At 40.9% G+C, this 233,279-nt stretch overlaps 4 protein-coding genes, 2 long non-coding RNA genes and 1 other non-coding gene across 10 annotated transcripts in view; 1 reads left to right on the top strand and 6 right to left on the bottom strand.

Moving 5' to 3' along the window:
- Window positions 1-5,062: 5,062 nt before the first annotated feature.
- APH1B (aph-1 homolog B, gamma-secretase subunit) lies at window positions 5,063-59,061 on the bottom strand. 3 transcript variants are annotated; one of them, XM_061157319.1, is made up of 9 exons: window positions 55,051-59,061; window positions 49,154-50,819; window positions 48,726-48,879; window positions 46,092-46,262; window positions 39,519-39,589; window positions 38,555-38,677; window positions 22,662-22,789; window positions 14,490-14,684; window positions 5,063-10,602 (listed from the first exon to the last, which is right to left on the bottom strand). In XM_061157319.1, exons 3-8 carry the CDS (start codon window positions 48,836-48,838, stop codon window positions 14,517-14,519), a joined length of 774 nt encoding a protein of 257 aa, XP_061013302.1. In that variant the 5' UTR covers window positions 48,839-48,879; window positions 49,154-50,819; window positions 55,051-59,061; the 3' UTR covers window positions 5,063-10,602; window positions 14,490-14,516. The 3 variants fall into 3 exon arrangements, with proteins under 3 accessions (XP_061013302.1, XP_061013304.1, XP_061013303.1); XM_061157321.1 differs by lacking the exons at window positions 5,063-10,602; window positions 46,092-46,262 and having other exon boundaries at window positions 11,176-14,684; XM_061157320.1 differs by lacking the exons at window positions 5,063-10,602; window positions 48,726-48,879; window positions 49,154-50,819; window positions 55,051-59,061 and adding an exon at window positions 47,975-48,139 and having other exon boundaries at window positions 11,176-14,684.
- On the bottom strand, window positions 20,754-20,826 carry TRNAG-CCC (transfer RNA glycine (anticodon CCC)). The gene has a single exon. It is a non-coding gene; the product is annotated as a tRNA-Gly (tRNA).
- A 141-nt stretch (window positions 59,062-59,202) lies between the features above and the next one.
- RAB8B (RAB8B, member RAS oncogene family) lies at window positions 59,203-126,934 on the bottom strand. Its single transcript, XM_061157322.1, has 8 exons — window positions 126,743-126,934; window positions 80,672-80,732; window positions 77,074-77,134; window positions 67,748-67,825; window positions 66,672-66,761; window positions 65,325-65,390; window positions 62,524-62,574; window positions 59,203-61,725 (listed from the first exon to the last, which is right to left on the bottom strand). Exons 1-8 carry the CDS (start codon window positions 126,864-126,866, stop codon window positions 61,633-61,635), a joined length of 624 nt encoding a protein of 207 aa, XP_061013305.1. The 5' UTR covers window positions 126,867-126,934; the 3' UTR covers window positions 59,203-61,632.
- Window positions 126,935-162,044: 35,110 nt separating this feature from the next.
- RPS27L (ribosomal protein S27 like) lies at window positions 162,045-165,559 on the top strand. Its single transcript, XM_061157323.1, has 4 exons — window positions 162,045-162,196; window positions 163,077-163,185; window positions 164,150-164,260; window positions 165,362-165,559. The coding sequence occupies exons 1-4, from the start codon at window positions 162,191-162,193 to the stop codon at window positions 165,388-165,390; spliced, it is 255 nt and encodes an 84-aa protein (XP_061013306.1). The 5' UTR covers window positions 162,045-162,190; the 3' UTR covers window positions 165,391-165,559.
- A 13,162-nt stretch (window positions 165,560-178,721) lies between these two features.
- Window positions 178,722-193,392, bottom strand: LACTB (lactamase beta). 2 transcript variants are annotated; one of them, XM_061157316.1, is made up of 6 exons: window positions 192,991-193,381; window positions 192,513-192,579; window positions 190,801-190,991; window positions 190,171-190,522; window positions 189,129-189,294; window positions 178,722-179,533 (listed from the first exon to the last, which is right to left on the bottom strand). In XM_061157316.1, exons 1-6 carry the CDS (start codon window positions 193,351-193,353, stop codon window positions 179,002-179,004), a joined length of 1,671 nt encoding a protein of 556 aa, XP_061013299.1. In that variant the 5' UTR covers window positions 193,354-193,381; the 3' UTR covers window positions 178,722-179,001. The 2 variants fall into 2 exon arrangements, 1 of the variants encoding a protein (XP_061013299.1); XR_009695122.1 differs by having other exon boundaries at window positions 179,396-179,533; window positions 189,129-189,290; window positions 192,991-193,392.
- A 5,572-nt stretch (window positions 193,393-198,964) lies between these two features.
- On the bottom strand, window positions 198,965-225,682 carry LOC133067235 (uncharacterized). Its single transcript, XR_009695227.1, has 3 exons — window positions 225,532-225,682; window positions 218,279-218,411; window positions 198,965-199,266 (listed from the first exon to the last, which is right to left on the bottom strand). It is a non-coding gene; the product is annotated as an uncharacterized LOC133067235 (long non-coding RNA).
- A 3,537-nt stretch (window positions 225,683-229,219) lies between these two features.
- LOC133067236 (uncharacterized) overlaps window positions 229,220-233,279 on the bottom strand; it is a 6,811-nt gene continuing 2,751 nt past the window's right edge. Inside the window, exons 2-3 of the long non-coding RNA XR_009695228.1 lie at window positions 232,113-232,276; window positions 229,220-229,547 (exon numbers count right to left, since the gene is read on the bottom strand). This is a non-coding gene — a long non-coding RNA (uncharacterized LOC133067236). The remainder of the gene's footprint in view (window positions 229,548-232,112; window positions 232,277-233,279) is intronic.

Below are 233,279 nucleotides of genomic sequence, written 5' to 3'. Positions count from 1 at the left end.
CACCCCACCCGTGCCCTTTCACTACAGAATGACTGGACAGAAACAAGGGTCAGCGTGCTTTGTGGTACAGAATTATTCACCATAAAAAAATTATTGCAGGTCAGCATAGCATCGAGACTGCAGTCAACCAGGGACTCAGTAATGCCTCCTGCCGGTACACTCCTGTCTGTGTCAGTGCATCTTCACGCCCTTACCCAACAACCCAGGGAAAGAGAAAGCCCTTATAAGTGGAAAACAAAACAAGGGCTGGTGCTCCAGGCTGAGTCATGGCCACAAAATTCCCTAAGTGTAGGATCTTCAATGACAGGGCAAGGTCCACCCTCCACAGCTCCAGCGACACAGAACCACCTTCATGTAACAGAATTTACCATGCTTATCACAATCACACCACAACCTCATAAAACCCCACACGATAAAGACACTAAAGGCCTTTGTGAGAACAATTTCTGTTCTCACAGTCAACCACAACCCCCTGCCTCCAATCTGCTTTGTAACGTTAAACTCCAGCATCTGCTCAGAAAAAGTATGACCAAGTTTGATCACTACTGCTAGCAGACAACGGAGTCAGCTTAACTCTGGGGATGTTCCCCTCACCTCTAATTCAGCAAACCAAATTTCCCAAGGCCCATTCACTGAACTTTTTCCTTTCCTAAATCTGAACTGGAGATAAGGAATAAATACACACACACATATAAACACATAAACACACACATATATAAATTCCATTTGTATAAAATTCTAAAAAATGCAAACTATAGTGACAGAAACCCCAGATCAGCGGTTGATTGGGGATGAGGTGGGAGATGAAGGGATTACAAAGGATATGAAAAATTGTTGAGATGATGGAAATGTATGCTATCTTGATGGTGGTAATGGTTTCTCTACGTATATCAAGACTGCTCAAATTTTATACTTTGACTAGGTGCAATTTATCTTACATAGATTATACCTCCATAAAGCCATAAAACAGAAAGAGAAGAAAAACCCCATAGAGCTAAATAACATCCTGCCCCAACCTGGCACTTCCACTCACAGCTTATCCCCCTGGTGCATCAAGAAGGAGATGCCTGGCCAGGCCTGGAGCACATCTCTGGGACTCGTCCTGTTGGCGGGAGCCCAGGAGAGAGCGTGATCTCTACTCACATGGCCACTGTGACCTCTCCACACTGTAAGTCAAAGTCATTCTTTCTGCCTGAGTTCACTCATTTCAAACATTAACTTATAATTACCTGCAATGAAGACAACAGATACAGGGCCTACGAGTTCAAGGGCACCCTGAGACCTCTATAGCAACTCTGTGCCAATGGTGACAGTCGACCAGCTTCTCTGAAACAAGCAAAGACTCTTCTGGTGAGGCAGGTAACATAACCAGTTAGTTCATCTGTTGAAACTAGTGTCCCAAGCTACCTAGACATCCAACAACAGGTCTCATGCATCTTGATTTCACTGCTTCTCAACCATTCAACACATACCCATTTGAAAAGTTTTCCTGGATATGGTACATCCTTTTCATGTAGAACAAACATGGTCAGGAGCTCATCACTCCCTCTGAGCCACTGGGTAAAATCTGGATTAATCTTATGTAATACAATAAGAAATAGGTACGTGGGTTTTGTCTTCAGTTCATGGCACAGAGATCCTAAATGTTATTTCTAAGAAGCCCCTTTAAGCCATACCTCAGCTGATGCTAAAGAGGTGATGAAGGACTTGCCTTGTGGTCCAGTGGTTAAAAATCGGCCTGTTAAGGCAGGGGACGTGGGTCCGATCCCTGATCTGGAAACAGTCCACATGCTGTGGGGCAACTAAACCCATGTGCTGCAACTACTGAGTCTGAGTCTGTGCACCATGAACACTGAAGTCCATGGACCTAAAGACTGTGCTTGCAACAAAAGAAGCCACCTCAATGAGAAGCCTGCGCCCCACAATTAGAAAGTAGCCTCTGCTTGCTGCAACTAGAGAAAGCCCAAGTACAGCAATGCAGACCCAGTGCAGTCAAAATTAAATAAATGATAATTAAAAAAAAAAAATGAGGTGATGAAGTTTGGAGGATGGGGGCTGGTTGCCAGAGGAAATAAATAACCACATGACTACAGGCCTGGAACTTTCAGCCCCAACGCTAACCCCTAGGAAGGGGAGAGTGGCTGGGAATTGAGCTCAATCACCAATGGGGATGATTCAATCAATCTTATCTGCATAGTGGGACCGCCACAAAAACTCTAAACAACGAAGTTCAGAGTGCTTCCCTGGCTGTGCTAGGACAGGGGTGCACCCACAGAGGACATGGAGGCTCTGCGTCCTTTCTCCATACCTTGACCTACGGACCTCTTTATCTGGCTATTCATCTGTATCCCTTGTAATATTCTTTATGACAAACTGGCAAATGTAAGTAAATGTTTACCTGAGTTTTGTGAGCTGTTCAAGCAAAATATCAGACCTGAGGAGTCATGGGAACTTGAAACTGATGTCTAAACTGGGGGCAGGCTTGTGGGATTGAGCCCTCAGCCTTTGGCATCTGCAGTATCTTCAGACTGTTAATGTCAGAACTGAGTTGTTAATAAATTGTAGAACATTTAGTTGGTGTCCACCAAGAACTAGAGAATTGCTTGGTGTGGAGAAACCTACAGGTTTGTCAAAAGTGTTAGAAGTAAAGGAAACAGTATTTTCCTTTATCTCTATTCTATCATTCAAAGTAACTTCCAGCTGACTTTCTTTCTCATACTTCCTTATTCAATAGCAAAGATTTAATGAGGAACCCCTGTCTGCTTTAACACAGATTAAGTGATGGTGATTCAACCATGGCTTAGATACAGTACCTGTATTCAATGATAATTAACATCACAATCTTATTTGAGGAGACAGACAGAAACCATTAACTATATTATATAAAAGAGTTGTGTGAAAAGATGCTACATGTCTTATCAACAAAAGACTAAACAAACTGTATATCCCTAAGATGGAATACCATTCAGCAAAAAGTTACAATTTACTGATAAACCCCAAAACATGAATCTCAGAAAATTACCTTGAGGAAAGAAGTCATATACAAAAGAGTATCCTTTGTGTTATTCCATTTATATGAAGTTCAAAAGTAAAACTAATGTACGGTGACAGAAGCTGGAAACAGTCATTGCTTCTGTGGAAGCCACTGCCTCTAGGAAGGAAGGGAGGGAACCACCTGAGGAACAGTAAACATTACGCAGTTTCACTGGGGTGGTGGTTAGACAGGCGGACACATTTTCAAGACTCATCCAATTGTACACTTCTAAGATCTGTGCATTTTTCTGTATGTACATTATTCCTGGATTTAAAAAATATATATATATATATATTTACATGAATGTTAAGAAATCACAGTGGAAAAAGTCACTTGTTTTTCTGAGTCTAATCAGGAAACACCATGTTTTCTGGTTGGAGCTAAAAACAAGAAAAAAGATGTGGAGGTTTGAGAGTCCCTGGTGCATAGTAAGCATAGGTTTCAGGGACGTGTTTGAGAATGCCTGGGAAGAGAGGAGAGGGAATGGTGGGAGGCAGGACAGTAACTGGGATCAGAGTGTGAAAGGCCTTGTATCATATATTTTATGATACATAAAATATCATATACTTTCTTTTTTTTGATAATACCTTCTTTTTTTTCAATTTTATTTATTTGATTAAAAAAATTTTTTTTGGCCATGCCATAAGGCATGGGGATCTTAATTCCCTGACTAGCGATCAAACCCACGTCCCTGCATTGGAAGCGTGGAGTCTTAACATACTAGACTGACAGGAAAGTCCCCATATATACTTTCTAATAAGGACAACAAAAAAATCACAGAAGTGCTTAGATTATGTTTTGGCTGATTCTGTAAATAATATCTACTCATTCTTTAAACATACAAGTATTTAATTATGTAGAAAAAAAAAATTGGCTGCACATCAAGACACGTGGGATTTTAGTTCCCTGATCAGGGATCAAACTTGTGCCCCCTGCATTGGAAGGCAAAGTCTTAACCACTGAACCTCCAGGGAAATCCCCTAATTATGTATAAAGCCAAAAAGTCCCCCATAATCTTAACTCTCAAAATAGTCATAGCTAACAATTTTTTTTTTTTTTTTGCCATTCCATGTGGTTTGTGGGATCTTAGTTCCCCAGCCAGTGATGGAACTCACATCCTTGGAAGCAAGCATGCAGAGCTCTAAGCACTGGACCACCAGGAAATTTCCACTAAAAATTTAATCTTTCCACAATTAATATACGTTTGTGTGTGAAACATTCATCTTCAAATATTTAATAAATAGATCTCACCTGCTTTAATTATTGTATGCTTGGTATCTAGGACAATGTCTGGCATATTAAAATACTGAATGGAAAAATGGTTTATACCTTGCTTTTGTTTTCTAGCATATTCCAAATATCCTCATTCTTTTTAAATGGTTGAAAAGTGTTCTGCAATTGGAGGCAAAGCTCTATTGACAGACATTACAAATTCTTTACAGTTACAAGACTATTATAGATGCTTATGTACCTGGATCTATTTCTGGAGGACAAATTCCTAGAAAAGGAATTGCTGGCTCAAAAACTGCACATCTCATGGACTCTAGAAAGATGGTTCTGATACACCTATTTGCAGGGCAGCAGTGGAGATGCAGACATAGGGAACAGATCTGCGGACATGGTGGGGGAAGGAGAGGGGAGGACGAACGGAGAGAGAGGACGAATGAGGAGAGTGGCATGGAGACACACACACACCATATGGAAAATAGACAGCCAGTGGGGACTTGCTGTGACGCAGGGAACTCAGCCCGGTGCTCTGGGACAACCTACAGGGGTGGGATGGGGATGGGAGAGAGGTGCAAGAAGGAGGGGACCTATGTACACCTGTGGCTAATGCTTGTTGATGTATGGCAGAAACCAGCACAGTATTGTAAAGCAATTATTTTCCAATACAGTTTTTTTAAAGACAATAAACTAACAATTTAAAAACACACATCTCAAAATCTTATCAATATTTTATAAATTTTGCTGTATTACCACCCAAAAGGATTGTACTGGTTTGTTCGCTGACAACAAGCTGTTCCAACCTTATCCTCAACAATTCTTTATTTTATTGAGATTGACATACAGCATTCTATAAACATAAGGTATGGGTATAATGACATGACTTACATACATCATGAAAATGATTATCACAATATGTTTAATGAACATCTATTATCTCATACAGATACAGATACTGAAAAAAATTTGTGTGTGATGAGAACTCATAGGATTTGCTCTCTTAACCTTCACATATAACATACAGGAATGTTAATTATTGGAGAAGGAAACGGCAACCCACTCCAGAACTCTTGCCTGGAAAACTCCATAGACAGAGGAACCTGGAGGGCTACAGTCCATGACATCACAAGAGTCACACATGACTTAGTAACTAAACGACCACCATCACCAGTGTTAATTTATCATGTTGTACATCATATCCCTAGTACTTATTTAACTTATAACTGAAAAGTCATAGTAGTTATGACTGCTTTATTCAATTTCCCCTCCCCCTACTCCCCACCTCTGATAACCATATATCTGATCTTTTTCCATTTGTTTGTATGTTTGTTTGTTTATTTCTCAAGTATAACTGACCTATAACACTATGCCAGTTCTTGTTACATAATGTAGTGATTTGGTATTTCTATATAATTCAAAATTATCACCACAATAAATCTAGTTACAAAGTGTCACCATCCAAAGATACTACAGTTATTGACTATATTCCTCACACTGTATGTCTCATACCCATGACTCATTTATTTTGCAACTGGAAGTTTGTACCTCTTAAATCTCCCTCACCTATTTCTTTCCTCTCCCCACCCCTTCCTCTAGTAACCACCTGTTTTGTTCTCTGTATCTATAACTCTGTTTCTGTTATGTTTGTTTTTAAAATTTCACATATAAGTGAAATCATACAGTATTTGTCTTTCCTTGCTGACATTTCACAAAGTTTAATACCCTCATGTTGTTGAAAATGGCAAAATTTCATTCTTTTTATGGCTGAGTAATATTCCATGGTATTTTATACACACACACACACACACACACACATATAAATATATTGAGTTTCCCTTGTGGCTCAGCTCGTAAAGAATCCACCTGCAATGCTGGAGACCTGGGTTCGATTCCCATTTGGGAGGGTCCCCTGGAGAAGGGAAAGGTTACCCACTCCAGTGTTCTGGCCTGGAGAATTCCATGGACTGTATAGTCCATGGGGTGCAAAGAGTCGGACATGACTGAACGACTTTCACTTCATATAAATATATATAGCACATCTTCTTTACCCATTTACCTATCGATAGGCACACTTGGATTGCTCTCATATCTTGGCTATTGTAAATGCTGCAATGAACACAGGGTGCATGTATTTTTTTTAATTAATGTTTTTGTATTCTTTGGATAAATACCAATGGGTAGAACTGCTGGATCATACAGCAGTTCTATTCTTAATTTTATGAGGAACCTCCATAGTGTTTTCCATAGTGACTGAATCAATTTACATTCTCATCAACAGTCCAGAAGGGTTGGCTTTTCACTACATCCTTGCCATTACTTGTTATTTGCAGCCTTTCTGATGATACCATCTGACAGCGGTGAGGTGATATCTCAGTGTAGTTTTGATTTGCATTTCCTTGATGATTAGTGATGTGGAAAACCTTTTCATGTGCCTGTTGGCCAATTAAGTGTCTTCTTTGGAAAAATGTCTTTTCAGATCCTCTGGTTATTTTTTAATTGGATTGTTTGTGGGTTTTCTTTTTTTTTTAATGTTGAGTTTTATGAGTTCCTTATATATTTTGTATTATTAACCCTTTATCAGATATATTATTTGCAAATATCTTCTCACATTTAGTAAGTGGCCTTTTCATTTTGATGACAGTTTCTTCTGCTGTGCAAAAAGCTTTTCACTTTGATGTGGTCCCATTTATTTTTGCTTGTTTTCCTTGAGACATATTCAAAAAAATATTACTAAAACTAATACCAGAGTACTGCCTATGCTTTCTTCTAGAAGTTCTATGGTTTTATGTGTCTGTTTTTTATGCCAATACTATAATGTTTTGATAACTACAGCTTTATAACATATCTTTTTTGGTAGAATTCTTCAGTGAAGCCCTCTAGGAATTTCTTTACGTAAACTACAAATTCAGAGTCCTTAATACACATAGGGAATTTCTGGTTAGCTCCAATATATAAAAAGCTTGAAAGCTGTCACTCCCACACTTAGGGTAATAAAATTCTAAAAGTGAAAATCAGTATTTTTCTCACTCTCATTAGAAAAATTAAGGTCTAAGGACAAGTTATCATCCTGAAATCTGGCGAGACGAGTGAATCCAGAGAGTCACAGCTGAGATTTGCTTACATAGAGCAAAAGCTGGTGGAACCATAAACTGGTAGGGACACTTAGATGCTAATTTTGACAAACTGCTTGAGTCTGAGTATGGAACAGCATAAAAGTAAGAAATTCCTAAGACTAGGAATTGTGGTATTGGCATAAAAAACAGTCTTAACAGCCCCACACTTTTGAGGGCTTTACCTCCAGGAACTCCACCAAATTCTCAGTGAAGAGCCCTCTATGGCTTTGGCAGGGAAAGAGTAAGGATAATCATACTACAATATGCCCAGAGTGTTCTCCATAACAAAGGCCCACTCTCCAGGGGAAAAACCAACCAAACAAACAAAATAGTACAAGAGCTTTATCCCACCTGGAAGAAGGGCATTTCTCCCACTCCAGCCCCACCTAGCCTTCCTACCTCACCTAAGGGGAGGAAAAGAGCTAAGAGACATTAAGGGATGTAGGCTCACCAAAAAACAGATTTAGTCTTAAGATTATAGGACATCTTCTCTTCCACACCAACCTTACTGTCAACCAACAGGGCTCCAGTACAAAAACAGTCGATTACAGTTCAAAGAGCTGCAAGATATGGACTCTCTTTGAGAAGGAGCACATGGGAAAGTCCAAAGTCAAGAGGGGAGACAAAAGCAAGGGCACTAGAAGGATCTGAAGCCTCTGGTGCTTAGAACTGCAGCAAACTTTAAACATAGTCCAACTCTTGCTCAGACTGACACAAAACTTATATTAAAGGCCTATTTACTTCAGTTACTATTACCCAATACATATGTCCAGCTTTCAATCAATAATTACAAGGCACATTAAGCGGCAAGAAAAAACACAGTCTATAGAGATATAGGGATATTCAGATTTTCTAGTCCTTCTTGAGTAAGTTTTTATTTAATTAAAATTTTTTTTTTCTTTAAATTTTGTCTGTACAAGCTCTTCCTTGAGGCATGAGGACTTTCTCTAGTTGCAGAGCATGGCCTCAAGAGTATGCAGACTCAGTAGTTGTGGAAGGCAGGCTTAGATGCCCATGGAATCTTAGAGGCACATGGGATCTTAGTTCCCCAACCAGGGATCAAACCCAAGCTCCCTGTATTGGAAGGTGGATTGCCAACCACTGGACCACCAGGCAAGTCCCTTGAGTGAGCTTTATTAAAATGGAATTTGTCTACTTCATTTAAAATTTTAATTTATTGCCTTTAAGTTCTTCATAATATTCCCTTTTTATTTAATAATGTAGACGCTGTGGCGACATCTTCACTTATTACTGATATTCATATTTTGTACCCTCTCTTTTCTCCTTATCAATCTGGACACAGTTTTACCAACCATATTGATTTTCTCAAAGAACCAGATTTTCATTTTATTGATTTCTCCACTGTTTTTCTGCTTTCTATCTGACTTCCTTTCTTCTGCTTATTTTAGCTTTAGTTTGCTCCCCTGCCTCTAAAAACTTTTTTTCCAGCCACACCTCTTGGCATGTGGGATCTTAGTTCCCTGACCAATGATCAAACCCACGCTCCCTACATTGGAAGTGCAGAGACTTAACCACTGGACTGCCAGGGAAGTCCCTCCTCTCTTTCTAAAGTAAAAGTTTAAGTTCTTGTTTTTAAACATTTTAACTGATCTAATATAACATTTAATGCTGAAAATGTCCCACTGCATTCTCTCCTCAGGGACTCTACTTTGGCAATTATCCCCTCCACTACATCAATTTTTCCCTTTCCACTGAATCATCCCCATCTTCTTACAAACATGCTATTACGGTACAATATTATAGGGAAAAAAAAAAAAAAAAAAAACAGAAGAATGCGCTCTCCTACTCCCACATCCTTCTCGGGCTATCATCCAATTCCCCTATTATAATTATATGGTTATCTGTATTCTACATGCTGTGGCTACTTCGTTATCTCCTAATCTCTATAATCCACTCCGTTTAGGTATTCACCCCTACACTGAAATTACTTTTATCAAAGTCACCAGAAAATTTCATCTCTCCATATGCAAAGATCAATTCTTATTGTTAGTTAGAATTCTCATGTTAGTCATTGCTCAGCAGCATTTGACATACATCCCCCTAGCTCCCAGGCCACCATGCCCTCCTGGTTTTTCTTCTTCCTCAGTGATCACCCCACCTCTACCTGTCAATTGGAGAGCACCCAGAGTTCAGCCCACAGTCCCACCTTTTCCTCTGATATACATCCATGACCCAGGTACCCTTCTTCATGTCTAAAGCTTTATCTTATATATTCAAGCTATTCTATGTCATTTCCTAATCTGTAGTGCATTTTGCAGCTGCCTTATATATTCTCTAAAAACAGTGATCCTCATCATCTTGTTCTTTTCTACCCTTTTAAAGTCTCTCTCTCTCTTACACACACCCACACAATAAAGTATCTGATACAATTTTCTGTGCATGGTGAGCCATGATTAAACACTGTAGATTCCATCTCTAATTTTGCTCAAGCACAGAAAATATGTATAGATTTACTATTAGGTAGAAGCAGGATTTACAGTGACCCACACTTAAGCAACAAGTCAGTCAGTCAGTTCAGTCACTCACAACGAGTACCACCTACTAATTATTGAATGTTAAAGCCAGGGCTCATAATCTATTGTCATCCCCTTAGAATGCGTCAAATCCCCAATTCTTCTACTGAGGCTGAGACCATAAGCCTGGAGCGGTTCCTTCACTCAGCATTTTCAATGAGGCAAAGGTAAAACACGTAGTTCTTTCCATTGGACGTTTCTTATGTGTTGAGGCTGGTCACAGGGAAATCCCTGTTCCAACTAAATATCAAACAAATAATAATTAAACTAGAGCCACAGTTTCAGTGCAGAAGGAACAGAGAAATTGCACATGAATCTGGGCTATTATCTGAGGAAAGCCTACCTTTTCTCTTACAAGTTATGTTTTTGTTACTTTTTAAAAAATTATTTATGTATTTATTTAGCTGCGTCGGGTGTTAGTTACGGCACCTGAGATCTTCGCTGCAGCATGTGGGAGCCTTCCTTACAGGGCACAGGATCTTTGGTTGCGAGGCATAGGCACTTCCAGGCAGCACGTGGTCTTCTCTAGTTGCAGTGCTCAGGCTCAGTAGTTGCAGCAGGCAGATTTAGTTGCTCCATGGCATGTGGGATCTTAGTTCCCTGACCAGGTATCAATGCATCTCTCGCATTGGAAGGCAGACTCTTAACCACTGGACCACCAGGGAAGTTAGACCAGAATCCACGGTTCCTGAGGATACTTCACAGAATAACACAGTTAATACAAATGTGGAGCAGCCTCATTTTAAACCAGTATCAGGACACATCACATGGTATGGAGTTTCAGGCGCTAACCACTCTCTCTGTAACCTGTCTGATGGTGGAGGCCAAGCTCAGCCCTTTAGCCACACTGACTCCACACCAAGGGAAGGAAAAACAAAAATGACTCTATAGGCTGCTCAGGGTCACTGGTAGAAACTAAATTATACTATTCTGGTCAACCAACTGCCATCTTTAGCCAGGATTCCATGATGGTTTATAAATGTACTATTTCACAATTTCTTAGGAGACTTTTTCAAGGGCATTCAAGGACCTTCGAAAATTCTCCTCCACTAGGTTTATGACATCTCAAGGAATTTGCCTGCACCAAGCTGCTTCTGAACAAACAGAAATGAAATCAGCCTTTTGAATTTTAAATCAGAAAACAAAGATTTCTCTTTGAAAAGAATTTCAGAGTTGACCAGTTACAAACAACATACAGTCAAATTTTATAAGAGGGAAAAATTATAGTAACAGATATTGAAGGATACACTACTCCAAAGAAGAGGAAACATGAGAAACAAATCATGACAATCTTTTTATTGTTTACTGAAAAATACAGGTCTGGAAAGAGTCTATTGCAATGTGTACTGAACGTAAGGTCTGATACTGCAAGTATCCATGACATGACAGTATAACTTATATAAAATGATACGTATTGTACACAGAGACAGTGCCCAGCCCTCTAAACACTAAAATTTAATGGGATGAAGCAAAGTCTTTTATTAAATGAGAAATGTAAACACTGCAATCATATACAAAGTGCTCTAAGAGAAGAACTCTGAAACTGTTTTGTTGTGACGTCTGTCTACCTGGAGTTAGGAATGGTTGGGCCTTAGGAAAACTAAGTCAACAAAAAGCTGACACTCTCAAGGAGGTCTTCCCAGGGAGCCAGCTGCTGACACCTGAGACAGGCTGCCATTCTGGCTTCTCTGGAGCCCTCAGGCCCACTCTGACCATTAATCCATGTCTTAGGGCTAGTGTGAGGCCAGTGGGAAGAGGATCAGGTAAGAAGACAGTTCTGTCATGACTGCTTGTCCTGCACCAACTCTATGCAATAAGAACACCTAGCATTTTTGACCCGTAACTGCCACTCCCAGCAAAAAATGAAATGTGCTTGAGAAGAAAAACATTAACGCTGGGAACAAAAGCCATTTTCTATACAATCTGCAGATACCATTCATTCCTTTCAGCCTTGTTTTCACTAAGCTCTCAAAGAGGCTGCTACTACCCTCTTGCCAGTCACACTGGCCACGATCAAGGGTAACAAAATGTCTCCAGCTACAACCACTAACTCAAATGAGTTAAAAAAAAATTCATCAGAGAACCATAATCGATCTCAATGATTCACACGGCAACAGAATCGAGCGCTGCAACAACATTCACATTCCATGGTCAACTTTAACTACAGCCTCACTTCCCTCCAAACTGAGAAAGCCCCGTGTGGAGGAGAACATACAAGATTTCCACCATCACCTCCTCCCCAAACACTATTAGGGCTCAGAAAGTTCCTTAGAGGTAACAAATGCAAAAAAAGAGAAAGGATAAAAAGAAAGCACACCTCAATATAGACACACAACAGAAGACTACTCTCCCTCTGGGCTTCCTTGGCCTCAGGCAAAGCAAGGCTATTTGCAATAACAGTGCCTAAGCTGACTATGGCAACACTCACAAGAGAAATAAGGAGTTACAAAGTTCCTTTATTCATAGGTAATCACGGATTACTAAATAATTCCTAAATAATTTCCTGAATTAAAACAACAGTCTTACCATCAAAGAATATTTTCTTCCTGCCTGAGATGCTTTTACAAATGAGATTTCACAATATCCCAGAGTCTTAATATTGAACTATTAATGCACAGAAGACATCCTCAGAGCTCAAGTATGAGTAATATCAATATTCTCAGAGATTTCTACACTTTAAAGATCAGCAAATATTTTACCAGATTATCCATTCAAGAGATTTGTAAGTCAACTGTTATAACCAAGTGTATATTTTTCTTATCCTGTTCATCAAAGAACACCATGCTCCAACAGGAATGAAGCCCAGCTCAATGGGTATATAATTCCCTTCAACTCTGCACAGCACATTTCACTATTCAGTCTCCATGTCCTTGACTCTTCTATAACTCACCGAGTCTAAAGAATGTATAAAGGTGGAAAATTGCAAACCCCAGCAAAAACATTGGTGTCAGTGCTGAAACAATAACTATAATTGCTTATGGAACTGTTTATAGTCTTGCCAGAAACCCTACTGCTCCTGAATCCCCAGATTGAAAAATTCAAATAATTTAAACATGAGAGGGGATTTCACTGATAAAGGTCTAGTTCACGTGTAAGGTTCTGGTTCTTAGAATGACGTGTGACTAACCCAAAATACTGGCTCCATTTCCATTTTAAACATATCTGTTAAATTTTTGTCAAATTCTCCCATCTGTCACCTCACTGGTGAACCCTCTCATTTGCTGCTTCTATTTCTTTTGGCTGTTCTACTGCACATATGGGATTCACTGAAGTTCTCACTTTAATGTATACGGAATTTCCATTTCATACCAACAGCTCCCTAAAAGTCATCAACAGGGAACAATTTCTAGCTTAGTAAAGGCACAATTCCTCTTTACAGAGGAAACCAAAAAAGAGTCGTTTGGAAGTCATTTTAACTCAAATGAGTTAAAAAAAAATTCATGAACAAACATCTTAGATACTCCTATAAAGGGAATGTTCTATCTGCCAACAAAACCCAGAGACATTTACAAGATCTAAAGATTACATGGACTATGTTAAAAGCATGAATTTGGCAAATTTAAGACATATTCCTAATGTTCCACTACACTACTTGGGGGGAATGTGCTAGTTAGTATCACAGGAGCAAATGGCAAGTGTCAACACCGCTCTATCGGCTTGTTCTCCTCCTGCTTTTAGTAAACTTCTGCCAGCTCCACTGAAGCCTGTCCCAGGGTACATCACTCAGCAACCTGCAGAGCTGCTCAGAGATAGAACAACTGGCTTCAGGTCAACTAGTCCAGCAGTGAGCACTCAGCTGGTAAACACTGCCCCGGGGCAGAGCCCACGAAGAGCCTTAAGCCCAGGACTTACAGAAGTTGCACAAAAATTCTTAGTTTTATATCATCGTCCCAGCAAGTTGGAAAACAATTGGGTTTTAGTTAAAGAAGTGGAACCTATGCTCAAAAACAATGTAATGCTTCAAAAAAGCAAAAATGAGATTGGAACGAGTAGAGAAAAATACAGTCTATTCGTCAATAGCTTACTTTGGCTAAATGATCATAGTGTCAGTGCAATGTATTATTATAGTTTGAAGCACGGCCTCCCATGTTCTCATAAAATAGGGTACCAGTGAAGTCCATGAAAACAGTTCACAGAGATGATAGCCCTTTAGCCTTCTGTGACTTCAGAACTTGAAAGACACAGGCTAACCAGGATTTATATTCAGATACTCGCTCAGTGCAGGCTAAGTTAAGAGACAGCAAAACATCTGATTTTTATTCACCTACAGTGTGCTCAGAAGTTCCTATTTGGGCAGCAATGGTTCTCAACCTGGCTGCACATCGGTGTCATCTAGGAAGCTTTAAAGAATTACCAAGTGTCCAGACCAATTAAGTCTGGAGATGGAGCCCAGAGATGAGTATTCTTTGTTTCCCCAGGAAGTTCTAACATGCACAGGCTGCACACAGCAGATGTATCCCTTTCAGAAGGCTGGTGCATGAAAGCCAAATCGTGTCTAGATAGTTTGGTTTCTTCTAAATTTCACCAGGAAAAGGGATGTTTAGAAAAAGGCACAGTTGTGCTTCCTCTAATGAGGCAGCTTACTGTTTGAGAAGTGCTGGTTCTTGGAGGTTATCTGGCATGCTGGTTGAAGAGGAGGAAGTCCTTGTCTTGGCAGAGCAGGCAGAGTTTCAGGCTTCGGCAGCTACCTCCAGAAACAAAGAAGGCCCAGACGCCTGTGAGCACCATGATGATATATGCCAACACCAGATTTAATCCATAATGAGGACTGATGAAGGTCTGCAGAGGGAAAACAAAAGGAACCTTATTAAGTATGTGGAATAACCTAAGGCAATGGAAAATATGAAATACTTTCAATAGTGGAAGTGTGTTTCACCAAACATCTGATGTATGTCATGGGCCCACAGACACACAGGAATTAACCTGGTCAACAGACATTAGCCCATAAACCTGTGCTTTGCTGTATTCAAAGGGCAACCCTAGAAGGTAATCAGAAGCCAGACCTAATGAAATACCCAATAGAAGATAGATGTTATATAACCAGGGTCCAGTTTATAATCATTTTTGTGTTAACTGGCTCTGAGAATTAAGAAAGTGAGACAAGTCTATGTTGAAAGTGAAAGTGTTAGTTGCTCAGTTGTGTCCGACTCTTTCTGACCCCATGGACCCATGGACTGCAGCCTGCCAGGCTCCTCTGTCCATGGAATTTTCCAGACAAGAACACTGGAGTGGGCTGTCATCCCTTCTCCAGGGATCTTCCCGACCCAGGGATTGAACCTGGGTCTCCTGCACTACAGGTGGATTCTTTACCATCTGAGCCACCCTCAGTAATCAAGGGAACAAGAGCGAACAGCATCTCTTTTTCAGCTGCACAACTGCTGAGGGTTCCAAAAGTTCATTTAAAAACCACTGATGAGGTACCATGAGGTACTAGTGATGACCACAGTGCCTATCCTAATGGAGCTTATAGCAGTCAGGGAGACAGGCAATGAATGACGAAACAAATAACTAATCACAGGGACATCCTTGGTGGTCCAGTGGTTAAAAATCTGCCTTCTAATGCAGAGGACATGGGTTCGATCACTGATCAAGGAACTAAGATCTCACATGCGAGGGGACAACTAAGCCCACTCACCACAACTAGAGAGCCTGCACACTGCAATGAAGACCCAGTGCAGCCAAAGTAATAAATAATACAAAAATAAATAATGACACATTGTGATAAATGCTAGGACAGAATAACTACAACTGAGATGGTGCTAGTAAAGGTTAAGAACAAAGTGATCTACTGAGGGTGGACAAAGAAGGCATTGAGAAAACGGCATTTAATCTGAGACTTACAAGAGGAGGTATGAGCCAGACTGGTTTAGACTGAGGGGGGGAACCCAAGAAGGGCAAAGAGTTTGGTGCAGCTGAGGATCTGAGAATTGCTATAAATGATGTGTAAGGATGGAGGGCAAGCACTGAGATAGGAGAGGAAGGCAGGGGCCAGGTAGGCATGTTGGTGCTAAGTGTGGGTTTTATCCTCAGAACAATGAAGGGGTGCAGAAGGGTTATAGGTCAGGGAGCTGAACGATTTTAGATTTTTAAACTGCAGAGAAGGGATTCAAGGAGGCTATGGTGAAAGCAGGGAGAATAGTTAAGACGACTCCTCACTGAATGAGTAGAGTACAGGATGGTGGCTTAGTCCAGGGTGGTGGTGGTAGAGATGGAGAGAGTGGATGATAGGAAGTGACAGGACTTGACTTGCTGGTGGATGGAATGTGAGAAACAGAGAGCCCAGGAGTGACTTCCATGGTTATGGCTTTGAGGAAATGGTGATGCTATTTAATGAGCTAGGCAAGACTTGAGGAAGACTGAGCTTAAAAACATGGGGAAAGACTAAGCTAGGAGAGATAGGTGGGAACCCAGTCCAAAGAGGACATGCTAAGAGTGGGATGGCTCTGAGATTTCAAAAAGCAGGTGTCAGGGGACTTCCCTGGTGGTCCAGTGGTTAAGAGTCCATGCTTCCAATGCAAAGGCACAGGTTCAATCCCTGGTTGGGGAACTAAAATCCCAAATGCTGTGATGCATGGTCAAAAAAAAAAACAAAACAAATAGGTGTCAGGTAAGACGTTAGGTTTATGAGTATGAGGCTCTGAGGAGAGGCCTGGGCTAGAAAGAGAAATATAGCACAGTCCATAAATGGTCTTAAAGCCACGACTATGAATATGATTACCCACAGAGCTACTGTAGAGTGAAGGGAAAAGCGAAGTCAAGCTCCAGTCCTGAGAACAGTTATAAAGTATTTGTGCTGTTCAGTATTGTAGGAGCAAATTAAAAGCACCAACACCACCCTACTGGTTTGACTCATAGTGAAAAAGAGTTAGCAAAGGCATCTGAGAAGAGCAAGCAGTGAGGTGAGAGGGAAGCAGGACAGCGTGATGCAGAAGTCAAAAGAGGAAATGTTTCAAAGAGGGGGCAGTCAACTCTTCCTAAAGGTTGCTGAGATGAAAAAAAAAAGAAAAAAAAACAAAACCAGCATCCTTTAGATATAGAGTGGTGGAGGGCCTTTTTGATCTTGAAACATGCAGTCTTAGGAGAGTGGTTGGACAGAAGGGAGAATGCACTAGAACCATGACAGAAATTTCGCTGTGATGCAGACTAGGAAAAAAAAGTCACAGCTAGAGAGAACCGGCAATAATGCAGAGTCTTATTTACAATATGTCTAGGGACTTTACTGGTGGTTCCCAGTGGCTAAGACTCTGCACTCCCAAAGCAGGGGCCCTGGCTTCGATCCCTAGTCAGGGACCTAGATTCCACATGCTACAACCAAGATCTGGCAGCCAAATAAAACAAAAGCATGCCCAAAACCCAGATATGTCTATGTGCCAGTGAAGAGAGGGTGAGGCTGGTGATGTAGGACAGGAGGAGTAAGGTAGCAAAGAATTAGGTTTGGAGCCCCAACGGAGGGAGACTGGCCTTTGATAGGAGAAGGAATACTGTCTCTGCTCGACCAGGATAAGGTGGAGAAATGGGTTCTTTTTAAGAAAGAAGAGGCTCTGATTGGGTCAATTTGTCACCAGACACCTCTGCCGGCAAGGTTTCAGGGGGAGTGCTCCCCAGGCACCTGAGTCCTCACTCTCACCCTGCCCGCACAGTCCCCTGGGCTAAAGCAGGGGCCGCTTCCTACCAGCTCTGGCCAGGGTAACAGGCTGATTCTGCAGACAGCACCTTATGCAGAAAGAGCGCTTTTCTCAAGAAGCATCTGTGGGCATGGCAGGCACCCAGCATTTTCTCTTCAGGTTCTCCTTCGGATTCTTCTCAAAAATAATTCTATCCCTCAAATCTGCTGAGTTTTAACATACTTCGTAGGGTGCTAAGCTACTTTCCATCTCTTTTTTAGTTTGTTTCTTTAATAACATTATCTCTTTTAAACAATTATAGAAACAATATGTGACTATTGTAGAAAATTAAAATGTACAAATGAATAAAATAAATCTTAAAACTTGAAATTCAGATAGGCTAATTTTTATACAACATTCAACATTAAGAGAATGTAAAGACAAGCCACACTGTAGGAGAAGTTGTTTATAATACACATATCTAATAATGGAGAAGGAAATGGCAACCCACTCCACTATTCTTGCCTGGAGAGTCCCATGGACAGAGGAGCCTGGCAGGCTACAGTCCATGGGGTCACGAAGAGCTGGACACAACTGAAGTGACTAGGCAGGCATGTCTAATAAAAGCCTCTTTTAGAGAATACCAAAAAAGAACCTAAAAAAAAAAAAAAAAAGACAGATGACCCAGTAGAATGATGGATAAAAGATGTGAACAGGCACATCACAAGAGAATTATCCAAATGGCTGATAAACATAGGAAGACACACTCAACTTCATTCACCATCAGGAAAATGAAAATGAAAACCAAAATGTGATACCACTACACAACCAGTGCTAGATAAGGGTGTAACAATAAAGAGAATGCAATACTAAGTGTTGGTGAAGAGGTGGAGAAAATACAACTCATAAATTAATGGTGGGAGTATAAGTTGATACAACCTCTCTGAAAAAGTGAGTGTTAGGAACAATTGACATATGTATACCCCATGACAAGGAATTCTACCCCAGGTATATATCCAAAAGAAATGTGCAAACATTTTTACCAAGAGACATACGCTAGAATGTTCAAAGCAGTACTGTTTACAATGGTTAAAACCTGGAGATAGCATAAATGCCTCTCTGTTGTGGAATGGATAAATTATGGTAGAGTTATACCATAGAACACTATTCTGCAAAGAAAAAGCAGTCAATAGCCATAAACAAATAAATTTCCCAAACAAAGATTGAGTGAAAGTAGTCAGACACAAGAGCAAACACTGTACTGTTCTGTTTAAATAAATACCACAAGGCAGGGCAAGCTATCGAGTCAGAAGTCAGGACCGTGGTTATCCCTGGAGGGGTCAGGGGGGAGGCAGTGAAGTAGCACCAGGAAGCTCATGGGAGCAGATGTTTTAGCTTTCATTTGGGTTCAAGTGACATTGGTGTGTTCACACTGGGAAAATTCATCAAGATGTACACACTGGACCTTGGCGGTCTAGTGGTTAAGACTGTGCTTCCAATGCAGGGGGTGTGGGTTTGATTCGTGGTTGGGGAAATAAGATCCCACATGCTGCTCAGTGAAGCCAAAAGATTAGGGAAAAAAAAGATGTACGCTTCTGATTTATATACTTTACTGTACATGTGCTATATTCATAAAACTTAAAACATTATCTGAAATCTGTCATTCAGAGACAACTATTGTTAACATTTTGGTATGTAATCTTTCAAATTTCCTGGGTTCTTTTCAATCATTAAAGAGAATAATATAAACTCTTCAGTATTCAACAATAGTTACTGGCCATCTCCTATGTGCCAGGGTTTCAGGATACAAAGATTGACAAGATAAGATCCCATCCTTGATGATCAAACCCTAATTGGAGAAGTACAGGTAAAGCTGTATCAAATAAAATAATGCTGGCCAGGGGGAAGGGTTATAACACAGCTATAAAAAAAGGGCTAGGATAGTGCTTTCAGAAATGTGCACCTTTTCCAGGAAGGCCTCACACGAAATGAACAGTTTTCCAAACTGACCTAGGTTAGGGGCAAGACCCATCACTGCAGATATACCAGCATGAACAACCTGAGAGCCACACTGAGTCAATTTAGATAGAGGGCATGATATGAACCATGGAGAGCAGCAAGAGGTAAGTTTAGCACCAGTAAGATTCAGTAAGAGGCTTATGTCAAACAAAGAAGTCTGGGTTTTATCCTACTGGCCTCTGCTACAACTCATCACTCTCCCGTCCTTAATCCACTTAGCTGTAGGACACCTGACTCCTGGCTCTCTTCCTACGTCACCAAGTTGCTCCTTCCCAGTCTCCATGGCTTGCTTCTGCTCTTGCCCCAACCTCAAGGTTGGAATGCCCCAGGGCTGAGTCCTCTGGCCTCTTCTCTTGTCTGCTTAGATTCACTCCCTGTAGTGACCTTTTTAAGCTTGGCTGTCTCTCCCAAACTCCACACTTTTTCATCCAAATACCCAACTGACCTCTCCACTTGGATATCCAACAGGCATCTCCACGGTACCAGGCCCAAAGAGGACTCCTGCTCTCCCTCACAAGCTTCTCCATCCCAGCTGATGGCAACTCCATCCTTTGAGTTGCCCAGGCTCAAAATTTTGAAGATGTCCTTGGCTCCTCTTTCTCTCCCTTGCCTTATCCAGTCTGTCAGGAAACAGCTGTTAGCTCTACTACCAGAAACATGTCCTGAATCTGAACATTTCTCACCGTCTCCACTGCTGTCTCACCCAAGTTGTCCCCATCCTTCTCTTAATTTCTTCCCCTGTTATAGTCTACTGTGAAAACAGCAGTCAAAGTGAGCCTTTTAAAATGTGATTCAAATCAAGTCTCTGTATTCAACACCCTACAATGAATCCATTTCACTAAGGGTAAAAGCCCAAGCCTTGCATTATCTAGATATGGTTCCCATTTCCAACCTATACTTCCATTCCCAATTTCAAATCTGTGACAGTATCTCCTACTAACTTCCCCCGGCTCATGGTTCTGGCCACTCTTGCTTCCACAAACATGCCAAGCATGTTCTTTAGTCTTAGGACTTTGCCACTAGCTGTTCAGTCTGTCGTGTTCCTTCTCCAGACAGCCACATCACCAACTTCACTTCTTTGCTTAAATGTACCTTCAAAATGAAGCCTACTTTTAACTACCTAGTTCGAAAATTCAACATCCCCAGCCCCTACAATCTAGAATCTTTTTTTTTAAATTATTTATTTTGGCTGTACTGGGTCTTAGTTGTATAATGTGAGATCTAGTTCCCTGACCAGGAATCGAACCCAGGTCCCCTACATTGGGAGCATAGAGTCTTCCCCACTGGACCACCAGGGAAGTCCCTTGAACCCTTTGAACCCACTCTACTTTCCCTTTTTTCCCAAAGCACCAACCAATCTCTAACATATTTCATTTTATTATGTCTATTGCTTATTGTCCCTCTCTCTCCACTAGATGGTAAAGGCAGAGTCTTGGTTTTTTTTCTGTAAATCGTTTTGCTCACCTAGAACAGTGCCTGGAACACAGAAGGCACTCACTATTTGTCAAATGAATGAATGGTGGACTGGATCCGTAAGAAGGACATTGGCTTTTTCTTGCAATTTCCTTTCTTAAAGTATACACACAGTAGAAACTTTGGAACGTGCTGAAAACCATAAAGAATAAAAGAACCCCCCAAGAGAAAAAAAAAAAGAATAAAAGAACCCATCCAGAGATGAAAACTGTTAATACTTTAATGTATTCTCTCTTCAATTATTTTTCCATGAAGATTTGACTTTACATAGCTGCCATCATCGGAGAAGGAAATGGCAACCCACTCCAGTATTCTTGCCTGGAGAATCCCAGGGATGGAGGGGCCTGGTGGGCTGCCGTCCGTGGTGTCGCACAGAGTCGGACATGACTGAAGTGACTATTAAGGGTAACTTTAGTATCATATTAAGGGTAACTTTAGTATCATATTAAGGGTAACTTTAGCATGACGGAAACGTTTTAGGTAGGGAAGGCAAGAAGATTGTTCTTTAGATGGGTGAGAGAGCAGAGTCCAGTATAAGAAAACTTGATATGAACTCTAAACGGATGGAGAGGAGAGAAACATGAAGCAGGACACCATCAGAAGGAACTTTTCAATACTTTAGGTGAGAAATGATGAAGGTCTAGATGAGGCAATGGCTGGGATCATTCTGATATAAGTATATGACAAGTTATGATTAAAGTCAGGCCAAAGCATTAAATAGTGCTTTAAAAATACACCTATCCTTCTCAACTTTCTTTGGAAAACTGGCATTTTATTTTATTTTTTTTTTTAAATTTTTTTATTAGTTGGAGGCTAATTACTTCACAACATTTCAGTGGGTTTTGTCATACATTGATATGATGAAAACTGGCATTTTAATACCAGTGAGAAGGGAGTAAGATGGGTACTCTTTGGGAGGGGGTTTCACATTTTTTTTTGGCCATGTGGCATGTGGGTAAGATCTTAGTTCCCTAACCAGGGATCAAACCTGAGCCCCCTGCATTGGAAACTTGGAGTCTTAACCACTGGACAGCCAGGGAAGTCCCAGGCACTCTTTATATTAATCAGAATGAGTAACAATAGTACAGCCCTTTTGGAGAGAATTTTAGCAATTTGCATCAAGGGTTTTAATATCTTAAAATATTTAAAAATATTCCACTTGACTTCATAGCTCCATTCCTTAGAATCTGAACAATGTATTGAAAAAGTTTCATATACAATGATGTTCAAAACAGCTTTCTAATAACCAAAAGTAGAAAAACAAATGATCAATTAGTTAAGCAAACTATAATTTTATGTAAAGATATAAAAAGCTATTAAAATGTAAATATTAAAAGGATCCATAATAATGTAGAAATTGCTTAAAATGTGTTCCATAACATAAGCATAATGCAAGACTATTTCAGGTTTGACCAACTTAATTAAAAGAAAGACACCTGACAAAAAGAAATAGTTTATGAGATCAACCAACAAATTAATAGTTATCTTTCTATAGTAAGACTTGGATGATTTATCTATCATTCATTCATTCTTTGAAATGACTTTTTCTGAATTTCCTCATTATCCCAAGAGAGTGTATTTCACTTAGAGTAGAATCTATCACTTCAGATGTGTGGACTTAAGCTCCAAAACCCAGTTTGAGCAGGGTAGCAATACTCACCAGGGCTGACACCAGCAGATGGGAGAGAACAACTACAAGAAGGGTGTACCACTTCTTCTTCGCACAGCCATCAAAAAACACGATGCCCCAGAACACGTGCAGCAGTGTGATCACCAGCGTCATGAAAGCTGGAAGACAGCCAACCATTAGTGCCCAGTCGCGAGTCAGCAGACCCCAAAGTCCACTGAACACGTCCTTGGAGGCAGGCTCTTGGGGTGCACTGCACCACTGTGAGGGTTCACCCACAACTGACAGAGGACCCTGACACAACATTTGCTTGAACAGCAATTCTGAAAGCAACATTTCTGAACTAGGGGCCAGCTCTGCAGCAGCTTCTCACCTAGACTGTGAACCAGTGAAACAAAAAGTCAACCTGGATCTGGCTTTCAAGGAGTTTCTCTCAGGAACAAAATAAAATTACTCTGACATATAATCAGTTTGTCCAAGCTGGCCTTCTGCACTAATCAAGAAACTTTTTTTTTGGCCACACAGCAAGGTATGTAGGATCTTAGTTCCCTGACCAGGGATTGAATCCACGCCCCTGCACTGGAAGCTCAGAGGGAGTCTTTACAATGGACAGCCAGTGAGGTCCCCAAGAAGCTTCTCTAAACTAAAACGAGTGTCTTTGATTTAAACAAGTCCTCTCATTAAAGTGGAATTTCTCCTTGGATCTTTTTTTAAGGCCAGTGGGAGAATAAAAATATTAGAAATTGCAATAATTATCTAAGATTCTTCTTAAGCAATGGAAACTGAATCCAATCAGTACACACAGGTTTTTCTACGGAACACCGTGTGTGCATGCATGCATGTGTGTGTCCTGCATCCTGGACATTTTTTACTTAAAATGAGCAAGTTTCAGAGCTCCTTGGCCATCTAGTGGTTAGGACTCTGTGCTCTCACTGCCAAGGAATGGGGTTCGATCCCTGGTTGGAGAACTAAACTTCCACAAGCCACAAGGCATGGCCAAAAAAAAAAAAGAGAGAGAGAAAGCAAGTTCCACATATGCTAAAAGCTTCAACATGGGGAGGGGGAAGGCACACAGATTTCTCATTTCCACCATTAACACCCATTATTCTGGCAAAAAGTCAAGTCTGACCATTCTCCTTCACACTGCTGGTAATTCTCCCTTGGCATCCATGGAGGATAGGGTCCAGGAACCCCTACAGATACCAAGCTCTGCAGATGCTCAAGTCCCTTATATAAAATGGCATAATAACTGCATATAACCTATGCACCAGCTTCCCTGGTGGCACAGATGGTAAAAAATCAGCCTGTAATGCAAGAGACCCAGGCTCAATCTGTGGGTCAAGAAGATCCCCTGGAGAAGGACATGGCAACCCACTCCAGTATTCTTGCCTGGAGAATCCCATGGACAGAGGAGCCTGGTGGAACACAACCATAATGTCACAATGAATTGGACGCGACTCAGTGACTAACGCACACGGCACACCCTCCACCTCCACTGTTTACCTTAAATTATCTCTAGATTACCTACAATACCTAATATAATGCAAATGCTGTGAAAACAGTCGTAAACATAGTGTAAATTCTATGTAAATAGTTACCAAGTCAGGCAAATACAAGCTTTGCTTTGGGGAATTTTATGGAATTTCCCTTTCCTGAACATTTTTGATCTGTTTTTGGTTAAATCTGAATGCAAAACCCAAAGATATGGAGGGCTGACTCTGAAGCAATATTCTGAAACAATTAGTCAGGTGTTTTTCTTTTTTTAATTTAATTTAACTTACTTATTTGGCTGCAATGAGTCTTAGTGTGGCATGCAGGATCTAGTTCCCTGACCAGGAATAGAACCAGGGCCCCCTGCATTGGGAGCGGTGATTCTTAGCCACTGGACCACCAGGGAAGTCCCAGCAGTTAGTATTTGAATCAACAGACCACTAGCCTTTGAGCATTTGTAATAACAAAATATGTCCATCATTACCAGAATGAATAAACTGTGGTGTATTTACACAATGGAATATTTACATGTTCTATAATATAAATGGTCTCTAGAAAATAATGTTGAGTGGGGGAAAAGCATATTGTGAGAAAATGCCCATATTTCAGTTATACAAAGGCAAAAAGCAAATTATTACAGAGACATAACTGTTGAGGTTGGAGGAAAGCAATTTGTTACATCTAGTGACAGTGTTTCAGCAAATAATGATAAATACTTTATAGGAGAAGGGGGATTAAAAAAAAAAAAACTTTGGAACAATAGCAGACTAAACGAAAATGATTTATTTTAATCCCACTGATGATCCTTGAAAGGGCAGTTTCCCTGAAGATAGATGCCTAGTTGTGTGACAGTGTATAGAGTTCAGACAACTGAAAACACCCAGTAGTCCATGTTATGTCAGAAAAGACCAGAGTAGAAACTGTGATTCACAGACACAGATGTTCACACTCTAAGGCTTTTCTAAAGCCTACATGTCAATCAAGTGTCAAGAGAAAGCAATTACACCACTAATGTGTCATCTGTTCATCAGCTATGTGAAAGAAAGATCAAAATGGAGTCAGTATTGTTAATAGAACTCTCTAAATAGAGCCGGGAGGCCATTAAGGAAGTGTGACCTAGGAATAGCTTAGCTGAGATGGAATCTGATATTTTTACCTGATGAAGTCATAAACCTGCCAGAAACTCAAGACACTTCTTAAACCCTTACCCTAAAATAACTCATGAGAGTCTACCCACTTAATGGACCATTACCCTAAAACAACATGTGATTCCTTAAGGACAAATATTTTCTGACTTATGTCGATCACAATTCTTACCAGGCAACTTTTAACAACCTCATAGCCTTTTGTCTTTATAAGGCCCTGACTCTATCTCTTCCGTGGAACTTTCTTTCAAGACTACCCATTCTTGTAAGACTACAAATCTGGGTCTTCCAACTTGCAGTTCTTAAGACTCCAAAACATTCTTCTTATTTGCAGCCTCCTGCATTACCTTTTGTTCGACAGCTCTATTTGCCCTTTCCTCTATGCATTACCATGAATATTGAAACCAGCCAATCATCCTCCTACGGTCAAGTCTTAGAGTTCAGATACTTGGAAAATGCTCTTACTTACGGACTTTTTAGTTCATTCTCATCTAAAAGAGCATTACTCTGTTTCAGACAATCATTCTCAGGGGAAATCACTAGCCTTGAACTTTCTTCTAAATTCTAGGTGGGTATTTCTGTATGCAAGGCTCTTTCCTGATAAAAATTCTCTCTGATGGACTGACTCTGTCTCTAAAGTAAAGTCCAAGCATCTTAGGTTAGCATCCAAGGCCCTCTGCAACCTAGACCCAAACTACTATCCTCTACTCATTGTTAAAGACATCCTACTTGGTAGGAAACCAGAACTCCTACTTATACTCTGTCTATGCGTCTCTGTTTTCATTTTTTTAATTGACTGTCCCTTTTGCCTGAATCCTCTACTCCTTACCACCACCCCGCCCTTTTCACCCCATCCAAATCTTACTTTTATTTAACACCTAGCTCAATGCCATCCCCTTAATGAATTCATCCTGATATCTACTCGTTTTTTTTACACTCCACACACATTTACTGAGCACCTAAAGAGTCTGACATGAGATGATGCCTATGGGCTCTAGAGTCACACAGTCCTCAGCTGGAATCCTGGTTCCACAGTGTGCCTTCAGGCATGCTATCTAACTCCTCTGAGCTTGTTTCCTTTATTTCTAAATTGCAAATAACGCCCTTGGTTGTCGTGTAGAGAAGATCAGTACTTTGCAAACTGCAGTTTTTCAATAAATGACAACTACTATGTGCTATGGTGTCTAGATTCAAAGATGAATTTAAGCCAGGACCTTCAATTTAGTGAGTTGCACTAACAGGTTGGAAAGTGAAGCAAAGCAACAAGCAATTATCACACGTATCCAAGCTTCCTGGGTACCTGACTATGTTTTAAAATGTATTCTCAGACTGTCTCGGTGGTCCAGTGGTAAAGAACCTGCCTGCCAATGCAGGGGACATGTGTTTGATCCCTGGTCCAGGAAGATTCCACATGCCGTGGAGCAACTAAGTTGATGCGTGGCAGCTACTGAAGTCTGTGCACTCTAAAGCCCGCACTCTGAAACAAGAGTGGCCACCACGAGAAGCCTGAGCGCCCAGGAAGAGCAGCGCCCAGTCACCCCCGTTCGCTGCAACTAGAGAAAGCCCAAACACAGCAACAGACCCAGCACAGCCAAAAATAAATAAATAAAACATTTCAAATATTCACTCGTTCACTCCTGTAGATTTCTTCTTCATCTGACACTAGATTATTACTCTTACATTTACTTTCTTTCCTCCTCTTTTATTAATCCATACAAAGACTTATTATCACCCACTATGGGCCAGGCTTCCCTGGTGACTCAAATGGTAAAGAATCTGCTTGCAATGCAGGAGACCTAGGTTCGATCCCTGGGCTGGGAAGACCCCCCTGGAGGAAGGAATGGCAACCACTCCAGTATTCTTGCCTGGAGAATCCCATGGACAGAGGAGCCTGGAGGGCTACAGTCCACAGGGTCACAGAGCCAGACATGACTGAGCGACTAAGCATATGGCCAGGCAATAGGGCTATCCCAGAGAACAAAACACAGTCCCAAGGAACCTCCTTTTCAGAAAAGAAGCCCACCTTTTCAGTTTACTATGTTTTAACACAATACCTAAACAGGATCTCTCAGACATTTAGTAAAACACTGTGTATTCCTATTTGACTGCTTATTTATTTAGCTAGCACTAGTTTCAAATCGGGAAAGGAGTACATCAAGGCTGTATACTGTCATCCTGCTTATTTAACTTATATGCAGGATACCTCATTAGAAATGCTGGACTGGATGAAGCGCAAGCTGGAATCAAGATTGCCAGGAGAAATATCAGTAACCTCAGATACGCAGATGACATCACCCTTAGGGCAGAAAACGAAGAAGAACTAAAGAGCCTCTTGATCAAAGTGAAAGAGGAGAGTGAAAAAGTTGGCTTAAAGCTCAACATTCAGAAAACTAAGATTCAGAAAACCAAGAGTCCCTTGGACTGCAAGGAGATCCAACCAGTCCATCCCAAAAGAGATCAGTCCTGGGTGTTCATTGGAAGGACTGATGTTGAAGCTGAAACTCTAATACTTTGCCCACCTGATGTGAAGAGCTGACTCATTTGAAAAGACCCTGATGCTGGGGAAGATTGAGGGGAAGATAAGGGGATGACAGAGGATGAGATGGTTGGATGGCATCATCAACTTGATGGACATGAGTTTGGATGGATTCTGGGAGTTGGTGATGGACAGGGAGGCCTGGCGTGCTGTGGTTCATGGGGTCGCAAAGAGTCGGACACGACTAAGCGACTGAACTGAACTGAAATGAATGGACTTCTTCTTCTAGTAATCTTTTACACATTCTCTTGGTAGAGAATGATTCAATCCAACCTATTTCTAAAGAAAAGGTTTCAGTGTTATCTCTAAGAGGCTACATTTACTGTTTGGTTCATCAATCCTTGCTGAGCACATCCCAAGCGTTTCAGCACACAAACTCATAACTATCTTCATTTTCACGCTTGTCCCTCCCTCCCTCATTCCCAGTATCTACTTTTCTGTCCTTACAGACAATGGCCTAATATAGCTACTGATTCTGAGTCCAGCCAGCATGGAAACCGCTGCCCGGCTTCCCCTGCCAACTTCAGAGAATGTCTATAACCAGGCTAGAGAGTGCCACGGGCTGCTGCTGCTGGGTGGTGGCAACAACAGGCAGAGGAGGGCTTCCCAAAGCCAAGGCTCAAACTCAGCTGCCCAGAGCCAGGATGCGATTACCAAACGGCTCCTGATTTTGCTTTCCCAGGAAGAGAAGGGTCTGGGGCATCAAGGTCCTGCAAAGTGACAGCCTCTCCTCTTTCCCTCCTGGTTGCAGAAACTTGCAAGATCCTAGAGAGTTATCCAGTGACCTAGCCCAAGTCAGGCCCCAGAATGCAACTAGTGCTTTTGAAAATGCTTTTCCTGTAATAAGGATTTAACTTTACATTTTTGCTTTAAAAACTGTAACAGAATTCTGTCATCTAGTTTATTGTAATATAGACATACATTTATTACTAACCAGGTAACATTCTCCCAGATTAAAATAAGACATTTTGAACGCCATCTCATATAGCCATAAGAAAGACATAGCACTAACCCTTAATACCAACCAGATCAAAAAGAAACTGTCCTGAAAGCAATCTGAATATAAACAAATATAACACTAAGAAATATCATTTCAGATTTATGAAAATGCTCCTGAAGGACATTCATGAGCTGAACAGACTGCCAAGGAAACGATGTTATGCTGACGAGCCCCAGAGCAGATGGTGACAAAAGATGAAATTCTCTTCTCCAATCAGTGTGGAGAGTCAGTGCTGGGAAGCCCCTTAGATGCTGCCTGATTCAGTCCCCTGTGCAATGAAAAAGCAGATCCCACACAGGGTCCACTTCCAATTACTCCCAGTTTAGGAGCTTATTTCATCACAGCAGTCACTGTGGGAAAGTCCCTTCTCAAACCGAACCCAAATCTGGCCTTTTAATTTGGTGAGGCTCAAGTGGGGTGATCTTGCTCCCAGAGGTCACCTGTCCATGTCTGTAGACATTTTTGGTTACCACACTGCGGGTGGGGTACTTCTGGCTTCTAGTAAATAGAAGCCAGGGATGCTGTTGAACATCCTACAATACACAAGACAGCCCCCCCGCCCCTCCCCCCAACAAGGAACTCCAAAGGCCAAGAGTAACAAGGTTGAGAAACCTTTTACCAGCTCTTGCTTATTAAGACTAGGAAGGCTCTTTGAAGAACCAAAAGTCAACTCTTTTTTTTCCATATGTGGCACATTAAAAATACTTGAAATTCCCTGTTATAGCTCAACTATTGTCACAAAAATGCTGCATAAGAAACTACGCCAAACTCACTGGCCAGAGCTGCCACTGGGCACGCAGGGTGTATGGTAGTGCTCACAGGAACCTTGGGTAAAGTTCCTAATTCAGTGTGTGTGGGCTCTCAGGGTTCTCTTATTAATACTTTACATGTTGTAAACCAATTATCCTTCGATTAAAAATAAATTTAAAAAATGCTTTGTATGACTGCTTCACTGACTTTATGAAATTAACCAGGACCTTCCCACGTCTGATACTGTCCTGGAATGGTTGCAGGTTTACCTTACCCATCAGGTTTATCTTTTCTTAAAATGTTTGCTCCAAACCAGCTCTCAAACTTCCACTTCTAAAGCCATATCTAAAGCAAAACCACGCCCATAAGAACCTGGATGGAGATTTAAATGGCAGCTAGAGGTAACACTTGCAGTTGGGATTAGATGTGACTTAACGAAAAAAACAGGAGAATCAGGATTACTCCAAGCTCTTGGGCCTGAGCAACAGGAAGGATAGAAGTGCTTCAGCTGAGATGAGGGAAACCATAGAGGTACCCCACCCTAAAGATGCTGTCCCTCTGTCTTCTGCGCTCCAGAAATGCTGGTAGGTCCGGGGTATTGTAAATCATCGTTTCAGTGAATGTAAGGAGAAAGTCCCCTGAGAAATGGAAAAACAGCCTACCATTTGAAACAAGGCACTTCAATCTCAAGATAGAAACCTTCAAGAAGATCTTTGTAAATGAAAATATTCAAGTAAATGTTTGGCCAAGAACTTGAGAATGAAAAAGATGGTAAAATCTGATAGCTCCATCCCTTAAAATAAACCTCAAGCTTGATTAATCCCTTAAAAGAACCATGAAGATTTCCAAACATCTATGCATGTAAGAAAAGTGGTTTGGGCAAACTGTTCCAGGAATAGTATTGGAAAACCTCAGATAACACCAATGAGATGTGCTGCAATGTGAATGATACCCTCAGAAACTGAGCCATGCACCAACCCTGAGGGGAACACGGTGATTCTCTCTAGCAGGGCAGAGGGGAGGGAGAAGAGTGAACTGGTAACAAGCAGTTTCACTGGTGATGAGCATCCTTGGTGAGATGTGAGCACAGAGCAGGTCAGTAAATGCCAGGGGCCCAGCCATGGAGCTGCAGAGGATCAGTTGAGGTTGCTGAGGAAAGCCAGGCTCATCAATAAAGCTGAAGACAGGATTTTTGTTTTCTCCTCGCAAATTATTAATATGGGATGTCACGGGTAAATTAATATTCCTATAGGACTAAATGAAGGAAGATACTATGCTGAATGATATTAAAAAATACTAATTTTTCCCAATGTATATCATCTTTATAGGGTAGCATCCTGCTCATCATGGCTATGAAAAACAACTCTGTAAGATTCACTAAAGAAAAAGACAGTAAACACACACACACAAAAAAAAACCCACCACCAAATGTTAAAGGCAGTACTAGATAAAAAAAATAAGGACCAAGGATGACACAGGCCTCAGACTTCTCTGGTGGCCCAGTGGCTAAGATTCCCAATGCGATGGGCCAAGGTTCGATCCCTGGTCAGGGAACTAGATCCCACATGCTGCCCACTATAAAGATCCTGGCATGCTGCAATGAAGACTGAAGATCCCACCTGCCACAACTCAGACCAGACACAGCCAAATAAATAAATAAAAGATGACAGGAGGCCTGGAGAGAGAGAAGCACAAGGCCTCAGGCTGCCTGAGCTGCAAAGGGGTCAGCAGGGGCTCTTCACCCAGCCACGGGAGTAAGGAAACGTTAGTGTCTCAGAAGGCCACCTGGAACACACGTGTGAGAGCCCCAGCCTGTAGCATTCTTTCAGCCACTCTCTGACACAATTCACTGAACTGCCTGTCTGCGCTCTGCCTAAAGATGGCCACCTGGGCTCCGCATACTTGATAATGTATCACAGGCTACTAGAGCCTATAACAGGCCAAGGTTCGGGGAGAGGAAATTTACAAAGTATAACCTTAACATTTTCAGTTATTTGAGCAACTTGAAGGAAAGACTATTACACTACTGATGTAAAGAAAGCATAGAATGAAAATACATCTTTGGTGACAAAGCCAATGACAGTATATGAAGTATCCTTGCGTCACAAGCAGAGATGGTTGGGATCATTTATTATAAGAAATTAAGACTAACAAATTCAGAAAAGAAAAAGAATTGCAGACTAAGCTTTATAGTCGCTTATTTTCTCTGTATTGTTAATAATGTAATAGTTCCTCTACCACTTTGGAATTGGTAGTTATTAGAGAGAGTTTTGCACACAAAGTGCTTTCACTTAAAAGTCTAAACATTTAACAAACTGCCACGTTATAGAGATTATACTTAAAATACTGTGGGGGAAAAAAGTGAAATGAATAAAAAAAAACTCACTGGGTTTTAACAACAAAGATTTATTCTCATGCTCACTGGTCTAGAGGATGACTGCTTTGGCTGATCAAGTGAGCCTGGACTCAGCTGGACAGCTCTGCTGCTGGTACAGCTGGGTTTGGCTTGTCACTGCAGGCTGGGCCCAGGTCTGCTCAAACATGCTCATTCTGTGGTCCAGGCTAAGGGGGCATTAACTACGGGGCATGTTCTCTGGTCCATGATCAGATCCGAAGAGGGCAGAACCAACCACGCAAATGCTTTTTAAGTCACTGACTTATATCCAGTTAGTGACTCACATTCACCATTTGGCCAATTCGTGTCACAGGACTGAGGTCAAAGTCAGGGGCAGGCAAGTATATTCCAGTCATCATAAGGCAGTGGAAGGCTGTGGATGTATAATTCTACTACAACAGAATGACAAATTTGGACAAAAATGGAATCTCCCACATTCCCCTTACTTTCATTTTTCTTTAAGCTCAATATTCCTCTGCCCTTCAATCGTATAGCTTCTAGATTTTTCACCATACGAATGATGTTCTTCTATACCAACTTTAGTGTTTAAGGATTCCTGTTAAATCACAATGCTCAGAACTGAACACAAGGACTTCCCTGGTGGTCCAGTGGTTGAGCATCTGCCGCCAATGTAGGACACACAGGTTCAATCCCTGGTCCGGAAATATGACACACGCTGAGTGGGGCAACTAAGCCCATGTGCCACAACTACTGAGCCCTAACCACTGAAGCTGGTGCTCTGCAACCAGAGAAGTCACTGCATGAGAAGCTCACACACCACAATTAGAGTAGCCTCCACTCGCCACTACTAGAGAAAGCCCATGTTCAGGAACGATGACCCAGCACAACCAAAAATAAGCAAATATAATTACTCTAAAGAAATTAAAAAGAACTGAACGTGATACTTCACATGCGATCTGACCCGTATTGACTTCTCCAAATAAAAGGTTTAGTGGCTAAAAAGTTGAAAACATTACCTAGACAAAAGCACTGCCAAGAAAATATAACGTAAATGAAATGGCTTAGGGAAGTTTTAAAAATAAAACATCAGATATTCTTACTGAGTAATAAATAGATTTTTCTTCTAAATCATAAGGGAGGCGATTCAGAGTGATGAACCCAGATACCACAAAAATCAGAGAAATTATCCTTTATCTAAATGCTATGCTTCATTTCAAGAACCAAATTCTCTACCCTTAGGCCATTTTACAGTTTATAAAGCACTTAAATATATACTCTCTAATTTCATTTAATTCTTTACAACCCAGAGCTAGGTATTATTTTTGCCCCTGATGAAAGATGAGGAAATTGAGGGTTGGACAGAAGTCTAGTACTTCTGTCCCCGTGAACAATGTCTTTCTTACCTCCAGGACTACTAGGAAGCCTGCTTCCCTCTACCTGGAACGTTCTTTCCTGACAACCACCTTGCTCTTCCAGCCTACCTACTATTCATCTTTTAACTTTCTACTCGGATAGCACTTCCTCCATAAGCAATGCCTACCTTTCCTTTTTTTTTAAAAAAAATATTTATGAGTTCATCTAGAAACAAAGAACTCCACAAAATGCTGGGGATACTGCAGGAAACAAGACAGAAAGTCTTTGCCCTTTTATGGCTGAGCATCCAGTTGCGGAGAAAGAAACAACTACCCAGTTGACCAGCTAATTACAAATATGCTAAGTATTACAAAGGAGAAGTAGTGATACAATGAGTGGGTGAGAGCTTTTCTATGCATTCATGACTCTTCCTCATCACAGTATTTATCATACTTTGTTATAACCAGTTGTTCCCCACTCATGTGGGAAAATATATATTTCATGAATGGAAAGTATAGACACTGACTGGGCTGTTGAATAAAAATACTTAATTATTTATGGAATGAGAGATTAAATGATCAAATGAACTTGCCTAAAATACTAAACAAATGAGCCAGGATATGACTTGAACTTAAGACTCAATTCCCATACCTTGCCTCTATACAGAATTTCAAAGAAATGGTAATGATTCTAATAAAAGTTAATGTTAGCCTGCTACACAACTACAAACAAAAAGAATTAATGTATAATACATTTAATTTATAAACTATGCTTACTTGCTACATGAAAACCTATGTACATACAGATATCATATAGTGTATAACTTGTGCTAACAGATATACTAATTAGATCTCATATTCCTTTTTATTCTGGTTATTAATTAGCCATTTGTAATGGAGTATGATAAAGAGCCTCTTGATGAAAGTGAAAGAGGAGAGTGAAAAGTTGGCCTAAAGCTCAACATTCAGAAAACTAAGATCATGGCATCTGGTCCCATCACTTCATGGCAAATAGATGGGGAAACAGTGGAAACAGTGACAGACTTTATTTTTGGGGGCTCCAAAATCACTGCAGATGGTGACTGCAGCCATGAAATTAAAAGATGCTTACTCCTTGGAAGAAAAGTTATGACCAACCTAGACAGCATATTAAAAAGCAGAAACATTACTTTGCCAATGAAGGTATGTCTAGACAAGGCTATGGTTTTTCCAGTAGTCATGTATGAATGTGAGAGTTGGACCACAAAGAAAGTTGAGCTCCGAAGAATTGATGCTTTTGAACTGTGGTGTTGTAGAAGACTCTTGAGAGTCCCGTGGACTGCAAGGAGATCCAACCAATCCATCCTAAAGGAAATCGGTCCTGAATAATCATTGGAAGGACTGATGCTGAAGCTGAAACTCCAATATTTTGGCCACCTGATGCAAAGAACTGACTCAGTGGAGAAGACCCTGATGCTGGGAAAGACTGAAGGCAAGAGGAGAAGGGGACAACAGAGGATGAAATGGTTAGAAGGCATCACCGACTCAATGGATATGAGTTTGAGTAAACTCCGGGAGTTGGTGATGGACTGGGAGGCCTGGTGTGCTGCAGTCTATGGGGTTGCAAAGAGTTGGACATGACTGAGCAACTGAACTGAAACTACATGAAAGATTTTAAATGATCTCATGCTTAAATACATGGTAACAGCAGTAAATAATATACACAATAAATACAAATAAATGCAAATTTGAGATTATATTTTTAAAAATGCATGAGTATATATGCACTTAAACATATAAGTAATTTCTTAAATGCATAATTCAAAGTTTATGCTCCAAAGAATGATGTTATAACAAATAAACTCTAGCACATGATAAAGTAACAGGTATTCCTGACTCTATAGGTACACATCCATAGCATGGTCAGCCTGCCATCCTTAGCTAAAGATATTAGAACACTTTTTTCCTTGAATTTACAGAAGTCACAAATACTATCACCAAATTGCTAGCACATTTTTTACTTTCTTTTAAAACAATCATTTTAAGTCAATCTTAATGAAAATAGCCTAGCTCTCTAAAGGGAATTAGCGCCATCTAGTGACAGAAGCTGGTAGAAAAATAAATTTCATTAGGACACTGCTACTCGAGAAGCAAAAAAGAAAACTGCTTATGTAGCAGTAAAATACACTGATTTAGGAAAATACAGAAAACTGTAGCACCCCCTCTTGGCTATGTTTTATTAATTTATATTGGATGCTAACAGATTTTAGCTGTCTATATTATAGTTGTTCTAAAAAAATACTAAGACTGCTTATTATGATCATTTTTTAAAATTGTCAGAAATATTCTAGTTATGGGATGTTTAAAAGGAAGATAATTTGCTCTGCTGGAGGCACGACTATATCAGTATGACCCAATCCGCTAACATCCTTTCCCTTCCTCTAACTCGCAGCCAGATGTGAAGGGCCTTGACTTTATCCTGTAGGCCTTGAAAAGCCCTTACCTAGTTTTACACAGGGAGTATTTCTTTGGGGACAGTATGAAGGATGGATACCCATAGAAAGTGTATTGAGGAAAGACTAACCAGCTGGGGGTTAATGGTAGTAATCTAGACAGGAGATAACAAGGGCTGAACCAAAATGATAAACAAGAGTCCACTGGGTTAGAGGATCACTATTACATGCAGGATATCTCTCACATTTATATTGCAGAAATTTTTTTAAATTCAGTTATACCTCATCTTATCCTGGAGAAGGAAATGGCAACCCACTCCAGTATTCTTGCCTGGGAGATTCTGTGGACAAAGGAGCCTGCCGGGCTACAGTCCATGCGGTTGCAAAGAGTCCAGCGCCACTGAGCAACTAAGACTTTCATCTTATATCTTTACTGTTATTACTTCAAACTGCCTTGACAAGATTATTCACTTTGCTGGGGGGGGGGGGGGGGGGAGGGTCTTATTTCCCCTACAAAATGATAAGCTCCTTGAAGACAAATTACTTTTGTAAAGATGTTAAATTAAAGATGATTTAATTAAAAGAATCTGTGCATGGGGTCCCTTATTTCAATGGTATAGCTTTATGAAGACAAAAAAAATACAGTGGCATTTTAGAAAACTATTTTTTGAAAGATTCTTGTGTAATTCAGGAGAGACACTATACTAATGATGTATGCTACCAACTATCAAACATGTGATCATTGTATCACAGGGACAATATTCATCTGGTGGATGAAAAAGCAGTTCGAAATACGTTGGCTTTTTTACAGGCATTTTGGATAAAGGTGAACTCATCTTTTTTTTTTTTTTTAATACACTACAGTTTATTTTTAAATGTTCAAAAGCAAGAAAACTAAATATATTTTTTCAGATACACACAAGAAGGTAAAACTTCCAGGTTTTAGCCTCAAAGTAAAACATCTACACATGTTAAAAACCTAACTTTCAGACCTGGCTAACCCAGGGACTGAACACCACAAAATCAGGACAATGGTTTCCTGTGGGGGGGGAGTGGGGAGGAGCAAGGGACTCTAAGTTCCTGCTGATGTCCCCGTTCTTAAGGAACAAGGAAGATGGGTTGTTATAGTTACAATTTTAAATATGTTACACACATTTTTTAGATGTGACATTACCTCATATTAAATAAGAACTGTTTTCCTTCCTCTCAATTTCAAGATTAAATTATACTCTCCATCCCCAAAAGCGGCCAAGATGACAGACTAAAGATTAGTCCTTACACTGACAATAAATAAAAACTAATAATAACAAAAAACATAGGCAGAACACTTTGACCTAAATCACAGCAAGATCCTCTATGACTGATCTCCTAAAGTAATGGAAATAAAAGCAAAAATAAACAAATGGGACCTAATTAAGTTTTTGAACAATGAAGGAAACAAGCAAGGTGAAAAGAAAACTCTCAGAATAGGAGCAAATAATAGCAAATGAAACAACTGACAAAAGATTAATCTTCCAAATATACAAGCAGCTCGTGCAACTCATACCCAAATGAGTTCCCAAATGAGAAGAACAACCCAATCAAAAAGTTGGGCAGAGACCTAAACAAACATTTCTCCAAAGAAGACAAAGAGATGGCTAATAAACACGTGAAAAGATGCTCAACATCACTCGTTATTAGAGAAATGCAAATCAAAACTACAATAAGGTATCATCTCACACCGGTCAGAACAGTCATCATCAAAATGTCTACAAACAATTAATGCTGGAGAGGGTGCGGAGAAAAGGGAAGCTTCTTGCACTGTTGGTGGGAATGCAAATTGATAGGGCCACTATGGAGAACAATATGGAGATTCCTTAGAAAACTAGGAATAAAACTACCATACCGACCCAGAAATCCCACTACTGGGAAATCATAATTAAAAAAGACACATGTACCCCAATGTTCACTGCAGCACTACTTACAATAGCTAGAACATGGACGCAATCTAGATGTCCATCAACAGGTGAAAGGATAAAGAGGTTGTGGTACATATACACAATGGAATATTACTCAGCTATAAAAAGGAACACATTTGAGTCAGTTCTAATAAGGTTGACGAACCTAGAGCCTCTTAAATAGAGTGAAGTAAGTCAGAAAGATAAATAAATAATAAATAATAATAATAAATGTTGTATATTAACACATATATGTGGAATCTAGAAAGATGGTACTGATGATTCTATTTGCAGGACAGCAAAAGAGGTGCAGACATAAAGGGGAGACTTTGGGTCACAGTCAGGGAGGGAGCGGGTGGGAGGACCTGAGACAGTAGCACTGAAACATACATACTATCATATGTAAAACAGATAGCCAGTGGGGACATGCTATATGATGCAGGGGACCCACTCTGGAACAACACAGCAGGGTGGGATGGGGAGGGAGGTGGGAGAGAGGTTTAAGAAGGAGGGGACACATGTATGCCTGTGGCAGTTTCATGTTGAAGTATGGCAGAAACCATCACAATATTGTAAAGTAAGTATCCTCCAATTAAAAATAAAATTTAAAAAATAATAAAAATAATGCTGTTAGAAAAAAAAACAAAAAAGCATGTAGCCTATAAAAATTCACTTACAATATATCAACCATACAGCAAAATTGTCTGTATAGTAACAGAAAAATGAATTTCATACAAGCTAAATCCACTCTAAAATTCGATAATAGCCTAACTGTAATTCTTACTTTCCTAGGTCTCTTTCATCACAGTGTCTAACAGTACCTTGCCTTTAGAAGGTACAACATAAATTTCCATTCACTGGAATTCCTAAGCCAGGGAATTCCATTAATGATGATCATAGACCTGAACATTCAAACCAGACACATACCTGAATTTAGGAAAAACTGGGGAGGGTCTCCATGAATGCCCACGGTGCCTGGTCCCAAGGAGTCAGACAGGGTATTTACAAAGGAAAATATGCCACTCATGATTCCAAAGCCCAGGCCAGAAACTAAAGAGGAAAAAAAACACTGTTAAACCTTATTCACACTACGATTTCTCTTCAAATCAAATCCCCAAGGACTAGGGAACACTATTTTGCTGAAGGAAAAAGGGTGCACAGGCTGTTGGAGAAGCAGTGGAAAGTTGGCTCAAAAAAGGCAAGTGCTTGGCAGAATGATAAACCGGGGTCGGGGTGGGGTAGGAGGGGGAATGGACAGTGAAATGTAGTAGAGAAATGAAAAAGGATAGAAAGAGATCCAGGAAGGCTCTGAAGTGATAGGTGAGACAGAAGGATATGATATTAAAGCTCTGACTTTAATTCATGATAACAGAGTCTACAGAATTAATTTTGATGGAACTGAGCTTGAGGGGTGATTGCATTGTAAAGATGGATCCCGCGGTCAAGCTGGGTGACTCAATTTAGGAACCTAGATCCAACCTTTAAACCATAATTCTGAAAGAAAAATATGAAAAGGTATTAACTCTATTAATATGAAGAGTCTTCCCAGTACAAATTCATGGAATCAACCCAGAGAGGGTAACAGTAACATCACTTGGAAATTGTTAACTGGAGAGTGTACATGTTAAAAAAACCTAACTGTCAAATATGGTTAATATTTAATGGACACACAGTTAAGGGTCATCTGCAATCACTTTCCTTTATAAAAGGGCTCTAGAAAGCTATAAAAATTTAAAAATATACACCAATAGGCCAATGCAGTAGTAAAATACTACTAGAAACCCAAAAAGCTATAAAAGATAAAAATGGAAAAAAAAAAAAAAGATAAAAATGGCTTTTAGGTCAAGTTTGATTTTTTTTATCTTCACAACACTAGGCAGCTCTAACTTACCATAAGCCAACAATCTCATAGAGGGTGCTTCCTCATATGGGTTTATAGTCTTCAAACCCTCACTGGCTTTCCTAAAATAAACACACATATATAATTTTTTCAAAGTAGTATATCAGAAAAACACATAAGGTATCTTAAAATTTAGATACTTAACGAGGTTTTCGATCAGATTATACTCTAAATCTAAAATCCATTTAAATGAACACAACAAAGCTTCAATTAACTAAAATCAACCAAAATTTCCAACCAACTTTTGCCTTTCATCTGACATCCACAAAGAATAGGAAAAATAATATAAGTAAACAAGCCATTAGGATTAGGTTTAATAAGGGGGGAAAAAGCAATATTTATGACTAATCTTATGTGTTAAGTGACTTCAGTCATATCTGACTCTGTGCGACCCTATGTACTGTAGCCTGCCAGGCTCCTCTGTCCAGGATTCTCCAGGCAAGAATACTGGAGTGGGTTGCCCTACTCAAAGACTGAACTCTCATCTCTTCTTCTCCTGTACTGGCAGGTGATTCTTTACCACTAGCACCACCATGACTAAGCTTCAGTATCAGTTCAGTCATGTCCGACTCTTTATAACCCCATGGACTGAAGCACACCAGGCCTTCCTGAACATCACCAACTCAAGGAGTTTACTCAAACTCATGTCCATTGAGTCGGTGATGCCATCCAACCATCTCATCCTCTGTCGTCCCCTTCTCTTCCTGCCTTCAATCTTTCCCAGCAGCAGGCTCTTTTCAAATGAGTCAGTTCTTTGCATCAGCTGGCCAAAATATTGGAGTTTCAGCTTCAACATCAATTCTTCCTAAGAACATCAGGACTGATTTCCTTTCGGATGGACTGGTTGGATCTCCTTGCAGTCCAAGGGACTCTCAAGAGTCTTCTCCAACACCACAGTTCAAAAGCATCAATTCTTCAGCACTCAGCTTTCTTTACAGTCCAACTCTCACAGCCCTACATGACTACTGGAAAAACCACAGCTTTGACTAGATGGAGCTTTGTGGACAAAGTAACGTCTCTGCTTTTTAATATGCTGTCTAGGTTGGTCATAACTTCTCTTCCAAGGAACAAGCGTCTTTTAATTTCATGGCGGCAATCACCATCTGCAGTGATTTTGGAGCCCAGAAAAACAAAGTCAGCCACTGTTTCCCCATCTATTTGCCATGAAGTGATGGGACCGGATGCCATGATCTTAGTTTTCTGAATGTTGAGCTTTAAGCCAACTTTTTCACTCTCTTCTTTCTCTTTCATCAAGAGGCTCTTTAGTTCTTCTTCACTTTCTGCCATAAGGGTGGTGTTATCTGCATATCTGAGGTTATTGATATTTCTCCCGGCAATCTTGATTCCAGCTTGTGCTTCATCCAGCCCAGTGTTTCTCATGATGTATTCTGCATATAAAGTTAAATAAGCAGGGTAGACAGTACACTGCCTTGACGTACTCCTTTTCCTATTTGAAATCAGTCTGTCTTAGGAAGTATTTAATTCAATATGCTATGGCATCTACCACTCTGAATTGTTCCTCTTCCCAAAGTATTGTATCTTTAATTCTACCTTCTTAGTACTTTGCTGTATTTCTGCCTGGGTTAGACTTATTGTGCCACCCTCCCTTCTACCTTTCACTCTGTAGAACCTAAATGGTATTCACTCCTCAAAGTCTAGTTAGGCAACAATTGCTCAAAAACACCATCTTTACCAATGACTGATAGTCATTCATCCCACCTCTTTCTACTTTTAGGTTTGCTTGTTGTTGTTGTTATGAGGCTCTTTCATGTGGGATCTTAAATCCCTGCCCAGGGATCGAACCTGCACACCCACACTAGAAGCCAGGTCTTTTTTTTTTTTTTTCAATTATTTTTATTAGTTGGAGGCTAATTACTTCTAGAAGCCAGGTCTTAACCACTAGACCACCAGGGAAGTCCTTCTCCTTACTTCTAAGCCCTATTCACACTGATGGTCTGAACTCTCACACGGATACCTAATCACATGGTCTTCTGATTCTAAAAGATTTCTTTCATATCCCCAATCAGGCTTCAGGGGAGAATAAAATGCTACCTTCAGAAAAGAAGATAAATGAATACCTGAAAGAACCACTGCTCAGTAAGAAATTATCTTCAGAGTGATGGTATCCGGGCTTCTGTTGTGGGCAACCTGCAAACTTACCATGAGCCCTGCCCACCCCCCCCCCCCCCCCAAAATGTGTCAGGACTGTGGCCAGGTCAGTTCCACTCTCGTCACTATTACTATCCCTTGTTGGTTAGAAAGTCTGCAACAATGTTCCTGACTCAAAGGATATTTAAATTATATTTACCATAAAATATATTTTTTAAAGCAACTAAGGAACCAAACATTTTAGAATGATTTTTCAACAAGTGCCGAAACAAAAATGAGTGAAGTTAACTTTAAGAGTAGAAAATTAGCCAAAACACAGAACTTATATTCTGGGTTATTGTGTTAATTAAATTTCAAGGTATGCATATTCACTGCAGTAAGCCTATCTCATCACATACATATAAATATATATTTATATATATTTGCCTTATACATATATTATTTAGTGTATTAAATAAGGCAACACAGAATTCAATCAAAATAGTAATAAGCATAAAGAAAAAGATCTTTGGAATTTCCCTGGTGATCCAGTGGTTAAGTAAGACCCCACACTTCTATTACAGGGGGCACGGGTTTGATCTCTGGTCAGGGAACCAAGATCCCACATGCCATACAACAAGACCAAAAAAAAAAAACAAGGAAAAGAAACAATTTGCCATTTCAGTGCTCTCCATTTGGAAGCATCATTTGGTAGCAGGGATATGAGCCAGAATTTATGTGACTGTGATCTTCTTTCTCTGGAACAGTAACCACCTGAAATGCCCAAGTAGCCAACATAAACTCACCTATCACAGGGGTGTTTTGAAAGGCTAACGAATGCTTACAGACCTACATAAGAGCAATAATCTCCATCAACAAACAGATATAACGGTATAATAGAATCAGTAAATTTTGGAGGATTTCTGTTTTATATAAATTGCTCAGTAATGAATAAAAGATTTTTGATATTTAGTATAACAAAGTGCTGCTATCACAAATATATTAAAGCTATAAAGTTAAAAGTTTTGTAAACGTCCTCCTTCTATGCGGAAGGAAAGGTCTAAGGCACCAACAGTTCTCAGAGCCAATATCAGGAAGTGAAAAAGTAAAAGGCACCATCATCAGCTTCCGAGTTCCTAATGGACACAGCACACAACTGATGACATGAGGGACGGTGATTTTAATTTGACCATTTTACTGAAATGGAAAATTCTTTGTTTGCATTTATTATTGTTTCTAAGAACAAAAAAGAAAAAGCTCAATTTTTTTAAATATAAACTTTGAAAAATATATGATAAATCATACCAGCTTTCTTATTTGCTCTGATTCACCCTACATGTGTGTGTTAAGAGAGGGAAAGTACCACAGAATATGCATGTAAATACACTATTTTAGAAATTTTTAAAAACAGACTTAGGCCATTTAAAAAGTTGTAGCAATGATTATCTTACTACTTCTTCTATAAATGATTTTTTAAATTACCAAATCTTTATGGTATCAGCATTATCAGACAACTTAACTACAAAAGCTTCACTCCAAGCCAAAAAAATTCTAGTGTATATTTTAGGCAATATGTAGGACCATAACTTGGATTTTTTTTTTCTTCTAATTAAAGTAGAAAAAACTATCATTTGTGGCCACATGTCAATTTCTCACAGTGCAATGCTCTGCTAGGCTGCAAGTTACAATTCATTCATTCAAAGTGAAGTACTGTTCCTAAGGCCTGAGTCATGAAATAAATTCATATTAAACTACAATAAGTCGGCTTCCCTGGTGGCTCTCGGTGGTGAAGAGTCTGCCTGTCAATGCAGGAGACGCAAGTTTGATTCCTGGGTTGGGAAGATACCCTGGAGAACGAAATGGCAACACACTCCAGTATTCTTGCCTTGAGAATTCCATGGAGAGAGAAGCCTTGAAGGCTACAGTCCATGGGGCTACAAAAGAGCTGGACACTACTGAAGTGACTAAACAACAACAAACAATAATAAATACTTTGATTCAATTCCAAATTAACTGGTGCAAGCTCTCCACATTTTAATCTTGGCACCAAATTCAGTTAGCAAAAATTTTATTGAGGCAGTACTTTAAACTTAAAAGTTCAAAATCTACCTTGGCAGTGGAGATAGTTAAAATATTGATTAAACTGAAGTTCCTATATTTAATTTAGTGAAGCCTATATATACTTAAATGTATCTATATAAATGTTAGTCATGAGTAAAGTACATAATTCTCAAACTTGTTTTAACATGTAACTATATAACATCCAACATTTTTAAAATGTGCTAGGAAAATATTTTATCATATTCCAAAGGTTTGTTGCAGATGCATTTTGTAAAGGCAAACAAAGGCACCCGTTAATACATATTTGTCCTATTAATTATCTGCAAATCTCCAAAGGTCCTTTTGGAGGACCAAATACGGTTTCCCCAGAAGGCCAAGGAGGCTTCTCTGAATTTCCTGGCCTGAGAGCCTGCAGACTGGCAGCAATACTTCCTTCCACATGTGGTCCTATGTCCTCACTGCCCTCATTAAAAAGGGCAACCTGGGGGGAATTCCCTGGCAGTCCAGTGGTTAGGACGCCGCACTTTCATTGCCAGGGTGCAGGTTCAATCCTTGGTCAGGGAACTAAGATCCCACAAGCAGCACAGCAATAGCTGCCCCCCTTCCCCCTCCCCCCGCCCCCGCCCCCAGAAAAAGGCAACTCATGTTGGGCTTGTCTTTTGGAACCTTGGGTTAGAGCCAATAAACTTTGCTTTCCAGGTGGAAATCGTGAAGAAACACAACAGTAAAGAAGAGCAGATACTCAGTTAGCCAATTCAGGTAACTGAGGTTGTAGAATCTCAGGTCCTAAAGGGTTATTACCAAAGCCAGGACCTGATCTGTGAAAATCCACTGAAATTAGAAAACGCAAAAACAACGTGAGCCAAGGATGGTGACGTTGGAGTAAGAAAGTCCAGTGCAATCGGAAGCTGAGTTAAGAGAGCAGCGCCCTGTCAACGGTGGGAAGGACCCTGCTTTCTGAACCACTCTGACCACAGCGGAGCACTGTGCTGGGTCCTGGGCACAGGTAAACCCCAGGCACTGCCAGAAAGGGGTGTGTCCACTGACATAAAAGAACAGTGACAGGAAAAGATTTGGAAGCCACATCCGTGTCTTCTGAGGGCCAGGTGAGAAAATGAGGAACGCACAGTCTTGAAAGAGATAAGATGACAACCATGGGACAGAGACTGCTTTTGCCTGAGCATGGCAGAGGTGAGAAAGAGGGCCAATCTTTATTACCTTAATATATTCTACAGGAAAAGTTAAATTTTGGAATGGCAGTTAACTGCTGCATGCCAGAAACATTCAACCATAGCTGAATGTCCATCTCGTAAGGATACTGTAATTCCCATGGAACCTGAAATGTTATCTTTGATTTTTATTTGTTGCTCTTTAATATTTCCAGGAACTAATGGAACTTTCATTTTTAAACCTTTTCTAAGATACTCCTTTTGCTTCTAAGCAATGGCTTCCTGGTTTTCTACTAGTGGTTTAAATTGCTTCATTATTAAATTTCAGTATCTGTTATTAAAAGCATCAAGTAAAAAATACAGAAGCCTTGGCATTTTGGCAGGAACAAAGGATCAGAGGCCTATTACAAGAGATGCTCCTGAGGTCCTTTCTATCTTGGTTGCACCCTTGAAATTCATAAAGTGCTTTAATTAACTCATTTGCAGAAATGAAAAAACAGCACATTTATCCATCTACTAACTAAGCATTACTATATAATCAAAGCCAAACTCATGACTGCCTGACGGAAAATACTGTTCCAAGTTCAAGCTGTGCTTTCAAACAGTGGTTTCACGTGAGCTCCTCATGGATCCTACAGATGACCTACTTCCTGGCCTAGAAAGGGAACTCATGCCCACTTTTTTTTTTTAATGTATTTTTCTATTACAGACATGAAATCTAATCACAAAATGAACACTTGTTTCCCCCAATACAGTCAAAATTACAGCAAGCATAACTGCCATAAGAATTATCTATTTTAGGTGATGTTAAAGAGAAGCACATATAAATTCTGATTTGGAACAGTTTTTGTACTTATTGTTTCAATGACTTTCTCTACCTTATTTTTCTCTATGGCACTTATCTTATAACATACAATGTATTTTCTTGTTTATTCATCTGTTGTCTCTTTCCACTATAAGGTACCACCATGAGACTGTCTTTTAATCATGATGTATCCCCAGTACCCAGAGTAGTGCATGGCATTAAGTAAATTCTCAAGACATATTTTTTGAATGAGTGAAGGAAGGAACAAGGGCCCACAACTTAAAATACTCAATATTTTCAGGCTGAAAATGTACGATCCCCTGGCTTGGAACTATGTAGGAAGACATGGACCTTCAAATACAACATATTAATGTTTCAAACTACTAAATAATAATTCAAAAAACACTGGGGGGAAAAGAGTAAATCAAACATTTAACTTACTTTAAAAGTTTATAATATGCAAACCGGAACATTTCTTGGATAAGGACTGAGATTAACACTCCAAAAATCAGCAGGTATTTCTCTCTTGGTTCATCTTTGTTATCAATAAGGGTTGTGGTCATGAACCAAATGAGGGAAGAAAACAGCAGAGACACCAACCAGAAGAAAGCTCTGAAAATTGGAGGGAAAATAGTTATAAGTGAACAGGATCAAAAACGATTTAAAAGCAGGAAAGAAAAAGGGACTTCCTTGGTCATCCAGTGGTCAGGACTCTGAGCTTCCAATGCAGGGAGAGCAGGTTCAATTCTTGGTTGGGGAATAAGATCCCACATATTACATGGCCAAAATAATAATAATAATAATAAAATGTACAGGTTGCCATATAACACTGAGCAGGATTCCATGTGCTATACACAGGTTCTGGTTATTTATTTTAAATATAGCAGTGTGGTTTGGGGGAGAATGGATACGTCCATATGGCTGAGTCCTTTGTTCTTAATCTATCACAACATTAATTGGCTACAGCCCAAAACAAAGCAAAAAGTTAAAAATAAATAAAATGTACAGAGCCAAGAGATACTGCTTACAGCTGAAAGAATTACATATAAAATAAATAAATAAAAATAAAAAACAAAACAAAACCCCGCTTGAGAAGAAAGAGATTTCCTGACAGAAAACGTCCAACTGTTCTTAATCAAGGTGCAGTTTCCCTGGTGAAACAAACATGCAGTCCAAGAGGAATTTGAAATTTTTCGTAAAAAATAACTTTTTTCAGTGATCCTTCTTTTTGTAAGTACATCTGAAGACTATTTGCCAAGGACTGTCTGGCTGGAAATTTCGTTATTTGCTAATTAAGCTTCCTAATTAAAGCTTTGTCCCTCCTCCCTATAAAAAGCCTTCCCTCCAGAGAGAACCTGACAAATGCCTGGAAGCCAAAGGGTAAATGACTGCAAAGTCTCCTCCTAGCTATACCCTTAGCTCCCCTCTCCCCCAGCAATACTGGGAAGGGATTACTGGAGAGGGAAAGTGAAAGTGAAGTCCCTCAGTCGTGTCCGACTCTTTGGGATCCCATGGACTGTAGCCTACCAGGCTCCTACCTCCATGGGATTCTCCAGGCAAGAACACTGGAGTGGGTTGCCATTTCCTTCTCCAGGGGATCTTCCTGACTCAGGGATCGAACCTGGGTCTCCCGCATTGCAGGCAGACGCTTTAACCTCTGAGCCACCAGGGAAGCCCCCAAAGTTTTGTCCACTGATGTATAAATACTTTTTTCCAGGAAAATGTCTATGTCTCTATTAACAGAACAATTGTTTAAAATCCAGATGTTGAAAGCCTGTGCTCTGATCTAAATCAGTTTCCCAGGTCTGGTTTTTACAACATTCCTGTGGACTTTAATGATTATAACAAGCTTTACAGACCTTCTGCCCAAATCTCCATTGTATTTTGTTTTGTTTCACTTGGCCGCACAGGGTCTTAGTTGTGGCCACCAGGCGTGTGGGATCTTAGTTCCCCACCCAGGATGGAACCAGAGTCCCCTGAGCTCTTAACCACCGGACCACCAGTGAAGTCCCTCTATGTGAAAGTGAAAGTGAAGTTGCTCAGTCGTGTCCAACTCTTTGCGACCCCATGAACTGTAGCTCACCAGACTCCTCAGTCCATGGAATTTTCCAGGCAGGAGTACTGGAGTGGGTTGCCATTTCCTTCTCCAGGGGATCTTCCCAACCCAGGGACTGAACCTGGGTCTCCCGCACTGCAGGCGGACGCTTTACCGTCTAAGTCACCGGGGAAGAAGTCCCTCTATATTGGTTTTTAAATGACACTTGTGAAGCAGTACTTTCAATACAGTGTGAGAGGTGAAGAAATTCAGAAAAGGTGGGACTCACTGGCCTGGCCTGGCGGTTTCTCCTGATGCCAAGTGAGACTCAACAGCACAGAGGGTCATGGGGAAGCTCCAGTAAGAGCTGCCAGACAGGTGAAAACTGGCATTATGATCACATTCGCCACCGGAGTTCGGTATTGACCAAGCTCCTGCAAAGAGATGTACTACAGGTGCTGCGGAGTTTTCACAGGCTTCTACCCTTTGGCCGCATACCTGGAAAACCTGGGTCTCTTAAAATAAACTGCGTAGTCCGAATCCCACCCCCTAGATATTCCTATTCAGTTGATCACGGGTAGGGGTTGGGCAGGAGTGTGTTTTAAAGCACCTGATCCCCAGGTGCTTAAGGGCTCTTAACTAGTTTGGGATTAGAGATGCCAGTTTCAATCTGAGGCGCCCTCTCTCCAAAATAAATCAAAGATGTATATTTGAAGTTATCCACAATTGTTTATACAGTTTTAATGTATGACGAACGCCCACCCACGGACCCTAGGCAAAGACTACCGAGCCAAGCGTCAGGGTTTTCTGAGACCCACGGTGTGAGCTCCTTCACGATGTGAGCTTGCTTTCTGAGGTCGCCGACCCTCAGAGGAGGGCAAGAAGTCCCAGGGAAAGGGGTCTCAGTTCTCCCACTTCCAACCATTCTCCGCTCTAAAGCCCAACGTGATCGAGCTGTTTGGTGGGGCGCCAAGGATAGCGGGTACCCCGGGCGGAGGAGGGGAGCCCCGGGTCCGGGTTTCCCGGCGCAACCGCCTTACCCAACGATGAGAAAGATGATGCGTAACGGCTCGGTGGAGATGGTGAAGATATAGAGGGCGAGCGCAGGCCCGAAGGCAATGAAGGCGCAGCCGAAGAACACGGCCGCCGTCATGGCGACCGCAGAAGCCGGCCGGGGGGGGCCTGGCCTGGACACTGGGGGGCAGAGCGCCGAACCAGCTGAGCACCAGGACGAGGGCGGGGCAGGACCAGAGACTGGAGGCGGGGCGAGAGCGGGGCGCGGCGGCGGGCGAGGGCGTGGTGGGGCTGGCCGCGGCGGGGGCGGAGCGCGGCGCGCCGCAGCGGAGGGCGAGGGCCTGGTGGGGGCGGGGCGCGGCGGAGGGCGGGGCGGGGCGCGGCGGAGGGCGGGGCGGGGCGCGGCGGAGGGCGGGGCGCGGCGGAGGGCGGGGCGGGGCGGGGCGCGGCTCACCGGGCTTCCGCTCTGGAGTCGTTGTTGTTGTTGTTGTTGTTTGCTTGCTCAGTCCTGGTCGACTCTGAGAGCCCGTAGACTGCACCACCAGGCTTCCCTGTCCTTCACCATCTCCTGGAGTTTGCTCAAATTCTTGTCCATTGAGTCGATCATGCCATCCAACTATCTCATCCTCTGTGGCCCCTTCTCCTCTTGCCTTCAATCTTTCCCAGCATCAGGGTCTTTTCCAGGGAGCTGGCTCTTCGCATCAGGTGGCCAAAGTATTGGAGCTTCAGCATCAGTCCTTCCTGAATATTCAGGATTGATTTCCTTTAGAGTTGACTGGTTTGATCTCCTTACAGTCCAAGGGACTCTCGAGAGTCTTCTCCAATAACACAGTTTGAAAACATCAGTTCTTTGGTGCTCAGCCTTCTTTATGGTCCAGCTCTCAGATCCATACATGACTACTGGAAAAACCATAGGTTTGACTATGTGGGCCTTTGTCAGCAAAGCAATGTCTCTGCTTTTTAATGTGCTGTCTAGGTTCTTCACAGCTTTTCTTCTAAGGAGCAAGCATCTTTTCATTTCATGGTTGCAGTCACTTGCAGTGATTTTGGAGCCCAAGGAAACAGTCTGTTACTGTTTCTATTGTTTCCCCATCTATTTGCCATGAAGTGATGGTACCGGATGCCATGATCTTAGTTTTCTGAATGTTGAGTTTTAAGCCAGCTTTTTCACTCTCCTCTTTCACCTCCATCAAGAGGCTCTTTAGTTCCTGTTTGCTTTCTGCCATAAGGATGGTGTCATCTGCATATCTGAAGTTATTGATATTTCTCCCAGCAATTTTGATTCCAGCTTATGCTTCATCCAGCCCGGCATTTTGCATGCTATACACTGCATATAAGTTAAATAAGCAGGGTGACAACATACAGCCTTGACATACTCCTCTCCCAATTTGGAACCTCTCCGTTGTTCCATGTCCAGTTCTAACATGTCTCAAGGTGTAGTAGCTTCTGATCCAGAGGCAGAGATCGCTGGAGATTTTAGAGTTGGAGCCAAAGCACTCAGTCCCCTGCTGCCACCAATCGTATACATTAGGCTGGCCAAGGACGCCAGCCATGAGATGCCTAAGAGGAGTGGAGGTCCCCATCCCCCTTTGGATCCAGGACAGGGGAAGATTCCAGATCAACTGAAGAAGAACACACAGGACATAGGCAGGATTCCATTTCTAAACAAAGGAGTCTTTTTTTTAAAGGACATTATGCCATTTGTTGACTGTACAAAACTATAGCTGGGGTGGCTGTGATGACCCAGGTGATAACTCTTAGGCTGTAACAGCCCCATCTCGGGGTTGTTTTGGTGAGCTAGTTTTATTTGTACCCCACTCCTGCCAAGTCTTAAAAAAATTGTTTTGAAGGCATTCTTTGATCACCCCATAGTAACAGGAACATCTCCCTACTCAGTTTTTACTTGTCTCTCCCATTAACACATAAAATTTTGGAGGGCAGGGTTTTTGTTTTGTTCTTTCTTGGTTGCACAACAGCAGTGGCTCAGATGGTAAAGAATTTGCCTGCAATTCAGGAGACCTGCGTTGTATCCCAGGGTTTGGAAGATCCCCTGGAGAAGCGAATGGCTACCCACTCCAGTATTCTTGCCTTCAGACCAGAAGAGGGTGCTCACTAAATACCTGTTCAATGGATGAAATAATTTTAAAAGTGGAATTCACAAACATTTGCTATTTTATATAAATCAAACAGTTTCTGAGAGTTTTACAAATTAAAACCAGAAGGTTAATTTCACTGATCATTCACATCTAATAAGATTTATCTCCATGTCTAACAGTCTGGTCTTAAGTCGCTCAATCTTGTCTGACTCTTTGTGACTCCATAGACTGGATAGAGCCCGCCAGACTCTTTTGTCCCTGGAATTCTTCAGGCAAGAATATTGGAGTGGGGTTACCATACCCTTCTCCAGGGGATCTTCCCAATCCCATGATTGAACCCGGGCCTCCTGCATGGCAGGCAGATTCTTTACTGTCTGAGCCACATTTAATGGGGATAATAATATTTAACATATTATGGGTTTTTGCCTGCTTGGTAAGTGCTATATAAGTGTTAGCCATTTCTACTTATTCTTTATCATGAATAAAGCTCTTGTGAATCAACACTGAAAAGACAAAAACTGGGACGTGACTGAAGATGTTTTGTGGCTCATTTCTTTATGGTAAAATGTCATCTTTGTCCATTTAAAATAGACATATATATTTTCCTTTTACTCCACAGAATTTTTCTTCATTTTGAAATGTCTTTTCCAGTATCTATTAAAACTCAGGTTGAGACAATAGTTGAAATTGATAAAGTGATTCACCATTAGATAGATTCCTTTGGTTCTATCCTGAATCAGATTTGTCAAATGTAATTACATTACTTCAGCTTCATGCAGAAATGCCTTCATAGAAGCATATCATACTCATGTCCTTGGTGTGAAATTAAGCTTTTTTTAATACAAGAAACTGTAAGCAGATACAGTAGAGGATCCCCTGAGAAAGAGAAACAGGCATGGCTTTATTGACATAAGAAAAGCCGTTTTTTGCCTAAGCTATTTTGTCATCTAAGCCTGGACACAATGCTTGTCCTTGAACTGGTCTTAGTAATTGATAATTAAAAATTAGTAATTAATAATAAAAAATAAAAAATATTTATTTTTATTTATTTGGCTGTGTTGGGTCTTAGTTGCGGCATGTGGACTCTAGTTCCCTTGCCAGCGACTGAACCTGGGCCCCTGGATTGGGAGCACACTCTTAGCCACTGGACCACCAGGGATGTCCCAGTAATTAATAATCTTAAGGGAACAAAAGAATGCAGGACTGTTATCAGGCAAGACAAGCAACAATAGAAAAGATAATACGTCAGCAATAAAGACTCCCAGTTCTGTTTCAATGGTAAAGATTAGCCTGAAACCTCAACCACCAGATCAACTGGAACCTGAGGGATGATGCATTTGACCTTTCCCGACCTTCATGACTTCAATCAACTAAAGCTTGGACTATTGTCAAACTCTGTCTCAATTCTATGCTTAATTCCCCTCTGCTCAAGTCCCTTCATGAATATGCATGTACAGTTACCTTGAAATTTCCCCAGTTTTGCTGTCTGTACACTGCTTTGAGAAAGATCCCCAGTGTTCTCCATACTTGCTGCGAGTAATAAATCCTTCCTTCTCCTGGTCTTTGGCTTCCTTGTGTTTTTTTGCATTGACATCCACCAAGAGGTGAACCCAGTTTTTCATGTAGCAAAATGGCTATCTACATTTTTCCTTGCAAATTTCACAAAACTATTTCATTATCATTATTCGGTATCTCTAATTTACTTTTTAAGTTCAGGGCTAGGAAAAAAGTTTTGTTTTGCCTGACAAACGCATATGCTAAGCCTGAGAGCTAACTTATCATATTCAGGCTTTATCTTAATTTCCAGGAAGCTTGGAGCTAAATCTAATAGTCGATTATAGCAACTATTCTTTTTTGTTTTAATTATAATTACTGCCATGACTTCAGAATATGCTTATTCTTTTATCCCTATTTTGATTTGATTACCTCGATTTTAACCAAGATCTGTGTCTCCATTGAAGCTGCCTCAAATACTTTGGAAGTAGGCAACTCAACATAGAGAGCTATAAGTTGGGGGAATTTGTACTTATGATATCTTGACTATATCTCAGTTCAATTTTAGTCTTCAAGTCTAGTTTAAAAATGGGGAGGCAATGTAAAACCTATAATTAAGATTAGGTTTTCATCATTGGGGAAATGATGTTTTAACAATCACTTATCCACTCTCCAAAAAAACATACCTAGACCTTACAAAGAAACATGAGACAATTGTATTTAGCAGCTCTAATTATGAAATAAATGGCAACCCACTCCAGTATTCTTGCCTGGAGAATCCCATGGACAGAGGAGCCTGGCTGGCTACAGTCCATGGGGTCACAAGATTCGGACACGACTTAGCAACTAAACAACTACCACCAGTGTAAAATGTAATGAATCTGCCCCCCTATCTATGAAGACATCTTTTTATTTTTAATTGATGGATAATTGTTTCACAATGTTGTATTGGCTTCTGCCATATAACATGAATTAGCCATATGTGTGTGTGTATATATATATGTGTGTGTGTGTGTGTGTATCTTCTTCCTCTTAAACCTCCCTCCTTTCCCCACCCCCAACATTAAGACATCCTTAACTGATATGTCTGTTGGAATAGAAATTAACTAGAACAAACCATCAAAATCACCAATAAGATAATCTTCAGCATTCATGGTTATTTACTAAAAACACTTATTTCAAGCTTTCTCTGAATTACATTTATATAATGCATTGCTATTTAGAAAGCACTTTACACTGATTTTAGTAATTCTGTTTAAAGTGAGGGCTGAGAAGCTAAGTAGCAGTGCTATTGACTTCTCAAGTTTTTATGAACTTACTATGAGCTTTCTCCAGAGACTCGAAAACATACTAAGTGATGTTGGGAGTTAAGTCTCTAAAAGATACCTGGGGGAAGGAGGCTGACACATGCTATGGATAAGAATACAAACTGCTGGGTGTGCACCTGGAGGAGTGGGAGTGTAAAAAAGTAATATCACATGTTAGCAATTTATCTAGTAATGCTTGGACATACCTACTAGTAATTCATAATATACTAATGAATTCACTTGAGCTTTATTTTCTGACAGTGCTGATAGATTATACTCAACCATTTACTTATTCGTTCAAAATGCATGTTGCATGACTATGACGTATCAGGCACAACGCTAGGCTCTGGGAGTTACACCAGTGAAACAGCTGTGCATCCTGTCTTCACCGAGCTTACGGTCTAGTGAAGACACCAGACAGGCAAGTGAAAGTCGCTCAGCTGTGTCCAACTCTTTGTGACCCCAGGGACTATACAGTCCGTGGAATTCTCCAGGCCAGAATACTGGAATGGGCAGCCTTTCCCTTCTCCAGGGGATCTTCCCGACCCAGGAATCAAACCAGGGTCTTTTGCATTGCAGGTGGATTCTTTACCAAGACAGGCAAGGAGAAGGATTATGAGGATATAAGAAAGGGGGAAGTGAATCCATGTAACTCAGATTGGACTCAAACCCAGTCAAAACCCATGGTCTTTTAACTGAGATCACACACTTGTTTTCAGGACTTAATGAAACTCAGGTTTTGGATGTTCCATTGCAGAAAGAATTCAGTGAAAGACAAAGTGATAAGTAAAAAGTGGATTTATTTAGAGAGAAACATACTCCACAGTGTGTTGGCCATCTCAGAAGGTGAAAGTGGCCTTGAAATATGGCATGGTTATTTCTTATGGGCTGGGTGATTTCATAGGCTGAGTGGGAGGAGTATCCCAACTATTTTGGGGGAAGGGGTGGGGATTTCCAGGAACTGGGCTGCAGCCCACCTCTTGGCCTTTGATGGTTGGTCTCAGAACTATCCTGGTGCTGCTGGAGGTGTCATTTAGCTTGCTGAATGATGAGCATATAATGAGGCTCAAGGTCTAGTGGAAGTCAACTCATCTGCCATCTTGGACCTATTTGTTTCTTCATCCACCATCTTGGACCTATTTAGTTCTAATCAGTTGATGTCATGTCCTCAGGCTATGACATTCTTTCAAAGGTTGTACCCTGCCCTCTTCTCTCCTGTTTCAGAAGGAGAGCCAATCCACATTTGTGAGGTGTTGCTAAAGAAGATGACACCCACTCATTCAGGACTCAGCTTTGGAGTTAGTAAAGCTAGAAGTAGGAGAGACATAGAAAGACAAGAGAAAAGGCTCCAAAGTGAAAGAAAGCAGGGCATTTCTGAGGACAGAAAGTAGGTCAGGATGTCCTCAGAGTGTGAGGAGAGAAGAGACAAAAAAGGACAGCAGGTTAGAGTTCACCTGAAGTTCCAGGCTTATCCAAGGGAGTGGCAGGCTCTGATATCCTTTGCAGATAATGGGAAATGGGATTCCAGATAAGAAGTTCTTGGCATCTGCAGGTATGAATCAGGGAAACAGCAGGAGTCTAGAGAAAAGCAGACAAATTCAAAAGAGATTTAGGAATTGTGCAAAACAAAAGTTAGTTACTGGTGAGCTCCATGGAGTGAGGGAGAGGGAAAAATCAAGGATGATGGTTTCTGCAAAGACACACACACACACACACACACACACACACACATATATATATATACATACATATATATACAAATTAATTAATTTTACTTGTGTTGACTGAAAAAAAAAAGGCACAACCTAAAAGTTGAGAATTTTTTATTCAGCCGACTGGCTGAGGACTTAAGCCCATAAGACAGCCTCTCAGACATTTCTGAGTTACTGATCCAAAGAGGCAAGGAAGGAGCCAGATATATAGGAACTTTTGAAAAAGCAAAAACCTGGTAGTCAGAACATCAAAAAGATTACTGTTCATGTTAATGAATTTAGTACTTTTCTACAGGTGGGAAGATGTAATAGTCTGGGCTCACTGAAATAATTTCTTAGGTATGCACCTTACCTATCTAGATCTGGGGTCAACGTCCTGCTTTTCTTCATCTTGAATCCTCTCTAGGTGCTGTTTTGCAGGGGGTGTGTGTGGTGGGGGTGGGGTGGATGCAGTGGCTCATGACTTGATGGCCACAATATCCTGTTTGCTGACATGGCCATTGATGTGTTTCATATATACTTGCTGTGGGAGTATACTCATGTATCCCTGTAACTAATATTAGAAAACTTAAATTTTGTGAATAGGAAACATTGAAGAGAGGGAAAGAGAGGATTTACTCAATTTACTGATATACAAACAGCATTCTGGGTGATGGGTGATTTCTCTTATTAAAAGAAGATCCTTCTGTAAAGGTTAAAATAGTGTGAGATATTTAACAAAGACTAAAATAAAGATGAGGGCCAGATAATGAAGCTTCTCTTTTTATTGCTAAACTTACGGAGGCTCTGATGAATTTACTTCCAACTTTCTAAAAAAATATTTATTATTTACTTTTCATTTCTGTTGTGGCGCCTGGGCTCCAGAGCATGTGGGCCACCAACAGGACATGTGCGGGCTTAGTAGTTGAGGCCCTTGTGGGAGCATGTGGGATCTTAGTTTCCTGACCAGGCAATGAACCCGAGTCCCCTGCATTGGAAGGAAGATTCTTAACCACTGGACCATCAGGGAAGTCCCACTTTACTTTTAATCTTTCTTCAAATTAAAAAGTAAATGGAAAAAAAAAAGTAAATGGAGAACCAAACAACTCCTAATTTATACTTAACTTTATTCAGTGACGGTTGATTTTGATGACTGCTGAAATTCACTCATTTTTTCCCAACATTTCTTAAACACCAACTATATGCCAGGTCCTTTGTCTGATACTGTGAATACAAAAGCCAAACACTTAGTCCCCAGCCTACAAGAGCTGAGTCTAGTGGAGAAGGAAAGTAAACAGATGATTCCAATCCAGTGCCGTGAGCGACACTTTGGGCAGGCATAGGAGAGGGTTCCTAACCAAGGATGGGGTTATTGCTGAAGTCTTCCCACCAAACCCTAACTGAACATTGAAAGATAAGAAGTCAGTCAGGCAAGGGGTGGGGAGTCAGCAGAAGGAGCAGCCTAAGGAAAGAAATGACAAAGCATGTTGTTTGGAGATGCAAGTACTGATGAGGTTCAAAAGATATGTGTGAGTTCAAGTGTGACAAAATCAAAGGCTGGAGAGAAAGAGGTGGAGGTAGCAAAGGACTTTGCCAGGCTAAAGGGTTTAAATGTGGCAGTGATAGATTTAAAAACCATTCAGCACTGTGAAAACTGGAGAGGAGGAAAATAAAATTAGAGACTAGAAGACTGGTTAGGAGAGGTTACAGAAATCTAGGCAAAAGATAAGGAGGTCTGAACAAAGAGAAATTAACATGACATTGTAAACCAACTATAAATCATCAAAACTGCTGTAAAATATAAAGAAAATTTCCCTCTCCCAAAAAACAAACAAAGAAGAACTCTAAGTCAGATGTGAAAGCGAAAGTGAAGTCGCTCAGTCATGTCCGACTCTTTGGGATCCCATGGACTGCAGCCTCCCAGGTTCCTCTGTCCATGGGATTTTCCAGGCAAGAGTACCGGAGTGGGTTGCTATTTCCTTCTCCAGGGGAATCTTCCCGACTCAGGGATTGAACCCGGGTCTCCTGCATTGCAGGAGATGTAAAGTTTGATGTAAAGTCAGATGTAAAGTTTGCTAAAATATCTCAGGTCTACCATGGTTTATGACACATACCTAGCAAATTAGAAAAGACATTTTTTAAACGTGCATTTCAGAGAAACATGAGTATTTTCATTATGTAGTTTTTATTTTAGACGAACATTGTAAAAAAAAGTTCATCTGGAATAAAATCCATTTTTTTCCCTTAAAAAAAAAAAAAACAAAAACCCAAAACACAGTATCATTATCAGTACACAGTTAATGAGTTGGCTTAAACAAGATTAACAACATGACAGGTTCACTTTATCTGCTGGTTTTTCACATTAAGCTGTTGGAGCAAAGGTAAAGTATGCTGAAACATAGACAGGAGAACAATTCTATGGAAAAAACAGGTATTTCCCACTGGCGACATGATTTTAGTCAAAAATTTTAAGGTATTTTGCTAAAGGAACAGTGTCAGCTGCAAATAAACAAAATAAGACCCATCTGTAAGGCCGTAGGAATGAATTATAATTAAATTCACATTTTAAAAAAAGGTAAGAAATGAAACAAGTTCTATTAGGTCTTGGCAATAAGAAATGCAACTGCGTATGGCACAAGCATTTTAAAAAATGAAGTAAAATTTGAAAATATACCTATAACAATTGCTTGCTAATTTCTATTTCTGCAAATTTCACTTACATTTTTTTCATAGTGATCATAACATTAATTTTATTAGTCTGAAAAAAGACCATTTCTACTGTAAAATTGTGCTAGTACTTGAAATTTTATTAGCATATCCTGTCCATCTACATCTCTACAGGACAAGGAATTTTTTAGACATTCCCCCACCCCCTTCTTTGGATGTAACAAGATGGAAAAAGGAATGTCCTTTCTGTTAAAAGAAAAAATCTAAAACATCTGACATGAGAAACGAGTGCTTAAAATCTGAGATAAGTAAACCAACATAACAAAATGCTGTTTTAAAATTTTAAGCTTAGAAACTCGTCTTTTGAGATTAATAACTAAATTTATAAAGAAATCAAAGTTATGAACAAGCAAAGAAAGTCTGCTTACATGTATCACTTACTGCTCACAAGAAAAACTCAGTAAGCCTTAATACAGATTCTCAGCATTCAGAACCTGTAAAATGGAGTTATAATCTCTTATTTAGAAATTTCTGCAAACATTTATCTATATTGCACAGCTAAATTTATTAATGGAGACAGGAAGATAATACTTTTTTTTCTGCGCTATTGGATAAGACATGTGTGTTCTATCCTAAACTACCTCCTACCTTTTCCAATGATGCTTTAGTTCAAAACAAAACATAGAGTCTAAATTGTGCTGGATACTTAAAAGACTGGCTCACTGTTTTTCTACTAGGTATTAGAATACTAGTTAGCTAAATGAGGTATAATTAAAAAATAGTCCTTCAAAGTAAAGAGTATAGTCTTCTGAAAATCTGTAACAAAGACTGCACAAAATGTTCATGTGAAGAGTAAGAAAGCCTGCAGCACCCCTAACTGATGCACAGGTGGATTATTTTCCCATCATCTGTCTGAAGAAAAATGTAGCTAAAATAAGTTCCCAGTGAAACATTTTACAATTAACTGACCTACATGCTACTTTGTTACAGCACATTTGCATTGTCTGATAACCCTCAGACTCTTATTTGAAAAGATTGAGCCCAATCATTGTCAAAAATCAGCACACTGATAATAAAATGCAGCCACTGAACCACTAACACTGCTGCAAAAAATCTTCATGTATCCTGACCCATAAGACCACAAAAACGCTCACACAAAACTAGATTTCTTCAGTTTCAGCAGGGAAAAGACAATTATCTGTCACTAAATTCATCTACAAATAGAAAAAATAATGCACTATATGTACATTGTTAAGCAAAGTGGAATATTTATTGGGGCAGTGTTACCATGCAGAAAGTGAATTTCCTATGGTCTTAGCTCAAATTATATACAATTTAGCAAAGCTAAATGTAAGAAAATAGCAAGGATAATTTATTTTTATATAACAGAGTATATACCCCCAGTTTGCTGCTACTTCAAAGAACACTTTTGGACTCATCTAACTTTTATAGGCTCTTTCAAAGGGAAGTTCATGGAGACTAGTTATTAACCCATATGCGACACAGAAGAGAAAAGGAAAAAACAAAACAAACAAAAGCAAAGCATTCTGTTAAAAATAAAAAAAGGTTAACCACAGAATATGTCAGTTTTGGTTTGCAGACAACCCCTGAGATATAAACCAAAGTGTTAAGACACCAAAGAGTCCGAGGTAAATTACTAAGAGGGTTACATTCATAGGTGGTGTCATAGCACTTGCCTTTTAGAAATTACCTTGTTACCATCCAGAAAGCTTAACTGCTGGGATCTTTTCCTGAAAATTAATGAATACAAGATGTTTCTAAGAAATTTTTTTCTTCATTTCAGAAATATATTAATATCTAATTTTAAGATGGTAGACTTACAGTCCACTTGTGATCAAGGAACTACTGATTTTACTGGTACACCAATAGGTGCTTTTAAGCCTATAAGTTAAGTACAAAAAAAAAAGTCAAGGAGACTAAAATTTGTGGATATTAAGTTTAGAGAACCCATCAAAACTAGCTCTGGTATATATTTCCTGCCACTAAATTGTGCCTAACTTTTCAAACAAGTAGTGAAGACCGTTTGGTCCAAGTATTCCAGTGATACATCTTAATTTGAAGCAGAATTCTCTGCAGTAACAAGCAATCCATTTCCACTTTCATCTTCCAGCCTTAACCATCAAGCATGATGGGAACCTTTGTGAAACAAAACTGGCTTAACAGGAAGTATAATTATTAATCCCTAATCACCTCTTTATTATTCCCTCTGTGTTATGACACTGAAGGCTGGAATAATATAATGAATTTGGCACGTAAGTTAATACTAAATACTTTCTTTTTTTCCTTATGTGACAGTTTCATCTACAAAAGGCATTACCAGTACCAGTGTATGATGAGAAAGGCAGCTAAGCTTTTGGTTGGCTTTCATCCAAATGGCTGGACCAAGTTCTATAACAGTGAACCTGAATAGATGGATCTGGGTTCTACACATTTAATAATAGCTGTTGTAAAACTGAAACCATGCTCTTATTTTCTCTAACGAAAAGGTGAGACTTTTCCTAGAGGATGCACTAGGACTAATTACTCTTAATAATAATAATAAAAGTCCAATTAAAAAAAATCATTTTCACCATTACCAACAATTATCTCTGTGAAATTACATCCACAAGTTAACCTCTCTCCCTATGGGTAAGCTTTCTGTGAACTGAGTCCGAATCTAACTCTTCAGACAGGGATTATGGTAAGAACTGGGCATTACTACTAAACCAGTAAGCTAAGAGTGAATCTGGGAAAAGATATATGACATATGCTGATGTGACAAAACATCAATTAGATGCTGAAATAAAACCCTAAACTAACTCTCTGCCTACGTAAAATTCCAGCTCAAGAAGTTTACATGTAGAAACAGACAGCAGTGTTCAAATATGTTTTAGGTGAGTGATTACAATAGGTCAAACGTAGGAAAGAAGAGGGAACACAAATCTCAAGAAAAGTGACATTAAGATGATTTCCAAATGCAGCTTCAATAGAGTAGGCAGAAGTAATCAATTTAAAAAAATGATTTATTCAGCTACTCAGACTCTCCGGCAAAAAGGTCAGGAATGAAGAAAACTCTAAACAATTTGAAGAAATAAACTGTGGCCTTTGATGGGAATTTTTAGGAATTTCTAAAATTAACTTTTATCAAAATTTAATGACTCTTTTATTTAAGAAAACCAGAGCCCTTAAATAAATGCTATCAATGCAATAACATTTGGCCATATGAACCAGACCAAATGTCCTAAAATTTTAGTATATTAACCTCTGCTTTAAATGTTCTACTCTTTTTTTAAAAACATTCCCAAAAGCAAATCTGTCAGAAGTGTGCAGATATGAATCTCAGATTGTGCTGTAACAATGAAAGGCTAACACTGATGTGCAAAGTGAAAAAGAAAAAGATAGCAGCTTCTGCAACACGCAATAAAACAGAGGAAAAACAAGTTAAGTCCGGCACATGTCTCCACTTCATGGCTTCCACGTTTGAAGAGTGAAGCCTGTTATCCTGATGGGCCATAAGGCTGGAATCCACTGCACACTCAGTGTGCAGAATCTAGGTATAGGTTCAGCGGTGCTCTCAGTAGCAGCCAGGCGGGGTGGTTCTGAGGCTGGGTGACCTGTGCTTTCAGAGAAGCAGGAGAGGGTCCTCAAGATGTGCTGCAGTCTCTCAGAAAAAGTTCATCAAAGTAGCGAACAACGGAAGAAACTGGTCTTCTTTGATCGGTTTTCTGTTATTTTCACTGGTCCACCTGCCCCTGATGAATTGCTGTCGTTCTGAAAAACAGAAGATGAAGTTACCAAGGAGATAAAAGTTTCATGGTTTGAGCCCAATTATCCAAAAAAATAAAAATATCTAACCATGCCCATAAATTTGTACTCAGTAGTCTAATTAGAAAGGGATCTAGTTAAGCTCTTACGCTTTCTATTTCTTTGGAAACAGTGGGTTAAAAAGGGAAAAGTATTTTAAGGCAAGCACCTAATATATTAACAACATTTTAGTTAGAAAGTTCCTATTTCCAGTCCAAAGAAATTATAACCACAAGCGTGTAAAGTATTAAGGGTAATGATGGAAACAATGTTAAGATATTGGTACCAGCAATCCTGTTAGAGTCAAGAAGAGCTGGTAACATAAGGTATACAATTACATGCAAGATTCAGGGTAAACCAAACTTTTCAGGTTGTCCTAATGAGTCAATCACTGAGATTGTTTCAAATTGAAGCAACTTCAAAATCACTTCAGCAAAAGCAACTTCAGCAAGTTCAAAATCACAGTTATATACAGAAACAGAGTATTTAACTTGTGCCATTATTACTTTAATTATTCTGAACAGAATTCAATCAAAGACCACTTATGGAGCCAGAGGAAAGAACTAAAACAGCTGCAGTTCAGAAATAAAAAAAATCGGAGGAAATAGAAATAAGAATCAAAGTTTAACTGGGTTGAAAAGGTAAGACAGGGAAAAAAATGACTTAATGTGAACATATGCCTTCTCTTTAATTAAATAAACTACATAAATAAGAAAACAAATTTAAACACGGCATAAGGAAAATAAAATTATATATTATACAAACCATTTTTCTGTTGAGTTTTGTCATTATATCTCGTGCAAGTGTAAAAAATGCCTAAAAGGTAAACCAAAAGATTTCATTATTATGTTTATCTTTTAAAATAGAAATGTAGATTTCTTTATTTCATTATAAAACAAAAATATATTACTTTAATGTTTTTAATTAAGAAAAAGAACATAATTGCAATCAGTAGAAACATGACTACTGTAACTTATTTTTCAATTTTATCATAAAGGTTTTCCAAAATAATCAAACTGTCATTCATCAAATATTTTCTGCACATAACATCTGGCACTGGGACTCCCCTGGTGGTCCAGTGGTTAAGATACGCCCTGCAATGCAGGGGACACAGGTTCGTTCCCTGGATGGGGAACCAAGATCCCACATGCCACGGAGCAACTAAGCCTGAGCGCTGCAACTGCTGCAGCCTGCATGCTTTAGAGCTCATGCGCCACAACTAGGGAGGCCGTGCACTGCAACAAAAGACCTGCATGATACAATGAAGATCCCACATGATGCAGCTAAGACTCAATGCAGCCAAATAAGTAAAATATTAAAAAAAAAAAAAAACCCACAAACATCTGGCACAAGTTCCTAATATGACACTTGTTGAGTTACGCAAACACCAAGATCACTTGCAAGGCAGACGCTCTACAGAACTTGTGTGTCCCCAAAGTGGGGGCACAGTTCCTGGTATAGGAGATGATGAATATCTGCTTAATAACTGAAGGAATAATTCTCCCTGGTGGCTCAGACAGTAAAGAATCTGCCTGCAATGCAGGAGACTCAGGTTTGATCCCTGGGTCAGAAAAATCCCCTGGAGAAGGAAATGGCAACCCACTCAAGTATTCTTGCCTGAAGAATTCCATGGACAGGGGAGCCTAGCAGGCTACAGTGTATGGAGTCACAGAGTCAGACAGAAATGACTAACACTTTCATTTCACTTTCACAGCTCTGAAATCTATTTTCATAAAAATTTCTACCCTTTATTCCCAACTTCCTCTCTTTCAAATTACTTTCACTCTTATGCCTGAAAACATAGAACCTCTCATGTCTCAACCTCCCCAAATCCCAACAGTTTCTACGCTCAACTAAATTCCGCACTATGGAAATAAGTTCAAATGGTAGCAGGACAAAATCTCAGTGGCATTTTATGCCCAGTGTGTCTTGACCCAACTTTAAGCCAAATGTTTTTAAGATTTATCATCCTGACTTTGTTTCTACAGAGCCAGGATTCTTAGGGCTTCTTCAGTTGTCTCCATGCTAAACCCACTGGTATGTCAGTCTGCTCCCAACAATTCCTCACGCCCCCAAACATGTCCAGCAGGATTATTATTCCCAAACCAGTCAAAAGAAGCAATATGATAACTACTATTATCACCCTGTCAGTGTCTCACCGTCACACTGGTCACCTGTGAGCCACAGTTTCTAAGTAATCCCATCCCAGTTTCTGAGGTTAAGTTAAAGCTCTGGGAAAAGTGCTAATCTCCGCAGAATGCCTGACTAGAATAAGCAGCTTGAGCAATCCCCAGGTCAGTATTTCCACAGACAGAGCGCAGTGTGCTCTCTCTCTTTTCTTTGGCCATGCCATGTGGCTTGTGGGATATCTCAGTTCCCTGAGCAGGGATTGAACTTGGGCCCTCAGCAGTAAACGTGCAAAGTCCTAACAATTGGACTGCCAGGGAACCCACAATTCAATAGTCTCTTTAAGTCACAGGTGAGATGAGGGCACAGGACTAGTGGAGACTGAAGTCTAGGTACAGAAAACGTTCTGTGGCACAGTCCTACCACATCTCAGAGCAAGTTTCTCTCCTGTTTCCACAATTAAAGCTGACTGAAGAGGCTCCTCTCTTTTGCATGAAAGGAAATCCTTTTGTTGCAAGCAAAAGGAAGCATTTTTCTGCTTTTCTATTCTCCAGTAAATAAATCAGAAGAGTTTTCCTTTTTCCTAACACCCACTAGCCAACCGGAAAAAATGACCATTAGTTATTTAAAAGAAGAAAAAGTTCTGATAAGTGACCATGAGTCAAGTCATTAAAGTCTTAATTTGCAGTCATGATGTCACCGTGAACAGTGACTTAGCTTGAGAAAGTAAATGTTTAGGAAACCCTCAGTATGACTGTTAAGTAAATGACATGTATTAACACATAATACATGTACTATTTTTATGATCAATTTAAAAAAATGTTTTTAAAAAAGAAAATATTATCAAAATTCTGCCCTTCTAAAGAAAATCTATTTCTTAGAAGATTTTTAGATAATTTGGTTTTAACAGTTAACTCACTGAAAACTTATTAAAACTACTCTCTGATAAACACAGTTTCTTATATCTACTTAATGCCATTGTATCAAAAGGTATCATGCTTAATTGACTTCAAGCATGTATTCTAGGGGAATGTGTTCAGTAAGCTAACAGTTGAATTGTCTCTTGAGAGTGCAAACATGAAAGGAACTAAGACTCTGTGCTACAAGTGAGTGTAGGATGACAAGAACAATGATGAGTAAGCAGAGACCACAGCAGCAGGATTTCCACCTTTCCAAACAAAGGGCAAAACTGAACTTAACCTGAACTCCCATCTTCTGTCCAGTGACTCTTAATGAAGTGATCTAATATATATCATGTGAAAGACAGGTGCTAGAAATCTAGCAACCAAGGTCCTCATAACAGTCAGAAGCACAAAAGTTTATGAAATGGAAGTGGAAGCATTCACTAAGTCAGGAAATACCAAGGCTCGGAGAGTTGAACACAGGCACCAAGACACGAACGCTACTACATAACAAGTCACCAAACATTTTCTTCTCACCTCTTCTACATTCATACTGGATTTTGCACTTGTCTCCAAGAATTTAATCCCATAGTCAATTGCTAACTGAAAGACAAAAGAGGAACACTGAAATTCAGGGCAAGCTTCTTGAACACGTAGAGCATTTCTATTTTTTTAGGTTTTCCAAAGTCCCAAAGAGAGAGTACTTAGTTCAGAACTCCTGTGGTCCTCAAATTTCTCTGCTTTCTTCTATCGTGTTTGAAATTTAGAGATCCAATTCCATCACCCTAAGTAACTAAAATGGTACCACTTCCACTCAAAACATAACTTGAGTACTTTTCTTTTTTTCTATTATATCTTTAGTTCTCTAATATAATCACTAGAAAACATATTAGACACTTACTGCTATCATAAATTTGAGATACATTTGACTTCAAATTACAAATCTCCAACAATTACTATTATATAAGTTTTCATTATTTTCTTAAAAATTGGGTATTTAAGATAATAAATATTATCTTAATAAGTAAAATAAATAAATTTTCTTAAACTGCATAAAAGAACTAAAGCTTAAAATATTAAAACTTAAAATCTCATTGCTTGGGTTTCTATTGATTGTGGCAAATTGTGAATTCTTCTACATCCGCATCTATTTCCAAAGAATTCCCAGTTCATTTGCAACACCAAGACTAAGTGAATGTTTTCAAGGGAAAAAAGTGTACAGTCAGATTAAAAAACAAAATGCATTTTGCCTATACTCAAATAAAAAAAAAAAGAAGCTAAAGCAAAATTCCAAGACTTAAAAAATTGAAACATATAAGTCAGTTTGAAAAATGTCATAGAAGTGAATATATATGTATAACAGACTCTTGTTTTGCAGGATACAAAAGAGGGAAAAGGTTATAAATATAAATATCTACAGCTCGATGAGTTTACAAAGAGTTTACTCATAATGACCTAAATCTAATGTGTAGTAAAATATTCTTGGGAAAAAAAAAAAAGGAATTGAAAAATGATTACTGTTGAAACTTTACCTATCCTCTGACTTTTTTTCAAAGAGAAGGAATTGGTTTAACTTCAGAACTGGGAATTTGCACACAGATATGGAAGAAACAGCCTGAACTCTCAGCTGCGCAAATCTGAAAAAGGACCAAATTGTATCTCCCAGAAAAGAGCAAATTCTTGAGGAATGAGTCATGACTACACAGTGTATGGAGTTGGAGCTTGAATACTAATTCATACCATTCAAGTACGGATTACAACTGTCTGCTGGCTTTTTAGTGGATTAAAATATAGATATTTTAAAAAACTTCAATAAATAATAGTATGAAAATGAATGCTTAACATGAGTAGACTCCAATCTTCATTTATTCAGTTCAAATTTACCTTCTCTCCTCTTTCTTTTGATACTTGTCTTTTGTCATTCATATCACATTTGTTACCCAGGATCATTCTTTCAACATCTGAAGAGGCATGCTGCAGGGATAAAACAGTATATTAGGAAACAACATGAGAAAAACACAGTTATCCAAAAGGCAAATCTTAACCTGTCAGAAGGAGATCCATAAATTTAATTGTAAAACAAATAATCTCTTACTCAATACAAAACCAGATTCAGAGAAAAATTTTTTAAATGAGAGGAGGGGAAAGTTACAGCATTAACTTTCCCCCCATAACTTGCAGTCATTCTTAGGTCTTCTTTGGTACATGAACAAACAAAAATAAAACCTATAGTTATCTAACAATAAAACTCCCAAATGTTAGTCTGGGTCAAAGAAAGGAGAGAATCTCAGTACCGAGAGAGCCAATGCAGAAGGTATTCTGGATTTTGAACTACTTAAACAATAAATTCACACGGTTTAATATAAATGTGTATGAAATTATTTCAGAGTCTGAAATGTCAGAGACATTAAAAAAAGGTCTTAATACCAATCAAACCGGAATTAAATCAAATTTTAAATATCTAAGATGAACAAAATGTTAAAAGAGCAAAATGAGTTACCAGAATAAAGATGTATTTCTGCCAGTCAAAGAGTGTGAGGGAACAGACAGAACCTGAGACCCAGACAATCCATGGGGTCGCAAAGAGTCAGACACGACAGAGACTGAACGACAACGCCTTTCTAAAGGCTCTGAGAGCACATGCGAGTTACCTCTTTCTGACCTGAGTCTTCTCCTGTGTAAAACACGGGCTTTTTAGATTAAAGTATTTTTCAGATTGGGGACAAGTTTAAAATTCTGTGAAACTGCCCGTCTGCCTGCACTCTCTAGGCCAATGGAGTAGTCAGACTGGCACTACCAGAGATGTTACCCTCCCTGGCACTCCTCAGAGCAGAGGGCCTGACCTGCCCGCACCCTACTTCCAGCTGCTCAGCTCCTTGACTGGGAGACAGAAGGAGCAAGCCCTTTATAAGCACCCAGCAGGATGCTTCTCCAGTATCCACTGTCTTTCCCATACCTACCTCTTCAATGTTTCTTATCCAATTTTTAATATTGTCAAAGGACTTTTCATTTGTGATGTCATAGACCAGCATAATTCCCTATAAGAGGAAAAAAAAAAGATCTTTATTTAGTGCTTCATACATTTTAAAGCAAAGACTATCATGTCAGTGTACTCTTCTCTTCCAGGAACTCTGTTAGTCCTTTTTCTGTCTTTATAAAAGGAATTTATAATAAAAGTTTAAAATACAGAGAAACAAAATGAATAAAATCTTCCATTGTCTCACCATGTAAATAAATACTGTTAACATTTTTTTCATTGTTAACTTTTAATGAATTAGTGATTATGGTAAAGGTGATACACCCTTTCTACCTGACCTCATATGATGAGAACTGGTACCAATTAAAGCTAGCAGGATATTTACGTTAAAATAGAGATAACACTGAAGGTAAAAGGTGATCACTTCTGTTGTGCACTTATTTATTCTAAGCAGAAATTATCTTGCTTCTTACTCTTTAAAAAAATTTTTTTTAATTTTTTTGGCCACATCACATGGTATGTGGGATCCTAGTTTCTCAAACAGGGATTAAACCTGAGTCCCCTGCATTGGAAGCATGGAGTCTTAATCACTGGACCACCAGGGAAGTCCTTTTGCTTCTTACACTTATTCTAAGATTATAACCACACAACTTTAGATTTATTTCTTTTTATATGAACTGATCAAACATTACTAATCTAAAAAAACTAAATCACAGACACTCAAAATATAATGCATTTGTTACACAGTTTAATGAAGGCACGATCATCATATTTTGGAAGACCCCATGTCTGGTATTTGTAAACAGTTAATCTTCTAAATGTTTCAGCTGACACTTGTATGCTACCCATTTCAAAATCTGTATCACAAGATTGCACTTGTGTATTAAGTGCTAGATCCACCTCTATCTATCCATTTCAACAAATATTTATTGAGTACCTACTATGTGCCTGATAGTGTAACAAATGCTAACAGTAGTAAATAAGACAGACAAAGCCCCTTCTTCTTATGGACAGTTGGCAAAGAAAACAATGAACCATTAGTTATATAATTAATTATAATTTAGACAACTGTTATGAAGAAGGCTGAGGAGTTCTGAGGGAAAATGCTAATCTGGCTGAGGGGCTATGGTGGTTCACGGAGGGTTTCCCTGAGAAAATGACATTAGAGCCAAGGCCTGAGGACTGAGAAGACTTGAACTGGGCACAGGGTAGAGGCTGGGGTGAAGAGGGGAAGCCCTCAGTGTCCGGAATACCACAGGAACGGGGTAAACTATCTTGCTCTCCAGAAAGGCCCAGAACCTATTACAATGAGTAAAGACGGTAAGACTGGCAAGAGTGCCCAGGTTTGAGGGACGTTACTGGTGGTCCAATGGCTAAGACGATGAGTTCCCAATGCAAGGGGCTGGGGTTCGATCCCTGGCCAGGGAACCAGATCCCACATGTACCAACTGAAGATCCCAGAGACTGCCAGGAAGATTGACGATCCCGTGTGCTGCAACTAAGACCCAGCACACTCAAATAAATGAATAAACATGATAAAACAAAACAAAACAAAAAAGAATGCCTGGATCCAGTGGGAGAAGGGCACAAGATAAAGCTGAAGACAAAGACAGGGGCCAGGGTGCCCTGGGGAACACTGATTGGACATCAGCTCCTAGACGGCCCATTTTGTCACCGAAAACTCAAGCGAAACAGATCGTTGTCTTTGTCCCCTCCAAACCTTCTCTTTCTCCCTCTACTCTCATTGTGAAGAAGTGCAGTGCAACCCCGCAGGGCTTCCCTTGTGGCTCAGCTGGTAAAGAATCCATCTGCAATGCGGGAGATCTGAATTCGATCCCTGGATTGAGATATCCCCTGGAGAAGGGAAAGGCTACCCACTCCAGTATTCTGGTCTGGAGAACACCATGAACTGTATAGTCCTGCTGCTGCTAAGTCATTTCAGTCGTCTCCGACTCTGTCCGACCCCACAGACAGCAGCCCACCAGGCTCCCCCGGATTCTCCAGGCAAGAATACTGGAGTGGGCTGCCATTTCCTTCACCAATGCACGAAAGTGAAAAGTGAAAGTGAAGTCGCTCAGTCGTGTCCAACTCTTAGCGACCCCATGGACTGCAGCCTACCAGGCTCCTCCGTCCATGGGATTTTCCAGGTAAGAGTACTGGAGTGGGGTGCCATTGCCTTCTCCAACTGTATAGTCCATGGGGTTGCAAAGAGTCGGACATGACTGAGCAACTTTTACTCACTCACTCAACCCTGCCAGCCTGCACACGCAGACCCCTGGGAGTTATTTCCTCTACCACCAGTCAGTCACTAAGTCCTATGGACTCAACAATCTCAATATTTCCACAATCCGATACCCCACATGCATGGCCTTATTCACATTTTTATCAATTAGCCTTTACCTGGGTGACTTAGGTCTCCCTGCTTTCATTCTTAACCTCCTCTAATCCACTCTCCATAAAGGCACCAGAGTTATCACCTCATTGCTTAAAATCCTTCAGCATCTCTCCATTGTACTCATAATTATATTACAATTCTTTAAATAGTAGGCAAAATCTTTCAGGGTCTGGTTTCCAACTTTATAAATAAAAATTAAATATAAATGTAAATAAACATAACTCATATATAACACACATGTACCTGTAGATGAAAGAATTCAGGAAACAGCAAAATGTTAACAGAAGTTATGTTTCACATGGGGTTTTAAGATGATTTCTTGGGATTTTGGAAGCTTTTGAATTCAGCAGTGGCCACAAGACTGGAAAATATCAGTTTTCATTCCAATCCCAAAGAAGGGCAGTGCCAAAGAATGTTCAAACGACCACACAATTGCGCTCATTTCACATGCTAGTAAGATTATGCTCAAAATCTTTCAAGCTAGGCTTTAGAAGTGCATGAACCAAGAACTTTCAGATGCACAAGCTGGGTTTAGAAAAGGTAGATGAACCAGAGATCAAATTGCCAACATTCGTTGGATCATAGAGAAACCAAGGGAATTCCAGAAAAACATCTACTTCTTTTTCACTGACTATGCTAAAGCCTTTGACTCTGTTGATCACAAAGAACCATAAAAAATTCTTAAAGAGATGGGAGACCACCTTACCTGTCTCCTGAGAAATCTGTAAGTGGGTCAAGAAGCAACAGTTATTAGCATACATGGAACAACATACTGGTTCAAAATGGGAAAGGAGTAAAACAAGGCTGTATATTGTCACCCTGTTTATTTAACTTATATGCAGAGTGCAGGATGTGAAATGCCGGGCTGGATGAATCACAAGATGGAATCAAGAAAAGGATCAACAACTTCAAATACACAGATGATACCACTCTAGTGTCAGAAAGTGAAGAGGAACTAAAGAGCCTCTTGATGAGGATGAAACAGGAAAGTAAAAGAGCTGGCTTAAAACTCAACATTCAAAAAACTAACACCATGGCATCTGGTCCCATCAATTCATGGCAAATAGAAGGGAAAAAAGCATAAGCAATGACAGATGTTATTTTCCTGGGCTCCAAAATCACTGTGGACAATGACTGCAGCCATGAAATGAAGGCACACTTGCTCCTTGGAAGGAATGCTATGACAAACCTAGACAGCGTATTAAAAAGCAGAAACATCACTTTGCCAACAAACTTCTGTATAGTCAAAGCTGTGACTTTTCTAGTAGACATGTATGGATGTGAGAGATGGACCATAAAGAAAGCCGAGAGCCGAAGAATTGATGCTTTCAAACTGTGGTGCTGGAGAAGACTCTTCCGAGTCCCTTGGACTGCAAGGAGATCAAATTAGTCAATCCTAAAGGAAATCAATGTTGGAAGGACTGATGCTAAAGCTGAAGCTCCAATACGTTGGCCACCTGATGCTAAAAGACGATTCAGTGGAAAAGACTCTGATGCTGGGAAAGACTGAGGCAAACAGAGAAGACAGAGGCAGAGGATGAGATGTCCAACTCAATGGACATGAATTAGAGCAAACTCCAGGAGATACTAGGGATTCCCTGGTGGCTCAGATGGTAAAGTGTCTGCCCGAAATGCAGGAGACCTGGGTTTGATCCCTGGGTTGGGAAGATCCCCTGGAGAAGGAAATGGTAACCCACTACAGTACTCCTGCCTAGAAAATTCCATGGATGGAGGAGCCTGGTGGGCTACAGTCCATGGGGTCACCAAGAGTCGGACACGACTTCACTTTGACTTTCCAGGAGATTCTGAAAGACAGAGCAGCCTGGCGTGCTGGAGTCCAGGCACAGTGGGACATGACTTAGTGACTGAACAACAAAATTACATGTAAGCTTTTCACAAGTAGAAAAATAAATATTCTTTAAATTTAAATGGCAAACAACATTCTTCTTTACCTTCCTCCTCCTAGCCACAAAAGGAAATGTTTAACTTTGACTACACTGTAAAGATTTTACAATAAGCAAATTTAATCAAAAAAATCAAAGTGGAGAACTATACACTTAAATGCTAAATTTTATCTTACATATATTTTACAACAATTTTTAAAAGCCTCAAAAAAATGCAACCTGAATAATTCCTGATTCAAACAGCTTAGCTGACTACAATATTAAAATTAACCAAAATATTTCCAGAGCTCTACTACCTCTTGGGCTACGTAGACAAACTGGATCTTCACTGCTGTCTGTCTGTCAAGTAGTACTTGGAGTAGTTAGCACAGGAAGTGAACACAGTGTAGTGGTTAAGGGCACAGATTCTGGAGTCAGAGACGCTCAGCCTGGGCTTCACCACATGCTACATGGGAGATGCTGGAGAGATTACTTTGTTGCTCTCAGTCTGCATTTACTCATTTGGGAAGTAAGGACAGAATATTTTCCACACTGCCCTTTTTAAAAAAAAAAAAAATTCATTTATTTACTTTAAAAATATGTATTATTTATTTTTATTTATTTGGCTGCACCAGGTCTTAACTGTGGCACACAGGACCTTTCATCGTGACATGTACACTTCTCCAGTTGTGGCATCTGGGCTCTGGAGCATACACACAGGCACAATAATTACCGCACGTAGGTTCAGTTGTTCTGCAGTATGTGGGATCTTAGTTCCCCAACCAGGGATTGAACCCACATTCCTTGCAATGCAAGGCAGATTCTTAACAACTGGACCACCAGGAAGTCCCCCAGATTGGATTTTTGAGGATCAACTGACATATTATTGTAAAGTACTTTACATAGAACCTGGAAGTTCATGGTTCACGTACTGCTGAGGCCTGGCTTGGAGAATTTTGAGCACTACTTTGCTATCACGTGAGATGAATATAATTGTGTGGTAGTTTGAACATTCTTTTGCATTGCCTTTCTTTGGGATTGGAATGAAAACTGACGTTCTCCAGTCCTGTGGCCACTGCTGAGTTTTCCAAATTTGCTGCCATATTGAGTGCAGCACTTTAACAGCATCTTTTAGGATTTGAAATAGCTCAAATGGAATTCTGTCACTTATACTAGCTTTGCTCGTAGTGATGCTTCCTAAGGCCCACTTGACTTCGCATTCCAGGATGTCTGGCTCTAGGTGAGTGATCACACCACCATGGTTATCTGGGTCATGAAGATCTTTTTTGTTTAGTTTTTCTGTGCATATTTGCCATCTCTTCTTAATATCTTCTGCTTCTGTTAGGTCCATACCATTTCTATCCTTTATTGAGTCCATCTTTGCATGAAATGTTCCCTTGGTATTTCTAACTTTCTAGAAGAGATCTCTGGTCTGTCTCATTCTATTGTTCACCTCTACTTTTCTGCACTGATCACTGCGGAAGGCTTTCTTACCTCTTCTTGCTATTCTTTGGAACTCTGCATTCAAATGGTATATCCTTCCTTTTTTCCTTTCCTTTTAGCTTCTCTTCTTCTCTAAGCTATTTGTAAGGCCTCCTCAGACAACCATGTTGCCTTTTTGCATTTCTTTTTCTTGGAGATGGTCTTGATCACTGCCTCCTGTACAATATCACAAACCTCTGTCCATAGTTCTTCAGGCACTCTGTCTATCAGATCTAATCCCTTGAATCTATTTGTCACTTCCACTGTATAATCATAAGGGATTTGAACATCCATGAACTTCTAGATGGTCCAGCTGGATTTAGAAAAGGCAGAGGAATTCAGAGATCAAATTGCCACCATCCCCTGCATAGAAAAAGCAAGGAAGCTCCAGAGAAACATCTACTTCTGCTCTAGACTACGCCAAAGCCTCTGACCGTGTCAGTCACAACAAACTGGGGAAAATTCTGAAAGAGATGGGGATACCAGACCACCTGACCTGCCTCCTGAGAAATCTGTATGCAGGTCAAGAAGCAACAGTTAGAACTGGACATGAAATAACAGACAAGTTGGCTTAAAGCTCAAAATTCAGAAAACTAAGACCATGCCATCTGGTCCCATCACTTCATGGCAAATAGATGGGGAAACAGTGGCTGACTTTATTTTGGGGGGCTCCAAAATCACTGCAGGTGGTGACTGCAGCCATGAAATTAAAAGATGCTTACTCCTTGGAAGGAAAGCTATGACCAACCTAGACAGCATATTAAGAAGCAGAGACATTATTTTGCCAACAAAGGTCCGTCTGGTCAAAGCCATTTTCCAGTAGTCATGTATGGATGTGAGAGTTGGACTATAAAGAAAGCTGAGCACCAAAGAACTGATGCTTCTGAATTGTGGTGTTGGAGAAGACTCTTGAGAGTCCCTTGGATGGCAAGGAGATCCAAGCAATCCATCCTAAAGGAAATCAGTCCTGAATATTCATTGGAAGGACCAATGCTAAAGCTGAAACTCCAATACTTTGGCCACCTGATGCAAAGAACTGACTCACTGGAGAAGACCCTGATGCTGGGAAAGGTTGAAGGTGGGAGGAGAAGGGGACGACAGAGGATGAGACAGTTGAATGGCATCACTGACTCGATGGACATCAGTTTGAGTAAGCTCCAGGAGCTGGTGATGGACAGGGAAGTCTGGTGTGCTGCAGTCCGTGGGGTCTCGAAGAGTCAGACACGACTGAGCAACTGAACTGAACTGAACTAACTTACCTAGAACCTAGGACACAGCTTGGACTCAATGACTGGCAACTATTACTAATTTATATCTGGTTTCAGTAGCAAAAACCCTTTAACTACTTCCTATGTTTTTAGGCTAACTGATACTATGAATCAGTTGGAAATACAAATTCAGGTACACCAGTTAAAAATTTTATATATTTAGTATACAGACCTTTAACAAAAACAGCCTCTTTAGAGTTCATAAGACAGTACTGAGAAATGTTGATAACGCAGTGATATGGTCCCTCTTCTCCTCAGAGCCTGACTGTCCATCAGGGTTACTGCTATGCCTACACATGTTGCTGAATAGTATGAAACAGGCCAAAGGGCTCTGTCATGGTGGCAGACTGTAGTGTGCTTGCCACTATGCTGTGCGCCTGAGCCAACCCAACTAAACCTGCCAGAATCACCACTTGTGGAAATGAGAACATGATGACCCCACATCCCACTGAAATGGATGACATGGAGGACCCAAGACTCAAGTAGAGCAGGGTTTCCTGAGGATGTGTCTAAGATTGTTTCTGGGTCTGAAATTTTTCACTGATTCACTCCTTCAGCAAGTATTTATTGAACATCTATTATGTGTAAGGCCCTGGCATCATAGCAAAGTAAAAGAGACAAAAAATCCCTACCATCAAAATGGAAAGGATGATATATTTTAGAATAGCCATGATATCTAATTACTTGAAATAGTGTGAAAATGGCTAGGCAATAGATAAATGAAAAAGACAGACCATCTTCAAATCTCCAAGAACATATTTCAATGATCTCTTGCATTGTACAATAAGCTAGAGCTGCACATCCAAGGCAAACATTTGCTCCACACTCTAAGTGTTCTCGCCCACTGTCTAGTGAAAACGAGCTTGTAAGTGGTATCGATACGTTATTCCCCCAAAATAAAAAATTGTGTTTAAAAGATGCCTCTAATCAAAATTACCAATGAACTATTCTAAATCATCCCTGTTAAGATGTTTTTATTTACCCTTAAAAAATCCTTTCTGGGGGAAAATAAATAACAAACAAACTTCTTCACACAAGGTAAGTTCCTTCCCTCGGATTTTAATCTAAGCAAAATAGAGAGTAGTTGACAACCACCCTTCTTAAAATAATGACTTTTAAAACCTTAAAGTATTATAGGGTGGAGAACATATATATATGTAATGCTTAGTTGTATATAGTTCCAAGGTAGGACAGCTTTAAAAAGGAGTTCCCAAAAGGAATCCCCAACTTCTGCGGGGATGTTACTGGCACTCAAATAATGGAGGGTGAGTGGCAGTGAAGGAGGCGGGGAGAGCAGCATATCAACAGAGGGATCTGTGGGTTCAGATCACAACTGCCTGCAGCAAAGCGACAGCCATCACCCCGACAGCTCCACCACCTCCACACCACTCTCAGCACCAACAGTCTTTTACACAACAAGCTAGGTGTGATGGCAGCTGGCACCCCAGAGTCTACCAGGCTGGTCTACCTGATCTCGACTGTGCAGTCTTCTCTCTGAGCATAAGGGATTTCATCATAATTTAAAGCTCTAGGTTATACGTGACTTAGGCCTAAAAGCCAGAGATAAAGCCCTGCTCTGGGTCTGACGTTCTAGGCTTGGCTCAGTAGAGCTCAGCTTCTACACTGCCTTATTCACCATTGTACTCGCAGCACCACACAGCATCCACCATGAGCCAACAATAGAATGGGTTGTGTAGATGAAGCATCTTAGGATGGAAAACAGCCAAGTGACGAAGTTATGATAACAAGGGTAAGGCAAGTATGTAGCAAGGAAGTACTTGGTAGTCAAAGATTCACCAGATGCTAAGCCTCAGATAGTCACAGATCTTTTGGCTACTTCCCGGCCAGCTGGCAGAAGACTGGTAGAGGAGACTCCAGAAAGATGAGCCAATAAGAGTGGATGCTGTAGATCTGGTGAAAGATAAAGCATGGTGGTGGCAGGGTTGAATGGGGGAGAAGGTGCAAGAAATGAATACTTGGTCATGGAGCTTGTGGTTTGTTAAGACTTGGCAAAGGCATTAATAAAAGGACAAAGCACAAAAATATATGATCACTCAGAATGTGTGCAGTTCTAACCCATCTCCAAATACGTGAGTAATATTATGAAGACCAATGGTTGAGGACACAGCTACTAAATGCAGTATAAAAAAACCCTTTAAATGCCTTGTTTTCACATCAGAAAATCTATTTTCTCCAATGTACTAGACTCCAGCTTGAATCCTACAAAGTTGACAAATGAATATGCATGTTTTACTTCCACGAAACCCTAAAACACACTCACCATGGCTCCTCTATAGTAGGCTGTCGTGATGGTTCGAAATCTTTCCTGACCCGCTGTGTCCCTAAGATTTGAAACAAAGGAAAGAGTGGTTATAAAAATCATCAACAATATCGCTGACGAGAGACTCTGAGCTGCAAGAAGTTGTAATTGTGGTCTGCTCACAAATGCAGTGGTTTCAGGGAGAAAGGGGACAAGACACAAAGGGAGCCTGTTGTGTGTCTGTGAGCTGGAGGCGGCTGTGGCCACGGGAGCCTGTCAAGAACTCACAATGACTTGGGTGAAAAACTTGGACTCTGATGACAAAAGCAGCGACAAGAAAATGCACAGCCCTGCTAGGAACCGGCACACTGTGTTCGTCAACCAGAAGAGGAAGAGAATAGAGAATAGTTGTAAATTCCTGGACTCCGAGAGGCAGTTCAACTCCTTTCTATAAATGCCTAATCATTAGGGCATTTTGCTCTTTTGACTGAAAGTCTGATTTCTATACAAAGCAAGCAGTCAGACTGGACTTACTACTGTGCAAATTCTGCTCAGTAGAGCACACTAAAATGGATCTCCTCAAGAACTTTTTCAGCTCTAGAGCCTGTGATTAAATGAGACCCTGGAGTTCAACATGCAACTGTTGACCAAGACTTCAAGATATGAACAACACCTCCAAGTTATATACTTGCATTTATTCTTACTTTTTTGGCTAGTGACATACCATTAAAATACATTCTGAAAAATGTTGACATTTCAAATTACATTTACCAAAGCAATTCTTATAAAGGAAGTCAAATTTCCTTGGTATCTGGGAAAAATCAATATTCCTGAATTTTCCACTTCCTGCCAGAACTAATTTCACTCCCTGTGTTACTAAGACAAAACTAAATTGTTTAATTTGATTGCTTCTAAAAAGGAGGCATTTGTGGAAATATACTAAAACTTTAATAAAATGTGCATACCAAATTTAAGTGAGATGAAGGCCCAAAGACAATATGGTAATTTAAAATGTTAATAAATACCTTACCATTTATGTGTACTTTACAAAATACTTTCAGATGGTATGCAAATGATGCCCACCACAGCCCAATGTGGTAGTTTTACCATCATCCATGTTCTCCAGAAGAGAAGACAGGCTCAGGTGGGCTGTGGTCCCAGCTCTGCCACTAAACAGCTCATGTGAGTGCTGAGCCGCTTCAGTCGTGTCCAGCACTTTGCAACCCCATGGACTGTAGCCTGCCAGGCTCCTCTGTCCATGGGATTCTCCAGGCAAGAATACTGGAGTGGACTGCCATGCCCTCCTCCAGGGGATCTTCCCAACTCAGGGATCAAACCTGTGTCTCTTAGGTCTCCTGCACTGGCAGGCGGGTTCTTTACCACTAGCACCACCTGGGAAGCCCAAACAGCTCATACCCTTGAGTGAGAGACAAGTATCCAAGGCCTTGGCTGTTTAGTGCAGGGCTGGGTCTCACACCACTATTATCTTATCCTGCCATCTCTCATTGATCAGGATTAGATAACACAGGCAGTTATTTGGTACCCAGCAAACAAATGGGGAAAACAGAAGCCAAGCACCTTTGAGCAGACTAAATATATTTTGATTCTAATATGTTACTTGATTTAGAACCAGCTTTGCAGTGAGGATGGAGAAGAAACCCTACCATCCTGAAGGCAGGTCATGAAGACTGAATGTAGACTACTTTGCTGCCAAGAGTGCTGATAAATAGTGCCATGGAGCTCTAATCAGCTGATCACCCATAGGCTCCTAGAATGTTCCTTAATGTTCTGATCAAGACTATACAGCAGTGGTTCCCAGCCTTTTTGGCACCAGGGACCAGTTTCCTGGAAGACAATTTTTTCCATGGACTGGTGCAGGGGGAATAGTTTCACGATGACTCAAGCACACTGCATTTCTTGTGCACTTTATTTCTATTATTATTGCATTGTGATACATAACAAAATAATTAGACGACTCACCATAATGTGGAATCAGACCATCAGGCATTAGATTCTCATTAGGAGTGCCACAACCTAGATCCTTGTATGTACAGTTCACAAGGTTTGCACCTCACCTAAGTTTGCAGTCCTATGAGAATCTAATGCTACTGCTCTGACAGAAATGCAGAGCTCAGGCAGTAATGTGAGTGATGGGGAGTAGCTGTGAATACAGACGAAGCTTCCCTCTCCTGCCTGACCTTTGCCACCTGCTGTGTAGCCTGGTTCCTAACTAGGCATGGTAGTGGTCCCTGGCCTAGGGGTTGGGGAACCCTGCTGTACTACACAGCGTCAGACATTCTCTTTGCTTTTCCCTTTTTTAAAATAATTTTTTTAACCTTTAAAATATTCGACTTATTAAATAGCAACAGATGAAAAGAGCAGCATGTGGTAACCTTCAAAATGTTTTCTAATGAAATATACTGGGAACCTCTATACGGGCTTAATACATGAAGCTGACGCAAAGTTCTGGGACACTGGGGTAGTTGTCCCAGTTCTATCACTAACCCAGACACATGCCCTCAGATGGACTTAACCACTCTACATCCCAGTTTCCTGTAAAAGAAAAGTGGTGGATTTCAATATAATGTTCTAGTTTTATCCTGGTTCTGAAATTCAAAGAAGAAAAACAGTCCAAGGAAAAAGCTGACATATATGTATTACTTTACTATTTTGACCTGCTTCCTTCTGAAGTCTATGATGTTCTAAATGTCTAAGCTTTGTTTCCTGCTGTCATCGTCACACATTAGGACAGCAAACATCATCAAAACCTTTCCTTAAGGCTGCAAACCTATGTGGCTCCATGGAAGGCCTCATACTGAAAGAACTTAGATCAGCTTATAGGAGGTTCAAAAAAAAAAAATCTAAGAGGTGAGTTCAAGCCAGAAATATTCAACCAGGCAATCTGGAGGAACCATATTTATTCTTTGTAGTTTGACAGATTCTTCAGGAATTAAACCAGTTGGAGTTGGCTGATCATAAGGAGACCTTTGCCTTGCACATTACATGAGAGATGAGAGGCCTGCCTTTTTCCTCCCTTATTCTCCAGTGCAGGGTTCCCCATTTTAAACTGAAGCAGAAGAAATAGGCAAATAAATGAGGAAATACCAGAGCCAGAAGGGAACTCAGATGTCATCAGTCCGACCAATCAATTTACAAATGAGGACAAGAAGGCCCTGAGAAGAGAAGTGAAGAGCTCCAAGTTCTTAGCATATAGGCTGACTCCAGACTGGCACTTTGTTTGGGATTCGTACCACTTGACTCCTTTGCCTTATCTGATTTCACAGCTACAACAACTACAGTGAAAAAGTACTGACATATTTTAGAATTTAGTTTCCTCCCCTCTAAAATTAGCATTTTGGAAGAATGAGTTCTCAGATCTCTCCTGGCAGTGAGCATTAGTGATACCATCCTCACTATCCCACTCGTGGTAGAGACATCTTTGAATACTTACCCATGTCCCCTTGGTTCTGATAAAGAAAAGATGTTTTAGCTACCCAAGGATACCTCTAATTTACCACAATTCACCTTCTCATTCCTAAAGTAGAATGAGTTATGTAGAATGACTAAAGTAGAAATGCTGTTTGCATATATATATATATATATTTTTTTTTTTACTTACCATATCTGAAGCTTAATTTTCTTTCCATCTAGTTCTATCGTTCTGATTTTAAAATCAATGCCTGCCAGAAAAAGAAAGAAAGACATGCTCAATGTCTTCAAATATAATTCAAGTCTTATTGGGAAAAGGACAAAGATTTCTATTGAAGAAAAGCTCTCCAACGCACTGGAAAATGTGAACACAGAGAGGGTGTGAACGGTATGTGTCCCCTGAATACAGGCTAAAGAAAGGAATGCTAATTACTCTGCAAAGAATTCCCACACATGTTAAATGCAAAGTATTATATGCCTCGTTATTTTGACACAAATGGATCACATCCCTCAAAGTTATGTAATTTAGATAGATTGAGACCATGCCATATTTTCTACTTCCTGAAATGCAGATAAACAAAGCTTCCTACCCACCCCTCATGCCCCTGCCGCTGCTGCTGCTGTGGCTAAGTCGATTCAGTCGTGTCCGCCTCTGTGCAACCCCATAGATGGCAGCCCACTAGGCTTCTCTGTCCCTGGGATTCTCCAGGCAAGAATACTGGAGTGGGTTGCCATTTCCTTCACCAATGCATGAAAGTGAAAAGTGAAAGTGAAGTCGCTCAGTCGTGCCTGACTCTTAGCAACCCCATGGACTACAGCCCACCAGGCTCCTCCGTCCATGGGATTTTCCAGACAAGAGTACTAAGTGGGGTGCCACTGCCTTCTCTGCCTCATGCCCCATCCTTCCCCAAAGAAGGCCATGAGACTTCTTTCCATTTTCTTCCACCTCCTTCCATTTATTTCTTTAGAATCTGCAACTGGCTAAGGAAGAAAGAACAAAACAAAAACCATCTATTTGAAGGCAGAAATTAGAAAGTCTGTAGATTTATTCTATGCAGTTAGCAAGTATTTTATATACACATTAATAAATGTAAATAGCTAAAAGGGCTTTTAGACCTGGCTGCACTTTAGAATTACCTGAAGAACTTAATAAAAATAATGGCTAGACCTGCTCTTTTCCCCAAATTTTGAGATTCTGACTTAGCTGTTCAAGGGTGGGATCTGCACACTAGTAATTTTATTTTTTAACTGAAGGATAATTGCTTTATAGAATTTTGTAGTTTTCTGTCACACATCAACAAGAATCAGCCACAGGCACACCATGTTTATTTTTTTTTTAATATTTATTTATTTCGGCTGTGCTGGATCTTAGTTGAGGTATGCAACGTGGGATCTAGCTCCCTGACCAGGAATTGAACCTGGACCCCCTGCATTGGGAGAGCAGTCTTATCCACTGGACCACTAGGGAAGTCCCCATACTGGTAATTTTAAATGTTCCCCAGGTGATTCTAACCTGGAAGCCAAGGTTATTAAGGTATCAACAGGCCTGACAGGTAGCATTGTGACAGTCATTTGCCATTCCAACATTCAAACATTCAACTCTTTCCTCACCTATTTATCCCCCCCACTTAAAGATAAAGTTGCTCAGTTGTGTCCGACTCTTTGTGACCCCATGGACTATACAGTGGGGTATACCAGAATACCAGAGTGGGTAGCCTTTCCCTTCTCCAGGGGATCTTCCCAACCCACAGATCAAACCCAGGTCTCCCACATTGCAGGTGGATTCTTTACCAGCTGAGCTACAAGGGAAGCCCAAGAATACTGGAGTGGGTAGCCTATCCCTCCTCCCCTCTCCAGCAGATCTTCCTGACCCAGGGGTTGAACTGGGGTCTCCTGCATTGCAGGCAGATTCTTTACCAATTGAACTATCAGGGAAGCCCTATCCCTCCCCCCTCCCCCCACCCCACTACAGTAGCTCAAAATCTACTCAGCAATTTCAAATACAAAGAACCACAAAGTCCCTGACAAATATCAGCATCCTCTATGATTTATTGAGAACAGGCTGCTGCTCTTTCTGAAGGGACCAGTGAGTGAACACAGCTCAGTTGCAATTTACTAAATCCTCATCATCTGGCCACTCAGCTTTTGTTTCAGACATTTCTACTCCTTCACATTCTCTATGCTGTGCTGTGCTCAGGTGCTCAGTCCCGTCTGACTCTGCGACCCCGTGGACTGCAGCCTGCCAGGCTCCTCTGTCCATGGGTATTTTCCAGGCAAGAATACTGGAGTGGGTTGCCATGTCTTCCTCCAGGGGATCTTCCCAACCCAGGGATCGAACCCAGGTCTCCCACATTGCAGGTGGATTCTTTACCTACTGAGCCACCAGGGAAGCCCATGAGTACCGGAGTGGGTAGCCTATCCCTTCTCCAGGGATCTTCCCAACCCAGGAATCGAACCGGGGTCTCCTGCATTGCAGGCGGATTCTTTCCCAGGTGAGCTACCAGGGAAGCCTTGACATTCTCTATAGAACCCCTTAAAGTGGTTTCCAAGACATTTCAAGAAAACATGTCAACTATGCATTCTCTAAAAGCAGGGGTCACCAACCTCCAGGCCACAGACCAGTACCTCCTGTCAGATCAGCGGCAGCATTAGATTAGAAATAAAGTGCACAATAAATGTAAATGCACGTGAATCATCCAGAAACTACCTCCCCCACCCCTGGTCTGTGGAAAAATTCTCCCACAAAATTGGTCCCTGATACCAAAAAGGTTGGGGACTGCTGCTCTAAAGTGACCTAAACATCAAATGCAGCTATTTAGAGGTAGAAAAAATCTTCAAGTGCTACATTACTACATTATTTCTGCATATTAGCGCTGAGAACACCCAAAAAGGCTGCTTGTCAGCTCTACTTCACATAAGGCAAAGGCATAAACCAAATGGATTTGCCCATTCTTCTCTATGTGGCAGCTTTCCCCCAGGGAACCTTTCTAGGTATGCTTGTGAATCTTGAAATAGGCGGCAATCACACCCAAGCTAATCTAACAGCTTCTCATTCTGTCCCCTCACTAATAACCATGTAATATTAACAAGTACACTCTCATACCCAACATCCCCAGGTTATCTGACCCACATTCCTTCCTCTAAGTTACCTCGGTACTGCAGGGTCTGCAGTTGCTGAAGCCAAACTGAGCAATACAGCACATTCTTGTTAGCATCACACAGAATTCACTGTGATTGTCACTCATTTAAGACTTAACAGACGCTGATTTTTGTGATTTATCTTTTTATATCACTCCAAATCCAGTGTAACAAAGACCCTCTAGGGATTCTCTCTAGCCTTTATCTCTTTTTGGTCTTCGCATCAAGAACAATGCCCAACACCTGGTAGGCAATCAATAAATTTTTCTTGATACTAACATTTTTAAAAAATTCATAATTTTTCAAATTTATAGAAATAAAAAATAGAATGGTGGTTATAAAAGGTTGAAGGGAGCAGGGGGGAAAGGAGAGTTGTTTCTGGGGCATCAAGTTTCAGATGTGCAAGATGAAAAAGATCTGTTTCACAACAATGTGAATAGACAATACTGCTGAACTGCTCACTGAAAAAAAGGGTTAAGATGGTTAACTACATTTTACGTGTTGTTGTTTTTTTTTAATCACAGTAAAAAAAAAGAAGAAAAATTCATGACTTTCAAAATACCTACCGTAACTCCGGAAAACAACTTACTTAACTGGAAGACTAAAGCCATCCAACATTCCATCCTAAATAGTTTGTTCACATTTTAAATAAAAGATGATGTCTATCAAAATGCCTGCCAAGTGAATACTTTTCTTTATTCTATTTTATTAAGATGTAACTCCTTTTCTTTCAAGGCTGTTGTTACCTGTAGTTGGAAGTGACCCATGTCACTTTTCTACCTTCATTTAACAAAACCATTCTGAGGCTTCCTTAAGTCTCAGTTACTCTCCATTCATGTGAAACACTGAGGAAGCTTTCTACTGACCCAGCATTTTGTTCCCTTATTTGTTCGAAGGATTACCTTTCTGTTATTTGAGGAGGTTCTACTATTGTCTGTGATACTTAACCAACTGCTCACTCTTCAGAAGTTTTCATGTTTTATAAGAGCTGTAAACTGGTATTTAGCTTTGGCTGACGCTGCTGTCAGGAGCCAGCTGACAGACAAACACTGTAGTGTAGCGGTCCCCAATCTTCTTGGCACCAGGGATCAGTTTCATGGAAGACAACTTTCCCACAGAATGGGGGTAGGGGGGTGGGGGTTGGTTTCGAGATGATTCAAGTGCATTACATTTATCGTGCCCGTTATTCCTCAGATCATCAGGCATTACATCTTGGAGGTTGGAGACCTCTGCTTCAGAGCACAATCAAATTAGCACAACTTGAACTTCATAGAAATGGGAAATACCAAAGTACTGGCCCTGGAAGTCAAAAGACCTAGATTGCAGGTTGGGTTCTGTCATCCACAACTTTTAGGAGGTTGCTTACCTGCTCTGAACCTCCAGGTTCCCATCCATAAAAATGGCTGAGAGGATCTCATTAGAGAAACTAGATAATGTGTTTTATTATGCTGTAGGAACTCTGAAATTTCACACAGATGTAAGATGTTCCACACTCAGATGCTATTATCTGGCAGCTCTTGTCACCTCCTTCATGGATTACGGTAATAGCTTCCCAGGGCACCACGCCAACATCTCTCCCTGGTCTAATTCCCTTGCATGCTACTGTGAGAGGAGCTTTCAACAAGTCCTGTGGAAATGTCACCTGCCTGTTCAAGAAGCCATGGATCCACCCTCCTCGGCCTGGCAATCCCGCCTTTCCCACCGGAAGCACCAGCCTCCCAATACCGCCTCGCTCACAGCCTCTCTCCAACTTCAACCTCTGCTTCTCTCACGGGGCCCCGGACTCCTCCCCTCAGCACGTGCACGGCCACCGCACTTGGCAGCCTTCTCTGAAGATGCCACTCCACCCTGTGGCCCTGGCCCTCCTTCCCTCCTCCGGTCTCTGCTCAGCCCGTGTCCATCCCTACCTCCAGGCCTGGCCTTTACACAGCAGCTCAGGACTTGTTACTGGGTTTAATAAACTACTCTGAATTGTTGTCACATCAAGTAAGGGCTCCACCGTCTCTTTGCCAACTAGAATGCACACAGAAACATGTAGACCATAGATACTAAATGAAAAGTTAAACACCTCTACATAATTAGGTAGGGCTTCCCAGGGGGCATTAGTGGTAAAGAATCTGCCTGTCAACGCAGGAGACATTAAGAGACATAGGTTCGATCGCTGGGTCAGGAAGATCCCCTGGAGGAGTGCATGGAAACCCACTCCGGTATTCCTGCCTGGAGAATCCCATGGACAGAGGAGCCTGGTGGGCTACAGTTCACGGGGTCACAAAGAGTTTGACATGACTGAAGCAACGCAGCGCGCACACACACACACACATAATTAAGTAAAGGTTCTAAGTGTGGACAGAGCTAAGAAAACCTCAGAAGTTCAAAGTTTTGTTAGCATACTCTAGTGACAATAATAAGGATGCTGAGAAATTATGACACTAAGAAAATGAAGACCTCTACATTACCATTAGCTTTGCCAGTATCAGTAGCATATATAGTGTATTAACAGTCGCTTTAAAGGAAAGACAACTTCCTGAGGCTACTCCAGGATTAAAAGAATAGCCAGTCATAAGAATAATAATTATATCAATGAGAATGCTTTTTGTTGCAAATAACAGAGTCAAACTAGCTTCAGGTAATTTGTTGACTCATATGACAAGCCCAGTGGTGAGTGGGGGTTCAGAGATGGCTCAGTCCAGTAGTTCCAGTTCATTTCTCTGCACCTCCTCTGGCTCTGTCCTCTTGGGAGAATCAATTTCATCCTTTGACCGACAGCAGTTCCTGACTACAACAGCAAAACTGAAAAGAAAAGAGATGATCTTCCTGTGCCTCTCTCTTAAAAGTGAGAAATGTTTCCCCACAGTCTCCAGCGACCTTTCTTTCATGGCTCATTTCTGGATTTATAACCATGGGCATGGCCTGTTCTAGGGGCCTGAGCTTCAAGGCTAAGCTCCTGAACTAATCACTGCCATGGGCAGTTACCAAGATTGGATTAATCTAAACCCAGCCCTAAATTTAGATGAATCCAGGCCCATCCCTGGAGCTGGGTCACTGCCCCTGATCTCCAGGGCTGCTAAAAATAGGAGAAGGGAAAGCTGTTGAATCAGTCATAATATCTGTTTGAATAATGCAAGTTTATTAATAAAATTTTATATTCATAGCTACATGAAACAGATAAATCCTAACAACTATCACCACTACCCTGGTGTGAATGCTATTAAATTTCATGATAACTACAGTACTCCTCTGAAGATAATTTCTCCTACTGTTCAGCCACGAACAAGAAAGAAAACATGAAGGAAAATAAGGACAACGAGCAGCCCAAGAAGCTGCCACAACCTCTCTGGGCTAAACCATGATCTTCACTGCTAGGAAAGTCCCCAAGTCCACCGCTCCAAAGACCTGGCTTGTGCTCTGGCCCCAGAGAAGTAGAGACTGCAGAGGAGGAGGTGGTCATTACTGCCAGCAACAAGAACCAAAACTCATCTTGGCAGTAAGAGAGCAACTTTTTTTTTTCCTTTTAAAAGAACTACACAATCTCAAAAACCATGGCTTCTGGAGAGGTTACATTTAGGGTCAAAAAGCCCTCTGTATTTCAATAGCCTTTTAGAAAGCATCATTTTTTGGCAGCATATAATAAATCATGTTCAAAATGACAATCCTGAGTCATCCCACCTCATGAGCAATCCATGAGCCACCAGCCTGCACGCAACCTACCCAGCCGGCGGCACAGCCAACATCAATGCTCAAGAGAAGGCTCCATCCTTGCCTGAACATGCCCTGACATTAATTTTTTGATGACTTTAAAGAAGTGCCAGTTTTCTCATTAATATTCATCTAGTCACTAAAGTGGGAAATCTAAATTGTAAGACACACTGTAAGAAAACATTAGAAGGGACTCAAAACCATTTTTGCTTCTGAATTTAAATACATGCATACACACTCACACTAATAGGTTTTCATTTCTTCTGAACTGATTCTCATGACAAACAGTTGCTCATATGATGCAACACAAGCAGGCCTGGAGGGAAGAAGGAAAGGAATCACAGAATTCTAAGCCTGGGAAGTAGCTTGTGGTCGTTTTAGTCCAGTCCTCCCTCTGTGCCGAGGAAACCTGCAGCCCAGGAGATGCAGCAACTTACCTAGGTTCACAAGAGCCAATTCAGAACGGGGTTAAAATCAAATTCTGACATTTAAAGATCAGGACTTAAACAAATAAATAAAGATCAGGACTTTTAAGAAGATGTGTACAAGAATTCCATGTCTCCCTGAAGAGGCCTCCTCTCTAAGGGTCATAGCAAAGTACTAGCAATCATGGAAATGCCCTGGTATACAAGGCCAAGAACACCCTGGAACACAAGGAAATACTAGGGACCAGTAAACAAGAGCCACATGAGTGAAGCTCAAAACAAAGTCAAGTGAACAGAGCAACTGCAAACACACACATACAATCCAACCACTTCTGTAAAATTTCAGTAATATCCAAAACAACAGAAGGTATCATTTATATCAATATATCTATCCATGTGTAATTAAAGTATTTTAAAAATGCACAAGAATGATTATCAACAGAATCCGGATAGCTGTTATCTCTGGAGAGAAGCAGAAGACTAGGGAGGGGTTCCTGGGGACTTCAATTCTACTTCAATTCAAAACTTCTAAAAGTGAGTGGTGGTACATGGATGGGGAACTGTTTTATATTAGGTATACTTTTGTATGCCTAAAATTATTCATATTTTTTATTAAGTAATGATTAGTTACTGGGGTAATGACATAGGGAGGCATATGTTCATTCATGGAAGGAGAAAAATCAAACCAAATTTTAGAGATGAAAGGCACCTGAGAAGATTTAATCCAGGGAAAAGCTGGCACCACCCCTTCCCCAACATGTTCGATACAAAGAGGGACTTGGTGCTCAGTTCAACGGACTAAGCCTTTCAATTCAGTCGCTCAGTCGTGTCCGACTCTTTGCGACCCCATGGGCTGCAGCACACCAGGCTTCCCTGTCCATCACCAACTCCCAGAGCTTGCACAAACTCGTGTCCCTCAAGTTGGCGATGCCATCCAACCATCTCATCCTGTGTTGTCCCCTTCTCCTCCTGCCTTCAATCTTTCCCAGCATCTGGGTCTTTTCTAAGGAGTCAGTTCTTTGCATCAGGTGACTAAGCCCTTGGTGACCAGTTACAGAGTGACAGCAAGACCGGATCAAGTTCAGAAAGTGAGGGGGGAGGGACTTCCCTAGTGTTCCCTGGTTAAGAATCCACCTTCCAATGCAGGTGACCCAGGTTCAATTCCTGGTCAGGGAACTAAGACACCACAAGCCTGGGAGCGACTAAGCCCCAAGACACAACTCGAGAAGTCCTCGCAGTGCAACGAAGAGCCCATGTGCCGCAACAAAGACCCAGTGCATCCAAAAAATAAAGTGTGCTGCCCACTCAGACTTCAAATAGGGGATTTCAAGGACATTTCCTTCCCTGCCTGGAGGAAAAGGAGCTTCCATTTGGGCCAAAGACAAGGGTGGAATACACAAGTGGTCACTGTTGGGAGTGGCACTGTGGGAGAGGAACAAAGGAGATCTGATTTTCCATGTCTAAAGGGACAGGGAAGAGGCTTCGGCTGGGAGAGGGGAAGTGACTGGGGGGTCTGCCCTGCACCTCTAAGGAGAATGTGGAGCATACCTAAGATGTTTTCATTGTTCAGGGTGACCCACAGCGGGCAAAAGCTGGCAGAAGCTACAGTGAGGCTTTACTTAGGGATATGGACCAAGTACTTGCCTAAGGCACTGCTTATCAAGCAGACAGTTCTCAGAAAACAGTGGTGGGCTTGGAGGCAGCTGAGGGAGGGTGTGACCAGCAAAAGAAAAGTGATGGAAGCTCTGAACTTGGCTTAAATCCACAGTTAACGTCCTCAGAGGGAAAAGGAGCTTGGAATGAGCAGTCTTGGGCCTCCTTTCATTCTGCAAGTTAGATACGATTTAACGTGGAGAGAAGACAGATTGACAAAATTCTCTTACACTGAAGTCAAATTAGTCAGCCAACAGATATAATAACGTTACCTTCTCTGTTTCAAGAGAACAGGGCAGTTGCCTGGGTTTGCGAATGGGTGAAAGGATACCCTGGCTGGAGTGTGGGGAACAGTACAAAGGATTTTTCCTGGCCTTCAGAACTAACTCTCTGGGCCCAGGGCCCTGTCGTGATCTTCGGCCTACGCTGTGACTGGATGCATTTTTGCCCTGTGGTTTTCTGGAGTTTACAGCACACACAGCTCTTCTATCTCAGGTCACTTAGGCAAGTGTGCTGCCTGGCCGAGAAAAATCAGGAGTTGAGAAGAAGTAGGGACCTTCCTTCAACTGAGGTTTTAGATATGTGGTTCCCACTGATGTTCTTCTAAAAGTCCAATTTGGCTGAAATCAAGAGAGCCACGAAAAAACAAACAAACAGATTTCTGTGATATTTAGCCTTTCAGTCAATGATAGCAATGCAAGCTTTCAAAGCTGGGTTTAGCCCAGGACTGTGCACACTGAGGGAAAGACACATGGGTCATCTATCCCCTTTGACCCACTTTAAGAAGCAGAAGTTTAACACTGCACTTTATAATTAAAGAGAAAAAATGTACTTTGTTTCAAAAGTATATTTGGGAACAACAAACATCTGTAATTCCAGGCAATCTGAATATGAGTGATGTGGTTTGTCTATTTACATTTCAGAGAGATATTCCAGAAACAGAAAAAAAAAGTTTCTCAAATATTGAAATTCACTTTAAATTAAAGAAATGTTACATTTACTTCCTCACTCAAGAGCTTTATTATTAATGATAAAGATACAGCGTAGATGGATCCTGCCAGTTTTGAAACCTTGACAACCATATTTTGCTTGTGCTTTTTCTGTGGAGAATAATAAACATAGAGAATAATAAAATGGAGAATAATTAAATTTTAGAGCAGCTAATTTCAGGATAATTAGCTAAATTAGAAAAACAGATTAATGAAATAGGAAAAAAATATGAGTCATAGATTGAAGCTTTAAAATATTTTTTTTTCCAAAATAAAGGAAGGACTTAGAAAAAAAATGTGTAAAGGCAGAAATAAAGTTAAGACTGTTACTTAGATTGAAAGAGAGGAGTTCAAGGTATTATTCTTTTTAAGAAGCACATTCTATAAGTTCATAAAAGCCATATTTCTACCAAGTGCCAACTTTGCTGCATATATTTAGAACTATTTTTTGTCTTATTCATTTGTATTCAACTTTACTATCTGTTTTCTTATTTGAAAATTAGAAAATCTAAAGTTCAAGAGGGAAAACACATTAACAGTAAATTTAGAAGGCATTGTGACAACAGTTTGAAATGATCACTGGCAGCAAAAGATGTAAGTTTTGTTAAGTCCAACACTGGAAAAGGGAGATTTTTTTTTTTTTTTTAAGGTGGCCTAACAAGAGGTCTGTGAATATAATTTGCCCTTAGAAGAAAGAACACCTGATATACTAAAAAAGAAAGCAGACTAGATGTTTTCAGATTTCTTTGGTTCTTCTACTTGGTGAATAGGAAGTGGTAAATGAAACCCCATTTATGGTGTAAATCAACACTGACACTTATCACCATTTCCTGCTGAAAAGACTGCACATCTTTACACTGTTTTGGAATTTCCTACTTGTTACTGAATTAAATCCAATTCTTGGCATTCTTCATAAGACAGCTGAACCCATAAAATCTAATCACACCAACAAAAGATGACAAATTCATAAACTAATTCCAGCTATTAGGAAGAATTTACTTATTTTTCTTCAAGCTATAAATATATGCATGCCAGATACAAAAACAGAACATTTAAGAATAATTTTAAGGAATCTCTGTATTTGAGAATCTCAAAGGGCTTTATAGATTAAAATATGAAGATACAATTAACCTTTAAAATATCTTTGGGCAATGAAAAGTCAAAATAATAAATCACCACAATACCAAATGATTACTACTAAAATATAACTGAATTACTGATTAAAGTTTTTTTAACGCTAGAACAGTCAAAACGTCAAGAAAGAAACACAACTGGCAAACAAGATGTAATAACACAGCTAAAACAACTCAGATAAAGTAGGCAGAAACACCTAGGAAGGACTGAGAATTCTAAAATGATTAAGGAGCCAGCGGTGATCATCCAGCATTCAACTCACCATTTGAGAATGGCCAAAGAATGCACAAGTCTCTTTTGCAAATTGTGCACTTTCAAAAGGAAATGTGTTTTGAGTGTTACTCAATCTGGAAATAGCAATGTGCTTGCAGTTGTCAAAATGTGGATTTTAAAGGCTTTCAATGAACAGATGTTTTCTCTTCAATAAAATCTCTTTTCATAAAAAACCCATGAACCAGAATTCCTTGTAGTTATAAAAGTTTAGAATGCCTCTAAGAGTTCTTTTTTCCCATTATTAATTAATGATCACCCCCAAAACCAAACCAAACTGCTCCCCAATGAAACCAGTTGCATCTCCTCTACTCTATCCACTGTTTCTGATGGTGTATCTCTCTATAACAGGCATCCACTAGAGTCCCAACCCGGGAATTTCTTTGTACTTTGACAACTCAGGGTCAGGTCTGTTTCATTTAAGGGTGAAGGGAATACTGTGGTTATTCAAAAGATGAAGATAAAAAAGCAAATCTCAGATTCTACATATTATTGCTATGGGAAAACCATACTGCCAAATCACTGGAATTACCACTGGAAAAAATTACAACTACATTCCAATGATGTTGCACCAAAAATGTAGCAAAACTGATCCTTTAAATTTTTCCAAGTCTTGACATGTATCACATTTTCCATTCATCCGGAGGTAAATGAAAGCTATAAAGAAAAAAAAAAAACAACTAAGTAACAACATTGGTGTAACTAACTAAAAACAAAATGTATATTTTCCTTTTGAGAATGAGTTCTTAAAAGAGGAAAACCAAAAAAAAAAAAAAAGATTGTTATCAATGTAATATACTAGTCAGCAACTAGGGCTGGAATAAACTTTTAGCTACAATCTTTTTTTTTTTTTACTGCACTGGGTTTTGTTGCTGCCTGGGCTTTTCTCTAGTTGGAGCAAGCAGGGGCTACTTCTCATTGCCGCTTGCGGGTTTCTCATTAGAGAGGCTTCTCTTATTGTGGAGCACAGGCTCTAAGGCCCTGGGCCCACGGGCTCCAGTAGTTGCAGCACATAGGCTCAATAGTTGTGGTTTGTGGGCTCCAGAGTGAAGGCTCAGTAGTTGTGGCACATGGGTTTAGTTATTCTGTGGCACGTGGAATCATCCCAGACCAGGAATTGAACCTGTGTCCCCTGGATTGGCAGGAGGATTCTTAGCCACTGCGCTACTAGGGAAGTCCAGCTACAATTTGATTATTGAGTATTTTCCAGGAAAATTTCCAAATCTTTAAAGATTTCAGCTTATATTGGTACAAAATGTAAAAATGTCTTCATCCAGTTAACACAAATCAGCTTTTCATGGGGAGCAGATAAGGGTCTATACCAAATAACCAGAGGCTGAAGACAAGAATCATCTAAAGTCTTACACTGTCTCCTGCATTATCCACCTCACCCCTCCCATCCTCTTTTCCCACTGACTTTTCTCTAAATAAAAGGAAAGTGATCAGAGATTACAAAATAAACAAATATAGCTGCAAACTCACACTGCTCTGAATCTAGTTAGCAAAAACGCCTTTTCTTAATCAAACCCAACATCGATGCCACAAAAGAAGAGTAAAATAAAGCAGCACTAACAGCTCTCTGCAGTCAGGGTGGCAGATGGATAATTATAATAAGCTATTGCTAATGAGTAGGGTTAAAAAACAGATGGGGTATATGCAAGCAAAAGGATGAGACAAAAATCCACAAAAATGGCACAAACAGAATATAGTTCTAATAAAAAACAAAAAAACTTTTTCAGATGATTATATCGGTCTGATTTGTAAACATACTTCCCTATGATACAAAAGTTCAAAGTTGACAACACCCTATAACTTTCATGTATATAGTAAACACATCCACCAGCCTATTATGCATATCTTATGTATATATATAGCCAGCCACCTCTAAATACTTGAGACATTTCTGTAACTTTATAAGGTGATAAAGGATTATGCCGCCTACTACTTCCTCGGTTTGACTTTTAAAACAGAAAACAATGTTACAACTGGTTGGTAAATCCAAGATCTTCTCTAACTTATGGATGTGGTCTGGACCAATGATACAGCTCCTCATATTTTCTTTTCTCCCCTGTCCCCTGGCTAATTGCCACTTGAAACTTCAAATACACAAAGAATGAGTAATAACTAGATTTAAAGCACAAAATGAGTGGGTTACCAAAATATGCTATAGTGAATTCACATTCAATCATTCTTTCTACTTCCAAAGCCCTGTGTATTGGAGGGGTGCAGTGGGGAGGAGACCTACACCATACTGACAAGAGATCATTTTTAAAAAGCCATCCTAGAGGCTTCCCTGATGGTCTGGTGGCTAAGACTCCATGATCTCAATGGACAGGGGCCAGGTTAGATCCCTGGTGGGGTAACTAGATCCCACATGCTGCAACTAGAGATCCCATGTGCCACAACTAAGATCCAGTGCAGTCAAACAAACAAATATATATATATATTTAAAGTCATCCTATACTTTAATGGTTGGGAGATTCATCCCAACCACATAAATCCCAGCGCCACATAAAATAGTTTTCCAAAACTGATCAAAAAACCTATTTAAAAACTGATCAAAAAACCTATTTAACAGACAGATCTTTTCAGGTTTATCTGTATTTTAAAAGAAACCCACTTTCTTTGCCTTAAAGTCTGACTACCCACTGGTGAAATTTTAGGCCGTGTGTGCAGAAAGTATGTAAGGTGGATTGGGAGTAAATTCCAAGCTTTCTGGGAATCAGTGCTTTTATAAAACCAACTTCAAAGTGAAAAACCCCATTCAAAGTCCCCTACCCCCATGTCCAATAACTAAGGCCTCGGGCATTAGAGCAAGAAACTACCTAGATGGTTTCCTCCAACTGGTCCTCCATCTCGGACAGGAGAATTATTTACCTGAAATTTCTTTTTACCCATTTTGTTCAAAATAGACAGCTCTTTCCAAATCCTAGAGAAGTATGTTAAGGATCACAGAACGTCTGTTAATACCTGTCCTTCTCAGGCAAAGTTACAAATATGTTCTTTAAACAAATTATAATCAGGCAATTGGGCTTCCCAGGTGACTCAGTGGTAAAAGAATTCGCTTACCAATGCAGGAGACAGAGGCGATGTGGGTTCGATCCCTGGGTTGGGAAGATCCCCTGGAGAAGGAAATGGCAACCCACTCCAGTACTCTTGCCTGGACAATTCTATGGACAGAGGACCCTGGCGGTCTAAAGTCCACAGGGTCACAAAGAGTCTGACATAACTGAGCACACAATCAGGCAGGTGCCCCAGCCAACAGGTATATAAAATGCAAACAACTCATTTGGAAGTCTCCTTGAGTCCTGGAGCAGAACATTATTTCCCACAGAACACCAGGAGTGAGTGACCAAGAGTTACATTCTCTCTTAGGCAGCTACAGACAGACACACACACTTCCTTGAAAAGGGCATCCGCTGGCTGCCCCCAGCCCTGCCTCCCCACCAACAGCTCCTCCCCTGTTTCCAATGCTAGAGAAGCCACTGAAAGCTTTGCTTCTTTCTCACCATGAAAGAGTATTTTCAGCCTATTAAAAGCAATCCTTGATCATTATCAAGAATACACAGAAACTTGGAAAGTATTTATGTTCTAATTTGATAAAAGTAACAAAATATAAAAGGCATTATGTCTGTAAATACATAGAAAATATATGTACATATGGGAAGCAACATGTAAAACAGTAAAGCAGTTACGTTAGGGTAAGAACATTACTGTGAGGTGATTTTCAAATTTACGAACTTAAAATGTTCACATACTCCTGCATTTCTTTGCATTAAGCAATTTTGAAGAAAATGTTACAAATGCTAGAGATGAAAGAGTAGTCACTAAAACTAAACTTCAAATTCTGGATTAAAGAAGTTTGGGGGGGAGGGAGGACTTCCCGGGTGGTCCAGTGGCTAAGACCCTGAGCTCCCAATGCAGGGGGCCTGGGTTCAATCTCTGGTCAGGGAAATAGAACCCACATGCCACTACTGAGGAGCCTGCATGCTTCAATCAAGACCCAGTGCAGCCAAATAACAAATTTTTTTTTTTTTTTAAAGAAGCTTTGGGGGACTGCTCCTACAAAATCTTACCCTTGAATATAACACTGTTTCTATGCGGGGTGGAGGGAGGGGGGTGGAGTTTACACTCCAAAGGGGCACCAAATAACCAATTTCATACACTCCTGAAAAGAATCTTGAACTGAAGACTGCAACCGTTATCTACAAAACAGCCTAGACAAATGTGTCCCTTTTCTAATTCCTCAGTTTCAGTTTATTTGCTGTCACCTGCAAGAAAATGTGTGGGAAGACAAAAAAAGGGATAAAGAAATATGAACTTGCTTTCACATGATGTGTCCTGGGGGCACTGGCAGAACACACCCAGGAGGAAAGGCATTTTTCCATGCTATCCCTGTCCTTAATTAACAAGATAATTCTGAGTTTGCCATACTATAATTTATTAATCTTATTCAATTAATCTAATCAGCTGTAAAACAGAAGAGGGCAACAGTGCAAGCTTTAATAAAGGGAGCTTGCTGAACTTGAAAAGTTGCTTAGCCGAAGCTCACGATATCCCCACACACCACAAAGGGCACTTGTGGCCCTGGAGAATAATTTGCTTTGTGTATTTTTAACTCATCTTTCTACTTAAGGTTCCCTATTACAATGTGGTTTAGAAAAAAACAAACAGCAGGTATATACAGATTATTTTAAAAGTAAACTCAGGGGTACAGAGAATAGATAATTTCAGGGTTTTGGGTGTGGAGGGGTGGATCTAGCCCAAGTGTTGCCACATATAAACAGCTGAGAAAAAACTACACGAAACAAACCTGATCATCAAGTTGAAAATTTGACCTCTGCAATTGAAAAGGTGGTATTTTAAAATGTTAAAACTCATCTACCCAGTTTCTGACTGATCCAAAAAGTACACCGGCAACACCCTAACTGTAACCCTCAGTTACTAAAGTGAAAAACAAAAGCAGAACTCTCCAAGCATGTGATCACTTTATAGACACACTGTCATTTCAGTGATGTTCTCAGGCAAGCCCGGAGCAGGATTTCCACATCTGGTGGTCACAATGTCAGTGCACCCGGTTTGGACAGCGCAGACATTAGGGCAGGAAATGCATACGACAATGATGCAAAGAAGTTAAGAAATGTGATACACAATGACTGTGTATTTTTAACCCCAAATGGTCTATCAGCAGAGCAAGGAGGGTGAAGAAAAACATCAGTGGCCATTCTGGGAACAGAAGAGATCACACCCATTGGACTGGTGTTCTTCGAATGAAATTCTGAAAGTGACAGAAAAAAGTTGTGCACTCAGAAAAATGGATACTGAATCGACTTCAGACAAGCCTCTGCAGGCCTCAGTGTTGCAGGCCATGTTTGAAAATGATGATATACTGAGTGCAGAGAAGTGGCAGGCATGGCCCTCTTTTTGATTTTGCAACTGGTTCCTCAGCCTGTCTGTGAGTATCATCCACGGCTCAAATTATAAAACAGAAAACTGATTGAGACAGCTTCATTTTATCTACATAAAAGACACTGCTATAAGAGTCCTCAACCACATACGACAGATACAAGGAAGCTGAGCTTAGTCAGATGTAAGTCACATTAATGAAAATCAAGTTGACTAACGAAAAGACAAATTTCAGTATTCATCTGATATGAAGTCCTGAGCCTGACAAGATGCTATGTGCTAAGGAATACAAAGCTGAAAAGTCATGGGTCTCAGGGAGCTCACAGGCCAATAGGCCCCAAAATCTCATAATGTGAAAATCCCATATCATACTTACATCTTTTGTTAAAGATAATACTCTAAGGTTTGTTCTTCAGAAGCATGAACTAACAGCAGATGATGAACCAACAGAAAACATGATTTCCTAAGATATGAAACTGCCTGCTTTAATTCTATCTTTTCCACAAGCAAGTGTATAATTATCTTCCCAAAGGCTCAGAGAAAACAAGTGGCATTTGTCTATCACAAATGGCAAAAATGGTAATAGCAAATTTTCACTGTTGTTTAGAAACCAATTTGGCTTAGGATTTAAAACAGTCTTTAAAAAAAAAAGGACTCATTCTACCCTCCCAGCATTCCAATATATAAGCGATAGTCTTGGTCAAGTGTGATATTTTCTCTGAACTCTAAAAGCTGTGATGACCAGCTAAAAATCAAAATGAGCAAACATCACATTTATAAAGAATGGTAATATTAAAAACAATTTTTGCTAGAAACTAACACAAACATTGTAAATCAGTTATACTCCAATTAAAAAATTAATTTAAAATAAAAAAATTCAAATAAAAACTATCAGTTTTAAGTTATATGAGCAAAGACTAAAAGGCTCAGATACCCTCTGGAGCTCATCTGTAGAATCTTGAGCCCCTTACTCAACTCTTTTGTCTGCTACTGATAAAATGATATTAAGGAGCTACCATTTACTGTGTACCTACTATGTTCCAGGTATAACCACAAGAAATAGCCATTATTATCCCCCATTTCACTATCAGACAACCTGAGGCTCAAAGGAGTAACCTGTCCAAGATGAAAGGCTAGGAAGAGCAAAGCAGGGATGTTTGTTTATCTGTGCCTGCCTAGCTCCCTTCACTTGGCTATCCACTAAGAATTCTGGGACTCAGGTAGCACCAACAGGGGAATCACCTTTCAGAGTTTGCCTTGAAGGTATCAATTCAGATTACAAAGGATCTAGGAAGAACCAGTTTCTGAAAGAGCACTGAAAGTTGAACCTAGCTCTAGGTCATCTCTAGATCACAAAAGGAGAATGGGTCCACTCTGGGTGGACCTGAATCTAGGTGTTAGTTCTGTGACCCCTCTCAGTATGTTTGGTATAGCCATTCCATAAAGAATTCTTATTCTACAGAGTCCAAAAGTCTGTTCTGTACATCTGTGTCTCTTTTTCTGTTTTTCATATAGGGTTATCGTTACCATCTTTCTACATTCCATATATATGTGTTAGTTTACTGTATTGGTCTTTATCTTTCTGGCTTACTTCACTCTGTATAATGGGCTCCAAGTTTCATGAAACAGATCTGATCATCTTGGAATCTTTCAAACTGGAAAAGACTCCATCACATTAAGTCTGTTTTGAATCAAAGCAAACCTCTCCCCTTAGGCAAGGCCCAAAATAAGGGGTGTTCAAGGAGAAGGGGCAAGGGGCAACTTTTGCTCTTATGATGGAAATCCATCTTGTGCAAGACAGGAATTGTGATAACTCATGCTGCCCCAGGGAACATGCTTTTGGTTCCAAAGGAAAGCTAGGGAGAACCAAAAAATCTAGGATACCTAGGGTATCATCAGTGGTCAAATGTACTTCCTGGCCATTGAGAGAATACTCTTTAAATGCACATAAAGTTCTTCCAACATGAGATGAGTGCTTTATACAACTTTATAATTGTAGGTGCATCTTCCAATTCTGAGTTTATAATGAGAAAGAAACTATGTTGGAAATAACTACAAATGATCACAAAAAATTAAAATATGACCAGCTGATAGACTGTTCTGGGACTTCAGTTAGGTTCCAAACCTAGTGTTCTTTTCACATTACATTGTTTTAGTAGGAGATATTTTGTGGGATAATAAAATGGGTTGATATCTAGTTCTGTGGCTACACTACAGAAAAAAACAACAACATAAAGACAAAAGAAATACTCCTTTTTTGAAACAATGTATCAGTTAGGGTCTAATCAGGAAAGAGAAACCACTTCAAGTATCTACACAGGAGGAATTTAATACAGGGAATTGGTTATACAAGCCATGAAAAGGCTGAGCACCAAAGAGGGGATGCCCTGGGCTTCCCTGGTGGCTCAGATGGTAAAGAATCCACCTGCAATGCGGAGACCTGGACTCGACCCCTGGGTTGGGAAGATTCCCTGGAGGAGGGCATGGCAACCCACGCCAGTATTCTTGCCTGGAGAATCCCCATAGACAGAGGACCCTGGCGGCCTCAGTCCATGGGGTTGCAAAGAATCGGACATGACTAAGCAACTAAGTACAGCAAAGAGGGGATGGTAAAAGTAAACCTTTCTGCTGCAACAGCAGAGAACCATTACCACTCCCAAGCCAGAGAGACAAAAGGAGACAGTTATTGGAGCTGAAGGCCTAGACCTGATAAAAGGGTGGAACCACTGTGCCCCTGTCCAGTGGGAGCGGGAGCCCCAGAGAAACAGTCTGCGGAAGAAGCCACCTGGGGCCAAAAGGGAGGACAAATACCTTGTTTCTCCCCTTCTCTTCTTCTCCAATCTCCCTCCAATGTCTCTAATGGTTGAACTCAGTCTAAAGCCAGCTGACCCAGGAGCCTGGGCAGGAAAAGAGTCGGAAGAAATGGATTTGACAGAAAACTGACCAAGGATATTATCAACTTTTAGCTGCAAGAATTAAATGTGTGTTACTGTTGTAAACCACTAAGATTTGGGGGCTGTGTATCAGCAAAAGCTGACTGGTACCTCCATAAACAACATCAAGTAGGTAAATAAATAAGCAGACAGAAAAGTCAGATAAATGGAGACTCAAACGTGAAATAATGTGAATAATTATTTTCAACAGCTGCTTTAAAGTAAACATCTCCACCATTAATGTGGGAGCCTGGGGCAGAGCGCAAGTCCCTGGACAGATTCCCCAACCACACCCTGGCCCTGAAGAAGAAGCACATTCAGGAAGTCCAGCTGGAGATGTATATACCTGGCTATTACTATCTTGCAGGAATCTCTCAATAACGTACACATCTCAGTACATACCTTGCTATTACAGTCTTGCAGCATCACAATCAACTGGGCAGTTTGGGAAAGGAAGACCTGGTGAACTTAAGAGTGAAATATGCTAGCAAGTCAGGAGCCAAGCTTCCAAAAGGAAGTCTGTCACTGAGTCAGCGATGCTGCCAAGCTCTAAGCCAGAGCAGTACCAATATAGCTCAAGGGTAGCCACTGACACGGTGACTCCAAGGTTTTTGCTTATACCACTTCCACCATGGTACCAGCCTCCAGCATGGTACTCACTGGACATTCTGGTTAGTTATTTATAATCCCTTCACCCAGAGTAGATGGTAAGCACCTCAGGGTGCCTTTTTAGCTCCTGAGTCTCTACAATTACCCACCTTAAAATACATGGCCTCACCCAATATATCTAACCCTACTTTTCACAGCGCCTCAGTACATACCCTCAGAAATGCTTCCCTCATGTTGCCTTCTGATATTCCCTGTCTTTCCAGGATTCCCCTGCCATCTGGAACATTCTCCATCCTTCCCCTTGGAATCCTGACAGTGACTTAAGTAGCCCAGTAACTCCACTTCCTCTATCCTCCAGATATCTGGGTCAACTCTGCTCACTCTCGACCCTAAATTTCTATACCAAATTTAGAATACCATTAGTGGTGGCATTTAATTATTCTTGTTGCTTCATATGGTAAGTTTTACCTTCCCGATTAGATTTAGGCAGAGCATCTGGCACAGTATGCAGCTGATTAACTAGGTGCTCAATACATGTTCAAAGGGATGAAGGGAAGTGAAGCTTCATCTTTTACAAGCTACTTTCTTTGTAACCTTCCCTCCTGTTTGCCAAGAACATCATAGGCACTCAATAAATACATATTGACTCTGATTAATCACTTCTACTTCTGAAAACAATCAGGTTGACCTATTTCCAAAGTGATCCTACTGGAATGCATCTTAATGCCTAACAAATTAAGCTATATATTTGGATAACTTTAGGGAGGGAAGAAAGGAAGGAAGGAAGGGAGGAAGGGAGGGAGGGAGGGAGGAAGGAAGAAGGGGAAAAAAGAGAGGGAGGGAGGGAAGGCACACAAACACTAAATTATTGAGAAAAGAACAAATCAAAAACACAGTACTCAGCACACATAAAACAGAGATGTCTTTTCTTTTTAGAATGAAGAAAAGACAGTAACACAGCCTCTTCTAGAGAAACAGAATTGAATTAAAAGTTCTGTTACCTTTAATTTAAGGTTCCTTTAGTTTAAGGTTCCTTTAATTTAAGGTTAATTTAATTTAACCTGATAGGCTTAGGAATCTAGATGATTTTTAAAAACATACATGAAATGAGATAAAAATTCTGTAGGTATATTAGGAGAACCAATATAACACCCGGGTTGGGAGGAGGAGTGGAAACTGAATATTTCATATAGGGAAGTTTCACTTCCTTCAGAAGCCATAATTTTCTTAAAACTTTGGCAACAACCACAAAACCATATGTTGTAGACATCTCTGCCATGTGGAACCTTTTGCCATTGCTCCAACAACTAGAATGGTTGTTTTTCCCTAAGTGGACTTAGAGAGAGAGAAAGCAGAAAAACAAAAAAAGGAGACAGACAATAGGTTTATTACCCAAACTAGGTTTATTATCTTACAGAAACACATTAAGTCAAACTAGCAGTGGAAGCCTTCCATCAACAAAAGCCTGAGAGTTAAAAAGTCTAGTTTTCTTTCAAACACACAAAAATAATTTATTCAATTAAATACAGTCTTCATGTTGCTGCTGTTGTTGTTGAGTGGCTCAGTCATGTCCAGCTCTTTGCGACCCCATCAATGGAGGCACACCAGGCTTCCCTGTACTTCACTATCTTCTGAGTTTGCTCAAACTCATGTCCATTGAGTTGATGATGCCATCCTCTGTTGCCCCCTTCTCCTCTTGCCCTCAATCCTTCCTAGGATCAGGGTCTTTTCCAATGAGTGGGCTCTTCGCATCAGGCGGCCAAAGGATTAGAGCTTCAGCATCAGTCCTTCCAATGAATCACGGTTGATTTCCTTTAGGATTGACTGGTTTGACCTCCTTGCTGTCCAAGAGACTCTCAAGGGTCTTCTCCAACACTACAATTTGAAAGCGTCAATTCTTATGCGCTGAGCCTTTTTTACGGTCCAGCTCTCACATCCATACAGGACTACTGGAAAAACCATAGCTTTGATTATATGGACCTTTGTTGGCAAAGTGATGTCTCTGTGTTTTAATATGCTAAGTTTGTCATAGCTTTTCTTCCAAGGAACAAGCATCTTTTAATTTCATGGGTTCAGTCATCATTGTCCACAGTTATTTTGGAGCCCAAGAAAATAAAATCTGCCACCATTTCTACTTTTTCTCCATCTATTTGCCATGGAGTGATGGGACCGGATGCCATAATCTTAGCTATACATATATATATTCTTTTCCATTATGGTTTGTCATATGTTATTGAATATACTTTGCTGTGCTATACAGTTGGAACTTGTCATTTACCCATCCTATATATAATAGTTTGCCTCTGCTAATCCCAAACTCCCATTCCTTTCCTCCCCTACCCCGCACCACAATCCTGTTCTCTATTATCTGTGAGTCTGTTTTGTTTAGTAGGTATGTTGATTTGCATCATATTTTAGATTCTACATAGGTAAACACTGGGGTTGCAGGCATCCTTTTGAACTATGTTTTTCTCTGGACCTATGCCCAGGAGTGGGACTGCTGGATCATACGGTAGCTTTACTTTTAGTTTTTTAAGGAACCTCCAGACTATCCTCCATAGTGGCTTCACCAATTTCATTCCCACCAACAATGTAGGAGGGTTTCCTTTTCTCCACATCCTCTCCAGCACTTGTTTGTTTGTAGACTTTTAATGATGGGCATTCTGACTGGTGTGAGGTAATAGCTCATTACAGTTTTGATTTGCATTTCTCTAATAATAAGAGCTGTTGAACATCTATCTTTTCATGTGTCTAATGGCCACCTGTATATCTTCTCTGGAGGAATGTCTATTTAGGTCTTCTACCCATTTTTCTATTGGGTGGTTTTGTTTTGTTTTGTTGTTGTTGAGTTGTATGAGCTGTTTGCATATTTTACAAACAATATAATTTCTTTTCTATTCTTACGTTCTGGTCTAGTCTCTTCACCTTTGTCCAAAGAAAAAAACAAAGGGAGATTGGCCTGGACACACTAAACTGACTCCATGACCCAATAATGGGCTGCAATCCACAATGAAAAACATTGGCTTAAAGAACATTCTGGAAGTCAACCAAAGGTCACATGCTATTTCTTTCTTTTCTAAAATTCCTTTGCTGATAAGGAAAAGCCACTCCAGCTTCACTTCTTAACAAGAGAGAGAGAAAGGGAAAAAATGACAACTTCAGGGCCCAGCATACAGTAAGCACTAAAATATTTGTTAAATTTAAGAAGTCATTAAAAAGTCTACATGTATGTTTTTTGTGTTTTGGGTAAAGTTAACAGAGAGGAGTAGGGTGAAGAAGACTTAAAGAAGACAAAGGAGAATTCCAATGCCAGAAATGCTGCCTGGGTAACGTGCCCAATTTTTTGAGCAAGACAAGCCAGAGTTCCTGCTTCCTCACTACCTGAGATGCCTTGATTCACTGGCCCAAGGCCAAGAAGCAAAAGAGAAGAAGTCCCTTTAAAAAAGGGTACAAGAATTCAACAGGGTTCGATAATTTACCTTATTACAAATTAATAAAATGGAACTATATTTTTTAAAGGAGAAAATAATTGCCTGCAAAATCAAGGATTTAAACTTCACTTTAAATCAGTCCAGAATGGCTACAGTACAAATTGTACCAGAGAATAAAATGTAGCCAAACAAAATGAGCATCAGATTAGGTCGCCCTGTATAATGGAGTCATTATTAAGTAATATCCCTCAAGATAACTCTCCTGAGACTCCTCCCCCTTCAACATATAATGATGCTGACAGTTATAGTGGGATAGGCTATCATTAATAAAAACAGCTCACATTTCTCAAGAGCCCACTTAGCGCCAGGCTCTGTGCTAGGAACTTAATACGCCTTACCACTAGTCTCAACATGAGCCTTCATGAGGGCTACTGTCCCTGTTTACACAAGAGGAAACCTAGGTCCAGATGGAGAGGACAGAGGTCAAAATCAGAGTAGAGGAGGGATGAGCCTGAGAGAGGAAGGACCCTGGGACTCAATTATGCAGACATTAGTCTTCAACTTCCAAACTCCCTGGGCCCCTGTTGGTGGTCTGGGACCACTATGGCATTTGGTCCCAAACAGGGACAGTAAGTATGTGGCCCATGTGGAATGGGGAAGCAACTCAGAATCCTACAGAGACTGCAGACACCTGATTCTACGCTGATGAGGCAGAAGGTATGAGGACATGGGCGCTCTAGAGACCCTCCTTCAATTGTAAAGACTTTAGTAAACAAGAAAAAGAAATACTATATATGTATCTCATAGAGAATGTGTTTTTCTTTAGAAAAAAGTATGCAGTGTTTAAGTTAGGAGGGGGGGAAAAAAATGGAAACGTGAACTCTCAAAAGCAGAAACTGGAATCTTGATGGTTACATAAGAAAAGAGAAATGAACTGCTGCTGAAATTGGAGGCAGGAGATCCCCGCCCTGGTCACGTCCATTGTCAAATGCACAAGCTTTGGAACGTGTTAGAAACCGAGCACACCCATTTCCAAGGAATTCAACACCATCACAGAATTTTTTTTCCAAACTACATTAAACAGACCCTTTACCTCCCACACTGTTAAGGCTTTGAAAGGAATAGCCAATTTGAATTTTTAAGCACTGAAAATGTCTACATTATTCAAAACTGATGGGCAGAATGAAGCTACGTTTGTTTTGTTCCTGAGAGCAGATATGAGAGGGATAGACGGAAAATGCAGAATGTTATTTGGAAGACAATTTACTCATTTTAAGTTTCAATACTCATAAACAAATGCGGTTGGAAAGAGAACTCATGTTAAGAATTCCCCTTAATCAGAGGAAGAGTGTTTGGTTTCCTCATTTTTTTTTTAACGTCCTTATAATAACTTAAGCTTTTGTCATCATTTTAAAAATGAAAGCTGCTTTATCTGTGGCCATAATGCACAGCCTAATGAATTTAAAAGAGGAACACATTAGTTTTAAGCATAAGTACAAGTGGCTAAATGAACAAGAAATTCTTCAGGCAGTACACTGGCTTTTCTGGGCATGTGGCACTATGTGGTGGACAAAGATTTACCATGTACCGATCCATTGATTGAAGTCATATTATGATTGCTCCCCTAACTTGACCTCTGTCTCCCTTCCCATACCCCACCTCCATACATATCCACCTCCATACATATCCACCCCACCTCCATACATATCCATATTGGGGTAGTGAAATAGTGCCTCGTAGACATTTATCCTTCAAATTTTATTGGAAGAAAGATGTTAGAAAGCAATTATCTAGTATAACTCAGGTACAATTTCAGGTACGAGAGAAACGAAAATTAATTTAATCTGTGTTGAGGTTGGAATTATCCCTAGTTTTGAAGAGAGATTAGTCAGAACCTAGAGTTTCCTTCTGTTTCCAAAGGGAAGGGAGGAAGGGAAGAAGGAAGGGAGGGAGGGAAGGAGGGAAGGGGGAAGACTTTGACACTAAAACATGTTTTATGTTTCTGCCAAAGTCTTATAAAAACCTAACATGAACCTCACAGTTAACTACTGACAGTGGCATGTGCTTTTAATTATATTCTGAAAATAGGCAAGCAAGCAAGGCAAAATTTTATCACAGTTCTCATTTACATTTATCATTTGCTCACTACGGGAATAGATAATCACATACAGACATCTGTGGATGATTATACATGAAGATAGGCCTTTCAGGATTAAGTGTGAGAGTTTCAGTGTGTTTCTCTCTATTCATACACCAGTTGTGAGGCAATTCACTAGAGCTGTCTCAGTGGATAGGGCAACACACGGGGAAGTCCAGAGACCCTTACCCCGCCATGTATAGAAATTCTATAGTCATTTCCCTGATCCACACCCTACCTCCTTCCCACAGTAAAGTTCAGAGGTGACTTTCCTTTCCCCTAGCTGTTTATAAGAATCACTGGGTCCTTTTCAACACTTTCCTTCATAAGGGGTTCTCTATTTTTTGCTCGAGTCAAAGGTGATGCCAGATTATCACTACAGTATCTTGGCTCTTCTGATCCCCAATCAGAATTTCCCCTCCCCTGGTTGAAAGTGACATTTTCTAGCACAAAAAAATTTCCAAGCAAAATGAAGTTATGAGTAGAATGAGTCACAGCTGAACATGAACTGAAACAGCAAACGTGCTGGTGAAATCCCTCCCTTAAAAGCTATCTGTAAAAATGATAAACACGGTAGCCAATGCAACAACCAGGGTATCAAGTTCATGTCGCTGTCTGTTTTTTGCTGGGAACTAGCTCAGCGTGCTCTGCTTGCCCTGCACCAAGGATATGCCAACTCAGAAGGCAGGACCACAATGCACCATCCAAGGAAGACAGGACTCCATGCGACGTGGAACAATCAATTAGGGGTGTTTCATTTTCAGATCTGATATATAAGAGATGCTATCTCAGTCACTATGTGGCAAGACTAAGGAAAATGTGGGTGCCTGGCAAAAAAATCCAGCAAAGCTATATGTGGATTTAACCGGAAGTTAATTTTGAACTCTGCCATACTCACTTTTACTTTTAACAAGGTATATTTATTTAAAGGAAGTATTTGCTAAATACAGTATCAAGATCCCTTATATAAAGAAAATGTCAAACTAAGAATCTCTCCAAAACCTTACACATTCTTTCCTGTCAAATGGCCCTCATCATTAAAGTATGACAGGGTTAAATAAGCCTGTCCCTGAGAGACACAGGGAGTGAATGCAACCTGGAGCAGAACAGTTATAACAGACAATAATCTCCCAAACTCCCAGCACGTAAAGCGGCAAGAATCCACTCAACTTGGCTGTAGTTTTAGGAACATCTGTGAAGCATTTCCCCCTAATCCCAGTGATTCCTCTACTTGTGATCTACCAACAATATTCTATCATTTGTTCCCCTGTCAGAAAAGTTAGGCCAGAAAAGCCAAAAGAGATTTTAATGTAAAACACTTAAGCCAATGAGGGTGGAGCTGATCATTCACTTTTATCCTGGCCTTTGTGGATAAGACACACATCTCAAGTAAGGTACAGAACCCTCCCCAAACTCTATTTCTGCTTTGATCTTGTGATGTTGCAAGAACTCCAAAGTGTCACTCTGCAGTGGTTATCTTTCAGCAAAAAAGAAAAAGTTCCTTGGGACGAGTTAAGTCCCAGCTCTTCAAAGCTAATCAGAACCACATCACGCACCACTGTTTAGAACACTGCTTATGACATTAAGCTTTCCTTCTCTTCAAGAGACAATTCAATTTCTTGTCTTCTATTTACCCGCCAGTCACTCATAACACAAAAGTAGCCTCCAGTTTAGAAAAAGAAGGCCAAGAACTACCCACAGCTGTAGGCACCACCGCTGCCATCACTATTCACTGCCCTCGCCATCTCTTTTTCAGTAGAAAAGACAAGACAGAAGAGGCAGTGGCTTCCTCTTCCTTCTCCTTTCAGGGTCTTCCATGTTAGAAACCCACCATTGTCCCCAAGGCCAAATTGATGTCAGTGCTTCCGTGGAAAAAGTTGAAAAACTGCTCCATCACAAGAGGTCAAGAACCCCCAGGTGAGGGACTTTCTTGGTGGTCCAGTGATTAAGACATTGAGCTTCCACTGCAGAGGGCATGCGTTCAATCCTTGGTCAGGGTGGTCAGGGAACTAACAGACCAGATGCCACGTGTCATGACCAGAAAAGAGGGCGGGAGGGGCGGCGGGGAGGGGGAAGGAACTTTGCACAGATGGTTGCCTCAGGCATGTATACTAGGAGGCCCAGTTGTGAAACTACCTGTCTTATCTCCCAGCCAGGCTTGCTTTCCCACAATCCACATTCAGTAACAGAAGATCTGGTGGGACAGGGCAGGCACAGGCAAAGTGGGAAGAAAAACCGAGTTCATTAAAAAAAAAAAATTTTTTTTTTGTTGTTTAAGGAAGAATAAAAGTGACATGCCTGTATCTAGTTCAAAGATAGCTTTTTCATAGATATAGAGAAAGCGTCCTTATCCAGATCAGGCCAATGTTCACAGGGTGCCGACAGCTCTAGGGAAAGCCAGAGAGAAAGAGAGTGCAGTCTTATCACCTGCGGGAAAGAAGACTTTTCAGGGCCTCTTCTTGTCAAAATGAAATAAAAATCAGTGTTCCAAGAAGTTCCACAGAAAAAGGCCAAATGAAACGTTTAATTTCTTGACCACCTCAACCACAGCGGACCTTACCCACCCATCCCCATCCCCCGCCCGGAGCTATCTGGGGTTGCAGTCTAAGATTGTTTTATCTTTAAAAGATAAACAGATCATCATTCCTAACATATTTTAGTAAGCGACTGTAATTCTAATTTCAGAACTGTCAGAAGAAAAATTCTAAACTAGTGCCTTTAGAGGTCCCCTACCTCCTAAGATGGAGAAGGAAATGGCAACCCACTCCAGTACTCTTGCCTGGAAAATTCCATGGACAGAGGAGCCTTGTAGCTACAGTCAATGGAGTCGCAAAGAGGCGGACATGACTGAGCAACTTCACTTCACTACCTCCAAAGATGAGCTTTACTTAATCATTTCATCAGTATCACCCTGGTCTTTCAGCTCAACTTTTCCAAGCATCAAATATGTGCCGAATAGAATGTCTGGCAAATGCAAAGAACACAAAGATAAAACAAGCTTCTGCCTCAAAGAAAGCTTTCGTGAGGGTGGGGAGTTGGGAAAATAGAGAAGGAAGCCGGCTCTACTTTGAACACAGGGAGAACATGGGAAATGCCATGCAGAAGTCCAAAGTACTACAGGGAATAAAGTACCACTGAGGAAAGAGAAAGCATCTTCCAATGCGGAAAGATGGCTCTGACAACAGAATGAAAGTAACATTTGAGGGGAATCAAGAAGGAAAGAGTCTGATGTCAACAGGCAGAATGAGGGGTGTTCATGGAACCATCTGTTCTGATAGAACAGTCATTCTGAGACTCTTGAATTTTGTGAATTAGTAAAATCTCCGGCAGCGGGGAGCAGGGGGTTGCAGGGGCAGGAGGGGACACAGGGAGAAAGGATGAAAGAGTAGTGGTGGTAAGAATGAAAGAAGTTTAAAAGACGGAATATACTAAGCTAGGAATTCTGTATTCCATAAAATTTGCTTGGGCAGAACACTGGCTAGAAAGGTTTTTCTGCCCCCTGGAGAAACAAAATAGCCAGAATTCGACTGACTGTATTTCTTTATTTAATTTTTCAAAGGATAATGAGATAAATAATGACTATCTATTAGTACCATCATTTTATAAGTAAAGGAGCATTTTCATTCCAAAACTGCAGGAACCACTTCATCTCAGAAACGTAAAAATGCCATTCCTTCTCATGAAAGTAAAGTGCTAGATGCTCAGTCATGTTCAACTTGGCGATCCCATGGACTATAGCCCACCAGGCTCCTCCATCCATGGGATTCTCCAGGCAAGAATACTGGATTGGGTAGCCATTCTTTTCTCCAGGGGAATCTTCTCAACCCAGGGACTGAACCCAGGTCTCCCACACTGCAGGCAGTTTCTTCACTGTCTGAGCCACCAGGGAAGCCCTCTCATGGAAGGGTAGCTGGTAACCTCACTGCTCAGGTGGAAATTCAGTCACTGCCCACTGTTTAATAGGAGTCCGTGGGTTAAGAATCTAGGACTCCAAAAAGGAGATGAAGGAAATGAAGATGAAGCCACAATGCAAGGGTTTGGAATGGCAGACTGAGGAAGATATATTCAATTAGACAAAGTGAAAGATAAGACTTTCCAGGGGAGGAATAAGGGATTAACATGATGTATAATCAGAGCTGTGTTCCACAGTTCACTGTTCAAAGTGCATGAGATGGAACGGAGCGGGTGGATGGGGCTGGGCCCAACTGAAGTGCTCAGGCCACCCAGGAGGAGAATGCAAAGTTCAGGTGAGAGGCACTGTGGGCCTAAAGCAGGGTACTGGAAGAATGGAAAGGATTTAGCAACAAATTATACGAGGAAAAGAACAAAGAGATTTCCAGATTTTTGAACCTAGGTAAATGAAAAAAAATATGAAAGTGGTGTTAACAGATAAATGAAAATTCACGAAGGGTACTAGCTAAGAAGAGGAAATTAATTCATGTTGTGGTGAAGGGCAGGAGTTTGGGAAAGAAGTTTGGGAAAGGCTGGGGACACAAGACAGGACACTGGAGAGTCAGACGTGGAAGGTTTGGGGGCAAGCTTACCTGCTTCATCACTTGTGGATGTCTGAGCCCTCGCTATATGCCAGGCACTGTACTAGGTGCCAGAGATACACTGAAGACCAGCAGACCTGGGACCTGCACTCACAGAATCACACAGGTGGGTGATTACTAACTGCATTAGAACGTCTAGTTTCCGAAAAAGGGAAAAAAAAAAACAAAAAAAAAAAAAACCCAGAACAGATACTTGGAAAATGACTTCAATTAAAAGGCAAAATGAGACTACCCATGGAACCAGAAGGCAGTTAGAACAGTAGGAAACGAACTGGAGCAGACAATTCCTGGAAGTCGGTGCAGGAAGAGTTTCAAGAAGCAAGTAATAAGCAGTGCCAAGGGCTGTTAAGAGGCCAAGGGGGACGAGGATTGGGCAAAGGCCACTGACCTGTTCAGTGAGAACAGGACCCCCTGAGTGCAGTGTTGAAGCAGGTGGGGCAGGATTTCCAAGGGTTAATGAGTGAGGAGATGGTAGGAAAGCGCAAGTGACAAGACTTCTCTTTCAAGAAGTTAAACAACAAGAAAGGTGACGTGAGGAAGTGAATTTAAGGGATGTCTTTATCAAAATGGTGATTTCAACAGGATTAATGGCAGAACAGAAAGGGCCAGCAGAGCCAGAGAAAGAGGAGAGAGAAGACATGAGAGGAAGATGACTGCCGGAGCCCGGCCCAGGAGAGTGGAAAGGTATTCCACCAAAGACACCAACCAGGACTTCCCTGGTGGTTAAGGGTTAAGACTGCGTTTCCGGTGCACAGGGCGCCAGTTCAGTCACTGGCTGGGGAACTAAGATCCTGCATGCTGTGCAGTGCGGCCAAAAGAAAGAAAAGAAAAGAAAGAGTGTCAACCAACAGGTCAACACCAGCTCCTTGGAGAGAAGGGAAAAGGAAACAAGGGAAGATGAAACGATCTGGAAATTCAGATGGCAAGAAAGGATGTTGGCAAAGGTCTTGTTAGCCATGGGTCTTTGCTGGAAAAATATGGGGAAAGAGGAGACATTTGCTGCGATCTGAGTGAGACACAAACAGCTGGAGAGTGCTACTGACCACCAACTGTACATTCAGGCTACAAACATTTAAGCAGGGCCCTCCACGCACCAGAAACTGTGAATTTACAAGTGGGCATAAGTGAAGTCAGCAGGCATTTATTACTACAAGCAAATACTCTAGGCAAAAGAGAAACAGATTGATTTTATCACTCTCATATCTAGAAAAAGATCATAAGCAATTAACAGGTGATAATTACATATCCTTTGAAGATTATGTATGTGCTAATGGATGAGATTTCACTATTACAGGAGCCCCAAATCCATTCCTCAGAAGGAAATAGATGGTGTTAGTCCATTTATCCCACAGACACCGCATGCCTGAACATCAGACAAATGAGTTCTGAAGAGGTAAGTCATGGTTCCTGTCTTCCAGAAGGTCACCATCACGTGGGATGTCCTGAAAGCTTCTGCATGCTCACAATTTTGGCACGTCTGAGTGCTCAGAACATTAGCTGAGCCAACCCTCACAATTTTTATGCTTCATTAGGAGGTAAGACTGGCTAACTGAACATTTTTAACACGAAACTTTTCTGGGCACAACATGACTTTAGGGAATGGACTGGACCAGAAAGCGACAGAGCATGGCTGTTCAGCGCCATTAAACCCCAAGATGGAACTCAACCTTAGAACTACTGCAGCTTTAAAAATTACAAATTATGTGTATCATTTCCCTGCACATGGCCCTGCATATGTACTTTCAACTACAATATCAGAAAAAATGCTCTCCTTACCTCAGCCCTTGAGGCTCTTTGTGATCTGGTCTCTGTCACCTCCTGTACCATCCTTGAATATGTGTGCAAGTGTGTATATATACACACACACATATATAAATGCTTAAAAATACTTTTAAACTAGAGAAGAGCATCTTACCTCACCTTCTTGGCCTAAGTAAGCACTGTACAAAGCCAAACCCAATTTTGGCTTTATTCCTACCATGTACAAGTAATCATTTAGTATGTGGTAGGAAACGGGTTAAAAGGGAGGAAGATCACGCTTTATGCTCATCCTGACACATTTAGTTCCCTAATCCTCTTGCAGAGATAGTTTAATGATTAAAAAGAAACTAATAGCATGTATTGATACTGTGAAAATATCATTAATGACTTTTGATTATTAGGTAAAGAAAAGCCTATTAACTAACTTTCAGGTTGGGTAATTTACTCCATTAAAATCAGCTATGGTGTTTCAAGATTTAATGTATTGTTCAAATTCATGTATGCAAACAAACTCATTAAAATTCAGGACCTCACTTAGAAACTCACTGCATTTAAAATTCAGGGCCCTAACAGAGGACACTGAGCTCAAATATTAAAATTGAAACATTTGTCCTTCCTAGACAGGGCATTCAACATTGATTTTATTTATATTTTCACCAGAAGGAAGAATTCAATATGCCTGAGAGTTTGCAGCAGCTAGAAGGCTCTGAAGAATTCGCACCTTATATCATCACATTAACATCCTGCACCCAAGGCCAAGGGCTGTCTTGGACACCTCCTTATGCCAGGTGAGACATAAGGACCTTCACTTTGGGAATGAGTTTAAAGAAACGGTTCCCATTTGAGCTTAGTTAAACGCATACAGTCCTAAACTTTAAAGCACATCCCATTAAGTAACCAATATGTTTCCACTCATATTTTTTATGTAACGTATTCTTATAGGTGCTTCTTAAGTTACCTGGGAAAAACCAAACTCTCACCATTTACTGAGCCTGGCTGCATGTGTAGTCCTGTGTTAAATGCTTCCCTCCAGTACACTTCATTAAACCATCCCACGATAGTTCTCTGCAGAAGAGGAGACAGGGACCAAGGAGGTTTAAAGGATGTGATGACGTCACCCAGCTGGTAAGGAGCAGCCCCACCATGCGTCTTGCACCACATCAACTCCTTGTGTGTGTTACTTGCTCAGTCGTGTCCAACTCCTGCAACCCCACAGACTGTAGCCCACCAGGCTCCTCTGTCCATGGGGATTCTCCAGGCAAGAATATTGGAGTGGGTTGCCATTTCCTTCTCCAGGAGATCTTCCCAACCCAGGAATCGAACCTGGGTCTCCCGCACTGCAGGCAGATTCTTTACTATCTGAGCCACCAGGCGTAGCTAATCTTTTTCTCTTTCAATATTTCTGAGTCATTGATGGGGCAGAAACGCTTAGGGCTTAAAACCACAGACTCTGGAGCCAAATGGCCAGGATTCAAATCCAAGTTCGTTCTACCACTTATGAGTTCTGTGACCCTGAGATGTTCTTCAACATTTGCGCCTCAATTATCTCATTTGGAAAAATGGAAATAATAACAATGTACCTGAGAGGCTGTTATGAAAATTAAATGGATCAACCCATGAAAAATGTTAATTCATGTAAAATGCCTAAAACTGTACCTGATATAAACACTCAGTAAATATTAGCTTTTTTTTTTTTTTTTAATATTAGCTCTTATTAATTAAAAGCAAGTGTTGTAACACTGAAACCCCCATGGATCACCAAGGTTCTCAAAGCTGTGTGGACCTACCTTCAATGAACTCACATTGAGTTCACCCACACAGTCACACACACATGCCTTTCTGTGACTCCCATGTGCCAAAGGTAGTATGCACACAACAATGCATTTCGTTCTCGAAATAAAACATAACAAAATTCTTGCAGTATTCTTCCTTTATCAATAAGGAAAATGGTTAAATAATTCACTCAAAGCTCTCAACAGGAATTAGCAGAATCAGGATTTGAATTTGAGTCTCTGTCTCAAAAGTCCAAGTTCTTTTTTACCTATTCAGTTTTTACATCTGTTTTTACCATTTTGTGAGTAAAAGTGGTGAGTGAGTCCACTGTCACCACTTAGGATCAGAGTTTTGGAAGGGACTATAGAGTGAATCTAGAACAACATTCCCTGTTTGCTTATGGAGAAAAAAGGAAGCCTGGGAGGCTGGCTGCTGACTTGCCCTACGTCACATAAAGAATGCCACTGCCACAGTGCCATGTTGCCATTTTTTCCTCTCAGATGCTGGTGGCCCACCTCTAGGAGGCCCCCAGCCCTGCTCTAAAGCAAGAATGCAAATGCTAAGTTTGGATCCAGGGGCTCCCTCCCCAGTGAGGCAAGTTCAGCATTTTAGCAAACGGGACTTTGTAATAACTAGCTTCATTGCTTGTACCTTTCCACTTTCTGGCTCAACAACAGTGTTCTAGAGATCCAGGGTCAGGAAACAAATCAGGTGTTAGACTGGTCTACAATGTCACCGTGAATCTGAGGAAAACTGCCAAACACAGCTTTACAAACAAAATCCAGAGCAGAGCCAATTTCACTCTGGAAAAAAAGGAAAGGAGAGGCTAACGTAAAGTTTAAATTTAATGTGTCAAAGGAAGGAAGCTCACAATTAAAGCAGCAGTTCCTAGCACTCTAAGTCTAGCTGAGACCAACAACATGCGTACAAGTATAACAAACCATTGGCCCCATGTGGAGAAGCAATGCTGAGATTTCCGATATAATTAGCTTCCTTTCCACAAAAGACTTGGATTCATAGTTAAACTCTGTCTCCTCCTGCCCCGGTTCTGCTGTGTATTTGATTGCTTCCTATGGGACTGGGTTGGGAAGCCAGGAGACAATCCGAAACCAGAGTCCGCTGACCTTCCACGGCCAGCAAGCAACACGCTGCGTGTTTGCATTAGCTGTTACTGGGCCTTATCCAGGGAAAGGCTGATTTCATCCCTCTACTCAACACACTTCTCAAGGGTTTGCTGGTCAGTTTACACAGTTCTTTTTTTTTTTTAGTAGAAATTCAAGAACATTTATTATACATATCACAATGGAATATTACTCAGTTATAAAAAGGAATGCATTTGAGTCAGTTCTGAGTCTAGGTTCATTCATCTTAGAGCCTATTATACAGAGTGAAGTGTGTCAGAAAGAGAGAGACAAATACTGTATATTAACACATATGTATGGAATATAGAAAGATGGTACTGACGATCTTACATGCAGTGCAGCAAAGGTGACATAGATGTAAAGAACAGACTTTTGGACTCAGTGGGAAAAGGAGAGAATGTGATGATTTGAGAAAATAACATTAAAACATGTATGCTGCTACTACTGCTGCTAAGTCGCTTCAGTCGTGTCTGACTCTGTGCAACCCCATAGACGGCAGCCCACCAGGCTCCTCTGTCCCTGGGATTCTCCAGGCAAGAATACTGGAGTGGGTTGCCATTTCCTTCTCCAAGTTTACACAGTTCTTACAGACCACTGGAAGTGACCGCTACTATGGGCCAAGTGCCAGAGCACTGAGTCCCATGGAAAATTTCAGGACCCATTTTGAGAGGAGCAGGTTGTTGTGGACAGATTGTGGTTCAGAACTGAGTTCAAGGCTCAAGTCTTGGCTCCTCTACCTACTTAGCTGATGGATCAAGAGTCTATCACTCTCTCAGAACCGTACCTTCCTCGTCTAGAACATGAAGACAATCTCTGTCCATAGACATGATTACTGAGGAGTTTAAACAGGGATGTTAGTGGAAGTGCTCTATAAATGGTAAAGTGCCAAAGAAGGGAAGGGGCAACCAAGGATGTCTACTGATCTCCTCACTGGTCTCCCTGTAGAAAATCTCCAATGACTCCCATTGCTCTCAGGATAAAGTCCAGACTCCTGAACAGGTTCAAAGTCCCTTCACAACCTGCCCTCTGATTACCCTTCAAGTTGACCCCATGCCACATGCCCATCTATTGAGGAAGAGCTCCTTCAGGGGTTGTCTCCCTGACATCTGCAGGTGAGAGCCCCTTCTCCTGACACTCCAAATTCGACCCAACTAAGGCCTCCTGAGGTTCTGATCTTAACCTCCACATCATTCTCTCCTAGACGCCCTCCCCTCTCTCTCCTCGACTCTGTCCTGACATCCCACATTAACCCCTCTGAAGCCCTTTTCATCACTGTGTTCAAATTGCCTGGACACTTGCTATTCTTTCTCTTCTCAATATTTTGTGGACTGAAAAATGCTGCTTACTGAACAAATAAAATTATTGAAAATGACTCGGTATCTGATATTAGTAGCCTACTAATAAATCATTACAGTTCCCAACCCCAGCTTCTCCTTTTTACAGATAAAAACAAAGGCAAAAAAACAAAAAACAAACCCACTAGTGTCTACCTGCAAAAAGAAAGAAAGTGAAGTCGCTCAGTCGGGTCCGACTCTTTTCGACTCCATGGACTGTAGCCCACCAGGCTCCTCCATCCATGGAATTTTCTAGGCAAGAATAATGGAGTGGGTTGCCATTTCCTTCTCCAGGGGATCTTCCTGACCCAACTTCCCCACAATCATTAACTAAGGAAAAGTCCTTTTTTCTTTATAGACACTACTTAATTTCATAGACTCACAGAACGCTGCAGCCAGAGAGATTCTCAAGACCCCTGAAGCCTGGACTTTCCTTTCACAATGAGAAAATAGACCTGGGCTAATCTCCTTAGGAAGGACCTGTACCACCACTGACTGGAAACATGCACCATCGTTTTTCAGAGCACTGTATATGTAGTAAACCATATTAATGAGATCCCAACATAAAATAAAATATAATGATGTTTATCCAAATTGAAGGCTGAAGGGCTAAGACAGAGACACACCTCTGACTTTATATATATATATATTTTATACATACATATTTTATATATTATATATATATTTTTATATATGTTTTATATATATATGTTTTTACATTTCATTGTTATGGAATTTGTGGATGTAAAAGAAATTATTTCACTTGTTTCAGTACTTTTTCATGCTTCTATAAGACTGGAAGTTTTCAAAACAATAGTAAGTAGACAAAGGAAATGCACTTACTAAAATGATTCTGCTTGTGGACAAAGTCCTAATCTGTTCATTATGGGTTATGACTGAGACAAGCACCCAGTTCCCTGACCAGGGATCGAACCCTGGCTCCCTGTACTGGGAGAGCAGTGTCTTAGCCACTGGACCACCAGGGAAGTCCCCCAGAAATGAACTCTTACAATTCAACTTTTAAGTACAACACACTATATTTCGTGTATGTTAGAAACTGTCCTTCTACTTTATACATCAGGAAAGTATCTACAAATTATTAAAATAACTACTGCCAGGTTCTCCCCCCAAATATACAAAATTACAAAGTCAAGTGGGGAAATCATGATTTTTTTATTATTTAGTTTTAAACACTATAAGAAAGCAATGCAGTCAAAAGTTACCGTATTTTAGGCAGAAATTTCTCACTTCTCACCCAATAATTTACTCCAATTTACAAAAGCAAAAGAGGCTGAACAAGTAGCCAAAGTGATATAGGAGGAGGGTAGAACGCTGTTTTCATCTTTCTCTCCCCTATTCAGACCCCTCTCCCCAAATCCTGATAGGGTTGACGTGTTAATGGAGAGTGAAATGAGAAAGTGGTCTGAATCATTTCAAAAATGGAATAGTTAACTTTCAATAAAGAATTGTTTTCCATGCCATCTCAAGATTTTATTCAGAGACCTTGAGATAAAAAAATTCCTTGTTGAAAACCATAAACAGCTATCCCATTCAAATTCATAAATAACAAACAAATTACAGTAGGGTCAGTCACTGACATCTCACAATGTACACACTTTTTTTTCTTAGTGGATTTTTTGGATGAGATTAGAATATTTTGCAATACCTATTCCAGCTAAGAAAATATTGCATAGGGTCATAAGAAATGAACTTTTCGGGGGGACCATGCTGGGATCTTATTAATAGTTCCCCAATCAGGGGTCAAATCTGTGGAGTCCTAACCACTGGACAATGAGGGAATTTCCAGAAATGAACGTTTTTTTTAAAAACATTTATTTATTTATTTGTTTCGTTGCACCGGGTGTTTTGTTAGTTGCAACATGCAGGATCTTTAGTTGGGGGATGTGAACCCTTAGTTGCAGCATGTGAGACCTAGTTCCCTGACCAGGGATTCAACTCTGGCCCCCTGCACTGGAAGAGCAGAGTCATGGCCACTGGACCACCATGGAAGTCCCCCAGAAAGGAACTCTTATAATTAAACTTTTAAGTAGCTCACTCTATATTTCATGTCAAAACTTGATCATGTATGTTAGAGACTGGCCTTCTATTTTATACATCAGGAAAGTATCTATTAATTATTAAAATAACTAGCCAAGTCCTCCCGCCAAATATGCAAAACTGCAATGTGAAGTGGGGAAATCACGCCAGTCCTGACTTTGCCAGCAGAAAACTGTGAAACACTACATATTGCGTAAGACTTTGTGGTTGGTTTCTATCGTGATGAGGTAGAATTCCATACCCTACTGGGCTTCCGCAAAGTGCTCTCAAGTCCCGCAATGCCGTCAAGAGACTGCGAGCAGTACTGTCACCCAGCCTGTCATGGTGACAGTAAGCCTAATCTGACGAACATGGGGACCTGCAGAGCTTTCACACTTCCTCCCGGGAGCCAAGAATTAAAATTCTGGGCCCAGGAAGATGAGAGCTCTGTGGAAAATGTCCAAATGTTCAGCAACAGGTAAACACCAGAGTGCGTAATTAAACTGATGCTGAATGCTACAGATTAAGCCAGCAAGAAAATATTTTGTCACAGTCAAGGAACAGGGCGGCTGTAAGAACTGTTTCTGAGTTGTCTCCATCACTTTATGTGCTTTGCTAAGGAAGTCCTGAGTAACTAAGTAACTTAAAAAAAAAATAGCGCAGACATTTCTTCCTCTGAAGACAATCAGGCACCTATTTCCTTTAAGGTACTTTATAATTCAATGCAAAATAAGAAGAATCCAAAATTTAAAAGTGAACAAAGGAGAAGGACACATCTCCAGACACAATATATCCAGCCATCACTGATGGATACTATTTTAATACTGAAATTTAGCCCCAACACATTGGAAAGCAAATACTACCTATTCACTTCAGAAAAAACAAAACAAAACCAAAAACACTCATCAGTTCCAAGGATACAGTCTGACAGACTGGGCCCAGTGACATCCTCTATCAATATACATGGCAGAGCAAAACTATCAACGAAATGCTTCTTTTATAACATGGTGGGGGGCGGGGGGGAGGAAACAGCAAATGTGTAGGATGTTGCCACCCACTCTCTCCATCCCCTGCCCACGACTCACGTCAGGAATTTGTCACAGTCCTCGGTCTTGCTGAGCTCAGACAGGACCTGAGAACTCTATACAACACAGCATGCCAGGAGGCAGCTACCAACTCAGCACTGGCATTCAGGCTGAAGCCCATTTCACCCCAGCTCTGTACAGTCTTCAACCTACTATAACCGAAATACTGAAACCAATCTTCAGAGAAAGCCACTTGGTGACAGTTTCAAGACTCCCCCAAACCCTTCATTTAAGCCAAAAAAGGGGTATTTTTCCATTTTATGTAATTACTAAAGGATAGTAAGAGCAGAAAACATAACTGCAAACATTAGTTTTCCTCTAGACATGAAGCTGTTCCACTGAGATACGCAAGCAGTTCTATGTAATAAATGTTTATATTCATCTTTTTCAAAATAGCGTTTGTCTTTATTCAGCCCAGAGGCCCAGCCCAGTTCCAATCCACTCACTATGCTGTCAGGCAAACCAGTGCTGGGCAGAACACAAACACAAACACAGCTCCATCTGCTAATTAAAACTGGGCATGAAGCTGTTAACAGGCATCTGTTGCATTGTTTGCAGCTAATGGGCAAAGACAAAGCTGAAATGGCTCTTCTAAAGCAAACCCAGTGATTTCACTCATTTTCTATTTGGTATTTATGTTAGTGGGGGGTTGGAAGCACGGTGTTAAACAGCTTATTATGGAGACTGGAAGACAAGTGATATATCTTTCGGAGTCTAAAATATCCCTTTAAAACTGATTATAGAAAGACAGCATTTGACAGAGGGAGAAATAGTGTTAGGAATTCAAATTAAGCACTTTTAATCTCATCTCTGACATCAGCTAATTATCTAGAATACTATGAAAGATAATGACTAAAATTCAAGCAACGCTGTATGGCTCATATAGTGCTTTATAATTCATCCATCCAGCCATTCACTCATCCAGTTGATCAGTCATTTAATAGAGGCCTTGGAGACTTAAAAAGTGAGTAAGATTTGATTCTTGCCCTAGGGAACACAGAGCATCCCTGAGAAGTTGGCATAGTATTAATATACTCTAGTATAGATAAAGGAACTAAGGCCCAAGAAGGACAACCAAGTCATTAAAGACAAGAGAAGTAGGAATAGCAGATGTCATGACATGAACCCCGATTTGACTCCAGACCTATTGCTCTTAATTCACTGTGCAATCTTCCTAACACCAAACACCGACCAAGCCACTTCACTGGCTACTTACATCTCAGGAGCTCCATATCATGCTATGTTCCACGATATTACTCACCATCTAACATCGAGTTCCCCATTCCCCACTCCCACCCTCTTCTCATCCCACTGTGAAAACTCTTTCCTGCACATCTTTCCCACGTGGCAATTCTAACACACACAAGAGCTCATCTCCAGAACGGTCCTGTGTCCAGGCAGGCAGACCTGACCTAGAGCCAGTCAGCCTCAGGCCATGTCGGCAGCTCCCAGGTCTCCCAATTCTGGTTCCATGTTTCTTCTCAGATTCAGTTATGAGCTTCCATTAAAATATCAACTGCTAAATTTTTCCCTGTCTTCAAAGACCAGACATTTTCCACTTAGGCAATATCCAAACCTATTTCCCTCCAGCATTTCTCAAGAGGATCCAAACAGTTTCAGTGCTGTTGCCAAGAGAACCTCCTCCCTGGTTTGCTGCCATGCAGAACAGCTGGCGAAGCTCTTTGTTAAAGTACACATATTCTTAAGACATGTCCAAGTCTGTCTCCAAGACTCAGTTTCCTATGTTAATTTGTTGAATGGCTTTTTGCATTCAGTAGAATACTAACTGAGGAGACGAGTTTAACCCTTCATGATCAGGTATTACACTCTTGAAACAGTGTCATTTTCAAAGCTATCACTTAGGTGGGAAGTCTACTGACACTCTGAAAGAACACAATGACACTAAACTAAGGTTTTACAGACAAAATGTTCAACTTGAAATTGCCTGAAAGTGTTCCTTGCTCAGTTGTGTCTGACTCTTTACGACCCCATGGACTACAAGCCTGCCAGGCTCCTTCCTCTGTCTATGGAATTCTCCAAGCAAGAATACTGGACTGAGGCCATTCCCTCCTCCAGGGGATCTTCCCGGCCCAGGGATTGAACCCACATCTCCTGCACTGCAGGCAGATTCTTCACTGTCTGAGCCACCAGGGAAGCCCTGAAGTTGCCTGGCCCTTGAATATTTTTGTTTGAGAGGTTGAAATCAAGCAAAACAATGATGAAAATCAAAATCAACTTGTACTACATATTTGGATTATGCTCAGCCAAATGCTGATATCATCTTGGATAAAAATGTAAATATGACAGTTTGTTTTTCGGTCAATAAGTCTTGATAAAAGTTTTGAATTGCTACCAACCAAAAACAGTATTTAATTGCAAGCTGGGGTCGGCAAACTCTTTCTGTGAAAGAACAGTTAGTAAATATTTTTAAGCTTTGTGGGACACATATGGTGTCTCCTTCATATTTCGTGTTTTGTGTTCATTTTTAATAACCCTTTAAAAATGTGAAACCATTCTTTGCTTGTGGACCGCACAAAAACAGGCAGGAGGCTACATTTGGCCTGTGGGCCATAGTCTATCAACCCCTAAACAGAGAAAGTGTATCCAAGAAAAAAATGCCAGGGAATAAATTGTCTAAAAGCACTCTGATGGGACTAGACTGCAATTACCAGTACACTATTAATACAATGTCATTAGTTACTTTGCACATGGAAGGAATTTTAATGGCAGGATGCACTTTGATTCCCTAACCTGAAACAACAGACATAGAAAGAAAGGGCAAAGGACAGTTAAAACATGCTGAGTTAGCCCACATAGACTTCTACAGGACTCTGAGTTGTTGTATTAGCACTTACTGTTTCCCTGAAGAGATACAACTGATCCAAACGGGAACACTTTAACTTTCCTCACATATAAGCAAATGTGCAAAACTGAATTCCTCCCTGGAAAAGATGGTAATTTGAATTTACAGCGGTGATCACGCTGATCAGAAACAGCAGCAGCTCAACTATGAGAAGCAATCCAGACTTGGGTTTGAGGTTTCACTAGAGATGCTTCTACAAGCATCTGATCAGCTGCATGATCTTGACAGCATCAACCTAAGCTTGGTTTTCTTATTTATAAAACTGGGGCACGGATATCATGTAGATAATTTCTAAGGCTCTTTATGCTGTTCAACTATGACTATACTAAATAATAAAACCACTCAGGAAATACCCTAACAGGAAGAGGGGGCTGGGCAGGGGAGAGACGGTAAAGGGAAGAAGCTGAGACTGTCCTGTTAGAAGACAGGGCTGTGTTTTCTCTGTTTTCCCAGCATCAGGTTCCGCACAGGCCATTCCAAGATGTCCCTCTGCCTTCGTATCAATATTAAAATGTACCCACATCCCATAGGCAATATAATTCAGAGAGACTGCATTACTGGTTCTTAGTTGTCTTCATGGCACATTTTACATACATTTAATTAACCGTTGATAATGATTATGCAATCCATGGGGTCACAAAGAGTCCAACATGACTTAGAGACTGAACAACAACAAAATGATTATGTAAGGGGCTTGAGGAGCCAATCAAAATTTCTTTTTCAGTTCTTAAACATCTGAATTGAATGCAGGTTGGTTGTTGGTTCTAGGCACTGAACCTACAACTTCAAATGGATAAAACATCTCTACTCTATAGTTAAATATTATCTGACTGATACGTGAAGATTCCCAGCAAGTCAGTTGAAAGAAGCATACCCTCCACCACCCCCAAGAGCAGAAAGGAAATGAGGGGAGCCAGGATATCAGAGAAGATACTAGAACCTTAGATACATGAAAGAAGAAAGTATCTGTGAGACAACTGTATCTATAATCAAAATGACTGTCTCCTTCCTTTCATGAAGGCAGAATCCCTATCAAAATAGGGTTGAGAGGTGGCAGATGTCCTTTTCTAAAACTACCTAAATTTTAATAAAGCAAATTAAGACAGTAAATGTAACTCCATGGGAAGAAACAGCTATTTATACATATCTCCCGAAACACACAACACACACACACACAAACCCCAGGTATTAAGAAACAGGTCGTTCCTGTGACGTAGACCTTATCAAGTTTTGTCAGCAATCATGTGGCAAATCTTTTCCAAACCCAGTCAGAGAAGCCCTGGAAACTTCCATGCTGAGGTGCCTCAAGAAATAATTGTGACTGGGAGGAGGTGGACCACTAACGCTCCCTTCAGCAACTTCAGACCACCTGGAAACCGGGGTGAAGACTGGGGGCATGGATACTTCTGCTAGAGATGCAGACCCTTTCAAGCCTATGTTTGTGGTCAATGTGTGTGGAACATTTCACTAGAATGATGTTAACATTCACCTTATTTTCCTAACTTAACTTCAACTCCAAAGCATTAGGTTGCAGGTAACGTATTTTTTGTGCTGTTTGAAGGCACTGGGCTACCACTTCCTGTCAGAGCTCTTGGGGCTAAAAAAGAGGCATGGGATTTCCCCTCCTCCAAGTCAACTGAAGACACAGCTCAGAGCCTCTTTTTACCACATCTACTCCATAGAAAATGCAAAGGCCAACATCATACATAAGATTCACCCCTTTAACGCCTCCCTCCAGGTCTAAACTTTTTCAGGATGCTCACTTTCCTGCAACCCTCCACAAAACCAAATTTCAATCATTAAAAAAAAAAAAAATTCACGCAAGAAAGATTGTACTCCTTCAGAATAAAAAGTAATTTTTCAAAGCCACTATTGTAAAAGGAAGCAGACACCCTCACAGAAAAAGTGGGACAAAAATTAAGACCAAAAAAAGAGGAAACTAATAAAACTGTTACAAACAAGCAAAAGTCATTTAAGGAGCTTAACAGAAACAGCCTCAATGAGATGTAGTCACTTTCCATGCAGGAGGATGCTTCGGAGAGGTTCACTCACAGAATGGATCAAAGGCGACCTGCTTGACTCGTTAGAGACTGTCCTTTACCTTCCGGGCTTCAGTGTGCACTCAACAATGAAAAAACGGTGATTTGGGGTTTTGACATGAGAACCAGCATCAAAAATTAACACCTTTTGGTGGCTACAACAGCTCCCACCAAATCTCTTAAGAATACACTTGAGACATGACATTTAAAATCTGCTTCCTCAGAAAAGAAAAAGTCCCACTCACGAATGACTGCCAAGAACTTGCAACTCAAACTTCCCTAAGTCCAGACATCATAACACCCAGGAGGTTTCAGGCCACTCAATCCATAAGATGCCAGAACAAACAAACCATAGCTTTTCCCAGTGCTTATACCCCAATACTCTTCTTTTATAAGTGATAAATTATCCTTAAAACATAACTCATTACCATAGCACTAGCCCCCCTAATAATCCCAGCAATTCATGATGAAATATGCTGTTAGAACCATTTGAAAGATGCTTAAGTGAGCTGCTATGAGAAGCCATAACATCACCCAGACAACCAAGAGCTAAGATTCTTAAGGTGCTTAATTAACTGCAGCTATGATGTTAAGGTCACTTGTACAGGCAGCTTAAAACTAGCTCTGATTTGCTCTTCTTCAGTTTAGATTAAGTCTGAGATCTTGTTACCTGAACACAGTCTTCCAAAAGTAGGAAGGACAGCTCCCAGCCAAGAGCAGAAAAATCAGAATCAACTGAAAGTAATTGGGGGGTACATTGCATGTTCTGATTCGTTTAGCAAGTAATAATTAAAACGAAAAGGAAAATACATAGAAAGCAGGCAGAATGTAAGATCAATTTCCCAGCTGAGAATTACTAAACCTTCAAGGCTAAGAATTTTAAAAATTGAGACGTGCTGCTTTGCAGGAGAGAGTAAACCATATTTTCCTGATCATACCATTCCAAAAGTCACCAACCCTCCCAACGGCCATTAACACTCCCAGAACAATTTAATGCTCCATAGACAGTATCTCATTATTAGTCACTTTTTGCTCTTTCTCCTGCACTTGATCCACAGGGAGTAAAGAAAGACAAATGGTAACCAGTACTCCCAGTAACTGGAGAAAGTTCTACTTTCCATTTCCTCTCCCTTTCCCATCTTCTCTCTTCTCTGCCCCACCTCTTTACCGTATATTTTGCTTTTCCTTTCCATTTCACACCCAGCTCTCCTTTACTTTTTCCAAGTATCCTCATTTCGTTCTTGGGTCCCCTTAACTCATCTACCTTTTCCTACAATTTCCTCATGGCATCTCTGACCAGACTTCTTGCAGCCAGGGTCCCTCTCATCCCTCAGCTCTCACTCACTCTTTCCTCCGAATTCCTTTCGGATTCTTGGGCTCTCCTCTACCTTGTCCCTTGCGTCCTCTGTCAACTGAGGACCTCCACGGACCTCCCATTCCCACTCCCCCAACCCTTCGTTTCCCCCTTCCATTTCCTTCCTCTTTGAATCCATTTCACACCCACTATCCCCTTCTCTTTCTCTGTGAGCGTTCCTGTGTGCCCCGACTCCGTCCCTCTAAGCCCCCTCCCTGTCACACCCCCAGCCCTCCCATTTCCCCCAATACCCCTAGTCCTTGTTCTTCTGGTTCCTCCTCCCCCTCTGCCCCCAAGTTCCTCCTTTCAACCCTCTCAGCCCCACGTCCTCCCCGCCTCTCTCTCTCACGCCTTCACCCTTCCCCACTGTCCTCGCCGCCCAGCTGTCCCCGGGGTCCCCTCCCTGGGGCTCCCACGTCCTCCCACCGCTCTCTCCCGGCCCCCTCGCACCCGCCCCCCATTTCTCACTCCCAGTCCCCGGCCGCAGTCCCTCCCTCACCGATGGTGGAGATGAAGGTGGTGTTGAAGGCGTCTTCGGAAAAGCGGAATAGCAGGCAGGTCTTGCCCACCCCAGAGTCGCCGATCAGCAGCAGCTTGAACAGATAATCATACGTCTTCGCCATCTTCTCGCTCCGGCCCTCTGACCGGGGAGCCAGAAGAGCGGCGGAGAGAGGCGGGGAGGGGGCCGCGGGCGAGGGGGCGTGCCCGCCCAGCCGCTGCTCGCCCCGCCCCTTACCCCGCCCCCTTCACCGGAGAAGGCCTGCGCGCCCCGCCCCACGTGGCCAATCCACGGGGGTTTCGTAATCACCGCCGGCGCCCCAGTGTTTTATGGGACTCGTAGTTCTTGTGAGGCGCTTCGGGCGTGCCTTGGGCGGCTGTCCCCGCGGCCCCAGAGGATAAAAGAGGATCCTCTCTAAGCTGGCTGACCCGGCATTAGGCGTTTCCTCTGCAGCTAGGCAGGGAGGCCGGGCTTCCAACTCTGCGTGTTGCGCCACCGGAACTTAACTTCGTCGTTTCTTTGTGTGCGGGCGCTTTCAAATGCAGGACCTTGAAGGCTGAGTCCGCGGTTCCCGCATCTCTTCCACCGCGCCCCGGAGCTGAGATGCTTTCTTTCCTTCATGCTGCTGTGGCGCTGCCTGTGGATTATCTGCAGAGTGCCTTATCTGGCTTCTCCAGTTCCTGTCCAGCACTACGTCTAAGCCCCCTCCCCTCCCTCAACCCCTCAGTTACCAAGCTTAAAAAGAATGATTGCCTTTCTCACTTGAATCCACTCCTATTCTCTTCTCCAAATCTCCAGAGCAGAGCTAAATATAGTGGGTATTTTAAAGGATCTACTGTGGAGACCGCTCCCCTCTTCCTGCAGGAGGATGGACAAAAAGAATCTGGGAATTGAAATCTGTGAGGCTTGTGCTTCAGGCCTGTGCCTGATAAAACTGCAAGCATTCATTCGAGGCAGGAACTGACGGTGGGAATCTGGAGGCTAAGATTTGGATTTTGTCTTGGCTCAGCTGCTTAACAGCCCATAGGCTTTCTGCACCTCAGTTTTCTCATCTGTAAAATGGGTATAAAAAAGTGTTTCATACGATTGTAGGAAAATTAAGTGAGATACTGAATGTGAACCTACTTTGAAATCCTTAAGGCAATGTAGCAATGTTAGTGTTGATGGTTACCTTCTTCAGCCCTCTGTAGGCTGTCATTTTAATGGATAACAAATAGGGGAGAAGGAACATTCTGTTATACCCAATCTGTCATTTATTGTCTTGGACTATTATTTAACTGTTTTAAGGCCTCTTTCAGAAGCTAGGGGCAGAGACTCAGCCAGTGAAGGGGATTTAATGACTCAGGTAAATCACAAGGGCAAGTGAATAGCTAAGGAGGTCTGGGACCAAAAGCTTTATCCACTAGGTGTGTCTCTGTCTCTCATCTCTTCTATCTTCTAATTTCTAATATGTCAAATATGAACAAAAGCTCTTTAGAGGCCTCAGTAATTTTTAAGAGGATAAAAGGATCCTGAGGCCAAAATATTTGAGAACCACTGTCTATGGTTCTTTACTCTAAAGAAACACCTTTCTGGGAGGTTAAAGGTTATTAAGGGAACCAGTGAACTCAGCCATTAGTAGGCTAAGGAGAAAACTTGGACAGTTGGTTGAAGAAGACAGCAGGTTTTTCTAAAACACATCTTGAGTTGTGACTTCATATTCAATGCCAATGATATCACATTCTTAATCTTGTGAATTAAGAAAGAGGAGCAAATTCAACTGGCCCTAGTAACTACTTTCACCTTCTATGTGGAAAAAACAAAAACAATGAAATGTGTCATTGACACACTTATTGATCATACAATAGCCAGAGGGTTGTTGCTAATCTAATGTTTAATTTCTAGAGTCCACTTGATGGGAACAGATCTAAGAAGGTCAAAGTCACAGTTTATATCCCCTAATGAGGACAGATTCTGCCCTCAGGCACAGGCTGAGCCTCCTTGCCCCAGTCAGAGCACTTGGGCAAGTCCTGTGAACTGGGCCTCAGCCAGGGCTGAACAGGACTTCCCAGGTGGCGCTAGTGGTAAAGAACCCACCGGCTAATGCAGGATACATAAGAGACACAGGTTTGACCGATGGGTTGGGAAGATGCCCTGGGGGAGGCCATGGCAACCCACTCCAGTCTCCTTGCCTGGAGAATCCCATGGACAGAGGAGCCTGGCGGGCTACAGTCCATGGGGTCACAAAGAGTCGGACACGACTAAGCACAGCACAGCATAGCACAGCACAGCGCTGAGCAAATGTGGACAGTTTAGTTCTATACCTTCTTCATTCTGGAAAAGAAGGGGAAAATCTTTAAGACCACTGGAATCCTCTTTCTTTCACAAAATGTGAACAGATTAAAATAACTTTTAGTTCCACTAACTGCACGCAACTGTTGGCATTCTCTCTGTGTATGAATAAGAACACACTGATCTGGCAAAGAACTTAAATTCATAAGAGAGGCTAGGGTTAGGAATTTTAAAGTCCCTAAGTTTCCTTAGGGGAATTTTGTTAATTTTTTTGTCTTGTTTTCACTTCCTCGGTTTTTCTCTATTAGCAAGTGTGTATAACGTTGGGACTTTCTAGCTGGTAAGTCTATGCACCACTGTTGAACCATGCAAGCATTTTGATATATGACACTACTTCAAGAAGTATCCTTTTCCTTTTGTGAATTATGAATTTTCATATTTTGTATAATAACATGTTACTTAGAGATCAGATTTGGATGGTAGCAACTACTATTGAATCAAGGCACTTTGCTCAAAAGACTGGACAAGAAGTGTATTTGTAGAGCTGAAGGTTCCACAGGTAACAGGTTGCTGGCTGCCACTTTCTTTTCTTTCTCCAAGTGGCACGTTGCTATGATCTAAGAAAACCACATCAATACATTTTTTTTGCCAGTTGCCCAGTAATGTAAAATGCCATGTCACTGCAGAACACTAGGCAGACCAGCACTTTCAAATTGATGCTGTAAATGTTTCTTGAAGCTTTTGATAAGGTTGATATGTACATGGCAGCTTGACTTACAGTAATCTAGCTGTCCAAGGAGTTTACCCTCTGTGGTTTTGGTCAGGCCAGCACTCTTTTTCTTCTTCCTTTTGGCAAGCTGCTCCTCCCCCACTGGTGGCTGTGAATCATGGTACTTTACTCCTTCAGCCACAGAGACGGGCATATGGCCAGGCTGGGTCAAACTGAGTTCTTCCTCGTGAATTTTCTAACGAGGTGGGGTGATGCTGCTGAAAGGAGGTCTCTCTGATGGGAGGCCTGTGTGAGCTTCAGGCTAGTTGATCAGAGCTAAGTCCATCTTCCCCTGTTCTCTTGGTGCTGCGCTCCTCTGTTTACTTTGTCCTCGGTCTGGCTTTCCTTACAGGAGCAAGCGGGACTGCCATGTTGCACAATTCCAAGAGCCATTATTCACTTCTTACACTAGTTTATTCATCTGGGAGGTCTTTAACCCTCAAGAATCCACGAACAGGGGCTTCCCTGATGTCCAGTGGTTAGGAATATGCCTGCCAATGCAGGGGACACGGGTTCAGTCCCTGGTCGGGAACATTCCACATGCCACAGGGCAGCTAAGCCCGGTGCCACAAGTGTGGAGCCCAAGTGTAGCAACTACTGAAGCCCGCACTCCACAAGAGAAGCCACTGCCGTCAGAAGCCCCCGCACGGCAACTAGAGAGTAGCCCCTGCTCTCCGCAACTAGAGAAAGCCCACGCAGCAACGAAGACCCAGCTAGTCAATAATAACTAATAAATATGTTTTAAAAGAATCTACAAACACATTCTTGAGGATCTGTGTGTACTCTAGGCAAATTTTCAAATTAATTCAAGCATTCTTTAACTAGTTTAAAATTGTTCCATGACACCTAAATGCAAGAAATGTCACCTTTCTTAACTGCTTAAGTGAAATTAAAGTTGGCTGTGATCCCTACTTCTCAAGGACTGGCAAAACTGCTACCAAATATTACTGGGACTCTTCCTCCTCTTAATTGTATCCTACAAGAATCCAAGTGCTTATATGGTCCTGAAATATTCGGGACAAAGAAACCTCTGGTCCTCTGCTGCACTCAGGCTGCTGATGCTTCTGTCCAGCCCCCCATGGATTCTGGTCCTCTGCCAGCTGAGCACAGCTGTCCCGGTGGGCTACAAAGATGTCCTTCATGGTGATTATTTTCACTGACTGATGACTCAGCCATCGAATAAGTTCTCTCTCTGTTATCTAACAGTTTGTGAACTTCTTTGTCTTCTCCCTTGAAAGTTGAGCCTTTTGAGGAAAGGGACATTGCTTATTTTTCACTGTGTCCCCAGCATGCCTAGAATGATGCCTTACACATAGTAGGTACTCAGTTAAGTTGTTGAATGAATGAATGAACATCTGACTATCATGCCAGCTGTCTAGGGTTTTTTAGGCGGGGGCCATGCCATGTGGCATATGGGATCTTAGTTCCCTGACCAGAGATAGAAACTGTACCCCCTGAAGCGGAAGTGTGGAGTCTTAATTACTGGACCACCGGGGAAGTAAGTCCCCAGTCTAGGTACTTTTTAAAAACATTTGGGACACCTTCACTTATACTAAGACCTAGGTATTTTTAGCTTCACCAATACCTTTCTGGTTGTCCTCTACCTTGTATTTGTATGTTATTCACTGTGTAAGAGTAATATTTATTGTTGTATTTAAAAATAGGTGTGATTATATATTATTTCTCTAGGTTGTCAAGATCATATTGAATGATAACTCCTCAAAAATATCAATTTCTCTTATCTACTGTGTGTCATCTCAAAACATTCTGTTTGTTTAGTGATAATCCAGTGAGATAATTCTATAATTATCTTCATCAGAGAGGGACACACTGTACTCTTTCCACCCACTGATGTTTCCTGAGCAATCACTGGTTGAAAAATGTCCACTTAAAGAAATAGTCATTAAGCTCACACTATGAAACCAGCTCAGCAAGGCCTACCTGGAGGATTCAAAGGTATCTATCATGTGGTCCCTGCCCTTAGTTTGCTTCCCACGTAATTGAAGGGAGCTCCCACAAGTGAAAAGTTCAGTGATGAATGGGAGGCAGATATCTGGTTGACACACACTTCATTTATTCTGATGGATCATGTGTCCATTCTAATTGGTTGGCTTTAATTCTGATTGTTTACACATTCAATCTGATTGGTCAAGTGTTCATGCCAAACATTGTTAAATATTTTACATATCACCACTGAATGTAAAAGTTAAATAAAAATGACACGATAATGCTGAAAAATGACTACATGAAATTTACTCCACTATAAGGTGGATTGGAAGAAATCTATTATAGTACAGCTTATATTATTTCTTTTCTAATAGTAAAGTTTTCATTAGCCTAGGCATTGCTATATAGTATTTTGTGTCAAGTAAGGTACATATACAGTAAGTACTCTGTGTTTGGGGTCGAGTTTCTTGTTCAAATGAGTGATTCAATAATGCTTTTTGGAACCAACTCTAAAATGGACTTTGATCTAATGGTGAAGTCAAGATGTGCTGAAACTCAGAATCAGCATCATAACAGATACTGAGATACATATGACAGTAAATAATAGAATACTGAATGACTTAAATAATAAAATATTTACTTGGACTTCCCCAGCAGTCCAGTGGTTAAGACTCCACACTTCCACTGCTGGGGGCGCAGGTTTAATCCCTGGTAGGGGAAATTTGGTGTGCTGTGTGGTGCAGCCAAAAACAATCCCTAAAAATCAAAACAAAACCAAAAAATTTACTTAATCACATTCTAAAATAATCAGATCTAGAACAAGTGACAGGTGAGTAATCCAATAGATCAGATGACATGCCTGGAAGGTGGTTTCTCTCTCTTGGTTTCTTAGCAATGCTTCCTCAAAGTAACACTTATTTCAACAGACCAACCCCATGTTGTTGCAGAATGTTTTCCTGAAACTCCTGGGATTCCTTGATTCAAAGAGAGCAGAAGGTAAAGAATTGTCTTTCTTAGGAGTTCAAATACCCTGGAATTCAGTTCCATGGGCCCTGACTACTCTTTTGTGAACTGATCCTAGGGTCCAAGACAATGGCGTATACCAGCTGGCTTAAGTAATTCATGCTGAGTATTGGGTCAAACTTACCCTAGATCACAAGGTTCTGTTAGAAATAGGGAAGACAGGAGGCAACAAGGCTATAGAAGCAACCAATGAAAACTAATACTTGTTTCAGTGTCCAATGCATATAGGTATTTATATCATGTTTGGTTATATTGGAGTTTCTGGAGAGGTCAGGGGGCTGAATCCAGGAAAATTCTGACTTGTCATTCTCTTAAACAGATGGATTGATGTTGAACTGGGAAAAAGAGGCAAGAAAGAAACAGTGTTTCTGTGAGGAAGGGATGGGTGCCTAAAGTCAGAATTAACATAGGCATTTAGACGCCTGCTACCTTTTCTATCCCACTTCAGCAACCAGCTAAGGCTATGCACTTTGGGAGCCTTGAACTTTCTAAATTCTCTGTCAGACCCTGACAAGCCTGTCCTGAGAGTTTGTAATGGAGGGAGAACTGGACAAAGCATCAGGTGACCTAGTTTTGCCACTAACGAGTTCTATGACCTTAAACAAGGACAACGACCCTTCTGTGCCTCAAGTTACTCTTTGTAAAATGAAAAAGTCTGGACTAGAGAATCCCTCTCTGTCTATAAAATCCTTTGACTCATGAACCCAAGCTCCTAACAGATGTCCTAAGATCTGCCCTAGGGGTTCTGGTTTACAGACTTTAGTCTCCAAGGCCAACCAAACACCATAGTGAATTTGAGATTTATCGACAGGCCTCGCAGGTCCCTTGGAGGCCAGGCAGAGTGTGGTGGGAAAGGAGCCCAAGATACCTAGCTCCTTATTCTAAAGAGCACTTAGTCCACCCCGTGACTCAGTTATCAGTACTTCTCTCTCTTCAAGGAGTGCAGAGTCTCAGTCCTTTCTGCGATGGCAACAAGTTACTGGGTTGCCAACAATTTATTGGGTTGTCAACCTGCAGGATGAAGAGAATGAAATTCTGTTTTGTATTTTGAGCCATATTCAATAAGATGCCTGCCTAAAATTCCTACTTAATATTGATAATCATTTCCTGAATAACCTTACACAGACTTCTCCCTGCCACCCTAATTTAACAGCAGCAAGGGCTTATAAATGGAATTAGTTAGGGAGCTATGAATACTCCCAAACCTATGATAAAACACCCTGTCTCTCTTGAAATTCATTGCTCTTGCTGTTCAAGAAGAATTAATATGGAATCAAGCAGATCTCTTTGATGGCTCAGTTTTAAGATTTACAATTATAAATTATGGTGACAATCTAATAGAATGCTGAGAAAGAAGGCTAGGTAGGTGATTGTTTCGGGCCAGGATGAATATTCAGATTAAGAAGAACTGCTAATGAAATCCCAATCACATAGTAATTTCCCCCCTATTACTTTCTGGAACTCAAGTAGCTATATGGCCTAATTAGGCCTGTTTGGGGGATTATCACAACATTTTATTTCTGCAATGAATGGCATCGTTTAATATTCATTGAGGGTTTTACAGAACAGAGAGGTTTCCATATGTCTCTAGAGCAAAACATTTGTGTTTGCCATCTGCTACTCAAGAGTAGTTCTGTAGAAAAAAGAATGCAAATCACTTGGTTCTTTAATTACTTTGGGGTTAGGCTATACTATAACTGGGATTGTGGGACAGCCAAGTCATTGCTTCAAGAATACTGTTGTTTACTCAGCCACCAACTCAAAGGACTCTTTTCAAGCAAATGGCATGAAAAGAAATTGAAGCCTAAAATTATCTTTGTCCTTTTAAGTAGTCAAAGACCATTGTGAAATGACGTGTGAGGCTTTTTTAAGTTGGCATTAAGGAGACACTATCCAGAGCACTGGACGCTGAGGTCAGTATAGCAAACATCAGTTCTCTTTTCTTATTCCTGACACCAAAGGAATATATGACTCAATACTTAAAAAAAAAATTCAAGGATCTTGAACTCAATATCAAAAAAAGGTAATTTACTCTTGGTCACCCAGGAGCTAATTATCTTGACGTTGGACTCAGTGCCACTTGCTTCTCCCTCTCCCGTTCTCATTAGCTTCTTGAATTGTGATAATTGTCTGCTCAGTAGTATCTCCACTGGCCTATGGATGCACACTGTTAGTTTTGCTTAATCAAGAGTAACTTCAAAGAACAGAGTTTAACCAAACTGGAAACCCTGGAGCTTCCAGGTTACTTGTAGATTTCAATGACTGATCCTTTTTCTAATGCTTCTCACAGTAAAGTTTCATTCACTGCGGTTTTTAGCATATAGAATGTGAAAAACTGGCAAATGAAAGGGACCTCATTTGGCCACTGACTTGCTATGAGATCCTAAACTCATAGGACCTCTGATTTCTAAGGCTACTTTCTGCTTTAAATTGCTATAAAATCAGTGAGTTTAAGAGATCATTTATTCTAATGTTTCCAAAGTTTGTACCTCAGAATACTGAGTGAATCAGCAGATGTTAGTAGGTGAAACTAGAAGAGAGAGTTTCAGGGTCAAACTCGTTTGAGAAATGCTGTCAAGTGTTTGGAAGGTACAGCTTGTCAGAACCCTTCCTTGGCTGACGCGCCCTGTGACTCTGCACCACTGGGTGTGGTGGGCAGCTTGCCCCGTTGTACTGCTCCAAGCCACTTTTTGAAGAAGTGTCTTATGGAACCCATGGGCTTCCCTGGTGGCTCAGCAGGAAAGAATCTTCCTGCAATGCAGCAGATGTGGGTTTGATTCCTGGGTCAGAAAGATCCCCTGGAAAAGGAAATGGCTACCCATGCCAGTATTCTTGCCTGGGAAATCCCACGGACAGAGGAGCCTGGCGGGCTACAGTCCATAGGGTTGCAAAGAGTTGGACACGACTGAGCAACTAAAGAACAACTTATGAGACCTGTATGTTTTGCAGAATATAATTTGGGAAACTCTGATGTAATCAAAACCCTTAGTCTTAGTGATGAAAATCAGCATGTTTACAGGAAGCTGTCAAGAAAGGAGGCGGCATCCATTACCAGAGTGCCTGACACATTGGAGTGAGAACACTGCCCTGCCTCCTGGGTTTCTCCTGACTCCAGGGCAGGGCTCTCTCATGCCTCCTCTGTCACCATCACACCCACAGAAAGGTCAGCCAAGGGTGGGGGCACTGCAATGGCTGTTCCCTCCCTGCCTTCGGCTGCTGCTCTACCCTCAAGTCATGGGGGGCCTGGCAGATACTGTAGTAACTGAAATAAAAATCATCTTAGGTGCAGGAGCAAATTCACCCAGGATTCTGAAAGTGCAAAAAACTACATCCTTAAAGGAACACTCCGGATGCCGTTTTGCAAGGGGGGAAAAAAAGGCAAATATCAAGTAATTAAGCTAACATTCTCACATTCTTTCTTTTCTGTTATTCTATATTTTGAGTGAGTTATAGGATGTGTTAGACTGTCAGATCACTCCCAGGCTAATTTATTACAGTGATATCTAAAATTCTGTAAAATGATCTGCACAATAAAATGGTTTTAAAGATGAATTATTTACATTTCTCTAGGGCATGAATTATATTCACATTGTATCCCTAATGACTAACACAGGGCTTGGCATATACTAGGCTCATAGTGATAAATATGTCTGTGTTAATTAGTAAATTATAATCTGATGATTAGGCTTTAATAAATAATGGTAATAACATATTAATGGTACTAATGATGTCCTACTTTTCAAACATTTCCTTGTCCTGGTTAAGGTTGATGAACAGAAGCTAGCTAACACTCCTTATTTGTAACCTAATATTTTCATAAACAGTTGCACTGTGATGTGATGCTTCTTTTAGGCAGTAATAAATGTGATCTCTTCTGTATTTGACTTAGAGACACATGCACACAGACTTAGAGCTGGAATGAGTCAGTAGACATCAACTTCTGTCTTCTAGTCATTACTGAATTCTGCTTTCGGTTACTTGGCCCATATTAAACATCTCCAGAGAAAATACACATAATAACAAGCCTGAAGAAATGTGTGATCCCAAAGGGTCTTCTGAGTCATCAAGGGATAAAGTCATGTTGGTAAATTATAGTCTGTGTTCTATACAGTTGACCCTTGAACAACATGGGCTTGAACTGCATGGGTCCACTTACATGTGGATTTTTTTCAATAAATATCCAAAAATATATATGTAGAACATCCTGTGCAAGACTTGAAGAGAACAGCCTATCCTTACATAAGCATGAGGTGAATGATATTTAATAACGTTAGTTTTTTGTTTTATTTAATTTTAATTTTTTACTTTTTAGTTGCAGCATGCAAACTCTTAGTTGAGGTGTGCGGGATCTTTAGTAGCGGCAGGTGGGATCTAGTTCCCTGACCAGGGGTCAAACCCAGGTTCCCTGCATTGGTAGCGTGGAGTCCTAGCCACTGGACCACCAGGAAGTCCCTTCTTACTATTTTATAATTTTGCTTTCAAAGAATCACAGGACTGTATAGTATGCCTCTCTTTCCGTCTCTCTTCGTGTTACTGGAGAAATTGCACATCAGCCTATCACCACAGGTGAGTGTTTTTTGTTTTGTTTGTTTTGTTTTAATATTGGGACTTTCCTGGTAGATAGGTGGCTAAGACTACACATTCCCAATGCGTGGGGCCTGGGTTTGATCCCAGGTCACAAAATTAGATCCTACATGCTGTAGTTAAGAGTCTGCATGCTGCAACTGAAAAAGATCCCACATGCAAAGGGGAAGAACATCAGAAGAAGGAGTGCCCCATCTCAGGAGAAGGAAGGCCCAAGCTTAACCCTCTTCATTTCAGCTCCTGGTAACCAAAAAAGAAAGTGATGGAGCCTGAGGCTCCTCACCTGTTTCCACAAAACAACATCCTGATCTCCCCTGAGAAGTCCAGGGTTACTTTAGAAGTAGCAGGAGAGCAAACTGAACTTTTGTTAGATATTGGAGCCAGATTCTCAAAGTTGACAACCTCAATAGAGAATGCAACATCAAAGAGGAAAAGATACCAGGAAATACTGTCCTAAAAACGGCCAACCTAGGGCTCTTCTGACATCCTAAAACTGGGCTATACATATGCAGTTAGTAAAAAAACCAACTTTCTATAAGGAACTTGTTTCTTTGAGATGTAAATGTCCTACCCAGGCTCTCAGGAACTTTTATCTGGACCATTTTTAATTCCTGGGACTGGAAGAGAGAAAAGAACTTTTCAAACTTAAGAAGAAAACTACAACATCTTTGTGTCTATATGAATGTATATATATGTTCATTATAGATATGATATGTCTACCTCCAGACAGTATTATCAAAAGTAATTTGTGGATGAGCTCTATGTGATTGGCTGAAAGGAAATTAAGCACTTAGAAAAACTCTCACAGATGTTAAGGAAACTGGCCAGAATGAATTTCAGGTTCACATGATCTAGGAAATAGTTTCTATAATATCAATATCTGGTATTAAAGCCAATTTAAGTTTGGCTTAATTTAAAAACTAAATTAAGTTAAATGAACCTTAGTTTCATTTGAAACGAAAATAAGTTAAATGAGAATTCATTGACTACCTAGGTCATTTCAAATAGGATAAATACTGGAACAGTAATTGCTGGCAGGTCTAAGTTTACCTACTTCTGCCTTCTCATCAGAGAGAAACTGAAGATGCTTGGGTTTATTAAACACATATTCTGTACCAAGAAAATGTGTTTCTAGAGATTATGGATTGGTCAGAAGTTTTCCAAGTGGGAAATACTTGCTTCTTGGTTCTCACTGGAGATTAAGGTTTCTAAGGGTTAATATTATATGTAATTAAGGATTTCCCTGGTGACTCAGATGGTAAAGCATCTGCCTACAATGCGGGAGACCCGGGTTTGATCCCTGGGTCGGGAAGATCCTCTGGAGAAGGAAATGGCAACCCACTCCAGTACTCATGCCTGGAAAATCCCATGGATGGAGGAGCCTGGTAGGCTAGAGATCATGGGGTCACGAAGAGTCGGACATGACTGAGCAACTTCACTTCACTTCATATGTAATTAAAGCTACTAAGATAATAAAGAGAACAGTTCAGTATGCCAGGATAGCAGGATGTGTGTTTTCAGTAAAAAAAGTGTGAGGAATGGAAATGCATTTTGTTAAAAGAAAAAAAAGGGGGGGAGGGGATTTCCCTGGCGGTCCAGTGGCTAAGATTCTGTGGTCCCAATACAGATTTCTCAAGAGGCAGGTCAGATGGTCTGGTATTCCCATCTCTTTCAGAATTTTCCACAGTTTATTGTGATCCACATAGTCAAAGGCTTTGGCGTAGTCAATAAAGCAGAAATAGAGGTTTTTCTGGAACTCTCTTGCTTTCTTGATGATCCAGCGGATGTTGGCAATTTGATCTCTGGTTCCTCTGCCTTTTCTAAAACCAGCTTGAACATCTGGAAGTTCACATATTGCTGAAGCCTGGCTTGGAGAATTTTGAGCATTACTTTACTAGCATGTGAGATGAGTGCAATTGTGCGGTAGTTTGAGCATTCTTTGGCATTGCCTTTCTTTGGGATTGGAATGAAAACTGACCTTTCCCAGTCCCATGGCCACTGCTGAGTTTTCCAAATTTGCTGACATATTGAGTGCAGCACTTTCACAGCATCATCTATTAGGATTTGAAATAGCTCAACTGGAATTCCATCACCTCCACTAGCTTTGTTTGTAGTGATGCTTCCTATGGCCTTTAAGTGGTCTGTATTTGCTTTTGAAGTCTTTTGCCATTTTAGTTAAGTGAATAAGTACTGCTTCACAGTGACCTGTGGTCCTATTTGACCAAGTGTCTTGAAACCTTTTTGATATTTTTATAAAATCACCAAATATCAAATTCTTTTTGTCCATGCTACAGGGCTTTCAGGATCTTAGTTCCCCAACCAGGGATCAAACCTGTGTCCCCTGAGGTGGAAATGCAGAGCCTTAGCTACTGGACTTCCAGGGAAAGTCCCCCAAATATTAAATTCTAACTGAAGTTCTTTTGACCTCCGGCTAACTGTGATGTTTCAGAGGACTCCTGAAGGATCTTAGAGAGAGATATTAAATTAAATATGATAATCTGATATGTCAAATTACATGGGAAGCACTGTCAAATAAGTGATAAACCATCTGAGGTTATATTATAGGAATGTGTTCAGTTGCTCAGTCATTTCTGACTCTTTGTGATCCTATGGACTGTAGCCCACTAGGCTTCTCTGTCCATGGGATTCTCCAGGGAAGGATACTGGAGAGGATTGCCATTTCCTCCTCAGGGGATCTTCTCAACCCAGGGATTGAGCTTGAGTCTCCTGTGTCTCCTGCATTGGCAGGTGGATTCTTTACCATATCATAGGAATAAATATTATGAATATATGATTAACATAGACATTCTAGAAATTATACATTTCTGAACTTTGGCTATGTTCTGGTATAATCATGCTATAATTTTAGTTGCTATCTTAAAATGTTGTATGTGAAAACAGTAACAAAGTTTCTTTGTCAATTACATTGTAATCAGGTGTGAATCATGTCTTTTTAAGTCCTTTGCCATTTATAGACAGTTACTGTTATACTTTGATATTTTGCAAAAATGCTTCACCTTCAAGAAGATTCTTAGGAAGAAATTTTTGAAAAGTATAGGTCTCTGATAAATTTCAGATCATACCATTGAACTAGGTAAGAAAGAATCCTAATGAAAACCTATCTAGGTTTAGGTTGATAGGTTTTCATTAGGATTATTGAATTTCTTACCTAGTTCTAGATAACATATTAAAAAGCAGAGACATTACTTTGCCAACAAAGGTCCATCTAGTCAAGGCTATAGTTTTTCCAGTAGTCATGTATGGATGTGAGAGTTGGACTATAAAGAAAGCTGAGCGCCGAAGAATTGATGCTTTTGAACTGTGCTGTTGGAGAAGACTCTTAAGAGTCCCTTGGACTGCAAGGTGATCCAACCAGTCCATCCTAAAGGAGATCAGTCCTGGGTGTTCATTGGAAGGACTGATGTTGAAGCTGAAACTCTAATACTTTGGCCACCTGATGCGAAGAACTGACTCATTTGAAAAGACCCTGATACTAGGAAAGACTGAAGGCGGGAGGAGAAGGGGACAATAGAGGATGAGATGGTTGGATGGCATCACCGACTCAATGGTCACGAGTTTGGGTTAACGACAGGAGTTGGTGGTGGACAGTGAGGCCTGGCATTCTGCAGTTCATGGGATCGCGGAGTTGGACACGACTGAGCGACTGAACTGAACTAAACTGAATGAAAACCTGATGGCTTCTTAAACATAAACCCATTGTTAACAAAATGGGTCAGTTACTGAGTGAACTGAAGAATATGGTTATAATTTTTAGGGTTTTTGTCTAAAATGTTACTGGCTTTAATCTGTGTTTTCCAGACATAATGATATGCTCCCTCTCAAGCTAATTATGACTAACAGCAATTTGGTAAATTACACCTTTGGAAGTAAAACGGAAACGTTTATCTTTTCTCTCTACTTGATTCCTCCAAAAATTAGAAATCCTCAGGTTTCCAGCAGCTTTATCAGGTAAACAAGGAAGGCCACCTCCTAATGGATGCAGGAAACTCAAGGTATTTTGGAGACCTTGAAAATGGTGGAATTCACTCAAATCTGTAGATGTTGCAGGTGAAATCTGTGACAGGCCCACAGAATGGCTTTTCTGGCTTTGAGAAATCTTTCAACATTTCAATCTGAGATCCCTTATGAAAAGCTCCAACCCAACCAACTTAAAAGAGGCTAAGTGATCAATCAATCAGACTTATTCTGTAAAACAAATTGGTCTTAATTTGGCTACATTTGGTAAAAGTGAGGTTAACTTTAGAGAAAAAAAATTATGTTTCAGTGGATATTAAAATCTAATTTTGTTCATTGAAGTCTGTATTTACTGTCTGAGACTCAACTTCCAGATAGCTACTTATTGTTAAGTTACATAATTATAAAATTTAAATTAATTGTTAAAGGGACACTCTTAAGTTCGTTTCTGAAGCTTAGCACGACAATCTATTTTTAGGTGAAGATTCAATACCCTATGTTAAGGCCCTATCAAAATCGACAGTTATTGTGTTAGCCATACATTTGCCCTGATGTTCAGGAGGAAAAGAAAGTTATCTAGTGAGGTTGTCACAGTGTATAACTACTCATAACATATATCTCTACTTGCTTTAAAAGCACATATACAATGTTTGTGTTATAATTTGATATAATTGATAAATGTGTAACCTACAAAATGTTTCCCCACTAACATACCTCTGAGCCTCTTCACAGATACCTGATAAATTCTCCCCCAGTGTGGATACCTAGCCAAATATTTCTATGTTAACAAAAAGGAGGCCTAGCACCAAGGGACATGATGGACACAGGACAGGCTGCAACCACCCTGGCATCAAGGGACAAATATTTTTGTGCATTGAAAGACTTGTGATCAAGAGGGGAAATGACAAAAATGTTCTCACTGAGGTATGGGGTAAGTCATGCTGGCTTATACATGGTTTAACTTAAACTTTACTGACCAGAGCGGCCTGTTTTCTGGCCTGCAGAACATGCATTGTACACCTGCTTTGGCCATTAGGGAGAGGTATGCTTTTAGAAAATCAAACATTAAAGAAAGCTCCCTGGTAGTCCAGTGTTTAGGACTTGGCACTTTCAACTTTCACTGCACTGGGTCTGGGGTTCAACCTCTGGTCAGGGAACTAAGATCTCACAAAATGCATAGCATGGCCGAAAGAAAGAAAGAGAGAAAGAAAGAAAGATATCAACCATAGAGGACATAATCACTCTCACAGAGGCTTTAGCAAAATTTACCCAGCAAGCCTTCACAACAGTAATCAGGCAGTCAGTCTAATGAATTCAGAAGTTTCTATGATGAAAAAATGGCCCTTGATATTTTAAAAGCCTCTCAAGGAGGAACTTATGCTATAATATATAGCAAACGCTATTTTTAATTCCTGATGAATTTTCTAATGTGACTCACCTATGATCCACATGAAAAAATCAAACCTCCTCTCTGAAGGTTCCCTTCCCAGTTTAGTGAAAATATCAGAAAAATGGTTTGGTTTAGGGGGCTCTTGGCTCAAGTCTCTGCTAATGATGTTGCTATGTTGCTGTTAATTGTCTCTCCCACTGCGTGTCTTCTACACTTGCTAGAATAATGCTACTGAAGCAAGGTTCAGACACTACTTTGGTGGACCCCAAAACTGACCTAGCTCTAGCAACAAAAGAATTCCACTCCTCTAACTCAGGAAACTGAAACATCCATTCTCAGCAGGAAGCTATTACGGAAGTCTTACCTTCAGTCCCATACCTCTCAAGACTGAAGACTGAAATTTCTTAAAGGGGGATTTTGTAAGCAGATTGGGTAGAAGGTCCCCAGAGGAAAAAAAAACTAGGCATGATTTTCTTGACAAAGAGAAGCTGCTTTTGGCCTAAGTCATTTTGTAATCTAAGCCTGGCCACAGTGCTTGTCCTTGGACAGATCTCAGTAATTAATAATCTTAAGGGAACAAAAGAATGCAGGAACAAATGACTGTCATCAGGCAAGAGAAGTAACAATAGCAAAGATAAAAAATCAGCTGTAAAGTCTCCCAGTCGTATTTCAATGGTAAAGAAGAGCCTGAAGCACTTAAATTTACCAGATCAACCTGAATCTAAGGAACAATGATGTTGACCTTTTCTGACCCATGTGACTTCAATCAACTAAAGTTTGGACTCTGTTGACACCTGCCTCAATTCTGCACTGAATTCTTCTCTGCTCAAGCTCCTACATAAACATGCATGTACCTTTAGCTTAAAACACCTCTAGTTTTGCTGTTTGGGGAGACACTTCTTTGGGAAATATCTCCAGCATTGTCCTTACTTGCTGCAAGTAATAAATATTTCCTCTTCCTTATCTTTGGCTTGGTTGTGTCTTTTGGCTCAACACCCACCAAGAGGTAAACCAAGTTTTTGGGTAAAAGTATAACATCTACAGTGTTTCATATCATGTAAGATAACATGGATGCAGGCACTGATACAAGATTCATCTTGTAAACAAATAACTTAAACAGTATCAATAAGTACAGTATAGTATTGTAAATGTTTTTTCTTCCTTATGATTTTCCTAATAAAATTTTCTGTAGCTTATTTCATTATAAGAATATACTATATACACTACATATAACATACTAAATTTATGTTAATGGACTGTTATGTCATCGGTAAGGCTTCCATTCAATAGCAGGCTATTAGCAGTTTTGAGAAATGAAAAGTTATATGCAGATTTTTGACTGTGTTGGGGTAGGCACCCTTTCCCCACATTGTTCAAGGATCAACTATATTTTCATTCATTTCATAAAAACTTTTTTTAGCAGCTACAACATATAAAGCAATTCTCTAAGTACAATAAGGGGAATAAAGATGAAACCGATACAAATCATCCTTTAAGAACTCAATGGCCTTGCAGGAGAGGTGGAGCACACACATAAATAATTACAATGCCAGGTAAAATTATGATCTGCCAGGAATGTGCTGCTGTGTTATTTATAGTTCTTTCCAAATTAGTTTATTTTTCTTTCAAAACTGGTAGTCTATAGTTAAGCAGATTGCAGTTTATTAGAACTACCTGTTCCCTAACTATTCTGGATAAATGAAAAGTTACATTCCTCGTATCAGTGACAACAGATATTATCAGCAGTTATCAACATCATCTGAGAGTCATGCTTGTCATTCTATGACAGAACTGTAGCATTCCAGCAAAGTCTTATTGACAGCACCAAGTCACTCTCTTTGGACCTATAATTCACCTGAACTGGAAGGGCAAGGAGGATGAATCAGATAACATGGGAATTTAAACTAAGGTGGGGAGGCAGAGGGCATGTTTTCAGGAAGTAGGACAGTTGTGTGGGTGGCAACACAAAAGTAGATGGGTCATGTTATCAAGTGACAACCAGAAATGGGGTCAGTATAGGCACACAGACTCTCCCTGGCTCTGCAGAAAGAGTCTGTATGAAGAGATAGAGGATCTTTGGCGGAGAAGTCTATGGGGGCAGGAAGAGAACCCATCTGTCCATATTGCAGATGTGACCACTATCTGATGGTGTGAATTGACTGTTTTATTCTGATTTGGACTGTATTTTTTTCTCCATTTTAAAAGTAAATAATAATAATGAATTAATTTATATAAACACTATCTAAAAGTCATTAAGGAAATACATCCTTCATATATTAGGAACAAAACTTTAGGAGAAGGTTGGACTAAAGCTTTTGAATCAAGACTTGAATTCAGGGACTTCCCTGGTGGTCTAGTGGCTAACACTCCATGCTCCCAATTTAGGGAGCCTGGGTTTGATCTCTGGTCAGGGAACCAGATTCCACATGCCACAACTAAGAGGTCAAACGTCAGATTAAAGATCCCACATGCTGCAACTAAGACCCAATGCAACCAAATAAATATATATTTTTATATATTATATATTATATTTTTATGATATATATGATATTTATATATTATATATAATAATATATTATATATTTATAATCTTATATATATATAACTCTCATTCTTTAAAAAACAAAAGAATCCAGAATTCAATGCTGTTGGCACTGACATAGACAGCAGCCACAAATTAGCATCAAAATATATATATCTTATACATTTCCTTATTCATATCTTTTGCCTTAAGAATTTTTTTATGATTTTATTTAATCATTTGTTTTTGGCTGACTGGGTCTTTACTGCTTTGCACAGGCTTTCTCTAGTTGCCGCGAGCAGGGGCTCTTCACTGTGTTGCTGCAGAGTGCTTCTCAGTGCCGTGGCTTCTCTTGTAGAGCATGGGTTCTAGGCACATGAGCTTCAGTAGCTGCAGCACACAGGCTCAGCAGTTGCAGCCAGCAGGCCCGAGAGCGCACAGGCTTCAGTGGTTGCAGCATGTGAGGTCAGTAGTTGCGGCTCACAGGCTCAGTACTGTGGTGCACGGGCTTAGTTGTGGAATCTTCCTGGACCAGGGATCAAACCTGTGTCCCCTGCACTGGCAAGTGGATTCTTACCCACTGTGCCACCAGGGCAGTCCTGCCTTCAGAATTTGGTGATAAAAATACTTTTTATATGTGGATATAGTTCCCTTAAAATTAAATGTTGTAAATCAATTAATTGAAACAAAATAGAGATATGAGTTAATAAGAAAGCTTGTGATGTAAACTTCTTTACATCTCAAGCCCCAGGACTGGGATTATGACTCTGATTCTATGGAAAATGATGTGGACAGAGGGATCTGTTTTGTCCCCAGGGTCCTAGCAACCTTGACTGACCTAAGGACCCCTCCACAAAGAGCATGGCAGCACATTTCCAGGGGACCAGGGAGTCATGCTTCTCTTTTTCTTCCTAGTTCGTCCATTTAGGGGTGGCATTAGCAGGGGTACCCTGCTTAGTGTCACCACCTAAAGTTCTGACATCTGCTTATTTTTATGGGAGATCAACCTCTCTAGTAAAATATTTAATTACTGAGCTGATTCATTTGGTTTCTGGCCCTTATACCTACTGAAGACCATGCCTATTGCCCAGAGTAAGTTATTTGTGGAAGGCGGCAGACGTAACATTTGAAACAGCTCATGCCTCTGGGTCTTATAGCTGAAATGAAATTATTTATGGCAACCAGATTTGTATAGACTCCAATATTAACTCACACTTCTGAATGACTTATTCTTTGGCCAGATATCATTTGCTCTTAGGTCTTGGCAAGAGGCCCCTCCCTGGGCCCACTCTTTAGAGAGACCCCTTCTTGTTTCCCTTCTGGTTACTCCTCTTCACTAGGCAAGGAATCCACAGGCCAAGTGATTTATTCACTCAGAGCCCTGCCCTGCTTTTAGACCCAGAATTCCCTACCCAAGTCTCTGCTTCTTCAACTGGTATGAAACTCTTTTCCTGATCTATCCTTGCAAGGGTAGATTGTGCCATTGATTGTGGTACCACAGGCCCAAGGTGGTGGTCATGAGGGGGTGGTGATGTGGCAGGAACTTGCACGGATGTGGGGTGGGATCATCACTGAATGTATATGAGGCCTTTTCTAATATGGGGCAGGCCTGTGGGTGGGGAAGGACATCACGTCAGAACTGCTCTCCTGGAACCAGACCATTCTGATGTGGAGCTCTGACAAGTTCTGCATCAGTCAAATTAATATTACAGGTCATTATAAAGACAAGTCTGTCAAGATAGGGAAAGTTAACCGGCCTATCAAGGCTAACTAGCTTGTTAGCTTCAGCTACAATTTTTATATGGACATATGGTATGTGGGGAGAATGCAATGGCACCCCACTCCAGTACTCTTGCTTGGAAAATTCCATGAATGGAGGAGCCTGGTGGGCTACAGTCCATGGGGTCGCTAAGAGTCGGACATGACTGAGAGACTTCACTTTCACTTCTCATTTTCATGCACTGGAGAACGAAATGGCAACCCACTTCAGTGTTCTTGCCTGGAGAATCCCAGGGACGGGGGAGCCTGGTGGGCTGACGTCTATGGGGTCACACAGAGTCGGACACGACTGAAGCGACTTAGCAGCAGCAGCAGCATGGTATGTGGGCCTCCAGTTTTCCTCTTCCCCACATCCCACCAATATGAGACTAGGCCCGCTCTTGGAATAGGTTCGCTTCTGAGTTCATTTGAAATTTTAATGTAAAGAATCTGGTACGAGAGGGGTGAAGAGTGGGTAGCGAGCAGGCTGCTTTCCACCAGGTCAAATGTCAAAGGCAGCATTGCTACAACTGCCCACATGTCCTGGCCTCCTCTCTGGCCTGATGGGAGAAACTTTATGTGCACATGTGTTTAACATCCACTGAGAGCCAGAAAAATAAGAGTTGGCTGTTTTCAAATAATTCAAGCCACACACCGTGCTCCGATCATAACAGCTGTCATTCTGCTGCCAAGCAGCTCTTGCCAGCTGATATCCTTAAGGTGCTTGGAGTTAAGAACTGGGCACTTTGAAGGACTCTTCCAGGCCAAAAAAAAAAAAAAGAATGAACTCGAAAGGGAACTGGGGCAGGGTTCCTTGGCTGAGCACCACTTCACCTCAGCAAATCCCTAAGCCTTACTATCTGTTTTGTCAGCTGTAAAATGAGCAGACGACTTCAGACCTGGCTCAGAGGGCAATGAGTGGTAGGTTTAATTAATGGTGATTGTGATGGCCTTTGTCATGTAAAGTTGTATACAAATGAAAAGGAGCATTAGAGCTATTTTATCCAGAGTCTGGAGTTCATTCCACTTTCTACTGACACAGGTAAGCCTCTAAGTCCTGTTCACAGACCACTGCCGACTTCAGGGGTGAAGAAAAACACAGCGGGGCTCACCTTACCTGAACAAAAAGCGGGTTTGGTCTGGGAAGTGGAGCGCAGAGCAAGCGATCAGTGCTCGGTTCAGATTTCTGATGGCAGGCAGCACCAAGATCCGCTGGGTCCAGCTGGCTGCAGATGGTGGATTGGTTTCTGCAATCAAAGGACAAAGAACAGGTGTATTCATTTATTTCTGGGGCTGTTTTGGAAACATCTTGAGACTGAAAGTTTTGTGTTGAGGGGAGAGCTTTTTTTTTTTTTGCACTTCTCCCTGTTGTCCCAGGTTTGCTGGCTGACAGCTCATGGTAGAGGTGCTTTCTTTAGGGACAGTGTTTGTTTACTGAGAACAGGCAACAAGGATCAAACCTAAGATCCATTCCTTCTTTTAGTCTTATATCTTATTACAAAGGGTCACAGCTCACGGTTCACTTAAAGACACAGGTACATGATTAACCAGAAGTCATAGTGGTCCTGCTGAGAACCACACCTGAGAATAGTTGATTACTTTGGCTAACAAGGGATTTCTGTCAATCACATGATTCAGCTAACAACATTCATACGCAGCAAATCGTAACTTTTATATACTTAGTAGACATGATTGTTCCGTCCCTTCATCTCCTGGAGCTAAGATGTTACTGGCATGGCACCTCATATTCAGTGTTCTCTTATAACTATTTGTATATCCTCCTGCTCAATATTAGATGACCTTGAGCTCCTTGAAAACCCCAAGAGGGTCTTAAACATTTTTTCATTCCCCTTGACATAAGTGCCTTTCTTCAGTTCGGTTCAGTTGCTCAGTCGTGTCTGACTCTTTGCAACCCCATGGACTGCAGCACGCCAGGCCTCCCTGTCCACCACCAACTCCAGGAGTTTACTCAAACTCATGTCCATTGAGTCGGTGATGCCATCCAACCATCTCATCCTGTCATCCCCTTCTCCTCCCGCCTTCAATCTTTTCCAGTATTAGGGTCTTTTCCAATAAGTCAGTTCTTTGCATCAGGTGGCCAAAGTATTGGAGTTTCAGCTTCAATATCAGTCCTTCCAATGAACATCCAGGACTGATCTCCTTTAGGATGGACTAGTTGGATCTCCTTGCAGTCCAAGGGACTCTCAAGAGTCTTCTCCAACACCACAGTTCAAAAGCATCAATTCCTCTGCGCTCAGCATTCTTTATAGTCCAACTCTCACATCCATACATGACTACTGAAAAAAACCATAGCTTTGACTAGATAGACCTTTGTTGGCAAAGTAATGTCTCTGCTTTTTAATATGCTGTCTAGGTTGGTCATAGCTTTCCTTCCAAGGAGTAAGCGTCTTTTAATTTCATGGCTGCAGTCACCATCTGCAGTGATCTTTGAGCCAAGAAAAATAAACTCAGCCACTGTGTCCACTGTTTCCCCATCTATTTGCCATGAAGTGATGGGACTGGATGCCATGATCTTAGTTTTCTGAATGTTGAGTTTTAAACCGACTTTTTCACTCTCCTCTTTCACTTTCAAGAGGCTCTTTTGTTCTTCTTCGCTTTCTGCCATAGGGGTGGTGTTATCTGCATACCTGAGGTTATTGATATTTCTCCCAGCAATCTTGGTTCCAGCTTGTGCTTCATCCAACCCAGCATTTCTCATGATGTACTCTGATCAAACGCAAAAGAAACAAACTTGCTTAGATGCATTGAAAATGAAAACTTCTCATGAGATAAAAAAATGATAGGAATTCCTTCTGTCCATTAGGGAACTTCATTTTCAATAAAAAATATTTCTTGCTGGAAGATCTAAACATTTTATATTGGTTAAGTTCTTCAGCTTCAGCCAGACTTGGGCTTCTATCTTGGTTCTGCAAGTTATCATTTGTGGGAACTTGACTAGCATGGTGCCTGAAGTTTCTTCATCTGTAAAATGTGGAAAATAATACTATCCATCTCATAAAGATGTTATAAACATTAAATGAGATAATCTATGTAAAATGCTTAGCACAGTGCCCGGCACAAAATTAGTGCTCAGATAATACCATCATCATCATCATCATTGGAGATGGTAAGGAAGGAGTCTTGGTTGCTTTCTGAGCCTAAAAGTACAGCCTTCGGGGACCTCGCTAGATGTTCAATGGCTAAGACTCCATGCTCCCAAGACTCCATGCTCAATTCCTGGCTGGGAAACTATATCCCACATGCCACAACTAAGAGCTGGCATGCCTCAACAAAAGATACTAAAGATTCTGTGTGCAAAAGATACTAAAGATCCTCCCTATGCAGCCAAATAAAGTTTCTTTTAAAGACTTCAGATTTAATAACCTGCTCCATAGTTCCCTTAATGCTACTTTATTAATCTGAGGCACAAATTCATTTATGTTAGAACCTCCAGGTTTTCTGCTTCTAGTCTCTGATTTCAGGTTTTATTCTTTGGATACCTAGAGAAGTATAAATATGATACTTTTCATTCAGATATAATATGAGGGCTGTTTTAAAAGGCACTTTGCAAATGAATTGCTTGTACAGATACCTAAGTAATTCTGTTGCCTGTAAAAAATATACTGTTAGGCAATGTAGATCCCTGTAAAACAGGCTCAGTTCCACTGTACTTGGTAGGTCTTTAGTTTAAATTGGTTTTGCCCCTTAATGTATAGTTCCTAGATTATTCTATATGAAAAGTAATGTTTTACTTGCAAACCTTCATCATCAGTGTGGTGAAGTTTGTGATGAAGGTCTTTTCAGTTAACAAACCATGTTTAGGTATTGTTCAGCCTTTCAGGGAGAAGGCAGAGTTACAGCGAGGCAGCTGGAACAGGGTGGAGGGGGTGTTAGAGCCACTGGCTGTCTTAATGACCGTTTGGAGGGAGTAGGCACCTTAGGGGGTATTCGTTCAGTCTGGGTCTCCTGTTTTAAGAGCTTCTGTGCCATCTGCTCCCTCAGGGGTGGGCCCCAAAAGTCACTACCACCCCAAGGGCCCACAGCTGATTGGAGGAGACACTCCCGACCCAAACTGAGACAGCCAGATTCTCTCTGCAGGACATCTGGAATGGCAGACATGGGCCTTCTGGTCAGTCACTATTGGCCCCAGATCCAGGACAGCATGCAATTAGGGGCTGGCATGGTCATTTTCACTATGTGCTCTGGGAGGCAGGAAAAACTGGAATGTAGAGAAAGACAACTGAAACAGTGTCAGGGAGAAAAAAGTAGAGATGAGAAACCAGGTTGCCCCTTGAAGAAAAGGGGAAGGGGTGAGAGAATAGCTGTGTACATTCCCAGGGGCCTCTCAGGCCTTTGTTCTGACCCCCATGAGGCCCAGCTGCCCTTCCGGCCCTGGGCCATGTCCAGCCCACTCTCCATTTTAGCTCAGGCAAGCTTGAGCTGTATCTGTTACGTGAAACCCAAGGAGCCTTGGCTAAGCAAGTGGGCTGGCATAGAAAGAGAGGCCAAGCCAGGCATTCTGGTTGCACAGGCAGGGTCCACACGGGGATGCCCCTGTGGGGGTGGGGTGGTCCCATCACACTGGTCTGCCAAAATCAGACATGCATACAAGTGATTTTTGTTGATGATAAAACTGAATAGAACAGATTCATAGTTATTCCAAAACAATGTTCTCTCTTAGTCACTTCCTGAAATGCTTTCTTGTGTAGTAGGAAGCAGCTGGCATCGTCGATGGCACACCCAGAATTGTGTCTAACCCTGAATATTTTTAAAGGGGCACATGTACCTACAGCTGTCATTGGTCATGCGTGTTGCAGGAGACAAAGCAAGGCACAGCTGGACAGGCCCTGGTCTCTTCTAAGGAGCTGTAAGTCCCATCGCTGGGCCACTGGACACGCATCCGTAGCTTTGGCCCTTCCCCAGATTCAGGGTCAAATCCTGTCTCTAGCTGAAGGCCTTAAGCAGCCCTGTTTTGGTAGTTCAGGATATAATTAGGATATCCTGTAATTTGTCCTGATCAGGTGCCCTGGTTCTGGCCTCTCGACTTTTGCCTTCAACCTGGTATTGAGTCCTTGTTCTAATTCCCTGTTGTAGAGTCTGAGTCCTTGACTCCCCAGGTTTTAACTCCTCTTCCATAACCTGACCAGGACCCTGGCCTTTTCAAAATCAGGACTCTTAACTTGTTTACGTCTATTTTCTCCAGGTATCACACCTGAAATGCAAACCAAGCTGGGAACTCACTAAACTGCCCCTTGTCCTGTCTGACTGACACTGCCAGTCTGGGGCACTCACACTGTTCTTCCCTCATGCCACCATCTACTTTCACCACTGCCAATGATCACATTTGTTCCCTGTATAGTACACCTACATTTTGCTACCTTCTGGATCTTTCTAATTTCAATTGATTCTAGTTGAATCTCTCTCAATTATTATGTCACCTGTTACTACTCTCAGGAACCATGTGGTCCTGCAGGACTGCCTGCCTGGCAGACTCCTCCACTGACTTCAGCTGGGCGCCAGTCACAGAGCCTCACAGATGGCAGGGGACAGGGAGATGGTGTGGTATGGTGCAAAGACCACAACATGAGCTTGGGCATCCTGGGCAGACCTGAGTTTATATCCTAGCTCCTCCACTTCCTCCAGGTCCTTAATGCCTGTAGGACTCAAAGGTGTTGAAAGAATTATATGAGGTAATATATCTGTTAAAATTTAGTAGTTATTTAATAAAATACCAAATTTTTCATTTTTTGGATGCACAGCATGGCATGTGGGATCTTAGTTCCCCAAGCAGGGATTGAACATGTGTCCCCTGTGGTGGAAGCATGGAGTTTTAACTACTGTACCACCAGGGAAGTCCCCATCAAATTCAGTATTTAATAAAACACATGTCTTTCTATCTCGAACTTGTATTTCTAACAGGTTTATTGAGATAAAATCTACGAATCATTCAACCTACTGATTTAAAGGGTACAATTCAATGGTTTTTAGTATATTCACTGAGCTTATATTTCTTAAAATGGAATTATAGCATAAAGGTTATGAGGATTAATAATAGCTAAAAAGGCTTAGACTTTAATCAGCTATGATTTTTTGTAAATCAAGAGAGTAATGCCATTGTGTTGCCAAAACATCTTACGTGACATTGGGCTCTGCTGATACACATGTCTATTCTTCCTCCCACTTCTCATTCCGACTCTGTTTTTTAATTAGAGGAAAGTGAAAAGGAAACTGGCCATGTTGGAAACAGCTACAGAAATTAGCAAACATAGCAAATCATCTTCCCCTACTCCTGCAGCTCATCAACCAGTGCCCACTGCTTTAGCATCCACCCTACCCAATGATGACAGAAATGCCGCTGCTGCTGCTAAGTCGCTTCAGTTGTGTCCAACTCTGTGCGACCCCATAGACGGCAGCCCACCAGGCTCCCCTGTCCCTGTGATTCTCCAGGCAAGAACACTGGAGTGGGTTGCCATTTCCTTCTCCAATGCATGAAAGTGAAAAGTGAAAGTGAAGTTGCTCAGTGGTGTCTGACTCTTAGTGACCCCATGAACTGCAGCCCACCAGGCTCCTCCGTCCATGGAATCTTCCAGGCAAGAGTACTGGAGTCGGGTGCCATTGCCTTCTCTGATGACAGAGCTGGCACTGTCAAAAACGACAATAGACCTTCTACTAGATTTCTTGACCATGTGTCTCTATAAGAAATATATTTACAGATAATGGTATTTAACTTCCATATAAGGGCAATCTGGAATTTAAGTGATTTATTTTTATTTATTTTATTTTTATTTATAATTAGTTTCAGATGAGTAGAATATTTAGGGGGAAATATCTGGGGAAGACTGGGCTCATTCTTAACTGCCTTCTAGGCCACATCTCTTTTTCTTTAAGGAAAACCCAGTCACCACGGTCTGTATATTTGAACAGTCTATTCTGCACAGCTTCTTATAGAGTGACCTTGTAACAGACTAGGAAGACATGTGCAAGGTGAAGGCCCCCTGGAAGTGGGACGATAAAGCACTCTGTTGCCAGTGCTTGTCCTGCACAAGTGCTCCTTGTGCCCCCTATTGGATTTTGAAAGAACAATCTCTCAGCCTCAATTCAAAGGTGAGATTCCAGCAAGTATTTTCTGCAGGTGGAACACATTCGTAATCTCCTTTAAAGCAGAACTACTGTAAAAATTTGCCCTGCACCATCAGTCGAAGATTCCCATAGTCAACTGACTTATTTTTTGGGGGCCATGCCATAAGGGTTGTGGGATCTCAGCTCCCTGACCAGGGATCAAACCCGTTCCCCTTCAGTGGAAGCAAAGGCTTAACCACTAGACTACCAGGGAAGTCCTCCAACTGATTTCTTTACATCAACAAGCTCTAGGAATTACAGCTGGCATTTATTGAGCATGTGTAGTATACTCTGCACTTTATAAGCATTGTCTCATTTTATCTTCAATTAACCTTATCTAATAGGTATCAATATTTTCATTTTACAGATGGGGAAACAACTTTAAGTGTTTAAGCGGCTATTAGAGCTAAAAAGTTTCTGTGCTCCTAGGAAACAGGGTTTACATTGCCTACTGCTTTGTATGTAGCAGACATTCCATAAATAGTTCAATCAGTTTTTTAATGTGAATAAATAGAGCACCATTCTTCCTAATGCTTTGAGTCCTTTGACGTATTAGAATTTTAAGCAGCTTTTATCTAATGGAAAATCAGAATGATTTCATTTTGCTTCTACACACATTCCAGGGGCAGATCTCACTCTAATATCTCATTAACCCTACAATGACACAATTATTTTCCCAATTTTAGAAACAAGTTAATGAAGGCTTAGCTGGAATTCATATTTGATGTTTTTATCACACCAAGTCAAGGCAGAGGAAAGACCAAAGGCATGCGTTAAGAAGAACCTAGTTCTGGGATTTCCCTGGTGGTCCAGTGGCTAGGACTCTGAGCTCCTAATGCAGGGGGCATGGGTTCAATCCCTGGTCAGGGAACTAGATCCCACATGCAGCAACTAAGAGTTCATATACTGCAACTAAAGATTCCACATGTTGCAACTAAGGCCAGGCGCAGCCAAATAAATAAAATACTTTTTCCAAAAAGAAGAATCATCTAGTTCCTACTGCATAGCCACAGGGAGCTATATTTAATATTCTGTGATAAACCATAATAGAAAAAATATAAAAAATAATGGACATATATGTATAATTGAATCACTATGCCATACAGTAAAAATTAACAACATAAATCAAGTGTACTTCAATAAAATAAACTTTTTTTAAAAATGAGCTTGACCCTAAAAGAAATTTAAAAAAAAGAAGAACCTAGTAAAGTTATGGCTGGAAAAAAGGGCTCAAGATAAACTAGGAGGGAAACTGTCCTCAAAGAGCGACCACAGGTCAGTTCTGTTGAGTATGTCACTCAATGGACAGAGTTCTGTGCTTACTAAGCACTATATTAGGCGTGGGGGAGATGACACCAAATACTCATTTTGAGAAAGGCGAAAGAAAGCGAAGTTGCTCAGTCGTGTCTGACTCTTTGCAACCCCATGGACTGTAGCCTACCAGGCTCCTCTGTCCATGGAATTTTCCAGGCAAGAGTACTGGAGTGGGTTGCCATTTCCTTATCCAGAGGATCTTCCCGACCCAGGGATTGAACCCAGGTCTTCCACATTGCAGGCAGATGCTTTACCATCTGAGCCACCAGGGAAGTCCCTGATTTTGATAAACCTATGAGCTTTTAGGGAAGAGAAGACAAAGACACATAGACATAAGGAAAATGAATTCACAGCATGAGAGTGTAAAAAGAAAAAGCACGCAGGATAGCGGTGGTTATTGAGAAATGGCTAATGTAGGCAATAAGTTCAGAAGAGGAAGTGATTATATTTGTATAAATTTATGCTGACCTCAGTACCTTCACAAAACCTCTTTACTACGAGTTGTAGGAAGACAATGAAATATGAGAGAGCACCTGGTTTCCAACGAGCTCCCTTTCTTCCCTGAGAAGACCAGAGACCTGATCATCAAGACCCATAAGACAGTGCTGAGACAACTCCCCTTGCTGCTGAGCCTGGGTATTATGAATTATTAGCTAATGATGTTTCTTTCTCTGTATTTTTCCCTCTTTCTACCTTTAAGCAAGAGTAGCCTGGAGTCCTTTTTGGGCTTTGCTTTTGACATTTTGAAGCCCTTCAGAGAACTTAAAGCAGTGGTTCTCAACCCTGGCTCCTCTTGGAATCACCTGGGGAATTTTTAAGACTGCCACCTGGGTCCCACACCCAATACTCTAATTGAATTGACCTAAGATGCTTCTTTGGTGATTCTAATGTGCAATCAAGTTTGAGTATTTAAAGGGTTCCTAGACATGAAAAGAGAAAGTGAGACTTGCTAGAATGAACAAAAGTATCTTGGAAAAACAGAGGAAGTGGGGAGCTTCCCTGTTCCAATCTAAAGAAATAAGCTTGATTTACTATCCTGGAGTAGTAGGAATCTGGCTTCCCCACAGCCCCACAGGGAAGGTAGAAAGACTCCCCTCACCTTGGGATACACACACAAATCACCAGAGGATCTTGTTAAAAGGTAGATTCAGACTCAGTAGATCTGAATGGGACCTGAGAGTCTGCATTTCCAAAAAGTTCCTAGGTGACCCCAGTGCTGCGGGCCCCCAAAGTGGCAGAGATCTGCATGGCCACGACTCTAGGCCATCTCCCTTAAGATTCCCACGTGCATCTCAAACATGGAATAGGAGGAGTCACAATCTGTCAGACCTGAAGGGTTCCACAGACAGGGACAGTGGACAGCTGTGCAGTGACCTGTTTAGACTTATGACTGAGAAGCAGATGGTCCCCATCTGCAAAGCTTTCTACACTAAAAGGGGATCATATCCCTGCAGGGGATCCTGGCAGATCACAGATGACTCACTCAAATGGGGTCTAGAAATCAGAGGGCAAGAGAAGTCAGCTGATACAGCCCAAAGTCAGCCTCCTGGGCACAGAGCAGGGTGAGGGGTGGAGAGCAGACCCAGAGGGGTAACATACAGATAACAACATAGCTGTATGTTACAGATAACCTGGCATAATCCCCAAGAATGAGGTGAAATGTTCTGCCAGGCCAGCTATCTTGGTCTGTTTCACTGCTATAACAAAATACTGGGACTTCCCTAGTGGTCCAGTGGTTAAGACTCCATGCTTCCACTGCAGGGGGGCACAGGTTTGATTCCTAGTCAGGAAACTAAGAGCCTACATGCCATAGGGTGCCAAAGAAAGAAAGAAAGAAAAGAATGAGGTGAAAAGTTCTGCTAGGCCAGCTATCTCTGTTTGGGCTGCTGTAACAAAATATTAATACTCTGGATTGGCTAGCTTAAACACATTTATTTCTTATAGTTCTGGAGGCTGGAAAATCCAAGACCAAGGCATCAACAGATTTGGTGTCTAGTGAGAGCCTGCTTCTCAGTTTACACATGGCATTCTTCTCACCGTGTCCTTGCATGGTAGAAGTGGTGAGGGAGCTGTCTGGGGTGTCTTTTTTAGTGGTACTAATTCTGAAATGGACCAGGGCCCTAGGGGCCTTCCTGGAACAGACCTCTCCCCCCATGTCCTCAGCCTGCCTGCCTCTTGTTTGTAGAAAAGCTGTAGTCTCCAGGCCTCCCCTGAGTCACAAAAGCCTGGCTCAAGAATTAATATTGAAAGGATGTGAATATGTAGTGACACAAAAAGCAGTTGAGCCAGGAGAACTGCTAAGAATTTAAATAGTAAATCAGCCATACAGCAGTCACAGAATTTTTAGTCCCTCCGTGAAGTACCTGGTAACAGTGTCTGATGCGCGTTTCCTGCATTGTTTTACAGATACTAAAACCCCCCACAAAATGGAAGAAGTTAACTACCCGATGACCATGAAGACTTAGCCCCCAGAGCCTGAGGACTGATAACGTTGACCTCTGTTGACACCACCCGGTTACCTCACCAGCAACTGTAATCCTTTGATTCACATACCCTGTCACTCCCCACCCTCACTTTTAAAAGCACTTCCCTGAAACCCACTGGGGAGTTTAGGTCTTTTGAGCAGGAGCCACCTGTTCTCCTTGCTAGGCTGCGCAGTAAACCTTTCTCTGTTCCCAACTCCAGCGTTTCAGTTTGTTTGGCCTCACTGTGTTGGGCGCACGATCTTAGGTTTGACAATTCCAACAGGAGGGCTCCATCCTAATGACTTAATCACTTCCCAAAGGCCCCACCCTCCAATACCATCACATTAGGGATTAGGATTCAACATAGGAATTTTATGGGGACATAAACACGATGGCTCCGATGGTAAAGAATCTGCCTGCAATGCAGGAGAGCCAAGTTTGATCCCTGGGTTGAGAAGATCCCCTGGAGAGGGAAATGGCACCCTACCTCAGTATTCTTGCCTGGAGAATTCCATGGACAGAGGAACCTGGCAGGCTATTTATTGTCCCTGGGGTAGCAGAGTCAGACACGACTGAGCAACTAACACTCACTTTCACACTATAGTACTAGCCCCATGGGGGTGCCACCTCAATCAGAAATTAAGTTGGTATGAAAAACAAAGAAAATGATGTCAGAGTTTGCATCTGAGATTCTTACCTCTTAGAGCCGGGAACTTACTGGAAGTGTCAAACATCCGCATGAGTGGCAGATGGACTGCAACCCCAACAGTAGAGCTTTGGGGACAGTGTTTATGTCCCTGTTGGAGAACTGATGTGCAGAAAAGAGGTGGGTTTCAGAAGTCGCCGCTGCTTTCAAGAATGTGTTGAGAATGAGCCACACGTGCTTTGCAACCTGGCCACGGGTGGACAAAAGAAGGAAGAGAAAAGTAATGCTGTATTGGTTAAAGTTTGATGACAATATGGATTTCCCTAGCTTCTCAGAAAAATACTTAGAGAGGCAGTGGGAACAAAAGTTAACATTAGGGCCCCACCTCACACCCTGAATTTCTTAAAGCTGAGACTAAACTAAACCTCTTACCGTTTTTCTGGGAAAAGAAGAGTATAAGCCTGAGGAACTCCAGCCCAGGTGAAAGTGGGGAACCAATCTGTTTAGAACCAATTTTGGCCGGCTTGAAATTAGGCATCAGTGGGTTCTGATTTGGTTTAAGGTGAACACCTGTGGGTTCTCCCAGCCTTTGAAGTTTGGAAAGGAGGAAGGGACTGGAAATGGCCTCGCATTTCTAAGGTGAAGGGGGCTGGATGCTGAATGGAGGGTTCAGCAGCACCTTCTCAGACCTGGCTAGAGAGAACAGCTGGAAAATTCTCAGGCAGCATACAGAATTTCAGCTGGCACTTCAGAGTCCTTTGGGAAGCCAGGCAAGAGTTCCTTGTGCAGGATCCCTGAGTAGGCTGCCAAGGCCAAGGGACTCTGCACCCTTGCAACTGCCTACATGTCTCTATCTGTCATCAGTGCAAGGGCCTGGGGACATGTTAGGAGAAACTGAGCTTTGGACAAGCAGGCAGAGTCATACATAGAGTCCAGATCTTCTTGACCTTGAGTTTTATTTCTCACACTGTTACAGTGTCTCAAAAGTGAAAGGGTTTTGACACTGTACTGGGCATTGGTTAAGAAGCTGAAGCAATAACTAGGCCTGCTCGTTAGACATTGTTCTGAGACCCACTACACACCAAGTGCCAAAAGAAATTCCAGGTTAGGGAGTTCCCTGGTGGTCTAGTGGTTAGGATTCCAGGCTTTCACTGCTGTGCTCCATGTTCAATTCCTGACCAGGGGTTAACTGCGATTCTGCAAGCTGTGTGATGCAGCCACACACACCCCCCTACCCCCGCAAATTCCCAGGTTGATTAAAAACTTATAGATAAATACTACAATGAAAGAATTAAAACAAAACTTAGGCAAATATTTAGCTGATTCTAAGGAAGGCCTAGGGGAGGGTCCTTTTCCTTGTTTTTCCGAACTCCTAGAGGTACCCACAATCCTCCACTCGCCACCCCCTTACTCCATCTTCAAAGCCAACAACATGGCATCTCTCAGACTCTTCTTTCATCACATCTCTCTCTGTCTTTCTCTTCCATGTTTAAGGGCCCTTGTTATGACACAGGGTCTACCCAGATAATCCAGGATAATTTTCCTAGCTTAAAGCCAGATAATTATCAAACTTAATTCCACCTGCCATATAAGCACAGGTGCTGGGGATTAAAAAGTCTTTGGGGCCATGATTCTGCATACACAATTGTTTTATTCCATACACGAATCTGTCTGAAACTATTTAACATTAATATTTTAAACAGTTTAAATGTAATATTTAAATTAATATTTTAAATTTAATATTAATAGATATTTTTAAATTAATTAATAAAATTAATATTTTAAATAGTTAAGCATTTAAAAACCAGCCTGAATGTCCTTCATGGCAAATAGATGGGGAAACAGTGGACACAGTGGCTGACTTTATTTTTCTGGGCTCCAAAATCACTGTAGATGGTGACTGCAGCCATGAAATTAAAAGATGCTTGCTCCTTGGAAGGAAAGTTATGACTAACTTAGACAGCATATTAAAAAGCAGAGACATCACTTTGTCAACAAAGGTCCATCTAGTCAAGGCTATAGTTTTTCCAGTGGTCATGTATGGATGTGAGAGTTGGACTATAAAGAAAGCTGAGCGCAGAAGAATTGATGCTTTTGAACTGTGGTGTTGGAGAAGACTCTTGAGAGTCCCTTGGACTGCAAGGAGATCCAACCAGTCCATCCTAACGGAGATCAGTCCTGGGTGTTCATTGGAAGGACTGATGTTGAAGCTGAAACTCCAGTACTTTGGCCACCTCATGCAAAGAGCTGACTCATTTGAAAAGACCCTGATGCTGGGAAAGATTGAGGGCAGGAGGAGAAGGGGACAACAGAGGATGAGATGGTTGGATGGCATCACTGACTCAATGGACATAGGCTTGAGTGGACTCCGGGAGTTGGTGACGGACAGGGAGACCTGGCATGCTGCGACTCATGGGGTGGCAGAGTCAGACACGACTGAGCAATTGAATTGAATTGAATGTCTACCTTAGCGTATGGATGACATAGGATATATATTCACAGGATGAATGCTATGTGCCCACTTAAAGTCATAATGTAGAAGAATATATAGTAACATGGAGTGATATTCACTGTACAGTAAGTTGTGTGTATGGGGATCCCTCTATAAAAGAATATGCACAAGATGATACCAATTACGTAAAACCAAATCCCAAAACAAACCTATATGCAAGTGAAAAAAAAAAAAGAGAGGATATAGGTCAAAATATTAACAATATTTACCTCTGGATGGTGATTTTAAATTTCTTTTGCTTTTCTCCATTTTCCAAAATACACACTATACATGCATCATGTTTTTGAAGAGAAATAAAAGCTGATCGAGAACATCTACCTAGGACAATTTTCTGATCAAGTATTGTTTAGCTTTTGACAACACTCTCTCAATCTACAGGATGGTGCTCTTCATCAAAAATATTTCAAGTCTGGCCATCGGTAACACTCGCTGTTTTTTTCAAGTCCCAGCTGTCCACTCTGGAAAGTGTGACCCACGGAGGATAGGAAGGAGCCACACAATGAACTAAGCAGCAAATAGTTGCTTCTTAAAAACTTTTTCAAGACCAAGCAAACTGCAAAGCACAGCCACACCCCGCAAAGAAGAACCAGTAATTTGGAGCCGGATGCACAAATAAACGAGCCTCTCTCATAATCTCGCTGGCACGTGTTAATGGTTTTAATTAATAATACTTAATACATAAAACAACAGAACATAGGCAACGCCCGTGTGCCTGCCCGCTGAGTGGGGGAGAGCGGAGAGTGTCTTGACCGCGGGACCGCTGACAGGACCCCGCGTGCCCACCCTGATCCGCTCCCGAAGCCCGAGGCGGCTTCCCAGCCTACAGTGAGCCGCCTGAGCTAGACCGTAAGCACCACTGGGCCCAGAGCAGAGACCTGAGGCCGGCGGCCCTAGCCCTGGAGCGCGTTAGAATCCTGGGCTTTGCGGTGTCGAATGGGCGCGCGCCTCAGCACCTCCCCTCTCCCCGCACTCGCGGATCCCGGCCGGAGCCCGCCCCTACCACCGAGAGGTGCGCCTAGAGTGGACGAGCCCGCCGCTTCGCTCCTCCCAGCCTCCTCTATCCCGGAAGTTGACGCCGCGCGCTTCGTCGCGTGCTGCTCGCTGGGGGTGTCGCCTTAGAGAGCTGCACGGGCTGGGCTTGCGAAAGGATCAACATGCCTGTGAGTTGTTTACTTTCGGGCTTCGCGTTTGTGTCGGCCTTCTCTGTCCCCCGAGGACAGACTAGATCCATGGCTCCGCTGGGCCCCGGGGCTCCCTGCCGAACGCCGCTCGGCGCCTCGGATGGCACGGCTCTTTCGCGCGTGGCGGACTTGTTGGGACTTGCCCGGGCGGCGCGGCGAGCCGGGCCCTGCCAGGGCGTGGAACTGGAAGCCCGGCGCCGCCCTGGGCTGCAGCCTGGAGTTGCTGGTTGGCAGGGGACTGCTCCCTGGGTACCTTACTCAGCCCTCCTGGGTTTTGGTGGGCACCCGCGAGGCTATGATCGTTTACGTCTTCTTGCTTTCTTTTTGTGGCTCTTGCCCTCCTCTGCCTCCTCTCGGAAGCGGTTTTCTGCTTGTTTCCTTTTTAAAAACTGTCTTCGCAGTTGCCATACAAATTAACTCTAACAGGGACAGTCAAGCGTCAGCCACTTAAGAGTTCTTGTCAGATCAGATGTTGAACCCAGGGGGCAGAAATCACCTCGCTGTTGACATTCTCCGGGTCTGCCTCAGCAATTTCTTCTCTCAGCGGGTCCACCAGGGTCAGAATCATTAGCACCACAGTTTTATTTTCTCTGGCGACTGTTATTAGTTACAAAGAACGGCGTTAACCGTACCATCTGTTTCCGGATCGTTGTAAAGCCCCTTTAACTGGGACTTGGAGAACGCAAGCATTATAAAAACTGTTGATTAAAGTTAACAGGCATAAAAAAAAAACAAAAAACTAAAGTGTTGTCTGAGTATGACTGTTATTCCTATTTTTGCATGTATATTTTACATATGGTTAAATCTGCCAGAGTTGTGGTGTCATTCTAGTACTCACTGTGCTTTTTTTTTTATTCAGTTAGCTAGAGATTTACTGCATCCTTCCTTGGAAGAGGAAAAGAAAAAACATAAAAAGAAACGGCTGGTTCAAAGTCCAAATTCTTACTTCATGGATGTAAAATGTCCAGGTGAAATTTCACACTTTAATTCCTTTCCTAAGGAAAATTTCTCTAAAGGACTACTTACAGAATTTCTGTAAGGACTGCTCATAGTCTGTTGTGTACATTTAGATATTAGGACCCTCTGTTGGAGTAGAAGTGGGATTACAGAATTGGAATGTCATAGGGTTATTTTCATAATAAACCACTTCAGAAACATATGGGTAGGGGGTTGTGAAGATGGGATTTTCACAAGGAACATGGCATTGAACTTATTAAGTCTTTAAGCTGCTCAGATGGTAAGTTTTCTTTTTCATTGTTTACAATTAAGTATATTCATTCTTCATTGTAAAGCTGTGGGATCCAGTATGGTGGCCATTAGCCATATGTAGCTAGTGAGCACTTGACATGTGGCTAGTCAGAATGGAAAAATTCTTTTTCATTCTTTTTTTTCTTGAGGTATAACTGACATAAAACATTATAGTTTCAAGTGTATGATGTCATGATTCCATATTTGTATATACTGGGAAATGATCACAATATGTCTAAATTAATACCTATCACTATACATAGTTACAGTTTTTTTACTTGTGATAAGAACTTTTCAGATATACTCTCTTAGTAACTTTCAAATATTCAGTATGGTATTATTAACTGTAGCCACTAGGCTGTATCTTTTTTCTTTTTTCATGCTGTATCTTTAAAGTGTGCAATACACACCAGAGTTTGAAGATATAGTATAGAAAAAGAAAAAAGGCTTTGTTTACACATTGCAATGATAATATTTTGGAAATACAGACTTCCATAGATCATATTACTAATTTCATCTTAAAAAAAAACACTTGTTTTTAATGTGGCTACTAGAAAAGTTTGTTACGGATGTGGTTTGCACAGCACTGAAGTTCCTAATCTTTTACAAGGTCTCTACTAGAAATACATTGAACAGGTGCTGTATTTTCTTCTGCTTTTCACTTCTAACACTGCCCTGTTTTAGGTTGCTACAAGATCACCACGGTTTTCAGCCACGCTCAGACAGTAGTGCTTTGTGTAGGCTGTTCAACAGTGCTGTGCCAGCCAACAGGAGGAAAGGCCAGACTCACAGAAGGTAAATCATTTGGCATTTTCTAACCCAGTGATGAGATTTTATGATTTTAGAGTCTTTTTACAAAAATCAGTTTAAAAGAAATGATAGATTCATAATTACCAAAATAATTTTTATCTTTCATTGTGTACTCTTTTTAGTAAAGAGTGCCCTTTTAAATTAGATAAGTTTGTACTCTTGACTTTGCAAAGAATTCCATAATCTGTTATTTGTCTCAGTTTAGAACATCTAATTTTGTTGTATTATATTTAGTCAATTTGCTTAACTTGGAATATTAGACATAAATCAGAATGGAGTAAAAGAATAAATACATGTAAATATTTTGTTTCCTATGTATTTGGTACATATGATTTAGATAGTTTTTATCATTGCTAGCTAAGCAACAGATAACTATAGTTAATGTTAGAGGTTTGATTTCTGTGAGCAACTCATGATTAAGATAGTCTTATTTTTAATTCTTTCACTTTTGTGCAGTGAGAAGAAATAATACATATGTATATAATTTTCCATAGTAGTACTTAGGGATTTACAATTCAATAATGATATTTAAAATTGGCTTGTGATATTTTTGGTAACACGGTAAATTCCATGTTATTCTCACTGGAAGAGTTACAAGTAAATTGGCAACAAATCCAAGATCTAGTTAGTATGACCTGGTGAGCTCTAACTTTGAAGTCAGCACTTCAAAGTTAAGTGCAGTACTCCGCTTAAACACGTACTTGCAAGATTGCCAAAACCTGCGTATCACGCAATGATCTTAGAATTTGTGCCCACATGCTGACAGATGGTTAAAAGGGTACATATATATGTATCAGAGTTTTCCTAAAAGATCTGAGATGAACTCTAATGAAAGTTATTTTATGGAGAAAAGAATTCAGAATAGTTCTTAAAAATTAAGTTTGTATTGTCTGACAGCTTGCATTAAAGTTTTAACTCATGGTCTTAAATGAATTTCATCATAACATTTGAGAGGACTTAATGAGTATTTAATCTAAAATTTCTTAAAAGCTAAGTTTTTACGTAAAAAGTACTTTTTATCCTTAAAACTCTATACCAGAGATAGAACAGACTTGTGTTTAATATGCTCTTGTGATTCTTTCACAGGCTGTTCATTTAGAAGGAAGCAACACTAATGATCCACACAACTTCTTGAATTTGTGTTCTATCGCAGAAAGCCTTATCAGTTCAGTAATTCCAGTTAATCTACCAAGATAATGTAATTACTTTTAATTTTGTAAGGTATACAGCAGCACTCTCCTATTTTGGTGTCAGTTTTTCAATAAAGTTTTGATTATGGGCAAATTGCTTCTTTGTTTTTTTTAAAGTATGTGTGAATATGCTATACATTTATATATACTGTGTACGTGAGTTTGGTTTAAATATTTTTAAAAGCATATTCTGATTAGTTTGTGTCTCACTTCAGGAACAGAAACTCAAAGTTTATTTTATGTCATTTTTCAAATTACTCTGAAGGGGTTGTGCTGTGCTGTGCTTAGTCGCTCAGTCTTGTCCGACTCTTTTTGACCCCATGGACTGTAGCCCACCAGGCTCCTCTGTCCATGGCGATTCTCCAGGCAAGAATACTAGAGTGGTTTGCCATGCCCTCCTCCAGGAGATTTTCCCAACCCAGGGATGAAACCCAGGTCTCAGGCGTTGCAGGCAGATTCTTTACCATCTGAGCCACCAGGGAAGCTTACAAATGCAAAGTTCATTATTTATTAATTCTAAATGTAGTTTGGTTTTGTAACTATGGAAACATGTATAGAAGTACATATTTAATGCAGTAACAATCACAGTGTAATGCCTTGGATTTATGTGCCCATAACATACTGCATAATTTAGTACAGTAACTGTACCTGGCATCTGAGTTATACTTAATAGTATAGCTCTTCAGGGGTAGAAAATTTGAGAGGAGGAATCAAGAGTATTGTGATTTTTCCAGGATGTCCTGGCAGGGGGCAGTAGATAGTACTGCATTCTCTGGTCCAGACAGGTTAGCACTGGTGACTGCAAAATATGTTAAGTGGCTCTGGAGTCTCATTGTCATCCTTATGGTTTATAAAGTGACCCTTGGGACTTAGGAAGTAGAGAACATCTCTCCCTTTCTAGCCCTTATATGACTGCCCGTTAGACTGGGAAGATAACTGCTTCTGTTTTACCTGTTATCTTTTTTTTTTTCCCATTTATTTTTATTAGTTGGAGGCTAATTACTTTACAGTATTGTAGTGGTTTTTGCCATACATTGACATGAATCAGCCATGGATTTACATGTGTTCCCCATCCTGATCCCCCCTCCCGCCTCCCTCTCCATCCCATCCCTCTGGATCTTCCCAGTGCACCAGCTCTGAGCACTTGTCTCATGCATCCAGCCTGGGCTGGTGATCTGTTTCACCCTTGTTACCTGTTATCTTTAAGCCAGGCACTTAAGACAGGCATTTTCTACCAAGAGGTGTTCCTATATATACACCCCTAATCCAAGAGACTGATCCTTAACCATACTCATTGGTATATCAGAGGAATGTTGCATGAGAACTGAAGAACTGTGGAAAGTTTGGGGTGTATTGTATGAGAAGCAGATAACTCAGGGCTTCCCAAACTTTCTTGGTATATAGCCTCTAGTTTCAGTAAATTTTTTCATGGAGTACCCTGGCCAAAAGAAATAGCTAATGGTTAAATTTATTAAGTAGTTAAATTATAGAAACTTTAGTACTAAAGTAAAAAAACTACATGTAAATTAGAACCAAAGTGATACTTTTTGTTTCGTTCTTAAGTGACCTGTTAATGGAATGAGTGTGCCTTCTGGGTAATGAATATTTTTCAAAATTTGGATCACATTGGACACTGCCATCTTCATTTTTTCCACATTGATTTTTGCGTAGTATTAGATTTTTATCACAGCAATGAACCAAAAGCCAGCTTCACAAAGATGTATCACCAAAGGAAATGTGGTGCTATCTAAATGTGACATAATTACCTGGAACTGGAAGTTTGTATGGTCTCCAAAAGATGTCAGGTGTCAACGTTTGCTCCAAGGCACCTCAGCTTGCACAGTTTAGGAACTTTGGCAAAACCTGTGATAAACAGGGAGCAAATTCTTACAAATTTTCTTGGAAACAGTATCAAAAGAAAGTATGGTACTTTAAAGAACCTATCTAAGAGTTAATTTAGAGAGATATTTGGCACTGGGAACTGAATGGTATATTAAGTTTTATTTCATTATTAAACAGTATTACTTGATTTGAAAAATGCTCAGAAGAGAACATTCAGACTTTTCCAAACTTAAAGGTTTCCCACATACATTATTATTTACTGAGTGTTTTTCTTTAATATTATCATTTATATTGTCCTCATTTTATTTTGGCCTTTCCACAGGGCATGTGGAACCTTAGTTTCCCTGACCAGGGATGGAATGCCATGCCACCTGCAATGGAAGTGCAGAGTCTTAACCACTGTCTTCATTTTTTAATGTAAGGAAAGGTTAACCTATCTATTCCATAAATTAGAAAAAATTACATAAAAATAACTAAAAATTAAATTCTTGGCTTCTGATCTGATCAGATAACAAATGGTTTCTTATCTGGTTGCCTCTGTGAGTCATCTGATAAAGTTCAATTTTTGTTTTGTTTCAGATATAATATTCAGTGGTTTTTTATTATATTCACAACATTGTTCAACCACTGCCAATATCTAATAATTCCAGGCAGTTTTCATGATGAGAAAAAGAAATTCCATACTCACTAGCATTCACTCCCCATTGCTTCCTCCTCCCAGATCCTGGCAACCACTAATATATTTTCTATCTCCTTGGATTTGCCTGTCTGGACATTTTATATAAATGGAATTATACAATACATGGCCTATTGTGTCTGGCTTTCACTAACATAAATATATATCATAGCCATTCATGCATGTATCATCAGTATTTCATTCCCTTTTTGACTGAATAATATTATGTTGTAAGAATATACATTTTGTTTACCCATTAATCAGTCAGTGGACATTTATGTTTTTTTACTTTTTAGGTACTATGAATAATGCTGCTGTGAATTTATGTGTACAAGTTTTTGTGTAGACGTATTTTAAATTCTCTCAGATATATATACATAGAATTGCTAGATCAGATGGTAATTGTTTAGCTTTTTGAGGAATTGCCTGTTTTCCAAAGTGCCTGCACCATTTTATTCCTACTAGCAACAAAGCACAAAGGTTCCAATTTCTCTACATCCTTGTCTGTTTTTGTTTGTTTTTTAATTATAGCCATCTCAGTGTTTGTGAAGAGTTACCTCATTAGGGTTTTAATGTGCACTTCCTTGATGACTAATGATGTTGACTATATTTAAATGTCCTTATTGGCTATTTGTATATCTTCTTTGGAGAAATGTCTATTCAGATCCTTTGTCCATTGTTAACTGTGTTGCCTTTTTATTTTTGAGTTGTAAGCTCTCTTACATATTTTAGATACAAATCCCTTATATATATGGTTTGCAAATATTTTCTCCCATTCTGTAGCTTGTCTCTTCATTTTTTGTCCTTAGAAACACAAACATTTTTAATTTATATGAAGTCTAGTTTATCTAATCTTTTTTGTTTGTTTCTTGTGCTTTTGGTGCCGTATCTAAGAAATTATTTCCTATTCCTAGGTCACAGAGATTCGTGCCTGTTTTCTTCTAAGAGATTTATAGTCTTCATTCTTACATTTAGGTTTGATCTGCTTTGAATAAATTCTGCATATGGGAAAGGGAAGCAGGGATCCAACTTCATTCTCTAATTCTTTTTAATGGCTGCACAACAGTCCATGGTGTGGAAGTACCATAATTTATTCAGTATTATCCTATTGGCGGGCAATTTGTTTCTAGTTTTTTCCCACTATAATCAATGCCATAAATATATTTAAGTATTCCTTAATAATAGCGCTTTTATTTCTGTGGCTTAGATTTACAGGAGTAAGACTGCTGGTTAGAAAGATAAGTATATTTTTAATCAAGTGATGCCAGACTGCTTTCTATCAGCAATATATGAGAGTATTTTCCCCCTTCCCCATCTTCCATAAATAAATGGAACCCTCTTTTTTTTTTTTTTTTGCCACTTTGGTGATTGTAGGGTTATTTATCAGTTACTTTAATTTGTGGGCTTCCTTGGTAGCTCAGATGGTAGAGAATATGCTTGCAATGCAGGAGACCTGGATTCAATCCCTGGGTTGAGAAGATTCCCTGGAGAAGGGAATGGCAACCCACTCCAGTATTCTTGCTTGGAGAATTTCATGGACAAAGGAGCCTGGAAGGCTGTAGTCCATGGGTTGCAAAAAGTCAGACACAACTGAGCGACCAGCACACTCTAATTTGTATATCTAGATTACTGATGAGTTTAGAAGTGGAAAGAAGCTATAATAAGCTACTGTCTTCCTAGGATTCATTCTCATTTTTTTTTTCAACAACAATAACAAATTCTTCAGATTAGAATTTTGGTTAAAAATAGTAGGAATATAGTTTCCTACTGATGCTCTAACAAACTACAACAAACTATGTGGCTTAAAAACAAAAACAACACAAACATAAATTTATTATCCTACAATTTTGGAGATCAGAAGTCCAAAATGGATCTCTTGAACTTAAGATCAAGGTGTATGTTTCTTCTGGAGGCACTGAAGGGAGAATCTGTTTCCTGGTCTTTTCTAGTTTCTAGAGGCTACCTGTATTTCTTGGTTACTGGCCCCAGATTATTCCATCCTTTACTTGTATCATCACATCTGACTCTAACCTCCCACCTTCTTATAAAGACCTTTGTGATTACACTGCATTTACCTGGATAATCCAGGTTAATCTACCTATTTCAGGATCCTTGATTTAATTACATCTGCAAAATTCTTTTGCTATGTAAGGTAACATTCACATATTCTGGAGATAAGGATGTGGACATTTTAGGGGGCCATTATTCTACCTCTCATAGAATACAAAGTTGAAAAATTCTATCCAGATTTGAAAATTGAGATTCTGTCTATAGTAATAATAATAACAGCTCCCTGCAAAAAAATAAACTCCAGGACCAGATGGCTTCACTGGGGAATTCTACCAAACATAAAAAGAACTTAAACCAATCCTTCTCAACCTCTTCAAAAGGATTTAGGAGGAGGGACATCCCTAAAATCATTCTGTGAAGTCACTACCATGCTGATACCAAAATCAGAACAGAGACCATACCAAAAAAGATCATAGGTCAATATCATTGATTAATATAGATGCAAAAATTCTCAACAAAATATTAGTAAGTCGAATCCAACAACACACATACCATGATCAAGTTGGATTCATCCTAGGGTCACAAGGATGGTTCAACATACACAACCAATGTGATAAACCACATCAACAAAAGAAAAGACAAAAACTACATCATCTCAATAGATGCATAAAAAACATCTGATAAGATTCAAAATCCACTTATGATTAAAAACTCTTACTAAAGTAGGTATAGAGGGAACATATCTCAATAAAAGCTATTTATGATGAACCCACAGCCAACATAATACTCAATGGTGAAATGCTGAAAGTTCTCCCACTAAAGTCTGGAATAAGATAAGGATGCCCACTCTTACAACTTCTATTCAACATAATATTGCACGTCCCAGCCATAGCAATCAGACAAAAAAAACAAAAGTATCAAGTTGGAAGAGATAAAATTATCTTTATATGCAGATGACATAATACTATATACAGAAAACCCTAAAGACCCCACACAAAAACTATTAGAACTGATAAATGAGGCCATCAAGGTATACCAAGATACAAGATTAATATACAGAAGTCTATTGCATTTCTTTACATGAACAGTGAAATATTAGGGAAAGTTTAAAAAAATCACTTTTAAAAATGTCGGAATAATTGTGACCAAGGAGGTGAAAGACTTATATGCTGAGAACTATATAACAAATTGATAAAACTGAAAATGATTCAAAGAAATAGAAAACCTATGCTTTTGAATTGGAAGAACTAATATTGTTAAAATGGCTATACTACACAAAGCAATCTACAGATTTAATGCAATCCCTATAAAATTACTGATGACATTTTCCACAGAACTAGAAATAATCTTAAAATTTATATGGAACCATTAAAGACAGAGAATTGCCAAGGCAATCCCTGAAGGAAAAGAACAAAGCTGAAGGTATACTATGCCCACCCTTTAGACAGTACTACAAAACTACAATAATCAAAGCAGCATGGTATTGGGACAAAAACAGACACATGGATCAATGGAACATAATAGGACATTCAGAAATGAACCCACACCAAGTCCATCTAGTCAAGGCTATGGTTTTTCCAGTGGTCATGTATGGATGTGAAAGTTGGACTGTGAAGAAAGCTAAGCACCGAAAAATTGATGCTTTTGAATTGTGGTGTTGGAGAAGACTCTTGAGAGTCCCTTGGACTGCAAGGAGATCCAACCAGTCCATCCTAAAGGAGATCAGTCCTGGGTGTTCATTGGAAGGACTGATGCTGAAGCTGAAACTCCAGTACTTTGGCCACCTGATGCGAAGAGCTGACTCATTGGAAAAGTCCCTGATGCTGGGAGGGGTTGGGGGCAGGAGGAGAAGGGGACAACAGAGGATGAGATGGCTGGATGGCATCACCAACTCGATGGACATGAGTTTGAGTAAGCTCCGGGAGTTGGTGATAGACAGGGAGGCCTGGCGTGCTGCGATTCATGGGATCGCAAAGAGTCGGACATGACTGAGTGACTGAACTGAACTGAACTGAATGGCCAATTAACCTTTGACAAAAGAGGCAAAAATATATAATGGAGAAACCACAGTCTCTTCAGCAAGTGGTGTTGTGAAAGCTGGACAACTGCATGTAAATCAATGAAGCTGGAACACACAAAAATAAACTCAAAACTGCTTAAAGACTAGGAATTCCCTGGTGGCCCAGTGGTTAAGACTCTCTTTAGAGTCTCTCTTGATAAGAGAACAACATAGGAAAAATTCTCAATTTGAATTTTTCTTGGGAAGCAGGTTAGTTTTGATTATTCTATAGGAGCATAATATTGGAGCTGCCACTGCCATCTGCACCAGAGCTCAGGAGACACCAGTTTCAGCCCTGCTCACTGTTTTGTGGTTGTATTTTTAAGTCCATGAGTATCTTTTTCATTTTCTCATTTCACATTTTATATATAATGCTATGTATATGAGAGGTGGTGTTTAAAAGCATGACTCTACTGTGCCATTTTTGTCTTTAATTTGCATGAGAATAACAGAAGTTGTGTATATTCTTTATTTGCAACCAGATTTACTATTTCAAATCCCAATATATATTTATTTTTATTCAATTTATGTGAGTTTTTTTTTTTTTACTAAATATTTCATCTATAACGTTGCATGGTACCGAATGTCCTTTTATTAGGTCTGTAAATTTTTAGAGTTTTTTTTTTTTTAAGCAGGAAGACAAGATAATTTTAGAACAGCCTTTTGAGTCAGATAAGCCTGGATTTGATATGAGTTCTAATGGTTAATGGCTATGTGACTTTGGGCAAAATAACTAAAATAATTTCCACTTAATGGGGTTGTTTTGAAGATAAAATGAGTTAACATATATAAAGTTCTTAGCACAATGCCTGACACATAGTGAACGCTCTGTTAATAGTATTCTTTTAAATAAAAAAGGATCCTGTCTATTCAAAATCAAGAACTTTCAAGTTCTATTTTTTCTTTCAAATTATTTACCCACCTCATTACCACACTTGAGCATAGTTGCATTAACTAGTGCTGCAAAGCAAGCCACCCCAAAATTTAGTGGCTTAAAATAATGATGACATTCTTTTTCATGATTCTGTGGGTTGATCTTACCTGGGCTTATCATGTGGCTGCCTTCATCTAGAGGCTCAACTGGACTGGAAGGTCCAAGATGACTTCAGTCACATGTCTGGTGCTGGCTGTCAGCTGAGGTATGTAATAAGCTAGTCTGGTTTTCTTACCTAGCAGTCTTGGAGGCAGAGTTCTCAGAGGGTGAAGATGGAAGTTTGAAGACCTCTTGAAGCCTAAGCTCTGGAACTTAGCCAACATCATTTCCACAACATTCCATAGGTCAAAGCAAGTCACAAGGCCAGCCCAGGTTCAAGGGAGTGGAGAAACAGACACCATCTTTGGCTGAGGAGAGAGGCAAAATCACATTGCAAAGCAGCATGCAAAATGGAATGGGAGGAATTTGTGGCCATTAAAAGTTTTACTACATTTTGGGAGAACTCCAATACTTATTGAGGCTATTCATTCTCCAACCCCATGAACATGTCCGCAATCAATTTTTAAAAGAAATGCTTTATTCATTTCCCCTATTCTGGATGGGCACAAACATCGGTAGGAAATTTACATTAGAGGAAATCCAGGTGGCCAATGAATGCATGAAAATAGTTTAACTTCACTAACAATAGATAAATCCAAGTAAAAATAATCAGATATCATTTCCTATCCATTGCTCAGTCAAAAATTAAAAGTCAGTGTTGGCATACAAACAACAGAATTAGGATTAGCTACATAAAATTGTCTATATTCAAGCATCTTTTGATCTGGAAAAATAACAATTTCATATGGTTCAACTCAAAGAAAAGGATGTTCCTTACAGCTCTGTATATAATAGAAAAAAAAATTAGTTAAAAAATAGAGAGTGTAATGTGATTATGTTGTTGTTGTTGTTACTTAGTCACTAAGTTGTGTCCAACTCTACAACCCTAATGGATTGTAGCCCACCAGGCTCCTCTGTCCATGGGATTTCCCAGGCAAGAATACTAGAGTGGGCTGCCATTTCCTTCTCGAAGGGATCTTCCTGAACCATGGATTAAACCTGTGTCTCTTACATCTCCTGCATTGGCAGGCAGATTCTTTACTGCTGAGCCACCAGGGAAGCCCATGTAATGTGATATAGTCATACAATATAGCAGTGAAAATAAACTGGATTTATATTTATCAAGTTGAGCAGATCACAAAAAACAATGCTAAATTTAAAAAGGGAATGTAGAAAATGTTTTATTTACATTTATACAAATAGCACCATAGTATGCATAATATACACATAGAATATATGTATATACTTGGCTGTGAAAGTATTAAACAAGGGAGTGGATGAATATACACCAACTCCTGACAGCAGGTCCCTGCAGGGCAAAAGTAGTGGGGCTTTGGGTGATGGTTCTAGGGGTCTTCAGTTTTATCTATTAAGTTTTACTCGTTATTTTTAAATGAAGAAAATTTGACTAAATGTTAGCATTTTTAACTCTGGGTATTGGGATTACATGGGTATTTGCAATGTGAAACTTTCATGCTTTCTAGTATTTTTTTTCCCTACACAAATAAAAGATCAGGGGAACTCCCTGGTGGTCCCGTGGTTAGGACTCTGTGCTCTCACTGCCAAGGGCCCAGGTTCAACCCCTGGTTTGGGGTACTGAGATCCAAAAGCCTCATGGCACAGCCAAGGCAAAACAAAATATCAAGTAGCTATTCCAGTATCTCCTAAGAATAGAACTCAGACTATTTAAACCTGAATTAATAGCAAATAACAATATAATTCTTTATGCCTATAGTTGTGAAAATGTAGCTGTAAAATCCGAAAGGTTATAAGTAGAGGTTATTATCCTATAAAAGCAACTTCTCTCTTAATAAAATGCAATAATAAACTCTAACCCATCTAAATTAAGATTTACAGTTTTTCTATAAAAACTACAAAGACATATTTCCAGAACCTCAACTTTCAAATCTGGAGCAGAATTTTGAAATATTTTATTCTACCACAGGAAGGTAAAGCAAATCATTTGTAGCCAATAACCACCCTTGACAAGTTGTAAATTGCAGAAAACAAAAACAAAAATGCAAGCAACTTGTGTCAAATTCTCCTGAGTTCTTTTCCCTAAAGATCAGTCACACTGCAATTACCACTTTGGGAGATGAGGAAATTTATCAAAGCACTTCTAACATTTCTATCTAGCATTTATCAAAGCATTAAGTAAGAAAATAAGTTATTATGGTAAATAGGAATTCTTAATGTGGAGTCAGTGAACCCCTGACATTTGTACATTGGTTCACTTTGAGAAAGTTCCCAGCTCTTTCTCATAGCTTCAACAAGAATCCTAAAAAGTGAAAAACTAGTCTAAGGCAAGTGCCCTGTTCATAGTACACATTAATCAACTTCACAGATCTCTTCACACTTTGTGGCTGTACCCCCTCAGACAGTTCAATCACATGGCACTTCTCTCCAACATTCAGACAATGCGCTTTCCTCCTCTCCCAGTGTAAATGTCACCTCCTTGGCAGGTCCAAGCATTTCGCTCTATGGTCTGTGTTAAGGTTCAAAGCTCACATTGGTATCACATGATCAAACTGAAAACATGATTATTAAAGAAAAAACTTGTTTTTGTCTGTAGTGCGCAGCATATGTGATCTTAGTTCCCAGAAAAGGGATTGAAACCACACCCCCTGCACTGAAAAGTGGGTTCTTAACTACTGGACCACCAAGGAAGTCCAAAAACATGGTATTTTTATCAGAAATATTTTTTTAACTTGCTGTTAGTTTGATTTCCCTTTTGTCACAATAATTAATGTTTAAAATTTAAAGAATAACATTAAAGGAAGGCATTTTCTATTTATCAAAGAATTATGGGCTGAAAAATTTGACAAATATGAATAGAAGACCTAGAAGTCAGAAGCCAGAAAGAAATAAGGAGATGAAATGGATCTGTTGTAGGGAGTTGCTGTCTGTATTTTGACCTCTCAGAAATACCCATCTACTTACCTCTATGGATCAAAGCAGAGTGAAGAAACAGGCTGAGACCTCAGAACTATAGAACAGGCCTCTTTTTATTTGGGAATAAAAAAACTTCCACTGCTTTTTGAATTTCCCCAAATTCAGTGTAGTCTCCAATACTGATCATCTATGACTGTTACAACAAGGTTTCCCAGTATGTCAACACTATAATAAGCCATCCACGGAGCCAGTTTCCCAAGATGGCTTCCAATGAGCCTTACTTTCTGCTATTTATTCAGCCTTTGTGTAGCTCTTTCACACTGAATCAGGGTTGGTCTGTGTGCTCAGGAGAAATTGGCATAGGTAGTACTGTTACTGTATGGCCTTCAAGGCTGGATTATAAAAGACACTGTGGCTTTTGCCTTCTCTCTTTAATCACTCAATCTGAGGGAAGCCATAGGACAGTCAAGCAGACCTATGGAGAAGTCCATGTAGTGAGACGCTGAGACCCCCCTCCCAAAAGCCAGCAAGTGACAGAAGCTTCTTGCCGATAGCCACATGGCTGAACTATCTTGGAATTAGATCCTCTAGCCTTACTCTAGCCTTCAGGTGACTGAAAGTCCTGCTGACATCTTGTCTGCAGCCACAGGAGAGACCCTGAGCTAGAACTGCTCAGCTAAAATGCTCCCAAACTTATAAAACAGAGAATTTTTGAGATACAGTAGTTACGCAGCAATAGATAATTAATGCACATTACAGTTAAAGAAGCCAGACACAGAAAGCCACATATTATAATTCCACTTTTACAAAATACCCATAATGGGCAAATCCAAAGAGACAGAGACTAGATCGGTGGTTGTCAGGGCCTGGGAGTAGAGAGGAATGCACAGCAAATGTTAATGGGTTTAAGATTCCTTTTTTGGGTGAAGATATTCTGGAATTGAATGGGCACACAATCTTGCGAATATACTAAAGCCACTAAATTGAACACTTGAAAGGTTGACTTTTAAAGTATATGAATTGTGAATTATATCTGAAATACTTATTTTTTACATTGTAGATTTTGATACCTGGGAGGAGAGTGCAGCTATAACAAAAGCCCAAAATGGGGGAGTAAATTTAGAACAGTGAATAGAAGTTGGAAGGATTTTGAAAAGATTGTCAGTGAATGCCTGAGGAGCCTTGAAGAAACTGTTTAGAAGTATGATGGCCTTTGAGGAGGCTGCAGGTATGGACTTAAAGGAGAGTAAGAAAATGTTACTGGAAATTGGAAGAAAGAAGATTACTGCTGTGAAGTGGCAGGAAGTTTAGCAACACTATTGCCTGCAAGACCACAGAAAGTAGAAAATGTGCCTGATGAACTAGGTAATCAAGCTGAGATTTTCAGACCCAGTATTGACTCTTGGCTTCTTCTTGTTGCTTATACTACAAAGCGAGAGAGAGACAAGCTAAAGGAAGGGCTACTAAACAACAAAAAAAATGCATCAATAACTGATGGTTTAGAAATTTCCCAGACTCTCCAAGTGACAAAAGATGCTAAAATTAAAAAATGGCTTCAAGGCAAAGATAAAATTAGGACACTTCCAGAAAACAAAACAAAAAAACAGTCTAAAGATGAAATTGAGGGTATGATATATAAGATCTTTTGACTGTGGAAAGAAGCAAGATGGTGTCTTGAGAGCTATTTTAACAATAGGTCTTAATAGAAGTTTAACAGTGTTTTCTCCAATTGTCTTAGCAGAATCACAAGTTAGAGAGGGGTTTAGTTCAAAGAGATTTGGGGGCACAGCTTCTGTTTATTAGCATGAACCCCAGTGAGATTTTTAAGGGACTCACAGAGTTTTAAAAATTACATTAGCAGGAAAACTGTTATATTAGACTGAAAGGAGAATATAAAAGAGGCCTTTAGACCCTCAAACTTGTACAAGCAGGAAAGCAGGTTGTAGGACTTCCCTGGTGGTCCAGTCGTTAAGAATCTCTGCTTCCTCTGCTGGGGGCATGGGTTGGATCCCTGGTTAGGAGCTAAGATTCCACCTGTGACTTGGTGTGGCCAAAAATGAAAGCAGGCTGAGAAAGCCACTCGGATGCAAACACATGTTGCCTTTCATGAAAAGAATGATTCAGAGGGCAGAGCCAAGAGTTTAGAGAACACAGCAAAGAGCCAAGAACTATTCTTAGGCCTTGAGCACTAATCAAGCAGCTGCCAACCTGTGTCTGGCTGGGGAGCAAGTAACATCTTTAGTTCACAAATCTTAAAATCTGTGAGTGAATGAGCATTTGGGAAACATTTCCTCTGGGACCAGAAAAGCCTTTAGATGACTACAACATATTGTCTGCACCCTCATTAGAGACTCTGGTGCCAGATCCATCCAGTCAAGCTACTGCTGAATTCCTAAGCTTCAGAAACCATGGGATAATAAATGTGTGTTCTTTTAAGCTGCAATAGAGAACTAATATACCATTTCTCACAATCTTGTTTCTGCTGTCTTTTTTTTTCTTTTTAAAACATATTTATTTATTTGGTTGGTTGTGGCAGGTCTTGGTTGTGGCATGCAAGATCTTCACTTGCAGCATGTAGGATCTATTTCCCTGACCAGGGATTGAACCTGGATCTCCCCTGCATTGGGTGCACGGAATCTTAGCCACTGGACTACAAGGGAAGGACCATCTGCTGTCATATTAAAAGAACAATATTTTGAGTCTGCTGTTGAATGAGATTTCCTCTATATTACACATTCAGAAAGTACATTTTTATCAGAATATTTTATTTCAAGAGTTAACACTTTTTTCAAAAAGTAAAAATATAGTTACTTCCCTGAGTATAAAGAACTCATCCTCCAATAAAAGACAATTACAAAAGTAGGCAATTAGAGGTACATAATTCTCTGCATTCAGTTATACTCTATTACAAATTTATTCTTTAAAATTGTGTGTATCTGGGGACTTCAATGTTTCAAAACAAAACAAAACAAAAAACCAACAAACAAAAACAAAACCGTAACAGCTTGTTTTGCACCTGTGATGTTAAGGTACGTCTGATCTGTCTTTATCAAATTCCAGAGCAATCTTTAAAGCAGTGTTGTTGAGGCCAACAGACTGCATGTTACATATGATAGAAACAACTATTCCTCTTGGGGGGACCTTGTTATTTAGAGCGTCTGCATCCAGTTCTTCAGGAAGGACCAGCAGGACACTACTTGCACCCACTGCGCCCCCGGTGTGGGAGGCGTAGTGCCGCTGCTTCCTGCAAGAGCCATATGTCTGCTTCTTTTCCACCACGCCCCACGCCATCGCGTATTTACCCTCTTTATCCCAAGACATCTCTGTATTAGGGACTGGCGTCCAAATCATAAGCATTGTTTCTGGTTTAAGATATCCGGGTAAAAGATTTTCATTTGAGTTCTTAAACAGCCCGACTTGGTAACCATACAGCATCGCATTCCCAAATTTCAGAAGGTCACCCACTGTAGACAGAAATCCACCACCAGCCCATTTATAGGAGTTATCCACGTAAGGTGTGTTGACAAGGCGTTTCTTTTTATTGTAAACATAAAATCTAAAATGAAATAAGAATAGTCATTAAAAATGTGATAGTCTAGTATTGACTTCATACATGAAGATGAATAGAAAAATGTATACATGAGACAGATTGTATTTCATTGTAGTGAATGTATTTTCTCAGAAAGTAACCACTAGTTTTCAGTATGATTCAAATAAAATGAAACACAAGTTACTGAGTATAGAAAGCCGATTGTTTTTTCTATTGGCAAGGCTTGCCCATGCTGAGTATATGAAACTTCCAATACTGTTAAAAGATGTACTGATTAGTACACGTGATATATATTTGCCCTGTGTATATGCAGAAACACCTAATGTTCGGTAGATATTTTTAGTTTCTGGGCTCAGGGAACCATGTGCTACACATAAATTTTATAACTAAAAACATACTATTGGGATGTTCAGGAATAAGGTTAGTATTTATAAGAAGACTACATCTCCTGGTTAAAAATAACATAGAAATACTATGTATAATGATGGGATATGGTACTTTCTTGGTGTAGTTGAAGCAGTAGGAGTTAGCAAATCTCAGCCTGAATCCCAACCCTCACCCTTAATAGTTATGTTTATTTGATTAATAAACACATATAAACTTCTTACTATGTTCCAGGTATTGTTCTAAGAAATATAGACATATGAACTAATTTATTCCTGTAACAATGTTAGGAGATAGGTACTATTACAATTCCTAAGGCACAGAGAAATACATAACTTGTCCAAAGCCACACAGTTTATAAGTGGCAGAATTGGATTAAAATCTAGGCAATCTGTTGCCTCTCTGTTTCCATCCTAACTTCTAAAATGGGGACAAAAACATCTACTTTGCAGAGTTAGAAAATAAATATATAAAGCACTCTGCATATTTCTGCTGCTGCTGCCAAGTCGCTTCAGTCGTGTCCGACTCTGTGCGACCCCACAGACGGCAGCCACCAGGCTCCCCTGTCCCTGGGATTCTCCAGGCAAGAACACTGGAGTGGGTTGCCATTTCCTTCTCCATGCATATTTCTAATAGGTACTTAATAAACGTTTACTCACTTAAGTATTCAACGGTTATTGATGGAACACGTACTATGTGCCAGGCACTGTTTGGATGCTAGGATAAGGTGTAAAACAAAAGAGACTAACCTCATGAGGTTTCCATTCTAATATGAGGAGACTGTACCATAAACATTAGGTACATAAAATGAAATCACAAAATAAATAAAGGACACAACTCTTGAGGTTAGGGTTAGGCCTTTCAAGATTCATAATAAAATGGTACTCTTGGGTTTTCAGTTTGCTGAGAGTCTCACCTGTAATGACTCTCATCTTCATCCATCCTTGGCTATTCATAAGCACAGTTAGACTTGAATCTCACCATCACTTTCAACTGTTTTATCACTAGGGTCTCAAACTCAGAAATTTCTTCCTATGACTGACTTCCAACCCTTCCAGCTCTCCAAATGAACCTGCTCTCTGCCCTCAATGGCACCTTCATCCATGCCCACTGTCTTCTCAATTTTCCCAGGTCTTTTAGTTTCTAGTGGTTTCCTCTGATTTTCTCTTCTAGGCTGAACTATATCATCAGTCATTTCAACTATTTCGGTTGTGGTCTTTAGTGAGGCCACATCTTGTGGTTTCTCACTGTTCTGATCTTACACTATACCAATCCATCAATCCTGAATAAACCTAGGTACCCCGGATCTACCAAGAAAGGTTGCAGGAATTCATACAACAAAGCTGACTGCTATAAATTCATGCTCGTGCTAAGGGTCTTTGCTGTTGCTCTCAAATCCTTTTGTTCTTTTCCTGGGTACTCCCTGGTATTGTTGTTGTTGTTGTAGTCGCTAAGTTGTGTCCAACTGTTTGCAACCCCATGGGAGATAGCCTACCAGGCTCCTCTGTCCATGAAATTTCCCAGGCAAGAATATTGGGGTGGGTTGCCATTTCCTTCTCCAGGGGATCTTCCCAACCCAGGGATCGAACCGTGTCTCCTGCATTGCAGGCAGATTCTTTACCGCTAAGCCAGCAGGGAAGCCCCACTCCCTGGTGCACTCTTCATAGTTGGGACCCCCAATCCCACCCTCAGTCCCCTATCCTACTTCAGGCTTAGTCAGCAGATAACTATATTCCTTGTTTTACTGAGAAGATTGAGACCATCCAAAGTGAGCTAGAAACTCCCATCTTCATCTTAAAATGCATTTACATCATGATGCAATCTATAAAAAAAACATTTCCTATTGTTTTCAAGAGTAATTCTACTACCTGCATCTTTGACCACCTCCTATCACCTTTACAACCTTGTTTCACCAGTTATACTTCCTAGATTGTAGTATCTCCTTGCAGTTTGCTTTCCAGGCAGAAGCCACAGATTGTGCCTCCTCTTCCCAGCCATTAAAAAACCCTCCAATGGTTATGAATGTAATGAGAATAAAACCCAAATTTCTCACAACAGTCTATGACATAGTCAATGACCTTCAGTAGAGGCAGGACTAGCTCCCCAAGGGAAATTGTGAGAGGCATGTTTTTCAGCTGTCACAATTATTGGATGGCTATTACTGAGACTTACAGGGTAGGGGCCTAAGGGTCCTAAATGCCCTGTGGTGTATGGGAAAGTCCCATACCATGGTGCATTCTCCTGTATCTATATCCTGTGAGATCAACCATCCTACCAGATGTTCATGTAAGCAAAATAAAATCTGTTTATAACCAGTTGAGCCTAGAACCTCCTCCATTTTATATGTAAATACAAACTACTTTTGGCACATTTTTACTCTAAGATGAATTCTTGAGTGCAGCCTTTGTGAAAATTGAAGACCACACTGTATTTTGCTCAAAACTTTAGCCAGAGTTAGCTACTAAGGACATGAGTTGAAGCACCAAATGCAATAAACCTGTACTGGTCTGCATTTACTTGTCACATTTAAAATAATTTTACATATTAAGTTGCAGTTGACTTTGTTACGTCTTTGCATGTTGTGGTAAGTAAACATTATCATATTGATACATCTATTATACACCATATTCATCTGTTATATAATATTTTTATTTCTTTTTTTACATTTTAGTTAGAGTATTGAATATAGGTTATATGATTTCCTATTTTCATTTCAGATAATAAGGGAAGTGTTAAAACATGTTGTTAAAGTAACAGGCAGTGGGTCTAAAGGCACTGATACTCACTGTCCAATATAATTTAGCCCTTGCTTACCTCTCTGACCTCATCACTTATAACATCTTGTCTTCCTTCATAGCTTTCCTTATTATTCATGTTTCAATTCAACTGACATGGCCTAAAACCAATATATTTTAAATAGACCTCCCCTTAACAGCCTCTTCCTGTATATCCCAGTGCTCTGTACTATTTTCTTCATATCAATATAGGAGATTCTTAGTTTACATTTCCATAGAATGTAAGTTTCACAAGGGCAGGAATCTTATCTACCTGGTTCATTGATATTTCCCCCATCTAGAACAGTACTAGACATCCACTGAGTACTGTGAAATATGTTGAACACGTGAAAGCATCATTTGTTGGCCAAGTATTTAGTGGAGACTCCTTGCAAGGCATTGGAGAGAAAAGAAAAACCATACACTGTGGCTGCTCTCAAAGGCAAACAGTCTTGTTGGACAGTTCTTAAATTTTACAGCACCATATGAATCGCCTGAAGATTTTGTTAAAACGCAGATTCCGCTTCAGTAGGTCTGGGGAGGGCCCCAAATACTGCAGTTCTAGCAAGCTCCCAAGTGATGCCAATCTTGCTTTGAGTAACAGGTTGTGGGATGACTAGCAAGATGGATGTGAGGAATCCTGAGCACTAGTGAGAGCAAGACTTGTTGAAATGGTTCCTCACTCTGCTGGGGAGCAAGAGTTCAGTTTGACTGAAGCAGAGAGCGCTTCAAAAGGTGATGCCAGAGGATTAGACATGGGACAGGGCACACGTCACAAAGGCTTTCCTTGCCATGATAGGAATTTTGACACCTTCACCTTAGTTCACAAAATGCTCTAGTTTTCTATATGCTAAGGGGGAAAAAACAAAACACTTTTTTTCCTTATCCTCGTTACAGCTTCCAGTTTCCAGTCTTTTCACTCTCATATATCGTCAAACTACACGAAACAGTCCACACCTGCTGTTTTCATGCACTCACCTCTCCATTCATTCAGTTCCTTAGAATATGGCTTTCGTTCCCTCATCTCTACTAAACAGCTCTCTTGCGTGTTATCAAGGATCTTCTAATTCCCCTCATTCTAGCTTCCCTTGTAGCACTGTGACCCACCACATCACTGCCACTCCCCACAGGCCACTTTGCTCTGCGCTCTCTCTTCTAGCTCTCAGTCCCATGATTCTCCAGATCCCTCCCATCACCAGGGGTTCCAGGGTCCCAGGTCTTCTTTTCTATAGGAATTAACTACAAAACTGCAGCTGTACCACAATCCCTGTTCCAAATTTACCACCGGATTTTCTACTAGCATTAATGATTCTCAAATTTGTTTCTTAATGTTGTTTACCAGAATGAGCAGTGGGGCCTCATCCCTCCCTTCAAAATTCATAACTCTGAAGGATAGTGGGCACATAATTTGAAAAATGACTCCTCTTTCTTCTGTCATGATTCCTATATGTCTCCCAAAAGTCCAAGTCATAATATTGGGTGAAGCAGGAATGACCACAGATATATGCTCTGAAGATTAAAAAAGTCTACAGAGGATCTAAGTATACTCCCCGGACAGCCAATGGTTTGATATATTGTCTTCTCATTTTGCAAAATGAACGTGTCCAGAAGTGATCTCCTCTGAACCTTCTCATATTTCTCCTCTCCATTAAGATCTTTCTTGCCTCTCTTGCCCTCAACTCTCACATTCAGTAATGACAAATCCCATCATTCAACCTTAGCTTTCTGTCTAATCTTTCTCCCTTCCTTTCATTCCTACAGCCACTCTTGTATTTTAGGTCCTCGTTACTTTTTGTCTGAACTCTGATTACACTTGTATTTCCAGTCAATCAAATTTCAAAAAAATCACACAATAGAATAATAAAAATAGGTTTCTCAATGAAAAATATATTTGTTAGAGTGATCTCCAAGTTTGTAAACTAGGAGAGACCTACAAATCTATTTTGGTTAATAATCAGCTTTGCATTATACAACTTAATGCAGCATTTCAAAGCACTTACATCAAGGCTGGAAATTAGGATGACTCCTCTTTTAAAATAAATTCTAAGCTTTAATCTTTTGATTCATTTTTATAGAGGACAAATTAATGACTTCTCATGAAAATAATCTTGATCAGCTGAATGATAGCTTCACTATTTCAAATTCTTAAGGAATTTCTGCACTAAACGAATGGAATTATGGACACAAGTTCTTAAATTACTGGAGTATCTTTGTAACTGAATAATTGATGGAATGATGTCAGATGACAAACAGTCATCCTAAAGAATCTCTATAGTTTCTGCACAACAACATTATAGTACTATAGAAATCTACATCTAGAAGCTTATAAATGCAAACTAATTTTAAATCCTTTTTAAATGCCTTTACAAATAATTATGCATCACTTTGTATTTTATTGCTTTAAGAAGTTAAAAAACCCATAGAATTTAACATGCATATTATACAAACCAATCCCACTCTAACATTTAGCATTAACAAGGGCTGAACCTACTACCAGAGAGTCCATAGGCTAAAGGCATAAAACAAAGCTTCACAAGGAACAATGCTTAATATTAGAAGATACTTGAGAAAATAAAACTAATTAACAATAAAGACAATAAGAGAAGGTAAAGACCATACTTATACTGTCAAAATACAGCAAACACTTCAGAAAACATTTTATTTGATTTTGGTCCTATCCAATTATGAAAGAGATCTTCGTTGCAAGTATTATGCCAAACACAGAGAAAATATGAATAGTGTCTAATAATAAGCTAATGCATTGACTAAGGATTCCCCCATCAACAGTGTCCTTGAGTGGCAAGAACATTCATTCCATTCCCCTGTGGGTTTTTGCTTAAAGGGTTATTTAGTTTACCTGCTTATACAGAGTATACTTGAAATACAGAATAAATGTACCTATTTGCATATACAGAATCAATGTTCCTATCCTTCAAGAAACTCCAGTTTCACTCAGGACAACAATGCACCCAGCTAAAAGCGGATTTCTCTGCATTCCTTACAGCTGAATGTTGCCTGACACTAAAATTCTGGCCAAAGAAATGTAGGTAGTATTTTGGGGTGGGATTCTGGGAAAATACCTCAAACACGTGACAGATACTGTGAGGCACTATTTTAAAGACACACACACATTCACGCAGAGAAGTGATAAAGATGATAAAAAAAAAAAAAAGATGATAAAAATATTTACTTCTGGGACACAGTAACTCTAAAAAGCCTAGATCAAGATAATACAAACATATTTATGATTATACCAAGGGGTCAGTAGACTAGAAAACAAACTTTTGCTCGAAGTTTTATTTCTGGTAAAATTGTACCATAAAACAAATAGAAACATAAACAATTACTAAGTTTTACTTTAAGGTTTTTTATTATTTTTTTTAAACATACATCTTTGAGAAGATTTCTTTTCCTCCCTGCACTTCCACTCGAAGCTGGTGCCTCTAAGCCCTTTTGAAATAATTATTACAAAAATAAAAAAGAATCAGAGTTGAGCTTCTAGAGGCCCAAATATAAATTCTATCAAGTGAAATAAAAACAAAATGGACAGAACATTTTGCTTTGTAATAACATTTCCTCCTTCTTTTAGTGTCCTACTTTATTTCCGGAGCCCATTTAATCTACCTAAAATCAATCACTTACTCCTTTAGCACCACTGGGCACAAGCAAAAATAAAGAAAATCCCAGAGCTGATGGAAACCTTTAACGGTAGAAACAGAAACCCACTGCCTTTTCTCAAAGAATGGGCGATAAGATGAAATTAACTCACTGTCACATGCCATGTTTTGGTATTTGTACATTACTTACTAAGAAAACAACAAACAACAGCTGACTTGCAGTCTGCACATTCATGGAGGCTTAATTTTCAGTTGAGAAAAGAGGCTCAGTGATTCTCCCTTATATAGAAGAGTAGGTATTTGTTATCAAATGCCTAGATTTAACTCAAAATAAGGTTATGCATCTATGCCAACATTACAAGAATCTTTTCTAGATTCAACTGATAACTTCAGGTGTTATTTTTTTCTTATGTTTCCAGGAGAATATAATGTGGACCTAGATATAATAAGTATTGTCTGAAAACTACAGGTCATTTCCATCGTTAAAGTGTTTACAAATAACAAATGCTGGAGAGGGTATGGAGAAAAGGGAACCCTCCTACACTGTTGGTGGGAATATAAGTTAGTGTGGCCACTATGGAGAAGAGTAAGGAGGTTCCTCAAAAAATTAAAAATAGAATTGCCACATGATCCAGTAATCCCACTCTTCTGCATATACTCAGACAAAACCATAATTCAAAAAGATACATGCACCCCTATGTTCATAGAAGCACTGTTGCAATAGCCAAGACATGGAAATAATCTAAATGTCCATCGACGAATAAAGAAAGATGTGGTGTGTATACACACACACACACACACACACACACACACACACACACACACACACGATGTATACTCAGCCATAAAAAAAGAAATAACGTCATTTGTAGCAACATGGATATAACCAGAGATTATCATATTAAGTAAAGTAAGTCAGGAAGAGAAAGACAAATACCATACGATATCACTTATATATGGACTCTAAAATACTGCACGCATGAACCTATCTACAAATCAGAAACAGACTCGCAGACATAGAGAATAGTCTTGTGGTTGCCAAAGGGGAGGTGAGGAGGCAGAGGAATGAACTGGGAGCTTGGGGTTAGTTGAGGCAAACTGTTACATTTAGAACGGATAAACAACAAGGTCCTACTAATACAGCACAGAGAAATATATCCAATCTCCTGGGATACACCATAATAGAAAAGAAGATTAAATAAAGAATGTGTGTATGTGCATAACTGAGCCTCTTTGCTATACAGCAGAAATTAGCACAACATTGTAAATCAACTACACTTCAATTAAAAAAAAAAGAACAAAACAACAACAAAAACCTACAGGTCACTTAAAAATTAAAATTCATTGCTTGCTGCTAACCTAATTTCTTTTAGGTTCAAAAAAATCTCTTTCAGGTTGACTTGCAATGCATATTTGATCCTTTTAAATAAGCTGATAATTTAAAAATGGTAATTTAACCAAATATAACAGAAAACTGAACAAAGCCAGTATGGGGAGATAAAGCTAAAAAAACATCTACCATTTCATCTAGGCAAGGATCATTAAGTCATTTGTAAAGTGTGTTCTCTAATGAAAACTTAAAAAGTAAAAGTAACAGTTGATTTGTTAAATGTGTTGTTACCTTTCTAACCAACCAAATAATAAGAGTAAAATGGAAAACACCATAACTGTAAAACTCATATTAGTCTTTAGTCACAAGATTTTCTTTCACTCCCTTTTTTATACATTACTAGTAAAAATGATGACAACATTTTAGCTTGATTACTTAAAAAAAATGATTTTCAAAGTTTTACAGGGGAGAAAACTGGTATATACCACTTCAAATTACCATCACCAGTAAAGGAATACAATGAATTCATGTGACTTCTGAGAGACCTGATGACTAAATGTAACCTGCGATCCTAGATTAGATCCTGCACCAGAAAGAAAAATGTTTTTCCTTGTGTTATAAAGGAAATTATTGGGGCAACTGATAAAACCTGAATAATGTCTGTAGATTTGATATAAGCATTATGTTGATGTTAATTTCCTGAATGCTCTGTTTTAGAAAATACATGTTTAAGTATTTATGGGTACCACTTAAGTATAAGGGGTACCATATTGCCAACTGATTTCCAAATGGCTGAGAAAAAAACAACAGAGACAGACAGATAAAGCAAATGTGGTAAAATAACTAAAATGTGGGGAATCTGGTTGAAGAGTATATGAAAATTCTTTGTACCAGTTTGTGTAACTTTTCTATAAGTGTAAGATAACTTCAAAATTAAAAAAATAATTAAAAATAATAAAAGGTGGGATGCACGAGACAAGTGCTCCAGTCTGGTGCACTGGGAAGACCCAGAGGAATCGGGTGGAGAGGGAGGTGGGAGGGGGGATCAGGATTGGGAATACATGTAAATCTATGGCTGATTCATATCAATGTATGACAAAACCCACTGGAAAAAAAAATAATAATAAAAATTAAAAAAAAAATAATAATAAAAGGTAAATGAAACATTAACTAAAACATAAGAGATGATGGAAAATCAAATTATAGATACCCATGATGGGTACAATTTTAGTTTAATTATTCATGTGCTTAAATTATTATTGTTAACTTTTATCTAAGGACCTTGGATTACTTCATATATATATATATGGATATATATATGAAAATAAAATACATTTTATTTTACTTACATTATAGGTGGAAAGAGAGACATGAAGAAAAGCTCCCAAAATGTGGCAAGTTGATTATGGCATGGAGACAAGCAAAGTGTGACTTTAAATTGATAACACAGTGTGAAGACACAATATAGCCAGACATACCAGAAGGTAATCATTTACCTTGCTCTATTGTAAATCACTGGCTCATTTTCCTCCTGCACAGTTGTCAGCATATCCAAGTCATGGAATATTTTCTGCATATAGTCCAAATATTTATATCCTGAAGCTCTTTCTACTATGGCTGCCAGTAGGGTATAGCCAAAAGTTGAATACAAAAACTGACTACCTTGAGACATCATTGCAAAGGGGGAAAAAAAAAAAGAAAATGCTTTATTATTATTCAAAAACACGCAAAATATTTTCCTACTGAAAACTGGCACTTTTTAAAAACTAGAATATTTTACTTAAGCATTTAGATGAAGATCATGGATGATATATTAACAAATTTAGTCAACTTTGCAATGACCCTGCTTATTCCATGTCTCAAACACAAGAATGTTAATAAAATAATCGATATATTTATTAGTCTTTTTGTTTTCTTTGCCATGCCCCGACCAGGGATTGAACTCCTTGCCCTTTGCCATGGAAGGGTGGAGTCCTAACCACTGGACCTCTAGGAAATTTCCACAAACCATTTTTAAAATGAAAATGGAATACAAGGACATAAACCTGCAATAAATTTAAAAATAAAGTGGTTTTGGCAGGCATCACACCAAAAAACACACAAAAAAATTATTTTTATAGAGCAGATTTTTGGGAAATAAAATTAAGCTGGAGTATGCTAATTTCTTTAAGAAATGAACGCACAAAACAAATTGAATAATTTAAATATTAACTACTAACAACATACAGAAAATCAGCAGTGCTTCATCATGCAAACTTTGGTCCAAATTTTATTTGGAGGGCTATTCCAACATCTTATTTTTTTCATGAATATCCTGATACTGAGAACCCATTAAATGTCTAGGTAGCCTCCAGTGAAGTTAACTAACTGCCTGAATGCTAGGCTTTGTTAAAAACTATAGACAACAAAGGCAAGCATCTAACAAAACCATGCCATCATCAACCACATTGAATGCACTCAGGATGGTATCATTTTGGAGTTTCTGAAATTAATCATTCAATAATGATGATTTTGTAAAAAGAAGAAATTAACACTCACCAGGTTTGAAGAACAAAGGGTCATTTTTAAATAATCTTAGAGATTCAATTGAATTTTCAAATTTTTCTTTCAAATATAATTCACCTTGTTCAAAATCATTCTTTTTCTTGCAAGGTTTTGAATTTCGGCCTTTGGTTTCACTATCTTGCTCTACCTTAGCTTTAGCAAAGTCATTCTTTTCATTGCTTTTGCCTCCTTTTTCTTTTAACTCTTTTTCTTGGTCAGATTCCATCAACCCTTTCATCATCTGTAAGGCTTTATAAGCTTTCTCTTCTTTCACCTTTTTCATGTCCTTTTCATAATGACGAATTCCACTTAAGTGGGAAATCAATAATCTTGTTGTAACAGACACCTAACAGTAAAAACATGAAAATTCAACTACGATATTAAACTGCATAATAAAAAGTCAGTAGCCTTGGAATAATGTTTCAGCAAAATTTTCCATTTTAAGCTGCTGCTATCATGTACACATCTTTAGCCTCAAATTTCAGAAAAATATCCACTCAGTTATCATCAGGATAAAATAAAACTTTAATCCATTAACAAAATTTAAAAATAAATCAAAGAATCTTATGAAACCTTTTAAACCACTTAGATGTCATTAGAAAAATGAACTATGAGCTTCATTACCTTTTCACCTTCATATTCTTTTTCTGGGAATTCAGGAACATAATGTTGAACTGGAATATCAAGATCCAGTTTCCCTGCTTCCCACAGTTTGGCAATAGCAACCATGGTGAGGCTTTTGCTGATACTGGCAATTCTCATAACTGTCTCTGGCTTGCATGGTACACGGTTCTCAACGTCAGCATAACCTAAACCTTTGGGAGAAAAAAGCAAAAAGTCATAATAGGTCTCATGGTCAAAGGAGTCTTCAAAAACTGAAATAATACTATCTTAAAATATTCTATGTGCTTATTAAAAGAAAAAGCTATTCCACTTGCATAATTAATCAAAACTGAATATATAAGGATGAGTCTTAGCAATACTGACAACAGTAGGCCTAACAATTTAACCTTATAACAAGACTGAAATTGTACCCTGTGCAAAACAGTAATGTTATGACTCAGTCACTAATGCTTAACTTATCTAAACAATTCGGTTATTCCATATTTTAAATAAATTACATTCTTTAAGGAAAACATCATTGTTCTTCAGATTATATTTATTCTTGATTTTTTAGTGAGTTTATACAAAACCCCTTAAAAAGACGAATAAAACAAATGTGAAAAGATGCCCCAGAAAACCAATCAAGCTGATCATCAATTAAATTCAGCTGTAGGTCAGAAGAAAACTAAGAACTCATGGTTCACAAAGAGTCAGACACGACTGACTGAACAACAACTAATTTAAATAAAGCTCCTTCTAGAAAATATTTTAAGTTTGGTTTCATCTTTAGTAGGATAAAAGTGTTGCAGTCGAAGATATATAAAGAACTTAGACCTGAAAAGAATGAAAAGGTATAATTATTTTCACCTGTAAATGTAATGTAGATTATGCAGAAAAATACTTGCATAAAAACAAAGCCCTCACCTACAGGGCTGACATTTATATAATTTTTATTATAATACCTTTCATAAATGTTGATTGGGCTATGCTTAAACTTGGACAAAGAATCATTTTTCTTTAAATTCAAAACCTTACTGCTCCTATCAACTTCTAAAAGTACTCCTTCCTTTAAATGATGTTTGAAACATTTCCTAAAAGCTGGGTTTCTAAAAACCTGCTGTGATGAGTTAGACTAATTTGTGCACAATGGAAAAGTAAATCAAATTACAAAATTCTTTGATACAAGTATCATAAAAATTAGAAATCTATCTTCCCAAGTTGCTAGCTTTTTGTCTGAAAATATAGCTGACACCCCTGTATAGTCAAAAACAAAAACAAATAAAGTAGACTGTAAACTCATTGAGGAAAAGGAATCATATATATCCCCAGTTCTTAGTACTGTGCATTTTACACAACGGAGGATTCAATAAATTGTTGACTGAATTAAAAAAGAAAAACACTACATCCTGATGTTTTATTTAATCATAAGGGTTATCTACAAACGTGCAGTTAACAGACTGTTTTATACACAAGTTTGAAAGCAATAAATTCAGTATTTTAAGAAAGTGGGGGTAAAAACAAAGCTTCTTTAAGACTCCAATTTATTAATCAGAGTCACATTTTAAATCTTGCTATTCTATTCCAACACAGAATAAAGTCCAATTCTTTATTCTGTTAGGCACTTTAAAGTATGTATCCCACTTCATGGGATTCATTCTGCACAGTAACACATCAAGATTTCATTCACCGACTGGCAGAAAACAAGCCAATAAATAAAGCTATTCTGAGCCTACCTTCTGACCAGACTTCTTTTCCATCTACAGAGACTCCAACTACGATGCCCGGTGCGCCCACCTCATCCTAAGAGCCAAGGGGAAAGCACAGTTCAAGAACACAGCTAAAGACAAGCCGAAATTCGCCGCAGGTCCGCCTGCGCCTTCCTCGAGGGCGTCCCTCGGCCCCGCCCCACCACGCCCCCTCGGTCCGGGCCCCGCCCACCTCGGCGCCAGCTGGCCGGGCGCTAACGGTGAGGGGTGTGCCTGCCCGGCACCCTGAGGGGGAAGGGGCGGACCTTGACCTCCGCCCCGACTGGGGCAACCTCCCAACAGCTTCTGACCATGGCCGGGAGAACGGGAAACGGGAAGTCTTTCTCGCCACCGGGCTGGGGTCCGCTCGCCCCGAAGGATAACCACCAAGGGGTCTCATTATTCCGGGGTGACGCCGGGGGTGGGGCGCCGGGTTCCCGGCTGCCTACGCCCCCGGTCGCTCCACCTTGATCCTGTGCAGGAGGTCGCGGCTGCTGTCGATGGCTCTGGCGAAGTGCCTGGCGTGCGGCGGCGCCGGGGTCTGCGGAGACCACGGGGCGAGTGGCTGTTCCTGCGACGGCAGCGGCTCGGCCTGAGGCGGCGCCTCGGGGTCCGGGGCCGCGGCAGGTGGCGCGGGGGATGCGCCCCTCAGCCCGCCAGCCAGCTTCACCCCAAGTGCCAGCCCCAGCCCCAGCCCGAGGCCCCCGACCCACCCGGGGCCGAGTGGCGGCAGCCCGGCGCGCTGATGAACCGCACGCCGCCCACAGCCCCAGGCGCAGCCCCCGGTGGTCGCGGCCCTGGCCGTCACGGCAGACAGAAGCCGGTACATGGTGTCTCTGGCGAGCCGGCAGCTTCAGAGCTCCCGCAGGCCGGGCAGGCGGCTGAGGCTCTAGAAGGGATGGGAGGGGAGGGGAGGGGAAGGGAGGGGGGCGGTGACTGCGCTCAGGCCCCAGCAGTCAAGGCCCGATGGGCGGAGCGCCGATAGCATCGAGTCCTTCCTCTTTTCCTTTTTTAACTTTGTCTTGTCTCTTTCTCGATATTTCTTGATCTTTCTCCCTGCCCTCCAGTTTCCCCTCCTCTGCCTCCTCTTAGATCCGGTGTCGCCTCCTCAGAGAAGCGTTCGTAGGCCCGGTCCCTAGGAGTTCTCTCCACACCTGGAGCCCCAATGTGCACAACACTTTGTTTCACTCAACTAATCTGATTTCTTACCAGGCCGAAAGTATCATGTAATTTGTAGTTAGCTATGATCTCTGACAGCTGTAGATGCTCAGAGGCTCTTGTGAAATAAGAAACCTAACCTCAAGTTACCATAAAATGTAAAAGGTGTATAATCCTAACAACATTTAATGAGATGTTAATTTTGAAGATAATTAAACATTCATTACTTCGGGATATATAATTATCTTTTATATATTACATATTACCTATAGTATATTTTAAATATTGTAGTATTTTTTAAATAAAAATAATATTATGTATTAGATCTATTTAATATTATTTTATGTATTAAATTATTTAAATAAATAATAAACATATTTATATATTTCCCAAAGATTTCTGAAAGCTTGTAAGCCTTAGCACTGGGGCAGCATACACAATGTATAAAATGAACCTGTCTTTCCTTACACGTGGAATTTGTAGAGAGAATTCACAGACTTGACAAGCTATTGTGAAGAGAAAAAGTTGTGAACATCTGGAAAAAATGAAAATGTTAGTCGCTCAGTCATGTCCGACTCAGCTACTCGATGGACTGCAGCCCGCTAGGCTCCTCTGTCCATGGAATTCTCCAGGTAAGAATACTGGAGTGGGTTGCCATTTCCTTCTCCAAGGAGCTTCCTGACCCAGGAATCAAACCTGGGTCTCCCGCACTGCAGGCAGATTCTTCATCATCTGAGCCACCAGGGAAGCCCAAACATCTTGAGCTATTATTTAATTTTAAGGAAAAGGCAATAATAGTAAGCACATCTAGTCAGAAGATACTGGAGCTAAATAATTATATAGTGACAGGCTGTTTACAAAGCCTACAACCCTGAAGAGACCAGGGTATCCTAGGACCCAAAGGTTTTTGCAGTGAAACTCACTGAGGACCCTGGAGCACCACCTGCTGTTAGAGTGGACTGGGTGTACTCTGGCAGGATGGTATTGGAGGTTCCTGTTATAGGGGACCCCGCTACTCCAAGCACATCTTAGTGAGAGAGAAAAGTACAGAGAATGTAAAAGACATAGCCAATAGAGGTTACAATAAATTCTCATTTTATCATTCTTTTAAAAATTATACTATATATGTTATGCACTCTTCACCTCTCCTTGAATCAGAAGCACAGAGCCATATAGAAAGCAAAAGCCAAGATCCTGATGGACTTCTACAGTTTTAGAAGTAGGAAGAGGCCACTCAAAGTATGGCTTCTGTGAAGGTAATGAAGAATAGATGTTCTCTGTGAAAATCAAGGGCCTAGGAGGCAACTTAATCAAGCAACTGGCAGACATGGTGGCAGGGTTTTTACTATCACTGTGAGGCAGGAGCCTAGAGCTCCAACATTTCAGCTGTCTCTGGATTGGGAGCCACAGAAACCAAATAGAAGAAAAGTAAACCACGAGACGGAAGAGGAGTGGGATGACAGGAAAAGCAGAGGACGGCAAAAGAAGAAGGGAATTTTTCCACTAAAAGTAAACCTGCAAACCAAATTTCTGAAACACATAAGGAAAATATTTTTAAGAAAGACTGGCACCAAAATCAGTAATCAAGAAGTGAAATCAGCTCAGGCAAACGAAAGCACTAAAATCATCTACAGGAAAAGATAAAAAAGGGGAGACCTCTCTGCGGGTCCAGTGGATAAGAATCTGCCTTCCAATGCAGGACACACAGGTTTGATCCCTAGTCAGGGAACTAAGGAGAAGGCAATGGCAACCCACTCCAGTGTTCTTGCCTGGAGAATCCCAGGGACGGGAGCCTGGGGGGCTGCCGTCTGTGGGGTCGCACAGAGTCAGACACGACTGATAGGACTTAGCAGCAGCAGCAGGGAACTAAGATCCCACATGCTGTGGGGCAGTTAAGCCCGCTGACTTCAACTACTGAGCCCATGGGCCACAACTAGAGAGAAGCCCGCGTGCTGCAAGGAAGATCCTGCATGCTGCAACTAAGACCTGACACAGCCAGGCAAAAATATTTAAATTAAAAGAATAGAAGCCATTCACTGGTTAGACATGGGTTAATAGAAAACAAAGCTTTTTTCAAATTCAGAGAAATGAATTATAATATTCACAAACAAGGAATTATGAAATAAGATGTGAAATAAGAACATAAGATGAAAAAGAACTTATCAGAAATCATAAAAATAAAAAATCATGAGAGCTTTATTTTTTTTTCTGTTTTATTTATTTTTTTATTTTTTTTATTAGTTGGAGGCCAATCACTTCACAACATTTCAGTGGGTTTTGTCATACATTGATATGAATCAGCCTCATGAGAGCTTTAGAAAGAGTATCTCTTCCTGAGCTGGAGGCACACATTTGCTGAGCTGTCTATCCAAGGTCAGTTTGTGTTTTTCCTCTAGTGTTTATTTTTGCAGGCTAATTGTCTCCAGATGCTATTCTTCCTATCTCAAGGTTTCCAGGCCTCAAACTAGCTCTAAGAACTGGATATAGTACTCAAAAATCTACCAGTAAAGTGAGACCATCAGTTCCCATTCTCTGGACAGTTACCATTCTTACCAATTGTCTCACAGCATTTCCTCATTATGAATTTGTTGTCAGCAATCAAATCTTTATATAAACCAGGGAGTCAAACCCAGCTTCTCTCCCATAATCAGGTACTTGCAAGATTGATTTAATATGTATCTTTATTCACCTTTATTTTATTGGTTTTGACTTTGTAGTTCTGGGTATTACTTTTCATCTGAATTATGGCAAAATAAACCTTTTGACTCTCATGTTATCTACAAACACGGTACAGGCAAACTTTCTAATTCAAAAATACTGAAAAAGGCTCGACCTTAGATAGGATCCACTAGTACACCAATGGAAACTTCTCTCCAGGGGATCAGAGGTCCACTCACCAGTACTCTTTTGATATGGTTGTTCAAACAAATGGGAGCTCATCATTGCTCTTCTGTGACCCACTACTGTGTGGTATCCTGAAGATAATACTTCTGTTTCCTCCTCTTTTTTCCCCTCTTCTGAATGTTTCTCATTGACCTCAGGTTCTTGACCTCAGGTTCACTAAAAGCTTTTTGTAAGCCCTATTTTACTCATGCAACACATATTTATGGATATCTGCTCTTTGCCAAAGTTGATATTGAGATTACAATGGTGATGAGAAGAGACACAGTTTCAGCCCTCCTGAAACTCACAGGCTGGAGGGTAAGGCAGTCATCAGTCACATAAACACAAAAATAAAGGCAAAATCCCAACTATATTAAATCTCATGTAGGAGAAATGCAGTGTGTTGAGAGTTTTTTTTTTTTTTTTTAATTTTTATTATTATTATTTTTTTTTTCCAGTGGGTTTTGTCATACATTGATATGAATCAGCCATGGATTTACATGTTTTCCCAATCCCGATCCCCCCTCCCACCTCCCTCTCCACCCGATTCCTCTGGGTCTTCCCAGTGCACCAGGCCGGAGCACTTGTCTCGTGCATCCCACCTGGGCTGGTGATCTGTTTCACCATAGATAGTATACATGCTGTTCTTTTGAAATATCCCACCCTCACATTCTCCCACAAAGTTCAAAAGTCTGTTCTGTATTTCTGTGTCTCTTTTTCTGTTCTGCATATAGGGTTATCGTTATCACCTTTCTAAATTCCATATACATGTGTCAGTATGCTGTAATGTTCTTTATCTTTCTGGCTTACTTCACTCTGTATAATGGGCTCCAGCTTCATCCATCTCATTAGGACTGGTTCAAATGAATTCTTTTTAATGGCTGAGTAATATTCCATGGTGTATATGTACCACAGCTTCCTTATCCATTCATCTGCTGATGGGCATCTAGGTTGCTTCCATGTCCTGGCTATTATAAATAGTGCTGCGATGAACATTGGGGTGCACGTGTCTCTTTCAGATCTGGTTTCCTCAGTGTGTATGCCCAGAAGTGGGATTGCTGGGTCATATGGCAGTTCTATGTCCAGTTTTTTAAGAAATCTCCACACTGTTTTCCATAGCGTGGAGTTTATAATGGTGAAATTTCATCTAGTCTGGGAGATTAGGCTTTCCCGATTAAGTGAAATTAGATCTAAAACATTAAATAGAAATTAACTTGGTTAAATAAGGGCAGAAAGAAAGAGGAAGTGTTCCAGGCACAAGTGCAAAGGCCCTGTGATGGGAGAGAGGAGGTTTCAAGAAAGGAAGTAAAAGATAACCATGGAAACTGGCATGGAGAACTAAGGAAAGTGAGGTGAGGGATGAGGCTGCAGAATGACCACTCGGGATCTTATCTCTCTCCCCCCGTCACTTCCTTCGAAAAAGGAATTCTCTTCTAGAGCAGCTTCTCATCCTGCTCTAGCATATACTCTAATATGTAGTATTATGAAATACTATTTATTTTCTTGGCTTAACATTTCAGGTTTACTTCATCATTCATATCCTGTGCTTTGGTCATAAGTATTACTGTTAATCAGCTTCCTGTTCCACCTTCCAACCCCAAGAATTACTGGGTTACTTCCTCCTTCACACTGATACTTTCTTTTTCATATTTGTTCCTCATACTATCTGGTTTAAAAATTTTGTTTCAGTGGCCTTTTCTTTTACCCCTTAAGTTTTCTATAAGGGTACACTTTGGTTTTTTTAAAGTGTTTTTTAAAAAATTTATTTATCTATGGCTGTGCTGGGTCTTCGTTGCTGTACGTGGGCCCTCTTCAGTTGTGGCGAGCGGGGGCTACTCCCCAGGTGCAGTGTGCGGGCTTCTCACTGCAGTGGTTTCTCTTGTTGCAGAGCATGGGCTCTAAGTGCGTGGGCTTCAGTAGTTGTGGCGCACAGACTTAGTTGTCCCTCGGTATGTAGGAATCTTCCCGAACCAGGGATCCAACCCGAGTCCCCTGAATTGGCAGGCAGATTCTTTACCACTGAGCCACCAGGGACGCCCTGAGCATATATCCACTTTGGATGGTAGCTTGGGAGTATCTATTAGCTATGAATCATGCTTATAGTTCATGACCCAGCAACACCATTTTTAGGTTATATATTCTAGAGCAGTGACTTCCCAAGTATGGCCCTAGCATTATTAGCATTGCCTGAGAACTTGTTAGAAATGCAAATGCTCAAGTCCCACTCAGATCTACTAAATCAGAGTGGTGAGTGGTACTCAGCAAATCAGTGAGTTTAAAATCCCACCAGCTGATACTGATACAAGCTGAAGTTTGAAAAAAATCTACTCTAAAGAAATATCTGCACACATTGTATCAGATAAATTTCACAGTTAGAGCAAGTATTTATTTAGCTCACAGGTCTCCAGGTTGGCAACGTGGGATGGACTCAGCTAGGCAGGTTCTGATTTCCTCTGGCTCAGTCCGGTGCTGAGTTAGCTTGGGGTTGGCTGGTGTAGGATGCTCTAGGATGACACAGCTCAACTCTGTTCCGTTTGGTCTCTCTTTCACCAACAGGCTGGCCTGGGTTTGTGCATTCACCTGGTGCTTGGACAAAGCTCCAAGAGATAGAAAGCAGAAGCATTCAAGACCTCTCGAGGTCTAGGCTTGAAATTGGCACACCGACATGCCTTCCACTGGCGGAATTAAGTCCAAGGTCATCCTAGATTCAAGTGGAGGAGAAAAGGACTTTATCTGTTAGGAAGAGCTGCAAAATCATATTGCAAAGTGTGTGGATACAAGGAGGGTAGAGATTGTGACCTTTTTTTTGCCATCTTCTACATGTGTGCATATAGAAACAACATAAGGATGTTTATTGCAGTATTTTTGATGATAAAACAATGAAAACAACTTAAGTATCCTTCAGTAAGGAGATGGGCAAATTGTGGCACATACATTCACTGAAAGGAATGAGCTAGGTCTCTTTCTAGGTCAACAAGAAAAAATAAAAAACTTTTTTTTGAATGAAAAAAGGGAACTGAAGAGCAATTTGTAAGACTAATAACATTCATATATTTTTCAAACCTATACAATATTACATATTTCTGGTGGGTTCATATGTTTGTGGAAATATTAGCAAGGTATATACATCTAACATATCAGTGACTATTCTTGGAGAGTGGAAAAGGAGGCAGTAATTCAGAGTGGTAGTCAGAGAGGATATTAGTTTTATCTGGTAGGTTCTCATGTAAAAAATACATTTATATGTATTCTGTGAAATTAAAAACTTAAATTTCACTAGAAGCTCATTTCTGGATGAGTCTCTTCCTGACAATGTTCTTTCAGGTCGTTATGAAGATTCTGCCATTCACTCAGTCACATTTAGTGAAGACTGCTGTGTTCTTCGCACTGTACTAGTTGCTAAGAGTGCTCAATCCTTTACCAAGTTCCCATCATTTTAGTCCCTAAGTCCTACAGTTTCTGACCCATATCTTCAAAGTCTCTAGCAAGAAATTCCAGGCTGTTTTTTCTTACTGCATCATGGAGTTCCTTGTTTATCAGAGAAAAGGGCAGTGGTTGGTGGAACTTAAACAATTTGGATCCAGGAACATGCATACCTCCCAGTGGACCTTCTCATGATCCAACAGGTGGATGCAGGGCTCACATACTGTGTCAGCATTGTTATTCATGTTCATCCCATCCCTACACTGTCTCACAAAACCTGTTCTGAGAGAGCTTGCTTCAGAAACTTTTACTGAGCAGAGGACAGAAGTCCATGTGCCTGTGTACTTGTTACAAGTGATGGGATGACAGGTAAATCCTTACCCAAGGTAGGCCAGATCAGTTTTTTTTGTACCAGAACTGTGTAACTGTGGTACAGAAATTCTGGTCAGTCTTTCTTGAATAGTTGGGCTAGCAGATTCAGGAGGACCAGATAGCTACCTTTTCCCTCATGCACTGAGAAATAGAGAAAACTTGTCTGCAAAGAGGAGTTTCTTTGTTAGACAATTGAGAATAGGAGCTGCTTTAGTTTGATGGCTCAGCTTCCAGTTTACCATGACTCTCAGTGTTTGGGGGGATGTCTACAGGAATTCCTTTAAATTTTCCAATAATCTCCCCAATTCTTTCTTTCGTTTTCCTTTTTCCCCAAAATTAGTCTGATGGGTTTCTGTTAACTTTTAATCAAAGAATCCTTTACTACAGAACCAGCCATCACAAAGCATGTCTCCTACATGAGGTGGCAACCTATTCCTTCATGCCAGGACCTGCAAATCTATCTTTGGAATCAAGATACACACCATTCTTCTGAATGTCTGGAACAACACCCTGTATGGAGAAAGTCTTACACAAGGGAATTGCTTTGACAGTTTAGAATTTCATATTCACTTCCTCTGTTTTGACATTTTTCTACTTCTAAATAATCAATAGGCCAAAGACGAACCTCAAGAAAAATTTAAAAAATACATTCAAGTGAATGAAAGTGAAATACAATATATCAAAATTTGTGGAACAGAGATAAAGTTGTGCTGATGGGGAAATTTATAGAACTACTCCCTATAAATTGGGAGCTGCTATACTTTAAGAAAGAGTCAATATATCAAATCAATAATCTAAGTGCCTACCTAGAAAAAGAAGAGCAAAAGAAGCCCAAATCATCAGAAGAAAGGGAATAATAAAGAATATATATCAATGAGATTGAAAATAAAAAATGAGAGAGAGAAAATAAATGAAAAAAGGCCTGGCTCTTTGAAAACATCAACAAAGTTGACACAATTTACCCAAAGCATAATTTGAATAAAGATCCCCTGGAGAAGGGAATGGCTACCCACTCCAGTATTTTTGCCTGGGAAATCACATGGAAGAGCAGCCTGATGGGCTACAGCCCATGGGGTTGCAAAGAGTCAGACACAACCGAATGACTAACAAACTACAGTTAGGATAATAGTTATAGTGTAGTATTTTATAATTTTATAAGGTAGTATTTAACTTATAATTTAAATACTCTCCCAAGCAAAATCTCCAAGCCCAGGTAATTTCACTGGAGAGTTCCACTGAATGTTTAAATAAGAATTAGCCCCAATTCTATAGAATCCTTTTCAGAAAATAGAAGAGAAGGGAATTCATTTTATATAGTAGTACAACCTTGACCAACCTAGACAGCATATTAAAAAGCAGAGAGCTTACTTTGCCAACAAAGGTCCATCTAGTCAAAGCTTTGATTTTTCCAGGAGTCATGTATGGATGTGAGAGTTGGACTATAAAGAAAGCTGAGCGCCGAAGAATTGATGTTTTTGAATTGTGGTGTTGGAGAAGACTCTTGAGAGTCCCTTGGACAGCAAGGAGATCCAACCAGTCCATCTTAAAGGAGATCAGTCCTGAATATTCATTGGAAGGACTGATGTTGAAGCTGAAACTCCAATACTTTGGCCACCTGATGTGAAGAGCCGATTCACTGGAAAAGACCCTGATGCTGGGAAAGATTGAAGGTGGGAGGAGAAAAGGACGAAAGAGGATGAAATAGTTGGGTGGCATCACCGACTCAATGGACATGAGTTTGAGTAAACTCCAGGAGTTGGTGATGGATACAGAGCCTGGCGTGCTGCAGTTCAAGGGTGTCAGGAAGCATTTAACAAGAGGCTTCCTGTGTGCTGTTTTGGATCTGTCAGGAACCCTCTGGCCCTTATTGATTCCTGAATATTCAGGAATTAAGAGGAGAGGCACGCCTTTCCCGGGGCTGAGGAATCCAGGCATTTCTCATTACAGTGATAAGCACCCTCTTCCTTTTTATGAGCCATATGGTAAAAGGTGATTGTTTGCAACTCTCTCTCTTTGATAGGGATGTCTTATGTTTTTTAAGTCTGGAATTTTAATCTTTGTCTTTGCTGAGAATAACCACCTTGTAAGACAGTATATATGCCCACGCCATGTTGATTAAAACACCTTTGCTCCATCAGAGCTTTGGTCCCCGTGTCTTTCTTTCTTTTCCTTCCTTCCTTCCCTCCTTCTCTCCCTCCCTCCCTCCTTTCCTTCTTTCCTTCTTTCTTCTCTCTCTCTCTCTCTGTCTCTCTATTTCTGGCTAATTCCTTGGAGCGTGGAGGCCCGCTGAGCTCACTTTCTTGCCCCGGCTTCTAAGACCCTCTCGAGAAGGCGCACTGTGCCTTCACCCACTCGAGAGGGCGCCCGGTGCCTACGTGCAGCAGCGCAAGCCCTAAGAACAGGGCTCTATTGGCTTTCCCCGTAAACCAGGGGATATCAGCCTCTTTCTCTCTGTTACTCTCCGGACCACCAGGTTCTGGTCCATTAAAGGACCAACAAGCGCTCTCTCTTACTTTCTTACCATCGACTCCGGACCACCAGGTTCCGGTCCATTAAAGGACCAACAAGCGCTATCAACCTCTTTCTCTCTCTTACTTTCTTATCGTCGACTCCGGGCCACCAGGTTCCGGTCCATTAAAGGACCAACAATGGGGTCGCAAAGAGTCAGACACAACTGAGTGACTGAACTGAACAACCTTGACATCAAAACTAGATAAAAGTACTACAAAAAATTATAGCACAATATCCCTTAGGAAAATGGATACAAACACTTCTAACAAAACATATCAAATAAAATTCAGGAATATGTAAAAGGAAATATACTCCATGATGAAATGAGATTTATTCCAAGGATTCAAGGTTATTTAAAAAAACTAAACATGCAACTATCATATGACCTAGTATTTGCAATTTTGAGCATTTAGCTCAGAGAAATAGGACTTATATTCAGACAAAAGCCTGTACATGAATATTTATATCACTTGTATTCGTAATAGTCCAAATGTCTTTCAAACAGGTGAATAGTTAAAAAAATATATATGCAAACAAAAAAACCTTGGGTACATCCATACCATGGATTACTACTCAACCAGAAAAGGAACAAACTATTGATACACACAACAATCTGGACGGATCTCTGGAGAATTTTGCAGTGATAACAGCAATTCTCTAAGGCACAGGTCTGTATGATCCATTTATATAACATCCTTGAAATGACAACAGTAAAGAAATGGAGAACAGATTAGAGTTTGCCAAGGGGTAAGGAGGGGGTAGAAGTGAGAGGGAAGTAGATGTTGCTTTAAACGGGCAACATGAGAGATCCTTGCAGTGAAGGACCTTTCCTATTTTTTCACTGCATCAGTTGTCAGTATCCTGGTTGTGATTAATGTAGTACAGTTTTACAAGACTGTTACCAAGAGGAAATTGAGAAAGAAGTACATAGGACCTTTCTGTCTTATTTTTTAGAACTGCATGTGAATCTACAGTTATCTCAAAATAAAAAAGCTTATTTAAAAGTAAAAGAAACAAAATACAAAAATTTTTCTAAAACAGTAAATGGTGTTTTAGGAACCAGGATGAATATTTTGAAACTCAATCATATCTATCCTCCATGTGAAATGCTTTAAACCTCCCTTTACCAACAGGAGAAAGTCCAGACTCTTGTGGTTAGGCATGTGGATAACTATTGAGAAAAACTATTTTTTTTCTTGGGGGGAAAAGTTCCACAAAAGAGTGAACCACATTTTTTTCCCCAGCCAAGATGGTAGCCAGACCTCTGGGTCCTGAAGGTGTGGACTTTCCTTACACCACCAGGAGGTAGTTAACAACTATAACGGGTCCTTTGAGAGTTCTCAAACCAACAAAGTATAAACAGAGAAGGGTTTGTCTTTCCTAGCTATCTAATTTGCTCAGCCAAATCCCTTTCCTACTGGGTATAAGGGAACTTTATGACATCTCGTCTTGGTTCAAAACCTTCTAAGGCTTACCTAGCTATTAAAATAGTGTGTTTCTTAGGGAATATTCAGTTGCGTTAGGTACTTTTTCCTCTGCCAAGTCCATTTTAATGCCCTCTCTCCTGGAGTTGGACAGCGTGCCTCTTGCATGGAGGCCCTGGCAGGGTTTGAATGGCAGTTGCGCAGTTTGTTGTTTTTTAACCAAGCTGTCTGCTTGCTTTCTTTCATCTCCTGGTTCCTTTCCTTCTAGTCCTTCAGGCCCACACCCACTGTCAGGAGCAGGTGTGGGGAAAGGGAGTAGACTGGAGAATGCTGGTTAGTACAGGTTCCCAGTTGCTGGGCCATGCAGCTGGCAGAGCCTTGGAGAACCGGCTCTAGAGGGTATGGCTGCCTGTGTACCTTGAGCAGGAACCACTGAAGACTGGCTTTGCAAAGCTCAGCAAGGCCAGGAGAAGCTAAGTGACTCATGGAAATAAAGTTAAATGGCATAATCAGAATTTTAATTAGGGTTAACCCCATAGTCTGCCCACTTCCTTGCCTGGTCTTCCTGGGAATCTGTGCAAAGTAATACAGGCAAGGGAGTGTGCATTCATGTGAAAATTTGCAGAGGAAGGTCATAACCTCCTACAGCTTCCAACCCCATGTCCAGCACTCTGTGTACTGTCTTTTCAGCCTGTTTCTTTATCTCTATCTTCAAATGGAGACAAAATAGCCAGTGACATTACTGTAGGATTTCAAAGCTGGTAGGCATATTAGATGTTACCTAGTGTGGTTTTTGTGGGATAGGGCATTTGGAAATGCATGAAGCTAATTACTTTTGCATAATGTGGTGGTGGGGATGATTTTTAAAGTCCTTAATCTGTGGGACAGTTGTGCTGACAAAGATTCTCTCCTCAACCAAACTCTAGCCAGCCTCCTCTGAGCCCTCTTCTTTTATTTATTTATTTACTATTTTTAAAAGCAGCTGTGTGCCTTCTTTTTTATTTATTTGGCTGCCCTGGGTCTCACCTGCAACACGTGGGATCTTTGATTTTTCTTTTGGCATATGGGATCTTAGCTGATCTTTAGCTGGCTTAAAACTCAACACTCAAAAAATGAAGATCATGGCATCTGGTCCCATCACTTCATGGCAAATAGATGGGGAAACAATGGAAACAGTGACAGACTTTATTTTTGGGGGCTCCAAAATCACTGCAGATGGTGACTGCAGTCAAGAAACTAAAAGACGCTTGCTCCCTGAAAGAAAAGCTATGACAAACCTAGACAGCCTATTAAAAAGCAGAGACATTACCTTGCTGACAAAGGTCCATTTAGTCAAAGCTATAGTTTTTCCAGTCATCATGTATGGATGTGAGAGTTGGACCATACAGAAAGCTGAGTGCCGAAGAACTGATGCTTTTGAACTGCAGTGTTGGAGAAGACTCTTGAGAGTCCCTTGAACTGCAAGGAGATCCAACCAGTCCATCTTAAAGGAAATCAGTCCTGAATATTCATTGGAAGGACTGATGCTGAAGCTGAAGCTCCAATACTTTGGCCACCTGATGCAAAGAACTGACTCAGAAAAGATCCTGATGCTGGGAAAGATTGAAGGCAGAAGGAGAAGAGGACAACAGAGGATGAGATGGTTGAATGGTGTCATCGACTCAATGGATATCAGTTTGAGCAAGCTCCGGGAGTTGGTGATGGACAGGGAAGCCTGGAGTGCTGCAGTACGTGGGGTTGCAAAGAGTCAGATATGACTGAGAGACCGATCTAACTATCTTTAGTTGTGGCACATGAACTCTTTCTTAGCTGTGGCATGTGGGATCTGGTTCCAACACCAGGGATTGAACCCAGCCTCCTGCATAGGAGTGTGGAGTCTTGGCTACTGGACCACCAGAGAAATCCTTGAGCCCTTTCCTTGAAGTAAGGCCTCAACTTTGACTATAAAGTCTTGAACTAATACTAACAGTTTCTAACAGTTCAAGGGCAACTTAAAGTGTCTGCCTGATAAAAACCCAAGGCTGCCAGAATCATTTGCTGTTTGCTTCAGCAACACCTGACGATAGGGCCCCTGTCTCTCAGTCTCTGTGGGAGGGTAGGGGCCTAACTTTCAATTAATAAGCTTCAGTCAATAAGCCAGTTAGCAAATCTAGATGGCTTCCATGTGGACTAACACCTTTGTCCAGTTCTTTGTAGTTTTTCCTTGCTCACTGCTCACTGCCTCCTTCCTGCTCCTCCGTTCCCTCTGCACAAATAGAACTGGTGCTCAGCTTTCCCTCTACTGTCAGTTTCTGAATAAATCTGCTTTCACAAATTTAACTAATGTCCAGCTGTGTTTATCTATGACAGTTCACAAAAAAATTGTTCTGCCCAAAATACCACCCTTGAGAAACAGGAATCTTTTTTCCAAAACAAGGTCTCATAAGTGTTTTCACTTTGTGAAAATTTGTACACTTATGAACTGTGTACTTTTCTGTCTATATCTTATACTTCTTATATTATAGATCAATGCAACAGAATAGAAAGCCCAGAAATAAACCCATGTGCCTATGGTCAATTAATCTACAATGAAGGAGGCAAGAATACACAACAGGGAAATAGTGCTGGGAAAACTGGACAGCTAATGTAAAAGAATGAAACTAGAACATTCTCTAACACCATACAGAAAAATAAACTTAAAATGGATTAAAGACCTAAATGTAAAACTGGACCCTATAAAACTCTTAGAGGAGGGAAGAAGACTTCCCTGGTGGTCCAGTGGCTAAGATTCTGTGCTCCCAGTGAAAGGGCCCCGGGTTTGATCCTGGTCAGGGAACTAGATTCCACATGTTGCAACTAAGTTTGCATGCTGCAGTGAAGACTGAAGATTCCATGTGCTGCAACTAAGACCTGGTGCAGAGCTGTGGTACATATATATAATGGAGTATCACTCAGCCATAAAAAGGAATGCATTTGAGTGAGTTCTAATGAGGCAGATGAACTTAGAGCCTATTACACAGAGTTAAGTAAGTCAGAAAGAGAAAAACAAATATCATATTTAATGTATACATGTGGAATCTAGAAAGATGGTACTGATGAACCTATTTGCAGGGCAGCAATGGAGATGCAGACACACAGAACAGACTTGTGAGCATGGGTTAGCGGGAGGGAGGGGAGGGTGGGACGAACGGAGAGAGTAGCATAGAAACATATACACCACCATGTGTAAAATAGATAGCCAAGGGGAATTTGCTGTATCACCCAGGGAACTCAAACCGGGGCTCTCTGACAACCTAGAGGGGTGGGATGGCATGGGAGGTGACAGGGAGGGTCAAGAGGGAGGGGACATATGTATACCTATGGCCGATTCACATTGCTGTATGTCAGAAACCAACACAATATTGTAAAGCAATTATCCTTCAATTAAAAATAAATAAATAAATAAAAAGACCTGGCATAGCCAAATAAATAAATATTAGGGAAAAAAACAACCTCAGAGAAAGAACATGGGCGGAAGACTCTGACATAAATTGCAGCAATATCTTTTTGGATCCACCTCCTATAGTAATGAAAATAAAAACAAAAATAAGCAAATGGAACCTAGTTAAACTTAACTTTTGCACAGCAAAGGAAACCGTATACAAAACAAAAAACACAACCCACAGAATGGGAGAAAATATTTACAAATGATGTGACTAACAAGGAATGAATCTCCAAAATATACAAACAGCTCATGAAGTTCAATATCAAAAACAAAACAAAACAAAAAGACATACAGATGGCCAAAAAGCACATGCAAAGATGCTCAATATCTCTAATTATTAGAGAAATATAAATCAAAACTACAATGATGTATTACCTCATACCAGTCAGAATGGCCATCATCAAAAAGTCTACAAGCAATAAATGCTGGAGAGGGGTGTGGGGAAAAAGGAACCCTCCTACACTGTTGGTGGGAATATAAACTGGTTATAGCCACTATGGAGAACAGGATGGAGGTTCTTTAAAAAACTAAAAATAGAGCTATCATATGATCCAACAATGCCACTCCACTCCTGGGAATGTATCTGGATAAAGCCATAATTTGAAAAGATACCTGGACCTCAGTGTTCACTGCAGCAATATTTACAATAGCCAAGACATGGAAAGCAACCTAAATATCCATCAACAGATAAATGAATAAAGAAAATGTATATGTGTACAATAGAATTGTACTCAGACATGACAAAGAATGAAATAATGCCATTTTCAATGACAGGGATGAACCTAGAAATTATACTAAGTACAATAAGTCAGAAACAGAAAGTGCCATATAATATCACTCATATGTGAAATTTTTAAAAATGATTGAAATTAACTTCAACTAATTTAAAAAAAAATGAACTTACTTACAAAACAGAAACAGACTCACAGACTTAGAAAACAAACTTATGATTAAAAGAGGAAAGGTGGGGAGGGGAGAAATAAATTAGGAGATTAGGATTAACATATACATACTATTAAATAAAAATGGATAACCAATAAGGGCCTACTGTATAGCACAGAGAACTCTATATTCTGTAATAACTTATATGGGAAGAAAATTTGAGTATACGTATATGTCTAACTGAATCACTTTTCCATACACCTGAAACTAACACATTGTTAGACTAACATTGTGTTACAATGTTAACAAGTCTAACATGGTTACAACTAACATTGTAAATCAATTATATTCCAATATAAAATAAAAATGTTTAAAAGAATAAAGATTGCAGAAATAGACCCACATAGTTATAGTCAACTGCACTTTGACAAAGAAGAAAAGGCAGTACAATGGAGTAAAGACAGTCTTTTCAATAAATGGTGCTGTAACAATTGAACATTCACATACATATGTAGATACTTAGGCCTTACACTCTTTACAAATATTAACTCAAAATTATCTGAATGCAAAACTATAAACCTAGAAGAAAACATAGGAGAAAACCTAGATGACCTTGGGTATGGCAATGCCTTTTTAGGAATAACACCAATGATATGATTAAATATGAAAGAATTTATTGTTATGCTAGACTTCCTAAAAATTAAAAGCTGTTCAGTGAAAGACAGTATGAAGAGAATGAGGAGACCAACCACAGACTGGGAGAAAATACTTGTATAAGACATATCTGATAAAGGACTACTATTCAAAACATAATAGAATTGAATCTGCCTGCAATGTGGGAGACCTGGGTTCAATGCCTAGGTTGGGAAGATCCCCTGGAGAAGGGAACAGCTACCCACTCCAGTATTCTGGACTGGAGAATTCCGTATGGTCCATGGGGTCGCAAAGAGTCAGACACAAATGAGCAACTTTCACTTCCACTTTTCATTCAAAATATATATGGGTTTTTTTTTTTTTTTTCAGGTCCACAAAGTAAAGAATGAGCTAACAGACTGCTTTAGGCATCTGTTTTAGTCTCACAGCTCTAAACAATTTCCAGTTGCAGATGTTAAAATATCCAGAATCCACGGAGAACAGAACAGACAACATAACTCATCCAGCCTCTGCTGCTCCGAGGGCCTTCTGCAATTCACAGTATTTGATGACATGTGGGCAGTCAGCTTGCCTGTGTTCACAGGCTGTATTCAATTCACTGCAGCTTATAAAACCTTTCACAGAGAGTCATTACAGGGCCAGACATCTACGCTGGGGATGTACAAACATGAAAAAGTGCCAGGGCCTTCAGGAGCTCTTCGTTAGCAGAGAGGACAGGTGGAGAGTCTCTGCACACAGTCGACAGGCTCTGCCCTGCACCAGGGAGACTGTGGAGAGGTGAGGGAGCTGGGATGCAGCCTGTGCTCCTGTTGACAAGCTGTGTGTCTGGCTCTGGAGGAAGGGGTGACTGTTTCTAATATGCACAAATGGGCAAGGTGTGCTCCCTGCAGCCCTGGACTGAGGTACGGCCTTGCTCCTGCTGCTGCTGCTGCTAAGTCGCTTCAGTTGTCTCCGACTCTGTGAGACCCCACAAATGGCAGCCCACGAGGCTCCCCCGTCCCTGGGATTCTCCAGGCAAGAACACTGGAGTAGGTTGCCATTTCCTTCTCCAATGCATGAAAGTGAAAAGTGAAAGAGAAGTCGCTCACTCGTGTCCAACTCTTAGCGACCCCATGAACTGCAGCCTACCAGCCTCCTCCATCCATGGGATTTTCCAGGCAAGAGTACTGGAGTGGGTTGCCAGTGCCTTCTCCGGAGGTACAGCCTTAGAGTTCATTAATATAAAAAGAAAAGTGGGACTTCCCTGGTGGTCCGCTGCTTAGGAATCTGCCTTGCAGTGCAGGGGATGTGCGTCTGATCCTTGGTTGAGGAACTAAGATTCCACATGCTGAGAAGCAGCTAAGCCTGCATGTAGCAACTACTAAGCCCCTGTGCTCCGGGGCTCATGTGCTGCAACTAGATAATCCATGCACCACAACAAAAGATATCCAACTAAGAGCCGACACAGCCAAATAAATACATAAATATAAAAATTTTATGTAAAATAAGAAAAGTGCTGTCCTAGAGGCAGATATCAATAGCTGTGAGGTGGGAGGAGGGAGCAGGAGAGTCTTCTGGGGGAAGGAGTTACAGGGAGTGACAGAGATTGAGGGACATTTCAAGAGGGCTTTGGAAGAGGAACAGGAATTTGCTTGTTTAGTGAAAGAAAAGCAAACGAGGCAGGGGAAATAGAGTGAGCAAAGATGCAGAGGTTTGACATTACAAGATCTGTTTCTAGAATAGGGAGCAGTTCAACCTGGCTGACGGAGGTAAGGTCAGAGGGTAGCCACAGCCAGATGGTGCCGGCTGTCTAAGCCACACTGAGTGGTCCTCAGATTCTGGTGTGGTCTGAAACACATGGAAAGCCTGTTTACAAGTGTGGTTTCCTTGGCTGGAGCCCCATAGATGAGTTCTGATTCAGGAGGTTTGGGGAGGGGCTCAAGAATGAACATTTAAAATGATTTTCCTATAGGATCTGGGTATAGTGGTCAGCTGGTAAAGAATCCGCCTGCTATGTGGGAGACCTGGGTTCGATCCCTGGGTTAGGAAGATCCCCTGGAGAAGAGAAAGGCTACCCACTCCAGTATTCTGGCCTGGAGAATTCCATGGACTGTAAAGTCCATGGGTCGCAAAGAGTCAGACATGACTAAGCGTCTTTCACATTCACATAGTGGTCAGAGAAGAAACAGTACTGAGACAGAAGGGTGTTCAGAGGAGGTTAGGCAGCACAGGGTCTGCTGGACTCACTGGAGCAGAGCTTGCCAGCTATCAAGTGGAAAGAGGTACAGCTGGGGGAATCCACTTTGCCTGTACGTGCTCTTAGAAAGCTATCTCAGAGGCCAACCCTTAATTAATTCCCCCCACCCCCAAGTGCAAAGGTCTGGAAACTGCTTAAAATGTGAAGAAATCAGACACTGGGGACAAAGATTTCAGGACTAAGCTGTACCACCTGTGGGTTGGGTCCCTCCCAGCTAGTAATTACCTCCCCTCCGAGTCTCTGTCTGTACACCAGTAGGACCTCAGGGCCCCTCTCAGCCACATGATATATGAGGTTTCAGTCCCTCCTAGTGAGAGGTTCATTGTATAAGGGGATGCTGAATAAGGCCAGGAAAAAAAAAAAAAAAAGACTCTAACAGTGGAAGCTGTAACAGACTAAGAATTTTAGGGAAGGAAAGTTCTTTTTTGCCCAAAACCTTCTCAAGCCTCTCCGAGTGCCTCCCAGCACCCAGCGCAGTGCCTTACACCTTGCGGGCATTCGATACATACCACTTAATGATGAACAGCATCAGCATGTCAGTGTTGGCTTTTCAGGACTGAGCACATCTGAAATGCCTTCTCTGTACTTCATTCAGGCAATGATCAGCCTACGTTTCATATGGTGACCCTCCTATTATCCACACTTATTAATTAAGGTTCTCAATTATCTGGATATTTGGAAATATTCTCAGGTAATAATAACAGTAACCCTGGGAGGCTGTAACCTTTAGGTGATGGAATGGGGGAAAGAAGTAAAGGTTTTAGAGGTGATGAAAAGTTTATCTTGGGCTTAAAAAACCTTTAATATATGTAGATTTTGGCTTTGAAACTTGCCAAATGGAGGCAGTTTTGTAGGATATTTGAAAGTATAATAGAAAGCCTATACCAGACAAAGCAGCCTTTGGTTTGCTGGTGAAATGGTGTTCCTTACCAGCACAAATCAAAAGACATGTGTACATTTCCTCCACTGGTATTTTCTGGGACCATCTCCCAGACAAACCACCACCGCTGGGATCCTTGTCTCAGGTAACATTTCTAGGGAAACTCCAACTAGACATCAAGTCACTGGGAGGGTGATGCTGAGGGCATTGATCTGCAGTTAGGGTGCTAGAAGAGACAGGGCTGTCACTGGGTTTGCAAAGCTGTAGAGAAAGTAGCTGGGAAGACCTACATTAAAAAAGCTGAGGACAGCAAAGACCCATGGTAGAGCTGGCACCTGTGGGAAGAGAGGGGTAACCTTGAATGGATGCCTACTCTGGCGCTGATCCTGTGTTTGGTGTTAGACACACATCACCTCTCTCAATCCATACAACCACAGTATAAATCAGGAAGGGGTCATCTCAGGCCTGGAGGAGGGATTTGAACTCGGGCCTCCCTGGCGCCATAGGCTGGGCTTTGTCCCCAGAGCAGCCCCCACGAATGAGTAACTGTCAGTGGCCAGTGTGGTCTTACAGAGAAGAGCCAGGGGTGCCTCAGGCCAGGCGAGGCAAGGCATCCCAGCGGGGAAGGAAGGACCTTTCAGGAAGTTGAGGTCAGTCATACCGGTTCTCAGCAGATTCAGAAACTTGGTCTACGCCTCTAGCAGGCGTCTGGCCCAGAAGAACTGAAGGAAAGCAGTTAAACTCTCCGGAGACTTATGCATGATCGAGGTAACAATCTGTCGGCCAGATCCTCATATTACCGTGTATTAGTTTCCTACTGCTGCTGTAACAAATTGCCACAAGCTTAGTGGCTTCAAGCAACACACAGTGGGACCTAGAGATGATCAGACTAAGTGAAGTAAGCCAGAAAAAGAAAGAAGACGATAATATGACACAGCTTATATGTGGAAGCCAAAAGAGAATAAGATACAAATGAACTTACATATAAAACAGAGCAACAGACACAGAAAACAAACTTATGGTAATCAAAGGGGAAAAGAGGCTGGGGGGGGGGGAATAAATTAGAAGGTTGAGATTAACAAATACACACCATGCTATTACATATCAAATAGATAACCAAGGGGACTTGCTTGGTGTTTCAGTGGTTAAGAAACCACCATGCAATGCTGGGGATGTGTTTGACCCCCTGGTTGGGGAATTAAGATCCCACATGCCTCAGAGCAACTAAGCCCACATGCCATAACTAGAGAGTCTGTGGGTCACAACAAAAGAGCCCACAACTTAATGATACAATGAAGACCCAAGTGCCACAATTAAGACCCAAGACAGACAAATAAATACATAAATAAATATTTAAAAAATAGGTAACCAACAGGGACCTACTGTATAGCATAGGGAACTATAATCAATATTTTGTAATAACCTATAAGAGAAAAGAATACGAAAAAAAGATATATATGTAGAGCTAATTCACTTTGTTGTATACCTGAAACTAACAACATTGTAAATCAACTATGCTTCAATAAGATAATAACAACAACAACAAAACCCCCTACAGATGTATTATCTTGCAGTTCTGGAAATAGAAGCCTGAAATTTGTTTCACTGGTCTAAAATCAAGGTGTGGGCATGCCTGCGTTTCCCATCCAAGTACTAACCAGGCCCGACCCTGCTTAGCTTCCGAGATCAGACGAGATCGGGCACGTTCAGGGTGGTATGGCCGTAGACATGCCTGCGTTTCTTCTGGAAGCTCTAGAAGAGAATATTCTTTGAGTTCTCCAGCTTCTAGAGACACCCTTCCTTCATTCTTTGGCCCTTTCATCTATCTTCAAAGCCATCAGCATTGCCATCTCCCCATCTCTCTCTGACCCTGTGCTCCTGCCTCCCCCTTTGGATTATATTTGGTTTATCTAGATAATGCAACACAATCTCCCCACCTCAAAATCCTTACTAATCACATCTGCAAAGTTCGTTTCACCACATAAGGTAACACAGAGACAGGTTCCAGGGATTAAGATGTGAATATCTTTGGGGGTCAACCAACGATACTCAACCAATTCACCAATCCTTTGGTCATTATTCAGCTAACCACAGCGGGTCTGTTTTTCTCTCCACTGGAGCAGGAAGGCTCCATATAAGTCTAGTCTATGACCAGTGACTGCTTGGGGAACCTGAGTCTAGAGCCTCGTGGTGTGGATGATCTCCATGGTCAGAGTTATCAGTCAAACATGAGCCAGCCGAGCAACAATCCTCCATCCAACAAACAAGGAGTGGGAACCTCTGGTACTCAGGCCTTTCTCCTTGTTGATGCCGTGCACTTTCATCACACAGACCACATGCCATTGGTCAGTTACTACTCTCTACTTATAGATCTGGGTGGACCCCAACTCCCCCGCATGGCACATTAATAAATCATTTCTTCTGGTTGTTTGATGGAACCTGACCTGTCTCACCCTCGGTCCCCATTAATTGTGCCTATTAACGTGGTCTGACAGACCATGCTACAAACCGGTCTCCAGAGACTGTGTTTAACCCAGGTCAGCCCAGGACCTCAGCGCTCCCTGCTCTCTCTCTCCCTGTCTCTGTATGCATGCATGCTAAGTTGCTTCATTTGTGTCCTACTCTTTTTGACCCCATGGACTATAGCTCAACAGGTTCCTCTGTCCATGGGATTCTCCAGGCAAGACTACTGGAGTAGGTTGCCATGCCCTCCTCTAGGGAATCTTACCAACCTGGAGACTGAACCCACGTCTCTTACATCTCCTGCATTGTCAGGCGGGTTCTTTACCACTAGCACCACCTGACTTTTGATCATATACTCCAGGCTTTTCTGCCTTTCCTCTGTGGTTTTGACAAGCTGTTAGGACTTTTCTCTCTGCTGGATTCTGTGCACAGATAATCTCATCTATTATGTGTTTCAGGTTTTTTTAAAAAAATTATTTATTTATTTATTTGGCTACGCCAGGTCTTAGTTGCAGCAACACAGGATCTTCGAACTTCATTGTAGCATATGAACTCTTAGTTGTGGCATCTGGGATCTAGGTCCTTGACCAGGGATTGAACCTGGGGCCCCTGCATTGGCAGTGTGGAGTCTTAGCCACTGGAAGTCCCTCATCCATCATGTGTCCATTTTTATGAGTAACCTTGTCTTGAAGTTTTGAGGATAACTAACCTTACCTTCAGATGTACTGACCTTTTAAAACAACAACTCTTACTCACAGTTGTCTGTTTTCCACTTAGTGTCTACCTCTGAAATTCACCCAAAGAATGTCCCATGGGAATCTGTTTACCTGCCAGGCACTGGGGTAAGGGCCCAGGGATATGATAGTGAGCAGCTGTGTTCTTGGTCTCACAAAGCCTAGAGACCAGTAGGGAGATGAATCTTTATCAAATAATCACACTCATGAATGTGTAATTAAAAATGGAGGTAATTACTCCTTTTAAAAATGGAGGTAATTACTCTTAAGAAAAGAAACATGGTTAGTGAAAACTTAAAGAGACCGGCTCTAAATAGGGGGTCTCATGGGAAACTTCCCTATGATGTTCCATTCGAACTGTGATCATTGGGTGAGTGGAGGAGAAAGGTGGGGGAAGCCGTGAGGTTAATGTGGCTGCAGGCAGAGAGGGCTGGATGAAAAAAGGGTCAAGATGAGGTGGCAGAGGCAGGTAGAGACCAGGGAAGGGTTCTTGGTTTTAGCCTAAGAGCAAAAGGTTTTTAGCAAGGGGAGGGTGTTGACACAATCAGATTTGGGTTAGATCATGGCCAACAGATTTTGTTGGGGAGGGGAGTGCAGAACTGGAGCAGAGAGAGTAGTAAGGAGGCTCTCACAGTAACAGAGGAGACATGAAGGTGACTTGGTCAGTGTGATGGCAATGCAGAACAGAAGTGGCTAGTTCATGGGATTCCCCTGGTGGTCCAGTGGCTAAGACTCTGTGCTCCCATTGCAGGGGGTCTGGGTTCAATCCCTGGTCAGGGAACTAGATCCCACATGCCACAGCTAAGAGTTCACATGCTGAAACTAGAAAGAAAAGATCCCACATGCCACAACTGAGATCTCATGCAGTCAAATAAATAATAAAATTAAATTTAAAAAAAGAAGAAATGGCTGGTTCCTTGTGGTCATTTGAAGGCAAAACCCATCAGGGCACGTTTAACACGCAGGGCAAAAGAATGAAAGGCTTCAAAGACAAAACAAGCTTAATGGCTAACATAAATTCCTATTAACTGAATGTGTGTTTACATTCAATTGCAATCAAACACTTAAAAAGAATGAAATGCTCACTCTTGTGTTTATTCTGACAGGCTTAATGAGAACAGATGCATTCAGTGTGAGAGAGCTGCCCATCCTTATGAACCTGAGACATGACCACGGTGGTGGCTTCTGGAAGAAAATGACATACCCAAGATCAGGTCCTTGCATGGACAATATGGTTGCTGATTTTACCATCAGACTCTCTCTCACAGTCTTCATAGTAGAGGGAGGGGCTGTCTCTAAAACCAAACCACTAGCAGAGCGGGCTGACCTTAGAAGGAGAGGCTTACAATAAATGGGAGAATTCTGGGAATCCAACCTCAAGAATGCTAACCTCTTTCCCCACTTGTGACTGCCTTTTGAACTTGAGGATTTGGCAGTCATTCAAACCAAATAACTCTGGGGTGCAAAAGCAACAGAGTCCAGAGCAATCTCTGGCTCATTGTTTCAGATTAGATGTCTTTATTGGGCAGGTCTCTGAATTCTTGCCCCTTTTCACTTACAATAGATTCTCTGGTCTAATGAGAATCTGCACAGATATATTTTCCTTGATATGCTTTTCTATAACATGGAATTTGGTTGCTTCACTGGGAGAGAAATTCTAAGACTTTAAACTTGAGTCTCTGGTCCTAAGTATCCTGCTGGCACTACCTGGATGTTTCTCATTAAAATCACTTGTTAAAGTGAGTGGGCCCTTATGGAACAGCCTGGCAGATTCTGTTTACCCAAGGGTCAGAGATCTGAGACCTCTGAGCTCAGCAGAGGGGCAGTGGGGAGAGAAGTGGGTATCCTGGGATGAACACTGAAGGCTCCCAAATGGGAAGTAGGGTCAGTGAGCTCCAAACTTGGCCATTACATTCAATTATACATTACGAGAGGGGAAGGAATAATTAAAACAAATTTGCAGTTAATAATTATTGCATCCAGGACTTCCCTGGTGGTCCAGTGGTTAAGAATCTGCCTGCCAATGCAGGGGACGTGGGTTCAACCCCTGGTCCAGGATGATTCCATATGCCTCGGGAAACTAAACCCTTGTACCACTACTGAGCCCACACTCTGGAGTCCATGATCCACAACAAGAGAAGCCACTGTGATCAGCCCATGCACCACAACAAGATAAAGTCCACACGTGGGAAGAAAAACCCAGCACAGTCAAAAATAAATAAAAAACCCAATCAAAGCAAACAAAAACTATCGTATTCAACCCAATGCACATCTAAAGCTCTGAAATCTCAGTTGAGATCTATGCACATCTGAGCCCTGACCTTCATCAAACCGCTACTTCATTATTAATATCTGTGATTCTCAACCTGCACTTCGAATCATGGGGGTGGAGGTATGGGAGTTGGGGGTTTTAGTAAACAAACACATGCCTTTGCTAATGCTCTCAATCATTTCCACATGACAGGTGAGTCACCCAACTCACTCCATTTGTACCTTACCTGATCCTATAAGGCAAGCTATGGCCACTGCAGTTCTGCTCTGTTATCTGTCTACCTGTCCAGCACATTTGCCCCTGAAACAAGGCATTCACCTGTGTTTCCTGTTTGAGTCCAGCTCCTATTGCCTGTCTTAGCACTGGAACCTTGTGTGGTTTAAGAACATGGATACTCACCTCTTTGACACTCTCCTTTCTGGTCTCTGCTAATTCCTGCTTCCAGGAAAATGACTTGGCTCTGACCTGCTTAGTCAGGGCCTACACCCTCCATTAGGGACTGTGGGCAGCTGCTAAGATCTTCGTAAGCAATCTGTGAAGTAGGAGAAATTGGAGAAATTAACACTCAGATGGTAAGTGCTCCTATAAGACCACCCAGCTCTGGACTTTACTGCTTTTTGATTCTATAATACAAAGAATTCATTGTTCTAATTTCAGTTGTTAAAACATCAAAAATTATTACCCACTTACTTGGAGAGTGAGGATTAAATTGATACAGATGCAAATTTAGTGAGACTAACATAAACAAGGCTTGGGTCCTTGGGAGATACTGACTAAATGGTGGGCATATTACTCCCAAGTGTTGTTTTGTATTTAGTCAACTCTGGTTGTCATGACAAAATATTGTAGATTGAGTGACTTCAACAATAGATATTTATTTACTCACAGTTTCGGAGGTTGCAACTCTGAGATCATGGTGCCAGCAAGGGCGGGTTCAGGTGAGACTTTCTTTTTGGTTACAGCACACAGTGGACCTCATGTGTCTCTTAGAAGGATACTAATCTTATGGTATCAGGACCCTGGACCTTTATGATCTGAGGTAACCTTAATTATCTCCTAATGGGTTCTACCTCCAAGTATTAGTGATTAGAGCTTCACTTTAGGAATTTGGGACTTCCCTGGTGGCTCAAAAGGTAAAGAATCTGCCTGCAATACAGAAGACTTGGGTTCGATTCCTGGGTTGGGAAGATCCTTTATAGAAGGGAATGGCTACCCACTCCAGTATTCTTGCCTGGGAAATTCCATGAACAGAGGAGCCTGGCCGGCTACAGTCATAAGGTTGCCAAAAGTCAGACATGACTAAGCAACTAACACACTTTTAGGAATTTGGGGGGACACAAGTTAGTCTTGAGAGTCCCTTGGACAGCAAAGAGACCAAACCAGTCAATCCTAAAGGAAATCAGTCCTGAATATTCATTGGAAGGACTGATGCTGAAGCTCCAATACTTTGGCCACCTGATGTGAAGAGCCGAAGCACTGGAAAAGACCCTGATGCTGCAAAACATTGAAGGCAGGAGGAAAAGGACATCCTCTGTCAAGAGGATGAGATGGTTGTATGGCGTCACTGACTTGATGGACATGAGTTTGAACAAGCTCCAGGAGTTGATGATGGACAGGGAAGCCTGGCGTGCTGCAGCCCATGGGGTCGCAAACAGCTGGACATGACCGAGTGACTAAAGTTAGTATATAACATGTTTCTAGAGAAATCACTAAATCTTGAAAAGAACACAAAGGTCATCTTTTTATTTGCACATTCCTTCCCAACAACTCATTTCTCTGCACAGTCTCCTTTCCTGAGGTACAGATGAGGGAAGGGCACCTTGCTCCCGTCAGGCTCCAGGAAAGTTTATCCAAACAGACTTTAACTGTTTCAGGGTTTCTCCTGCCCTTCGGTTGCTTATCCACACAAATGCCTTAAGGATTCCCAGAGAAAGTGCCTCATATTCTAAGACTCAGGCTTCCACCCTGGATTCAACACTGTGTTCACTGGGCCAATCTTCCCATCTTAAGAGAAACACTAAAGTACAGGGCTGCTTTTCATCCCCTGGGGAAGGAAATGACGACCCACTCCAGTATTCTTGCCTGGAAATCCCATGGACAGATTGGGCTAAAGTACATGGAGTCTCAAAGTCAGACATGACTTCAGACTAGACCAGAGAGCCATTTTACACAGGAAGTAAAGAGGATGTTGGAAAACAACCCCAATTGTAGGTCTGAAGAACTCATCTCAGTGACAGCCATGGCCTCCAGCAGCATCCTCCACAGTGAGAGGTCAGAGGGTTAGCTTCCCTCAGGAGAGATCAGAACTTCAAGTTTTGTCCTAAGAGGCTTTTTTTTTTTTTCCCATTTATTTTTATTAGTTGGAGGCTAATTACTTTACAATATTGTAGTGGTTTCTAACACCTATCTTACTCAAACTCTTCCAGAAAATTGCAGAAGGAGACTTTTCTCATTAAGTTGTTACAAGTTGTTAGAAGTTAGGCTCACTGAGAAAATCTTAAGAGGTCCTTACTAAAATACTTTCAAGAAGCCATGTCAGCAGGGCTCTTCTGTGAAAGGGAAGTTAGAACATTTTAGATGGTCAGGGGCCCGAGTCACTTTCTACAATGAGCTGGGCAGTTTTTCAGAACTCTGTACCATCAGCATGGGTGAAGGTGTGAGAACTCATGATAAAGAAGCCCTGTAGTTCGTCCTCTTCAAGGTGTCCACTTTGGCTTCAGCCAGCAGTGTGTGTGCTAACTCACTTCAGCCGTGTCTGACTCTTTGCAACCCTACGGACTGTAGCCCGCCAGGCTCCTCTGTCCATGGGATGCCATGCCCTCCTCCAGGGGATCTTCTCGGCACAGGGATCGAACCCTAGTCTCTTAAGTCTCCTGTTTTTGGCAGGTGGATTCTTTACCACTAGTGCCACCTGGTCAGCTGGCAGACCAGAGGTTAATTCCAGCCTCTGTCACTTCTGTTATCAAGCTATCCCATTTGAGCTCATTTTCCTCAGCACAACCCTGAGAGGGAGTGTAACTGAGAGTGGGGTCCAGCTGCTGACCCCTCAAAAGCCAATTACATGGCAAGGTTGGTGGAAAGGAAAATTTGCTTTCTTTTGGAAAAGTGAGAGATTAAACAATTTAAGATCTATTGTTAGTGAAGGGTAGAACTTTGGGCCCAGAGCCAGGCTCAAGAATAAACTTAAAAAGATAGTTCTTGAAAGCAGAGAGAGGAGAATGAAAGAGCAAAATGCTTTCTTAACCTCATTTGGCAAAAACAGTTGCATACTTTTGCCTCCCAAGTGAATCTCTGTATTATCCTGTGGAATTGGTGGACATAATCTTTTATTTACTATTATTTTTTCCATGAGAGTTCTCTGACCAGAGATTGAACCCAGACCCTCAGCAGTGAAAGTGTGGACTTCTAACCACTGGACTGCCAGGGAATTCCCAATTTCTTTTGTTTTTAATAATTAATTGATTAGGCTGGGCTTCCCTGGTAGCCCATATGGTAAAGAATCTACCTGCAATGCAGGAGACCTGGGTTCAATTCCCGGGTGGAGAAGATTCCCTGGAGAAGGTAATGGTGACCCACTCCAATATTCTTGCCTGGAAAATCCCATAGACTCCTCCCATAGAGCAGTCTGGCTGGCTGTAGTCTGTGGGGTTGCAAAGAGTTGGACACGACTGAGTGACTCACACATTCAGGTTTTAGCTGTGGCACGACGGATCTTTAGGTGTAGCATGTGAACTCTCAGTTGTGGCACGTGGGGATCTAGTTCCCTGACCAGGGATTGAACCCGGGCCACCTGGTATGGAGATGTGGAGTCCTAAGCGCTGGGCGGCGGCTGCGCGGCGCTGGAGCAGCATGCGGCTGAGAGAAGATACCCCATGTCTAAGGCCAGGAGAGGCGGCTAAGAGGAGATACCCCATGTCTAAGGCCAGGAGTGGCGGCTAAGAGGAGATACCCCACGTCCAAGGTCAGGAGTGAAGGCCATGAGGAGATACCCCACGTCCAAGGTAAGAGAAGCTGTGAAGAGATACCTCATGTCCAAGGTAAGAGAAACCCCAGTACGACAGTAGGTGCTGAGAGAGGGCATCAGAGGGCAGACAGACTGAAACCACAATCACAGAAACCTAGCCAATCTGATCACAGGACCACAGCCTTGTCTAACTCAATGAAACTAAGCCATGCCGTGTAGGGCCACCCAAGACGGACAGGTCATGGTGGAGAGGTCTGACAGAATGTGATCCACTGGAGAAGGGAATGGCAAACCACTTCAGGATTCTTGCATTGAGAACTGCATGAACAGTATGAAAAGGCAAAAAGACAGGACACTGAAAGATGGGAACTCCCCAGGTTGGTAGGTGCCCAATATGCTACTGGAGATCAGTGGAGAAATAACTCCAGAAAGAATGAAGAGACGGAGCCAAAGCAAAAACAACACTCAGCTGTGGATGGGTCTGGTGATAGAAGCAAGGTCCGATGTGGTAAAGGCCAATACTGCATAGGAACCTGGAATGTTAGGTTCATGAATCAAGGCAAATTGAAAGTGGTCAAACAAGAGATGGCAATAGTGAACACTGACATTCTAGGAATCAGCGAACTAAAATGGACTGGAATGGGTGAATTTAACTCAGATGACCATTATATCTACTACTGTGGGCAGGAATCCCTTAGAAGAAATGGAGTAGCCATCATAGTCAACAAAAGAGGCCAAAATGCAGTACTTGGATGCAATCTCAGAAATGACAGAATGATCTCTTTGTTTCCAAGGCAAACCATTCAATATCACAGTAATCCAAGTCTATGCCCTGATCAGTAACGCTGAAGAAGCTGAAGTTGAACGGTTCTATGAAGACTTATAAGACCTTTTAGAACTAACACCCCAAAAAGATGTCCTTTTCATTATAGGGGACTGGAATGCAAAAGTCAGGAAGTCAAGAAACACCTAAAGTAACAGGCAAATTTGGCCTTGGAATACAGAATGAAGCAGGGCAAAGGCTAATAGAGTTTTGCCAAGAGAATGCACTGGTCATAGCAAGCACCCTCTTCCAACAACACAGGAGAAGACTCTACACATGGACGTCACCAGATGGCCGACACCAAAATCAGATTAATTATATTCTTGGCAGCCAAAGATGGACAAGCTCTATACAATCAGCAAAAACTAGACCAGGAGCCGACTGTGGCTCAGATTATGAACTCCTTATTGCCAAATTCAGACTGAAATTGAAGAAAGTAGGACAAACCACTAGACCATTCAGGTATGACCTAAATCAAATCCCTTACGATTATACAGTGGAAGTGAGAAATAGATTTAAGGGACTAGATCTGATAGACAGAGTGCCTGATGAACTATGGATCGAGGTTCGTGACATTGTACAGGAGACAGGGATCAAGACCATCCCCAAGAAAAAGAAATGCAAAAAGGCAGAATGGTTGTCTGAGGAGGCCTTACAAATAGCTGTGAAAAGAAGAGAAGTGAAAAGCAAAGGAGAAAAGGAAAGATATTCCCATTTGAATGCAGAGTTCCAAAGAATAGCAAGGAGAGATAAGAAAGCCTTTCTCAGCAATCAATGCAAAGAAATAGAGGAAAACAACAGAATGGGAAAGACTAGAGATCTCTTCAAGAAAATTAGAGATATCAAGGGAATATTTCATGCAAAGATGGGTTTGATAAAGGACAGAAATGGTATGGATCTAACAGAAGCAGAAGATATTAAGAAGAGGTGGCAGGGATACACAGAAGAGCTGTACAAAAAAGATCTTCACGACCCAGATAATCACGATAGTGTGATCACTCACCTAGAGCCAGACATCCTGGAATGTGAAGTCAAGTGGGCCTTAGGAAGCATCACTACGACAAAGCTAGTGGAGGTGATGGAATTCTCGTTGAGCTACTTCAAATCTTGAAAGATGATGCTGTGAAAGTGCTGTACTCAATATGCCAGCAAATTTGGAAAACTCAGCAGTGGCCACAGGACTGGAAAAGGTCAGTTTTCATTCCAATCCCAAAGAAAGGCAATGCCAAAGAATGCTCAAACTATCACACAACTGCACTCATCTCACATGCTAGTAAAGTAATGGTCAAAATTCTCCAAGCCAGGCTTCAGCAATACATGAACCATTAACTTCCAGATGTTCAAGCTGGTTTTAGAAAAGGCAGAGGAACCAGAGATCAAATTGCCAACATACGATGGATCATCGAAAAAGCAAGAGAGTTCCAGAAAAACATCTATTTCTGTTTTATTGACTATGCCAAAGCCTTTGACTGTGTGGATCACAATAAACTGTGGAAAATTCTGAAAGAGATGGGAATACCAGACCACCTGACCTGCCTCTTGAGAAACCTGTATGCAGGTCAGGAAGCAACAATTAGAGCTGGACATGGAACAACAGACTGGTTCCCAATAGGAAAAGGAGTATGTCAAGGCTGTATATTGTCACCCTGCTTATTTAACTTATATGCAGAGTACATCATGGGAAACGCTGGACTGGAGGAAGCACAAGCTGGAATCAAGATTGCTGGGAGAAATATCAATAACCTCAGATATGCAGATGACACCACCCTTATGGCAGAAAGTGAAGAACTAAAGAGCCTCTGAGGAGAGTGAAAGTTGGCTTAAAGCTCAACATTCAGAAAACTAAGATCATGGCATCGGGTCCCACCGCTTCATGGCAAATAGATGGAGAAACAGTGGAAACAGTGGCTGACTTTATTTTTTGGGGCTCCAAAATCACTGCAGATGGTGACTGCAGCCATGAAATTAAAAGACGCTTACTCCTTGGAAGAAAAGTTATGACCAACCTAGATAGCATATTAAAAAGCAGAGACATTACTTTGCCAACAAAGGTCCGTCTAGTCAAGGCTATGGTTTTTCCAGTAGTCAGGTATGGATGTGAGAGTTGGACTGTAAAGAAAGCTGAGCGCTGAAGAATTGATGTTTTTGAACTGTGGTGTTGGAGAAGACTCTTGAGAGTCCCTTGGACTGCAAGGAGATCCAACCAGTCCATCCTAAAGGAGATCAGTCCTGGGTGTTCACTGGAAGGACTGATGTTGAAGCCGAAACTCCAATACTTTGGCTACCTGATGTGAAGAGCTGACTCATTGGAAAAGACCCTGATGCTTGGAAAGATTGAGGGCAGGAGGAGAAGGGGACGACAGGGGATGAGATGGTTGATGGCATCACCAACTCAGTGGACATGAGTTTGAGTAAACTCCGCGAATTGGTGATGGACAGGGAGGCCTGGCATGCTGCAATTCATAGGGTCGCAGAGCTGGACACGACTGAGCAACTGAACTGAACTGAACCACTGGATTGCTAGGGAATTCCCTATCTCTATTCTTTTCCCCTCTAGTCCTAACAATTCAAATAGCATTACTTGCCTCCAATCCTATTTAAACACAGTGCCCATGCAGACACTGAAAATGTGTTAGTGTATTCAGAGGCTGGACATATGACCCAGAATCTGCAACCATTAATCTTATCTCACACAGGCATCAAGTGAAAAGACAGAAGGTGGAAGTCCTTACAGAGCACTCAGGTACCAGAGGGTGGGTTGGCAGGCCCAGAGCTACATGTGAATGAACCACAGAGTCACTGGAAATCCTGTTGCTTTTTATCACCTATTGTATGGGTTACTGAGTAGCTTCTTAAGAGCTGTACCTAAATACCATCTTAAGAGTTATTCTTCTTATTTCTATGTTGCAGGTCTCAGTTTGAAGTGTTTTCTTCTCTGTTTCCTTCATCACTGAGAGACCAAAGATCAAAGTCCAGGTCCACCCTTAATTCTTCCTCCCAGAGTCTCCATCAGGCTGCGTCTTCATTAAGTTTTGTCTCCTTCTCAGAGATGCCTCCTTGCTCTGGGTGCACAGGTCCCAGGTCATGTCCCATCAGCTGTCCCACACGCTGCCTTAACCACCTGGCCATCAGGCTCTCCAACAGGGCATTATATGCTTCTGCCAGGTACTCAAAACAGTTGTGTCTCACAGGAGAAATCCAGGCAGCAGACAGTATTAATATCTTCATCGAGTACTCTGTCCACACCAAGAAAGGTGAGAGAGATAATTGGTACCCAAACTTCCTTTTAGAGGACGAGAGTAGCCAGAGCTGCCCCTGGAATCCATATCACAGCCAGGCCTGTAGTGTGGAGTGGGGTGGACAGAAGTGAAATCACTGACAGGTATTTGCTGGAAATCACCCGTCAAGAATTTCAGTTTTGCTGAACTATTAAACCAGCAACACAAATTCCAGATATTCTGAGAAGAAATATCAGATTGGCAACATGAAAATTAATTGGTATCCAACTGCTAGCATCTAGACCCAGCTGGAAGGAATGTTCAGGCAAACAGAATCTGGTGTGATGTTTTTAGCTGCTGAGAGGGAGCCAGGCCTCTTAGCTTCGCTGTTTGTGTCAGTTCCCAAGGGAACTTGAGTGGAAAAAGCCCCCTCCAGTTTTCTCAGTTTTTTGTTGCCCATTTGCTAGATGCCTTGCCTGAAAGAAGTGATGTGAATCTTGTGAACCAGAACCTTGGAAATGACTCTGACAGTTTCAGATGGGAGAGAGAGTTTCAACGATGAAAACTTTTTTGCTTAAAAAAAAAAAACTTATACCCTTTTCAGTATTTCGTATTCTGGTACAGATACTCAATAAAATCCATGGAAAATGACTTGAGGCATAATTTTTATAAATTCAAAATCAATAGTAAAATATAAAGGGAAGTGCTTTATTAAGTAAAAAAATAATTGTTAGAAATATTAACATAAGCAGAGGTTGATTTTAGGCATCCGGGGATGTTTTATTGTTCCCCATCCTGGCTTGTCCTTTATATATCTAACTTTTTTTTTCTGGTAAGAAGGTAGATTTTAGAGGGAAAAAACTTATCTCATTTTAAAAGCAGTCGCATGAAGCAGATATTATGCTCACCTTTGTTTTACAGGTGAAGACACAGACTCAAAGAAGCAAGGTCTTGTCCCCAGGTTGCACGCCTCAAAAAAATCTCTGCATCCTCTTATTGCAGCCCTTCTACTTCTGCTAAAGGCATACACTGCCTGCATTTGAAACTGAGCAAAGGTGGAAATTCTCTTACCCAGGCTGTAGAAGGGGTCTGAGGAAGACAGGGGTGAAGATCCTGAGACACTGACGCAGGAAGGCAGAGGACAAGCCCCTGCATGAAGAATGTGTGGACAGCAGGGGGCAGCAGTGTCCTTGGAGCCTGTGCTTGTCCCCTGCAGTTCTTAGAAAGCAAGGTCAATAAGCACCACGGAAGGAGCTGATCCTGACACCTGCCCTCTGCTCTCTGACCTGCCTCCCACCCCTCATCTGCCTCCGGCTGAGCCAAGGGTACTGTCTTGATGTCTAGTAGAGAAAGGGTGCTTTCTCTGCTGTGTCTCCCTGAGGAACTCACAGGGGAGACTGGGAAACATGACCTGCAGGTCATTTACAGCGGAAAGGCTCTCACTGAGATCATTAATGTCCTGTACAATGCTGTGAGCTTCGGTACCCTCTCTGCTCCTTGACATGCTTTTCTGTACAATGGGGTGACAATGGCCACCTGCCTTGCAGGGTCACTGAGATGACTGAAGGAACGGAGAAGATATATACGTAGTCTTATAACAGCATGGTGAATGCAACTCATGCTCCTCATTAGTATTGTTCTTTGTAGACAGCTCTATCACTGCAGTGGGCTCTTTCATAACGTCAGCATCTCACTCCATCCTTCCTCCATATTTTGAGATGTAGATACTACAGACCAAACAGAGGACTCTGACGTTAAGCCAGAGGAAGTAACATTAGCATGAACTTTGCAGTCAGATGAGGAAGTCAGATTCCTCTGGGGTGTGAGACCACATGCAAGTCACTTAATGCTTTGGAGCCTCCATTTTTTTGTCTGTAGAATGGTGACAATATTGCCTATCTTGTGTGTTTGTTGTGAGCACTAAATAAAACAACACATTTGAAGCCCTCTAGTATAGTTCTTCTTATGCAGTAACACTTAAAATTATTAACAGGGTATCTTAAAACATACAGAAAAGTGTTGAAATAAAATTCACATTTTAAGACAAGAGAAATTTAAACATAAAACTTTCCTCTGCCCTTTGGCCTCTTCCCTCCCCTCTAGGGTACATTGTGCCTCTGCATTATGTGTTAACCAGATCTTCGCAAGGGCAGAAATACCTGTTCAACCATGAAAATCAATTTTTCTCCTCTGGTGCCAGCCCTATAACTCCTTAGAAGATAACATTCCTTTCTCAATCCTGTAAGGGGTCACAATAACTCACCACCCGCCTTGTACGTGCAGGCGTCTTTGGTGAACTTAATGTACAATGTCCATACACCATCCCTTAAAGCAGAACAGACTGGTCAGACAACCTGGGGGGATACTGGGCCCCAGCTAATGGAAGTTCTCAGTTTAAATACTAACCTATGATCTTATCAATGTTACTTATATTTTGCCTATTTTACAAGGTTATTATTTCTTATATTATGAAATATGTGATTGAGCTTCAGGTAAAATTAATGATTAGGTGACTTGAAATGACTGGCCAAATATATAGTCCAGTAAGATCAAGGACTGGGCTTCCCTGGGGGTTCGTGGTAAAGAATCCACCTGCCAATGCAGGAGACACGAATTTGATCCCTGATCTGGCAAGATCCCACATGCCACAGAGCAACTATGCCCGTGGGCCACAACTATTGAGCCTGTGCTCCAGGGCCCAGGAACCACGACTACTGAGTCCGAGGGGAGCAGCTCCTAAAGCCTGCGCTCCCTGAAGCCTGTCTACAGGAGAGGCACCTCAAGGAGCAGTCCATGCACCGCAGCTAGAGCAGCCCCTGCTCACCACAACTAGAGAAAAGCCCCACACAGCAACAAAGCCCAGCACAGCCATAAATAAATAAAGTTTTATATATCTCTCTCTCTCTACGTAGATAGATATGTGTGTGTATGTATATGTATACACACACACATACAGATCAAAGATTGTAATAGTGGAACTCTAGGTATGGGAAGAAGCAACAAGAGGGAACCATTTACTCAACAATAACAGACAGATGGTCCAGAGGCTTTGGGCTGCTCTTCACAGGGCCTGGTCCAGGAATAGCACATTGAGTGGTCTTTTAATGAAATACTCGCCTGACCTGGGATGTCTAGCACTGTGAGACAAATTGGTTACTACATGCCTCCCAAACTTCAGTTGAAATTAAGACCGAAAGGGAAGGAACTGTAAAATAAAGAATGTTGCTCACCATCCAGTTCTACAAGAATCAAATCATCAGTTGTTGCAGTTTGGTATATCAGAGAAAGGAATTCAGGGTGAAGATCTGGGATGAGGCACTCTGTGCTCTGGGAAATCTGGCAGAAGGCCTTCAGATATTAGGCAGAAGGCCTTAGATATTTTAAGGAAAAATTTTTTATAGCCTGGATTCTTACACCTTCCCATACTTAGAAAAGCACTACAAACATCATCTAAGACGTCTGTTGCTCATGACTAGCAACAATCTCCTGCTGAGATGTGTACTTGGTTGCATGGACCTCTTTATCAAAAGCACATTAATGACCTCTCCCCTTACCTCTTCAGAGCAGTTCCCCAGAGTATCCGCTGTCTCCTGGGCTATAGTCCTCAGGCTGGCTCAAATAGAACGTTCCGTTTCTTTCTTTGACCATCGATTGATTTTTTTCCTTGACAAATTTATAAGGAAAGCAAGTAAAGTTTCTCATGATCCTACCACTCAGAAATAACCCTGTTATTATCGTGATGTGTTTTTTTTTTCCCCATAGTGTTTATACATAACATGGCTGAGATCACATCACACATGTACCACTGAGATGACCCTAAGAAAGTGGCAGAGCTGGGCTGACATTCCGGGATGGCTGGCTCTGGGTTCAGACCTTCCTATGTAGCCATTTCCCTGTATTGCCTCTAAGAAGTTAAGGCTTATATCCATTGTGAGAAGCTGATGAAAAAATATTTAAATGTTTTAAGTTTGGAAATATACACTTATATTCAAAAGCACGTAAAGAAACCAGAAGTAGCCAAAATAATCCTACCATATAGTTAAAAGTTGGCATTTTGCCTGGAAAAGTATTAGTGTTTCATGTGGAAAAAATGTTAATTTCTAGTATTTCTGTGTAGCCAACATTTTAATTATTAAAACATTACTGTTAAAGCTCTTAAAATGAGTAAAATTGGTAAAATGAGTAAATGAGTCAGTTGACAAAGTGATTAAATTGACAAATCGAGTGAACTGATTATGTCGTAGATTGGGTTTTGGAGGGGGCACTGATTTTTGGCAAATTGCCCTGCTTTTATTGGAAATCGAGTATTGCTTTATTGGAATTGGAGATACATACACACACACACTTATTGAATGAATAAATAACATGGATGAATGAATAAACTGAATTCTGCTATAATAGAAACGATCTTTTTAAAATTCTTTACATGGTGTAACGGCTTTACATGCTGTCAGCATTTTAAGGAACTTGAGAGTTGCCTGAGACAGAAATTCTGGTTCTGGATCACAAGTATTCACCGTGTGCATATTCCTACTTCAAATACATACTCACGGCTGACTGGCTGCTTAGTGAGGGCCCGTGCTTCCTGTGGGCTCTTGGTCTAAGCCCCACACACTGTGAGTGAGCTTGACGTCAGAAGAACGAGGCTCCCAGCTCGACAGGCTTATGCATCACTAGTCCCAGAACACTGGGTAGTCAGCGCACCCCTGAAACATTTCCTCACCTGTAAGACGGGCGCTGTTCTGACCCCTGCCCCACCTTGTTCCGCATACAAGGTGAGGGAAGTACTAGAGAATACCAGTTCATTGTTGCGACAATGATTAGGCCTCAGGGTCTGAAGTGACCCTGGTGTGGTGGGGGGAGCCCTGGGGAGAGGGCCACGCTCCCCTTTGCTCTGGTTGCTGCTTTTCTGGCCACTGGTACCCATGATAGAGAGACACACAGACCCATTAAACTGCCTTCCTCAGGCCACCCGCCATGAAGAGCAAACACCAGGGGCTTTACAGCCAGTGCGTCCTCTCAGCTACTTCCGGCCTGACTCTCTGCGCAGAGCCCCTGGTGGTGGGGTGACAGGGAGGGCCTGGGTTACCCCTGGGGCCCCTCAAATGGGCCTCTCTCCTCTCTGCCACTCACAGCTCTGTGCCCAGCCTGCAAGGCTTCTGAGGGGGTTAACTAATGGCCACTTTTGTGGCCTCAGTGAAGGAGATTTGCAGGCAGAGACACCTACCTGACTGGGGAGGGTGGGGACAGGGAGAAGACACAGCTGGTGACGAGAAAAGGGCCTGGCACAACATGAGCCCGGAGAGAGTATCAAAGACAAAACATGAGGGGGGAGAAAGAAGTCTGGGGAGCACTGTTTTCTTCCCTCCTCCCTTTCGTCAAGTGTTACAGTGAAATCATTAAGGGGGAAAAAGGGGGGAAATGGCATTGAGTGCTGGATCAGAGTGCTGAGGAGGGTGACAGTCCATCCCAGCTACCATCAGGATACCTACCACTGCTAAGTCCAGCCAGTCCCGGCCACAGGCCCCCAGCAGCTCCTTGCAACACACCCGGGCCTCCTGACCTGGGCAGGCTCCCTGCCACCAACCAAGTAGTAATTTATCACCTGCTCATTCTGGCTCACTTTCTCCTTCATGAGTTACATTAGCCCTAGTGGAGACTTAACATAACAGTTCAGTTCACTTGTAAGGTGCTTATTCCTTCCAGAGAGCTTTATACATGCAATCTAAAAGTTTATACATCTGCATAAAGAAGCGGTGGTGTAAACACACACACACATACACGCACGTAGAAAAGAATGACATGTCGCCATTTGCAGCACGTAGAAAAGAATGATATGTTGCCATTTGCAGCAACATGGATAGATTTGGAGGGCATTATGCTAAGGGTGAGACAGTGAAAGACAAATACTGTGTGCTCTCACTTATATGTGGAATCTAAAAACTACAACAAACTAATGAATAGGACAGAAAAGAAGCACACTCACAGATACAAAGAAGCTAGTGATTACCAGTGCGGCAGGAGGGGCATTATAGGGATTGGGGAGTGAGAGGTACAAACTATAGGGTGTAAGGCTACAAGGATACATGTTTTGTACAACATAGTGAATATAGCCAATATTTTGTAAATGGAGGGTAACCTTTCAAAATTGATTACAATATAAAATTTTTTTAAATGATTAAAAATGCATAACACATTATATATAAAAGATAAAAAGTAGAAACTTACACATCTGACCAGCTCTTCGGGGTTGAAAGCACTTGTGTGCAGATGGACTCTGAATTGGAAGGTTCTGAGTTCACCCAACGTAGTTATTATCTGATATCATCTGAGGCCCCCATCTCACTCCTCAGGGATCTGGTTCAACTTGGCCTATACCCCAGTTCCAGGGCCTGTGAACAGGGCTGGTTTCAGACCATAACAGGCCCCGAGCCTTTTAATTACGGAGTCTACATTCCACATCAAACCAAACATATCAGTATATACCCACATTTCATATTAAATACAACATTTTTTGCTGTGAAAACAAATAAAGGGTTTTCCTAATTTTGCTTTTGAAATTATTTAGGTACCAGTCATTCACTGACTATATGATTGGCTATGACTTTTGAGCTATTATCATACATACACAGGACTATAGAGTGAGAAAATCAAACCGTAGGTTTCCTTTCAAATGTAAAGAACCTACAAATACTACACTGAAAAATGAATGAAGTCAACATAATTACACCTTATAGATGTTTCATTAAAATGTATTACTTCCAATTTTATACTTTTATCCTTGTGTTTTAGGTCCATTAACTTGTTTCTCATCTCACATGTTTTCACAAGCTTTTGAAGAAGCTGGTCTGCCAGGGCCCTTGTTTTCCCGGGGCCTGCTGGCCAGACAGTCCTGTTGCTAAAAGACCTTCTCAAGACTGACCTGTCCCTCACCTCACTTCTAGCATCTTCTGATTCCTTGTTCCTGCATATCTGCTCATGTTTCCACTTCAGCTGGTATTGAAACTGGCCACAAACTCAGCTCCTTTGTTGTCTCCTACACAATATCCAACCACACTGAATCTTCCACGAAGGGGGAGATGCGATAAGTTCTGAGGGCCGTGGACAGAGGTCACTCACATACCTCGCAGCTTTCTGCCCTCTGGTCAGCGTTACCCTTTCCACCCCCTGTCCACCCTCCCTCACCCCACATCCTCCAATCTGCCTGTGGCCACCCTGCACAGGGCGGCTCTCCAGGGTCACACCCTCCCCTTCCCTTGTCTGGCTACTTCTCTCTGCTTCCTGGCAGACCTGCCAGGAAGGCCTGCACTCCCCAGGCTCCTTGAATTTCCTGTCTCCTTTCATAAACATTTATCTGGTGCATTCACTTCCGGAGAGCACCTGGGCAGGAGCCAC

The sequence above is a fragment of the Dama dama genome, chromosome 12 (genome assembly GCF_033118175.1).
Source record: "Dama dama isolate Ldn47 chromosome 12, ASM3311817v1, whole genome shotgun sequence".
Taxonomy (NCBI): domain Eukaryota; kingdom Metazoa; phylum Chordata; class Mammalia; order Artiodactyla; family Cervidae; genus Dama; species Dama dama.
The sequence above is the reverse complement of the archived record's forward strand: the minus strand, read 5'-3'. Positions and strand labels throughout refer to the sequence as shown.

Bases quoted from the DNA above. Each gene is read 5' to 3' on its own strand.
- LACTB (XM_061157316.1), bottom strand. From the start codon at position 193,353: ATGTACCGGCTTCTGTCTGCCGTGACGGCCAGGGCCGCGACCACCGGG. The intron at 189,295-190,170 runs GTGAGTGTTAAT...TGATGTCTCAAG, and splicing joins CCCTTTGTTCTTCAAACCTG to GTAGTCAGTTTTTGTATTCA. The intron at 179,534-189,128 runs GTAAATGATTAC...ATTTCATTTTAG, and splicing joins GTGATTTACAATAGAGCAAG to ATTTTATGTTTACAATAAAA.
- RAB8B (XM_061157322.1), bottom strand. From the start codon at position 126,866: ATGGCGAAGACGTATGATTATCTGTTCAAGCTGCTGCTGATCGGCGAC. The intron at 77,135-80,671 runs GTAAGTAAAAAA...TTCAAATCTTAG, and splicing joins AAAATTAAGCTTCAGATATG to GGACACAGCGGGTCAGGAAA. The intron at 62,575-65,324 runs GTGAGAAGAAAA...TTTACCTTTTAG, and splicing joins CCAGTATGAATGTAGAAGAG to GCATTTTTTACACTTGCACG.
- APH1B (XM_061157319.1), bottom strand. From the start codon at position 48,838: ATGACGGCGGCCGTGTTCTTCGGCTGCGCCTTCATTGCCTTCGGGCCT. The intron at 46,263-48,725 runs GTAAGGCGGTTG...TCCAATTTTCAG, and splicing joins ATCATCTTTCTCATCGTTGG to AGCTTTCTTCTGGTTGGTGT. The intron at 38,678-39,518 runs GTAAGTTAGAGC...TTTCCTCTTTAG, and splicing joins TATGAGATTGTTGGCTTATG to TTTCTGGCCTGGGCTTTGGA.
- RPS27L (XM_061157323.1), top strand. The intron at 163,186-164,149 runs GTGAAATTTCAC...GCCCTGTTTTAG, and splicing joins CATGGATGTAAAATGTCCAG to GTTGCTACAAGATCACCACG. The intron at 164,261-165,361 runs GTAAATCATTTG...ATTCTTTCACAG, and splicing joins AAAGGCCAGACTCACAGAAG to GCTGTTCATTTAGAAGGAAG.